Source organism: Conger conger, chromosome 15 (assembly GCF_963514075.1).
Source record: "Conger conger chromosome 15, fConCon1.1, whole genome shotgun sequence".
In the NCBI taxonomy this organism is placed as follows: domain Eukaryota; kingdom Metazoa; phylum Chordata; class Actinopteri; order Anguilliformes; family Congridae; genus Conger; species Conger conger.
The window spans coordinates 38,869,407-39,128,588 of record NC_083774.1 but is presented as its reverse complement, the minus strand read 5'-3'; the positions used below and the strand labels follow the sequence as shown (position 1 = coordinate 39,128,588).

The 259,182-nt window shown below is 48.2% G+C and overlaps 1 protein-coding gene, 1 long non-coding RNA gene and 225 other non-coding genes across 228 annotated transcripts; 90 read left to right on the top strand and 137 right to left on the bottom strand.

The window, feature by feature from the left end:
• Positions 1-32,207: 32,207 nt before the first annotated feature.
• On the bottom strand, positions 32,208-41,763 carry LOC133111127 (uncharacterized). Its single transcript, XM_061221275.1, has 9 exons — positions 41,576-41,763; positions 41,380-41,460; positions 41,128-41,247; positions 40,319-40,408; positions 39,365-40,166; positions 38,983-39,195; positions 37,934-38,831; positions 32,661-32,793; positions 32,208-32,543 (listed from the first exon to the last, which is right to left on the bottom strand). Exons 1-9 carry the CDS (start codon positions 41,714-41,716, stop codon positions 32,208-32,210), a joined length of 2,814 nt encoding a protein of 937 aa, XP_061077259.1. The 5' UTR covers positions 41,717-41,763.
• A 2,457-nt stretch (positions 41,764-44,220) lies between these two features.
• trnaf-gaa (transfer RNA phenylalanine (anticodon GAA)) lies at positions 44,221-44,293 on the bottom strand. Its single transcript has one exon. It is a non-coding gene; the product is annotated as a tRNA-Phe (tRNA).
• Positions 44,294-45,078: 785 nt separating this feature from the next.
• trnaf-gaa (transfer RNA phenylalanine (anticodon GAA)) lies at positions 45,079-45,151 on the bottom strand. The gene has a single exon. It is a non-coding gene; the product is annotated as a tRNA-Phe (tRNA).
• Positions 45,152-45,937: 786 nt separating this feature from the next.
• On the bottom strand, positions 45,938-46,010 carry trnaf-gaa (transfer RNA phenylalanine (anticodon GAA)). Its single transcript has one exon. It is a non-coding gene; the product is annotated as a tRNA-Phe (tRNA).
• Positions 46,011-46,796: 786 nt separating this feature from the next.
• trnaf-gaa (transfer RNA phenylalanine (anticodon GAA)) lies at positions 46,797-46,869 on the bottom strand. The gene has a single exon. It is a non-coding gene; the product is annotated as a tRNA-Phe (tRNA).
• A 786-nt stretch (positions 46,870-47,655) lies between these two features.
• On the bottom strand, positions 47,656-47,728 carry trnaf-gaa (transfer RNA phenylalanine (anticodon GAA)). Its single transcript has one exon. It is a non-coding gene; the product is annotated as a tRNA-Phe (tRNA).
• Positions 47,729-48,513: 785 nt separating this feature from the next.
• Positions 48,514-48,586, bottom strand: trnaf-gaa (transfer RNA phenylalanine (anticodon GAA)). Its single transcript has one exon. It is a non-coding gene; the product is annotated as a tRNA-Phe (tRNA).
• Positions 48,587-49,372: 786 nt separating this feature from the next.
• Positions 49,373-49,445, bottom strand: trnaf-gaa (transfer RNA phenylalanine (anticodon GAA)). The gene has a single exon. It is a non-coding gene; the product is annotated as a tRNA-Phe (tRNA).
• A 785-nt stretch (positions 49,446-50,230) lies between these two features.
• On the bottom strand, positions 50,231-50,303 carry trnaf-gaa (transfer RNA phenylalanine (anticodon GAA)). Its single transcript has one exon. It is a non-coding gene; the product is annotated as a tRNA-Phe (tRNA).
• Positions 50,304-51,088: 785 nt separating this feature from the next.
• Positions 51,089-51,161, bottom strand: trnaf-gaa (transfer RNA phenylalanine (anticodon GAA)). The gene has a single exon. It is a non-coding gene; the product is annotated as a tRNA-Phe (tRNA).
• A 786-nt stretch (positions 51,162-51,947) lies between these two features.
• On the bottom strand, positions 51,948-52,020 carry trnaf-gaa (transfer RNA phenylalanine (anticodon GAA)). Its single transcript has one exon. It is a non-coding gene; the product is annotated as a tRNA-Phe (tRNA).
• A 785-nt stretch (positions 52,021-52,805) lies between these two features.
• Positions 52,806-52,878, bottom strand: trnaf-gaa (transfer RNA phenylalanine (anticodon GAA)). The gene has a single exon. It is a non-coding gene; the product is annotated as a tRNA-Phe (tRNA).
• A 786-nt stretch (positions 52,879-53,664) lies between these two features.
• On the bottom strand, positions 53,665-53,737 carry trnaf-gaa (transfer RNA phenylalanine (anticodon GAA)). Its single transcript has one exon. It is a non-coding gene; the product is annotated as a tRNA-Phe (tRNA).
• A 785-nt stretch (positions 53,738-54,522) lies between these two features.
• On the bottom strand, positions 54,523-54,595 carry trnaf-gaa (transfer RNA phenylalanine (anticodon GAA)). The gene has a single exon. It is a non-coding gene; the product is annotated as a tRNA-Phe (tRNA).
• A 785-nt stretch (positions 54,596-55,380) lies between these two features.
• trnaf-gaa (transfer RNA phenylalanine (anticodon GAA)) lies at positions 55,381-55,453 on the bottom strand. The gene has a single exon. It is a non-coding gene; the product is annotated as a tRNA-Phe (tRNA).
• Positions 55,454-56,238: 785 nt separating this feature from the next.
• trnaf-gaa (transfer RNA phenylalanine (anticodon GAA)) lies at positions 56,239-56,311 on the bottom strand. The gene has a single exon. It is a non-coding gene; the product is annotated as a tRNA-Phe (tRNA).
• A 786-nt stretch (positions 56,312-57,097) lies between these two features.
• On the bottom strand, positions 57,098-57,170 carry trnaf-gaa (transfer RNA phenylalanine (anticodon GAA)). The gene has a single exon. It is a non-coding gene; the product is annotated as a tRNA-Phe (tRNA).
• A 785-nt stretch (positions 57,171-57,955) lies between these two features.
• Positions 57,956-58,028, bottom strand: trnaf-gaa (transfer RNA phenylalanine (anticodon GAA)). Its single transcript has one exon. It is a non-coding gene; the product is annotated as a tRNA-Phe (tRNA).
• A 786-nt stretch (positions 58,029-58,814) lies between these two features.
• trnaf-gaa (transfer RNA phenylalanine (anticodon GAA)) lies at positions 58,815-58,887 on the bottom strand. Its single transcript has one exon. It is a non-coding gene; the product is annotated as a tRNA-Phe (tRNA).
• A 785-nt stretch (positions 58,888-59,672) lies between these two features.
• On the bottom strand, positions 59,673-59,745 carry trnaf-gaa (transfer RNA phenylalanine (anticodon GAA)). The gene has a single exon. It is a non-coding gene; the product is annotated as a tRNA-Phe (tRNA).
• Positions 59,746-60,530: 785 nt separating this feature from the next.
• Positions 60,531-60,603, bottom strand: trnaf-gaa (transfer RNA phenylalanine (anticodon GAA)). The gene has a single exon. It is a non-coding gene; the product is annotated as a tRNA-Phe (tRNA).
• Positions 60,604-61,388: 785 nt separating this feature from the next.
• trnaf-gaa (transfer RNA phenylalanine (anticodon GAA)) lies at positions 61,389-61,461 on the bottom strand. Its single transcript has one exon. It is a non-coding gene; the product is annotated as a tRNA-Phe (tRNA).
• Positions 61,462-62,246: 785 nt separating this feature from the next.
• trnaf-gaa (transfer RNA phenylalanine (anticodon GAA)) lies at positions 62,247-62,319 on the bottom strand. Its single transcript has one exon. It is a non-coding gene; the product is annotated as a tRNA-Phe (tRNA).
• A 785-nt stretch (positions 62,320-63,104) lies between these two features.
• Positions 63,105-63,177, bottom strand: trnaf-gaa (transfer RNA phenylalanine (anticodon GAA)). The gene has a single exon. It is a non-coding gene; the product is annotated as a tRNA-Phe (tRNA).
• A 786-nt stretch (positions 63,178-63,963) lies between these two features.
• trnaf-gaa (transfer RNA phenylalanine (anticodon GAA)) lies at positions 63,964-64,036 on the bottom strand. Its single transcript has one exon. It is a non-coding gene; the product is annotated as a tRNA-Phe (tRNA).
• A 785-nt stretch (positions 64,037-64,821) lies between these two features.
• trnaf-gaa (transfer RNA phenylalanine (anticodon GAA)) lies at positions 64,822-64,894 on the bottom strand. The gene has a single exon. It is a non-coding gene; the product is annotated as a tRNA-Phe (tRNA).
• A 785-nt stretch (positions 64,895-65,679) lies between these two features.
• trnaf-gaa (transfer RNA phenylalanine (anticodon GAA)) lies at positions 65,680-65,752 on the bottom strand. Its single transcript has one exon. It is a non-coding gene; the product is annotated as a tRNA-Phe (tRNA).
• A 785-nt stretch (positions 65,753-66,537) lies between these two features.
• trnaf-gaa (transfer RNA phenylalanine (anticodon GAA)) lies at positions 66,538-66,610 on the bottom strand. Its single transcript has one exon. It is a non-coding gene; the product is annotated as a tRNA-Phe (tRNA).
• A 786-nt stretch (positions 66,611-67,396) lies between these two features.
• Positions 67,397-67,469, bottom strand: trnaf-gaa (transfer RNA phenylalanine (anticodon GAA)). Its single transcript has one exon. It is a non-coding gene; the product is annotated as a tRNA-Phe (tRNA).
• A 786-nt stretch (positions 67,470-68,255) lies between these two features.
• On the bottom strand, positions 68,256-68,328 carry trnaf-gaa (transfer RNA phenylalanine (anticodon GAA)). The gene has a single exon. It is a non-coding gene; the product is annotated as a tRNA-Phe (tRNA).
• Positions 68,329-69,113: 785 nt separating this feature from the next.
• trnaf-gaa (transfer RNA phenylalanine (anticodon GAA)) lies at positions 69,114-69,186 on the bottom strand. Its single transcript has one exon. It is a non-coding gene; the product is annotated as a tRNA-Phe (tRNA).
• Positions 69,187-69,972: 786 nt separating this feature from the next.
• Positions 69,973-70,045, bottom strand: trnaf-gaa (transfer RNA phenylalanine (anticodon GAA)). The gene has a single exon. It is a non-coding gene; the product is annotated as a tRNA-Phe (tRNA).
• Positions 70,046-70,830: 785 nt separating this feature from the next.
• Positions 70,831-70,903, bottom strand: trnaf-gaa (transfer RNA phenylalanine (anticodon GAA)). The gene has a single exon. It is a non-coding gene; the product is annotated as a tRNA-Phe (tRNA).
• Positions 70,904-71,689: 786 nt separating this feature from the next.
• trnaf-gaa (transfer RNA phenylalanine (anticodon GAA)) lies at positions 71,690-71,762 on the bottom strand. Its single transcript has one exon. It is a non-coding gene; the product is annotated as a tRNA-Phe (tRNA).
• Positions 71,763-72,548: 786 nt separating this feature from the next.
• trnaf-gaa (transfer RNA phenylalanine (anticodon GAA)) lies at positions 72,549-72,621 on the bottom strand. Its single transcript has one exon. It is a non-coding gene; the product is annotated as a tRNA-Phe (tRNA).
• Positions 72,622-73,406: 785 nt separating this feature from the next.
• Positions 73,407-73,479, bottom strand: trnaf-gaa (transfer RNA phenylalanine (anticodon GAA)). Its single transcript has one exon. It is a non-coding gene; the product is annotated as a tRNA-Phe (tRNA).
• A 786-nt stretch (positions 73,480-74,265) lies between these two features.
• Positions 74,266-74,338, bottom strand: trnaf-gaa (transfer RNA phenylalanine (anticodon GAA)). Its single transcript has one exon. It is a non-coding gene; the product is annotated as a tRNA-Phe (tRNA).
• A 785-nt stretch (positions 74,339-75,123) lies between these two features.
• Positions 75,124-75,196, bottom strand: trnaf-gaa (transfer RNA phenylalanine (anticodon GAA)). Its single transcript has one exon. It is a non-coding gene; the product is annotated as a tRNA-Phe (tRNA).
• Positions 75,197-75,981: 785 nt separating this feature from the next.
• trnaf-gaa (transfer RNA phenylalanine (anticodon GAA)) lies at positions 75,982-76,054 on the bottom strand. The gene has a single exon. It is a non-coding gene; the product is annotated as a tRNA-Phe (tRNA).
• A 785-nt stretch (positions 76,055-76,839) lies between these two features.
• trnaf-gaa (transfer RNA phenylalanine (anticodon GAA)) lies at positions 76,840-76,912 on the bottom strand. Its single transcript has one exon. It is a non-coding gene; the product is annotated as a tRNA-Phe (tRNA).
• A 786-nt stretch (positions 76,913-77,698) lies between these two features.
• Positions 77,699-77,771, bottom strand: trnaf-gaa (transfer RNA phenylalanine (anticodon GAA)). The gene has a single exon. It is a non-coding gene; the product is annotated as a tRNA-Phe (tRNA).
• Positions 77,772-78,557: 786 nt separating this feature from the next.
• trnaf-gaa (transfer RNA phenylalanine (anticodon GAA)) lies at positions 78,558-78,630 on the bottom strand. Its single transcript has one exon. It is a non-coding gene; the product is annotated as a tRNA-Phe (tRNA).
• A 786-nt stretch (positions 78,631-79,416) lies between these two features.
• trnaf-gaa (transfer RNA phenylalanine (anticodon GAA)) lies at positions 79,417-79,489 on the bottom strand. Its single transcript has one exon. It is a non-coding gene; the product is annotated as a tRNA-Phe (tRNA).
• Positions 79,490-80,275: 786 nt separating this feature from the next.
• Positions 80,276-80,348, bottom strand: trnaf-gaa (transfer RNA phenylalanine (anticodon GAA)). Its single transcript has one exon. It is a non-coding gene; the product is annotated as a tRNA-Phe (tRNA).
• Positions 80,349-81,134: 786 nt separating this feature from the next.
• On the bottom strand, positions 81,135-81,207 carry trnaf-gaa (transfer RNA phenylalanine (anticodon GAA)). Its single transcript has one exon. It is a non-coding gene; the product is annotated as a tRNA-Phe (tRNA).
• A 786-nt stretch (positions 81,208-81,993) lies between these two features.
• trnaf-gaa (transfer RNA phenylalanine (anticodon GAA)) lies at positions 81,994-82,066 on the bottom strand. Its single transcript has one exon. It is a non-coding gene; the product is annotated as a tRNA-Phe (tRNA).
• A 786-nt stretch (positions 82,067-82,852) lies between these two features.
• Positions 82,853-82,925, bottom strand: trnaf-gaa (transfer RNA phenylalanine (anticodon GAA)). Its single transcript has one exon. It is a non-coding gene; the product is annotated as a tRNA-Phe (tRNA).
• Positions 82,926-83,710: 785 nt separating this feature from the next.
• On the bottom strand, positions 83,711-83,783 carry trnaf-gaa (transfer RNA phenylalanine (anticodon GAA)). Its single transcript has one exon. It is a non-coding gene; the product is annotated as a tRNA-Phe (tRNA).
• Positions 83,784-84,569: 786 nt separating this feature from the next.
• trnaf-gaa (transfer RNA phenylalanine (anticodon GAA)) lies at positions 84,570-84,642 on the bottom strand. Its single transcript has one exon. It is a non-coding gene; the product is annotated as a tRNA-Phe (tRNA).
• Positions 84,643-86,287: 1,645 nt separating this feature from the next.
• Positions 86,288-86,360, bottom strand: trnaf-gaa (transfer RNA phenylalanine (anticodon GAA)). The gene has a single exon. It is a non-coding gene; the product is annotated as a tRNA-Phe (tRNA).
• Positions 86,361-87,145: 785 nt separating this feature from the next.
• trnaf-gaa (transfer RNA phenylalanine (anticodon GAA)) lies at positions 87,146-87,218 on the bottom strand. The gene has a single exon. It is a non-coding gene; the product is annotated as a tRNA-Phe (tRNA).
• A 786-nt stretch (positions 87,219-88,004) lies between these two features.
• trnaf-gaa (transfer RNA phenylalanine (anticodon GAA)) lies at positions 88,005-88,077 on the bottom strand. Its single transcript has one exon. It is a non-coding gene; the product is annotated as a tRNA-Phe (tRNA).
• A 333-nt stretch (positions 88,078-88,410) lies between these two features.
• trnad-guc (transfer RNA aspartic acid (anticodon GUC)) lies at positions 88,411-88,482 on the top strand. The gene has a single exon. It is a non-coding gene; the product is annotated as a tRNA-Asp (tRNA).
• Positions 88,483-88,863: 381 nt separating this feature from the next.
• trnaf-gaa (transfer RNA phenylalanine (anticodon GAA)) lies at positions 88,864-88,936 on the bottom strand. Its single transcript has one exon. It is a non-coding gene; the product is annotated as a tRNA-Phe (tRNA).
• Positions 88,937-89,269: 333 nt separating this feature from the next.
• On the top strand, positions 89,270-89,341 carry trnad-guc (transfer RNA aspartic acid (anticodon GUC)). Its single transcript has one exon. It is a non-coding gene; the product is annotated as a tRNA-Asp (tRNA).
• A 381-nt stretch (positions 89,342-89,722) lies between these two features.
• trnaf-gaa (transfer RNA phenylalanine (anticodon GAA)) lies at positions 89,723-89,795 on the bottom strand. The gene has a single exon. It is a non-coding gene; the product is annotated as a tRNA-Phe (tRNA).
• A 785-nt stretch (positions 89,796-90,580) lies between these two features.
• On the bottom strand, positions 90,581-90,653 carry trnaf-gaa (transfer RNA phenylalanine (anticodon GAA)). The gene has a single exon. It is a non-coding gene; the product is annotated as a tRNA-Phe (tRNA).
• Positions 90,654-90,986: 333 nt separating this feature from the next.
• On the top strand, positions 90,987-91,058 carry trnad-guc (transfer RNA aspartic acid (anticodon GUC)). Its single transcript has one exon. It is a non-coding gene; the product is annotated as a tRNA-Asp (tRNA).
• A 381-nt stretch (positions 91,059-91,439) lies between these two features.
• Positions 91,440-91,512, bottom strand: trnaf-gaa (transfer RNA phenylalanine (anticodon GAA)). The gene has a single exon. It is a non-coding gene; the product is annotated as a tRNA-Phe (tRNA).
• Positions 91,513-91,845: 333 nt separating this feature from the next.
• Positions 91,846-91,917, top strand: trnad-guc (transfer RNA aspartic acid (anticodon GUC)). The gene has a single exon. It is a non-coding gene; the product is annotated as a tRNA-Asp (tRNA).
• Positions 91,918-92,298: 381 nt separating this feature from the next.
• trnaf-gaa (transfer RNA phenylalanine (anticodon GAA)) lies at positions 92,299-92,371 on the bottom strand. Its single transcript has one exon. It is a non-coding gene; the product is annotated as a tRNA-Phe (tRNA).
• A 784-nt stretch (positions 92,372-93,155) lies between these two features.
• Positions 93,156-93,228, bottom strand: trnaf-gaa (transfer RNA phenylalanine (anticodon GAA)). Its single transcript has one exon. It is a non-coding gene; the product is annotated as a tRNA-Phe (tRNA).
• Positions 93,229-93,561: 333 nt separating this feature from the next.
• On the top strand, positions 93,562-93,633 carry trnad-guc (transfer RNA aspartic acid (anticodon GUC)). The gene has a single exon. It is a non-coding gene; the product is annotated as a tRNA-Asp (tRNA).
• Positions 93,634-94,014: 381 nt separating this feature from the next.
• On the bottom strand, positions 94,015-94,087 carry trnaf-gaa (transfer RNA phenylalanine (anticodon GAA)). Its single transcript has one exon. It is a non-coding gene; the product is annotated as a tRNA-Phe (tRNA).
• A 333-nt stretch (positions 94,088-94,420) lies between these two features.
• On the top strand, positions 94,421-94,492 carry trnad-guc (transfer RNA aspartic acid (anticodon GUC)). Its single transcript has one exon. It is a non-coding gene; the product is annotated as a tRNA-Asp (tRNA).
• A 381-nt stretch (positions 94,493-94,873) lies between these two features.
• Positions 94,874-94,946, bottom strand: trnaf-gaa (transfer RNA phenylalanine (anticodon GAA)). Its single transcript has one exon. It is a non-coding gene; the product is annotated as a tRNA-Phe (tRNA).
• Positions 94,947-96,138: 1,192 nt separating this feature from the next.
• On the top strand, positions 96,139-96,210 carry trnad-guc (transfer RNA aspartic acid (anticodon GUC)). The gene has a single exon. It is a non-coding gene; the product is annotated as a tRNA-Asp (tRNA).
• Positions 96,211-96,591: 381 nt separating this feature from the next.
• Positions 96,592-96,664, bottom strand: trnaf-gaa (transfer RNA phenylalanine (anticodon GAA)). The gene has a single exon. It is a non-coding gene; the product is annotated as a tRNA-Phe (tRNA).
• A 333-nt stretch (positions 96,665-96,997) lies between these two features.
• Positions 96,998-97,069, top strand: trnad-guc (transfer RNA aspartic acid (anticodon GUC)). The gene has a single exon. It is a non-coding gene; the product is annotated as a tRNA-Asp (tRNA).
• A 381-nt stretch (positions 97,070-97,450) lies between these two features.
• trnaf-gaa (transfer RNA phenylalanine (anticodon GAA)) lies at positions 97,451-97,523 on the bottom strand. The gene has a single exon. It is a non-coding gene; the product is annotated as a tRNA-Phe (tRNA).
• Positions 97,524-97,856: 333 nt separating this feature from the next.
• trnad-guc (transfer RNA aspartic acid (anticodon GUC)) lies at positions 97,857-97,928 on the top strand. The gene has a single exon. It is a non-coding gene; the product is annotated as a tRNA-Asp (tRNA).
• Positions 97,929-98,309: 381 nt separating this feature from the next.
• On the bottom strand, positions 98,310-98,382 carry trnaf-gaa (transfer RNA phenylalanine (anticodon GAA)). Its single transcript has one exon. It is a non-coding gene; the product is annotated as a tRNA-Phe (tRNA).
• A 785-nt stretch (positions 98,383-99,167) lies between these two features.
• On the bottom strand, positions 99,168-99,240 carry trnaf-gaa (transfer RNA phenylalanine (anticodon GAA)). The gene has a single exon. It is a non-coding gene; the product is annotated as a tRNA-Phe (tRNA).
• A 333-nt stretch (positions 99,241-99,573) lies between these two features.
• trnad-guc (transfer RNA aspartic acid (anticodon GUC)) lies at positions 99,574-99,645 on the top strand. Its single transcript has one exon. It is a non-coding gene; the product is annotated as a tRNA-Asp (tRNA).
• Positions 99,646-100,026: 381 nt separating this feature from the next.
• On the bottom strand, positions 100,027-100,099 carry trnaf-gaa (transfer RNA phenylalanine (anticodon GAA)). The gene has a single exon. It is a non-coding gene; the product is annotated as a tRNA-Phe (tRNA).
• Positions 100,100-100,432: 333 nt separating this feature from the next.
• trnad-guc (transfer RNA aspartic acid (anticodon GUC)) lies at positions 100,433-100,504 on the top strand. The gene has a single exon. It is a non-coding gene; the product is annotated as a tRNA-Asp (tRNA).
• A 381-nt stretch (positions 100,505-100,885) lies between these two features.
• Positions 100,886-100,958, bottom strand: trnaf-gaa (transfer RNA phenylalanine (anticodon GAA)). The gene has a single exon. It is a non-coding gene; the product is annotated as a tRNA-Phe (tRNA).
• A 332-nt stretch (positions 100,959-101,290) lies between these two features.
• trnad-guc (transfer RNA aspartic acid (anticodon GUC)) lies at positions 101,291-101,362 on the top strand. The gene has a single exon. It is a non-coding gene; the product is annotated as a tRNA-Asp (tRNA).
• Positions 101,363-101,743: 381 nt separating this feature from the next.
• Positions 101,744-101,816, bottom strand: trnaf-gaa (transfer RNA phenylalanine (anticodon GAA)). The gene has a single exon. It is a non-coding gene; the product is annotated as a tRNA-Phe (tRNA).
• A 332-nt stretch (positions 101,817-102,148) lies between these two features.
• On the top strand, positions 102,149-102,220 carry trnad-guc (transfer RNA aspartic acid (anticodon GUC)). Its single transcript has one exon. It is a non-coding gene; the product is annotated as a tRNA-Asp (tRNA).
• A 381-nt stretch (positions 102,221-102,601) lies between these two features.
• trnaf-gaa (transfer RNA phenylalanine (anticodon GAA)) lies at positions 102,602-102,674 on the bottom strand. Its single transcript has one exon. It is a non-coding gene; the product is annotated as a tRNA-Phe (tRNA).
• A 332-nt stretch (positions 102,675-103,006) lies between these two features.
• trnad-guc (transfer RNA aspartic acid (anticodon GUC)) lies at positions 103,007-103,078 on the top strand. The gene has a single exon. It is a non-coding gene; the product is annotated as a tRNA-Asp (tRNA).
• Positions 103,079-103,459: 381 nt separating this feature from the next.
• trnaf-gaa (transfer RNA phenylalanine (anticodon GAA)) lies at positions 103,460-103,532 on the bottom strand. The gene has a single exon. It is a non-coding gene; the product is annotated as a tRNA-Phe (tRNA).
• Positions 103,533-103,864: 332 nt separating this feature from the next.
• Positions 103,865-103,936, top strand: trnad-guc (transfer RNA aspartic acid (anticodon GUC)). The gene has a single exon. It is a non-coding gene; the product is annotated as a tRNA-Asp (tRNA).
• Positions 103,937-104,317: 381 nt separating this feature from the next.
• Positions 104,318-104,390, bottom strand: trnaf-gaa (transfer RNA phenylalanine (anticodon GAA)). The gene has a single exon. It is a non-coding gene; the product is annotated as a tRNA-Phe (tRNA).
• Positions 104,391-104,722: 332 nt separating this feature from the next.
• Positions 104,723-104,794, top strand: trnad-guc (transfer RNA aspartic acid (anticodon GUC)). Its single transcript has one exon. It is a non-coding gene; the product is annotated as a tRNA-Asp (tRNA).
• A 381-nt stretch (positions 104,795-105,175) lies between these two features.
• Positions 105,176-105,248, bottom strand: trnaf-gaa (transfer RNA phenylalanine (anticodon GAA)). The gene has a single exon. It is a non-coding gene; the product is annotated as a tRNA-Phe (tRNA).
• A 332-nt stretch (positions 105,249-105,580) lies between these two features.
• On the top strand, positions 105,581-105,652 carry trnad-guc (transfer RNA aspartic acid (anticodon GUC)). The gene has a single exon. It is a non-coding gene; the product is annotated as a tRNA-Asp (tRNA).
• A 381-nt stretch (positions 105,653-106,033) lies between these two features.
• On the bottom strand, positions 106,034-106,106 carry trnaf-gaa (transfer RNA phenylalanine (anticodon GAA)). The gene has a single exon. It is a non-coding gene; the product is annotated as a tRNA-Phe (tRNA).
• Positions 106,107-106,438: 332 nt separating this feature from the next.
• trnad-guc (transfer RNA aspartic acid (anticodon GUC)) lies at positions 106,439-106,510 on the top strand. The gene has a single exon. It is a non-coding gene; the product is annotated as a tRNA-Asp (tRNA).
• Positions 106,511-106,891: 381 nt separating this feature from the next.
• Positions 106,892-106,964, bottom strand: trnaf-gaa (transfer RNA phenylalanine (anticodon GAA)). Its single transcript has one exon. It is a non-coding gene; the product is annotated as a tRNA-Phe (tRNA).
• Positions 106,965-107,296: 332 nt separating this feature from the next.
• On the top strand, positions 107,297-107,368 carry trnad-guc (transfer RNA aspartic acid (anticodon GUC)). Its single transcript has one exon. It is a non-coding gene; the product is annotated as a tRNA-Asp (tRNA).
• Positions 107,369-107,749: 381 nt separating this feature from the next.
• trnaf-gaa (transfer RNA phenylalanine (anticodon GAA)) lies at positions 107,750-107,822 on the bottom strand. Its single transcript has one exon. It is a non-coding gene; the product is annotated as a tRNA-Phe (tRNA).
• A 332-nt stretch (positions 107,823-108,154) lies between these two features.
• Positions 108,155-108,226, top strand: trnad-guc (transfer RNA aspartic acid (anticodon GUC)). Its single transcript has one exon. It is a non-coding gene; the product is annotated as a tRNA-Asp (tRNA).
• A 381-nt stretch (positions 108,227-108,607) lies between these two features.
• trnaf-gaa (transfer RNA phenylalanine (anticodon GAA)) lies at positions 108,608-108,680 on the bottom strand. Its single transcript has one exon. It is a non-coding gene; the product is annotated as a tRNA-Phe (tRNA).
• A 332-nt stretch (positions 108,681-109,012) lies between these two features.
• trnad-guc (transfer RNA aspartic acid (anticodon GUC)) lies at positions 109,013-109,084 on the top strand. The gene has a single exon. It is a non-coding gene; the product is annotated as a tRNA-Asp (tRNA).
• Positions 109,085-109,465: 381 nt separating this feature from the next.
• On the bottom strand, positions 109,466-109,538 carry trnaf-gaa (transfer RNA phenylalanine (anticodon GAA)). Its single transcript has one exon. It is a non-coding gene; the product is annotated as a tRNA-Phe (tRNA).
• Positions 109,539-109,871: 333 nt separating this feature from the next.
• trnad-guc (transfer RNA aspartic acid (anticodon GUC)) lies at positions 109,872-109,943 on the top strand. Its single transcript has one exon. It is a non-coding gene; the product is annotated as a tRNA-Asp (tRNA).
• A 381-nt stretch (positions 109,944-110,324) lies between these two features.
• trnaf-gaa (transfer RNA phenylalanine (anticodon GAA)) lies at positions 110,325-110,397 on the bottom strand. Its single transcript has one exon. It is a non-coding gene; the product is annotated as a tRNA-Phe (tRNA).
• Positions 110,398-110,729: 332 nt separating this feature from the next.
• Positions 110,730-110,801, top strand: trnad-guc (transfer RNA aspartic acid (anticodon GUC)). Its single transcript has one exon. It is a non-coding gene; the product is annotated as a tRNA-Asp (tRNA).
• Positions 110,802-111,182: 381 nt separating this feature from the next.
• On the bottom strand, positions 111,183-111,255 carry trnaf-gaa (transfer RNA phenylalanine (anticodon GAA)). The gene has a single exon. It is a non-coding gene; the product is annotated as a tRNA-Phe (tRNA).
• A 333-nt stretch (positions 111,256-111,588) lies between these two features.
• Positions 111,589-111,660, top strand: trnad-guc (transfer RNA aspartic acid (anticodon GUC)). Its single transcript has one exon. It is a non-coding gene; the product is annotated as a tRNA-Asp (tRNA).
• Positions 111,661-112,041: 381 nt separating this feature from the next.
• On the bottom strand, positions 112,042-112,114 carry trnaf-gaa (transfer RNA phenylalanine (anticodon GAA)). The gene has a single exon. It is a non-coding gene; the product is annotated as a tRNA-Phe (tRNA).
• A 332-nt stretch (positions 112,115-112,446) lies between these two features.
• On the top strand, positions 112,447-112,518 carry trnad-guc (transfer RNA aspartic acid (anticodon GUC)). The gene has a single exon. It is a non-coding gene; the product is annotated as a tRNA-Asp (tRNA).
• Positions 112,519-112,899: 381 nt separating this feature from the next.
• On the bottom strand, positions 112,900-112,972 carry trnaf-gaa (transfer RNA phenylalanine (anticodon GAA)). The gene has a single exon. It is a non-coding gene; the product is annotated as a tRNA-Phe (tRNA).
• Positions 112,973-113,304: 332 nt separating this feature from the next.
• trnad-guc (transfer RNA aspartic acid (anticodon GUC)) lies at positions 113,305-113,376 on the top strand. The gene has a single exon. It is a non-coding gene; the product is annotated as a tRNA-Asp (tRNA).
• Positions 113,377-113,757: 381 nt separating this feature from the next.
• trnaf-gaa (transfer RNA phenylalanine (anticodon GAA)) lies at positions 113,758-113,830 on the bottom strand. Its single transcript has one exon. It is a non-coding gene; the product is annotated as a tRNA-Phe (tRNA).
• A 333-nt stretch (positions 113,831-114,163) lies between these two features.
• Positions 114,164-114,235, top strand: trnad-guc (transfer RNA aspartic acid (anticodon GUC)). Its single transcript has one exon. It is a non-coding gene; the product is annotated as a tRNA-Asp (tRNA).
• Positions 114,236-114,616: 381 nt separating this feature from the next.
• trnaf-gaa (transfer RNA phenylalanine (anticodon GAA)) lies at positions 114,617-114,689 on the bottom strand. The gene has a single exon. It is a non-coding gene; the product is annotated as a tRNA-Phe (tRNA).
• A 333-nt stretch (positions 114,690-115,022) lies between these two features.
• Positions 115,023-115,094, top strand: trnad-guc (transfer RNA aspartic acid (anticodon GUC)). The gene has a single exon. It is a non-coding gene; the product is annotated as a tRNA-Asp (tRNA).
• Positions 115,095-115,475: 381 nt separating this feature from the next.
• Positions 115,476-115,548, bottom strand: trnaf-gaa (transfer RNA phenylalanine (anticodon GAA)). Its single transcript has one exon. It is a non-coding gene; the product is annotated as a tRNA-Phe (tRNA).
• Positions 115,549-115,881: 333 nt separating this feature from the next.
• On the top strand, positions 115,882-115,953 carry trnad-guc (transfer RNA aspartic acid (anticodon GUC)). The gene has a single exon. It is a non-coding gene; the product is annotated as a tRNA-Asp (tRNA).
• A 381-nt stretch (positions 115,954-116,334) lies between these two features.
• On the bottom strand, positions 116,335-116,407 carry trnaf-gaa (transfer RNA phenylalanine (anticodon GAA)). Its single transcript has one exon. It is a non-coding gene; the product is annotated as a tRNA-Phe (tRNA).
• A 333-nt stretch (positions 116,408-116,740) lies between these two features.
• On the top strand, positions 116,741-116,812 carry trnad-guc (transfer RNA aspartic acid (anticodon GUC)). Its single transcript has one exon. It is a non-coding gene; the product is annotated as a tRNA-Asp (tRNA).
• Positions 116,813-117,193: 381 nt separating this feature from the next.
• Positions 117,194-117,266, bottom strand: trnaf-gaa (transfer RNA phenylalanine (anticodon GAA)). The gene has a single exon. It is a non-coding gene; the product is annotated as a tRNA-Phe (tRNA).
• Positions 117,267-117,599: 333 nt separating this feature from the next.
• trnad-guc (transfer RNA aspartic acid (anticodon GUC)) lies at positions 117,600-117,671 on the top strand. Its single transcript has one exon. It is a non-coding gene; the product is annotated as a tRNA-Asp (tRNA).
• A 381-nt stretch (positions 117,672-118,052) lies between these two features.
• On the bottom strand, positions 118,053-118,125 carry trnaf-gaa (transfer RNA phenylalanine (anticodon GAA)). Its single transcript has one exon. It is a non-coding gene; the product is annotated as a tRNA-Phe (tRNA).
• A 333-nt stretch (positions 118,126-118,458) lies between these two features.
• Positions 118,459-118,530, top strand: trnad-guc (transfer RNA aspartic acid (anticodon GUC)). Its single transcript has one exon. It is a non-coding gene; the product is annotated as a tRNA-Asp (tRNA).
• A 381-nt stretch (positions 118,531-118,911) lies between these two features.
• Positions 118,912-118,984, bottom strand: trnaf-gaa (transfer RNA phenylalanine (anticodon GAA)). The gene has a single exon. It is a non-coding gene; the product is annotated as a tRNA-Phe (tRNA).
• A 333-nt stretch (positions 118,985-119,317) lies between these two features.
• trnad-guc (transfer RNA aspartic acid (anticodon GUC)) lies at positions 119,318-119,389 on the top strand. The gene has a single exon. It is a non-coding gene; the product is annotated as a tRNA-Asp (tRNA).
• A 381-nt stretch (positions 119,390-119,770) lies between these two features.
• On the bottom strand, positions 119,771-119,843 carry trnaf-gaa (transfer RNA phenylalanine (anticodon GAA)). The gene has a single exon. It is a non-coding gene; the product is annotated as a tRNA-Phe (tRNA).
• Positions 119,844-120,176: 333 nt separating this feature from the next.
• Positions 120,177-120,248, top strand: trnad-guc (transfer RNA aspartic acid (anticodon GUC)). The gene has a single exon. It is a non-coding gene; the product is annotated as a tRNA-Asp (tRNA).
• A 978-nt stretch (positions 120,249-121,226) lies between these two features.
• trnaf-gaa (transfer RNA phenylalanine (anticodon GAA)) lies at positions 121,227-121,299 on the bottom strand. The gene has a single exon. It is a non-coding gene; the product is annotated as a tRNA-Phe (tRNA).
• A 333-nt stretch (positions 121,300-121,632) lies between these two features.
• On the top strand, positions 121,633-121,704 carry trnad-guc (transfer RNA aspartic acid (anticodon GUC)). Its single transcript has one exon. It is a non-coding gene; the product is annotated as a tRNA-Asp (tRNA).
• Positions 121,705-122,085: 381 nt separating this feature from the next.
• On the bottom strand, positions 122,086-122,158 carry trnaf-gaa (transfer RNA phenylalanine (anticodon GAA)). Its single transcript has one exon. It is a non-coding gene; the product is annotated as a tRNA-Phe (tRNA).
• Positions 122,159-122,491: 333 nt separating this feature from the next.
• trnad-guc (transfer RNA aspartic acid (anticodon GUC)) lies at positions 122,492-122,563 on the top strand. The gene has a single exon. It is a non-coding gene; the product is annotated as a tRNA-Asp (tRNA).
• A 381-nt stretch (positions 122,564-122,944) lies between these two features.
• trnaf-gaa (transfer RNA phenylalanine (anticodon GAA)) lies at positions 122,945-123,017 on the bottom strand. The gene has a single exon. It is a non-coding gene; the product is annotated as a tRNA-Phe (tRNA).
• Positions 123,018-123,349: 332 nt separating this feature from the next.
• On the top strand, positions 123,350-123,421 carry trnad-guc (transfer RNA aspartic acid (anticodon GUC)). Its single transcript has one exon. It is a non-coding gene; the product is annotated as a tRNA-Asp (tRNA).
• Positions 123,422-123,802: 381 nt separating this feature from the next.
• Positions 123,803-123,875, bottom strand: trnaf-gaa (transfer RNA phenylalanine (anticodon GAA)). Its single transcript has one exon. It is a non-coding gene; the product is annotated as a tRNA-Phe (tRNA).
• Positions 123,876-124,208: 333 nt separating this feature from the next.
• trnad-guc (transfer RNA aspartic acid (anticodon GUC)) lies at positions 124,209-124,280 on the top strand. Its single transcript has one exon. It is a non-coding gene; the product is annotated as a tRNA-Asp (tRNA).
• A 381-nt stretch (positions 124,281-124,661) lies between these two features.
• trnaf-gaa (transfer RNA phenylalanine (anticodon GAA)) lies at positions 124,662-124,734 on the bottom strand. Its single transcript has one exon. It is a non-coding gene; the product is annotated as a tRNA-Phe (tRNA).
• A 333-nt stretch (positions 124,735-125,067) lies between these two features.
• On the top strand, positions 125,068-125,139 carry trnad-guc (transfer RNA aspartic acid (anticodon GUC)). Its single transcript has one exon. It is a non-coding gene; the product is annotated as a tRNA-Asp (tRNA).
• Positions 125,140-125,520: 381 nt separating this feature from the next.
• On the bottom strand, positions 125,521-125,593 carry trnaf-gaa (transfer RNA phenylalanine (anticodon GAA)). The gene has a single exon. It is a non-coding gene; the product is annotated as a tRNA-Phe (tRNA).
• A 333-nt stretch (positions 125,594-125,926) lies between these two features.
• trnad-guc (transfer RNA aspartic acid (anticodon GUC)) lies at positions 125,927-125,998 on the top strand. Its single transcript has one exon. It is a non-coding gene; the product is annotated as a tRNA-Asp (tRNA).
• A 381-nt stretch (positions 125,999-126,379) lies between these two features.
• Positions 126,380-126,452, bottom strand: trnaf-gaa (transfer RNA phenylalanine (anticodon GAA)). Its single transcript has one exon. It is a non-coding gene; the product is annotated as a tRNA-Phe (tRNA).
• A 333-nt stretch (positions 126,453-126,785) lies between these two features.
• Positions 126,786-126,857, top strand: trnad-guc (transfer RNA aspartic acid (anticodon GUC)). The gene has a single exon. It is a non-coding gene; the product is annotated as a tRNA-Asp (tRNA).
• A 381-nt stretch (positions 126,858-127,238) lies between these two features.
• trnaf-gaa (transfer RNA phenylalanine (anticodon GAA)) lies at positions 127,239-127,311 on the bottom strand. The gene has a single exon. It is a non-coding gene; the product is annotated as a tRNA-Phe (tRNA).
• A 333-nt stretch (positions 127,312-127,644) lies between these two features.
• On the top strand, positions 127,645-127,716 carry trnad-guc (transfer RNA aspartic acid (anticodon GUC)). The gene has a single exon. It is a non-coding gene; the product is annotated as a tRNA-Asp (tRNA).
• A 381-nt stretch (positions 127,717-128,097) lies between these two features.
• Positions 128,098-128,170, bottom strand: trnaf-gaa (transfer RNA phenylalanine (anticodon GAA)). Its single transcript has one exon. It is a non-coding gene; the product is annotated as a tRNA-Phe (tRNA).
• Positions 128,171-128,503: 333 nt separating this feature from the next.
• trnad-guc (transfer RNA aspartic acid (anticodon GUC)) lies at positions 128,504-128,575 on the top strand. Its single transcript has one exon. It is a non-coding gene; the product is annotated as a tRNA-Asp (tRNA).
• A 978-nt stretch (positions 128,576-129,553) lies between these two features.
• On the bottom strand, positions 129,554-129,626 carry trnaf-gaa (transfer RNA phenylalanine (anticodon GAA)). Its single transcript has one exon. It is a non-coding gene; the product is annotated as a tRNA-Phe (tRNA).
• Positions 129,627-129,959: 333 nt separating this feature from the next.
• On the top strand, positions 129,960-130,031 carry trnad-guc (transfer RNA aspartic acid (anticodon GUC)). Its single transcript has one exon. It is a non-coding gene; the product is annotated as a tRNA-Asp (tRNA).
• A 978-nt stretch (positions 130,032-131,009) lies between these two features.
• trnaf-gaa (transfer RNA phenylalanine (anticodon GAA)) lies at positions 131,010-131,082 on the bottom strand. Its single transcript has one exon. It is a non-coding gene; the product is annotated as a tRNA-Phe (tRNA).
• A 333-nt stretch (positions 131,083-131,415) lies between these two features.
• trnad-guc (transfer RNA aspartic acid (anticodon GUC)) lies at positions 131,416-131,487 on the top strand. Its single transcript has one exon. It is a non-coding gene; the product is annotated as a tRNA-Asp (tRNA).
• A 978-nt stretch (positions 131,488-132,465) lies between these two features.
• On the bottom strand, positions 132,466-132,538 carry trnaf-gaa (transfer RNA phenylalanine (anticodon GAA)). The gene has a single exon. It is a non-coding gene; the product is annotated as a tRNA-Phe (tRNA).
• Positions 132,539-132,871: 333 nt separating this feature from the next.
• On the top strand, positions 132,872-132,943 carry trnad-guc (transfer RNA aspartic acid (anticodon GUC)). Its single transcript has one exon. It is a non-coding gene; the product is annotated as a tRNA-Asp (tRNA).
• Positions 132,944-133,921: 978 nt separating this feature from the next.
• Positions 133,922-133,994, bottom strand: trnaf-gaa (transfer RNA phenylalanine (anticodon GAA)). The gene has a single exon. It is a non-coding gene; the product is annotated as a tRNA-Phe (tRNA).
• Positions 133,995-134,327: 333 nt separating this feature from the next.
• Positions 134,328-134,399, top strand: trnad-guc (transfer RNA aspartic acid (anticodon GUC)). The gene has a single exon. It is a non-coding gene; the product is annotated as a tRNA-Asp (tRNA).
• Positions 134,400-134,780: 381 nt separating this feature from the next.
• trnaf-gaa (transfer RNA phenylalanine (anticodon GAA)) lies at positions 134,781-134,853 on the bottom strand. Its single transcript has one exon. It is a non-coding gene; the product is annotated as a tRNA-Phe (tRNA).
• A 333-nt stretch (positions 134,854-135,186) lies between these two features.
• Positions 135,187-135,258, top strand: trnad-guc (transfer RNA aspartic acid (anticodon GUC)). Its single transcript has one exon. It is a non-coding gene; the product is annotated as a tRNA-Asp (tRNA).
• A 1,383-nt stretch (positions 135,259-136,641) lies between these two features.
• trnad-guc (transfer RNA aspartic acid (anticodon GUC)) lies at positions 136,642-136,713 on the top strand. The gene has a single exon. It is a non-coding gene; the product is annotated as a tRNA-Asp (tRNA).
• Positions 136,714-137,094: 381 nt separating this feature from the next.
• On the bottom strand, positions 137,095-137,167 carry trnaf-gaa (transfer RNA phenylalanine (anticodon GAA)). The gene has a single exon. It is a non-coding gene; the product is annotated as a tRNA-Phe (tRNA).
• Positions 137,168-138,955: 1,788 nt separating this feature from the next.
• trnad-guc (transfer RNA aspartic acid (anticodon GUC)) lies at positions 138,956-139,027 on the top strand. The gene has a single exon. It is a non-coding gene; the product is annotated as a tRNA-Asp (tRNA).
• A 381-nt stretch (positions 139,028-139,408) lies between these two features.
• Positions 139,409-139,481, bottom strand: trnaf-gaa (transfer RNA phenylalanine (anticodon GAA)). Its single transcript has one exon. It is a non-coding gene; the product is annotated as a tRNA-Phe (tRNA).
• A 2,385-nt stretch (positions 139,482-141,866) lies between these two features.
• trnad-guc (transfer RNA aspartic acid (anticodon GUC)) lies at positions 141,867-141,938 on the top strand. The gene has a single exon. It is a non-coding gene; the product is annotated as a tRNA-Asp (tRNA).
• Positions 141,939-142,319: 381 nt separating this feature from the next.
• trnaf-gaa (transfer RNA phenylalanine (anticodon GAA)) lies at positions 142,320-142,392 on the bottom strand. The gene has a single exon. It is a non-coding gene; the product is annotated as a tRNA-Phe (tRNA).
• A 1,383-nt stretch (positions 142,393-143,775) lies between these two features.
• On the bottom strand, positions 143,776-143,848 carry trnaf-gaa (transfer RNA phenylalanine (anticodon GAA)). The gene has a single exon. It is a non-coding gene; the product is annotated as a tRNA-Phe (tRNA).
• Positions 143,849-144,181: 333 nt separating this feature from the next.
• trnad-guc (transfer RNA aspartic acid (anticodon GUC)) lies at positions 144,182-144,253 on the top strand. Its single transcript has one exon. It is a non-coding gene; the product is annotated as a tRNA-Asp (tRNA).
• A 381-nt stretch (positions 144,254-144,634) lies between these two features.
• trnaf-gaa (transfer RNA phenylalanine (anticodon GAA)) lies at positions 144,635-144,707 on the bottom strand. The gene has a single exon. It is a non-coding gene; the product is annotated as a tRNA-Phe (tRNA).
• A 2,385-nt stretch (positions 144,708-147,092) lies between these two features.
• On the top strand, positions 147,093-147,164 carry trnad-guc (transfer RNA aspartic acid (anticodon GUC)). The gene has a single exon. It is a non-coding gene; the product is annotated as a tRNA-Asp (tRNA).
• Positions 147,165-147,545: 381 nt separating this feature from the next.
• trnaf-gaa (transfer RNA phenylalanine (anticodon GAA)) lies at positions 147,546-147,618 on the bottom strand. The gene has a single exon. It is a non-coding gene; the product is annotated as a tRNA-Phe (tRNA).
• A 1,383-nt stretch (positions 147,619-149,001) lies between these two features.
• Positions 149,002-149,074, bottom strand: trnaf-gaa (transfer RNA phenylalanine (anticodon GAA)). Its single transcript has one exon. It is a non-coding gene; the product is annotated as a tRNA-Phe (tRNA).
• Positions 149,075-149,407: 333 nt separating this feature from the next.
• On the top strand, positions 149,408-149,479 carry trnad-guc (transfer RNA aspartic acid (anticodon GUC)). Its single transcript has one exon. It is a non-coding gene; the product is annotated as a tRNA-Asp (tRNA).
• Positions 149,480-150,457: 978 nt separating this feature from the next.
• On the bottom strand, positions 150,458-150,530 carry trnaf-gaa (transfer RNA phenylalanine (anticodon GAA)). The gene has a single exon. It is a non-coding gene; the product is annotated as a tRNA-Phe (tRNA).
• A 332-nt stretch (positions 150,531-150,862) lies between these two features.
• Positions 150,863-150,934, top strand: trnad-guc (transfer RNA aspartic acid (anticodon GUC)). Its single transcript has one exon. It is a non-coding gene; the product is annotated as a tRNA-Asp (tRNA).
• Positions 150,935-151,315: 381 nt separating this feature from the next.
• Positions 151,316-151,388, bottom strand: trnaf-gaa (transfer RNA phenylalanine (anticodon GAA)). The gene has a single exon. It is a non-coding gene; the product is annotated as a tRNA-Phe (tRNA).
• A 332-nt stretch (positions 151,389-151,720) lies between these two features.
• On the top strand, positions 151,721-151,792 carry trnad-guc (transfer RNA aspartic acid (anticodon GUC)). Its single transcript has one exon. It is a non-coding gene; the product is annotated as a tRNA-Asp (tRNA).
• Positions 151,793-152,173: 381 nt separating this feature from the next.
• trnaf-gaa (transfer RNA phenylalanine (anticodon GAA)) lies at positions 152,174-152,246 on the bottom strand. Its single transcript has one exon. It is a non-coding gene; the product is annotated as a tRNA-Phe (tRNA).
• A 333-nt stretch (positions 152,247-152,579) lies between these two features.
• On the top strand, positions 152,580-152,651 carry trnad-guc (transfer RNA aspartic acid (anticodon GUC)). The gene has a single exon. It is a non-coding gene; the product is annotated as a tRNA-Asp (tRNA).
• Positions 152,652-153,032: 381 nt separating this feature from the next.
• On the bottom strand, positions 153,033-153,105 carry trnaf-gaa (transfer RNA phenylalanine (anticodon GAA)). Its single transcript has one exon. It is a non-coding gene; the product is annotated as a tRNA-Phe (tRNA).
• A 333-nt stretch (positions 153,106-153,438) lies between these two features.
• trnad-guc (transfer RNA aspartic acid (anticodon GUC)) lies at positions 153,439-153,510 on the top strand. The gene has a single exon. It is a non-coding gene; the product is annotated as a tRNA-Asp (tRNA).
• A 381-nt stretch (positions 153,511-153,891) lies between these two features.
• On the bottom strand, positions 153,892-153,964 carry trnaf-gaa (transfer RNA phenylalanine (anticodon GAA)). The gene has a single exon. It is a non-coding gene; the product is annotated as a tRNA-Phe (tRNA).
• A 333-nt stretch (positions 153,965-154,297) lies between these two features.
• trnad-guc (transfer RNA aspartic acid (anticodon GUC)) lies at positions 154,298-154,369 on the top strand. Its single transcript has one exon. It is a non-coding gene; the product is annotated as a tRNA-Asp (tRNA).
• A 381-nt stretch (positions 154,370-154,750) lies between these two features.
• Positions 154,751-154,823, bottom strand: trnaf-gaa (transfer RNA phenylalanine (anticodon GAA)). Its single transcript has one exon. It is a non-coding gene; the product is annotated as a tRNA-Phe (tRNA).
• Positions 154,824-155,156: 333 nt separating this feature from the next.
• Positions 155,157-155,228, top strand: trnad-guc (transfer RNA aspartic acid (anticodon GUC)). Its single transcript has one exon. It is a non-coding gene; the product is annotated as a tRNA-Asp (tRNA).
• A 978-nt stretch (positions 155,229-156,206) lies between these two features.
• trnaf-gaa (transfer RNA phenylalanine (anticodon GAA)) lies at positions 156,207-156,279 on the bottom strand. Its single transcript has one exon. It is a non-coding gene; the product is annotated as a tRNA-Phe (tRNA).
• Positions 156,280-157,064: 785 nt separating this feature from the next.
• On the bottom strand, positions 157,065-157,137 carry trnaf-gaa (transfer RNA phenylalanine (anticodon GAA)). The gene has a single exon. It is a non-coding gene; the product is annotated as a tRNA-Phe (tRNA).
• Positions 157,138-157,470: 333 nt separating this feature from the next.
• On the top strand, positions 157,471-157,542 carry trnad-guc (transfer RNA aspartic acid (anticodon GUC)). The gene has a single exon. It is a non-coding gene; the product is annotated as a tRNA-Asp (tRNA).
• Positions 157,543-157,923: 381 nt separating this feature from the next.
• trnaf-gaa (transfer RNA phenylalanine (anticodon GAA)) lies at positions 157,924-157,996 on the bottom strand. Its single transcript has one exon. It is a non-coding gene; the product is annotated as a tRNA-Phe (tRNA).
• A 333-nt stretch (positions 157,997-158,329) lies between these two features.
• Positions 158,330-158,401, top strand: trnad-guc (transfer RNA aspartic acid (anticodon GUC)). Its single transcript has one exon. It is a non-coding gene; the product is annotated as a tRNA-Asp (tRNA).
• A 381-nt stretch (positions 158,402-158,782) lies between these two features.
• Positions 158,783-158,855, bottom strand: trnaf-gaa (transfer RNA phenylalanine (anticodon GAA)). The gene has a single exon. It is a non-coding gene; the product is annotated as a tRNA-Phe (tRNA).
• A 333-nt stretch (positions 158,856-159,188) lies between these two features.
• trnad-guc (transfer RNA aspartic acid (anticodon GUC)) lies at positions 159,189-159,260 on the top strand. Its single transcript has one exon. It is a non-coding gene; the product is annotated as a tRNA-Asp (tRNA).
• Positions 159,261-159,641: 381 nt separating this feature from the next.
• On the bottom strand, positions 159,642-159,714 carry trnaf-gaa (transfer RNA phenylalanine (anticodon GAA)). Its single transcript has one exon. It is a non-coding gene; the product is annotated as a tRNA-Phe (tRNA).
• Positions 159,715-160,047: 333 nt separating this feature from the next.
• trnad-guc (transfer RNA aspartic acid (anticodon GUC)) lies at positions 160,048-160,119 on the top strand. The gene has a single exon. It is a non-coding gene; the product is annotated as a tRNA-Asp (tRNA).
• A 381-nt stretch (positions 160,120-160,500) lies between these two features.
• Positions 160,501-160,573, bottom strand: trnaf-gaa (transfer RNA phenylalanine (anticodon GAA)). The gene has a single exon. It is a non-coding gene; the product is annotated as a tRNA-Phe (tRNA).
• Positions 160,574-160,906: 333 nt separating this feature from the next.
• Positions 160,907-160,978, top strand: trnad-guc (transfer RNA aspartic acid (anticodon GUC)). The gene has a single exon. It is a non-coding gene; the product is annotated as a tRNA-Asp (tRNA).
• Positions 160,979-161,956: 978 nt separating this feature from the next.
• Positions 161,957-162,029, bottom strand: trnaf-gaa (transfer RNA phenylalanine (anticodon GAA)). Its single transcript has one exon. It is a non-coding gene; the product is annotated as a tRNA-Phe (tRNA).
• A 333-nt stretch (positions 162,030-162,362) lies between these two features.
• On the top strand, positions 162,363-162,434 carry trnad-guc (transfer RNA aspartic acid (anticodon GUC)). Its single transcript has one exon. It is a non-coding gene; the product is annotated as a tRNA-Asp (tRNA).
• A 978-nt stretch (positions 162,435-163,412) lies between these two features.
• trnaf-gaa (transfer RNA phenylalanine (anticodon GAA)) lies at positions 163,413-163,485 on the bottom strand. Its single transcript has one exon. It is a non-coding gene; the product is annotated as a tRNA-Phe (tRNA).
• Positions 163,486-163,818: 333 nt separating this feature from the next.
• On the top strand, positions 163,819-163,890 carry trnad-guc (transfer RNA aspartic acid (anticodon GUC)). Its single transcript has one exon. It is a non-coding gene; the product is annotated as a tRNA-Asp (tRNA).
• Positions 163,891-164,271: 381 nt separating this feature from the next.
• trnaf-gaa (transfer RNA phenylalanine (anticodon GAA)) lies at positions 164,272-164,344 on the bottom strand. The gene has a single exon. It is a non-coding gene; the product is annotated as a tRNA-Phe (tRNA).
• Positions 164,345-164,677: 333 nt separating this feature from the next.
• On the top strand, positions 164,678-164,749 carry trnad-guc (transfer RNA aspartic acid (anticodon GUC)). Its single transcript has one exon. It is a non-coding gene; the product is annotated as a tRNA-Asp (tRNA).
• A 978-nt stretch (positions 164,750-165,727) lies between these two features.
• Positions 165,728-165,800, bottom strand: trnaf-gaa (transfer RNA phenylalanine (anticodon GAA)). The gene has a single exon. It is a non-coding gene; the product is annotated as a tRNA-Phe (tRNA).
• A 333-nt stretch (positions 165,801-166,133) lies between these two features.
• Positions 166,134-166,205, top strand: trnad-guc (transfer RNA aspartic acid (anticodon GUC)). Its single transcript has one exon. It is a non-coding gene; the product is annotated as a tRNA-Asp (tRNA).
• Positions 166,206-167,183: 978 nt separating this feature from the next.
• Positions 167,184-167,256, bottom strand: trnaf-gaa (transfer RNA phenylalanine (anticodon GAA)). Its single transcript has one exon. It is a non-coding gene; the product is annotated as a tRNA-Phe (tRNA).
• A 333-nt stretch (positions 167,257-167,589) lies between these two features.
• Positions 167,590-167,661, top strand: trnad-guc (transfer RNA aspartic acid (anticodon GUC)). The gene has a single exon. It is a non-coding gene; the product is annotated as a tRNA-Asp (tRNA).
• A 381-nt stretch (positions 167,662-168,042) lies between these two features.
• trnaf-gaa (transfer RNA phenylalanine (anticodon GAA)) lies at positions 168,043-168,115 on the bottom strand. Its single transcript has one exon. It is a non-coding gene; the product is annotated as a tRNA-Phe (tRNA).
• Positions 168,116-168,448: 333 nt separating this feature from the next.
• Positions 168,449-168,520, top strand: trnad-guc (transfer RNA aspartic acid (anticodon GUC)). Its single transcript has one exon. It is a non-coding gene; the product is annotated as a tRNA-Asp (tRNA).
• A 1,575-nt stretch (positions 168,521-170,095) lies between these two features.
• Positions 170,096-170,168, bottom strand: trnaf-gaa (transfer RNA phenylalanine (anticodon GAA)). The gene has a single exon. It is a non-coding gene; the product is annotated as a tRNA-Phe (tRNA).
• Positions 170,169-170,501: 333 nt separating this feature from the next.
• trnad-guc (transfer RNA aspartic acid (anticodon GUC)) lies at positions 170,502-170,573 on the top strand. The gene has a single exon. It is a non-coding gene; the product is annotated as a tRNA-Asp (tRNA).
• Positions 170,574-170,954: 381 nt separating this feature from the next.
• Positions 170,955-171,027, bottom strand: trnaf-gaa (transfer RNA phenylalanine (anticodon GAA)). The gene has a single exon. It is a non-coding gene; the product is annotated as a tRNA-Phe (tRNA).
• A 333-nt stretch (positions 171,028-171,360) lies between these two features.
• trnad-guc (transfer RNA aspartic acid (anticodon GUC)) lies at positions 171,361-171,432 on the top strand. The gene has a single exon. It is a non-coding gene; the product is annotated as a tRNA-Asp (tRNA).
• A 978-nt stretch (positions 171,433-172,410) lies between these two features.
• trnaf-gaa (transfer RNA phenylalanine (anticodon GAA)) lies at positions 172,411-172,483 on the bottom strand. Its single transcript has one exon. It is a non-coding gene; the product is annotated as a tRNA-Phe (tRNA).
• A 333-nt stretch (positions 172,484-172,816) lies between these two features.
• trnad-guc (transfer RNA aspartic acid (anticodon GUC)) lies at positions 172,817-172,888 on the top strand. Its single transcript has one exon. It is a non-coding gene; the product is annotated as a tRNA-Asp (tRNA).
• A 978-nt stretch (positions 172,889-173,866) lies between these two features.
• trnaf-gaa (transfer RNA phenylalanine (anticodon GAA)) lies at positions 173,867-173,939 on the bottom strand. Its single transcript has one exon. It is a non-coding gene; the product is annotated as a tRNA-Phe (tRNA).
• Positions 173,940-174,272: 333 nt separating this feature from the next.
• Positions 174,273-174,344, top strand: trnad-guc (transfer RNA aspartic acid (anticodon GUC)). Its single transcript has one exon. It is a non-coding gene; the product is annotated as a tRNA-Asp (tRNA).
• Positions 174,345-174,725: 381 nt separating this feature from the next.
• trnaf-gaa (transfer RNA phenylalanine (anticodon GAA)) lies at positions 174,726-174,798 on the bottom strand. The gene has a single exon. It is a non-coding gene; the product is annotated as a tRNA-Phe (tRNA).
• A 333-nt stretch (positions 174,799-175,131) lies between these two features.
• Positions 175,132-175,203, top strand: trnad-guc (transfer RNA aspartic acid (anticodon GUC)). The gene has a single exon. It is a non-coding gene; the product is annotated as a tRNA-Asp (tRNA).
• Positions 175,204-177,184: 1,981 nt separating this feature from the next.
• trnad-guc (transfer RNA aspartic acid (anticodon GUC)) lies at positions 177,185-177,256 on the top strand. The gene has a single exon. It is a non-coding gene; the product is annotated as a tRNA-Asp (tRNA).
• Positions 177,257-178,042: 786 nt separating this feature from the next.
• Positions 178,043-178,114, top strand: trnad-guc (transfer RNA aspartic acid (anticodon GUC)). The gene has a single exon. It is a non-coding gene; the product is annotated as a tRNA-Asp (tRNA).
• A 1,383-nt stretch (positions 178,115-179,497) lies between these two features.
• On the top strand, positions 179,498-179,569 carry trnad-guc (transfer RNA aspartic acid (anticodon GUC)). The gene has a single exon. It is a non-coding gene; the product is annotated as a tRNA-Asp (tRNA).
• A 786-nt stretch (positions 179,570-180,355) lies between these two features.
• On the top strand, positions 180,356-180,427 carry trnad-guc (transfer RNA aspartic acid (anticodon GUC)). Its single transcript has one exon. It is a non-coding gene; the product is annotated as a tRNA-Asp (tRNA).
• A 1,383-nt stretch (positions 180,428-181,810) lies between these two features.
• On the top strand, positions 181,811-181,882 carry trnad-guc (transfer RNA aspartic acid (anticodon GUC)). The gene has a single exon. It is a non-coding gene; the product is annotated as a tRNA-Asp (tRNA).
• A 1,383-nt stretch (positions 181,883-183,265) lies between these two features.
• trnad-guc (transfer RNA aspartic acid (anticodon GUC)) lies at positions 183,266-183,337 on the top strand. Its single transcript has one exon. It is a non-coding gene; the product is annotated as a tRNA-Asp (tRNA).
• Positions 183,338-184,123: 786 nt separating this feature from the next.
• Positions 184,124-184,195, top strand: trnad-guc (transfer RNA aspartic acid (anticodon GUC)). Its single transcript has one exon. It is a non-coding gene; the product is annotated as a tRNA-Asp (tRNA).
• A 786-nt stretch (positions 184,196-184,981) lies between these two features.
• On the top strand, positions 184,982-185,053 carry trnad-guc (transfer RNA aspartic acid (anticodon GUC)). The gene has a single exon. It is a non-coding gene; the product is annotated as a tRNA-Asp (tRNA).
• A 1,376-nt stretch (positions 185,054-186,429) lies between these two features.
• Positions 186,430-186,501, top strand: trnad-guc (transfer RNA aspartic acid (anticodon GUC)). The gene has a single exon. It is a non-coding gene; the product is annotated as a tRNA-Asp (tRNA).
• A 786-nt stretch (positions 186,502-187,287) lies between these two features.
• On the top strand, positions 187,288-187,359 carry trnad-guc (transfer RNA aspartic acid (anticodon GUC)). Its single transcript has one exon. It is a non-coding gene; the product is annotated as a tRNA-Asp (tRNA).
• Positions 187,360-188,138: 779 nt separating this feature from the next.
• On the top strand, positions 188,139-188,210 carry trnad-guc (transfer RNA aspartic acid (anticodon GUC)). Its single transcript has one exon. It is a non-coding gene; the product is annotated as a tRNA-Asp (tRNA).
• Positions 188,211-190,451: 2,241 nt separating this feature from the next.
• Positions 190,452-190,523, top strand: trnad-guc (transfer RNA aspartic acid (anticodon GUC)). Its single transcript has one exon. It is a non-coding gene; the product is annotated as a tRNA-Asp (tRNA).
• Positions 190,524-193,937: 3,414 nt separating this feature from the next.
• trnad-guc (transfer RNA aspartic acid (anticodon GUC)) lies at positions 193,938-194,009 on the top strand. The gene has a single exon. It is a non-coding gene; the product is annotated as a tRNA-Asp (tRNA).
• A 5,111-nt stretch (positions 194,010-199,120) lies between these two features.
• On the bottom strand, positions 199,121-199,192 carry trnap-cgg (transfer RNA proline (anticodon CGG)). Its single transcript has one exon. It is a non-coding gene; the product is annotated as a tRNA-Pro (tRNA).
• Positions 199,193-199,605: 413 nt separating this feature from the next.
• trnap-agg (transfer RNA proline (anticodon AGG)) lies at positions 199,606-199,677 on the bottom strand. The gene has a single exon. It is a non-coding gene; the product is annotated as a tRNA-Pro (tRNA).
• Positions 199,678-203,876: 4,199 nt separating this feature from the next.
• On the bottom strand, positions 203,877-203,948 carry trnap-agg (transfer RNA proline (anticodon AGG)). The gene has a single exon. It is a non-coding gene; the product is annotated as a tRNA-Pro (tRNA).
• Positions 203,949-205,174: 1,226 nt separating this feature from the next.
• On the bottom strand, positions 205,175-205,246 carry trnap-ugg (transfer RNA proline (anticodon UGG)). The gene has a single exon. It is a non-coding gene; the product is annotated as a tRNA-Pro (tRNA).
• A 421-nt stretch (positions 205,247-205,667) lies between these two features.
• Positions 205,668-205,739, bottom strand: trnap-cgg (transfer RNA proline (anticodon CGG)). Its single transcript has one exon. It is a non-coding gene; the product is annotated as a tRNA-Pro (tRNA).
• Positions 205,740-230,230: 24,491 nt separating this feature from the next.
• On the top strand, positions 230,231-232,864 carry LOC133110990 (uncharacterized). Of its 2 annotated transcripts, none has more exons than XR_009704956.1 (3): positions 230,231-230,601; positions 231,513-231,603; positions 232,604-232,864. It is a non-coding gene; the product is annotated as an uncharacterized LOC133110990 (long non-coding RNA). The 2 variants fall into 2 exon arrangements; XR_009704957.1 differs by having other exon boundaries at positions 231,509-231,603.
• Positions 232,865-259,182: the final 26,318 nt, after the last annotated feature.

The window sequence follows — 259,182 nt, the reverse complement described above, 5'->3', positions numbered from 1 at the left end:
TCAAGAGAAGCTCAACATACCAAGGTAGAACCGTTATTAGTTATTATTACGCCATCTTAGCAATTGTAAATTGTAAGCATTCACCTCTCGTAATGTTTCTTATAATATGGGGAAACAAACCGTAGCCCACAATATGTACTGTTAATTGCAAAATATTGTGTAATGTGTACAAGATTCAGCATCCCTTTCAAACAAGCTAACATTTAAAGAGATTAAATTCAGAAAAATTAGTGATGTTGTCTTGATGCAACATGAAAAAACACTATAAATATAAATAGTGTAAAATTTATCTCAAGACGCTTGGTAATCTATATTTTTCCCCTATGAAAAGTAACTTTAAGACAGGTGAACACTTTTTTGTATTTACAAAATGCAAGACAAAAAGGACACTAATATGGTCTCAGCTGTGCGGAAAACCCACTGGAAACACATTCCATATTTTTCACACACCCTTTACTTAGTTGTGAAGGACTCCATTAAGGCTGACACAAATTTGGAGTCCATCCTGGAGAAATGTGGTGCCATCACATCGTTCTTCCACCATAGCACCAAAGCATGTGACAAGCTAAAAGTATTACAAAGTCAGTTGAAATTGCCAGAGCACAGACTAATCCAAGCAGTAGAGACGCGATGGAATTCGGTATTTTACATGCTGGAGAGACTGTGTGAACAACGACAAGCGGTTATAACAACACTTTGTCTTCTTGGGAGAAACACCTTGTTCTTGAATGATTCCAAATCAGCCAAGCCATTGAAGCCCTCAGGCCCTTTGAAGAGGCCACTAAGGAAGTTTCAGCAGAGCAGTATGTACCCATTTCTAAAGTATATACCTCTGGTCTCTCTTCTCCAAGGAGCAACCGTGTCTGCTGGGCAGAAGGGTAACACTGTCTTCACAGCTTGCAATGCAATGTAAACGACACAACTAGGCTCTTGCAGCCAACACCTTTTTGGACATTAGGTTCAAAAACATTGTCTTTTGTGATACTGGAAATGTGGAAACTATTAAATCATGGCTCATCACTGAGATGCAAGCCCTGGGCAGTTGTGATGGACAAGCAACAACCAGAGAACCCTCTATTACTGCATCAACCGCCTCTACGGGAATAGCAGTGCCGGAAGGGTCACCTGCTGCAAGCACTGAAAGGAATGGTGCTGCAGACTGTTCAACATCCAAGGGAGGATTATGGCAGGAGTTTGACACACGTGTAATGGCTTTTCAGGGGAATCGCACAGCAAACACTAATGCATACATTGAATTGCGCCGATACATGGAAGAAAAAGTGATCCCTAGGAGTGAGGACCCTTTGCTTTGGTGGGGAAAAAAAATGAGAGCACATTTCCAGGGCTCAGCAATGTGGCAAAGAGATACCTTGGAACTTTCGCAAAACCTCTGTTCCAGCGGAGAGGCTGTTTTTTAAGGCAGGAGAGGTAATTAGTCAGAGGCAAAATCGGCTTAAAACTGAAAATGTTAACATGTTACTTTTCCTAAACACCAATCTAAAACTTCAGTAAAAATTTTTTTTTTTTTAAAAGCACTGTAGGAAAATGTTACTTTGGTTCCCCAAACACTGCTATTAAGAAGTGTTAAATGTTCTTTACAAAATGTAAATCATTATGTTAAAAGATAAGTACAGGTTCAAGGTTTGTTTTAGGACTGGAGTTGAGACCACTTTCGTGAAGTCTCTTATTTCCTTTCAAATTGTAAGAAATTTCCATAAACACTAACAGATTTATTTCAAACCCAGATCTAGAGCTTTAGCTGTGCAGATGTTGGAGTCATAAATCTTTAAGAAAATGCAAATGTGCAGGTTTTATGTTGTTACTTTAATTAATTTTATTCATATTTGTTATATTTATTTTATTATTCATTTTATGTCTATAATGAATTAATATCATAGTATTTATGTAAGATTCTGGACTATTTTTTGAAAACCTTATTAGCAAAAAAATATTTATTTAAAAAAGTATTTTGTATTCATATTTGCTTTTGTAATAAATGTGTTTTTAATGGCTTGTATGTCTTGTGATTTGCCTTTTAATGTAATGATCTTTAAAAAAACAAAACATTATTTTTTAAAAATCACATACCCATCTACGAAATTACCAGTATCGATATCGGTATTGGTATCGGTACAATTGTAATCGGTATCGTATCGAATATCAAAAGTTTGGTATCGCCCATCCCTACCCTCCACGCAGAGACTAGTTTATGGATGACCACCCATCCAGGCAATCACACTCCCAGGAAAATACGGTAACCTTAGCATACATATATCACGGAACCTAACTTGGCTAGCCTGAGTGAAGGACAGCTCTGACTTTGCCGAGTTAGAGGACAAGCTTGTAATCGCCGAGATGAGAGCTTCCTTTGATTGTACAATAACCCCTAACCCTCTCCTCCCCTGCCTCTTGCTGTCTCCCCTGCTCTGTATGTAATATGAAATGTCAACTTTCATGACGAATAACAAAAAGAAAAGACTTCCAGATCAGCTTTGGTTTTTGGATGTGTGTAAAGTATAATTCCTTCCGCTTTCATAAGAAACTTGGTACGAGTCACATAAGCGAATAAATTTCAGTAAACAGTGACATGGTAATTGTGATCCACTGTAACATTGTGGTGGAGAAGCTATTGCAAAGACTATGAACCAGGCAGGCTATAAGCCTCAGCCTAGCATGTTTTACCCAGCCTACATATGGAAATTTCGGGTTTTACCTCTCTATACCACGAGAGGGCGTGCCGGCCACATTCATCATGATGAATTACCTCCTGCATGTGGTATGCGGGTGTAATCATAGCCAATTGCAGTCAGCTGCGTGGAGAGCTATTTAAGTCTCTTCCTGACACTGCTTGGGCTTTGGGCTTTCATTCTGTTATGTGTACTGAGTCAGTAAAGAGGTATTTGGAGGACGTGAGGTGCTTTTAGTCTTGAAAGGCATTCAGGAATCGCTAGAATTAATTACTAGCATAGGGGACTGGTAGTGCTGCTTTTCTTTGGTTGGATGGTTCACCTGGGTCTTCCTTATTTGTGGTTTCTTTAGCCCACTTCACATAAGCGAAGCGAGAGGCAAAGTTTGCCTCTGGGGTTTTCTCTGGAAGAACCCTATGAGCCTTATTGAGACTCTTTCGCTGAGGAATCTTGTTTGGTTTTTTTTTTCCTGAGCGACTTAATTTATCAGGTTGATTTTCTGTTGCTGAAACGGGAGGATTTTTTTTTTTTTTTTTTGGCCGAAACTCGCCCGTTTCTTCAGGAATTCCGTGCTAGTCTGCAGATACCCTGTTTGAGCAATTTTTTTTCATGATTTAGTTTGGCATTTTTTTAATTAATTTTTTTCTCCCCTCCCCTCTAGTGGCTGTTGAGGTACTGCTGCTCCAAATGAAACGCATGTCTCACAATAAAATGCACTTTAGGAAAAAAATATCCTTTAACTTGCTGTTCTCTATGCTAATTTGTTATTGTTTATGAAGGTGTGTCTGGCAAGTTATTTTATGGATTCTGGACTTGCATGTGATTTATTGTGTTTGAGAATATTTGCAATAAACTAAGTCTGTTAAGACTGACACTATGACTTACCAAATGGTGTTCCTGATTAGCCTACACCAATTGATTTCTGAACGGTTACAGGAAGTGTTGAACAGTGTTGGCCCACTAAGTGGAGCCTTTTACTTTATTTCTAAGACTAACATTCTACAACAGAAGCCTAATAAGAAATAAAGGCCTGCCCGAAATAAAGGCCTGTGCTTTGTGCAGCCTAAGTAAATAAAAGACCCCGGCCACAATTTGAGGATTTACGGTATGTGGCAGAGTTTGGACCATCGTGAGCTAACACGGTCTTCTGAACACAGGGACATTGTGTAGTTGTTTGTTTTCTCTAAATATTGCTCCAATTCACATCGATGCATTTTAGTGTCTGGGATAGTCAATAAGCAACCATAATCACAAATCACAACTACCATTGAACAGAAATTGACTTCTGGTGGAAGCGGCCGCTTCCAAACAGAACACGGGGAGTTTACGTTACAGTAATTTCATCTCTGATCGTAGCACTGAATTTCTGTGTTTATCACTACTATAAGAGTGCCATGTTGCTGCTACAATCTGTCATGAATCATTCTTAAAAATCGGATTATGAAATATTAGATCTTGCTCCCAAAGCATCTTTTCTTTTTTCTTTTTTCCTTTATTTTTTTTTTTACAAATTAATAAAAGACCATGATCTTATTGTACCCTGTTTAACTGAAACCTGGTAAATACGTTGCACTTAATGAAGTGTCTTCTGTGGATTTAAGCATTCAAGATTCACGTCCATCGGGTAGAGGTGGTGGCATTGCAGCTACTCTGAATTTAACCCCTAAGTGTGGAAATACATTTTCTTATTTTGATGTACTATGAACTGTGTACATAATGTCCCAGCTAAAATAAGTGGTAGCATGCAGTGTTTCTTTCTTAGTGTCTGTTTACCAACCACCTGGGCCTTATTGTGATTTTCTGAAAGAATTTGCCATTTCTGCTGGTAAAATTCTGATTGAAAGTGATTTCAACATACATGCTGATAAGTCATTGAAGGGGTGTTTGCTTAGATTAGCTTCATTAGACATTTGCATAAACAAGTTGGTGTACGGTGTATGGGTATGCTGCTTATGGACCGATAAGTGGCAAACCGCTGGCTCCTGTGCCCATATGTGTCACCGTGAGGAAATGGGGGTAACATTATTCGTTTTACAGAATACTTATAACTTATAAAAAAAAAAAAAGACCTGTTGGTCCTCCACATTGTCATTCGCTGGTGCATCAGCTATATCTTTGCAAATTAAGTGGTGACAAATGATGTATGTTAATTCACTGTTCCCATAATGTTTCCGAACAGAACACGGGGAAGTGGTCGCTTGCACCATAAGTTAACGTCCATTCAATGGTAGTTTTTCTCCCTAGAAATGTGGTTTATGATTATGGTTGCTTATTGATTATGCCAGACACCAAAACACTTTGATGTGAATTGAACCAATATTTATAAAAAAATAACAATAACTGCACAACGTCCCTGTGTTTGGAAGATCGTGTTAGCTCATGATGGTCGAACACCTATTCAATCGGTTATGCAGGCTGAGGCAAGTAAGCCTGCCCGGTTCATAGACTGGTTAGCAACAGCTTCCCCACCACAATGTCACAGTGGATCAGCATTACCATCACTGTATGCTGAAATGGATTGGCTATGTGATTTATATTAAGTTTTTATGACAATTGAAAGAATTAGACTTGCACACACACACACACACACACACACAAAGCTGATCTGGAAGTTTTTATTTATGAATTGGTCATGAAAGTTGCACTGTTCGGAACATATTGAGTTAACTCGGTGAGTTTAAGTTCTAGGCGTGCTCCCCAAACACTCCCTTAAGGTCTTTACACACCGGACGCGATGCGAAAAAGCGATGTCAAAACCTTAGACACCGGACGCGATGCAAATTTTTTTTTTTTTTTTTTTACAAAAGATTCGACTTCTCAAGGAAAGATATGGCTTCCATGTATTTCCTCTTTTGCTTCCCTGCCTGGCCACTGGTTGTGTTTTTCTCCTCTCTTTTCTTCCGGATATATGTGTCCCTGAGGTTCTTCCATAGTTTCTTAGCATCTTCAACTAAAATCATCAACTGTATGTTAAATACGATATCAAAACATACCATGTCAGCCATCAAAAGTCAAATAATACCTGAAATACGACACAGGAGCACTCATATAAAGCCTATGTGTACTCCAATATGTATGCTCCATTGTCTTATGTTACTTTGGTTAGTCTATTGCAGTGTCCGGGTAAAAAGCTACACACGGTGCCTCCCGTATTTTGACATTACGTTAGCCAAACCTGCTGACACTTTATCTTGCTACCAACTCTACTTCCAACAGTAAACTACATAAGCTTACAATCCTGATAGCCGAGTTGTTCGGCGATGCTGCTCCACACGCTGTCCTTAACGTCATTATCTTTGTACTGTTGATGTTCCTTATCATATAACACGGGGTTTTGAGACACACAAACAATTAACTGGTCCGCCATTTTCTATTTTTATATGGTTTTGTAAACTAATCTGGAATCACTTGTGGCACTCTTTGCTGTACCGTGCGTAGTGTACATTGTCGTAACGTCGTTCCATGCAATGTGATTGGTTGATGCGTTTATTAGCAGCGCGAAACTTCAGAAGTTTCGCTCCTGGATGCGGAAAAAAACCCGTCGTTTTTTCGCGGCAAAATATTCGCGTCCGGTGTGTAAGGACTCAGGAAACCAGCAGTTCTAAAAAAAAAAAAAATTTTCGTGCGAATTATTCACGCGAAAAATACGCGTCCGGTGTGTAAGGACCTTTAGGAGGTAGCTTAAGGGATAGCTTTATATATAATTTTAGTCAAATGGGTGCAAGAACATGGCACCTGTGATTGTGGTGTCATACCTCCCACTATGCCACCTGCCAATATATTGGTTGGCTAATTGCCGGGGAGTTATTTATTTATTTTATTTATTTTATATTATAAGTTTGGGTACATGTATACACATATAAGAGAAAAAACGTCTCTCAGCTCAAGCTAGCTAGTTGGCTCAGGCTGCCGAGTTAGATGGTGTAATTGTAGCCTGCATAAAATACAATTCCAGCAATATGCTTCATTTTCGGTTGTAAGTTGCAATTTAGGTAGCTATGTTTTATCATGATGTGCTAACAGATCAGCTGGCCAAGTTAATTAACTTTGAAGCGAAGTTAGTTCACTTGGCTACACTAAAACACAACTAGCTACTACAGTTTTGCACTCTGTTAAATCTATCTGGTTAAGCTTAACATGAGTTAAACTGATACCGTCTATATAAAACGGTGTGTATGCGCATGAACAATTTCAAAGAACACTTTTGATTGAGCTGTATTAGCCTGACCGGTTCATCTATCTTTAGCAACCACTTCCCCAGCACCATGTGCATGTGCTAGCCTAGCTAGGTAGAACTTTAAAATGATGGGATAATTTCATATTTTACAGGCAACACTAAATCAAACTATAATTCAGCTGCTGTGCAGTCATTCATGGATAACAAGCTGACAATGCAATATTGCTCAAATGCATATGCTTATTTGGTGTGAGCCGAGCATTTGTTTCATACAAATACTCGTAACGAGTATTGACTTTCTTTCCCGAATACGAATGTTGTACGAGTAATTGGATTCATTAGCCGAGATTGAAGAATTTGCCTGCTTTTATTTATTTTTTTACATTGGCAGCAGTAGCTGCACATCAGTGACGAATGTGTAACAAAGTGAACGCTGTTTTGTGATAGGCCAGTTGATCCCTGGTTCCTCCCTCTTGGATCATTAAAGCTACTGCCTGCTATTATTTTCCTCACTTCTCTCTTGTGCATTAAGGGTGGGCAATACTGCAAATTTTGGGTCCAATACGGTACTAGGACAGTATCATCGATATCGATTTCGATACTTTTCAATCATAAATGCTGTTGCAGGAAAGTGTCATTGAGAACACAGTGATTAATACAGGCATTTTTTTCTTTCTTGGCATATTAATTTATCTACACAAAACCACATGAGTTTTTATTTATTCACAGTAAAAAGTAAAATAAAAAAGCATCTATTTAAAAGATTCAACTTCTCTGCAGCAATCAGTCGGCCTGTAACATTTCAGTGAGCATATTGCTGAATACTTGACGAAGTCGTTGCAAGCCAGGAGCCAATGCAAGCTTTTTGCGATCCTTGCAAGCTAGCGATTGTGCTGTATGTCCCATAATGTCATCTGAATCGTCACTTTCTCCACCTGAGCATACTAAATGTGGATAATCCCTCTTAAGTGGTTCATACGAATAACCAGTTGAAGTGTCTGAATAATATTTGCCATTCATAATGATGGACAGATTCTCCCCAGGAACAGATTTATTGAACAGATCTAGGCATGCTCATTTTGGATACAGGTAACATACCCTCCTAGCTAGCTATTGACATTCGGCTAGCATATTACATCGGTTAAGCTACCTAGTGAATAAGTAAAGGCACAATATAGGCATGCTAAACAAATTTGACAAATACTATCAACCTCTTGAGTAAGATATACCTGGATATACTCTGCTTCTTAAAAATAGTCTCTCACTGGACGTCAGTTCCTGGTGTGCTTCTTTGGGAATCTTCCCTCTTTTTTGACTGGCTTTCTCCGTATTGATCAGGGTGTTAAATGTTTAAATGAGATTAGTGGGGATTATCAGAGTATCACAGACTGTCCTGCTCATTCCACATGCCGTCAAGTAACACCACACAACACTTTGCTTCTTTTCAGCCATTTCACATGGTTTTCATTTTGTCTCCTGCTCTCGCAAAGTTCGGTCAGATGAGGAATCAATCAGGAGCAATCACAGAATATTCACGAGCACTCCCGCTGCGTAAACACAGTAAGAATGCCTGTACAAATGATGAAAATCCATTTGTGCAGGCAGCTAAAAAATGAATGCCCCTGCATACAAATAGTTAACATAAAATATCTCATGAGAGATCCTTACCAAAAACAGACCTGCCCACCCCTATTGTGCATGTCAAAGGACTGAGAACTTCTTCCAATCGTAGATTAAGGATATAACTGCTTAACTTTTCTTTTGAGGAATGTGGTTATTATTATTTTTAATTTTAATTATTACTGCCTGACCAAATCCCCTGGATGACGAAAATCTGGGCCGACCAAGAATCTGCTTTCACCCTGGCTAACAAACCCCAAAGTTTCTCTTCGGTTACTGCTCCCCTGGGCAATCGATAAAAACCAGGGGTGCGTTTCCCGATAACGAAAATAAAGGTGTACCTTACTAAAGTTGTTTACTTTTCTATGCGTGTTCCCCGAACAATCACTTGTTTAAGGGATAGGTTCTACGTGCGACGTTACTAGGCCCATCGACTCGCTCTAAGAACGATTATGCACTCCATGCAGCGACTGTTTGACTGCGTTATGAATAAATCACTGCAGGAATACTTTAAAATAGTCCATTTATCAGGACTGGTGGGAACGTATTAATAGAATAAAAAACTTAACTAAATTATCCAACCGTATATATCATTGCAGTGATGCGGTTTGTGGCTACAGCATCTAGCAATACGGCATCTTTGGCATGTGATGTTTTATTTACATTATTTTAATATCTTTGTTATAGTGCCTTAAATTACTTTGCAATCAGAGTTGATTTGGTAGAAAGAAGCACCATCACATTACTGGTGTAATTCACTATTTTCTCTGATTAGCTGACGTTTTCAATAAAAGCACACCCAACACACTTTTTGGTTTTGTTTTTTACGGTGGAAAAAATCAAAAATAAGAGGTCCCACAGCTTCACAGCAAACAATGGAGATATTTTTAGACGTGGCGCTGAATAAAGAAACATTATTTTTGAGTTTTAGGACTACGGTGTCCAACAAAACCAAGAAAGAACTATGGTTAAACATCGCTCCTGCACACAGAGAGTGGGAAATCATCAGTTTATGAATATAATTTAAAAGGCAATGAGGCAACATGTTCAATAAAGTGCAACATGCGTCCTTCATAATTTACAATTGTATTATTTGCATGAAAACAGTGCCATTTAATGTGGTATTTTAGTAATATTATTAGCCAACTACTAGTGTAGAATTATTAGTGTACATATGGCTTAACAGATTGAGATGTAACTAAGGGCAACAGCTGATTTCAGAGGCTTGCGGTCGAAACAGTGGTGGCCACTAGCGGAGTGAGTTGACACCATCGCTAAGGTATAGAGTGGTCCAGACCAACCTTATGAAAGTATGACATACAGAAGGTATACTTAGCTAAAAACGTTTCGAGAAACACGCTGAAACGTTAAGGTAGAGTTTAAGGTACGACTTGAACAACATATAGTGTTAAGAAGGCTTCGGGAAACGCACCCCAGAGTTATTTCATTTTCATTTCATTTTATTCTTAGTCCTATGGCAACTCCACACTCCACCCTGGGTTTGTCGCAGTATGGTAATGCAAGTTTAGGTCAATTTGGGTCACTTGCCCTAGATAAACTGATGACCCTAATTATATTATCGATTTTTATTTAAAAAGCCATGTATCATGATTCTTTGAACTGTGAAAATTCTCAGATCTCATTTGTAATGTCCATTGCTGTCCCCTTGAACGCATTCTCATTCCCCTTGAACGCATTCTCATTCCCCTTGAACGCATTCTCATTCCCCTTGAACGCATTCTCATTCCCCTTGAACGCATTCTCATTCCCCTTGAACGCATTCTCATTCCCCTTGAACGCATTCTCATTCCCCTTGAACGCATTCTCATTCCCCTTGAACGCATTCTCATTCCCCTTGAACGCATTCTCATTCCCCTTGAACACATTCTCATTCCCCTTGAACACATTCTCATTCCCCTTGAACACATTCTCATTCCCCTTGAACACATTCTCATTCCCCTTGAACACATTCTCATTCCCCTTGAACACATTCTCATTGCAGCCTTTATAAAAATGTGTTCTTCTGGGCCTGGCTGGTTTCTCTGTCAGTGCAGCAGCTCATCTATAAGGTTTGGTGCTGCCATTTTGTGTCCTCTTGTTGGGAAATCAGAGTTTTGTCATGGCAGCCATCACAACAGACAAAGTGTCCACCTGGACATGGTGAGTGAATGCCTACCACTTGGGCATCTCCCCTGCCATTACCTCAACAGGCCAATGGTGCTGGTTTTTATGATTCCCATTGTCATGGTTCATGAAGACACCACACCCCAGAATACAGGCGTGCTTTGGTTGAGACTGCATGGATATACACAGTTGGCATACCTTGAGAGAATGTACTTTTCAATTGAACCATGCACATCATGGTCTTTAGATGCGAGTATAATGAGTGACTGTTGAGTTACCAGAACCATGCACCACCAATCCTGTTTTACTGGCAGAACTTGCCTGCCTTTCCCAACTTGGACACCACTAAAGTACCAGGCCACTGATCAGTTGGTTTTTGGTCAAAATTGTCCCCCTAAGTATTCAGTCGTAATTTAGGCTGAAAAAGGTATAAAATGGAAAAGGCAGTCCCCAGGCAGTCAGGTTTCGGGCAGGGGGAGAGGTCAATGGCTTTCATAGGGACACATTTCCGCACCGTTTTCCATAGGTTCCTGGATGGTTATGATGTCCTAGGTATACTATTGCAGAAATTAGACCATCGTACCAGTCACACTGAGCCAAGGAAAATGATACCAAACATGAATATTATCTAAACTGGCGTTGCCATGAAATATCCAATGTATTATGCATCATTTCAGTGACTATGAAATGAGGGAGGTGTAAGAGGGAGAGAGTAAAGACGGGGGGTTCAAGAGAAGAATGTCAGGGCCCTGCAGGAAACCTGCTCTCAAACCTTCCTGTGCCGTAAAGGCCATGTTGTGATGATGGAAATGGAGGAGGGGGTGATTAACAGGCGGTTCAGGAAGATGTCTGTTTTGGGAACAATGTATGAGTTTTCCCCCCACAGTTCTGTATGGGTGCAGAGAACACGGGGGCTAAAGATGTATGCTTTTGGTGGGAGAGTTAAATTACAGGTCCGCAAGCTGACCAGAGTGATGACACCAGATTTAAACATTTCCGCCTTACAAAGGTCTTCACATCTCTAATTATCTTAATTGGTAATTATTTAAGGCACACAGGCAGATGAATGTTGGATAAAATATTTTTATGGTAACTTTCAGAACAAAAACAAAAAAGATTACAACATTATATATATTAAAAGTTTTACAAACATATAAACATAATGACAAAAGTATAAATTAATAACTATATACATGAATAACTGTATACAGGGCTGATACACACTAAGAAATCAAGGTACAGAAATGGTCCTAAAAAGGTGCATAGGCTTTGTCGCTCCAGCAGTACCCTACCAGAGTACAGCACTGTACCTTTGAACATTGGTACATTTTTGTACCTTCTTGTCTGTACCTCTAAAAGAACATTTCTGCACCCCTAGTGACAAAAATGTACCTTTATGTCCTGGTACAAAAATGTACCCATTGGAAAGGTACAGAATTGGTACCTAATGAGGTACAGCTGGAGCGACATGCCATTTTGTACCTTCATGAGGCAAAAACATACCCTTAAATTCAGAGACAAAAACATTTACAATTATTCACCAAAATGTACTTTAATTTACACATAAACTGGAAGCATCAGAACATAACAAAATTCAAATTAACATGTGGGATTCGTTTCAATTCCTTCAGAGCTTCAAACACAAAACTGAAAGCATCAGGCCCAATGAGCCGTTCATTAATCAGTTTTAAATGCAAAACACTCAAGCAGTCCATGTTTCACAAATGTAAACAAAATGTAACACAATTCTGAGTATACAGAACATTAACAGAATTCAACTTTATAACTGTATAAAACATAACCCAATTAAATTCACATTCGGAATTTGTTTGAATAGACCCTTCCCCTTATCGCAATGCATCCTGGGTCCTGTATGCAGGAAGCAAGAAAACACATTGGGTTCTATGGGAACGCGACGACAAATTATGGAAAATCAAATGACATCTTGTGAAATCTTTACCTCTTTCAACTCAACCTGACCCCCAGACTCATGCAGGGGTCCGGGTCTAGTTTTGAAGTGTTGCAGAGGCAAGAAAGCGCTGGAGAAGTTGCAGATAAATGCACGCATTCCCCTGGGAGTCAGCGCATATCCTACTGGCAGAATCAACCAGGCATCAAGCCTCATCTGGACATCTTTGGGAAAGGTTGGAATGACAATCACAACTGGTAATCTGTTGTGAGCTGGTTCACCACTGCAATGCAACAAGTTTACAAGTTCAGTGTTTCCCAATTATGGGCTATTGAACAACTCCAGAGACCAATGAAACTATGATGGGTTTACACTGTTACACTGTTTTCAAAAAAGCAAACACTAGAATCACACAACATGCAAATGAGCAGACAACCACCATCATAAAAACATTAATATTGATTTGTTTTTATGTTGTTAAGCACGTTAACCACGACTGTCTCTTAAAGCCTCACGGTGATGCACTTGGAGCTCTGCTGTAGACTGAACTGGCACTGGCTCTAATGTAATGATGGTCTCACCCTCCTTGTATTGGCGCACAAACTGTTGAAATTTAATTTTGCTTTTTGAAGGATCCATCAAACAGGTATCCAACCATGGCTTCAGTCAGTCCACAATCCACCGTTTCTCCATCCACGTCATTTTCTGATACAACGCACACAAAATTACAACACAGTTATGGGCTAAAAAAATGTAAAACACACACATACTCGCGTTCAACCAAATGTGTGGAAGAGAAGACGAAAACCGTCAGAGTTTAGCTTAACTTAATATGACCGCTTGCTAGCTAAATGAGTTAAACCATGATTTAAACACATGCAGGTGTGGGCTTTGAAATCCCTGTGCAAAGTTAAAACAGTTAACTAGTTAACAACTCACGGTCGTTCCACGGCAATTCCGCGTTACATAAAAAGCCTAAATATACAGATATACAGACTAGATATATACAGGCTAGACGGCCACAATGTCATTTAAAACTTACGCTACAGAAATAGCCAGCGACCATGAAAGAACAGACATACGGCCAAGTTACTGTCGGTCGGAGAATAAGACTACAAAACTTGTGGGCAGGAAATGACAGTTACTTGATTAAATGAACAAAATCACTGAAATAAAAACATCCTGTCACAAAGTTTAACAGTTACTTCATAAAAAGACCCAAATCACTCTGAAATAGCTAATAAGAGTGTAGCCTATCTAGAAACTAGCCACAACGTGCTTGATGTAGCTAGCTAACGTTACGTTAGCGTTAGCTAGCTAGCTAACAGTAGCATGGACAGAAACGTTAAGGTCCGGTTACTTACCCCTGAATTTCCTTGCCTCTTCTTCATTCATTTGTATTCCAGCTTCAATTGTTTTTTTAATTAGTTCATCTGTGGATAAGCTCGACCAATCAGGAAAATTAACCGACATTTTCACTGTCTCAGGTGCCTCATGTTAAGACCCTGACACACCGAGCAGACGGCAGACAACTAGCGCCGACCAAGGCTGACGTCAGATCGCATTGCGTCACCTCTCGCCGCCTCACGTCGGCTGTACACCCCGCAATGGGGGATGAACCCGGAACACTAACCGCTGCTGGTCTTTCACTCTCGTCATTTGAATAGAACTATAGATCTATAGAATAAAACAACCATATCATGATCCTACAAAATTATATATTTAAACTATTCAATTATCATTTGCATAATACCAATACAATGTAAAGACTAGCTGAAATCACTAAAATGCACACGCAGCTAAGTTATTAATAAAGCTCATAAAATTATCCACACCAACCAATAATTGAATGGAAATTTACCAGTAGCCTATTTTATTTCAATAAACCCAACTCCCTATTTAAATCAAGATTTTGTGATGACAGATTAGTTGCATCATTTGCCTGTACCTCAAGCTTGTTAAAAGTACAATTATGTACCCTTTGCTGTCAGCAATTACTTTGTACCTTTCAAATTAAACAAAGGTCCACAGTTATCACTTTAAGGACCATTGCCGTACCATACAGGGCACTTTTCTAAAAAATGTACTTTTGGGTACAGAAATGATACCCCTATTTCTCTGTGTATGGACAGGAATGGGATTGGTCTGCAAGGGAGCACACTAATTTAATTTTTTTTTTTTCATCTTTCTACCGGTTTCTCTCAGCCTCATGAAATGGAGTATGCTGAAACTCCTGCCAGCTTAACTCCTGATCCATGCCCTGTCCTTGGTGTGACAGTACCTTGGCTGGACAATATATGTATTTCCCTGACAGCCCAGGGAAGTAAGCATGCACATGAGGGCTATTGGGGTCCTGCTCCACGGGGTGGTGGCAGAATCTGCAGAGGGGGCCTGCTGGCTGCACCTCCACAGACTTTCTCTTCCCCCTCTCCTCCAACACCTGCTTCCTCTGTGCTCCTCTGCGCTTCGAGGCCTCCAGCTCCCTCTGAGAAAAAGGTCCGCAAACTCCAGAAATGGCATCCTGGGGTTGGTGAGTCCTTCTCCTGCATAAGTCTGGTAGACTTTTGTGGAGCAGTAGAAGTATTTAACCTCCCCCGTCTGATTAAAAAAAAAAATGGATCGTGGAGCCATCACCCAGGTACTGAGATTTTGGTTGGCCACAGGCAAGGCAGTTCCTTGTTTTGTTTTTTCTTTTTGTTGAACTGCCGCCTGTTGCTTCTCAAGGAGCTCTTTAACCAGTCTCTGGACTGTGACATCAGTCACAGGGGCTCCCTGCGTGTGACTTGGTTGGGATGTGACTGGAGCAAGGGGCATTGATCAGGGCTGGAGGCAGGGTGACCTGGGACGGTGGCCGTCTGACTCCCTGCAGTCAGATGCTGCCACAGCTGCTGTGTCCCCTGCAGTTTCTCTGGGCTGGTGTTCAGTGAAGTGCTGGTGTTTATTTGCTTTGCTGTGTGTTTCACATAGCGTGAAATAAGCTGCTATGTGGTGGGGTGTAGGAGCCGTTGGGGTCAGAGAACGTACTCTGCACCAGAGCAGCATAGTCTCTGTCCACCCGCTTAAGGAAGTGCTTCTCTCCCTTATGCTGGGCCAGCAGTCCATCAATGGCTGCTCTCATGGGTGCTGGCCACCTGTTGGGGTCCAAGACTAACACCAGCCCTCCAGCCTTTACTGGTCCTGTGCGTGCAGCTCTGGGGGAGGCAGCTTGTGGCAGGGGAGGAGAGCTCTGCAGACCTTAAAGGAGATGAAATGATTTTTATTATAAACAAGTCAGGATCACTCCCATACAAAATACTAAAAGATCAACTAGAACAAAATGCGTGTGTGTGTGTGAGACAGCACGTACTGTATATTCATATTATTGGGCTTTTTAGAAGAATCAGATTTCAACACATGAAAGTATTTTTGATTGCATGCAGTGGTATTTGATTTACCTGGGCCCATTAAATATCTTCCGTGGCTCTCTTTGTACGTTGTGGCCAGCTGTGGGTAGACAAAGCCTGGCAATTGTGAGGACTGTGGTGACGGCAGGGTCCGTCCTGTTGGTGATTGGGACCGATTGAAATGAAGCAACACAGGGGTGCAGCAGATGATGGCTGGGTGATGCAGGTGGGAAATGAAGCACCACAGGGGTGCCGCAGATGATGGCTGGGTGATGCAGGTGGGAAATGAAGCACCACAGGGGTGCAGCAGATGGCTGGGTGATGCAGGTGGGAAATGAAGCACCACAGGGGTGCCGCAGACGATGGCTGGGTGATGGAAGGCGGCTCTTCCACGAGGAGAAGGACCGTTTTCAGGACCTTGAGTTTTTGCCAGTCGAAAGGAACTGGATGGCAGCCTGGCTCCAGGTACTGCAGTCCAAACCTCTCTCCTGTGTCCCTGGCAGAGATGTGGAGTGCTGGATATTTCATGTGCCCCATCACCTTCGCAGATGTTTTATTCAACTCAAATTAAAACAGGGTCAAACAATGCTGGCAGCACCACTCCAGGCTGCCTCAAGTCCACCAGCTGCTGGTAATTCCACCTTGCCACTCCAGTCAAGCCCTGAGCTTGGAACAGCTCATTGGAGACCAGATTACCAGTCACCCAGCGGGCCTGGTGAAGGTGGAAGCCCTCCTGCTGGGAAGTGCCCCTGACAGGGATCCACACTGGCACAGCGGCTCCTTCCCCCTGCACATGGTTGAGCTGCAGAGTGCCCCCATACCTGTACAGGACCCGATCCTCCACTTCTGGGTCACTGAGGCACCCCCTCAAAATGTGGACTCGCTGGATCCTCCAAACCTTGAGCATGGAGGGCTTGTACAGCCGGGTGCCATCAGGGTCCTTGGCCAGATGGAAATGGTGAAGGACATGCTCTACTCTGTGCAGCAGCTCTCTCGCACGCGGCACCTGCATCCTCGCACGCGGCACCTGCACCCTGCTGTGCTCCCTGATGTGCTGCTTGGTGGGTTCAGCAGGCCCAATCCCACAGAAGGTGTCGGCCTCATTCAGCCTCTGCAAGTCTCCCTGGTCCACACCCAATCCCACAGCAGGTGTCGGCCTCTTTCAGCCTCTGCAGGTCTCCCTGGTCCACACCCAATCCCACAGAAGGTGTCGGCCTCTTTCAGCCTCTGCAGGTCTCCCTGGTCCACAACTGTAAATGCCGCAGACAGGAACTTGCAGAATGTGCTGTGCAGTGGATGGTGCTCAGAAACGCACTCCCTGGTGAATGCAGTGAAACAAGTCCAGCTTGACCACAATGTCTTGGTTGAACTTGCTCTGTGACGTGCATGTGTTATGCAGGTTCCCAGAGGTGGCCTCTGCCACTATAGCATCAGTTGTCTGCCAGGAAGCCCACTGAAGGTCCTCGAAGGGCTGCAGGTCCGGGACTCGAAAGGCCAGCACAACATTCTCTACATATGCACAAAAACACAGGGCAATTGTAATTGTTTATCATAGAAATGTGAGAGAAATGTACATAAATATTTTCAAAAACGATTTAATGACAACAAAGCAGCTACACTTATTTCATAGTCAAATGGTTCAGACATTTCATAAATATAGCCAACTATATTATATATTTAATCAATACATTTTTATTCTATTCTTTGTGTAAAAACTAAATTCAGTAGAACAGATAGTAGTGACTAAATGTTGTTATTCATACCTGTCCACCCACTGGAACTTTGCCTTCTCTACCCCTGCAGGGCTGTAGCGGTTGGCGAGACCCTCATACACGGGCTCCAGTGACATGTCACACTCTGACTGCAGCATCACCTGGGACAGGCTCATCCAATTCTCATTCATGATGGCATAGGAGGACGTGGTGCCAGATGAGACGGTGACCTTCCTAGCCACTCGGCGTGTGTGGTCCGATCTAAAGACCTGTCCAAATGTTCCCTGGAGGAGCTGGGTTATTGCTGCTTCCTGCCGCTGAAACTCCTGTAGGAAGTAGTCAGTCAGGTAGTGTGAAGAGACTCCAAACCAGCCATCTGCATCTTCATACTGGCCAAATGGTGCTGGAGATTCCTCTTCTTGGAGATAGCCAGTAATTGTCATCTGCCCACATAGCCCTGCTTCTCCATCCCGGATATTCTGCACTGCCAGGAGATGGGCCAGGTTGGCAGGCTCATATTTCAGGTGGAGCATCTCTGTCACCTGGTTAGCCATGTCTTGTGGGGACTTGCCGGTTCTTCTCAGCTCGTCCATAAGTTTTACAAATGGCCTTTTTCTGCGTGAGGAAGGCTGGAAGGATGTTGGTAAACCTCCTTGGAATTTTTTCAAACCAATAGCGCCTACAAACTTTGCAGGTCAGTAGGGCGGCAAAGATGTAGTACTGGCCACTGGTGCCAACAATCACCCGAGGCCTTCCTACACCTGAAGACTGAACCTGCGGAGAGGCACAGCCATAACGACATGGCAGGATGTAATTGTTCCTGACTCTCTCCATGATGGCATGCTCTGGCTTCCAAATGAAGAATGGGTGGAGCTGGAAGTGCTTCGGCGAGGGAAGCTTGGTGCTGGTCTCAATGAGCTCAGGCTGAGGAGGGTAACGCCACAGGGACACCATGCTTAGAGTGCCGCACCGGTCGGGACCCCGGCCATAGCCCCAAAGCTTCCAACTCGGTCTTCATCCAAATGCGCTGCTGGAGAGAGCAGTTCCATCCTGGTCATACCTGTAGGCCAGTGCTGAGTGTGCAGGCTGAGTGATGGAGGGTGGGTGAGGGGTTTGGGCTGTTGCAGGGCTGTGGTAGGTTGTGCCAGAGCTATGGAACACACAAAACGCATTAAAACCACACATTTTGACCACAGCACATGAAATTAAATCAGTTACACCTTAAAGACACATTATAGAGAGTGATACCTTCAGCCACAGCAGTTTCCGGCTCGGCTCTGACAGAGGAGCTCACACTCTGATACGGAATCTCAGGGAAAGGGTGCAAACACAGATGAGTCCGTAATAAGCAGATCCTAATCTCAGATATTTATTACTAATATGTACTGTATATGGTCTTTGTGGAATGCTTACCAACACAGGGAGGTGTGACAGTTTGCCTCGTCACAGATGGAGGTGGCTGTCTGACTGCAGACTTGCTGCGACCTTAAGAGGATCAGAATCACTTTATTCGCCAAGTAGTTTACACATACAAGGAATTTGCTGTGGTTAGTGGGTGCATGCAGACAACAAAGAATAATACTAAAAATAGAAACACTGATGGACTGCAGCCTCCTGCCAGAGGGGAGTGTTTCTAACAGACTGTGTCCGGGGTGAGAGGGGTCGGCCACAATCCTTCCTGCACGCCTCAGGGTTCTGGAGGCATACAGGTCCTGAAGAGATGGCAGATTGCAGCCAATCACCTTCTCTGCAGTGTGGATGATACGCTGCAGTCTGCCCTTGTCCTTGGCAGCGGCAACAGCATACCAGATGGTGATGGAGGATTTGAGGATGGACTCAATGGCGGTGTAGAAGTGCAGCATCATTGTCTTTGGCAGGTTGAACTTCTTCAACTGCCCCACTGCTGGGCTTTTTGGGTGAGGGAGCTGAACGTCAGAGGTCCTGGGAGATGATGGTTCCCAGAAAGCGGTATGACTCCACAATGTTGACAGGGGAGTCTCAAGATGATGGGGGTGGATGGGGCTGGGTTTCTTTCTGAAGTCTACAACCATCTCCACTGTCTTCACAGCGTTGAGCTCCCAGGAAATTTTGAACATCTCTCACTTAATTTCCTGCATTCTGGTGAATTTTTATGAACCAATTTGCTCCTCTTCTGCATCAATTTGTGTAGATTTATTTTATTTATGTAAAGGAAAAGACATCATTCAGGTAGGCTACCCATATAGTGACACAAATAAAATTTTATATAACTCAGTAAGGCTCTCATCTTTAAGGGCATGCCTATTCAGCTGTGGGCAGTGGTAAACTACAGTGTCATCAGTTTCACCTGTAATGAGAGCTTCCTCAAGCTCATCCATACTCTGCTGATCAAAACAATCCTTCAACTGTGAATCAACAGTGTCCAACATGCTGAAGTACTCTGCTCTGTAGTACTCAACTGAGAACTTTTTTAGCACCAAAAAAAGCACCTTATTAGCGCATTTCCACCGGTGGAACTTTACCCCGGAACTAAGGTATTTCGCTGGAAGTCGACGTGTTTTCATACCACGTGCCTGGCAAATCTCATCGTTCCGGGGCCGTTATTCAGCCCTAAAAAAGCCCCTGCTCAGGAGGTAGAGCTTTCTGATGGCCAGGAACTAGTGTGGGTGTTGCTGGCAGCGCCGGTCATTTCTGATTGGGCGAGTACTTGTGTGGCTAGCAGCGCAGGTCATTTCTGATTGGGTGAGTTTACGTGCATTGTATTCCAGGCAGCATTTTTAAATGCCTGCTACAGAGCTTGTTTTGTTTGTTGTATCACCATGGAGAACACCACCACCACCACCACCTCCTCCTCTTCCACTTCCATGAAGGCGTACGACCAGTGGACTGACGATGAAGTCCAAGCCCTGTTGAGCATCTACACCGAGGATGAAATCCAACGAGAGTTGGAAACGGCGACCCGCAACGAGAAGTTGTACGCCAAGATCTCCCGGCAGTTAGGCGACCTGAACATAGTTCACACAGCGAAACAATGCCGGGAGAAGCTCAAGAAATTGAAGCAGGACTATAAAAAAATCAAGGACCACAACAACCGAAGCGGCTCCAACCGGCGGACGAGCAAGTGGTTTGACCGTTTTGCAACGCTTATGCCGGTCTGCTAGCGAGCTAAGCTAACGGCGTTCTGTGTCACATCAATTTACTGTACGAGCACATAATGCTTACTCTGGTCTGCCCGCTAGCAAGCGATTATGTACCGATAGCTATTTAACGATAGCTAAAAGACCGGCGTTTTGCAACGCTTACGCCAGTCTGCCTGCTAGCGAGCGAAGCTAATGGCAAGCTGTTGTTCTTATGCTACACTGGGTGTGGGTGTGAAACTAATGAAAACCCACCACAGTTAAGCAGGAGTTCAAATACTGATTTCGAAAGGAGACAGACTCAGAATTGAAAAAATGTTGCATTTATTCACTTGTTATGGTTTCACATTGCACATAAGTAAAACAACAGTCACACTACAATGTGTTAAACACCATTAGACCTGTACGTGCGTCTACCCCCTCGGCTTCTACAGTGGCTGCCTGTGCCACATCAGGCTGGCGTAATGGACCGACAACACCCCATTCTTCTCTGTACTCATCACCATTCATTTCACAGAGGTTATGCAGAACACAACATGCTAACACCATGGTTTTGACCTTATCTGTGTTGCAGTCGTTACGTTTTAGCAAGCACCTCCGTCTGCCAAAAGCGTTCTCAACCACCACCCTGGCTCTGCTTGTTCTGTAGTTGTACACAAGTTGCTGGGGTGTCAGTCGTCCATTGTCTGTGAAAGCTTTCATCAGCCTGCTTTTCAACGGATAGGCTGCGTCTCCAAGGACATAATACCCCGCATCATGTCCACCAATGTTCTTTGTCTCACCCGGGAGTAGCAAACCCATGTCCACCAGTCCCCACAACCCTGACAAGCGCAGCACTCTGGCATCATGCAGGCCCCCTGCTGCTCCGAGAAAAACGTTCCAGAAGAGCCCCCTTCCATCCACAGCAGCCTGCAGGATGATCGAATGCCAGCCCTTGCGGTTGAAATACTCTGTGTGGTATTCCTCTGGTGCAATGATGGGGATGTGTGATCCATCAATTGCGCCAACACACTGTGGCAACTGCCATTTGCGCTCAAAATGTGTCGCCATTTCCTTCAATTTTTCACTTGTAGGAAACGTAATAACATCTTCCATAAGTACATTCACAACAGAGGAGCAGAAGTCATGCACACAGTGACACACCGTAGTAATGCCGACTCCAAACAAATGAGAGATGCTCCTGTACTCTGAGTTGGTCACTAGTTTCCAAAGTGCAATGGCGATTCTTTTGTCAATGGGCACACAACGTCGGTAGTTTGTATCACGTCTCCCGAGGTCTGGTTGCAGTCGACGGCAGAGGTACACAAATGTGTCCTTGGACATCCTGAAATTCTGTAACCACTGGACCTCGGTGAACGATGGAACCACCTTTTCCGACCACTCTCGTGCTCTATTGTGTACCCAAATGGTTGGCGAAACACGGCGCTTTTCTGAGAGACTCGCAGATCTGAAACACACACACAAGGTGGCAAATATAAGTCAATGTAGTCTGCAGTAACAGCCATTATTCAAAAATACATAATCCACTATTGTGCTTTACATGACAATGTAACTTTACCATTCTAGCTCTTTGTTCCCGATGCCATGACTCCAGCTCCACCATCGTTTGGTCTATCTCCAAAATAGCACGTAAACATGCCTGTCTGCGTGCTCTAGTTTGGCGTAGCCTAGCCCTTCTAGCATTTCGGACACTTTCTAATCGTGTTGATTCACGCATCCGTTGTGCAAACCAAGAAATCGCGAGCAGCAGCAGCATAACCTGGACTTCCTCCATTTCTTTTTCCTTTTTATATGACGCCATCATTGTTGTTGGATAGTCTTCTGCTTTACCGCCATCTACTGCATTACCACCATCTACTGGCCTGGAGTGGAACGTCTTTAGCCCCCGGTGGAAATGCAGGCTGAAGGAACCTTTTGTTCATTGCGTACTTGTTCCTGGGAGTTAAATTCCCAGGAACTCCCGGTCGAAATGAAGCTTATGTCTCCTTTCCTCTTGCTCATGTTGACTCTGTGAATGAAAGTGGTCATGCATTTGAACTAATACAATAGTCTTTAGCACAAATGGGTTTTTAATATCTACAATTCATCCACCATTGTCCATCAGTGTTCACTAATAAGCAATTATATGACATAAAAATTTTATATTGGTAGCTAATGAAATGCCAAGCATACACTGGAAGTGAAAATCATGCTATTAGCTCCATGGATGTAGCTACGTTCTTAGCTCATACTACAGCTATAGGGGCCAGCTAGTTAGCTAAACTTAACTGAGGTGTGTTCAAGTTTTGCAAACAGAGAAAATGTTTGCTTTGAAACTGTTCGATGGCTTTTAAGAACATTCCAAATTGAAATCCTCACTTCCCTCAGTCCAGCTTCCTCATTGTTTGCTGCAAATCTTTCAGACCGTTTGCAAACACAGCGAACAGAATGCTAACAGAAAAAAAATGAAATTTTTTGCAAACGTTCGCCTGTTTGCTGAACTTTAACGCACCTCAGATAACTTCAAGCACAAGTTATAAACTAGATAACATTAGCGTTTCATCCGCAGATACTCATTCAGAAACACTGAAGGTAAAACAAGCGTGATAGCTACTTACACTACACTCTCATGCTTCCACAACGGTAGACATATAGCAACTGCGAGTCAGCAAGGCCTGCAGACTCCGCAAGGTTAAGATGGTATGGTCCAGTAGGGGTGTATGAAATAATTGTAAAATAGGTAAGAAGGATATCTAAGCGTTTAGATCCTCTGTGCTGTTATTTTGACCTGTATTGGGCAGGAGGTTCATTCATTATGTTTTGGGGGGGACAAATTCACCTCTTCTAAATATTGAGGGGGACATGTCCCCCCTGTCCCCCCCTAAGTCCGCAAACTTCAGGAGCTCCATTCCGCTGGGAGAGCTTGTCCTGTAGCAGAGTTGGCAGTATTGTGTTGAAGGCAGAGCTGAAATCCACAAATAGGACCCTGGCGTAGGTTCCTGCGGAGTCCAGGTGCTGTAGGATGAAGTGGAGAGCCATATTTACTGCATCTTCTACAGACCTGTTGGCTCTGTAGGCAAACTGCAGGGGGGTCCAGGAGGGGGTCTGTGATGGATTTGAGGTGGGACAGCATAAAGCGCTCAAAAGACTTCATCACCACAGAGGTCAGGGCGACGGGTCTGTAATCATTCAGTCCTGTGATCCTTGGCTTTTTGGGGACTGGGATGATGGTGGAGGTCTTGAAGCAATCTGGTACATGGCAAGTCTCCAGTGAGGTGTTAAAAATGTCTGTGAACACCGGAGACAGCTGATCAGCCTGAAGTAATACTTGAATTAAATAAAGACAGGGTAGTATTTCTACATGGATATTTACTGGCAGAAGAAGTCCCACAGGAATCGTCGGCTGGCCTGGAGAGTAGGCTCAGTACGCACGGTACTCCTCACTGTAAATGCAAATGTAAAGTTAACCAATGCCTGTAAACCTTGCCCTGACAACATTGTCTGCATGTACAGGAGTACAAGTACAGAAGCCTTGTTAATTCTTCCTTTACCTGTGTCTGATTGTCGACTAATTATACTTCTGAATAGTTTGTCCTCATTTTTTACATCCAGAACAGTAATGTTTTTGAAAACAGGTAAAGCGAGTTAACTGACATTCATGTTAAAACTGTGAAATCTCACCACGCAGCACTGGCTCAAAGAAAGGCCTTTTCACTGATTTACAAAAGCGTACAAAAAAAAGAGTTCATTTGAACACTTACCCTCATCGCTGATATACTGTATGTTAGTGTTTGGTGAGTAGAAAAAAGAACACAAGCATGAGAACAGGCCAGGACGCAGCCAAAATAACAAACAAGTGTAACTCAAGAACAGGGGAACACTGCACATCACTCAATTATCCTTCTGAACTGATGGAGCAAACCTCTTGGCACAGGCACAGCTTTGGCTCTGACAACTATAGCTGGTGAACCTGGAAGAACAGCAGAGTTATCGTTAGTGTTACATTAGTAATCATAGTGATAGTGACACTCAAGTAGTCATAGTGATAAATATGTTTCTAAATTGTGTAAGTTACTTGTAAACTCTCTCGGTTGGGCCTCAGCGGGACCAGTGTCTGCAGCTGCTTCTTCGCAACCAGGCCGAAGAAAGAGGAACACCGGGTGGAATGAGAGATGCGGATGGAGGAGTTGGCGGTCCGCCGGTCTGAGGCGGCAGCTTTTCTGGCTGTTCTCAGCCAGCTTGCCCTGTCGCTGAGCTGGAAAGACTGAACTGAACTACCCCTAAGAGTGCTTTTTATTCACTTGTCACTTTTATTTATTATTACTTTTATACTTGGTTTTGGCACTATACTCTTGCACTATGTTTGCTGTGAAATAAAACATTGTTTTGCTTATAGTTGCTGTTGTTGTCTTTACTTCTAAGGTTGCACACATCTTGTAAAGCCTCCGTAAAATGTCCTTTTTGAAAACGTGATCGATGTTGTCAGGCAAGTAAGGATAGTCATAAAGGGCTGGCCATGTTATAAAACATGTCACTATATATATATATAACACTGTATGAGCACGTAGATAGAAGCTATTTAACGGTAGCTTGAAGAAGCAGACCAGCGTTTTGCAACGCTTACGCTGGTCTGCTAGCGAGCTAAGCTAACGGCATTCTGTGTTGTCACACATCGATTTACTGTACGAGCACATAATGCTTACGCCGGTCTGCCCGCTAGCGAGCTAAGCTAATAGCAAGCTGTTGTTCTTATGCGAAACCATAACAAGTGAATAAATGCAACATTTTTTCAATTCTGAGTCTGTCTCCTTTCGAAATCAGTATTTGCAACTCCTGCTTAACTGTGGTGGGTTTTCATTAGTTTCACACCCACACCCAGTGTAGCATAAGAACAACAGCTTGCTATTACGCTATAATTTGCGTAAACTTCCCGGGGTCTTTAGCCCCCGGTGGAAATGCAGGCTGAAGGAAACTTTTGTTCCTGGGAGTTAAATTCCCAGGAACTCCCGGTCGAAATGAAGCAATACAGAACATTGGGGTAGACTATTCAGTGTTAAAATACAGTTTACAGGGATGCGTCCTGGCTAGCCAGAGACGACTTGTTTTCATTTAGATAGGAACCTCTGATGGGCCATTTAGCAAGGATGTGTGACATCCCTGCTGCAGACACTATTCAAGAGGTATACAGAGACAGAGAATTTAGAGAAAATAGTATTATCAGAGCAATACACATACATTTGTGATCCCGATGCAGCTAGCAATAGTAAAACCGGGAACCTACCAGTACTTATAATTACATTTACATTTTAGTTAGTGGCAGACGCTTTTAATCCAAAGCGATTTACAAGTGCATAGGTTCTTCCATAGGTTAAAGCATCACATCCATAACTAGGAAAATAAACATGGAATGCTGTTCTGAACATATAGTCATCATGCTATTTATTTATTTTTTATTTTATTTCTTTATTTTTATTTTTTTGGGTTCGACAAGGAGGATAGGGATATCAGAAAGGGGGGACGGGGGAAATCAGGAGGGATAATGACAACTAAACTGAATTAGAAACAGCAAACAAACAAATGATACTTAACTAATCCAGGAGAAAATGCTACCAACCCACTGCAGAACACGAATGCACACTGAAGTGAGTTCAGGTGTGCCAGTAATTATACCAAAAGCAGGGTGCAAACTATTGGCTCCTCCTACAACAAAAGCTGTGGCCTGCCAGCCAGTAAAAACAATAGCCTATTCCTGCAATTTCCTGCAGGGCGTTGGTGGTATAGTGGTGAGCATAGCTGCCTTCCACTCTGCGGCCAGTTGCGTGTAGGTGTGGAGCCCTACAATAGTCACCACGGCTCGGATGCGCCCTTTGGCAAACCATGACATAAATAAAGGAAACTATTTCCTTGTAGAATTGTCCCATAATCATGTTTGTTGTGTCATAAGATTTGATCTCCAGCTCCATTTTATTATTCCATTTCCTACTTAATAGTTATCTCACATTACAATTAAGGTATTTGCCTTTGTCCCCCAACTGTTCACTCAAAACAAATTGCATATCCCATATTGTTCAAAGTACATTGTTTTTAATGGCTGTTATTTTAACTCTGTAAATGTTTTTTTTTTTTTACATTTTTTTTTTTTTATTCTTTAAAATTGTGCCTTGTTGGCGGAGTACCAGGTCGTTCGCGCAATTGGGAGCACCTGTGACCAGATGTTAATGTGCCTGACTCTTGTCTGAAGGAGGGAACTCACGTACCTGTTGGTTCTTTTTGGGTTTGCATCAGACAGCATTGCTTCAGCATACTTTTCACACATCCATTCACTCACCCTACTGATGCAACTGACTTTCACACTACACATTTTTGTTAACTGGTTATTTCAAGTAAATTTGACCTCGTTTTTTAAATGCGTCAGTGTGCGTCTCCCTCTTTGTCATGGCCAGTGAGCCAGGTTGTGACAGATAATGAAGTACATAATTTAATATCTTCTAATCCTGACAAACTTTACATTCAAATGAATAAAATCAAGCAGGAAATAAAATGAAAGGCAGCTGGTTGGATGTTGGGTAAAGGTTTTTATGGCAACTGAAGGAGAACAATATTTACAACTTGTCTACTATCCATGCACACAGATACAGACAATTGCCAAAATATCCACTCACTGAGAACTTTATTAGGAACACCTGTACATCTACTTAGTCATGCGATTACCTAATCGTGGCAGCAGTGCAATGCATAAAATCATTCAGATATGGATCAGGAGCTTCAGTTAAAGTTCATATCAACCAAGAGTGATTTTTATTGTGGCATGATTGTTGGTGTAAAATATGTAACTGAGGTGAAGGGTAAAGCTTATTAAAGTACAGAACTGTATAAACATATTTACACATACACAATGAGGCAACATACGTAGTACAGTAGTATGTATGTGAAAATAGCAGTAAGCTGGGGAACATTCGTCAGTATAACAAGGGGAAGAAGGGGGAAAAGGGGAAGAAATTCCAGGAAGTCGCCGGTTCGAATCCGTGCCGGCGCAAAAGAAAAGTGCAGATATTTTGGTTCTTTTGTATGTTTTGTTTCTTGTAGGAGTATAGCAATTTAAACTTTCCCCAAAATACTGTTATTTAACTACATTGACTATCCTATGGCCTTGTTTCCTATGGCTTTTAGAGTAGTCATCATTCACACTACGCTGTAATAGGCCTACATTTCATTCAGACTGCAAGAAGCTAGGCCTATTGGATTCAAATGCAACTCCATAAAGATCAAAATATCCAGATTATTATCTTCGGCATACTACCTGCATGATGTATTTGTGCCCACCTCTTTATGGAGAGTAGCTCCCTTAAATTAATGTGCTAAAGCTGCCTCATTTTTCGCAGCCACTCCTCTTTGCTTAAAGTTTCTGTTTTTGGGCAGTAAATTTTCCCTTTATATTGGCTGTGGCCAGGTTCCCCTGTGCGAAACTGGCCACATCTCCTACACGAATTAGTCGTTACCGTCCGGGTGTACTTCCTTTTTTCTGTACTCTCTGCAGGTGGAGAGGGCACAGGAGAAATGGCAACAGTGGTGTGCATTAGGGCAGTAGGCACTAGGGATGTGTATCGTTAGGATTTTATTGATACCGATACCAATACCGATACTCCTTATCGGTGCCGGTATTTATCGATACTCTTATCGATACCACGGCATGCAATTTAGTGTATAAAATAAAGACGTTACAAGATGGTAAAAGATTAAATCGTTTTTTATTCCCACAAGGGGGGTAACACCAGCAACATCATTAAACAACTTACAGCACCTGCCTTTTAAGCCCTTAGCAAGTCAACATGTGCAGTGCGAGTTATGTTAAAAAAACAAGCAGGCAGCTCCATACAGCCTTAAAGGTAACTGTCAATGTGATAATGCTTCAACAGAACAGAAGCTTAATTTAAAATTACAAACTTACATCCTCCTCCTCTTCATCATCCTCTTCTCCATCTCCCTGGAACTCAGCTTCAGTCATCGATGAAATTCATTACTGCACTTTAAAAAAATGGTAATTTAATTACTTATTATTATACTTATTATTAATCCAGCTTTACTGGCAGTCTTAAACCTTTAAGGATGTATATATTGGGAATCAATCTTGTAAATTATGCCAACTTAATCTAGTATTTCACTTCCCCTTTAATGACCTAGTAGGCACAGACCCAACAGGAGCTGGTTTGAGTAGTATCCTATACCACTGAGATGCCTTCGGGGCTGAGGCAGAGGGCTGAATCTTTCTTCATTTGGTTTTCGCCGGCAAGTTATAATTATGTAATTGGTGGCTATAGTTTGGTGGTGCAACAGGCTGCACTCGTGCTGGTGGCAGAGTATCCAAAGTGACTGGCCTAGCCACAGGAAGCTGCAGCCCCTGCATAAGCACTGAGACCTCCTGAGCCTTCAAGCGCTCATTGTGCCAGGTCATCAGGGTCCTCTGGTTTACCTCCACTAATTGGAGTGTAGTCTGCTGCATCACTATCGCGTTACTCAATATTAACTGCCGTATTCTCTCTTAGAATTAAGTCCCACCTGGACACCGATACTGTGCCCTGTTTTTTGGGGCTGCGGTAGATGTTGCACAGCCTTATAAAAATCACCTCCACCAGACGACAGCAGTTAGGCCACTGCGCTGGAGAGCCACTAGAGCCTAGCACACACCTTTTGGTGCTGTCTACACCAGGAGTAAAAACTGCCTTCTTTTTTGGGGACCTAAAACTCCCCGTAACTAGCCTGGGATGATGACGGGCGGCATAGGTCACCCTGTCTTTATCAAACTGCTCCAGGTTCTGCCACAAACTTATAATTGTTGCCGCCTGTTGGTTTGTCAATGTCAGGCTGGATTGACTATGCAGTTCCACCAGGTATTCCGCCAACTCATCCACCCTGTCCAATCCAGGACCCCGTCAACCTGGAAATATATGACTGGTGTTTAGATGGGTGTACATATGCACTTTCATAGTTTCATTTAGTTTCATTATGGAAATCATACACTACTACATTTGTGTATTTGTTTCTCATTGGAAAATTACTAAATTATTGGGAATGTGAGTTTGTCGTTTGACTACTATAGGGAATCTTACCGTTGCTGTGGGAACAAAGCCAGGTGAACCCTGGGAACAAAGCCGAGGTCCAAAGAGCGTCTGGGCGACAGGCAGCACAGGAGCAGGTGGACCCTGGGCAGAGGGCAGCTGGGCAGCAGGCAGCAGCACTGGAGCAGGTGGACCCTGGGCAGAGGGCAGCTGGGTGCTAACCAGAGGTGGAGCAGAGGGCGGCTGGGCAGCATCAGGCGCTACTGGTGGCACTAAACTTTCAACAATGGCCTCCTCTCCCGAGGTATCCACAAAGCTTTCATCCTCTTCCCCTTGTTCCTCTATATCAAGGTCCTCCAGCAACTCTGAGGTCCTGTCTGAGCCAGGGGTCATGTCCTCCAGGGGCTGTTTACTCTGCCTCAACAGGTATTGGAATCCAATAAGCTCCCCTGAGGAAACAGTGTAATAGGGAAAAAAATGAAGGGAAATTAAAAAGGGGTTCTCTGAAAGGCACACAATTGTGAACACCAATAAAACCACTTTTACATGAACAGTGTGATATTAGTTTCTTATCTACCTGTATGTACAGCAGGGGGAGAAAATTGGGGGACCAATTTCCTGCCAAACAACGCGGTGTAGTTGGTGTTCACGGCATACACCAGCTCCCCTGTGTAGGTCCGCAGGGGTGAATTTCCACCATCTGCAAGAGCAGCTGCAGCACAGTCTTTATTCCAGCGGAATATACCTTCCAACAGATTTTAACAAAATTTAAACTGTTGGCGCTGTTCCCTGTGAAAACCAAAAGAGGTCAATACATTACATAGAGAAACACAACAGTGAAGCACAATACATTACATAGAGAAATACAGTGTATTTGTTTGGAAAATGTGTATTATGTTAATTGCAATGAAATAAACAAACAGTAATGACAGTAATGACAGGTGTGGTATATTCTGCAAAGACAAACCTGGAATAAATCTGGCCAGGTGGCAGTGAAAGGACTCCAGCGACGTTGAGCCCCTGGCACACCTATAGGTTTTCAGGGCAATTCCACCCTTGGTGACCGTCCCCGTTTCTGTGTAGAGCTCTACATTTGGGAGGTCCTGAATGCAGCCAACATGTCGCTTCTGAACCCGCCACAAGTGCATCATCCGCACAGTGTCGAAGAGCGGAACACCCATGGAGTCTTTGCCCTTGTCCCCAATAAGCTCTTCTATGAGCATGTCCACGAGGCTGATGGTGTTGTCCGTCCCTCGTGTCCTTCTCTTACAGTGAAGCGCCAGTTCTGCCTTGGAGATGTGCTTGTCCACTTCTGCATCCATCAGAACAGGCCAGCCTTCTTGGGTCAACTGCTCCCTTTTGGCCCTTCGCAGTTGGGCAAGGTCCCCAGCGTCCCATTCAAAATTGCACGCCGACAGCCTCGCCATAAAGATGGGATACAGCTGGTGGGCATCCGTTGTGACCCCTCCAGCCAGACGTCGGATGAAATGCCAGATGTCAAGGCGGATAATTAAATTTGGCCAGCCACTAAACCTCTGCTTCAGCTTCGTGTCTCCCGCCTCCTTGCAGCAGTGGGAGTCCACATACAGCAGAGTCGGAGGAGCAACACCTGCCCTCCTGTATCGCTCCACCAACCCCGCTGTCATCGCATCTATTCCACCGCCTTCGTCTGCTGTCTGGACACTAATCAGTACCTGACCGATTTCATTGCCCACAGACGTCAGCCACTGGGCCGTCCCCTTCGCTGGCCCACTCAATTTCTTTGTGATCTGAAAGAAAGAAATAAATTATACACATAGAAAACAAACAAATAATCATCATTATAATTATCCAAAAAAACTGAAAAATGATCAAACAATAACAAAATGATATCAACAATACATTTCAAATTAGTGTGCAATTACAAATACAGATCAGACCTTTTTGGTGGAATCCATTTTTAAAGTTGACCCATAAGTGGAGGTGAGGGCTGCCTTGATATCCTCCAGCCTGGTGAGGATGTCCTTGCTGTACACAGTGAGGAGGCACTTGTAGTTTGGCACTGGCACAGGTGGTGGAGGTTCCTGAAACGTCAGCTGTTGGAGGCCGGGTTTGTTTTGAAACCCCATACACTCTGAGGTGTACCGACTCACCGCTGTAACCACTCCTCACTGTGGTTCTCTGTCAGTTGACCTATGAGCCGCACCGGTCCATTCCCCAGGGTCCTCTCACGCAACAAGCGAATGACACGTATGTGACAGGCAAGTCTGAAGAGGAAATCAATTCAAGTATAATTTTCAGGGACGCTTTTTGAAATAAATACTGTCAAAGGTCATAAAAAGCTCATACATAAGTGAATAAGAGGGCAAAATAATTACTTGCGGGTGAGGATGACCCTGAACTCGGACCGATGGGTCAGGTCTAACTGCTGCAGCACGGTGTGTCCCCAGGACAGGTAGCTGGACCTACACCTGGTGCAGATAAGGGTCTCTGACCATATTGTAGTGGTTGTCGATGTCCAGCACTTGCCGCACCCTCCTGTGCAGTCCACCACCACACAACTGATGTCCGGCACAGGCAGGGCTGGTGCACTGGAGGCGTAGCTTCCACAGCCTATAGGGCATCCAGACCAGGAGCCGGTGGGAGAAGAACCTGTCTGGAGTGGGAGCCTGATGGTATAAGACAGTTGGAGGTGGGGGGTGGTACCACAGCTGTAGACTGTCCTTCAGCTCCAGCTTGCCTTTGCTATTCCCCCGAAACACGGCTTCAGCCACCCACTTCTGGTCATGCTGCAGCATTGTCTGCGGCCAGAGCAATGGCAGTTCCACCGGGTCTGCAGGCTAGGTTGAGACGATAAGTTTACACAACATGAAACTACTTTGAACGACAAAATGTCTATATTTGAAGTGGCCTCTTACTGTGGTGTCTGTTGCTGGGGGAAGGAAGAAGGAAGAGGAGGGCTGGATGATGGGCCGGAGAGCTGGAGAGGGTTGGGGGTCAGAGGTTGATGTGGATGTGGCAGGAATCAGGTATCCGGCCTTCTTGGAGTCACTGGGCCGCATCCTGGAAAGGGTGCCACCCGGAGACTCCATAGTTCTGCTGGGCGTTGTGTAAAGTTTTAATGCAATAAAGAGGTGCAATTATGAACTTTCAACTTACATGCCCTTCACTTTTAAATGTGTATATTTCGAGTGGCATCTTACTGTGGTGTCTGATGCTGGAGGAAGGAAGAAGGAAGAGGAGGACTGGATGATGGGCTGGAGAGCTGGAGAGGATTGGGGGTCAGAGGTTGATGTGGATGTGGCAGGAATCGGTGGAGTCTGTGGAGTCTATTGAGAGGGGTTGGGTAAAGATTTAATACAATAAAAAGGTGTATTATGAACTTTCAACTTACATGTCCTTCACTTTCAATGAAATGAAGTGGTATTATATATATATTTTCACCTGGGTGGGTTTCCTCTGCACATTCCAATTAGGCCTGGCTGCAGCCACATGCGAGCCCCCAAACCTTGACTTTTCAAACAGTTCACAAAACGTCGGTAATGGTTATCCTAAGGTGGTTAAAAGTTGGTTGGTCAGTGAAACATAAAACCAGCACCACTAAGGGTAGAAAGTGACTATGTTTCAAATTCAAAAAGATGTAACTATGCAATAATACAGTATGCTTACTGTTTACTGGCTGCGGCGTCCACTTTGGCTGGTGGATGACCCTGCAATATACGTACAAAGACATACGACACATAATATTATACAGCCTTCCAAATGTTAATTTTGACACACTGATATTGCATCTATTGCATTCTATCTGCACAATTTGAAAATGTGGAAATGTGGGATAATTGGAGGCACCTTGTGAAATCCACACGAGCAGGGGTGATATTTCCCCCAAAGACTGGCCTGCCCCTTCGACTGAAGCGGGCACTCTTCTGTCTGTAACCATGAAGAATAACTATGTCGCCATTTTGTGTATGGCATCACATCTCCAAGTAACCAGAATTCAATGAATAACTATATCAACATTGCATTTAATAGTTAGGTTATCGGCTAGTTGTATCATTTACCTTCTGGTACAGTTTGTGCCACCTCTTCTGTCGAGGAGCAGGTCTGTTGCCCTCTCCAGAAGGCCACACTCCTGAGCTGGCAAACCTCTGCAGGCGTGCTAGCCATTCCCCATCACCCATCGCTTTGTGTGACTTAGACATGTTGTCCAACTGACATGATACAGAACACAGTGAATTGTCATTATAATAAAAAACATAAGACAAACAACACAAGAATAACACAAATCCGCACTGCCATTATAGTCATACCCAATGAGATAAGAGGGCCTACAAAAACACAATTGACACACTTAACAGTTTCAATGAAACCTCTGGGTCTCGAGGGATATTTTAATAGGGAGGGCAAAGTGGAGCTTTATCGGACTGATCCGATATTTTTTTCCGCGCAGCGAATTTCGCCTTTTGGTGTGCACAGCCTTGGTGTGGAAGGGCCTTTAGAATGTAGACCGCTGTGTGTTCACGTGAGTTCGCCAATACATTTCTCACAGAAAACGTCATTTGTCGACTTTTTTACTTCCCATAGAGGCGCACCGTCCAATCGCACCATAGGATTTATTTAAATCTTTAAAAGTTATTCATTTTCTAATCGTCATTCATTTCTCTTGTTTCTATCAGTGATTCGGCCTGATCCTTGAGTTCTGTTGCTATGTAAATGGGCTTTTAAGGCGGGACATACCGAGTATCCAGCGAAAATATTGACCGGGCTACAGTCACTTTTGACAGTTGGAACTGCCATCAACTGCCATGTATGAGCGCGCGAAGTAAACCAGTAAAAGCTATTGTTGCGTCACCATTTTCGAGCTCCATATACGTAAAGAATGGAATGGTCAGTGAAATCTGCCTGTATTTCAGCTTGGGGTCCAGCATTTAACATTGATGGCATGCTGGTAAAATGAGCCCTTAAAAGCCACAAAAACAGGAATTTTTGTCACATTTAAATTCCACCTAAGCAGAATTATTGTCCACAACACGTTAATTTAAGATTAAACTGAGATTGTAATCATAATATTCATGTTGTTTCCAGAAATACATTTTTCGGTTGTCCGCCATCAATATTTTTAACCATGTTAAGGTTCAAAATCACTGTATTAGCTGAAAGCATCTAGCTTCCCAAACTAGCACCAGTCTAGGTTACCTAAAGCTAATGCCGCTTAACAAAGTTGGGGTAAGTATTTGAATTCTGACGGCTGAGAGAGTTTACTCGTGTTAATGAAAACGTACCTGTTCGTCTTGATCGATCAACGGCTGTGCCGTCAGCAGTGCTTGTGCCTACCGCTTCGCTCCTCTACGAAAGTCTGACCGAGTGCGGTGATTGGACGCTTGAGCGAAAGTCTGAAAGCGCGCAGCGATTGGACGGCAAAACCTAGACCTGGTCATTTCATTGGGGAAGCAAATCTAGGACTCGGCATGCGGTTGGCGCTTGAAACATAGACCCAGGAACGCCATTGGATCTGACTTCTTCAGACTTTCGCTCGCCGGGTACCGCAATTTCCACACCCTCCGTGGAATGATCACTGAAGAGTGACGCTGGTACAACAATGCTGCAGGTTCAATGCGTAAAATGGCCGAGTAGCCCACGTGCTGCCGAAGATATCGATGAAAGGAAAGATACTCTGTCAGAAAGCACAGCAATTTATCTCTGGCAGTTTTCTCCTCCAATACAGCCATCCCTCAACAAGAGGTGACTGGAGTTGTCTTTAAATTCAAGTATCACATTGCTGCTCGCTTGTAGTAACTCTGGCCCATTGGAATTCCTCCCAGCACGATCGCTGAGCGACATCGATGTATCCGGCGCGCTGTGGGGCGCTCTGGCAGCCGGCACCGTCTCCTCGTTAGTATAGTGGCCTGTATCCCCGCCTGTCACGCGGGAGACCGGGGTTCGATTCCCCGACGGGGAGTTTGCCCTCTTGTTCTTCCCACCGACAAAACAAAGCAAACTTCAGGTAAAAGGAGTCTTGTCCCGCATCTCTCACGGGGAGGCGAAAGGGTAACAGCGCGCTCTTGATGTTGGCTTTTCACTTTTCTCCTGCACAGTCAGTAATCTACGCAAATGAAGAACAAATGACCATTGGCAGCAATGTTCCCGCACGGCCGCACGGCGGTTTTTGTAGAGGGTGAAATCTGGGGAACTTGTTTGCCACAGTGCTTTATCAAAAAAATGGCAGAAATCCTCAGAAGTTGATTGCGTCATGCGAGCGCGGTTTTATCACCCACCAGACTGTTGAGCGGTCAGCAGGCTCAGGTAGGGAGGTCAGGACAATTCACAAAAAAGGGAGCGCGGACAGTGTGCCGAAACCCGGGATCGAACCAGGGACCTTTAGATCTTCAGTCTAACGCTCTCCCAACTGAGCTAAAGCTGGGGAACATTCGTCTGTATAACAAGGGGAAGAAGGGGGAAAAGGGGGGGAGAAAAGGGAAAGAAATTCCAGGAAGTCGTCGGTTCGAATCTGCGCCGGCACAAAAGAAAAGTGCAGATATTTTGGTTTTTTGCTGTTTTTCAATCAATGGATTGACTTTTAGTATGTTTTGGCCCAGAGAAATGTCAATTATCAGAATTATCCAAATTCTAGCCTGCATGCATATCAAAGGCAGCCTTTTGAAGATCAAAATAACCATATTATTATATTTTATACATTATATTTGTATTATTATATAAAAATATCCATAAATAGCATTACATTTAACATGTAGAAGACCTAATTGTGAATGAATACAACACACCAGATTTCAATTTCACATAAAAGTATATTTATTAGCCTATTAACATATTTACATTCATGGACAGGTTGGCAGTATTTTAAAGAAACTGTACACTGTACAAAAAAACTGTAAAAAAAAAAAACCCCAAAAAAAAACCACACAAACACATACTACCGGCATGACGTATTTGTGCCCACCTCTTTTTATGGAGAGTAGCTCCCTTAAATTAATGTGCTAAAGCTGCCTCATTTTTCGCAGCCACTCCTCTTTGCTTTTGGTTTCTGTTTTGGGGCAGTAAATTTTCCCTTTATATTGGCTGTGGCCAGTTTCCCCTGTGCGAAACTGGCCACATTTCCTACACAAATTAGTTGTTACCATCCGGGTGTACTTCCTTTTTAGTGTACTCTCTGCAGGTGGAGAGGGCACAGGAGAAATGGCAACAGTGGTGTGCAATAGGGCAGTAGGCACAGACCCAACAGGAGCTGGTTTGGGTAGTAACCTATACAACTGAGGTGCCGTAGGGGCTGAGGTAGCTGAGGGAGAGGGCCGAATTGTTCTCAATTTGGTTTTTGCCTGCCCAGCTGTGTTTGCTGGCATGTTATAATGATGTAATTGGTGGCTGTAGTTTGGTGGCGCAACAGGCTGCACTCGTGCTGGTGGCAGGGTATCCAAAGTGACTGGCCTAGCCACAGGAAGCTGCAGCCCCTGCATAAGCACTGAGACCTCCTGAGCCTTCAAGCGCTCATTGTGCCAGGTCATCAGGGTCCTCTGGTTTACCTCCACTAATTGGAGTGTAGTCTGCTGCATCACTATCGCGTTACTCAATATTAACTGCCGTATTCTCCTATAATCTCTGAGAATCAAGTCCCACCTGGACACCGATACTGTGCCCTGTTTTTTGGGGCTGCGGTAGATGTTGCACAGCCTTATAAAAATCATCTCCACCAGACGACAGCAGTTAGGCCACTGTGCTGGAGAGCCACTAGAGCCTAGCACACACCTTTTGGTGCTGTCTACACCAGGAGTAAAAACTGCCTTCTTTTTTGGGGACCTAAAACTCCCCGTAACTAGCCTGGGATGATGACGGGCGGCATAGGTCACCCTGTCTTTATCAAACTGCTCCAGGTTCTGCCACAAACATATAATTGTTGCCACCTGTTGGTTTGTCATTGTCAGGCTGGATTGACTACGCAGTTCCACCAGGTATTCCGCCAACTCATCCACCCTGTCCAATCCAGGAACCCCATGTCCGTCAACCTGGAAATATATAACTGGTGTTTAGATGGGTGTACATATGCACTTTCATAGTTTCATTTAGTTTCATTATGGAAATCATACACTACTACATTTGTGTATTTGTTTCTCATTGGAAAATTACTAAATTATTGGGAATGTGACTACTATCATTTGACTACTATAGGGAACCTTACCGTTGCTGAGGGCACATGGCCAGGTGGACCCTGGGCAGAGAGCAGCTGGGCAGCAGGCAGCAGGCAGCACTGGAGCAGGTGGACCCTGGGCAGAGGGCAGCATCACTGGAGCAGGTGGACCCTGGGCAGAGGGCAGCTGGGCAGCAGGCAGCATTACTGGAGCAGGTGGACCCTGGGCAGAGGGCAGCATCACTGGAGCAGGTGGACCCTGGGCAGAGGGCAGCTGGGCAGCGGGCAGAGGGCAGCATCACTGGAACAGGTGGACCCTGGGCAGAGGGCAGCGGGCAGAGGGCAGCATCACTGGAACAGGTGGACCCTGGGCAGAGGGCAGCTGGGCAGCAGGCAGCACAGGAGCAGGTGGACCCTGGGCAGAGGGCAGCATCACTGGAGCAGGTGGACCCTGGGCAGAGGGCAGCTGGGCAGCGGGCAGCATCACTGGAGCAGGTGGACCCTGGGCAGAGGGCAGCTGGGCAGAGGGCAGCATCACTGGAGCAGGTGGACCCTGGGCAGAGGGCAGCAGGTAGCACTGGAGCAGGTGGACCCTGGGCAGAGGGCAGCTGGGCAGAGGGCAGCATCACTGGAACAGGTGGACCCTGGGCAGAGGGCAGCTGGGCAGCGGGCAGCATCACTGGAGCAGGTGGACCCTGGGCAGAGGGCAGCTGGGTGCTAACCAGAGGTGGAGCAGAGGGCGGCTGGGCAGCATCAGGCGCTACTGGTGGCACTAAACTTTCAACAATGGCCTCCTCTCCCAAGGTATCCACAAAGCCTTCATCCTCTTCCCCTTGTTCCTCTATATCAAGGTCCTCCAGCAACTCTGAGGTCCTGTCTGAGCCAGGGGTCATGTCCTCCAGGGGCTGTTTACTCTGCCTCAACAGGTATTGGACTCCAATAAGCTCCCCTGAGGAAACAGTGTAATAGGGAAAAAAATTAAGGGAAATTAAAAAGGGGTTCTCTGAAAGGCACACAATTGTGAACACCAATAAAACCACTTTTACCTGAACAGTGTGATATTAGTTTGTCATACATTTGTCACAAATTATCTTATCTACCTGTGTGTACAGCAGGGGGAGAAAATTGGGGGACCAATTTCCTGCCAAACAACGCGGTGTAGTTGGTGTTCACGGCATACACCAGCTCCCCTGTGTAGGTCCGCAGGGGTGAATTTCCACCACCTGCAAGAGCAGCTGCAGCACGGTCTTTATTCCAGCGGAATATACCTTCCAACAGATAGATCTGAAAATTTAAACTGTTGGCGCTGTTCCCTGTGAAAACCAAAAGAGGTCAATACATTACATAGAGAAACACAACAGTGAAGCACAATACATTACATAGAGAAATACAGTGTATTTGTTTGGAAAATGTGTATTATGTTAATTGCAATGAAATAAACAAACAGTAATGACAGGTGTGGTGTATTCTGCAAAGACAAACCTGGAATAAATCTGGCCAGGTGGCAGTGAAAGGACTCCAGCGACGTTGAGCCCCTGGCACACCTATAGGTTTTCAGGGCAATTCCACCCTTGGTGACCGTCCCCGTTTCTGTGTAGAGCTCTACATTTGGGGGGTCCTGAATGCAGCCAACATGTCGCTTCTGGACCCGCCACAAGTGCATCATCCGCACAGTGTCGAAGAGCGGAACACCCATGGAGTCTTTGCCCTTGTCCCCAATAAGCTCTTCTGTGAGCATGTCCACGAGGCTGATGGTGTTGTCTGTCCCTCGTGTCCTTCTCTTACAGTGTAGTGCCAGCTCTGCCTTGGAGATGTGCTTGTCCACTTCTGCATCCATCAGAACAGGCCAGCCTTCTTGGGTCAACTGCTCCCTTTTGGCCCTTCGCAGTTGGGCAAGGTCCCCAGCGTCCCATTCAAAAATGCACGCCGACAGCCTCGCCATAAAGATGGGATACAGCTGGTGGGCATCCGTTGTGACCCCTCCAGCCAGACGTCGGATGAAGTGCCAGATGTCAAGGCGGATAATTAAATTTGGCCAGCCACTAAACCTCTGCTTCAGCTTCGTGTCTCCCGCCTCCTTGCAGCAGTGGGAGTCCACATACAGCAGAGTCGGAGGAGCAACACCTGCCCTCCTGTATCGCTCCACCAACCCCGCTGTCATCGCATCTATTCCACCGCCTTCGTCTGCTGTCAGGACACTAATCAGTACCTGACCGATTTCATTGCCCACGGACGTCAGCCACTGGGCCGTCCCCTTCGCTGGCCCACTCAATTTCTTTGTGATCTGAAAGAAAGAAAGAAATTATACACATAGAAAACAAACAAATAATCATCATTATAATTATCCAAAAAAACTGAAAAATCAAATAATATAATAACAAAATGATATCAACAATACATTTCAAATTAGTGTGCAATTACAAATACAGATCAGACCTTTTTGGTGGAATCCATTTTTAAAGTTGACCCATAAGTGGAGGTGAGGGCTGCCTTGATGTCCTCCAGCCTGGTGAGGATGTCACCTGTCTGGAGTGGGAGCCTGATGGTATAAGACAGTTGGAGGTGGGGGGTGGTACCACAGCTGTAGACTGTCCTTCAGCTCCAGCTTGCCTTTGCTATTCCCCCGAAACAGGGCTTCAGCCACCCACTTCTGGTCATGCTGCAGCATAGTCTGCGGCCAGAGGAATGGCAGTTCCACCGGGTCTGCAGGCTAGGTTGAGACGATAAGTTTACACAACATGAAACTGCTTTGAACGACAAAATGTGTATATTTGAAGTGGCCTCTTACTGTGTTGTCTGTTGCTGGGGGAAGGAAGAAGGAAGAGGAGGGCTGGATGATGGGCCGGAGAGCTGGAGAGGGTTGGGGGTCAGAGGTTGATGTGGATGTGGCAGGAATCGGTGGAGTCTGTGGAGTCTATTGAGAGGGGTGGAGTAAAGATTTAATACAATAAAGAGGTGTAATTATGAACTTTCAACTTACATGCCCTTCACTTTTAAATGTGTATATTTCGAGTGGCATCTTACTGTGGTGTCTGTTGCTGGGGGAAGGAATGGTTATACTAAGGTGGTTAAAAGTTGGTTGGTCAGTGAAACATAAAACCAGCACCACGAAGGGTAGAAAGTGACTATGTTCCAAATTAAGATGTAACTATGCAATAATACAGTATGCTTACCATTGAAATAGACATTTTGGGCCGATTGACAGGACTGCACAGTGGTGTGCCTCGGCCAAGAGCAGTGCCCACTGTGCTAGTGCTGTGGGTTACGTCCTCTGCACTGGTGCTGGCGCTCACTGCAATAGTGCTGGAGGTGGCACCCACAGCACTGGTGCTGGCTGCGGCGTCCACTTTGGCTGGTGGATGACCCTGCAATATATGACATACGACACATAATATTATACAGCCTTCCAAATGTTAATTTTGACACACTGATATTGCATCTATTGCATTCTATCTGCACAATTTGAAAATGTGGAAATGTGGGATAATTGGAGGCACCTTGTGAAATCCACACGTGCAGGGGTGATATTTCCCCCAAAGACTGGCCTGCCCCTTCGACTGAAGCGGGCACTCTTCTATCTGTAACCATGAAGAATAACTATGACGCTATTTTGTGTATGGCATCACATCTCCACGTAACCAGAATTCAACATTGCATTTAATAGTTAGGCTATCGGCTAGTTGTATCATTTACCTTCTGGTATAGTTTGTGCCACCTCTTCTGTCGAGGAGCAGGTCTGTTGCCCTCTCCAGAAGGCCACACTCCTGAGCTGGCAAACCTCTGCAGGCGTGCTAGCCATTCCCCATCACCCATCGCTTTGTGTGACTTAGACATGTTGTCCAACTGACATGATACAGAACACAGTGAATTGTCATTATAATAAAAAACATAAGACAAACAACACAAGAATAACACAAATCCGCACTGCCATTATAGTCATACCCAATGAGATAAGAGGGCCTACAAAAACACAATTGACACACTTAACAGTTTCAATGAAACCTCTGGGTCTCTAGGGATATTTTAATAGGGAGGGCAAAGTGGAGCTTTATCGGACTGATCCGATATTTTTTTCCGCGCAGCGAATTTCGCCTTTTGGTGTGCACAGACTCATTAGAACTCATTAGTTTGTTAATCTGCGGAATTCCGTGCGGAAATTCGCGTGGAAAATCCGCCTTGGTGTGGAAGGGCCTTTAGAATGTAGACCGCTGTGTGTTCACGTGAGTTCGCCAATACATTTCTCACAGAAAACGTAATTTGTCTACTTTTTTACTTCACAGTAGAGGCGCACCGTCCAATCGCACCATAGGATTTATTTAAATCTTTAAAAGTTATACATTTTCTAATCGTCATTCATTTCTCTTGTTTCTATCAGTGATTCGGCCTGATCCTTGAGTTCTGTCGCTATGTAAATGGACTTATAAGGCGGGACATACCGAGTATCCAGCGAAAATATTGACAGGGCTACAGTCACTTTTGACAGTTGGAACCGCCATCAACTGCCATGTATGAGCGCGCGAAGTAAACCAGTAAAAGCTATTGTTGCGTCACCATTTTCGAGCTCCATATACGTAAAGAATGGAATGGTCAGTGAAATCTGCCTGTTTTTCAGCCTGGGGTCCAGCATTTAACATTGATGGAACGCTGGTAAAATGAGCCCTTAAAAGCCACAAAAACAGGAATTTTCGTCACGTTAAAATTCCACCTAAGCAGAATTATTGTCCACAACACGTTAATTTAAGATTAGACTGAGATTGTAATCATGATATTCATGTTGTTTCCAGAAATACATTTTTCGGTTGTCCGCCATCAACATTTTTAACCATGTTAAGGTTCAAAATCACTAATCGCACCATAGGATTTATTTAAATCTTTAAAAGTTATACATTTTCTAATCGTCATTCATTTCTCTTGTTTCTATCAGTGATTCGGCCTGATCCTTGAGTTCTGTCGCTATGTAAATGGACTTATAAGGCGGGACATACCGAGTATCCAGCGAAAATATTGACAGGGCTACAGTCACTTTTGACAGTTGGAACCGCCATCAACTGTCATGTATGAGCGCGCGAAGTAAACCAGTAAAAGCTATTGTTGCGTCACCATTTTCGAGCTCCATATACGTAAAGAATGGAATGGTCAGTGAAATCTGCCTGTTTTTCAGCCTGGGGTCCAGCATTTAACATTGATGGAACGCTGGTAAAATGAGCCCTTAAAAGCCACAAAAACAGGAATTGTCGTCACATTAAAATTCCACCTAAGCAGAATTATTGTCCACAACACGTTAATTTAAGATTAGACTGAGATTGTAATCATGATATTCATGTTGTTTCATGTTGTTTCCAGAAATACATTTTTCGGTTGTCCACCATCAAAATTTTTAACCATGTTAAGGTTCAAAATCACTGTATTAGCTGAAAGCATCCAGCTTCCCAAACTAGCACCAGTCTAGGTTACCTAAAGCTAATGCCGCTTAACAAAGTTGGCGTAAGTATTTGAATTCTGACGGCCGAGAGAGTTTACTAGTGTTAATGAAAACGTACCTGTTCGTCTCGATCGATCGACGGCTGTGCCGTCAGCAGCGCTTGTGCCCACCGCTTCGCTCCTCTTCGAAAGTCTGACCGAGTGCGGTGATTGGACGCTTGAGCGAAAGTCTGAAAGCGCGCAGCGATTGGACTGCAAAACCTAGACCTGGTCATTTCATTGGGGAAGCAAACCTAGGACTCGGCATGCGGTTGGCGCTCGAAACATAGACCCAGGATCGCCATTGGATCTGACTTCTTCAGACTTTCGCTTGCCGGGTACCGCAATTTCGGCACCCTCGGTGGGGCGGTCGGTGAAGAGTGACGCTGGTACAACAATGCTGCAGGTTCAATGCGTAAAATGGCCGAGTAGCCCACGTGCTGCCGAAGATATGGATGATAGGAAAGATACTCTGTCAGAAAGCACAGCAATTTATCTCTGGCAGTTTTCTCTCCTCCAATACAGCCATCCCTCAACAAGAGGTGTCTGGAGTTGTCTTGAAATTCAAGTATCACATTGCTGCTCGCTTGTAGCGCGCTCTTGATGTTGGCTTTTCACTTTTCTCCTGCACAGTCAGTAATCTACGCAAATGAAGAACAAATGACCATTGGCAGCAATGTTCCCGCACGGCGGGTTTTGTAGAGGGTGAAATCTGGGGAACTTGTTTGCCACAGTGCTTTATCAAAAAAATGGCAGAAATCCTCAGAAGTTGATTGCGTCATGCGAGCGGGGTTTTATCACCCACCAGACTGTTGAGCGGTCAGCAGGCTCAGGTAGGGAGGTCAGGACAATTCACAAAAAAGGGGGCGCGGACAGTGTGCCGAAACCCGGGATCGAACCAGGGACCTTTAGATCTTCAGTCTAACGCTCTCCCAACTGAGCTATTTCGGCACCCTCGGCGGGGCGGTCGGTGAAGAGTGACGCTGGTACAACAATGCTGCAGGTTCAATGCGTAAAATGGCCGAGTTGCCCACGTGCTGCCGAAGATATGGATGATAGGAAAGATACTCTGTCAGAAAGCACAGCAATTTATCTCTGGCAGTTTTCTCTCCTCCAATACGCCATCCCTCAACAAGAGGTGACTGGAGTTGTCTTTAAATTCAAGTATCACATTGCTGCTCGCTTGTAGTAACTCTGGCCCATTGGAATTCCTCCCAGCACGATCGCTGAGCGACATCGATGTATCCGGCGCGCTGTGGGGCGCTCTGGCAGCCGGCACCGTCTCCTCGTTAGTATAGTGGCCAGTATCCCCGCCTGTCACGCGGGAGACCGGGGTTCGATTCCCCGACGGGGAGTTTGCCCTCTTGTTCTTCCCACAGACAAAACAAAGCAAACTTCAGGTAAAAGGAGTCTTGTCCCGCATCTCTCACGGGGAGGCGAAAGGGTAACAGCGCGCTCTTGATGTTGGCTTTTCACTTTTCTCCTGCACAGTCAGTAATCTACGCAAATGAAGAACAAATGACCATTGGCAGCAATGTTCCCGCACGGCGGGTTTTGTAGAGGGTGAAATCTGGGGAACTTGTTTGCCACAGTGCTTTATCAAAAAAATGGCAGAAATCCTCAGAAGTTGATTGCGTCATGCGAGCGGGGTTTTATCACCCACCAGACTGTTGAGCGGTCAGCAGGCTCAGGTAGGGAGGTCAGGACAATTCACAAAAAAGGGGGCGCGGACAGTGTGCCGAAACCCGGGATCGAACCAGGGACCTTTAGATCTTCAGTCTAACGCTCTCCCAACTGAGCTATTTCGGCACCCTCGGCGGGGCGGTCGGTGAAGAGTGACGCTGGTACAACAATGCTGCAGGTTCAATGCGTAAAATGGCCGAGTTGCCCACGTGCTGCCGAAGATATGGATGATAGGAAAGATACTCTGTCAGAAAGCACAGCAATTTATCTCTGGCAGTTTTCTCTCCTCCAATACAGCCATCCCTCAACAAGAGGTGACTGGAGTTGTCTTTAAATTCAAGTATCACATTGCTGCTCGCTTGTAGTAACTCTGGCCCATTGGAATTCCTCCCAGCACGATCGCTGAGCGACATCGATGTATCCGGCGCGCTGTGGGGCGCTCTGGCAGCCGGCACCGTCTCCTCGTTAGTATAGTGGCCAGTATCCCCGCCTGTCACGCGGGAGACCGGGGTTCGATTCCCCGACGGGGAGTTTGCCCTCTTGTTCTTCCCACAGACAAAACAAAGCAAACTTCAGGTAAAAGGAGTCTTGTCCCGCATCTCTCACGGGGAGGCGAAAGGGTAACAGCGCGCTCTTGATGTTGGCTTTTCACTTTTCTCCTGCACAGTCAGTAATCTACGCAAATGAAGAACAAATGACCATTGGCAGCAATGTTCCCGCACGGCGGGTTTTGTAGAGGGTGAAATCTGGGGAACTTGTTTGCCACAGTGCTTTATCAAAAAAATGGCAGAAATCCTCAGAAGTTGATTGCGTCATGCGAGCGGGGTTTTATCACCCACCAGACTGTTGAGCGGTCAGCAGGCTCAGGTAGGGAGGTCAGGACAATTCACAAAAAAGGGGGCGCGGACAGTGTGCCGAAACCCGGGATCGAACCAGGGACCTTTAGATCTTCAGTCTAACGCTCTCCCAACTGAGCTATTTCGGCACCCTCGGCGGGGCGGTCGGTGAAGAGTGACGCTGGTACAACAATGCTGCAGGTTCAATGCGTAAAATGGCCGAGTAGCCCACGTGCTGCCGAAGATATGGATGATAGGAAAGATACTCTGTCAGAAAGCACAGCAATTTATCTCTGGCAGTTTTCTCTCCTCCAATAACGCCATCCCTCAACAAGAGGTGACTGGAGTTGTCTTTAAATTCAAGTATCACATTGCTGCTCGCTTGTAGTAACTCTGGCCCATTGGAATTCCTCCCAGCACGATCGCTGAGCGACATCGATGTATCCGGCGCGCTGTGGGGCGCTCTGGCAGCCGGCACCGTCTCCTCGTTAGTATAGTGGCCTGTATCCCCGCCTGTCACGCGGGAGACCGGGGTTCGATTCCCCGACGGGGAGTTTGCCCTCTTGTTCTTCCCACAGACAAAACAAAGCAAACTTCAGGTAAAAGGAGTCTTGTCCCGCATCTCTCACGGGGAGGCGAAAGGGTAACAGCGCGCTCTTGATGTTGGCTTTTCACTTTTCTCCTGCACAGTCAGTAATCTACGCAAATGAAGAACAAATGACCATTGGCAGCAATGTTCCCGCACGGCGGGTTTTGTAGAGGGTGAAATCTGGGGAACTTGTTTGCCACAGTGCTTTATCAAAAAAATGGCAGAAATCCTCAGAAGTTGATTGCGTCATGCGAGCGGGGTTTTATCACCCACCAGACTGTTGAGCGGTCAGCAGGCTCAGGTAGGGAGGTCAGGACAATTCACAAAAAAGGGGGCGCGGACAGTGTGCCGAAACCCGGGATCGAACCAGGGACCTTTAGATCTTCAGTCTAACGCTCTCCCAACTGAGCTATTTCGGCACCCTCGGCGGGGCGGTCGGTGAAGAGTGACGCTGGTACAACAATGCTGCAGGTTCAATGCGTAAAATGGCCGAGTAGCCCACGTGCTGCCGAAGATATGGATGATAGGAAAGATACTCTGTCAGAAAGCACAGCAATTTATCTCTGGCAGTTTTCTCTCCTCCAATACAGCCATCCCTCAACAAGAGGTGACTGGAGTTGTCTTTAAATTCAAGTATCACATTGCTGCTCGCTTGTAGTAACTCTGGCCCATTGGAATTCCTCCCAGCACGATCGCTGAGCGACATCGATGTATCCGGCGCGCTGTGGGGCGCTCTGGCAGCCGGCACCGTCTCCTCGTTAGTATAGTGGCCAGTATCCCCGCCTGTCACGCGGGAGACCGGGGTTCGATTCCCCGACGGGGAGTTTGCCCTCTTGTTCTTCCCACAGACAAAACAAAGCAAACTTCAGGTAAAAGGAGTCTTGTCCCGCATCTCTCACGGGGAGGCGAAAGGGTAACAGCGCGCTCTTGATGTTGGCTTTTCACTTTTCTCCTGCACAGTCAGTAATCTACGCAAATGAAGAACAAATGACCATTGGCAGCAATGTTCCCGCACGGCGGGTTTTGTAGAGGGTGAAATCTGGGGAACTTGTTTGCCACAGTGCTTTATCAAAAAAATGGCAGAAATCCTCAGAAGTTGATTGCGTCATGCGAGCGGGGTTTTATCACCCACCAGACTGTTGAGCGGTCAGCAGGCTCAGGTAGGGAGGTCAGGACAATTCACAAAAAAGGGGGCGCGGACAGTGTGCCGAAACCCGGGATCGAACCAGGGACCTTTAGATCTTCAGTCTAACGCTCTCCCAACTGAGCTATTTCGGCACCCTCGGCGGGGCGGTCGGTGAAGAGTGACGCTGGTACAACAATGCTGCAGGTTCAATGCGTAAAATGGCCGAGTTGCCCACGTGCTGCCGAAGATATGGATGATAGGAAAGATACTCTGTCAGAAAGCACAGCAATTTATCTCTGGCAGTTTTCTCTCCTCCAATACGCCATCCCTCAACAAGAGGTGACTGGAGTTGTCTTTAAATTCAAGTATCACATTGCTGCTCGCTTGTAGTAACTCTGGCCCATTGGAATTCCTCCCAGCACGATCGCTGAGCGACATCGATGTATCCGGCGCGCTGTGGGGCGCCCTGGCAGCCGGCACCGTCTCCTCGTTAGTATAGTGGCCAGTATCCCCGCCTGTCACGCGGGAGACCGGGGTTCGATTCCCCGACGGGGAGTTTGCCCTCTTGTTCTTCCCACAGACAAAACAAAGCAAACTTCAGGTAAAAGGAGTCTTGTCCCGCATCTCTCACGGGGAGGCGAAAGGGTAACAGCGCGCTCTTGATGTTGGCTTTTCACTTTTCTCCTGCACAGTCAGTAATCTACGCAAATGAAGAACAAATGACCATTGGCAGCAATGTTCCCGCACGGCGGGTTTTGTAGAGGGTGAAATCTGGGGAACTTGTTTGCCACAGTGCTTTATCAAAAAAATGGCAGAAATCCTCAGAAGTTGATTGCGTCATGCGAGCGGGGTTTTATCACCCACCAGACTGTTGAGCGGTCAGCAGGCTCAGGTAGGGAGGTCAGGACAATTCACAAAAAAGGGGGCGCGGACAGTGTGCCGAAACCCGGGATCGAACCAGGGACCTTTAGATCTTCAGTCTAACGCTCTCCCAACTGAGCTATTTCGGCACCCTCGGCGGGGCGGTCGGTGAAGAGTGACGCTGGTACAACAATGCTGCAGGTTCAATGCGTAAAATGGCCGAGTTGCCCACGTGCTGCCGAAGATATGGATGATAGGAAAGATACTCTGTCAGAAAGCACAGCAATTTATCTCTGGCAGTTTTCTCTCCTCCAATACAGCCATCCCTCAACAAGAGGTGACTGGAGTTGTCTTTAAATTCAAGTATCACATTGCTGCTCGCTTGTAGTAACTCTGGCCCATTGGAATTCCTCCCAGCACGATCGCTGAGCGACATCGATGTATCCGGCGCGCTGTGGGGCGCTCTGGCAGCCGGCACCGTCTCCTCGTTAGTATAGTGGCCAGTATCCCCGCCTGTCACGCGGGAGACCGGGGTTCGATTCCCCGACGGGGAGTTTGCCCTCTTGTTCTTCCCACAGACAAAACAAAGCAAACTTCAGGTAAAAGGAGTCTTGTCCCGCATCTCTCACGGGGAGGCGAAAGGGTAACAGCGCGCTCTTGATGTTGGCTTTTCACTTTTCTCCTGCACAGTCAGTAATCTACGCAAATGAAGAACAAATGACCATTGGCAGCAATGTTCCCGCACGGCGGGTTTTGTAGAGGGTGAAATCTGGGGAACTTGTTTGCCACAGTGCTTTATCAAAAAAATGGCAGAAATCCTCAGAAGTTGATTGCGTCATGCGAGAGGGGTTTTATCACCCACCAGACTGTTGAGCGGTCAGCAGGCTCAGGTAGGGAGGTCAGGACAATTCACAAAAAAGGGGGCGCGGACAGTGTGCCGAAACCCGGGATCGAACCAGGGACCTTTAGATCTTCAGTCTAACGCTCTCCCAACTGAGCTATTTCGGCACCCTCGGCGGGGCGGTCGGTGAAGAGTGACGCTGGTACAACAATGCTGCAGGTTCAATGCGTAAAATGGCCGAGTTGCCCACGTGCTGCCGAAGATATGGATGATAGGAAAGATACTCTGTCAGAAAGCACAGCAATTTATCTCTGGCAGTTTTCTCTCCTCCAATACGCCATCCCTCAACAAGAGGTGACTGGAGTTGTCTTTAAATTCAAGTATCACATTGCTGCTCGCTTGTAGTAACTCTGGCCCATTGGAATTCCTCCCAGCACGATCGCTGAGCGACATCGATGTATCCGGCGCGCTGTGGGGCGCTCTGGCAGCCGGCACCGTCTCCTCGTTAGTATAGTGGCCAGTATCCCCGCCTGTCACGCGGGAGACCGGGGTTCGATTCCCCGACGGGGAGTTTGCCCTCTTGTTCTTCCCACAGACAAAACAAAGCAAACTTCAGGTAAAAGGAGTCTTGTCCCGCATCTCTCACGGGGAGGCGAAAGGGTAACAGCGCGCTCTTGATGTTGGCTTTTCACTTTTCTCCTGCACAGTCAGTAATCTACGCAAATGAAGAACAAATGACCATTGGCAGCAATGTTCCCGCACGGCGGGTTTTGTAGAGGGTGAAATCTGGGGAACTTGTTTGCCACAGTGCTTTATCAAAAAAATGGCAGAAATCCTCAGAAGTTGATTGCGTCATGCGAGCGGGGTTTTATCACCCACCAGACTGTTGAGCGGTCAGCAGGCTCAGGTAGGGAGGTCAGGACAATTCACAAAAAAGGGGGCGCGGACAGTGTGCCGAAACCCGGGATCGAACCAGGGACCTTTAGATCTTCAGTCTAACGCTCTCCCAACTGAGCTATTTCGGCACCCTCGGCGGGGCGGTCGGTGAAGAGTGACGCTGGTACAACAATGCTGCAGGTTCAATGCGTAAAATGGCCGAGTTGCCCACGTGCTGCCGAAGATATGGATGATAGGAAAGATACTCTGTCAGAAAGCACAGCAATTTATCTCTGGCAGTTTTCTCTCCTCCAATACGCCATCCCTCAACAAGAGGTGACTGGAGTTGTCTTTAAATTCAAGTATCACATTGCTGCTCGCTTGTAGTAACTCTGGCCCATTGGAATTCCTCCCAGCACGATCGCTGAGCGACATCGATGTATCCGGCGCGCTGTGGGGCGCCCTGGCAGCCGGCACCGTCTCCTCGTTAGTATAGTGGCCAGTATCCCAGCCTGTCACGCGGGAGACCGGGGTTCGATTCCCCGACGGGGAGTTTGCCCTCTTGTTCTTCCCACAGACAAAACAAAGCAAACTTCAGGTAAAAGGAGTCTTGTCCCGCATCTCTCACGGGGAGGCGAAAGGGTAACAGCGCGCTCTTGATGTTGGCTTTTCACTTTTCTCCTGCACAGTCAGTAATCTACGCAAATGAAGAACAAATGACCATTGGCAGCAATGTTCCCGCACGGCGGGTTTTGTAGAGGGTGAAATCTGGGGAACTTGTTTGCCACAGTGCTTTATCAAAAAAATGGCAGAAATCCTCAGAAGTTGATTGCGTCATGCGAGCGGGGTTTTATCACCCACCAGACTGTTGAGCGGTCAGCAGGCTCAGGTAGGGAGGTCAGGACAATTCACAAAAAAGGGGGCGCGGACAGTGTGCCGAAACCCGGGATCGAACCAGGGACCTTTAGATCTTCAGTCTAACGCTCTCCCAACTGAGCTATTTCGGCACCCTCGGCGGGGCGGTCGGTGAAGAGTGACGCTGGTACAACAATGCTGCAGGTTCAATGCGTAAAATGGCCGAGTAGCCCACGTGCTGCCGAAGATATGGATGATAGGAAAGATACTCTGTCAGAAAGCACAGCAATTTATCTCTGGCAGTTTTCTCTCCTCCAATAACGCCATCCCTCAACAAGAGGTGACTGGAGTTGTCTTTAAATTCAAGTATCACATTGCTGCTCGCTTGTAGTAACTCTGGCCCATTGGAATTCCTCCCAGCACGATCGCTGAGCGACATCGATGTATCCGGCGCGCTGTGGGGCGCCCTGGCAGCCGGCACCGTCTCCTCGTTAGTATAGTGGCCAGTATCCCAGCCTGTCACGCGGGAGACCGGGGTTCGATTCCCCGACGGGGAGTTTGCCCTCTTGTTCTTCCCACAGACAAAACAAAGCAAACTTCAGGTAAAAGGAGTCTTGTCCCGCATCTCTCACGGGGAGGCGAAAGGGTAACAGCGCGCTCTTGATGTTGGCTTTTCACTTTTCTCCTGCACAGTCAGTAATCTACGCAAATGAAGAACAAATGACCATTGGCAGCAATGTTCCCGCACGGCGGGTTTTGTAGAGGGTGAAATCTGGGGAACTTGTTTGCCACAGTGCTTTATCAAAAAAATGGCAGAAATCCTCAGAAGTTGATTGCGTCATGCGAGAGGGGTTTTATCACCCACCAGACTGTTGAGCGGTCAGCAGGCTCAGGTAGGGAGGTCAGGACAATTCACAAAAAAGGGGGCGCGGACAGTGTGCCGAAACCCGGGATCGAACCAGGGACCTTTAGATCTTCAGTCTAACGCTCTCCCAACTGAGCTATTTCGGCACCCTCGGCGGGGCGGTCGGTGAAGAGTGACGCTGGTACAACAATGCTGCAGGTTCAATGCGTAAAATGGCCGAGTTGCCCACGTGCTGCCGAAGATATGGATGATAGGAAAGATACTCTGTCAGAAAGCACAGCAATTTATCTCTGGCAGTTTTCTCTCCTCCAATACGCCATCCCTCAACAAGAGGTGACTGGAGTTGTCTTTAAATTCAAGTATCACATTGCTGCTCGCTTGTAGTAACTCTGGCCCATTGGAATTCCTCCCAGCACGATCGCTGAGCGACATCGATGTATCCGGCGCGCTGTGGGGCGCCCTGGCAGCCGGCACCGTCTCCTCGTTAGTATAGTGGCCAGTATCCCCGCCTGTCACGCGGGAGACCGGGGTTCGATTCCCCGACGGGGAGTTTGCCCTCTTGTTCTTCCCACAGACAAAACAAAGCAAACTTCAGGTAAAAGGAGTCTTGTCCCGCATCTCTCACGGGGAGGCGAAAGGGTAACAGCGCGCTCTTGATGTTGGCTTTTCACTTTTCTCCTGCACAGTCAGTAATCTACGCAAATGAAGAACAAATGACCATTGGCAGCAATGTTCCCGCACGGCGGGTTTTGTAGAGGGTGAAATCTGGGGAACTTGTTTGCCACAGTGCTTTATCAAAAAAATGGCAGAAATCCTCAGAAGTTGATTGCGTCATGCGAGCGGGGTTTTATCACCCACCAGACTGTTGAGCGGTCAGCAGGCTCAGGTAGGGAGGTCAGGACAATTCACAAAAAAGGGGGCGCGGACAGTGTGCCGAAACCCGGGATCGAACCAGGGACCTTTAGATCTTCAGTCTAACGCTCTCCCAACTGAGCTATTTCGGCACCCTCGGCGGGGCGGTCGGTGAAGAGTGACGCTGGTACAACAATGCTGCAGGTTCAATGCGTAAAATGGCCGAGTTGCCCACGTGCTGCCGAAGATATGGATGATAGGAAAGATACTCTGTCAGAAAGCACAGCAATTTATCTCTGGCAGTTTTCTCTCCTCCAATACAGCCATCCCTCAACAAGAGGTGACTGGAGTTGTCTTTAAATTCAAGTATCACATTGCTGCTCGCTTGTAGTAACTCTGGCCCATTGGAATTCCTCCCAGCACGATCGCTGAGCGACATCGATGTATCCGGCGCGCTGTGGGGCGCTCTGGCAGCCGGCACCGTCTCCTCGTTAGTATAGTGGCCAGTATCCCCGCCTGTCACGCGGGAGACCGGGGTTCGATTCCCCGACGGGGAGTTTGCCCTCTTGTTCTTCCCACAGACAAAACAAAGCAAACTTCAGGTAAAAGGAGTCTTGTCCCGCATCTCTCACGGGGAGGCGAAAGGGTAACAGCGCGCTCTTGATGTTGGCTTTTCACTTTTCTCCTGCACAGTCAGTAATCTACGCAAATGAAGAACAAATGACCATTGGCAGCAATGTTCCCGCACGGCGGGTTTTGTAGAGGGTGAAATCTGGGGAACTTGTTTGCCACAGTGCTTTATCAAAAAAATGGCAGAAATCCTCAGAAGTTGATTGCGTCATGCGAGAGGGGTTTTATCACCCACCAGACTGTTGAGCGGTCAGCAGGCTCAGGTAGGGAGGTCAGGACAATTCACAAAAAAGGGGGCGCGGACAGTGTGCCGAAACCCGGGATCGAACCAGGGACCTTTAGATCTTCAGTCTAACGCTCTCCCAACTGAGCTATTTCGGCACCCTCGGCGGGGCGGTCGGTGAAGAGTGACGCTGGTACAACAATGCTGCAGGTTCAATGCGTAAAATGGCCGAGTTGCCCACGTGCTGCCGAAGATATGGATGATAGGAAAGATACTCTGTCAGAAAGCACAGCAATTTATCTCTGGCAGTTTTCTCTCCTCCAATACGCCATCCCTCAACAAGAGGTGACTGGAGTTGTCTTTAAATTCAAGTATCACATTGCTGCTCGCTTGTAGTAACTCTGGCCCATTGGAATTCCTCCCAGCACGATCGCTGAGCGACATCGATGTATCCGGCGCGCTGTGGGGCGCTCTGGCAGCCGGCACCGTCTCCTCGTTAGTATAGTGGCCAGTATCCCCGCCTGTCACGCGGGAGACCGGGGTTCGATTCCCCGACGGGGAGTTTGCCCTCTTGTTCTTCCCACAGACAAAACAAAGCAAACTTCAGGTAAAAGGAGTCTTGTCCCGCATCTCTCACGGGGAGGCGAAAGGGTAACAGCGCGCTCTTGATGTTGGCTTTTCACTTTTCTCCTGCACAGTCAGTAATCTACGCAAATGAAGAACAAATGACCATTGGCAGCAATGTTCCCGCACGGCGGGTTTTGTAGAGGGTGAAATCTGGGGAACTTGTTTGCCACAGTGCTTTATCAAAAAAATGGCAGAAATCCTCAGAAGTTGATTGCGTCATGCGAGAGGGGTTTTATCACCCACCAGACTGTTGAGCGGTCAGCAGGCTCAGGTAGGGAGGTCAGGACAATTCACAAAAAAGGGGGCGCGGACAGTGTGCCGAAACCCGGGATCGAACCAGGGACCTTTAGATCTTCAGTCTAACGCTCTCCCAACTGAGCTATTTCGGCACCCTCGGCGGGGCGGTCGGTGAAGAGTGACGCTGGTACAACAATGCTGCAGGTTCAATGCGTAAAATGGCCGAGTTGCCCACGTGCTGCCGAAGATATGGATGATAGGAAAGATACTCTGTCAGAAAGCACAGCAATTTATCTCTGGCAGTTTTCTCTCCTCCAATACGCCATCCCTCAACAAGAGGTGACTGGAGTTGTCTTTAAATTCAAGTATCACATTGCTGCTCGCTTGTAGTAACTCTGGCCCATTGGAATTCCTCCCAGCACGATCGCTGAGCGACATCGATGTATCCGGCGCGCTGTGGGGCGCTCTGGCAGCCGGCACCGTCTCCTCGTTAGTATAGTGGCCAGTATCCCCGCCTGTCACGCGGGAGACCGGGGTTCGATTCCCCGACGGGGAGTTTGCCCTCTTGTTCTTCCCACAGACAAAACAAAGCAAACTTCAGGTAAAAGGAGTCTTGTCCCGCATCTCTCACGGGGAGGCGAAAGGGTAACAGCGCGCTCTTGATGTTGGCTTTTCACTTTTCTCCTGCACAGTCAGTAATCTACGCAAATGAAGAACAAATGACCATTGGCAGCAATGTTCCCGCACGGCGGGTTTTGTAGAGGGTGAAATCTGGGGAACTTGTTTGCCACAGTGCTTTATCAAAAAAATGGCAGAAATCCTCAGAAGTTGATTGCGTCATGCGAGCGGGGTTTTATCACCCACCAGACTGTTGAGCGGTCAGCAGGCTCAGGTAGGGAGGTCAGGACAATTCACAAAAAAGGGGGCGCGGACAGTGTGCCGAAACCCGGGATCGAACCAGGGACCTTTAGATCTTCAGTCTAACGCTCTCCCAACTGAGCTATTTCGGCACCCTCGGCGGGGCGGTCGGTGAAGAGTGACGCTGGTACAACAATGCTGCAGGTTCAATGCGTAAAATGGCCGAGTTGCCCACGTGCTGCCGAAGATATGGATGATAGGAAAGATACTCTGTCAGAAAGCACAGCAATTTATCTCTGGCAGTTTTCTCTCCTCCAATACGCCATCCCTCAACAAGAGGTGACTGGAGTTGTCTTTAAATTCAAGTATCACATTGCTGCTCGCTTGTAGTAACTCTGGCCCATTGGAATTCCTCCCAGCACGATCGCTGAGCGACATCGATGTATCCGGCGCGCTGTGGGGCGCCCTGGCAGCCGGCACCGTCTCCTCGTTAGTATAGTGGCCAGTATCCCAGCCTGTCACGCGGGAGACCGGGGTTCGATTCCCCGACGGGGAGTTTGCCCTCTTGTTCTTCCCACAGACAAAACAAAGCAAACTTCAGGTAAAAGGAGTCTTGTCCCGCATCTCTCACGGGGAGGCGAAAGGGTAACAGCGCGCTCTTGATGTTGGCTTTTCACTTTTCTCCTGCACAGTCAGTAATCTACGCAAATGAAGAACAAATGACCATTGGCAGCAATGTTCCCGCACGGCGGGTTTTGTAGAGGGTGAAATCTGGGGAACTTGTTTGCCACAGTGCTTTATCAAAAAAATGGCAGAAATCCTCAGAAGTTGATTGCGTCATGCGAGCGGGGTTTTATCACCCACCAGACTGTTGAGCGGTCAGCAGGCTCAGGTAGGGAGGTCAGGACAATTCACAAAAAAGGGGGCGCGGACAGTGTGCCGAAACCCGGGATCGAACCAGGGACCTTTAGATCTTCAGTCTAACGCTCTCCCAACTGAGCTATTTCGGCACCCTCGGCGGGGCGGTCGGTGAAGAGTGACGCTGGTACAACAATGCTGCAGGTTCAATGCGTAAAATGGCCGAGTAGCCCACGTGCTGCCGAAGATATGGATGATAGGAAAGATACTCTGTCAGAAAGCACAGCAATTTATCTCTGGCAGTTTTCTCTCCTCCAATACAGCCATCCCTCAACAAGAGGTGACTGGAGTTGTCTTTAAATTCAAGTATCACATTGCTGCTCGCTTGTAGTAACTCTGGCCCATTGGAATTCCTCCCAGCACGATCGCTGAGCGACATCGATGTATCCGGCGCGCTGTGGGGCGCTCTGGCAGCCGGCACCGTCTCCTCGTTAGTATAGTGGCCAGTATCCCCGCCTGTCACGCGGGAGACCGGGGTTCGATTCCCCGACGGGGAGTTTGCCCTCTTGTTCTTCCCACAGACAAAACAAAGCAAACTTCAGGTAAAAGGAGTCTTGTCCCGCATCTCTCACGGGGAGGCGAAAGGGTAACAGCGCGCTCTTGATGTTGGCTTTTCACTTTTCTCCTGCACAGTCAGTAATCTACGCAAATGAAGAACAAATGACCATTGGCAGCAATGTTCCCGCACGGCGGGTTTTGTAGAGGGTGAAATCTGGGGAACTTGTTTGCCACAGTGCTTTATCAAAAAAATGGCAGAAATCCTCAGAAGTTGATTGCGTCATGCGAGCGGGGTTTTATCACCCACCAGACTGTTGAGCGGTCAGCAGGCTCAGGTAGGGAGGTCAGGACAATTCACAAAAAAGGGGGCGCGGACAGTGTGCCGAAACCCGGGATCGAACCAGGGACCTTTAGATCTTCAGTCTAACGCTCTCCCAACTGAGCTATTTCGGCACCCTCGGCGGGGCGGTCGGTGAAGAGTGACGCTGGTACAACAATGCTGCAGGTTCAATGCGTAAAATGGCCGAGTTGCCCACGTGCTGCCGAAGATATGGATGATAGGAAAGATACTCTGTCAGAAAGCACAGCAATTTATCTCTGGCAGTTTTCTCTCCTCCAATACGCCATCCCTCAACAAGAGGTGACTGGAGTTGTCTTTAAATTCAAGTATCACATTGCTGCTCGCTTGTAGTAACTCTGGCCCATTGGAATTCCTCCCAGCACGATCGCTGAGCGACATCGATGTATCCGGCGCGCTGTGGGGCGCCCTGGCAGCCGGCACCGTCTCCTCGTTAGTATAGTGGCCAGTATCCCAGCCTGTCACGCGGGAGACCGGGGTTCGATTCCCCGACGGGGAGTTTGCCCTCTTGTTCTTCCCACAGACAAAACAAAGCAAACTTCAGGTAAAAGGAGTCTTGTCCCGCATCTCTCACGGGGAGGCGAAAGGGTAACAGCGCGCTCTTGATGTTGGCTTTTCACTTTTCTCCTGCACAGTCAGTAATCTACGCAAATGAAGAACAAATGACCATTGGCAGCAATGTTCCCGCACGGCGGGTTTTGTAGAGGGTGAAATCTGGGGAACTTGTTTGCCACAGTGCTTTATCAAAAAAATGGCAGAAATCCTCAGAAGTTGATTGCGTCATGCGAGCGGGGTTTTATCACCCACCAGACTGTTGAGCGGTCAGCAGGCTCAGGTAGGGAGGTCAGGACAATTCACAAAAAAGGGGGCGCGGACAGTGTGCCGAAACCCGGGATCGAACCAGGGACCTTTAGATCTTCAGTCTAACGCTCTCCCAACTGAGCTATTTCGGCACCCTCGGCGGGGCGGTCGGTGAAGAGTGACGCTGGTACAACAATGCTGCAGGTTCAATGCGTAAAATGGCCGAGTAGCCCACGTGCTGCCGAAGATATGGATGATAGGAAAGATACTCTGTCAGAAAGCACAGCAATTTATCTCTGGCAGTTTTCTCTCCTCCAATAACGCCATCCCTCAACAAGAGGTGACTGGAGTTGTCTTTAAATTCAAGTATCACATTGCTGCTCGCTTGTAGTAACTCTGGCCCATTGGAATTCCTCCCAGCACGATCGCTGAGCGACATCGATGTATCCGGCGCGCTGTGGGGCGCCCTGGCAGCCGGCACCGTCTCCTCGTTAGTATAGTGGCCAGTATCCCCGCCTGTCACGCGGGAGACCGGGGTTCGATTCCCCGACGGGGAGTTTGCCCTCTTGTTCTTCCCACAGACAAAACAAAGCAAACTTCAGGTAAAAGGAGTCTTGTCCCGCATCTCTCACGGGGAGGCGAAAGGGTAACAGCGCGCTCTTGATGTTGGCTTTTCACTTTTCTCCTGCACAGTCAGTAATCTACGCAAATGAAGAACAAATGACCATTGGCAGCAATGTTCCCGCACGGCGGGTTTTGTAGAGGGTGAAATCTGGGGAACTTGTTTGCCACAGTGCTTTATCAAAAAAATGGCAGAAATCCTCAGAAGTTGATTGCGTCATGCGAGAGGGGTTTTATCACCCACCAGACTGTTGAGCGGTCAGCAGGCTCAGGTAGGGAGGTCAGGACAATTCACAAAAAAGGGGGCGCGGACAGTGTGCCGAAACCCGGGATCGAACCAGGGACCTTTAGATCTTCAGTCTAACGCTCTCCCAACTGAGCTATTTCGGCACCCTCGGCGGGGCGGTCGGTGAAGAGTGACGCTGGTACAACAATGCTGCAGGTTCAATGCGTAAAATGGCCGAGTTGCCCACGTGCTGCCGAAGATATGGATGATAGGAAAGATACTCTGTCAGAAAGCACAGCAATTTATCTCTGGCAGTTTTCTCTCCTCCAATACGCCATCCCTCAACAAGAGGTGACTGGAGTTGTCTTTAAATTCAAGTATCACATTGCTGCTCGCTTGTAGTAACTCTGGCCCATTGGAATTCCTCCCAGCACGATCGCTGAGCGACATCGATGTATCCGGCGCGCTGTGGGGCGCCCTGGCAGCCGGCACCGTCTCCTCGTTAGTATAGTGGCCAGTATCCCCGCCTGTCACGCGGGAGACCGGGGTTCGATTCCCCGACGGGGAGTTTGCCCTCTTGTTCTTCCCACAGACAAAACAAAGCAAACTTCAGGTAAAAGGAGTCTTGTCCCGCATCTCTCACGGGGAGGCGAAAGGGTAACAGCGCGCTCTTGATGTTGGCTTTTCACTTTTCTCCTGCACAGTCAGTAATCTACGCAAATGAAGAACAAATGACCATTGGCAGCAATGTTCCCGCACGGCGGGTTTTGTAGAGGGTGAAATCTGGGGAACTTGTTTGCCACAGTGCTTTATCAAAAAAATGGCAGAAATCCTCAGAAGTTGATTGCGTCATGCGAGCGGGGTTTTATCACCCACCAGACTGTTGAGCGGTCAGCAGGCTCAGGTAGGGAGGTCAGGACAATTCACAAAAAAGGGGGCGCGGACAGTGTGCCGAAACCCGGGATCGAACCAGGGACCTTTAGATCTTCAGTCTAACGCTCTCCCAACTGAGCTATTTCGGCACCCTCGGCGGGGCGGTCGGTGAAGAGTGACGCTGGTACAACAATGCTGCAGGTTCAATGCGTAAAATGGCCGAGTTGCCCACGTGCTGCCGAAGATATGGATGATAGGAAAGATACTCTGTCAGAAAGCACAGCAATTTATCTCTGGCAGTTTTCTCTCCTCCAATACGCCATCCCTCAACAAGAGGTGACTGGAGTTGTCTTTAAATTCAAGTATCACATTGCTGCTCGCTTGTAGTAACTCTGGCCCATTGGAATTCCTCCCAGCACGATCGCTGAGCGACATCGATGTATCCGGCGCGCTGTGGGGCGCCCTGGCAGCCGGCACCGTCTCCTCGTTAGTATAGTGGCCAGTATCCCCGCCTGTCACGCGGGAGACCGGGGTTTGATTCCCCGACGGGGAGTTTGCCCTCTTGTTCTTCCCACAGACAAAACAAAGCAAACTTCAGGTAAAAGGAGTCTTGTCCCGCATCTCTCACGGGGAGGCGAAAGGGTAACAGCGCGCTCTTGATGTTGGCTTTTCACTTTTCTCCTGCACAGTCAGTAATCTACGCAAATGAAGAACAAATGACCATTGGCAGCAATGTTCCCGCACGGCGGGTTTTGTAGAGGGTGAAATCTGGGGAACTTGTTTGCCACAGTGCTTTATCAAAAAAATGGCAGAAATCCTCAGAAGTTGATTGCGTCATGCGAGCGGGGTTTTATCACCCACCAGACTGTTGAGCGGTCAGCAGGCTCAGGTAGGGAGGTCAGGACAATTCACAAAAAAGGGGGCGCGGACAGTGTGCCGAAACCCGGGATCGAACCAGGGACCTTTAGATCTTCAGTCTAACGCTCTCCCAACTGAGCTATTTCGGCACCCTCGGCGGGGCGGTCGGTGAAGAGTGACGCTGGTACAACAATGCTGCAGGTTCAATGCGTAAAATGGCCGAGTTGCCCACGTGCTGCCGAAGATATGGATGATAGGAAAGATACTCTGTCAGAAAGCACAGCAATTTATCTCTGGCAGTTTTCTCTCCTCCAATACGCCATCCCTCAACAAGAGGTGACTGGAGTTGTCTTTAAATTCAAGTATCACATTGCTGCTCGCTTGTAGTAACTCTGGCCCATTGGAATTCCTCCCAGCACGATCGCTGAGCGACATCGATGTATCCGGCGCGCTGTGGGGCGCCCTGGCAGCCGGCACCGTCTCCTCGTTAGTATAGTGGCCAGTATCCCCGCCTGTCACGCGGGAGACCGGGGTTCGATTCCCCGACGGGGAGTTTGCCCTCTTGTTCTTCCCACAGACAAAACAAAGCAAACTTCAGGTAAAAGGAGTCTTGTCCCGCATCTCTCACGGGGAGGCGAAAGGGTAACAGCGCGCTCTTGATGTTGGCTTTTCACTTTTCTCCTGCACAGTCAGTAATCTACGCAAATGAAGAACAAATGACCATTGGCAGCAATGTTCCCGCACGGCGGGTTTTGTAGAGGGTGAAATCTGGGGAACTTGTTTGCCACAGTGCTTTATCAAAAAAATGGCAGAAATCCTCAGAAGTTGATTGCGTCATGCGAGCGGGGTTTTATCACCCACCAGACTGTTGAGCGGTCAGCAGGCTCAGGTAGGGAGGTCAGGACAATTCACAAAAAAGGGGGCGCGGACAGTGTGCCGAAACCCGGGATCGAACCAGGGACCTTTAGATCTTCAGTCTAACGCTCTCCCAACTGAGCTATTTCGGCACCCTCGGCGGGGCGGTCGGTGAAGAGTGACGCTGGTACAACAATGCTGCAGGTTCAATGCGTAAAATGGCCGAGTTGCCCACGTGCTGCCGAAGATATGGATGATAGGAAAGATACTCTGTCAGAAAGCACAGCAATTTATCTCTGGCAGTTTTCTCTCCTCCAATACGCCATCCCTCAACAAGAGGTGACTGGAGTTGTCTTTAAATTCAAGTATCACATTGCTGCTCGCTTGTAGTAACTCTGGCCCATTGGAATTCCTCCCAGCACGATCGCTGAGCGACATCGATGTATCCGGCGCGCTGTGGGGCGCTCTGGCAGCCGGCACCGTCTCCTCGTTAGTATAGTGGCCAGTATCCCCGCCTGTCACGCGGGAGACCGGGGTTCGATTCCCCGACGGGGAGTTTGCCCTCTTGTTCTTCCCACAGACAAAACAAAGCAAACTTCAGGTAAAAGGAGTCTTGTCCCGCATCTCTCACGGGGAGGCGAAAGGGTAACAGCGCGCTCTTGATGTTGGCTTTTCACTTTTCTCCTGCACAGTCAGTAATCTACGCAAATGAAGAACAAATGACCATTGGCAGCAATGTTCCCGCACGGCGGGTTTTGTAGAGGGTGAAATCTGGGGAACTTGTTTGCCACAGTGCTTTATCAAAAAAATGGCAGAAATCCTCAGAAGTTGATTGCGTCATGCGAGCGGGGTTTTATCACCCACCAGACTGTTGAGCGGTCAGCAGGCTCAGGTAGGGAGGTCAGGACAATTCACAAAAAAGGGGGCGCGGACAGTGTGCCGAAACCCGGGATCGAACCAGGGACCTTTAGATCTTCAGTCTAACGCTCTCCCAACTGAGCTATTTCGGCACCCTCGGCGGGGCGGTCGGTGAAGAGTGACGCTGGTACAACAATGCTGCAGGTTCAATGCGTAAAATGGCCGAGTTGCCCACGTGCTGCCGAAGATATGGATGATAGGAAAGATACTCTGTCAGAAAGCACAGCAATTTATCTCTGGCAGTTTTCTCTCCTCCAATACGCCATCCCTCAACAAGAGGTGACTGGAGTTGTCTTTAAATTCAAGTATCACATTGCTGCTCGCTTGTAGTAACTCTGGCCCATTGGAATTCCTCCCAGCACGATCGCTGAGCGACATCGATGTATCCGGCGCGCTGTGGGGCGCCCTGGCAGCCGGCACCGTCTCCTCGTTAGTATAGTGGCCAGTATCCCAGCCTGTCACGCGGGAGACCGGGGTTCGATTCCCCGACGGGGAGTTTGCCCTCTTGTTCTTCCCACAGACAAAACAAAGCAAACTTCAGGTAAAAGGAGTCTTGTCCCGCATCTCTCACGGGGAGGCGAAAGGGTAACAGCGCGCTCTTGATGTTGGCTTTTCACTTTTCTCCTGCACAGTCAGTAATCTACGCAAATGAAGAACAAATGACCATTGGCAGCAATGTTCCCGCACGGCGGGTTTTGTAGAGGGTGAAATCTGGGGAACTTGTTTGCCACAGTGCTTTATCAAAAAAATGGCAGAAATCCTCAGAAGTTGATTGCGTCATGCGAGCGGGGTTTTATCACCCACCAGACTGTTGAGCGGTCAGCAGGCTCAGGTAGGGAGGTCAGGACAATTCACAAAAAAGGGGGCGCGGACAGTGTGCCGAAACCCGGGATCGAACCAGGGACCTTTAGATCTTCAGTCTAACGCTCTCCCAACTGAGCTATTTCGGCACCCTCGGCGGGGCGGTCGGTGAAGAGTGACGCTGGTACAACAATGCTGCAGGTTCAATGCGTAAAATGGCCGAGTAGCCCACGTGCTGCCGAAGATATGGATGATAGGAAAGATACTCTGTCAGAAAGCACAGCAATTTATCTCTGGCAGTTTTCTCTCCTCCAATAACGCCATCCCTCAACAAGAGGTGACTGGAGTTGTCTTTAAATTCAAGTATCACATTGCTGCTCGCTTGTAGTAACTCTGGCCCATTGGAATTCCTCCCAGCACGATCGCTGAGCGACATCGATGTATCCGGCGCGCTGTGGGGCGCCCTGGCAGCCGGCACCGTCTCCTCGTTAGTATAGTGGCCAGTATCCCCGCCTGTCACGCGGGAGACCGGGGTTCGATTCCCCGACGGGGAGTTTGCCCTCTTGTTCTTCCCACAGACAAAACAAAGCAAACTTCAGGTAAAAGGAGTCTTGTCCCGCATCTCTCACGGGGAGGCGAAAGGGTAACAGCGCGCTCTTGATGTTGGCTTTTCACTTTTCTCCTGCACAGTCAGTAATCTACGCAAATGAAGAACAAATGACCATTGGCAGCAATGTTCCCGCACGGCGGGTTTTGTAGAGGGTGAAATCTGGGGAACTTGTTTGCCACAGTGCTTTATCAAAAAAATGGCAGAAATCCTCAGAAGTTGATTGCGTCATGCGAGAGGGGTTTTATCACCCACCAGACTGTTGAGCGGTCAGCAGGCTCAGGTAGGGAGGTCAGGACAATTCACAAAAAAGGGGGCGCGGACAGTGTGCCGAAACCCGGGATCGAACCAGGGACCTTTAGATCTTCAGTCTAACGCTCTCCCAACTGAGCTATTTCGGCACCCTCGGCGGGGCGGTCGGTGAAGAGTGACGCTGGTACAACAATGCTGCAGGTTCAATGCGTAAAATGGCCGAGTTGCCCACGTGCTGCCGAAGATATGGATGATAGGAAAGATACTCTGTCAGAAAGCACAGCAATTTATCTCTGGCAGTTTTCTCTCCTCCAATACGCCATCCCTCAACAAGAGGTGACTGGAGTTGTCTTTAAATTCAAGTATCACATTGCTGCTCGCTTGTAGTAACTCTGGCCCATTGGAATTCCTCCCAGCACGATCGCTGAGCGACATCGATGTATCCGGCGCGCTGTGGGGCGCCCTGGCAGCCGGCACCGTCTCCTCGTTAGTATAGTGGCCAGTATCCCCGCCTGTCACGCGGGAGACCGGGGTTCGATTCCCCGACGGGGAGTTTGCCCTCTTGTTCTTCCCACAGACAAAACAAAGCAAACTTCAGGTAAAAGGAGTCTTGTCCCGCATCTCTCACGGGGAGGCGAAAGGGTAACAGCGCGCTCTTGATGTTGGCTTTTCACTTTTCTCCTGCACAGTCAGTAATCTACGCAAATGAAGAACAAATGACCATTGGCAGCAATGTTCCCGCACGGCGGGTTTTGTAGAGGGTGAAATCTGGGGAACTTGTTTGCCACAGTGCTTTATCAAAAAAATGGCAGAAATCCTCAGAAGTTGATTGCGTCATGCGAGCGGGGTTTTATCACCCACCAGACTGTTGAGCGGTCAGCAGGCTCAGGTAGGGAGGTCAGGACAATTCACAAAAAAGGGGGCGCGGACAGTGTGCCGAAACCCGGGATCGAACCAGGGACCTTTAGATCTTCAGTCTAACGCTCTCCCAACTGAGCTATTTCGGCACCCTCGGCGGGGCGGTCGGTGAAGAGTGACGCTGGTACAACAATGCTGCAGGTTCAATGCGTAAAATGGCCGAGTTGCCCACGTGCTGCCGAAGATATGGATGATAGGAAAGATACTCTGTCAGAAAGCACAGCAATTTATCTCTGGCAGTTTTCTCTCCTCCAATACGCCATCCCTCAACAAGAGGTGACTGGAGTTGTCTTTAAATTCAAGTATCACATTGCTGCTCGCTTGTAGTAACTCTGGCCCATTGGAATTCCTCCCAGCACGATCGCTGAGCGACATCGATGTATCCGGCGCGCTGTGGGGCGCCCTGGCAGCCGGCACCGTCTCCTCGTTAGTATAGTGGCCAGTATCCCCGCCTGTCACGCGGGAGACCGGGGTTTGATTCCCCGACGGGGAGTTTGCCCTCTTGTTCTTCCCACAGACAAAACAAAGCAAACTTCAGGTAAAAGGAGTCTTGTCCCGCATCTCTCACGGGGAGGCGAAAGGGTAACAGCGCGCTCTTGATGTTGGCTTTTCACTTTTCTCCTGCACAGTCAGTAATCTACGCAAATGAAGAACAAATGACCATTGGCAGCAATGTTCCCGCACGGCGGGTTTTGTAGAGGGTGAAATCTGGGGAACTTGTTTGCCACAGTGCTTTATCAAAAAAATGGCAGAAATCCTCAGAAGTTGATTGCGTCATGCGAGCGGGGTTTTATCACCCACCAGACTGTTGAGCGGTCAGCAGGCTCAGGTAGGGAGGTCAGGACAATTCACAAAAAAGGGGGCGCGGACAGTGTGCCGAAACCCGGGATCGAACCAGGGACCTTTAGATCTTCAGTCTAACGCTCTCCCAACTGAGCTATTTCGGCACCCTCGGCGGGGCGGTCGGTGAAGAGTGACGCTGGTACAACAATGCTGCAGGTTCAATGCGTAAAATGGCCGAGTTGCCCACGTGCTGCCGAAGATATGGATGATAGGAAAGATACTCTGTCAGAAAGCACAGCAATTTATCTCTGGCAGTTTTCTCTCCTCCAATACGCCATCCCTCAACAAGAGGTGACTGGAGTTGTCTTTAAATTCAAGTATCACATTGCTGCTCGCTTGTAGTAACTCTGGCCCATTGGAATTCCTCCCAGCACGATCGCTGAGCGACATCGATGTATCCGGCGCGCTGTGGGGCGCCCTGGCAGCCGGCACCGTCTCCTCGTTAGTATAGTGGCCAGTATCCCCGCCTGTCACGCGGGAGACCGGGGTTCGATTCCCCGACGGGGAGTTTGCCCTCTTGTTCTTCCCACAGACAAAACAAAGCAAACTTCAGGTAAAAGGAGTCTTGTCCCGCATCTCTCACGGGGAGGCGAAAGGGTAACAGCGCGCTCTTGATGTTGGCTTTTCACTTTTCTCCTGCACAGTCAGTAATCTACGCAAATGAAGAACAAATGACCATTGGCAGCAATGTTCCCGCACGGCGGGTTTTGTAGAGGGTGAAATCTGGGGAACTTGTTTGCCACAGTGCTTTATCAAAAAAATGGCAGAAATCCTCAGAAGTTGATTGCGTCATGCGAGCGGGGTTTTATCACCCACCAGACTGTTGAGCGGTCAGCAGGCTCAGGTAGGGAGGTCAGGACAATTCACAAAAAAGGGGGCGCGGACAGTGTGCCGAAACCCGGGATCGAACCAGGGACCTTTAGATCTTCAGTCTAACGCTCTCCCAACTGAGCTATTTCGGCACCCTCGGCGGGGCGGTCGGTGAAGAGTGACGCTGGTACAACAATGCTGCAGGTTCAATGCGTAAAATGGCCGAGTAGCCCACGTGCTGCCGAAGATATGGATGATAGGAAAGATACTCTGTCAGAAAGCACAGCAATTTATCTCTGGCAGTTTTCTCTCCTCCAATAACGCCATCCCTCAACAAGAGGTGACTGGAGTTGTCTTTAAATTCAAGTATCACATTGCTGCTCGCTTGTAGTAACTCTGGCCCATTGGAATTCCTCCCAGCACGATCGCTGAGCGACATCGATGTATCCGGCGCGCTGTGGGGCGCTCTGGCAGCTGGCACCGTCTCCTCGTTAGTATAGTGGCCTGTATCCCCGCCTGTCACGCGGGAGACCGGGGTTCGATTCCCCGACGGGGAGTTTGCCCTCTTGTTCTTCCCACAGACAAAACAAAGCAAACTTCAGGTAAAAGGAGTCTTGTCCCGCATCTCTCACGGGGAGGCGAAAGGGTAACAGCGCGCTCTTGATGTTGGCTTTTCACTTTTCTCCTGCACAGTCAGTAATCTACGCAAATGAAGAACAAATGACCATTGGCAGCAATGTTCCCGCACGGCGGGTTTTGTAGAGGGTGAAATCTGGGGAACTTGTTTGCCACAGTGCTTTATCAAAAAAATGGCAGAAATCCTCAGAAGTTGATTGCGTCATGCGAGCGGGGTTTTATCACCCACCAGACTGTTGAGCGGTCAGCAGGCTCAGGTAGGGAGGTCAGGACAATTCACAAAAAAGGGGGCGCGGACAGTGTGCCGAAACCCGGGATCGAACCAGGGACCTTTAGATCTTCAGTCTAACGCTCTCCCAACTGAGCTATTTCGGCACCCTCGGCGGGGCGGTCGGTGAAGAGTGACGCTGGTACAACAATGCTGCAGGTTCAATGCGTAAAATGGCCGAGTAGCCCACGTGCTGCCGAAGATATGGATGATAGGAAAGATACTCTGTCAGAAAGCACAGCAATTTATCTCTGGCAGTTTTCTCTCCTCCAATACAGCCATCCCTCAACAAGAGGTGACTGGAGTTGTCTTTAAATTCAAGTATCACATTGCTGCTCGCTTGTAGTAACTCTGGCCCATTGGAATTCCTCCCAGCACGATCGCTGAGCGACATCGATGTATCCGGCGCGCTGTGGGGCGCTCTGGCAGCCGGCACCGTCTCCTCGTTAGTATAGTGGCCAGTATCCCCGCCTGTCACGCGGGAGACCGGGGTTCGATTCCCCGACGGGGAGTTTGCCCTCTTGTTCTTCCCACAGACAAAACAAAGCAAACTTCAGGTAAAAGGAGTCTTGTCCCGCATCTCTCACGGGGAGGCGAAAGGGTAACAGCGCGCTCTTGATGTTGGCTTTTCACTTTTCTCCTGCACAGTCAGTAATCTACGCAAATGAAGAACAAATGACCATTGGCAGCAATGTTCCCGCACGGCGGGTTTTGTAGAGGGTGAAATCTGGGGAACTTGTTTGCCACAGTGCTTTATCAAAAAAATGGCAGAAATCCTCAGAAGTTGATTGCGTCATGCGAGCGGGGTTTTATCACCCACCAGACTGTTGAGCGGTCAGCAGGCTCAGGTAGGGAGGTCAGGACAATTCACAAAAAAGGGGGCGCGGACAGTGTGCCGAAACCCGGGATCGAACCAGGGACCTTTAGATCTTCAGTCTAACGCTCTCCCAACTGAGCTATTTCGGCACCCTCGGCGGGGCGGTCGGTGAAGAGTGACGCTGGTACAACAATGCTGCAGGTTCAATGCGTAAAATGGCCGAGTTGCCCACGTGCTGCCGAAGATATGGATGATAGGAAAGATACTCTGTCAGAAAGCACAGCAATTTATCTCTGGCAGTTTTCTCTCCTCCAATACGCCATCCCTCAACAAGAGGTGACTGGAGTTGTCTTTAAATTCAAGTATCACATTGCTGCTCGCTTGTAGTAACTCTGGCCCATTGGAATTCCTCCCAGCACGATCGCTGAGCGACATCGATGTATCCGGCGCGCTGTGGGGCGCCCTGGCAGCCGGCACCGTCTCCTCGTTAGTATAGTGGCCAGTATCCCCGCCTGTCACGCGGGAGACCGGGGTTCGATTCCCCGACGGGGAGTTTGCCCTCTTGTTCTTCCCACAGACAAAACAAAGCAAACTTCAGGTAAAAGGAGTCTTGTCCCGCATCTCTCACGGGGAGGCGAAAGGGTAACAGCGCGCTCTTGATGTTGGCTTTTCACTTTTCTCCTGCACAGTCAGTAATCTACGCAAATGAAGAACAAATGACCATTGGCAGCAATGTTCCCGCACGGCGGGTTTTGTAGAGGGTGAAATCTGGGGAACTTGTTTGCCACAGTGCTTTATCAAAAAAATGGCAGAAATCCTCAGAAGTTGATTGCGTCATGCGAGCGGGGTTTTATCACCCACCAGACTGTTGAGCGGTCAGCAGGCTCAGGTAGGGAGGTCAGGACAATTCACAAAAAAGGGGGCGCGGACAGTGTGCCGAAACCCGGGATCGAACCAGGGACCTTTAGATCTTCAGTCTAACGCTCTCCCAACTGAGCTATTTCGGCACCCTCGGCGGGGCGGTCGGTGAAGAGTGACGCTGGTACAACAATGCTGCAGGTTCAATGCGTAAAATGGCCGAGTTGCCCACGTGCTGCCGAAGATATGGATGATAGGAAAGATACTCTGTCAGAAAGCACAGCAATTTATCTCTGGCAGTTTTCTCTCCTCCAATAACGCCATCCCTCAACAAGAGGTGACTGGAGTTGTCTTTAAATTCAAGTATCACATTGCTGCTCGCTTGTAGTAACTCTGGCCCATTGGAATTCCTCCCAGCACGATCGCTGAGCGACATCGATGTATCCGGCGCGCTGTGGGGCGCCCTGGCAGCCGGCACCGTCTCCTCGTTAGTATAGTGGCCAGTATCCCCGCCTGTCACGCGGGAGACCGGGGTTCGATTCCCCGACGGGGAGTTTGCCCTCTTGTTCTTCCCACAGACAAAACAAAGCAAACTTCAGGTAAAAGGAGTCTTGTCCCGCATCTCTCACGGGGAGGCGAAAGGGTAACAGCGCGCTCTTGATGTTGGCTTTTCACTTTTCTCCTGCACAGTCAGTAATCTACGCAAATGAAGAACAAATGACCATTGGCAGCAATGTTCCCGCACGGCGGGTTTTGTAGAGGGTGAAATCTGGGGAACTTGTTTGCCACAGTGCTTTATCAAAAAAATGGCAGAAATCCTCAGAAGTTGATTGCGTCATGCGAGCGGGGTTTTATCACCCACCAGACTGTTGAGCGGTCAGCAGGCTCAGGTAGGGAGGTCAGGACAATTCACAAAAAAGGGGGCGCGGACAGTGTGCCGAAACCCGGGATCGAACCAGGGACCTTTAGATCTTCAGTCTAACGCTCTCCCAACTGAGCTATTTCGGCACCCTCGGCGGGGCGGTCGGTGAAGAGTGACGCTGGTACAACAATGCTGCAGGTTCAATGCGTAAAATGGCCGAGTTGCCCACGTGCTGCCGAAGATATGGATGATAGGAAAGATACTCTGTCAGAAAGCACAGCAATTTATCTCTGGCAGTTTTCTCTCCTCCAATACGCCATCCCTCAACAAGAGGTGACTGGAGTTGTCTTTAAATTCAAGTATCACATTGCTGCTCGCTTGTAGTAACTCTGGCCCATTGGAATTCCTCCCAGCACGATCGCTGAGCGACATCGATGTATCCGGCGCGCTGTGGGGCGCTCTGGCAGCCGGCACCGTCTCCTCGTTAGTATAGTGGCCAGTATCCCCGCCTGTCACGCGGGAGACCGGGGTTCGATTCCCCGACGGGGAGTTTGCCCTCTTGTTCTTCCCACAGACAAAACAAAGCAAACTTCAGGTAAAAGGAGTCTTGTCCCGCATCTCTCACGGGGAGGCGAAAGGGTAACAGCGCGCTCTTGATGTTGGCTTTTCACTTTTCTCCTGCACAGTCAGTAATCTACGCAAATGAAGAACAAATGACCATTGGCAGCAATGTTCCCGCACGGCGGGTTTTGTAGAGGGTGAAATCTGGGGAACTTGTTTGCCACAGTGCTTTATCAAAAAAATGGCAGAAATCCTCAGAAGTTGATTGCGTCATGCGAGCGGGGTTTTATCACCCACCAGACTGTTGAGCGGTCAGCAGGCTCAGGTAGGGAGGTCAGGACAATTCACAAAAAAGGGGGCGCGGACAGTGTGCCGAAACCCGGGATCGAACCAGGGACCTTTAGATCTTCAGTCTAACGCTCTCCCAACTGAGCTATTTCGGCACCCTCGGCGGGGCGGTCGGTGAAGAGTGACGCTGGTACAACAATGCTGCAGGTTCAATGCGTAAAATGGCCGAGTTGCCCACGTGCTGCCGAAGATATGGATGATAGGAAAGATACTCTGTCAGAAAGCACAGCAATTTATCTCTGGCAGTTTTCTCTCCTCCAATAACGCCATCCCTCAACAAGAGGTGACTGGAGTTGTCTTTAAATTCAAGTATCACATTGCTGCTCGCTTGTAGTAACTCTGGCCCATTGGAATTCCTCCCAGCACGATCGCTGAGCGACATCGATGTATCCGGCGCGCTGTGGGGCGCCCTGGCAGCCGGCACCGTCTCCTCGTTAGTATAGTGGCCAGTATCCCCGCCTGTCACGCGGGAGACCGGGGTTCGATTCCCCGACGGGGAGTTTGCCCTCTTGTTCTTCCCACAGACAAAACAAAGCAAACTTCAGGTAAAAGGAGTCTTGTCCCGCATCTCTCACGGGGAGGCGAAAGGGTAACAGCGCGCTCTTGATGTTGGCTTTTCACTTTTCTCCTGCACAGTCAGTAATCTACGCAAATGAAGAACAAATGACCATTGGCAGCAATGTTCCCGCACGGCGGGTTTTGTAGAGGGTGAAATCTGGGGAACTTGTTTGCCACAGTGCTTTATCAAAAAAATGGCAGAAATCCTCAGAAGTTGATTGCGTCATGCGAGCGGGGTTTTATCACCCACCAGACTGTTGAGCGGTCAGCAGGCTCAGGTAGGGAGGTCAGGACAATTCACAAAAAAGGGGGCGCGGACAGTGTGCCGAAACCCGGGATCGAACCAGGGACCTTTAGATCTTCAGTCTAACGCTCTCCCAACTGAGCTATTTCGGCACCCTCGGCGGTGCGGTCGGTGAAGAGTGACGCTGGTACAACAATGCTGCAGGTTCAATGCGTAAAATGGCCGAGTTGCCCACGTGCTGCCGAAGATATGGATGATAGGAAAGATACTCTGTCAGAAAGCACAGCAATTTATCTCTGGCAGTTTTCTCTCCTCCAATACAGCCATCCCTCAACAAGAGGTGACTGGAGTTGTCTTTAAATTCAAGTATCACATTGCTGCTCGCTTGTAGTAACTCTGGCCCATTGGAATTCCTCCCAGCACGATCGCTGAGCGACATCGATGTATCCGGCGCGCTGTGGGGCGCTCTGGCAGCCGGCACCGTCTCCTCGTTAGTATAGTGGCCAGTATCCCCGCCTGTCACGCGGGAGACCGGGGTTCGATTCCCCGACGGGGAGTTTGCCCTCTTGTTCTTCCCACAGACAAAACAAAGCAAACTTCAGGTAAAAGGAGTCTTGTCCCGCATCTCTCACAGGGAGGCGAAAGGGTAACAGCGCGCTCTTGATGTTGGCTTTTCACTTTTCTCCTGCACAGTCAGTAATCTACGCAAATGAAGAACAAATGACCATTGGCAGCAATGTTCCCGCACGGCGGGTTTTGTAGAGGGTGAAATCTGGGGAACTTGTTTGCCACAGTGCTTTATCAAAAAAATGGCAGAAATCCTCAGAAGTTGATTGCGTCATGCGAGAGGGGTTTTATCACCCACCAGACTGTTGAGCGGTCAGCAGGCTCAGGTAGGGAGGTCAGGACAATTCACAAAAAAGGGGGCGCGGACAGTGTGCCGAAACCCGGGATCGAACCAGGGACCTTTAGATCTTCAGTCTAACGCTCTCCCAACTGAGCTATTTCGGCACCCTCGGCGGGGCGGTCGGTGAAGAGTGACGCTGGTACAACAATGCTGCAGGTTCAATGCGTAAAATGGCCGAGTTGCCCACGTGCTGCCGAAGATATGGATGATAGGAAAGATACTCTGTCAGAAAGCACAGCAATTTATCTCTGGCAGTTTTCTCTCCTCCAATACGCCATCCCTCAACAAGAGGTGACTGGAGTTGTCTTTAAATTCAAGTATCACATTGCTGCTCGCTTGTAGTAACTCTGGCCCATTGGAATTCCTCCCAGCACGATCGCTGAGCGACATCGATGTATCCGGCGCGCTGTGGGGCGCCCTGGCAGCCGGCACCGTCTCCTCGTTAGTATAGTGGCCAGTATCCCCGCCTGTCACGCGGGAGACCGGGGTTTGATTCCCCGACGGGGAGTTTGCCCTCTTGTTCTTCCCACAGACAAAACAAAGCAAACTTCAGGTAAAAGGAGTCTTGTCCCGCATCTCTCACGGGGAGGCGAAAGGGTAACAGCGCGCTCTTGATGTTGGCTTTTCACTTTTCTCCTGCACAGTCAGTAATCTACGCAAATGAAGAACAAATGACCATTGGCAGCAATGTTCCCGCACGGCGGGTTTTGTAGAGGGTGAAATCTGGGGAACTTGTTTGCCACAGTGCTTTATCAAAAAAATGGCAGAAATCCTCAGAAGTTGATTGCGTCATGCGAGCGGGGTTTTATCACCCACCAGACTGTTGAGCGGTCAGCAGGCTCAGGTAGGGAGGTCAGGACAATTCACAAAAAAGGGGGCGCGGACAGTGTGCCGAAACCCGGGATCGAACCAGGGACCTTTAGATCTTCAGTCTAACGCTCTCCCAACTGAGCTATTTCGGCACCCTCGGCGGTGCGGTCGGTGAAGAGTGACGCTGGTACAACAATGCTGCAGGTTCAATGCGTAAAATGGCCGAGTTGCCCACGTGCTGCCGAAGATATGGATGATAGGAAAGATACTCTGTCAGAAAGCACAGCAATTTATCTCTGGCAGTTTTCTCTCCTCCAATACAGCCATCCCTCAACAAGAGGTGACTGGAGTTGTCTTTAAATTCAAGTATCACATTGCTGCTCGCTTGTAGTAACTCTGGCCCATTGGAATTCCTCCCAGCACGATCGCTGAGCGACATCGATGTATCCGGCGCGCTGTGGGGCGCTCTGGCAGCCGGCACCGTCTCCTCGTTAGTATAGTGGCCAGTATCCCCGCCTGTCACGCGGGAGACCGGGGTTCGATTCCCCGACGGGGAGTTTGCCCTCTTGTTCTTCCCACAGACAAAACAAAGCAAACTTCAGGTAAAAGGAGTCTTGTCCCGCATCTCTCACAGGGAGGCGAAAGGGTAACAGCGCGCTCTTGATGTTGGCTTTTCACTTTTCTCCTGCACAGTCAGTAATCTACGCAAATGAAGAACAAATGACCATTGGCAGCAATGTTCCCGCACGGCGGGTTTTGTAGAGGGTGAAATCTGGGGAACTTGTTTGCCACAGTGCTTTATCAAAAAAATGGCAGAAATCCTCAGAAGTTGATTGCGTCATGCGAGAGGGGTTTTATCACCCACCAGACTGTTGAGCGGTCAGCAGGCTCAGGTAGGGAGGTCAGGACAATTCACAAAAAAGGGGGCGCGGACAGTGTGCCGAAACCCGGGATCGAACCAGGGACCTTTAGATCTTCAGTCTAACGCTCTCCCAACTGAGCTATTTCGGCACCCTCGGCGGGGCGGTCGGTGAAGAGTGACGCTGGTACAACAATGCTGCAGGTTCAATGCGTAAAATGGCCGAGTTGCCCACGTGCTGCCGAAGATATGGATGATAGGAAAGATACTCTGTCAGAAAGCACAGCAATTTATCTCTGGCAGTTTTCTCTCCTCCAATACGCCATCCCTCAACAAGAGGTGACTGGAGTTGTCTTTAAATTCAAGTATCACATTGCTGCTCGCTTGTAGTAACTCTGGCCCATTGGAATTCCTCCCAGCACGATCGCTGAGCGACATCGATGTATCCGGCGCGCTGTGGGGCGCTCTGGCAGCCGGCACCGTCTCCTCGTTAGTATAGTGGCCAGTATCCCCGCCTGTCACGCGGGAGACCGGGGTTCGATTCCCCGACGGGGAGTTTGCCCTCTTGTTCTTCCCACAGACAAAACAAAGCAAACTTCAGGTAAAAGGAGTCTTGTCCCGCATCTCTCACGGGGAGGCGAAAGGGTAACAGCGCGCTCTTGATGTTGGCTTTTCACTTTTCTCCTGCACAGTCAGTAATCTACGCAAATGAAGAACAAATGACCATTGGCAGCAATGTTCCCGCACGGCGGGTTTTGTAGAGGGTGAAATCTGGGGAACTTGTTTGCCACAGTGCTTTATCAAAAAAATGGCAGAAATCCTCAGAAGTTGATTGCGTCATGCGAGCGGGGTTTTATCACCCACCAGACTGTTGAGCGGTCAGCAGGCTCAGGTAGGGAGGTCAGGACAATTCACAAAAAAGGGGGCGCGGACAGTGTGCCGAAACCCGGGATCGAACCAGGGACCTTTAGATCTTCAGTCTAACGCTCTCCCAACTGAGCTATTTCGGCACCCTCGGCGGGGCGGTCGGTGAAGAGTGACGCTGGTACAACAATGCTGCAGGTTCAATGCGTAAAATGGCCGAGTTGCCCACGTGCTGCCGAAGATATGGATGATAGGAAAGATACTCTGTCAGAAAGCACAGCAATTTATCTCTGGCAGTTTTCTCTCCTCCAATACGCCATCCCTCAACAAGAGGTGACTGGAGTTGTCTTTAAATTCAAGTATCACATTGCTGCTCGCTTGTAGTAACTCTGGCCCATTGGAATTCCTCCCAGCACGATCGCTGAGCGACATCGATGTATCCGGCGCGCTGTGGGGCGCCCTGGCAGCCGGCACCGTCTCCTCGTTAGTATAGTGGCCAGTATCCCCGCCTGTCACGCGGGAGACCGGGGTTCGATTCCCCGACGGGGAGTTTGCCCTCTTGTTCTTCCCACAGACAAAACAAAGCAAACTTCAGGTAAAAGGAGTCTTGTCCCGCATCTCTCACGGGGAGGCGAAAGGGTAACAGCGCGCTCTTGATGTTGGCTTTTCACTTTTCTCCTGCACAGTCAGTAATCTACGCAAATGAAGAACAAATGACCATTGGCAGCAATGTTCCCGCACGGCGGGTTTTGTAGAGGGTGAAATCTGGGGAACTTGTTTGCCACAGTGCTTTATCAAAAAAATGGCAGAAATCCTCAGAAGTTGATTGCGTCATGCGAGCGGGGTTTTATCACCCACCAGACTGTTGAGCGGTCAGCAGGCTCAGGTAGGGAGGTCAGGACAATTCACAAAAAAGGGGGCGCGGACAGTGTGCCGAAACCCGGGATCGAACCAGGGACCTTTAGATCTTCAGTCTAACGCTCTCCCAACTGAGCTATTTCGGCACCCTCGGCGGGGCGGTCGGTGAAGAGTGACGCTGGTACAACAATGCTGCAGGTTCAATGCGTAAAATGGCCGAGTTGCCCACGTGCTGCCGAAGATATGGATGATAGGAAAGATACTCTGTCAGAAAGCACAGCAATTTATCTCTGGCAGTTTTCTCTCCTCCAATACGCCATCCCTCAACAAGAGGTGACTGGAGTTGTCTTTAAATTCAAGTATCACATTGCTGCTCGCTTGTAGTAACTCTGGCCCATTGGAATTCCTCCCAGCACGATCGCTGAGCGACATCGATGTATCCGGCGCGCTGTGGGGCGCCCTGGCAGCCGGCACCGTCTCCTCGTTAGTATAGTGGCCAGTATCCCAGCCTGTCACGCGGGAGACCGGGGTTCGATTCCCCGACGGGGAGTTTGCCCTCTTGTTCTTCCCACAGACAAAACAAAGCAAACTTCAGGTAAAAGGAGTCTTGTCCCGCATCTCTCACGGGGAGGCGAAAGGGTAACAGCGCGCTCTTGATGTTGGCTTTTCACTTTTCTCCTGCACAGTCAGTAATCTACGCAAATGAAGAACAAATGACCATTGGCAGCAATGTTCCCGCACGGCGGGTTTTGTAGAGGGTGAAATCTGGGGAACTTGTTTGCCACAGTGCTTTATCAAAAAAATGGCAGAAATCCTCAGAAGTTGATTGCGTCATGCGAGCGGGGTTTTATCACCCACCAGACTGTTGAGCGGTCAGCAGGCTCAGGTAGGGAGGTCAGGACAATTCACAAAAAAGGGGGCGCGGACAGTGTGCCGAAACCCGGGATCGAACCAGGGACCTTTAGATCTTCAGTCTAACGCTCTCCCAACTGAGCTATTTCGGCACCCTCGGCGGGGCGGTCGGTGAAGAGTGACGCTGGTACAACAATGCTGCAGGTTCAATGCGTAAAATGGCCGAGTAGCCCACGTGCTGCCGAAGATATGGATGATAGGAAAGATACTCTGTCAGAAAGCACAGCAATTTATCTCTGGCAGTTTTCTCTCCTCCAATAACGCCATCCCTCAACAAGAGGTGACTGGAGTTGTCTTTAAATTCAAGTATCACATTGCTGCTCGCTTGTAGTAACTCTGGCCCATTGGAATTCCTCCCAGCACGATCGCTGAGCGACATCGATGTATCCGGCGCGCTGTGGGGCGCCCTGGCAGCCGGCACCGTCTCCTCGTTAGTATAGTGGCCAGTATCCCAGCCTGTCACGCGGGAGACCGGGGTTCGATTCCCCGACGGGGAGTTTGCCCTCTTGTTCTTCCCACAGACAAAACAAAGCAAACTTCAGGTAAAAGGAGTCTTGTCCCGCATCTCTCACGGGGAGGCGAAAGGGTAACAGCGCGCTCTTGATGTTGGCTTTTCACTTTTCTCCTGCACAGTCAGTAATCTACGCAAATGAAGAACAAATGACCATTGGCAGCAATGTTCCCGCACGGCGGGTTTTGTAGAGGGTGAAATCTGGGGAACTTGTTTGCCACAGTGCTTTATCAAAAAAATGGCAGAAATCCTCAGAAGTTGATTGCGTCATGCGAGCGGGGTTTTATCACCCACCAGACTGTTGAGCGGTCAGCAGGCTCAGGTAGGGAGGTCAGGACAATTCACAAAAAAGGGGGCGCGGACAGTGTGCCGAAACCCGGGATCGAACCAGGGACCTTTAGATCTTCAGTCTAACGCTCTCCCAACTGAGCTATTTCGGCACCCTCGGCGGGGCGGTCGGTGAAGAGTGACGCTGGTACAACAATGCTGCAGGTTCAATGCGTAAAATGGCCGAGTAGCCCACGTGCTGCCGAAGATATGGATGATAGGAAAGATACTCTGTCAGAAAGCACAGCAATTTATCTCTGGCAGTTTTCTCTCCTCCAATAACGCCATCCCTCAACAAGAGGTGACTGGAGTTGTCTTTAAATTCAAGTATCACATTGCTGCTCGCTTGTAGTAACTCTGGCCCATTGGAATTCCTCCCAGCACGATCGCTGAGCGACATCGATGTATCCGGCGCGCTGTGCGGCGCTCTGGCAGCCGGCACCGTCTCCTCGTTAGTATAGTGGCCAGTATCCCAGCCTGTCACGCGGGAGACCGGGGTTCGATTCCCCGACGGGGAGTTTGCCCTCTTGTTCTTCCCACAGACAAAACAAAGCAAACTTCAGGTAAAAGGAGTCTTGTCCCGCATCTCTCACGGGGAGGCGAAAGGGTAACAGCGCGCTCTTGATGTTGGCTTTTCACTTTTCTCCTGCACAGTCAGTAATCTACGCAAATGAAGAACAAATGACCATTGGCAGCAATGTTCCCGCACGGCGGGTTTTGTAGAGGGTGAAATCTGGGGAACTTGTTTGCCACAGTGCTTTATCAAAAAAATGGCAGAAATCCTCAGAAGTTGATTGCGTCATGCGAGCGGGGTTTTATCACCCACCAGACTGTTGAGCGGTCAGCAGGCTCAGGTAGGGAGGTCAGGACAATTCACAAAAAAGGGGGCGCGGACAGTGTGCCGAAACCCGGGATCGAACCAGGGACCTTTAGATCTTCAGTCTAACGCTCTCCCAACTGAGCTATTTCGGCACCCTCGGCGGGGCGGTCGGTGAAGAGTGACGCTGGTACAACAATGCTGCAGGTTCAATGCGTAAAATGGCCGAGTAGCCCACGTGCTGCCGAAGATATGGATGATAGGAAAGATACTCTGTCAGAAAGCACAGCAATTTATCTCTGGCAGTTTTCTCTCCTCCAATACAGCCATCCCTCAACAAGAGGTGACTGGAGTTGTCTTTAAATTCAAGTATCACATTGCTGCTCGCTTGTAGTAACTCTGGCCCATTGGAATTCCTCCCAGCACGATCGCTGAGCGACATCGATGTATCCGGCGCGCTGTGGGGCGCTCTGGCAGCCGGCACCGTCTCCTCGTTAGTATAGTGGCCAGTATCCCCGCCTGTCACGCGGGAGACCGGGGTTCGATTCCCCGACGGGGAGTTTGCCCTCTTGTTCTTCCCACAGACAAAACAAAGCAAACTTCAGGTAAAAGGAGTCTTGTCCCGCATCTCTCACGGGGAGGCGAAAGGGTAACAGCGCGCTCTTGATGTTGGCTTTTCACTTTTCTCCTGCACAGTCAGTAATCTACGCAAATGAAGAACAAATGACCATTGGCAGCAATGTTCCCGCACGGCGGGTTTTGTAGAGGGTGAAATCTGGGGAACTTGTTTGCCACAGTGCTTTATCAAAAAAATGGCAGAAATCCTCAGAAGTTGATTGCGTCATGCGAGCGGGGTTTTATCACCCACCAGACTGTTGAGCGGTCAGCAGGCTCAGGTAGGGAGGTCAGGACAATTCACAAAAAAGGGGGCGCGGACAGTGTGCCGAAACCCGGGATCGAACCAGGGACCTTTAGATCTTCAGTCTAACGCTCTCCCAACTGAGCTATTTCGGCACCCTCGGCGGGGCGGTCGGTGAAGAGTGACGCTGGTACAACAATGCTGCAGGTTCAATGCGTAAAATGGCCGAGTTGCCCACGTGCTGCCGAAGATATGGATGATAGGAAAGATACTCTGTCAGAAAGCACAGCAATTTATCTCTGGCAGTTTTCTCTCCTCCAATAACGCCATCCCTCAACAAGAGGTGACTGGAGTTGTCTTTAAATTCAAGTATCACATTGCTGCTCGCTTGTAGTAACTCTGGCCCATTGGAATTCCTCCCAGCACGATCGCTGAGCGACATCGATGTATCCGGCGCGCTGTGGGGCGCTCTGGCAGCCGGCACCGTCTCCTCGTTAGTATAGTGGCCAGTATCCCCGCCTGTCACGCGGGAGACCGGGGTTCGATTCCCCGACGGGGAGTTTGCCCTCTTGTTCTTCCCACAGACAAAACAAAGCAAACTTCAGGTAAAAGGAGTCTTGTCCCGCATCTCTCACGGGGAGGCGAAAGGGTAACAGCGCGCTCTTGATGTTGGCTTTTCACTTTTCTCCTGCACAGTCAGTAATCTACGCAAATGAAGAACAAATGACCATTGGCAGCAATGTTCCCGCACGGCGGGTTTTGTAGAGGGTGAAATCTGGGGAACTTGTTTGCCACAGTGCTTTATCAAAAAAATGGCAGAAATCCTCAGAAGTTGATTGCGTCATGCGAGCGGGGTTTTATCACCCACCAGACTGTTGAGCGGTCAGCAGGCTCAGGTAGGGAGGTCAGGACAATTCACAAAAAAGGGGGCGCGGACAGTGTGCCGAAACCCGGGATCGAACCAGGGACCTTTAGATCTTCAGTCTAACGCTCTCCCAACTGAGCTATTTCGGCACCCTCGGCGGGGCGGTCGGTGAAGAGTGACGCTGGTACAACAATGCTGCAGGTTCAATGCGTAAAATGGCCGAGTAGCCCACGTGCTGCCGAAGATATGGATGATAGGAAAGATACTCTGTCAGAAAGCACAGCAATTTATCTCTGGCAGTTTTCTCTCCTCCAATACAGCCATCCCTCAACAAGAGGTGACTGGAGTTGTCTTTAAATTCAAGTATCACATTGCTGCTCGCTTGTAGTAACTCTGGCCCCTTGGAATTCCTCCCAGCACGATCGCTGAGCGACATCGATGTATCCGGCGCGCTGTGGGGCGCCCTGGCAGCCGGCACCGTCTCCTCGTTAGTATAGTGGCCAGTATCCCCGCCTGTCACGCGGGAGACCGGGGTTCGATTCCCCGACGGGGAGTTTGCCCTCTTGTTCTTCCCACAGACAAAACAAAGCAAACTTCAGGTAAAAGGAGTCTTGTCCCGCATCTCTCACGGGGAGGCGAAAGGGTAACAGCGCGCTCTTGATGTTGGCTTTTCACTTTTCTCCTGCACAGTCAGTAATCTACGCAAATGAAGAACAAATGACCATTGGCAGCAATGTTCCCGCACGGCGGGTTTTGTAGAGGGTGAAATCTGGGGAACTTGTTTGCCACAGTGCTTTATCAAAAAAATGGCAGAAATCCTCAGAAGTTGATTGCGTCATGCGAGCGGGGTTTTATCACCCACCAGACTGTTGAGCGGTCAGCAGGCTCAGGTAGGGAGGTCAGGACAATTCACAAAAAAGGGGGCGCGGACAGTGTGCCGAAACCCGGGATCGAACCAGGGACCTTTAGATCTTCAGTCTAACGCTCTCCCAACTGAGCTATTTCGGCACCCTCGGCGGGGCGGTCGGTGAAGAGTGACGCTGGTACAACAATGCTGCAGGTTCAATGCGTAAAATGGCCGAGTTGCCCACGTGCTGCCGAAGATATGGATGATAGGAAAGATACTCTGTCAGAAAGCACAGCAATTTATCTCTGGCAGTTTTCTCTCCTCCAATAACGCCATCCCTCAACAAGAGGTGACTGGAGTTGTCTTTAAATTCAAGTATCACATTGCTGCTCGCTTGTAGTAACTCTGGCCCATTGGAATTCCTCCCAGCACGATCGCTGAGCGACATCGATGTATCCGGCGCGCTGTGGGGCGCTCTGGCAGCCGGCACCGTCTCCTCGTTAGTATAGTGGCCAGTATCCCCGCCTGTCACGCGGGAGACCGGGGTTCGATTCCCCGACGGGGAGTTTGCCCTCTTGTTCTTCCCACAGACAAAACAAAGCAAACTTCAGGTAAAAGGAGTCTTGTCCCGCATCTCTCACGGGGAGGCGAAAGGGTAACAGCGCGCTCTTGATGTTGGCTTTTCACTTTTCTCCTGCACAGTCAGTAATCTACGCAAATGAAGAACAAATGACCATTGGCAGCAATGTTCCCGCACGGCGGGTTTTGTAGAGGGTGAAATCTGGGGAACTTGTTTGCCACAGTGCTTTATCAAAAAAATGGCAGAAATCCTCAGAAGTTGATTGCGTCATGCGAGCGGGGTTTTATCACCCACCAGACTGTTGAGCGGTCAGCAGGCTCAGGTAGGGAGGTCAGGACAATTCACAAAAAAGGGGGCGCGGACAGTGTGCCGAAACCCGGGATCGAACCAGGGACCTTTAGATCTTCAGTCTAACGCTCTCCCAACTGAGCTATTTCGGCACCCTCGGCGGGGCGGTCGGTGAAGAGTGACGCTGGTACAACAATGCTGCAGGTTCAATGCGTAAAATGGCCGAGTAGCCCACGTGCTGCCGAAGATATGGATGATAGGAAAGATACTCTGTCAGAAAGCACAGCAATTTATCTCTGGCAGTTTTCTCTCCTCCAATACAGCCATCCCTCAACAAGAGGTGACTGGAGTTGTCTTTAAATTCAAGTATCACATTGCTGCTCGCTTGTAGTAACTCTGGCCCCTTGGAATTCCTCCCAGCACGATCGCTGAGCGACATCGATGTATCCGGCGCGCTGTGGGGCGCCCTGGCAGCCGGCACCGTCTCCTCGTTAGTATAGTGGCCAGTATCCCCGCCTGTCACGCGGGAGACCGGGGTTCGATTCCCCGACGGGGAGTTTGCCCTCTTGTTCTTCCCACAGACAAAACAAAGCAAACTTCAGGTAAAAGGAGTCTTGTCCCGCATCTCTCACGGGGAGGCGAAAGGGTAACAGCGCGCTCTTGATGTTGGCTTTTCACTTTTCTCCTGCACAGTCAGTAATCTACGCAAATGAAGAACAAATGACCATTGGCAGCAATGTTCCCGCACGGCGGGTTTTGTAGAGGGTGAAATCTGGGGAACTTGTTTGCCACAGTGCTTTATCAAAAAAATGGCAGAAATCCTCAGAAGTTGATTGCGTCATGCGAGCGGGGTTTTATCACCCACCAGACTGTTGAGCGGTCAGCAGGCTCAGGTAGGGAGGTCAGGACAATTCACAAAAAAGGGGGCGCGGACAGTGTGCCGAAACCCGGGATCGAACCAGGGACCTTTAGATCTTCAGTCTAACGCTCTCCCAACTGAGCTATTTCGGCACCCTCGGCGGGGCGGTCGGTGAAGAGTGACGCTGGTACAACAATGCTGCAGGTTCAATGCGTAAAATGGCCGAGTTGCCCACGTGCTGCCGAAGATATGGATGATAGGAAAGATACTCTGTCAGAAAGCACAGCAATTTATCTCTGGCAGTTTTCTCTCCTCCAATACGCCATCCCTCAACAAGAGGTGACTGGAGTTGTCTTTAAATTCAAGTATCACATTGCTGCTCGCTTGTAGTAACTCTGGCCCATTGGAATTCCTCCCAGCACGATCGCTGAGCGACATCGATGTATCCGGCGCGCTGTGGGGCGCCCTGGCAGCCGGCACCGTCTCCTCGTTAGTATAGTGGCCAGTATCCCAGCCTGTCACGCGGGAGACCGGGGTTCGATTCCCCGACGGGGAGTTTGCCCTCTTGTTCTTCCCACAGACAAAACAAAGCAAACTTCAGGTAAAAGGAGTCTTGTCCCGCATCTCTCACAGGGAGGCGAAAGGGTAACAGCGCGCTCTTGATGTTGGCTTTTCACTTTTCTCCTGCACAGTCAGTAATCTACGCAAATGAAGAACAAATGACCATTGGCAGCAATGTTCCCGCACGGCGGGTTTTGTAGAGGGTGAAATCTGGGGAACTTGTTTGCCACAGTGCTTTATCAAAAAAATGGCAGAAATCCTCAGAAGTTGATTGCGTCATGCGAGCGGGGTTTTATCACCCACCAGACTGTTGAGCGGTCAGCAGGCTCAGGTAGGGAGGTCAGGACAATTCACAAAAAAGGGGGCGCGGACAGTGTGCCGAAACCCGGGATCGAACCAGGGACCTTTAGATCTTCAGTCTAACGCTCTCCCAACTGAGCTATTTCGGCACCCTCGGCGGGGCGGTCGGTGAAGAGTGACGCTGGTACAACAATGCTGCAGGTTCAATGCGTAAAATGGCCGAGTAGCCCACGTGCTGCCGAAGATATGGATGATAGGAAAGATACTCTGTCAGAAAGCACAGCAATTTATCTCTGGCAGTTTTCTCTCCTCCAATAACGCCATCCCTCAACAAGAGGTGACTGGAGTTGTCTTTAAATTCAAGTATCACATTGCTGCTCGCTTGTAGTAACTCTGGCCCATTGGAATTCCTCCCAGCACGATCGCTGAGCGACATCGATGTATCCGGCGCGCTGTGGGGCGCTCTGGCAGCCGGCACCGTCTCCTCGTTAGTATAGTGGCCAGTATCCCCGCCTGTCACGCGGGAGACCGGGGTTCGATTCCCCGACGGGGAGTTTGCCCTCTTGTTCTTCCCACAGACAAAACAAAGCAAACTTCAGGTAAAAGGAGTCTTGTCCCGCATCTCTCACGGGGAGGCGAAAGGGTAACAGCGCGCTCTTGATGTTGGCTTTTCACTTTTCTCCTGCACAGTCAGTAATCTACGCAAATGAAGAACAAATGACCATTGGCAGCAATGTTCCCGCACGGCGGGTTTTGTAGAGGGTGAAATCTGGGGAACTTGTTTGCCACAGTGCTTTATCAAAAAAATGGCAGAAATCCTCAGAAGTTGATTGCGTCATGCGAGCGGGGTTTTATCACCCACCAGACTGTTGAGCGGTCAGCAGGCTCAGGTAGGGAGGTCAGGACAATTCACAAAAAAGGGGGCGCGGACAGTGTGCCGAAACCCGGGATCGAACCAGGGACCTTTAGATCTTCAGTCTAACGCTCTCCCAACTGAGCTATTTCGGCACCCTCGGCGGGGCGGTCGGTGAAGAGTGACGCTGGTACAACAATGCTGCAGGTTCAATGCGTAAAATGGCCGAGTAGCCCACGTGCTGCCGAAGATATGGATGATAGGAAAGATACTCTGTCAGAAAGCACAGCAATTTATCTCTGGCAGTTTTCTCTCCTCCAATAACGCCATCCCTCAACAAGAGGTGACTGGAGTTGTCTTTAAATTCAAGTATCACATTGCTGCTCGCTTGTAGTAACTCTGGCCCATTGGAATTCCTCCCAGCACGATCGCTGAGCGACATCGATGTATCCGGCGCGCTGTGGGGCGCTCTGGCAGCCGGCACCGTCTCCTCGTTAGTATAGTGGCCAGTATCCCCGCCTGTCACGCGGGAGACCGGGGTTCGATTCCCCGACGGGGAGTTTGCCCTCTTGTTCTTCCCACAGACAAAACAAAGCAAACTTCAGGTAAAAGGAGTCTTGTCCCGCATCTCTCACGGGGAGGCGAAAGGGTAACAGCGCGCTCTTGATGTTGGCTTTTCACTTTTCTCCTGCACAGTCAGTAATCTACGCAAATGAAGAACAAATGACCATTGGCAGCAATGTTCCCGCACGGCGGGTTTTGTAGAGGGTGAAATCTGGGGAACTTGTTTGCCACAGTGCTTTATCAAAAAAATGGCAGAAATCCTCAGAAGTTGATTGCGTCATGCGAGCGGGGTTTTATCACCCACCAGACTGTTGAGCGGTCAGCAGGCTCAGGTAGGGAGGTCAGGACAATTCACAAAAAAGGGGGCGCGGACAGTGTGCCGAAACCCGGGATCGAACCAAGGACCTTTAGATCTTCAGTCTAACGCTCTCCCAACTGAGCTATTTCGGCACCCTCGGCGGGGCGGTCGGTGAAGAGTGACGCTGGTACAACAATGCTGCAGGTTCAATGCGTAAAATGGCCGAGTAGCCCACGTGCTGCCGAAGATATGGATGATAGGAAAGATACTCTGTCAGAAAGCACAGCAATTTATCTCTGGCAGTTTTCTCTCCTCCAATACAGCCATCCCTCAACAAGAGGTGACTGGAGTTGTCTTTAAATTCAAGTATCACATTGCTGCTCGCTTGTAGTAACTCTGGCCCATTGGAATTCCTCCCAGCACGATCGCTGAGCGACATCGATGTATCCGGCGCGCTGTGGGGCGCCCTGGCAGCCGGCACCGTCTCCTCGTTAGTATAGTGGCCAGTATCCCCGCCTGTCACGCGGGAGACCGGGGTTCGATTCCCCGACGGGGAGTTTGCCCTCTTGTTCTTCCCACAGACAAAACAAAGCAAACTTCAGGTAAAAGGAGTCTTGTCCCGCATCTCTCACGGGGAGGCGAAAGGGTAACAGCGCGCTCTTGATGTTGGCTTTTCACTTTTCTCCTGCACAGTCAGTAATCTACGCAAATGAAGAACAAATGACCATTGGCAGCAATGTTCCCGCACGGCGGGTTTTGTAGAGGGTGAAATCTGGGGAACTTGTTTGCCACAGTGCTTTATCAAAAAAATGGCAGAAATCCTCAGAAGTTGATTGCGTCATGCGAGCGGGGTTTTATCACCCACCAGACTGTTGAGCGGTCAGCAGGCTCAGGTAGGGAGGTCAGGACAATTCACAAAAAAGGGGGCGCGGACAGTGTGCCGAAACCCGGGATCGAACCAGGGACCTTTAGATCTTCAGTCTAACGCTCTCCCAACTGAGCTATTTCGGCACCCTCGGCGGGGCGGTCGGTGAAGAGTGACGCTGGTACAACAATGCTGCAGGTTCAATGCGTAAAATGGCCGAGTAGCCCACGTGCTGCCGAAGATATGGATGATAGGAAAGATACTCTGTCAGAAAGCACAGCAATTTATCTCTGGCAGTTTTCTCTCCTCCAATACGCCATCCCTCAACAAGAGGTGACTGGAGTTGTCTTTAAATTCAAGTATCACATTGCTGCTCGCTTGTAGTAACTCTGGCCCATTGGAATTCCTCCCAGCACGATCGCTGAGCGACATCGATGTATCCGGCGCGCTGTGGGGCGCCCTGGCAGCCGGCACCGTCTCCTCGTTAGTATAGTGGCCAGTATCCCAGCCTGTCACGCGGGAGACCGGGGTTCGATTCCCCGACGGGGAGTTTGCCCTCTTGTTCTTCCCACAGACAAAACAAAGCAAACTTCAGGTAAAAGGAGTCTTGTCCCGCATCTCTCACAGGGAGGCGAAAGGGTAACAGCGCGCTCTTGATGTTGGCTTTTCACTTTTCTCCTGCACAGTCAGTAATCTACGCAAATGAAGAACAAATGACCATTGGCAGCAATGTTCCCGCACGGCGGGTTTTGTAGAGGGTGAAATCTGGGGAACTTGTTTGCCACAGTGCTTTATCAAAAAAATGGCAGAAATCCTCAGAAGTTGATTGCGTCATGCGAGCGGGGTTTTATCACCCACCAGACTGTTGAGCGGTCAGCAGGCTCAGGTAGGGAGGTCAGGACAATTCACAAAAAAGGGGGCGCGGACAGTGTGCCGAAACCCGGGATCGAACCAGGGACCTTTAGATCTTCAGTCTAACGCTCTCCCAACTGAGCTATTTCGGCACCCTCGGCGGGGCGGTCGGTGAAGAGTGACGCTGGTACAACAATGCTGCAGGTTCAATGCGTAAAATGGCCGAGTTGCCCACGTGCTGCCGAAGATATGGATGATAGGAAAGATACTCTGTCAGAAAGCACAGCAATTTATCTCTGGCAGTTTTCTCTCCTCCAATAACGCCATCCCTCAACAAGAGGTGACTGGAGTTGTCTTTAAATTCAAGTATCACATTGCTGCTCGCTTGTAGTAACTCTGGCCCATTGGAATTCCTCCCAGCACGATCGCTGAGCGACATCGATGTATCCGGCGCGCTGTGGGGCGCTCTGGCAGCCGGCACCGTCTCCTCGTTAGTATAGTGGCCAGTATCCCCGCCTGTCACGCGGGAGACCGGGGTTCGATTCCCCGACGGGGAGTTTGCCCTCTTGTTCTTCCCACAGACAAAACAAAGCAAACTTCAGGTAAAAGGAGTCTTGTCCCGCATCTCTCACGGGGAGGCGAAAGGGTAACAGCGCGCTCTTGATGTTGGCTTTTCACTTTTCTCCTGCACAGTCAGTAATCTACGCAAATGAAGAACAAATGACCATTGGCAGCAATGTTCCCGCACGGCGGGTTTTGTAGAGGGTGAAATCTGGGGAACTTGTTTGCCACAGTGCTTTATCAAAAAAATGGCAGAAATCCTCAGAAGTTGATTGCGTCATGCGAGCGGGGTTTTATCACCCACCAGACTGTTGAGCGGTCAGCAGGCTCAGGTAGGGAGGTCAGGACAATTCACAAAAAAGGGGGCGCGGACAGTGTGCCGAAACCCGGGATCGAACCAGGGACCTTTAGATCTTCAGTCTAACGCTCTCCCAACTGAGCTATTTCGGCACCCTCGGCGGGGCGGTCGGTGAAGAGTGACGCTGGTACAACAATGCTGCAGGTTCAATGCGTAAAATGGCCGAGTTGCCCACGTGCTGCCGAAGATATGGATGATAGGAAAGATACTCTGTCAGAAAGCACAGCAATTTATCTCTGGCAGTTTTCTCTCCTCCAATAACGCCATCCCTCAACAAGAGGTGACTGGAGTTGTCTTTAAATTCAAGTATCACATTGCTGCTCGCTTGTAGTAACTCTGGCCCATTGGAATTCCTCCCAGCACGATCGCTGAGCGACATCGATGTATCCGGCGCGCTGTGGGGCGCTCTGGCAGCCGGCACCGTCTCCTCGTTAGTATAGTGGCCAGTATCCCCGCCTGTCACGCGGGAGACCGGGGTTCGATTCCCCGACGGGGAGTTTGCCCTCTTGTTCTTCCCACAGACAAAACAAAGCAAACTTCAGGTAAAAGGAGTCTTGTCCCGCATCTCTCACGGGGAGGCGAAAGGGTAACAGCGCGCTCTTGATGTTGGCTTTTCACTTTTCTCCTGCACAGTCAGTAATCTACGCAAATGAAGAACAAATGACCATTGGCAGCAATGTTCCCGCACGGCGGGTTTTGTAGAGGGTGAAATCTGGGGAACTTGTTTGCCACAGTGCTTTATCAAAAAAATGGCAGAAATCCTCAGAAGTTGATTGCGTCATGCGAGCGGGGTTTTATCACCCACCAGACTGTTGAGCGGTCAGCAGGCTCAGGTAGGGAGGTCAGGACAATTCACAAAAAAGGGGGCGCGGACAGTGTGCCGAAACCCGGGATCGAACCAGGGACCTTTAGATCTTCAGTCTAACGCTCTCCCAACTGAGCTATTTCGGCACCCTCGGCGGGGCGGTCGGTGAAGAGTGACGCTGGTACAACAATGCTGCAGGTTCAATGCGTAAAATGGCCGAGTAGCCCACGTGCTGCCGAAGATATGGATGATAGGAAAGATACTCTGTCAGAAAGCACAGCAATTTATCTCTGGCAGTTTTCTCTCCTCCAATACAGCCATCCCTCAACAAGAGGTGACTGGAGTTGTCTTTAAATTCAAGTATCACATTGCTGCTCGCTTGTAGTAACTCTGGCCCATTGGAATTCCTCCCAGCACGATCGCTGAGCGACATCGATGTATCCGGCGCGCTGTGGGGCGCCCTGGCAGCCGGCACCGTCTCCTCGTTAGTATAGTGGCCAGTATCCCCGCCTGTCACGCGGGAGACCGGGGTTCGATTCCCCGACGGGGAGTTTGCCCTCTTGTTCTTCCCACAGACAAAACAAAGCAAACTTCAGGTAAAAGGAGTCTTGTCCCGCATCTCTCACGGGGAGGCGAAAGGGTAACAGCGCGCTCTTGATGTTGGCTTTTCACTTTTCTCCTGCACAGTCAGTAATCTACGCAAATGAAGAACAAATGACCATTGGCAGCAATGTTCCCGCACGGCGGGTTTTGTAGAGGGTGAAATCTGGGGAACTTGTTTGCCACAGTGCTTTATCAAAAAAATGGCAGAAATCCTCAGAAGTTGATTGCGTCATGCGAGCGGGGTTTTATCACCCACCAGACTGTTGAGCGGTCAGCAGGCTCAGGTAGGGAGGTCAGGACAATTCACAAAAAAGGGGGCGCGGACAGTGTGCCGAAACCCGGGATCGAACCAGGGACCTTTAGATCTTCAGTCTAACGCTCTCCCAACTGAGCTATTTCGGCACCCTCGGCGGGGCGGTCGGTGAAGAGTGACGCTGGTACAACAATGCTGCAGGTTCAATGCGTAAAATGGCCGAGTTGCCCACGTGCTGCCGAAGATATGGATGATAGGAAAGATACTCTGTCAGAAAGCACAGCAATTTATCTCTGGCAGTTTTCTCTCCTCCAATACGCCATCCCTCAACAAGAGGTGACTGGAGTTGTCTTTAAATTCAAGTATCACATTGCTGCTCGCTTGTAGTAACTCTGGCCCATTGGAATTCCTCCCAGCACGATCGCTGAGCGACATCGATGTATCCGGCGCGCTGTGGGGCGCCCTGGCAGCCGGCACCGTCTCCTCGTTAGTATAGTGGCCAGTATCCCAGCCTGTCACGCGGGAGACCGGGGTTCGATTCCCCGACGGGGAGTTTGCCCTCTTGTTCTTCCCACAGACAAAACAAAGCAAACTTCAGGTAAAAGGAGTCTTGTCCCGCATCTCTCACAGGGAGGCGAAAGGGTAACAGCGCGCTCTTGATGTTGGCTTTTCACTTTTCTCCTGCACAGTCAGTAATCTACGCAAATGAAGAACAAATGACCATTGGCAGCAATGTTCCCGCACGGCGGGTTTTGTAGAGGGTGAAATCTGGGGAACTTGTTTGCCACAGTGCTTTATCAAAAAAATGGCAGAAATCCTCAGAAGTTGATTGCGTCATGCGAGCGGGGTTTTATCACCCACCAGACTGTTGAGCGGTCAGCAGGCTCAGGTAGGGAGGTCAGGACAATTCACAAAAAAGGGGGCGCGGACAGTGTGCCGAAACCCGGGATCGAACCAGGGACCTTTAGATCTTCAGTCTAACGCTCTCCCAACTGAGCTATTTCGGCACCCTCGGCGGGGCGGTCGGTGAAGAGTGACGCTGGTACAACAATGCTGCAGGTTCAATGCGTAAAATGGCCGAGTAGCCCACGTGCTGCCGAAGATATGGATGATAGGAAAGATACTCTGTCAGAAAGCACAGCAATTTATCTCTGGCAGTTTTCTCTCCTCCAATAACGCCATCCCTCAACAAGAGGTGACTGGAGTTGTCTTTAAATTCAAGTATCACATTGCTGCTCGCTTGTAGTAACTCTGGCCCATTGGAATTCCTCCCAGCACGATCGCTGAGCGACATCGATGTATCCGGCGCGCTGTGGGGCGCTCTGGCAGCCGGCACCGTCTCCTCGTTAGTATAGTGGCCAGTATCCCCGCCTGTCACGCGGGAGACCGGGGTTCGATTCCCCGACGGGGAGTTTGCCCTCTTGTTCTTCCCACAGACAAAACAAAGCAAACTTCAGGTAAAAGGAGTCTTGTCCCGCATCTCTCACGGGGAGGCGAAAGGGTAACAGCGCGCTCTTGATGTTGGCTTTTCACTTTTCTCCTGCACAGTCAGTAATCTACGCAAATGAAGAACAAATGACCATTGGCAGCAATGTTCCCGCACGGCGGGTTTTGTAGAGGGTGAAATCTGGGGAACTTGTTTGCCACAGTGCTTTATCAAAAAAATGGCAGAAATCCTCAGAAGTTGATTGCGTCATGCGAGCGGGGTTTTATCACCCACCAGACTGTTGAGCGGTCAGCAGGCTCAGGTAGGGAGGTCAGGACAATTCACAAAAAAGGGGGCGCGGACAGTGTGCCGAAACCCGGGATCGAACCAGGGACCTTTAGATCTTCAGTCTAACGCTCTCCCAACTGAGCTATTTCGGCACCCTCGGCGGGGCGGTCGGTGAAGAGTGACGCTGGTACAACAATGCTGCAGGTTCAATGCGTAAAATGGCCGAGTAGCCCACGTGCTGCCGAAGATATGGATGATAGGAAAGATACTCTGTCAGAAAGCACAGCAATTTATCTCTGGCAGTTTTCTCTCCTCCAATACAGCCATCCCTCAACAAGAGGTGACTGGAGTTGTCTTTAAATTCAAGTATCACATTGCTGCTCGCTTGTAGTAACTCTGGCCCATTGGAATTCCTCCCAGCACGATCGCTGAGCGACATCGATGTATCCGGCGCGCTGTGGGGCGCTCTGGCAGCCGGCACCGTCTCCTCGTTAGTATAGTGGCCAGTATCCCCGCCTGTCACGCGGGAGACCGGGGTTCGATTCCCCGACGGGGAGTTTGCCCTCTTGTTCTTCCCACAGACAAAACAAAGCAAACTTCAGGTAAAAGGAGTCTTGTCCCGCATCTCTCACGGGGAGGCGAAAGGGTAACAGCGCGCTCTTGATGTTGGCTTTTCACTTTTCTCCTGCACAGTCAGTAATCTACGCAAATGAAGAACAAATGACCATTGGCAGCAATGTTCCCGCACGGCGGGTTTTGTAGAGGGTGAAATCTGGGGAACTTGTTTGCCACAGTGCTTTATCAAAAAAATGGCAGAAATCCTCAGAAGTTGATTGCGTCATGCGAGCGGGGTTTTATCACCCACCAGACTGTTGAGCGGTCAGCAGGCTCAGGTAGGGAGGTCAGGACAATTCACAAAAAAGGGGGCGCGGACAGTGTGCCGAAACCCGGGATCGAACCAGGGACCTTTAGATCTTCAGTCTAACGCTCTCCCAACTGAGCTATTTCGGCACCCTCGGCGGGGCGGTCGGTGAAGAGTGACGCTGGTACAACAATGCTGCAGGTTCAATGCGTAAAATGGCCGAGTTGCCCACGTGCTGCCGAAGATATGGATGATAGGAAAGATACTCTGTCAGAAAGCACAGCAATTTATCTCTGGCAGTTTTCTCTCCTCCAATACGCCATCCCTCAACAAGAGGTGACTGGAGTTGTCTTTAAATTCAAGTATCACATTGCTGCTCGCTTGTAGTAACTCTGGCCCATTGGAATTCCTCCCAGCACGATCGCTGAGCGACATCGATGTATCCGGCGCGCTGTGGGGCGCCCTGGCAGCCGGCACCGTCTCCTCGTTAGTATAGTGGCCAGTATCCCCGCCTGTCACGCGGGAGACCGGGGTTCGATTCCCCGACGGGAGTTTGCCCTCTTGTTCTTCCCACAGACAAAACAAAGCAAACTTCAGGTAAAAGGAGTCTTGTCCCGCATCTCTCACGGGGAGGCGAAAGGGTAACAGCGCGCTCTTGATGTTGGCTTTTCACTTTTCTCCTGCACAGTCAGTAATCTACGCAAATGAAGAACAAATGACCATTGGCAGCAATGTTCCCGCACGGCGGGTTTTGTAGAGGGTGAAATCTGGGGAACTTGTTTGCCACAGTGCTTTATCAAAAAAATGGCCGAAATCCTCAGAAGTTGATTGCGTCATGCGAGCGGGGTTTTATCACCCACCAGACTGTTGAGCGGTCAGCAGGCTCAGGTAGGGAGGTCAGGACAATTCACAAAAAAGGGGGCGCGGACAGTGTGCCGAAACCCGGGATCGAACCAGGGACCTTTAGATCTTCAGTCTAACGCTCTCCCAACTGAGCTATTTCGGCACCCTCGGCGGGGCGGTCGGTGAAGAGTGACGCTGGTACAACAATGCTGCAGGTTCAATGCGTAAAATGGCCGAGTAGCCCACGTGCTGCCGAAGATATGGATGATAGGAAAGATACTCTGTCAGAAAGCACAGCAATTTATCTCTGGCAGTTTTCTCTCCTCCAATACAGCCATCCCTCAACAAGAGGTGACTGGAGTTGTCTTTAAATTCAAGTATCACATTGCTGCTCGCTTGTAGTAACTCTGGCCCATTGGAATTCCTCCCAGCACGATCGCTGAGCGACATCGATGTATCCGGCGCGCTGTGGGGCGCTCTGGCAGCCGGCACCGTCTCCTCGTTAGTATAGTGGCCAGTATCCCCGCCTGTCACGCGGGAGACCGGGGTTCGATTCCCCGACGGGGAGTTTGCCCTCTTGTTCTTCCCACAGACAAAACAAAGCAAACTTCAGGTAAAAGGAGTCTTGTCCCGCATCTCTCACGGGGAGGCGAAAGGGTAACAGCGCGCTCTTGATGTTGGCTTTTCACTTTTCTCCTGCACAGTCAGTAATCTACGCAAATGAAGAACAAATGACCATTGGCAGCAATGTTCCCGCACGGCGGGTTTTGTAGAGGGTGAAATCTGGGGAACTTGTTTGCCACAGTGCTTTATCAAAAAAATGGCAGAAATCCTCAGAAGTTGATTGCGTCATGCGAGCGGGGTTTTATCACCCACCAGACTGTTGAGCGGTCAGCAGGCTCAGGTAGGGAGGTCAGGACAATTCACAAAAAAGGGGGCGCGGACAGTGTGCCGAAACCCGGGATCGAACCAGGGACCTTTAGATCTTCAGTCTAACGCTCTCCCAACTGAGCTATTTCGGCACCCTCGGCGGGGCGGTCGGTGAAGAGTGACGCTGGTACAACAATGCTGCAGGTTCAATGCGTAAAATGGCCGAGTAGCCCACGTGCTGCCGAAGATATGGATGATAGGAAAGATACTCTGTCAGAAAGCACAGCAATTTATCTCTGGCAGTTTTCTCTCCTCCAATACAGCCATCCCTCAACAAGAGGTGACTGGAGTTGTCTTTAAATTCAAGTATCACATTGCTGCTCGCTTGTAGTAACTCTGGCCCATTGGAATTCCTCCCAGCACGATCGCTGAGCGACATCGATGTATCCGGCGCGCTGTGGGGCGCCCTGGCAGCCGGCACCGTCTCCTCGTTAGTATAGTGGCCAGTATCCCCGCCTGTCACGCGGGAGACCGGGGTTCGATTCCCCGACGGGGAGTTTGCCCTCTTGTTCTTCCCACAGACAAAACAAAGCAAACTTCAGGTAAAAGGAGTCTTGTCCCGCATCTCTCACGGGGAGGCGAAAGGGTAACAGCGCGCTCTTGATGTTGGCTTTTCACTTTTCTCCTGCACAGTCAGTAATCTACGCAAATGAAGAACAAATGACCATTGGCAGCAATGTTCCCGCACGGCGGGTTTTGTAGAGGGTGAAATCTGGGGAACTTGTTTGCCACAGTGCTTTATCAAAAAAATGGCAGAAATCCTCAGAAGTTGATTGCGTCATGCGAGCGGGGTTTTATCACCCACCAGACTGTTGAGCGGTCAGCAGGCTCAGGTAGGGAGGTCAGGACAATTCACAAAAAAGGGGGCGCGGACAGTGTGCCGAAACCCGGGATCGAACCAGGGACCTTTAGATCTTCAGTCTAACGCTCTCCCAACTGAGCTATTTCGGCACCCTCGGCGGGGCGGTCGGTGAAGAGTGACGCTGGTACAACAATGCTGCAGGTTCAATGCGTAAAATGGCCGAGTAGCCCACGTGCTGCCGAAGATATGGATGATAGGAAAGATACTCTGTCAGAAAGCACAGCAATTTATCTCTGGCAGTTTTCTCTCCTCCAATACGCCATCCCTCAACAAGAGGTGACTGGAGTTGTCTTTAAATTCAAGTATCACATTGCTGCTCGCTTGTAGTAACTCTGGCCCATTGGAATTCCTCCCAGCACGATCGCTGAGCGACATCGATGTATCCGGCGCGCTGTGGGGCGCCCTGGCAGCCGGCACCGTCTCCTCGTTAGTATAGTGGCCAGTATCCCAGCCTGTCACGCGGGAGACCGGGGGTTCGATTCCCCGACGGGGAGTTTGCCCTCTTGTTCTTCCCACAGACAAAACAAAGCAAACTTCAGGTAAAAGGAGTCTTGTCCCGCATCTCTCACAGGGAGGCGAAAGGGTAACAGCGCGCTCTTGATGTTGGCTTTTCACTTTTCTCCTGCACAGTCAGTAATCTACGCAAATGAAGAACAAATGACCATTGGCAGCAATGTTCCCGCACGGCGGGTTTTGTAGAGGGTGAAATCTGGGGAACTTGTTTGCCACAGTGCTTTATCAAAAAAATGGCAGAAATCCTCAGAAGTTGATTGCGTCATGCGAGCGGGGTTTTATCACCCACCAGACTGTTGAGCGGTCAGCAGGCTCAGGTAGGGAGGTCAGGACAATTCACAAAAAAGGGGCGCGGACAGTGTGCCGAAACCCGGGATCGAACCAGGGACCTTAGATCTTCAGTCTAACGCTCTCCCAACTGAGCTATTTCGGCACCCTCGGCGGGGCGGTCGGTGAAGAGTGACGCTGGTACAACAATGCTGCAGGTTCAATGCGTAAAATGGCCGAGTTGCCCACGTGCTGCCGAAGATATGGATGATAGGAAAGATACTCTGTCTCAGAAAGCACAGCAATTTATCTCTGGCAGTTTTCTCTCCTCCAATAACGCCATCCCTCAACAAGAGGTGACTGGAGTTGTCTTTAAATTCAAGTATCACATTGCTGCTCGCTTGTAGTAACTCTGGCCCATTGGAATTCCTCCCAGCACGATCGCTGAGCGACATCGATGTATCCGGCGCGCTGTGGGGCGCTCTGGCAGCCGGCACCGTCTCCTCGTTAGTATAGTGGCCAGTATCCCCGCCTGTCACGCGGGAGACCGGGGTTCGATTCCCCGACGGGGAGTTTGCCCTCTTGTTCTTCCCACAGACAAAACAAAGCAAACTTCAGGTAAAAGGAGTCTTGTCCCGCATCTCTCACGGGGAGGCGAAAGGGTAACAGCGCGCTCTTGATGTTGGCTTTTCACTTTTCTCCTGCACAGTCAGTAATCTACGCAAATGAAGAACAAATGACCATTGGCAGCAATGTTCCCGCACGGCGGGTTTTGTAGAGGGTGAAATCTGGGGAACTTGTTTGCCACAGTGCTTTATCAAAAAAATGGCAGAAATCCTCAGAAGTTGATTGCGTCATGCGAGCGGGGTTTTATCACCCACCAGACTGTTGAGCGGTCAGCAGGCTCAGGTAGGGAGGTCAGGACAATTCACAAAAAAGGGGGCGCGGACAGTGTGCCGAAACCCGGGATCGAACCAGGGACCTTTAGATCTTCAGTCTAACGCTCTCCCAACTGAGCTATTTCGGCACCCTCGGCGGGGCGGTCGGTGAAGAGTGACGCTGGTACAACAATGCTGCAGGTTCAATGCGTAAAATGGCCGAGTTGCCCACGTGCTGCCGAAGATATGGATGATAGGAAAGATACTCTGTCAGAAAGCACAGCAATTTATCTCTGGCAGTTTTCTCTCCTCCAATAACGCCATCCCTCAACAAGAGGTGACTGGAGTTGTCTTTAAATTCAAGTATCACATTGCTGCTCGCTTGTAGTAACTCTGGCCCATTGGAATTCCTCCCAGCACGATCGCTGAGCGACATCGATGTATCCGGCGCGCTGTGGGGCGCTCTGGCAGCCGGCACCGTCTCCTCGTTAGTATAGTGGCCAGTATCCCCGCCTGTCACGCGGGAGACCGGGGTTCGATTCCCCGACGGGGAGTTTGCCCTCTTGTTCTTCCCACAGACAAAACAAAGCAAACTTCAGGTAAAAGGAGTCTTGTCCCGCATCTCTCACGGGGAGGCGAAAGGGTAACAGCGCGCTCTTGATGTTGGCTTTTCACTTTTCTCCTGCACAGTCAGTAATCTACGCAAATGAAGAACAAATGACCATTGGCAGCAATGTTCCCGCACGGCGGGTTTTGTAGAGGGTGAAATCTGGGGAACTTGTTTGCCACAGTGCTTTATCAAAAAAATGGCAGAAATCCTCAGAAGTTGATTGCGTCATGCGAGCGGGGTTTTATCACCCACCAGACTGTTGAGCGGTCAGCAGGCTCAGGTAGGGAGGTCAGGACAATTCACAAAAAAGGGGGCGCGGACAGTGTGCCGAAACCCGGGATCGAACCAGGGACCTTTAGATCTTCAGTCTAACGCTCTCCCAACTGAGCTATTTCGGCACCCTCGGCGGGGCGGTCGGTGAAGAGTGACGCTGGTACAACAATGCTGCAGGTTCAATGCGTAAAATGGCCGAGTAGCCCACGTGCTGCCGAAGATATGGATGATAGGAAAGATACTCTGTCAGAAAGCACAGCAATTTATCTCTGGCAGTTTTCTCTCCTCCAATACAGCCATCCCTCAACAAGAGGTGACTGGAGTTGTCTTTAAATTCAAGTATCACATTGCTGCTCGCTTGTAGTAACTCTGGCCCATTGGAATTCCTCCCAGCACGATCGCTGAGCGACATCGATGTATCCGGCGCGCTGTGGGGCGCCCTGGCAGCCGGCACCGTCTCCTCGTTAGTATAGTGGCCAGTATCCCCGCCTGTCACGCGGGAGACCGGGGTTCGATTCCCCGACGGGGAGTTTGCCCTCTTGTTCTTCCCACAGACAAAACAAAGCAAACTTCAGGTAAAAGGAGTCTTGTCCCGCATCTCTCACGGGGAGGCGAAAGGGTAACAGCACGCTCTTGATGTTGGCTTTTCACTTTTCTCCTGCACAGTCAGTAATCTACGCAAATGAAGAACAAATGACCATTGGCAGCAATGTTCCCGCACGGCGGGTTTTGTAGAGGGTGAAATCTGGGGAACTTGTTTGCCACAGTGCTTTATCAAAAAAATGGCAGAAATCCTCAGAAGTTGATTGCGTCATGCGAGCGGGGTTTTATCACCCACCAGACTGTTGAGCGGTCAGCAGGCTCAGGTAGGGAGGTCAGGACAATTCACAAAAAAGGGGGCGCGGACAGTGTGCCGAAACCCGGGATCGAACCAGGGACCTTTAGATCTTCAGTCTAACGCTCTCCCAACTGAGCTATTTCGGCACCCTCGGCGGGGCGGTCGGTGAAGAGTGACGCTGGTACAACAATGCTGCAGGTTCAATGCGTAAAATGGCCGAGTTGCCCACGTGCTGCCGAAGATATGGATGATAGGAAAGATACTCTGTCAGAAAGCACAGCAATTTATCTCTGGCAGTTTTCTCTCCTCCAATACGCCATCCCTCAACAAGAGGTGACTGGAGTTGTCTTTAAATTCAAGTATCACATTGCTGCTCGCTTGTAGTAACTCTGGCCCATTGGAATTCCTCCCAGCACGATCGCTGAGCGACATCGATGTATCCGGCGCGCTGTGGGGCGCCCTGGCAGCCGGCACCGTCTCCTCGTTAGTATAGTGGCCAGTATCCCAGCCTGTCACGCGGGAGACCGGGGTTCGATTCCCCGACGGGGAGTTTGCCCTCTTGTTCTTCCCACAGACAAAACAAAGCAAACTTCAGGTAAAAGGAGTCTTGTCCCGCATCTCTCACAGGGAGGCGAAAGGGTAACAGCGCGCTCTTGATGTTGGCTTTTCACTTTTCTCCTGCACAGTCAGTAATCTACGCAAATGAAGAACAAATGACCATTGGCAGCAATGTTCCCGCACGGCGGGTTTTGTAGAGGGTGAAATCTGGGGAACTTGTTTGCCACAGTGCTTTATCAAAAAAATGGCAGAAATCCTCAGAAGTTGATTGCGTCATGCGAGCGGGGTTTTATCACCCACCAGACTGTTGAGCGGTCAGCAGGCTCAGGTAGGGAGGTCAGGACAATTCACAAAAAAGGGGGCGCGGACAGTGTGCCGAAACCCGGGATCGAACCAGGGACCTTTAGATCTTCAGTCTAACGCTCTCCCAACTGAGCTATTTCGGCACCCTCGGCGGGGCGGTCGGTGAAGAGTGACGCTGGTACAACAATGCTGCAGGTTCAATGCGTAAAATGGCCGAGTAGCCCACGTGCTGCCGAAGATATGGATGATAGGAAAGATACTCTGTCAGAAAGCACAGCAATTTATCTCTGGCAGTTTTCTCTCCTCCAATAACGCCATCCCTCAACAAGAGGTGACTGGAGTTGTCTTTAAATTCAAGTATCACATTGCTGCTCGCTTGTAGTAACTCTGGCCCATTGGAATTCCTCCCAGCACGATCGCTGAGCGACATCGATGTATCCGGCGCGCTGTGGGGCGCTCTGGCAGCCGGCACCGTCTCCTCGTTAGTATAGTGGCCAGTATCCCCGCCTGTCACGCGGGAGACCGGGGTTCGATTCCCCGACGGGGAGTTTGCCCTCTTGTTCTTCCCACAGACAAAACAAAGCAAACTTCAGGTAAAAGGAGTCTTGTCCCGCATCTCTCACGGGGAGGCGAAAGGGTAACAGCGCGCTCTTGATGTTGGCTTTTCACTTTTCTCCTGCACAGTCAGTAATCTACGCAAATGAAGAACAAATGACCATTGGCAGCAATGTTCCCGCACGGCGGGTTTTGTAGAGGGTGAAATCTGGGGAACTTGTTTGCCACAGTGCTTTATCAAAAAAATGGCAGAAATCCTCAGAAGTTGATTGCGTCATGCGAGCGGGGTTTTATCACCCACCAGACTGTTGAGCGGTCAGCAGGCTCAGGTAGGGAGGTCAGGACAATTCACAAAAAAGGGGGCGCGGACAGTGTGCCGAAACCCGGGATCGAACCAGGGACCTTTAGATCTTCAGTCTAACGCTCTCCCAACTGAGCTATTTCGGCACCCTCGGCGGGGCGGTCGGTGAAGAGTGACGCTGGTACAACAATGCTGCAGGTTCAATGCGTAAAATGGCCGAGTAGCCCACGTGCTGCCGAAGATATGGATGATAGGAAAGATACTCTGTCAGAAAGCACAGCAATTTATCTCTGGCAGTTTTCTCTCCTCCAATACAGCCATCCCTCAACAAGAGGTGACTGGAGTTGTCTTTAAATTCAAGTATCACATTGCTGCTCGCTTGTAGTAACTCTGGCCCATTGGAATTCCTCCCAGCACGATCGCTGAGCGACATCGATGTATCCGGCGCGCTGTGGGGCGCTCTGGCAGCCGGCACCGTCTCCTCGTTAGTATAGTGGCCAGTATCCCCGCCTGTCACGCGGGAGACCGGGGTTCGATTCCCCGACGGGGAGTTTGCCCTCTTGTTCTTCCCACAGACAAAACAAAGCAAACTTCAGGTAAAAGGAGTCTTGTCCCGCATCTCTCACGGGGAGGCGAAAGGGTAACAGCGCGCTCTTGATGTTGGCTTTTCACTTTTCTCCTGCACAGTCAGTAATCTACGCAAATGAAGAACAAATGACCATTGGCAGCAATGTTCCCGCACGGCGGGTTTTGTAGAGGGTGAAATCTGGGGAACTTGTTTGCCACAGTGCTTTATCAAAAAAATGGCAGAAATCCTCAGAAGTTGATTGCGTCATGCGAGCGGGGTTTTATCACCCACCAGACTGTTGAGCGGTCAGCAGGCTCAGGTAGGGAGGTCAGGACAATTCACAAAAAAGGGGGCGCGGACAGTGTGCCGAAACCCGGGATCGAACCAGGGACCTTTAGATCTTCAGTCTAACGCTCTCCCAACTGAGCTATTTCGGCACCCTCGGCGGGGCGGTCGGTGAAGAGTGACGCTGGTACAACAATGCTGCAGGTTCAATGCGTAAAATGGCCGAGTTGCCCACGTGCTGCCGAAGATATGGATGATAGGAAAGATACTCTGTCAGAAAGCACAGCAATTTATCTCTGGCAGTTTTCTCTCCTCCAATACGCCATCCCTCAACAAGAGGTGACTGGAGTTGTCTTTAAATTCAAGTATCACATTGCTGCTCGCTTGTAGTAACTCTGGCCCATTGGAATTCCTCCCAGCACGATCGCTGAGCGACATCGATGTATCCGGCGCGCTGTGGGGCGCCCTGGCAGCCGGCACCGTCTCCTCGTTAGTATAGTGGCCAGTATCCCCGCCTGTCACGCGGGAGACCGGGGTTCGATTCCCCGACGGGGAGTTTGCCCTCTTGTTCTTCCCACAGACAAAACAAAGCAAACTTCAGGTAAAAGGAGTCTTGTCCCGCATCTCTCACGGGGAGGCGAAAGGGTAACAGCGCGCTCTTGATGTTGGCTTTTCACTTTTCTCCTGCACAGTCAGTAATCTACGCAAATGAAGAACAAATGACCATTGGCAGCAATGTTCCCGCACGGCGGGTTTTGTAGAGGGTGAAATCTGGGGAACTTGTTTGCCACAGTGCTTTATCAAAAAAATGGCAGAAATCCTCAGAAGTTGATTGCGTCATGCGAGCGGGGTTTTATCACCCACCAGACTGTTGAGCGGTCAGCAGGCTCAGGTAGGGAGGTCAGGACAATTCACAAAAAAGGGGGCGCGGACAGTGTGCCGAAACCCGGGATCGAACCAGGGACCTTTAGATCTTCAGTCTAACGCTCTCCCAACTGAGCTATTTCGGCACCCTCGGCGGGGCGGTCGGTGAAGAGTGACGCTGGTACAACAATGCTGCAGGTTCAATGCGTAAAATGGCCGAGTTGCCCACGTGCTGCCGAAGATATGGATGATAGGAAAGATACTCTGTCAGAAAGCACAGCAATTTATCTCTGGCAGTTTTCTCTCCTCCAATACGCCATCCCTCAACAAGAGGTGACTGGAGTTGTCTTTAAATTCAAGTATCACATTGCTGCTCGCTTGTAGTAACTCTGGCCCATTGGAATTCCTCCCAGCACGATCGCTGAGCGACATCGATGTATCCGGCGCGCTGTGGGGCGCCCTGGCAGCCGGCACCGTCTCCTCGTTAGTATAGTGGCCAGTATCCCCGCCTGTCACGCGGGAGACCGGGGTTCGATTCCCCGACGGGGAGTTTGCCCTCTTGTTCTTCCCACAGACAAAACAAAGCAAACTTCAGGTAAAAGGAGTCTTGTCCCGCATCTCTCACGGGGAGGCGAAAGGGTAACAGCGCGCTCTTGATGTTGGCTTTTCACTTTTCTCCTGCACAGTCAGTAATCTACGCAAATGAAGAACAAATGACCATTGGCAGCAATGTTCCCGCACGGCGGGTTTTGTAGAGGGTGAAATCTGGGGAACTTGTTTGCCACAGTGCTTTATCAAAAAAATGGCCGAAATCCTCAGAAGTTGATTGCGTCATGCGAGCGGGGTTTTATCACCCACCAGACTGTTGAGCGGTCAGCAGGCTCAGGTAGGGAGGTCAGGACAATTCACAAAAAAGGGGGCGCGGACAGTGTGCCGAAACCCGGGATCGAACCAGGGACCTTTAGATCTTCAGTCTAACGCTCTCCCAACTGAGCTATTTCGGCACCCTCGGCGGGGCGGTCGGTGAAGAGTGACGCTGGTACAACAATGCTGCAGGTTCAATGCGTAAAATGGCCGAGTTGCCCACGTGCTGCCGAAGATATGGATGATAGGAAAGATACTCTGTCAGAAAGCACAGCAATTTATCTCTGGCAGTTTTCTCTCCTCCAATACGCCATCCCTCAACAAGAGGTGACTGGAGTTGTCTTTAAATTCAAGTATCACATTGCTGCTCGCTTGTAGTAACTCTGGCCCATTGGAATTCCTCCCAGCACGATCGCTGAGCGACATCGATGTATCCGGGGCGCTGTGGGGCGCCCTGGCAGCCGGCACCGTCTCCTCGTTAGTATAGTGGCCAGTATCCCCGCCTGTCACGCGGGAGACCGGGGTTCGATTCCCCGACGGGGAGTTTGCCCTCTTGTTCTTCCCACAGACAAAACAAAGCAAACTTCAGGTAAAAGGAGTCTTGTCCCGCATCTCTCACGGGGAGGCGAAAGGGTAACAGCGCGCTCTTGATGTTGGCTTTTCACTTTTCTCCTGCACAGTCAGTAATCTACGCAAATGAAGAACAAATGACCATTGGCAGCAATGTTCCCGCACGGCGGGTTTTGTAGAGGGTGAAATCTGGGGAACTTGTTTGCCACAGTGCTTTATCAAAAAAATGGCCGAAATCCTCAGAAGTTGATTGCGTCATGCGAGCGGGGTTTTATCACCCACCAGACTGTTGAGCGGTCAGCAGGCTCAGGTAGGGAGGTCAGGACAATTCACAAAAAAGGGGGCGCGGACAGTGTGCCGAAACCCGGGATCGAACCAGGGACCTTTAGATCTTCAGTCTAACGCTCTCCCAACTGAGCTATTTCGGCACCCTCGGCGGGGCGGTCGGTGAAGAGTGACGCTGGTACAACAATGCTGCAGGTTCAATGCGTAAAATGGCCGAGTTGCCCACGTGCTGCCGAAGATATGGATGATAGGAAAGATACTCTGTCAGAAAGCACAGCAATTTATCTCTGGCAGTTTTCTCTCCTCCAATACGCCATCCCTCAACAAGAGGTGACTGGAGTTGTCTTTAAATTCAAGTATCACATTGCTGCTCGCTTGTAGTAACTCTGGCCCATTGGAATTCCTCCCAGCACGATCGCTGAGCGACATCGATGTATCCGGCGCGCTGTGGGGCGCCCTGGCAGCCGGCACCGTCTCCTCGTTAGTATAGTGGCCAGTATCCCCGCCTGTCACGCGGGAGACCGGGGTTCGATTCCCCGACGGGGAGTTTGCCCTCTTGTTCTTCCCACAGACAAAACAAAGCAAACTTCAGGTAAAAGGAGTCTTGTCCCGCATCTCTCACGGGGAGGCGAAAGGGTAACAGCGCGCTCTTGATGTTGGCTTTTCACTTTTCTCCTGCACAGTCAGTAATCTACGCAAATGAAGAACAAATGACCATTGGCAGCAATGTTCCCGCACGGCGGGTTTTGTAGAGGGTGAAATCTGGGGAACTTGTTTGCCACAGTGCTTTATCAAAAAAATGGCCGAAATCCTCAGAAGTTGATTGCGTCATGCGAGCGGGGTTTTATCACCCACCAGACTGTTGAGCGGTCAGCAGGCTCAGGTAGGGAGGTCAGGACAATTCACAAAAAAGGGGGCGCGGACAGTGTGCCGAAACCCGGGATCGAACCAGGGACCTTTAGATCTTCAGTCTAACGCTCTCCCAACTGAGCTATTTCGGCACCCTCGGCGGGGCGGTCGGTGAAGAGTGACGCTGGTACAACAATGCTGCAGGTTCAATGCGTAAAATGGCCGAGTTGCCCACGTGCTGCCGAAGATATGGATGATAGGAAAGATACTCTGTCAGAAAGCACAGCAATTTATCTCTGGCAGTTTTCTCTCCTCCAATACGCCATCCCTCAACAAGAGGTGACTGGAGTTGTCTTTAAATTCAAGTATCACATTGCTGCTCGCTTGTAGTAACTCTGGCCCATTGGAATTCCTCCCAGCACGATCGCTGAGCGACATCGATGTATCCGGGGCGCTGTGGGGCGCCCTGGCAGCCGGCACCGTCTCCTCGTTAGTATAGTGGCCAGTATCCCCGCCTGTCACGCGGGAGACCGGGGTTCGATTCCCCGACGGGGAGTTTGCCCTCTTGTTCTTCCCACAGACAAAACAAAGCAAACTTCAGGTAAAAGGAGTCTTGTCCCGCATCTCTCACGGGGAGGCGAAAGGGTAACAGCGCGCTCTTGATGTTGGCTTTTCACTTTTCTCCTGCACAGTCAGTAATCTACGCAAATGAAGAACAAATGACCATTGGCAGCAATGTTCCCGCACGGCGGGTTTTGTAGAGGGTGAAATCTGGGGAACTTGTTTGCCACAGTGCTTTATCAAAAAAATGGCCGAAATCCTCAGAAGTTGATTGCGTCATGCGAGCGGGGTTTTATCACCCACCAGACTGTTGAGCGGTCAGCAGGCTCAGGTAGGGAGGTCAGGACAATTCACAAAAAAGGGGGCGCGGACAGTGTGCCGAAACCCGGGATCGAACCAGGGACCTTTAGATCTTCAGTCTAACGCTCTCCCAACTGAGCTATTTCGGCACCCTCGGCGGGGCGGTCGGTGAAGAGTGACGCTGGTACAACAATGCTGCAGGTTCAATGCGTAAAATGGCCGAGTTGCCCACGTGCTGCCGAAGATATGGATGATAGGAAAGATACTCTGTCAGAAAGCACAGCAATTTATCTCTGGCAGTTTTCTCTCCTCCAATACGCCATCCCTCAACAAGAGGTGACTGGAGTTGTCTTTAAATTCAAGTATCACATTGCTGCTCGCTTGTAGTAACTCTGGCCCATTGGAATTCCTCCCAGCACGATCGCTGAGCGACATCGATGTATCCGGCGCGCTGTGGGGCGCCCTGGCAGCCGGCACCGTCTCCTCGTTAGTATAGTGGCCAGTATCCCCGCCTGTCACGCGGGAGACCGGGGTTCGATTCCCCGACGGGGAGTTTGCCCTCTTGTTCTTCCCACAGACAAAACAAAGCAAACTTCAGGTAAAAGGAGTCTTGTCCCGCATCTCTCACGGGGAGGCGAAAGGGTAACAGCGCGCTCTTGATGTTGGCTTTTCACTTTTCTCCTGCACAGTCAGTAATCTACGCAAATGAAGAACAAATGACCATTGGCAGCAATGTTCCCGCACGGCGGGTTTTGTAGAGGGTGAAATCTGGGGAACTTGTTTGCCACAGTGCTTTATCAAAAAAATGGCAGAAATCCTCAGAAGTTGATTGCGTCATGCGAGCGGGGTTTTATCACCCACCAGACTGTTGAGCGGTCAGCAGGCTCAGGTAGGGAGGTCAGGACAATTCACAAAAAAGGGGGCGCGGACAGTGTGCCGAAACCCGGGATCGAACCAGGGACCTTTAGATCTTCAGTCTAACGCTCTCCCAACTGAGCTATTTCGGCACCCTCGGCGGGGCGGTCGGTGAAGAGTGACGCTGGTACAACAATGCTGCAGGTTCAATGCGTAAAATGGCCGAGTTGCCCACGTGCTGCCGAAGATATGGATGATAGGAAAGATACTCTGTCAGAAAGCACAGCAATTTATCTCTGGCAGTTTTCTCTCCTCCAATACGCCATCCCTCAACAAGAGGTGACTGGAGTTGTCTTTAAATTCAAGTATCACATTGCTGCTCGCTTGTAGTAACTCTGGCCCATTGGAATTCCTCCCAGCACGATCGCTGAGCGACATCGATGTATCCGGCGCGCTGTGGGGCGCTCTGGCAGCCGGCACCGTCTCCTCGTTAGTATAGTGGCCAGTATCCCCGCCTGTCACGCGGGAGACCGGGGTTCGATTCCCCGACGGGGAGTTTGCCCTCTTGTTCTTCCCACAGACAAAACAAAGCAAACTTCAGGTAAAAGGAGTCTTGTCCCGCATCTCTCACGGGGAGGCGAAAGGGTAACAGCGCGCTCTTGATGTTGGCTTTTCACTTTTCTCCTGCACAGTCAGTAATCTACGCAAATGAAGAACAAATGACCATTGGCAGCAATGTTCCCGCACGGCGGGTTTTGTAGAGGGTGAAATCTGGGGAACTTGTTTGCCACAGTGCTTTATCAAAAAAATGGCAGAAATCCTCAGAAGTTGATTGCGTCATGCGAGAGGGGTTTTATCACCCACCAGACTGTTGAGCGGTCAGCAGGCTCAGGTAGGGAGGTCAGGACAATTCACAAAAAAGGGGGCGCGGACAGTGTGCCGAAACCCGGGATCGAACCAGGGACCTTTAGATCTTCAGTCTAACGCTCTCCCAACTGAGCTATTTCGGCACCCTGGGTGGAGCGGTCGGTGAAGAGTGACGCTGGTACAACAATGCTGCAGGTTCAATGCGTAAAATGGCCGAGTAGCCCACGTGCTGCCGAAGATATGGATGATAGGAAAGATACTCTGTCAGAAAGCACAGCAATTTATCTCTGGCAGTTTTCTCTCCTCCAATACGCCATCCCTCAACAAGAGGTGACTGGAGTTGTCTTTAAATTCAAGTATCACATTGCTGCTCGCTTGTAGTAACTCTGGCCCATTGGAATTCCTCCCAGCACGATCGCTGAGCGACATCGATGTATCCGGGGCGCTGTGGGGCGCCCTGGCAGCCGGCACCGTCTCCTCGTTAGTATAGTGGCCAGTATCCCCGCCTGTCACGCGGGAGACCGGGGTTCGATTCCCCGACGGGGAGTTTGCCCTCTTGTTCTTCCCACAGACAAAACAAAGCAAACTTCAGGTAAAAGGAGTCTTGTCCCGCATCTCTCACGGGGAGGCGAAAGGGTAACAGCGCGCTCTTGATGTTGGCTTTTCACTTTTCTCCTGCACAGTCAGTAATCTACGCAAATGAAGAACAAATGACCATTGGCAGCAATGTTCCCGCACGGCGGGTTTTGTAGAGGGTGAAATCTGGGGAACTTGTTTGCCACAGTGCTTTATCAAAAAAATGGCCGAAATCCTCAGAAGTTGATTGCGTCATGCGAGCGGGGTTTTATCACCCACCAGACTGTTGAGCGGTCAGCAGGCTCAGGTAGGGAGGTCAGGACAATTCACAAAAAAGGGGGCGCGGACAGTGTGCCGAAACCCGGGATCGAACCAGGGACCTTTAGATCTTCAGTCTAACGCTCTCCCAACTGAGCTATTTCGGCACCCTCGGCGGGGCGGTCGGTGAAGAGTGACGCTGGTACAACAATGCTGCAGGTTCAATGCGTAAAATGGCCGAGTTGCCCACGTGCTGCCGAAGATATGGATGATAGGAAAGATACTCTGTCAGAAAGCACAGCAATTTATCTCTGGCAGTTTTCTCTCCTCCAATACGCCATCCCTCAACAAGAGGTGACTGGAGTTGTCTTTAAATTCAAGTATCACATTGCTGCTCGCTTGTAGTAACTCTGGCCCATTGGAATTCCTCCCAGCACGATCGCTGAGCGACATCGATGTATCCGGCGCGCTGTGGGGCGCCCTGGCAGCCGGCACCGTCTCCTCGTTAGTATAGTGGCCAGTATCCCCGCCTGTCACGCGGGAGACCGGGGTTCGATTCCCCGACGGGGAGTTTGCCCTCTTGTTCTTCCCACAGACAAAACAAAGCAAACTTCAGGTAAAAGGAGTCTTGTCCCGCATCTCTCACGGGGAGGCGAAAGGGTAACAGCGCGCTCTTGATGTTGGCTTTTCACTTTTCTCCTGCACAGTCAGTAATCTACGCAAATGAAGAACAAATGACCATTGGCAGCAATGTTCCCGCACGGCGGGTTTTGTAGAGGGTGAAATCTGGGGAACTTGTTTGCCACAGTGCTTTATCAAAAAAATGGCAGAAATCCTCAGAAGTTGATTGCGTCATGCGAGCGGGGTTTTATCACCCACCAGACTGTTGAGCGGTCAGCAGGCTCAGGTAGGGAGGTCAGGACAATTCACAAAAAAGGGGGCGCGGACAGTGTGCCGAAACCCGGGATCGAACCAGGGACCTTTAGATCTTCAGTCTAACGCTCTCCCAACTGAGCTATTTCGGCACCCTCGGCGGGGCGGTCGGTGAAGAGTGACGCTGGTACAACAATGCTGCAGGTTCAATGCGTAAAATGGCCGAGTTGCCCACGTGCTGCCGAAGATATGGATGATAGGAAAGATACTCTGTCAGAAAGCACAGCAATTTATCTCTGGCAGTTTTCTCTCCTCCAATACGCCATCCCTCAACAAGAGGTGACTGGAGTTGTCTTTAAATTCAAGTATCACATTGCTGCTCGCTTGTAGTAACTCTGGCCCATTGGAATTCCTCCCAGCACGATCGCTGAGCGACATCGATGTATCCGGCGCGCTGTGGGGCGCTCTGGCAGCCGGCACCGTCTCCTCGTTAGTATAGTGGCCAGTATCCCCGCCTGTCACGCGGGAGACCGGGGTTCGATTCCCCGACGGGGAGTTTGCCCTCTTGTTCTTCCCACAGACAAAACAAAGCAAACTTCAGGTAAAAGGAGTCTTGTCCCGCATCTCTCACGGGGAGGCGAAAGGGTAACAGCGCGCTCTTGATGTTGGCTTTTCACTTTTCTCCTGCACAGTCAGTAATCTACGCAAATGAAGAACAAATGACCATTGGCAGCAATGTTCCCGCACGGCGGGTTTTGTAGAGGGTGAAATCTGGGGAACTTGTTTGCCACAGTGCTTTATCAAAAAAATGGCAGAAATCCTCAGAAGTTGATTGCGTCATGCGAGAGGGGTTTTATCACCCACCAGACTGTTGAGCGGTCAGCAGGCTCAGGTAGGGAGGTCAGGACAATTCACAAAAAAGGGGGCGCGGACAGTGTGCCGAAACCCGGGATCGAACCAGGGACCTTTAGATCTTCAGTCTAACGCTCTCCCAACTGAGCTATTTCGGCACCCTGGGTGGAGCGGTCGGTGAAGAGTGACGCTGGTACAACAATGCTGCAGGTTCAATGCGTAAAATGGCCGAGTAGCCCACGTGCTGCCGAAGATATGGATGATAGGAAAGATACTCTGTCAGAAAGCACAGCAATTTATCTCTGGCAGTTTTCTCTCCTCCAATACAGCCATCCCTCAACAAGAGGTGACTGGAGTTGTCTTTAAATTCAAGTATCACATTGCTGCTCGCTTGTAGTAACTCTGGCCCATTGGAATTCCTCCCAGCACGATCGCTGAGCGACATCGATGTATCCGGCGCGCTGTGGGGCGCTCTGGCAGCCGGCACCGTCTCCTCGTTAGTATAGTGGCCAGTATCCCCGCCTGTCACGCGGGAGACCGGGGTTCGATTCCCCGACGGGGAGTTTGCCCTCTTGTTCTTCCCACAGACAAAACAAAGCAAACTTCAGGTAAAAGGAGTCTTGTCCCGCATCTCTCACGGGGAGGCGAAAGGGTAACAGCGCGCTCTTGATGTTGGCTTTTCACTTTTCTCCTGCACAGTCAGTAATCTACGCAAATGAAGAACAAATGACCATTGGCAGCAATGTTCCCGCACGGCGGGTTTTGTAGAGGGTGAAATCTGGGGAACTTGTTTGCCACAGTGCTTTATCAAAAAAATGGCAGAAATCCTCAGAAGTTGATTGCGTCATGCGAGCGGGGTTTTATCACCCACCAGACTGTTGAGCGGTCAGCAGGCTCAGGTAGGGAGGTCAGGACAATTCACAAAAAAGGGGGCGCGGACAGTGTGCCGAAACCCGGGATCGAACCAGGGACCTTTAGATCTTCAGTCTAACGCTCTCCCAACTGAGCTATTTCGGCACCCTCGGCGGGGCGGTCGGTGAAGAGTGACGCTGGTACAACAATGCTGCAGGTTCAATGCGTAAAATGGCCGAGTTGCCCACGTGCTGCCGAAGATATGGATGATAGGAAAGATACTCTGTCAGAAAGCACAGCAATTTATCTCTGGCAGTTTTCTCTCCTCCAATACGCCATCCCTCAACAAGAGGTGACTGGAGTTGTCTTTAAATTCAAGTATCACATTGCTGCTCGCTTGTAGTAACTCTGGCCCATTGGAATTCCTCCCAGCACGATCGCTGAGCGACATCGATGTATCCGGCGCGCTGTGGGGCGCTCTGGCAGCCGGCACCGTCTCCTCGTTAGTATAGTGGCCAGTATCCCCGCCTGTCACGCGGGAGACCGGGGTTCGATTCCCCGACGGGGAGTTTGCCCTCTTGTTCTTCCCACAGACAAAACAAAGCAAACTTCAGGTAAAAGGAGTCTTGTCCCGCATCTCTCACGGGGAGGCGAAAGGGTAACAGCGCGCTCTTGATGTTGGCTTTTCACTTTTCTCCTGCACAGTCAGTAATCTACGCAAATGAAGAACAAATGACCATTGGCAGCAATGTTCCCGCACGGCGGGTTTTGTAGAGGGTGAAATCTGGGGAACTTGTTTGCCACAGTGCTTTATCAAAAAAATGGCAGAAATCCTCAGAAGTTGATTGCGTCATGCGAGAGGGGTTTTATCACCCACCAGACTGTTGAGCGGTCAGCAGGCTCAGGTAGGGAGGTCAGGACAATTCACAAAAAAGGGGGCGCGGACAGTGTGCCGAAACCCGGGATCGAACCAGGGACCTTTAGATCTTCAGTCTAACGCTCTCCCAACTGAGCTATTTCGGCACCCTGGGTGGAGCGGTCGGTGAAGAGTGACGCTGGTACAACAATGCTGCAGGTTCAATGCGTAAAATGGCCGAGTAGCCCACGTGCTGCCGAAGATATGGATGATAGGAAAGATACTCTGTCAGAAAGCACAGCAATTTATCTCTGGCAGTTTTCTCTCCTCCAATACAGCCATCCCTCAACAAGAGGTGACTGGAGTTGTCTTTAAATTCAAGTATCACATTGCTGCTCGCTTGTAGTAACTCTGGCCCATTGGAATTCCTCCCAGCACGATCGCTGAGCGACATCGATGTATCCGGCGCGCTGTGGGGCGCTCTGGCAGCCGGCACCGTCTCCTCGTTAGTATAGTGGCCAGTATCCCCGCCTGTCACGCGGGAGACCGGGGTTCGATTCCCCGACGGGGAGTTTGCCCTCTTGTTCTTCCCACAGACAAAACAAAGCAAACTTCAGGTAAAAGGAGTCTTGTCCCGCATCTCTCACGGGGAGGCGAAAGGGTAACAGCGCGCTCTTGATGTTGGCTTTTCACTTTTCTCCTGCACAGTCAGTAATCTACGCAAATGAAGAACAAATGACCATTGGCAGCAATGTTCCCGCACGGCGGTTTTTGTAGAGGGTGAAATCTGGGGAACTTGTTTGCCACAGTGCTTTATCAAAAAAATGGCAGAAATCCTCAGAAGTTGATTGCGTCATGCGAGCGGGGTTTTATCACCCACCAGACTGTTGAGCGGTCAGCAGGCTCAGGTAGGGAGGTCAGGACAATTCACAAAAAAGGGGGCGCGGACAGTGTGCCGAAACCCGGGATCGAACCAGGGACCTTTAGATCTTCAGTCTAACGCTCTCCCAACTGAGCTATTTCGGCACCCTCGGCGGGGCGGTCGGTGAAGAGTGACGCTGGTACAACAATGCTGCAGGTTCAATGCGTAAAATGGCCGAGTTGCCCACGTGCTGCCGAAGATATGGATGATAGGAAAGATACTCTGTCAGAAAGCACAGCAATTTATCTCTGGCAGTTTTCTCTCCTCCAATACGCCATCCCTCAACAAGAGGTGACTGGAGTTGTCTTTAAATTCAAGTATCACATTGCTGCTCGCTTGTAGTAACTCTGGCCCATTGGAATTCCTCCCAGCACGATCGCTGAGCGACATCGATGTATCCGGCGCGCTGTGGGGCGCTCTGGCAGCCGGCACCGTCTCCTCGTTAGTATAGTGGCCAGTATCCCCGCCTGTCACGCGGGAGACCGGGGTTCGATTCCCCGACGGGGAGTTTGCCCTCTTGTTCTTCCCACAGACAAAACAAAGCAAACTTCAGGTAAAAGGAGTCTTGTCCCGCATCTCTCACGGGGAGGCGAAAGGGTAACAGCGCGCTCTTGATGTTGGCTTTTCACTTTTCTCCTGCACAGTCAGTAATCTACGCAAATGAAGAACAAATGACCATTGGCAGCAATGTTCCCGCACGGCGGGTTTTGTAGAGGGTGAAATCTGGGGAACTTGTTTGCCACAGTGCTTTATCAAAAAAATGGCAGAAATCCTCAGAAGTTGATTGCGTCATGCGAGCGGGGTTTTATCACCCACCAGACTGTTGAGCGGTCAGCAGGCTCAGGTAGGGAGGTCAGGACAATTCACAAAAAAGGGGGCGCGGACAGTGTGCCGAAACCCGGGATCGAACCAGGGACCTTTAGATCTTCAGTCTAACGCTCTCCCAACTGAGCTATTTCGGCACCCTCGGCGGGGCGGTCGGTGAAGAGTGACGCTGGTACAACAATGCTGCAGGTTCAATGCGTAAAATGGCCGAGTTGCCCACGTGCTGCCGAAGATATGGATGATAGGAAAGATACTCTGTCAGAAAGCACAGCAATTTATCTCTGGCAGTTTTCTCTCCTCCAATACGCCATCCCTCAACAAGAGGTGACTGGAGTTGTCTTTAAATTCAAGTATCACATTGCTGCTCGCTTGTAGTAACTCTGGCCCATTGGAATTCCTCCCAGCACGATCGCTGAGCGACATCGATGTATCCGGCGCGCTGTGGGGCGCTCTGGCAGCCGGCACCGTCTCCTCGTTAGTATAGTGGCCAGTATCCCCGCCTGTCACGCGGGAGACCGGGGTTCGATTCCCCGACGGGGAGTTTGCCCTCTTGTTCTTCCCACAGACAAAACAAAGCAAACTTCAGGTAAAAGGAGTCTTGTCCCGCATCTCTCACGGGGAGGCGAAAGGGTAACAGCGCGCTCTTGATGTTGGCTTTTCACTTTTCTCCTGCACAGTCAGTAATCTACGCAAATGAAGAACAAATGACCATTGGCAGCAATGTTCCCGCACGGCGGGTTTTGTAGAGGGTGAAATCTGGGGAACTTGTTTGCCACAGTGCTTTATCAAAAAAATGGCAGAAATCCTCAGAAGTTGATTGCGTCATGCGAGAGGGGTTTTATCACCCACCAGACTGTTGAGCGGTCAGCAGGCTCAGGTAGGGAGGTCAGGACAATTCACAAAAAAGGGGGCGCGGACAGTGTGCCGAAACCCGGGATCGAACCAGGGACCTTTAGATCTTCAGTCTAACGCTCTCCCAACTGAGCTATTTCGGCACCCTGGGTGGAGCGGTCGGTGAAGAGTGACGCTGGTACAACAATGCTGCAGGTTCAATGCGTAAAATGGCCGAGTAGCCCACGTGCTGCCGAAGATATGGATGATAGGAAAGATACTCTGTCAGAAAGCACAGCAATTTATCTCTGGCAGTTTTCTCTCCTCCAATACAGCCATCCCTCAACAAGAGGTGACTGGAGTTGTCTTTAAATTCAAGTATCACATTGCTGCTCGCTTGTAGTAACTCTGGCCCATTGGAATTCCTCCCAGCACGATCGCTGAGCGACATCGATGTATCCGGCGCGCTGTGGGGCGCTCTGGCAGCCGGCACCGTCTCCTCGTTAGTATAGTGGCCAGTATCCCCGCCTGTCACGCGGGAGACCGGGGTTCGATTCCCCGACGGGGAGTTTGCCCTCTTGTTCTTCCCACAGACAAAACAAAGCAAACTTCAGGTAAAAGGAGTCTTGTCCCGCATCTCTCACGGGGAGGCGAAAGGGTAACAGCGCGCTCTTGATGTTGGCTTTTCACTTTTCTCCTGCACAGTCAGTAATCTACGCAAATGAAGAACAAATGACCATTGGCAGCAATGTTCCCGCACGGCGGGTTTTGTAGAGGGTGAAATCTGGGGAACTTGTTTGCCACAGTGCTTTATCAAAAAAATGGCAGAAATCCTCAGAAGTTGATTGCGTCATGCGAGAGGGGTTTTATCACCCACCAGACTGTTGAGCGGTCAGCAGGCTCAGGTAGGGAGGTCAGGACAATTCACAAAAAAGGGGGCGCGGACAGTGTGCCGAAACCCGGGATCGAACCAGGGACCTTTAGATCTTCAGTCTAACGCTCTCCCAACTGAGCTATTTCGGCACCCTGGGTGGAGCGGTCGGTGAAGAGTGACGCTGGTACAACAATGCTGCAGGTTCAATGCGTAAAATGGCCGAGTAGCCCACGTGCTGCCGAAGATATGGATGATAGGAAAGATACTCTGTCAGAAAGCACAGCAATTTATCTCTGGCAGTTTTCTCTCCTCCAATACAGCCATCCCTCAACAAGAGGTGACTGGAGTTGTCTTTAAATTCAAGTATCACATTGCTGCTCGCTTGTAGTAACTCTGGCCCATTGGAATTCCTCCCAGCACGATCGCTGAGCGACATCGATGTATCCGGCGCGCTGTGGGGCGCTCTGGCAGCCGGCACCGTCTCCTCGTTAGTATAGTGGCCAGTATCCCCGCCTGTCACGCGGGAGACCGGGGTTCGATTCCCCGACGGGGAGTTTGCCCTCTTGTTCTTCCCACAGACAAAACAAAGCAAACTTCAGGTAAAAGGAGTCTTGTCCCGCATCTCTCACGGGGAGGCGAAAGGGTAACAGCGCGCTCTTGATGTTGGCTTTTCACTTTTCTCCTGCACAGTCAGTAATCTACGCAAATGAAGAACAAATGACCATTGGCAGCAATGTTCCCGCACGGCGGGTTTTGTAGAGGGTGAAATCTGGGGAACTTGTTTGCCACAGTGCTTTATCAAAAAAATGGCAGAAATCCTCAGAAGTTGATTGCGTCATGCGAGAGGGGTTTTATCACCCACCAGACTGTTGAGCGGTCAGCAGGCTCAGGTAGGGAGGTCAGGACAATTCACAAAAAAGGGGGCGCGGACAGTGTGCCGAAACCCGGGATCGAACCAGGGACCTTTAGATCTTCAGTCTAACGCTCTCCCAACTGAGCTATTTCGGCACCCTGGGTGGAGCGGTCGGTGAAGAGTGACGCTGGTACAACAATGCTGCAGGTTCAATGCGTAAAATGGCCGAGTAGCCCACGTGCTGCCGAAGATATGGATGATAGGAAAGATACTCTGTCAGAAAGCACAGCAATTTATCTCTGGCAGTTTTCTCTCCTCCAATACAGCCATCCCTCAACAAGAGGTGACTGGAGTTGTCTTTAAATTCAAGTATCACATTGCTGCTCGCTTGTAGTAACTCTGGCCCATTGGAATTCCTCCCAGCACGATCGCTGAGCGACATCGATGTATCCGGCGCGCTGTGGGGCGCTCTGGCAGCCGGCACCGTCTCCTCGTTAGTATAGTGGCCAGTATCCCCGCCTGTCACGCGGGAGACCGGGGTTCGATTCCCCGACGGGGAGTTTGCCCTCTTGTTCTTCCCACAGACAAAACAAAGCAAACTTCAGGTAAAAGGAGTCTTGTCCCGCATCTCTCACGGGGAGGCGAAAGGGTAACAGCGCGCTCTTGATGTTGGCTTTTCACTTTTCTCCTGCACAGTCAGTAATCTACGCAAATGAAGAACAAATGACCATTGGCAGCAATGTTCCCGCACGGCGGGTTTTGTAGAGGGTGAAATCTGGGGAACTTGTTTGCCACAGTGCTTTATCAAAAAAATGGCAGAAATCCTCAGAAGTTGATTGCGTCATGCGAGCGGGGTTTTATCACCCACCAGACTGTTGAGCGGTCAGCAGGCTCAGGTAGGGAGGTCAGGACAATTCACAAAAAAGGGGGCGCGGACAGTGTGCCGAAACCCGGGATCGAACCAGGGACCTTTAGATCTTCAGTCTAACGCTCTCCCAACTGAGCTATTTCGGCACCCTCGGCGGGGCGGTCGGTGAAGAGTGACGCTGGTACAACAATGCTGCAGGTTCAATGCGTAAAATGGCCGAGTTGCCCACGTGCTGCCGAAGATATGGATGATAGGAAAGATACTCTGTCAGAAAGCACAGCAATTTATCTCTGGCAGTTTTCTCTCCTCCAATACAGCCATCCCTCAACAAGAGGTGACTGGAGTTGTCTTTAAATTCAAGTATCACATTGCTGCTCGCTTGTAGTAACTCTGGCCCATTGGAATTCCTCCCAGCACGATCGCTGAGCGACATCGATGTATCCGGCGCGCTGTGGGGCGCTCTGGCAGCCGGCACCGTCTCCTCGTTAGTATAGTGGCCAGTATCCCCGCCTGTCACGCGGGAGACCGGGGTTCGATTCCCCGACGGGGAGTTTGCCCTCTTGTTCTTCCCACAGACAAAACAAAGCAAACTTCAGGTAAAAGGAGTCTTGTCCCGCATCTCTCACGGGGAGGCGAAAGGGTAACAGCGCGCTCTTGATGTTGGCTTTTCACTTTTCTCCTGCACAGTCAGTAATCTACGCAAATGAAGAACAAATGACCATTGGCAGCAATGTTCCCGCACGGCGGGTTTTGTAGAGGGTGAAATCTGGGGAACTTGTTTGCCACAGTGCTTTATCAAAAAAATGGCCGAAATCCTCAGAAGTTGATTGCGTCATGCGAGCGGGGTTTTATCACCCACCAGACTGTTGAGCGGTCAGCAGGCTCAGGTAGGGAGGTCAGGACAATTCACAAAAAAGGGGGCGCGGACAGTGTGCCGAAACCCGGGATCGAACCAGGGACCTTTAGATCTTCAGTCTAACGCTCTCCCAACTGAGCTATTTCGGCACCCTGGGTGGAGAGGTCGGTGAAGAGTGACGCTGGTACAACAATGCTGCAGGTTCAATGCGTAAAATGGCCGAGTAGCCCACGTGCTGCCGAAGATATGGATGATAGGAAAGATACTCTGTCAGAAAGCACAGCAATTTATCTCTGGCAGTTTTCTCTCCTCCAATACAGCCATCCCTCAACAAGAGGTGACTGGAGTTGTCTTTAAATTCAAGTATCACATTGCTGCTCGCTTGTAGTAACTCTGGCCCATTGGAATTCCTCCCAGCACGATCGCTGAGCGACATCGATGTATCCGGCGCGCTGTGGGGCGCTCTGGCAGCCGGCACCGTCTCCTCGTTAGTATAGTGGCCAGTATCCCCGCCTGTCACGCGGGAGACCGGGGTTCGATTCCCCGACGGGGAGTTTGCCCTCTTGTTCTTCCCACAGACAAAACAAAGCAAACTTCAGGTAAAAGGAGTCTTGTCCCGCATCTCTCACGGGGAGGCGAAAGGGTAACAGCGCGCTCTTGATGTTGGCTTTTCACTTTTCTCCTGCACAGTCAGTAATCTACGCAAATGAAGAACAAATGACCATTGGCAGCAATGTTCCCGCACGGCGGGTTTTGTAGAGGGTGAAATCTGGGGAACTTGTTTGCCACAGTGCTTTATCAAAAAAATGGCCGAAATCCTCAGAAGTTGATTGCGTCATGCGAGCGGGGTTTTATCACCCACCAGACTGTTGAGCGGTCAGCAGGCTCAGGTAGGGAGGTCAGGACAATTCACAAAAAAGGGGGCGCGGACAGTGTGCCGAAACCCGGGATCGAACCAGGGACCTTTAGATCTTCAGTCTAACGCTCTCCCAACTGAGCTATTTCGGCACCCTGGGTGGAGAGGTCGGTGAAGAGTGACGCTGGTACAACAATGCTGCAGGTTCAATGCGTAAAATGGCCGAGTAGCCCACGTGCTGCCGAAGATATGGATGATAGGAAAGATACTCTGTCAGAAAGCACAGCAATTTATCTCTGGCAGTTTTCTCTCCTCCAATACAGCCATCCCTCAACAAGAGGTGACTGGAGTTGTCTTTAAATTCAAGTATCACATTGCTGCTCGCTTGTAGTAACTCTGGCCCATTGGAATTCCTCCCAGCACGATCGCTGAGCGACATCGATGTATCCGGCGCGCTGTGGGGCGCTCTGGCAGCCGGCACCGTCTCCTCGTTAGTATAGTGGCCAGTATCCCCGCCTGTCACGCGGGAGACCGGGGTTCGATTCCCCGACGGGGAGTTTGCCCTCTTGTTCTTCCCACAGACAAAACAAAGCAAACTTCAGGTAAAAGGAGTCTTGTCCCGCATCTCTCACGGGGAGGCGAAAGGGTAACAGCGCGCTCTTGATGTTGGCTTTTCACTTTTCTCCTGCACAGTCAGTAATCTACGCAAATGAAGAACAAATGACCATTGGCAGCAATGTTCCCGCACGGCGGGTTTTGTAGAGGGTGAAATCTGGGGAACTTGTTTGCCACAGTGCTTTATCAAAAAAATGGCCGAAATCCTCAGAAGTTGATTGCGTCATGCGAGCGGGGTTTTATCACCCACCAGACTGTTGAGCGGTCAGCAGGCTCAGGTAGGGAGGTCAGGACAATTCACAAAAAAGGGGGCGCGGACAGTGTGCCGAAACCCGGGATCGAACCAGGGACCTTTAGATCTTCAGTCTAACGCTCTCCCAACTGAGCTATTTCGGCACCCTGGGTGGAGAGGTCGGTGAAGAGTGACGCTGGTACAACAATGCTGCAGGTTCAATGCGTAAAATGGCCGAGTAGCCCACGTGCTGCCGAAGATATGGATGATAGGAAAGATACTCTGTCAGAAAGCACAGCAATTTATCTCTGGCAGTTTTCTCTCCTCCAATACAGCCATCCCTCAACAAGAGGTGACTGGAGTTGTCTTTAAATTCAAGTATCACATTGCTGCTCGCTTGTAGTAACTCTGGCCCATTGGAATTCCTCCCAGCACGATCGCTGAGCGACATCGATGTATCCGGCGCGCTGTGGGGCGCTCTGGCAGCCGGCACCGTCTCCTCGTTAGTATAGTGGCCAGTATCCCCGCCTGTCACGCGGGAGACCGGGGTTCGATTCCCCGACGGGGAGTTTGCCCTCTTGTTCTTCCCACAGACAAAACAAAGCAAACTTCAGGTAAAAGGAGTCTTGTCCCGCATCTCTCACGGGGAGGCGAAAGGGTAACAGCGCGCTCTTGATGTTGGCTTTTCACTTTTCTCCTGCACAGTCAGTAATCTACGCAAATGAAGAACAAATGACCATTGGCAGCAATGTTCCCGCACGGCGGGTTTTGTAGAGGGTGAAATCTGGGGAACTTGTTTGCCACAGTGCTTTATCAAAAAAATGGCCGAAATCCTCAGAAGTTGATTGCGTCATGCGAGCGGGGTTTTATCACCCACCAGACTGTTGAGCGGTCAGCAGGCTCAGGTAGGGAGGTCAGGACAATTCACAAAAAAGGGGGCGCGGACAGTGTGCCGAAACCCGGGATCGAACCAGGGACCTTTAGATCTTCAGTCTAACGCTCTCCCAACTGAGCTATTTCGGCACCCTGGGTGGAGAGGTCGGTGAAGAGTGACGCTGGTACAACAATGCTGCAGGTTCAATGCGTAAAATGGCCGAGTAGCCCACGTGCTGCCGAAGATATGGATGATAGGAAAGATACTCTGTCAGAAAGCACAGCAATTTATCTCTGGCAGTTTTCTCTCCTCCAATACAGCCATCCCTCAACAAGAGGTGACTGGAGTTGTCTTTAAATTCAAGTATCACATTGCTGCTCGCTTGTAGTAACTCTGGCCCATTGGAATTCCTCCCAGCACGATCGCTGAGCGACATCGATGTATCCGGCGCGCTGTGGGGCGCTCTGGCAGCCGGCACCGTCTCCTCGTTAGTATAGTGGCCAGTATCCCCGCCTGTCACGCGGGAGACCGGGGTTCGATTCCCCGACGGGGAGTTTGCCCTCTTGTTCTTCCCACAGACAAAACAAAGCAAACTTCAGGTAAAAGGAGTCTTGTCCCGCATCTCTCACGGGGAGGCGAAAGGGTAACAGCGCGCTCTTGATGTTGGCTTTTCACTTTTCTCCTGCACAGTCAGTAATCTACGCAAATGAAGAACAAATGACCATTGGCAGCAATGTTCCCGCACGGCGGGTTTTGTAGAGGGTGAAATCTGGGGAACTTGTTTGCCACAGTGCTTTATCAAAAAAATGGCCGAAATCCTCAGAAGTTGATTGCGTCATGCGAGCGGGGTTTTATCACCCACCAGACTGTTGAGCGGTCAGCAGGCTCAGGTAGGGAGGTCAGGACAATTCACAAAAAAGGGGGCGCGGACAGTGTGCCGAAACCCGGGATCGAACCAGGGACCTTTAGATCTTCAGTCTAACTCTCGCCCAACTGAGCTATTTCGGCACCCTCGGTGGAGCGGTCGGTGAAGAGTGACGCTGGTACAACAATGCTGCAGGTTCAATGCGTAAAATGGCCGAGTAGCCCACGTGCTGCCGAAGATATGGATGATAGGAAAGATACTCTGTCAGAAAGCACAGCAATTTATCTCTGGCAGTTTTCTCTCCTCCAATACAGCCATCCCTCAACAAGAGGTGTCTGGAGTTGTCTTGAAATTCAAGTATCACATTGCTGCTCGCTTGTAGCGCGCTCTTGATGTTGGCTTTTCACTTTTCTCCTGCACAGTCAGTAATCTACGCAAATGAAGAACAAATGACCATTGGCAGCAATGTTCCCGCACGGCGGTTTTTGTAGAGGGTGAAATCTGGGGAACTTGTTTGCCACAGTGCTTTATCAAAAAAATGGCAGAAATCCTCAGAAGTTGATTGCGTCATGCGAGCGGGGTTTTATCACCCACCAGACTGTTGAGCGGTCAGCAGGCTCAGGTAGGGAGGTCAGGACAATTCACAAAAAAGGGGGCGCTGACAGTGTGCCGAAACCCGGGATCGAACCAGGGACCTTTAGATCTTCAGTCTAACGCTCTCCCAACTGAGCTATTTCGGCACCCTGGGTGGAGAGGTCGGTGAAGAGTGACGCTGGTACAACAATGCTGCAGGTTCAATGCGTAAAATGGCCGAGTAGCCCACGTGCTGCCGAAGATATGGATGATAGGAAAGATACTCTGTCAGAAAGCACAGCAATTTATCTCTGGCAGTTTTCTCTCCTCCAATACAGCCATCCCTCAACAAGAGGTGACTGGAGTTGTCTTTAAATTCAAGTATCACATTGCTGCTCGCTTGTAGTAACTCTGGCCCATTGGAATTCCTCCCAGCACGATCGCTGAGCGACATCGATGTATCCGGCGCGCTGTGGGGCGCTCTGGCAGCCGGCACCGTCTCCTCGTTAGTATAGTGGCCAGTATCCCCGCCTGTCACGCGGGAGACCGGGGTTCGATTCCCCGACGGGGAGTTTGCCCTCTTGTTCTTCCCACAGACAAAACAAAGCAAACTTCAGGTAAAAGGAGTCTTGTCCCGCATCTCTCACGGGGAGGCGAAAGGGTAACAGCGCGCTCTTGATGTTGGCTTTTCACTTTTCTCCTGCACAGTCAGTAATCTACGCAAATGAAGAACAAATGACCATTGGCAGCAATGTTCCCGCACGGCGGGTTTTGTAGAGGGTGAAATCTGGGGAACTTGTTTGCCACAGTGCTTTATCAAAAAAATGGCAGAAATCCTCAGAAGTTGATTGCGTCATGCGAGCGGGGTTTTATCACCCACCAGACTGTTGAGCGGTCAGCAGGCTCAGGTAGGGAGGTCAGGACAATTCACAAAAAAGGGGGCGCGGACAGTGTGCCGAAACCCGGGATCGAACCAGGGACCTTTAGATCTTCAGTCTAACGCTCTCCCAACTGAGCTATTTCGGCACCCTCGGCGGGGCGGTCGGTGAAGAGTGACGCTGGTACAACAATGCTGCAGGTTCAATGCGTAAAATGGCCGAGTTGCCCACGTGCTGCCGAAGATATGGATGATAGGAAAGATACTCTGTCAGAAAGCACAGCAATTTATCTCTGGCAGTTTTCTCTCCTCCAATACAGCCATCCCTCAACAAGAGGTGACTGGAGTTGTCTTTAAATTCAAGTATCACATTGCTGCTCGCTTGTAGTAACTCTGGCCCATTGGAATTCCTCCCAGCACGATCGCTGAGCGACATCGATGTATCCGGCGCGCTGTGGGGCGCTCTGGCAGCCGGCACCGTCTCCTCGTTAGTATAGTGGCCAGTATCCCCGCCTGTCACGCGGGAGACCGGGGTTCGATTCCCCGACGGGGAGTTTGCCCTCTTGTTCTTCCCACAGACAAAACAAAGCAAACTTCAGGTAAAAGGAGTCTTGTCCCGCATCTCTCACGGGGAGGCGAAAGGGTAACAGCGCGCTCTTGATGTTGGCTTTTCACTTTTCTCCTGCACAGTCAGTAATCTACGCAAATGAAGAACAAATGACCATTGGCAGCAATGTTCCCGCACGGCGGGTTTTGTAGAGGGTGAAATCTGGGGAACTTGTTTGCCACAGTGCTTTATCAAAAAAATGGCAGAAATCCTCAGAAGTTGATTGCGTCATGCGAGCGGGGTTTTATCACCCACCAGACTGTTGAGCGGTCAGCAGGCTCAGGTAGGGAGGTCAGGACAATTCACAAAAAAGGGGGCGCGGACAGTGTGCCGAAACCCGGGATCGAACCAGGGACCTTTAGATCTTCAGTCTAACGCTCTCCCAACTGAGCTATTTCGGCACCCTCGGCGGGGCGGTCGGTGAAGAGTGACGCTGGTACAACAATGCTGCAGGTTCAATGCGTAAAATGGCCGAGTTGCCCACGTGCTGCCGAAGATATGGATGATAGGAAAGATACTCTGTCAGAAAGCACAGCAATTTATCTCTGGCAGTTTTCTCTCCTCCAATACGCCATCCCTCAACAAGAGGTGACTGGAGTTGTCTTTAAATTCAAGTATCACATTGCTGCTCGCTTGTAGTAACTCTGGCCCATTGGAATTCCTCCCAGCACGATCGCTGAGCGACATCGATGTATCCGGCGCGCTGTGGGGCGCTCTGGCAGCCGGCACCGTCTCCTCGTTAGTATAGTGGCCAGTATCCCCGCCTGTCACGCGGGAGACCGGGGTTCGATTCCCCGACGGGGAGTTTGCCCTCTTGTTCTTCCCACAGACAAAACAAAGCAAACTTCAGGTAAAAGGAGTCTTGTCCCGCATCTCTCACGGGGAGGCGAAAGGGTAACAGCGCGCTCTTGATGTTGGCTTTTCACTTTTCTCCTGCACAGTCAGTAATCTACGCAAATGAAGAACAAATGACCATTGGCAGCAATGTTCCCGCACGGCGGGTTTTGTAGAGGGTGAAATCTGGGGAACTTGTTTGCCACAGTGCTTTATCAAAAAAATGGCAGAAATCCTCAGAAGTTGATTGCGTCATGCGAGAGGGGTTTTATCACCCACCAGACTGTTGAGCGGTCAGCAGGCTCAGGTAGGGAGGTCAGGACAATTCACAAAAAAGGGGGCGCGGACAGTGTGCCGAAACCCGGGATCGAACCAGGGACCTTTAGATCTTCAGTCTAACGCTCTCCCAACTGAGCTATTTCGGCACCCTGGGTGGAGCGGTCGGTGAAGAGTGACGCTGGTACAACAATGCTGCAGGTTCAATGCGTAAAATGGCCGAGTAGCCCACGTGCTGCCGAAGATATGGATGATAGGAAAGATACTCTGTCAGAAAGCACAGCAATTTATCTCTGGCAGTTTTCTCTCCTCCAATACAGCCATCCCTCAACAAGAGGTGACTGGAGTTGTCTTTAAATTCAAGTATCACATTGCTGCTCGCTTGTAGTAACTCTGGCCCATTGGAATTCCTCCCAGCACGATCGCTGAGCGACATCGATGTATCCGGCGCGCTGTGGGGCGCTCTGGCAGCCGGCACCGTCTCCTCGTTAGTATAGTGGCCAGTATCCCCGCCTGTCACGCGGGAGACCGGGGTTCGATTCCCCGACGGGGAGTTTGCCCTCTTGTTCTTCCCACAGACAAAACAAAGCAAACTTCAGGTAAAAGGAGTCTTGTCCCGCATCTCTCACGGGGAGGCGAAAGGGTAACAGCGCGCTCTTGATGTTGGCTTTTCACTTTTCTCCTGCACAGTCAGTAATCTACGCAAATGAAGAACAAATGACCATTGGCAGCAATGTTCCCGCACGGCGGGTTTTGTAGAGGGTGAAATCTGGGGAACTTGTTTGCCACAGTGCTTTATCAAAAAAATGGCAGAAATCCTCAGAAGTTGATTGCGTCATGCGAGAGGGGTTTTATCACCCACCAGACTGTTGAGCGGTCAGCAGGCTCAGGTAGGGAGGTCAGGACAATTCACAAAAAAGGGGGCGCGGACAGTGTGCCGAAACCCGGGATCGAACCAGGGACCTTTAGATCTTCAGTCTAACGCTCTCCCAACTGAGCTATTTCGGCACCCTGGGTGGAGCGGTCGGTGAAGAGTGACGCTGGTACAACAATGCTGCAGGTTCAATGCGTAAAATGGCCGAGTAGCCCACGTGCTGCCGAAGATATGGATGATAGGAAAGATACTCTGTCAGAAAGCACAGCAATTTATCTCTGGCAGTTTTCTCTCCTCCAATACAGCCATCCCTCAACAAGAGGTGACTGGAGTTGTCTTTAAATTCAAGTATCACATTGCTGCTCGCTTGTAGTAACTCTGGCCCATTGGAATTCCTCCCAGCACGATCGCTGAGCGACATCGATGTATCCGGCGCGCTGTGGGGCGCTCTGGCAGCCGGCACCGTCTCCTCGTTAGTATAGTGGCCAGTATCCCCGCCTGTCACGCGGGAGACCGGGGTTCGATTCCCCGACGGGGAGTTTGCCCTCTTGTTCTTCCCACAGACAAAACAAAGCAAACTTCAGGTAAAAGGAGTCTTGTCCCGCATCTCTCACGGGGAGGCGAAAGGGTAACAGCGCGCTCTTGATGTTGGCTTTTCACTTTTCTCCTGCACAGTCAGTAATCTACGCAAATGAAGAACAAATGACCATTGGCAGCAATGTTCCCGCACGGCGGGTTTTGTAGAGGGTGAAATCTGGGGAACTTGTTTGCCACAGTGCTTTATCAAAAAAATGGCAGAAATCCTCAGAAGTTGATTGCGTCATGCGAGAGGGGTTTTATCACCCACCAGACTGTTGAGCGGTCAGCAGGCTCAGGTAGGGAGGTCAGGACAATTCACAAAAAAGGGGGCGCGGACAGTGTGCCGAAACCCGGGATCGAACCAGGGACCTTTAGATCTTCAGTCTAACGCTCTCCCAACTGAGCTATTTCGGCACCCTGGGTGGAGCGGTCGGTGAAGAGTGACGCTGGTACAACAATGCTGCAGGTTCAATGCGTAAAATGGCCGAGTAGCCCACGTGCTGCCGAAGATATGGATGATAGGAAAGATACTCTGTCAGAAAGCACAGCAATTTATCTCTGGCAGTTTTCTCTCCTCCAATACAGCCATCCCTCAACAAGAGGTGACTGGAGTTGTCTTTAAATTCAAGTATCACATTGCTGCTCGCTTGTAGTAACTCTGGCCCATTGGAATTCCTCCCAGCACGATCGCTGAGCGACATCGATGTATCCGGCGCGCTGTGGGGCGCTCTGGCAGCCGGCACCGTCTCCTCGTTAGTATAGTGGCCAGTATCCCCGCCTGTCACGCGGGAGACCGGGGTTCGATTCCCCGACGGGGAGTTTGCCCTCTTGTTCTTCCCACAGACAAAACAAAGCAAACTTCAGGTAAAAGGAGTCTTGTCCCGCATCTCTCACGGGGAGGCGAAAGGGTAACAGCGCGCTCTTGATGTTGGCTTTTCACTTTTCTCCTGCACAGTCAGTAATCTACGCAAATGAAGAACAAATGACCATTGGCAGCAATGTTCCCGCACGGCGGGTTTTGTAGAGGGTGAAATCTGGGGAACTTGTTTGCCACAGTGCTTTATCAAAAAAATGGCAGAAATCCTCAGAAGTTGATTGCGTCATGCGAGCGGGGTTTTATCACCCACCAGACTGTTGAGCGGTCAGCAGGCTCAGGTAGGGAGGTCAGGACAATTCACAAAAAAGGGGGCGCGGACAGTGTGCCGAAACCCGGGATCGAACCAGGGACCTTTAGATCTTCAGTCTAACGCTCTCCCAACTGAGCTATTTCGGCACCCTCGGCGGGGCGGTCGGTGAAGAGTGACGCTGGTACAACAATGCTGCAGGTTCAATGCGTAAAATGGCCGAGTTGCCCACGTGCTGCCGAAGATATGGATGATAGGAAAGATACTCTGTCAGAAAGCACAGCAATTTATCTCTGGCAGTTTTCTCTCCTCCAATACAGCCATCCCTCAACAAGAGGTGACTGGAGTTGTCTTTAAATTCAAGTATCACATTGCTGCTCGCTTGTAGTAACTCTGGCCCATTGGAATTCCTCCCAGCACGATCGCTGAGCGACATCGATGTATCCGGCGCGCTGTGGGGCGCTCTGGCAGCCGGCACCGTCTCCTCGTTAGTATAGTGGCCAGTATCCCCGCCTGTCACGCGGGAGACCGGGGTTCGATTCCCCGACGGGGAGTTTGCCCTCTTGTTCTTCCCACAGACAAAACAAAGCAAACTTCAGGTAAAAGGAGTCTTGTCCCGCATCTCTCACGGGGAGGCGAAAGGGTAACAGCGCGCTCTTGATGTTGGCTTTTCACTTTTCTCCTGCACAGTCAGTAATCTACGCAAATGAAGAACAAATGACCATTGGCAGCAATGTTCCCGCACGGCGGGTTTTGTAGAGGGTGAAATCTGGGGAACTTGTTTGCCACAGTGCTTTATCAAAAAAATGGCCGAAATCCTCAGAAGTTGATTGCGTCATGCGAGCGGGGTTTTATCACCCACCAGACTGTTGAGCGGTCAGCAGGCTCAGGTAGGGAGGTCAGGACAATTCACAAAAAAGGGGGCGCGGACAGTGTGCCGAAACCCGGGATCGAACCAGGGACCTTTAGATCTTCAGTCTAACGCTCTCCCAACTGAGCTATTTCGGCACCCTGGGTGGAGAGGTCGGTGAAGAGTGACGCTGGTACAACAATGCTGCAGGTTCAATGCGTAAAATGGCCGAGTAGCCCACGTGCTGCCGAAGATATGGATGATAGGAAAGATACTCTGTCAGAAAGCACAGCAATTTATCTCTGGCAGTTTTCTCTCCTCCAATACAGCCATCCCTCAACAAGAGGTGACTGGAGTTGTCTTTAAATTCAAGTATCACATTGCTGCTCGCTTGTAGTAACTCTGGCCCATTGGAATTCCTCCCAGCACGATCGCTGAGCGACATCGATGTATCCGGCGCGCTGTGGGGCGCTCTGGCAGCCGGCACCGTCTCCTCGTTAGTATAGTGGCCAGTATCCCCGCCTGTCACGCGGGAGACCGGGGTTCGATTCCCCGACGGGGAGTTTGCCCTCTTGTTCTTCCCACAGACAAAACAAAGCAAACTTCAGGTAAAAGGAGTCTTGTCCCGCATCTCTCACGGGGAGGCGAAAGGGTAACAGCGCGCTCTTGATGTTGGCTTTTCACTTTTCTCCTGCACAGTCAGTAATCTACGCAAATGAAGAACAAATGACCATTGGCAGCAATGTTCCCGCACGGCGGGTTTTGTAGAGGGTGAAATCTGGGGAACTTGTTTGCCACAGTGCTTTATCAAAAAAATGGCCGAAATCCTCAGAAGTTGATTGCGTCATGCGAGCGGGGTTTTATCACCCACCAGACTGTTGAGCGGTCAGCAGGCTCAGGTAGGGAGGTCAGGACAATTCACAAAAAAGGGGGCGCGGACAGTGTGCCGAAACCCGGGATCGAACCAGGGACCTTTAGATCTTCAGTCTAACGCTCTCCCAACTGAGCTATTTCGGCACCCTGGGTGGAGAGGTCGGTGAAGAGTGACGCTGGTACAACAATGCTGCAGGTTCAATGCGTAAAATGGCCGAGTAGCCCACGTGCTGCCGAAGATATGGATGATAGGAAAGATACTCTGTCAGAAAGCACAGCAATTTATCTCTGGCAGTTTTCTCTCCTCCAATACAGCCATCCCTCAACAAGAGGTGACTGGAGTTGTCTTTAAATTCAAGTATCACATTGCTGCTCGCTTGTAGTAACTCTGGCCCATTGGAATTCCTCCCAGCACGATCGCTGAGCGACATCGATGTATCCGGCGCGCTGTGGGGCGCTCTGGCAGCCGGCACCGTCTCCTCGTTAGTATAGTGGCCAGTATCCCCGCCTGTCACGCGGGAGACCGGGGTTCGATTCCCCGACGGGGAGTTTGCCCTCTTGTTCTTCCCACAGACAAAACAAAGCAAACTTCAGGTAAAAGGAGTCTTGTCCCGCATCTCTCACGGGGAGGCGAAAGGGTAACAGCGCGCTCTTGATGTTGGCTTTTCACTTTTCTCCTGCACAGTCAGTAATCTACGCAAATGAAGAACAAATGACCATTGGCAGCAATGTTCCCGCACGGCGGGTTTTGTAGAGGGTGAAATCTGGGGAACTTGTTTGCCACAGTGCTTTATCAAAAAAATGGCCGAAATCCTCAGAAGTTGATTGCGTCATGCGAGCGGGGTTTTATCACCCACCAGACTGTTGAGCGGTCAGCAGGCTCAGGTAGGGAGGTCAGGACAATTCACAAAAAAGGGGGCGCGGACAGTGTGCCGAAACCCGGGATCGAACCAGGGACCTTTAGATCTTCAGTCTAACTCTCGCCCAACTGAGCTATTTCGGCACCCTCGGTGGAGCGGTCGGTGAAGAGTGACGCTGGTACAACAATGCTGCAGGTTCAATGCGTAAAATGGCCGAGTAGCCCACGTGCTGCCGAAGATATGGATGATAGGAAAGATACTCTGTCAGAAAGCACAGCAATTTATCTCTGGCAGTTTTCTCTCCTCCAATACAGCCATCCCTCAACAAGAGGTGTCTGGAGTTGTCTTGAAATTCAAGTATCACATTGCTGCTCGCTTGTAGCGCGCTCTTGATGTTGGCTTTTCACTTTTCTCCTGCACAGTCAGTAATCTACGCAAATGAAGAACAAATGACCATTGGCAGCAATGTTCCCGCACGGCGGGTTTTGTAGAGGGTGAAATCTGGGGAACTTGTTTGCCACAGTGCTTTATCAAAAAAATGGCCGAAATCCTCAGAAGTTGATTGCGTCATGCGAGCGGGGTTTTATCACCCACCAGACTGTTGAGCGGTCAGCAGGCTCAGGTAGGGAGGTCAGGACAATTCACAAAAAAGGGGGCGCGGACAGTGTGCCGAAACCCGGGATCGAACCAGGGACCTTTAGATCTTCAGTCTAACGCTCTCCCAACTGAGCTATTTCGGCACCCTGGGTGGAGAGGTCGGTGAAGAGTGACGCTGGTACAACAATGCTGCAGGTTCAATGCGTAAAATGGCCGAGTAGCCCACGTGCTGCCGAAGATATGGATGATAGGAAAGATACTCTGTCAGAAAGCACAGCAATTTATCTCTGGCAGTTTTCTCTCCTCCAATACAGCCATCCCTCAACAAGAGGTGACTGGAGTTGTCTTTAAATTCAAGTATCACATTGCTGCTCGCTTGTAGTAACTCTGGCCCATTGGAATTCCTCCCAGCACGATCGCTGAGCGACATCGATGTATCCGGCGCGCTGTGGGGCGCTCTGGCAGCCGGCACCGTCTCCTCGTTAGTATAGTGGCCAGTATCCCCGCCTGTCACGCGGGAGACCGGGGTTCGATTCCCCGACGGGGAGTTTGCCCTCTTGTTCTTCCCACAGACAAAACAAAGCAAACTTCAGGTAAAAGGAGTCTTGTCCCGCATCTCTCACGGGGAGGCGAAAGGGTAACAGCGCGCTCTTGATGTTGGCTTTTCACTTTTCTCCTGCACAGTCAGTAATCTACGCAAATGAAGAACAAATGACCATTGGCAGCAATGTTCCCGCACGGCGGGTTTTGTAGAGGGTGAAATCTGGGGAACTTGTTTGCCACAGTGCTTTATCAAAAAAATGGCCGAAATCCTCAGAAGTTGATTGCGTCATGCGAGCGGGGTTTTATCACCCACCAGACTGTTGAGCGGTCAGCAGGCTCAGGTAGGGAGGTCAGGACAATTCACAAAAAAGGGGGCGCGGACAGTGTGCCGAAACCCGGGATCGAACCAGGGACCTTTAGATCTTCAGTCTAACTCTCGCCCAACTGAGCTATTTCGGCACCCTCGGTGGAGCGGTCGGTGAAGAGTGACGCTGGTACAACAATGCTGCAGGTTCAATGCGTAAAATGGCCGAGTAGCCCACGTGCTGCCGAAGATATGGATGATAGGAAAGATACTCTGTCAGAAAGCACAGCAATTTATCTCTGGCAGTTTTCTCTCCTCCAATACAGCCATCCCTCAACAAGAGGTGTCTGGAGTTGTCTTGAAATTCAAGTATCACATTGCTGCTCGCTTGTAGCGCGCTCTTGATGTTGGCTTTTCACTTTTCTCCTGCACAGTCAGTAATCTACGCAAATGAAGAACAAATGACCATTGGCAGCAATGTTCCCGCACGGCGGTTTTTGTAGAGGGTGAAATCTGGGGAACTTGTTTGCCACAGTGCTTTATCAAAAAAATGGCCGAAATCCTCAGAAGTTGATTGCGTCATGCGAGCGGGGTTTTATCACCCACCAGACTGTTGAGCGGTCAGCAGGCTCAGGTAGGGAGGTCAGGACAATTCACAAAAAAGGGGGCGCGGACAGTGTGCCGAAACCCGGGATCGAACCAGGGACCTTTAGATCTTCAGTCTAACGCTCTCCCAACTGAGCTATTTCGGCACCCTGGGTGGAGAGGTCGGTGAAGAGTGACGCTGGTACAACAATGCTGCAGGTTCAATGCGTAAAATGGCCGAGTAGCCCACGTGCTGCCGAAGATATGGATGATAGGAAAGATACTCTGTCAGAAAGCACAGCAATTTATCTCTGGCAGTTTTCTCTCCTCCAATACAGCCATCCCTCAACAAGAGGTGACTGGAGTTGTCTTTAAATTCAAGTATCACATTGCTGCTCGCTTGTAGTAACTCTGGCCCATTGGAATTCCTCCCAGCACGATCGCTGAGCGACATCGATGTATCCGGCGCGCTGTGGGGCGCTCTGGCAGCCGGCACCGTCTCCTCGTTAGTATAGTGGCCAGTATCCCCGCCTGTCACGCGGGAGACCGGGGTTCGATTCCCCGACGGGGAGTTTGCCCTCTTGTTCTTCCCACAGACAAAACAAAGCAAACTTCAGGTAAAAGGAGTCTTGTCCCGCATCTCTCACGGGGAGGCGAAAGGGTAACAGCGCGCTCTTGATGTTGGCTTTTCACTTTTCTCCTGCACAGTCAGTAATCTACGCAAATGAAGAACAAATGACCATTGGCAGCAATGTTCCCGCACGGCGGGTTTTGTAGAGGGTGAAATCTGGGGAACTTGTTTGCCACAGTGCTTTATCAAAAAAATGGCCGAAATCCTCAGAAGTTGATTGCGTCATGCGAGCGGGGTTTTATCACCCACCAGACTGTTGAGCGGTCAGCAGGCTCAGGTAGGGAGGTCAGGACAATTCACAAAAAAGGGGGCGCGGACAGTGTGCCGAAACCCGGGATCGAACCAGGGACCTTTAGATCTTCAGTCTAACTCTCGCCCAACTGAGCTATTTCGGCACCCTCGGTGGAGCGGTCGGTGAAGAGTGACGCTGGTACAACAATGCTGCAGGTTCAATGCGTAAAATGGCCGAGTAGCCCACGTGCTGCCGAAGATATGGATGATAGGAAAGATACTCTGTCAGAAAGCACAGCAATTTATCTCTGGCAGTTTTCTCTCCTCCAATACAGCCATCCCTCAACAAGAGGTGTCTGGAGTTGTCTTGAAATTCAAGTATCACATTGCTGCTCGCTTGTAGCGCGCTCTTGATGTTGGCTTTTCACTTTTCTCCTGCACAGTCAGTAATCTACGCAAATGAAGAACAAATGACCATTGGCAGCAATGTTCCCGCACGGCGGTTTTTGTAGAGGGTGAAATCTGGGGAACTTGTTTGCCACAGTGCTTTATCAAAAAAATGGCAGAAATCCTCAGAAGTTGATTGCGTCATGCGAGCGGGGTTTTATCACCCACCAGACTGTTGAGCGGTCAGCAGGCTCAGGTAGGGAGGTCAGGACAATTCACAAAAAAGGGGGCGCTGACAGTGTGCCGAAACCCGGGATCGAACCAGGGACCTTTAGATCTTCAGTCTAACGCTCTCCCAACTGAGCTATTTCGGCACCCTGGGTGGAGAGGTCGGTGAAGAGTGACGCTGGTACAACAATGCTGCAGGTTCAATGCGTAAAATGGCCGAGTAGCCCACGTGCTGCCGAAGATATGGATGATAGGAAAGATACTCTGTCAGAAAGCACAGCAATTTATCTCTGGCAGTTTTCTCTCCTCCAATACAGCCATCCCTCAACAAGAGGTGACTGGAGTTGTCTTTAAATTCAAGTATCACATTGCTGCTCGCTTGTAGTAACTCTGGCCCATTGGAATTCCTCCCAGCACGATCGCTGAGCGACATCGATGTATCCGGCGCGCTGTGGGGCGCTCTGGCAGCCGGCACCGTCTCCTCGTTAGTATAGTGGCCAGTATCCCCGCCTGTCACGCGGGAGACCGGGGTTCGATTCCCCGACGGGGAGTTTGCCCTCTTGTTCTTCCCACAGACAAAACAAAGCAAACTTCAGGTAAAAGGAGTCTTGTCCCGCATCTCTCACGGGGAGGCGAAAGGGTAACAGCGCGCTCTTGATGTTGGCTTTTCACTTTTCTCCTGCACAGTCAGTAATCTACGCAAATGAAGAACAAATGACCATTGGCAGCAATGTTCCCGCACGGCGGGTTTTGTAGAGGGTGAAATCTGGGGAACTTGTTTGCCACAGTGCTTTATCAAAAAAATGGCCGAAATCCTCAGAAGTTGATTGCGTCATGCGAGCGGGGTTTTATCACCCACCAGACTGTTGAGCGGTCAGCAGGCTCAGGTAGGGAGGTCAGGACAATTCACAAAAAAGGGGGCGCGGACAGTGTGCCGAAACCCGGGATCGAACCAGGGACCTTTAGATCTTCAGTCTAACTCTCGCCCAACTGAGCTATTTCGGCACCCTCGGTGGAGCGGTCGGTGAAGAGTGACGCTGGTACAACAATGCTGCAGGTTCAATGCGTAAAATGGCCGAGTAGCCCACGTGCTGCCGAAGATATGGATGATAGGAAAGATACTCTGTCAGAAAGCACAGCAATTTATCTCTGGCAGTTTTCTCTCCTCCAATACAGCCATCCCTCAACAAGAGGTGTCTGGAGTTGTCTTGAAATTCAAGTATCACATTGCTGCTCGCTTGTAGCGCGCTCTTGATGTTGGCTTTTCACTTTTCTCCTGCACAGTCAGTAATCTACGCAAATGAAGAACAAATGACCATTGGCAGCAATGTTCCCGCACGGCGGTTTTTGTAGAGGGTGAAATCTGGGGAACTTGTTTGCCACAGTGCTTTATCAAAAAAATGGCAGAAATCCTCAGAAGTTGATTGCGTCATGCGAGCGGGGTTTTATCACCCACCAGACTGTTGAGCGGTCAGCAGGCTCAGGTAGGGAGGTCAGGACAATTCACAAAAAAGGGGGCGCTGACAGTGTGCCGAAACCCGGGATCGAACCAGGGACCTTTAGATCTTCAGTCTAACGCTCTCCCAACTGAGCTATTTCGGCACCCTGGGTGGAGAGGTCGGTGAAGAGTGACGCTGGTACAACAATGCTGCAGGTTCAATGCGTAAAATGGCCGAGTAGCCCACGTGCTGCCGAAGATATGGATGATAGGAAAGATACTCTGTCAGAAAGCACAGCAATTTATCTCTGGCAGTTTTCTCTCCTCCAATACAGCCATCCCTCAACAAGAGGTGACTGGAGTTGTCTTTAAATTCAAGTATCACATTGCTGCTCGCTTGTAGTAACTCTGGCCCATTGGAATTCCTCCCAGCACGATCGCTGAGCGACATCGATGTATCCGGCGCGCTGTGGGGCGCTCTGGCAGCCGGCACCGTCTCCTCGTTAGTATAGTGGCCAGTATCCCCGCCTGTCACGCGGGAGACCGGGGTTCGATTCCCCGACGGGGAGTTTGCCCTCTTGTTCTTCCCACAGACAAAACAAAGCAAACTTCAGGTAAAAGGAGTCTTGTCCCGCATCTCTCACGGGGAGGCGAAAGGGTAACAGCGCGCTCTTGATGTTGGCTTTTCACTTTTCTCCTGCACAGTCAGTAATCTACGCAAATGAAGAACAAATGACCATTGGCAGCAATGTTCCCGCACGGCGGGTTTTGTAGAGGGTGAAATCTGGGGAACTTGTTTGCCACAGTGCTTTATCAAAAAAATGGCAGAAATCCTCAGAAGTTGATTGCGTCATGCGAGCGGGGTTTTATCACCCACCAGACTGTTGAGCGGTCAGCAGGCTCAGGTAGGGAGGTCAGGACAATTCACAAAAAAGGGGGCGCGGACAGTGTGCCGAAACCCGGGATCGAACCAGGGACCTTTAGATCTTCAGTCTAACGCTCTCCCAACTGAGCTATTTCGGCACCCTGGGTGGAGAGGTCGGTGAAGAGTGACGCTGGTACAACAATGCTGCAGGTTCAATGCGTAAAATGGCCGAGTAGCCCACGTGCTGCCGAAGATATGGATGATAGGAAAGATACTCTGTCAGAAAGCACAGCAATTTATCTCTGGCAGTTTTCTCTCCTCCAATACAGCCATCCCTCAACAAGAGGTGACTGGAGTTGTCTTTAAATTCAAGTATCACATTGCTGCTCGCTTGTAGTAACTCTGGCCCATTGGAATTCCTCCCAGCACGATCGCTGAGCGACATCGATGTATCCGGCGCGCTGTGGGGCGCTCTGGCAGCCGGCACCGTCTCCTCGTTAGTATAGTGGCCAGTATCCCCGCCTGTCACGCGGGAGACCGGGGTTCGATTCCCCGACGGGGAGTTTGCCCTCTTGTTCTTCCCACAGACAAAACAAAGCAAACTTCAGGTAAAAGGAGTCTTGTCCCGCATCTCTCACGGGGAGGCGAAAGGGTAACAGCGCGCTCTTGATGTTGGCTTTTCACTTTTCTCCTGCACAGTCAGTAATCTACGCAAATGAAGAACAAATGACCATTGGCAGCAATGTTCCCGCACGGCGGGTTTTGTAGAGGGTGAAATCTGGGGAACTTGTTTGCCACAGTGCTTTATCAAAAAAATGGCCGAAATCCTCAGAAGTTGATTGCGTCATGCGAGCGGGGTTTTATCACCCACCAGACTGTTGAGCGGTCAGCAGGCTCAGGTAGGGAGGTCAGGACAATTCACAAAAAAGGGGGCGCGGACAGTGTGCCGAAACCCGGGATCGAACCAGGGACCTTTAGATCTTCAGTCTAACTCTCGCCCAACTGAGCTATTTCGGCACCCTCGGTGGAGCGGTCGGTGAAGAGTGACGCTGGTACAACAATGCTGCAGGTTCAATGCGTAAAATGGCCGAGTAGCCCACGTGCTGCCGAAGATATGGATGATAGGAAAGATACTCTGTCAGAAAGCACAGCAATTTATCTCTGGCAGTTTTCTCTCCTCCAATACAGCCATCCCTCAACAAGAGGTGTCTGGAGTTGTCTTGAAATTCAAGTATCACATTGCTGCTCGCTTGTAGCGCGCTCTTGATGTTGGCTTTTCACTTTTCTCCTGCACAGTCAGTAATCTACGCAAATGAAGAACAAATGACCATTGGCAGCAATGTTCCCGCACGGCGGGTTTTGTAGAGGGTGAAATCTGGGGAACTTGTTTGCCACAGTGCTTTATCAAAAAAATGGCAGAAATCCTCAGAAGTTGATTGCGTCATGCGAGCGGGGTTTTATCACCCACCAGACTGTTGAGCGGTCAGCAGGCTCAGGTAGGGAGGTCAGGACAATTCACAAAAAAGGGGGCGCGGACAGTGTGCCGAAACCCAGGATCGAACCAGGGACCTTTAGATCTTCAGTCTAACGCTCTCCCAACTGAGCTATTTCGGCACCCTCGGCGGGGCGGTCGGTGAAGAGTGACGCTGGTACAACAATGCTGCAGGTTCAATGCGTAAAATGGCCGAGTTGCCCACGTGCTGCCGAAGATATGGATGATAGGAAAGATACTCTGTCAGAAAGCACAGCAATTTATCTCTGGCAGTTTTCTCTCCTCCAATACGCCATCCCTCAACAAGAGGTGACTGGAGTTGTCTTTAAATTCAAGTATCACATTGCTGCTCGCTTGTAGTAACTCTGGCCCATTGGAATTCCTCCCAGCACGATCGCTGAGCGACATCGATGTATCCGGCGCGCTGTGGGGCGCTCTGGCAGCCGGCACCGTCTCCTCGTTAGTATAGTGGCCAGTATCCCCGCCTGTCACGCGGGAGACCGGGGTTCGATTCCCCGACGGGGAGTTTGCCCTCTTGTTCTTCCCACAGACAAAACAAAGCAAACTTCAGGTAAAAGGAGTCTTGTCCCGCATCTCTCACGGGGAGGCGAAAGGGTAACAGCGCGCTCTTGATGTTGGCTTTTCACTTTTCTCCTGCACAGTCAGTAATCTACGCAAATGAAGAACAAATGACCATTGGCAGCAATGTTCCCGCACGGCGGTTTTTGTAGAGGGTGAAATCTGGGGAACTTGTTTGCCACAGTGCTTTATCAAAAAAATGGCAGAAATCCTCAGAAGTTGATTGCGTCATGCGAGCGGGGTTTTATCACCCACCAGACTGTTGAGCGGTCAGCAGGCTCAGGTAGGGAGGTCAGGACAATTCACAAAAAAGGGGGCGCGGACAGTGTGCCGAAACCCGGGATCGAACCAGGGACCTTTAGATCTTCAGTCTAACGCTCTCCCAACTGAGCTATTTCGGCACCCTGGGTGGAGAGGTCGGTGAAGAGTGACGCTGGTACAACAATGCTGCAGGTTCAATGCGTAAAATGGCCGAGTAGCCCACGTGCTGCCGAAGATATGGATGATAGGAAAGATACTCTGTCAGAAAGCACAACAATTTATCTCTGGCAGTTTTCTCTCCTCCAATACAGCCATCCCTCAACAAGAGGTGACTGGAGTTGTCTTTAAATTCAAGTATCACATTGCTGCTCGCTTGTAGTAACTCTGGCCCATTGGAATTCCTCCCAGCACGATCGCTGAGCGACATCGATGTATCCGGCGCGCTGTGGGGCGCTCTGGCAGCCGGCACCGTCTCCTTGTTAGTATAGTGGCCAGTATCCCCGCCTGTCACGCGGGAGACCGGGGTTCGATTCCCCGACGGGGAGTTTGCCCTCTTGTTCTTCCCACAGACAAAACAAAGCAAACTTCTGGTAAAAGGAGTCTTGTCCCGCATCTCTCACGGGGAGGCGAAAGGGTAACAGCGCGCTCTTGATGTTGGCTTTTCACTTTTCTCCTGCACAGTCAGTAATCTACGCAAATGAAGAACAAATGACCATTGGCAGCAATGTTCCCGCACGGCGGGTTTTGTAGAGGGTGAAATCTGGGGAACTTGTTTGCCACAGTGCTTTATCAAAAAAATGGCCGAAATCCTCAGAAGTTGATTGCGTCATGCGAGCGGGGTTTTATCACCCACCAGACTGTTGAGCGGTCAGCAGGCTCAGGTAGGGAGGTCAGGACAATTCACAAAAAAGGGGGCGCGGACAGTGTGCCGAAACCCGGGATCGAACCAGGGACCTTTAGATCTTCAGTCTAACTCTCGCCCAACTGAGCTATTTCGGCACCCTCGGTGGAGCGGTCGGTGAAGAGTGACGCTGGTACAACAATGCTGCAGGTTCAATGCGTAAAATGGCCGAGTAGCCCACGTGCTGCCGAAGATATGGATGATAGGAAAGATACTCTGTCAGAAAGCACAGCAATTTATCTCTGGCAGTTTTCTCTCCTCCAATACAGCCATCCCTCAACAAGAGGTGTCTGGAGTTGTCTTGAAATTCAAGTATCACATTGCTGCTCGCTTGTAGCGCGCTCTTGATGTTGGCTTTTCACTTTTCTCCTGCACAGTCAGTAATCTACGCAAATGAAGAACAAATGACCATTGGCAGCAATGTTCCCGCACGGCGGGTTTTGTAGAGGGTGAAATCTGGGGAACTTGTTTGCCACAGTGCTTTATCAAAAAAATGGCAGAAATCCTCAGAAGTTGATTGCGTCATGCGAGCGGGGTTTTATCACCCACCAGACTGTTGAGCGGTCAGCAGGCTCAGGTAGGGAGGTCAGGACAATTCACAAAAAAGGGGGCGCGGACAGTGTGCCGAAACCCAGGATCGAACCAGGGACCTTTAGATCTTCAGTCTAACGCTCTCCCAACTGAGCTATTTCGGCACCCTCGGCGGGGCGGTCGGTGAAGAGTGACGCTGGTACAACAATGCTGCAGGTTCAATGCGTAAAATGGCCGAGTTGCCCACGTGCTGCCGAAGATATGGATGATAGGAAAGATACTCTGTCAGAAAGCACAGCAATTTATCTCTGGCAGTTTTCTCTCCTCCAATACGCCATCCCTCAACAAGAGGTGACTGGAGTTGTCTTTAAATTCAAGTATCACATTGCTGCTCGCTTGTAGTAACTCTGGCCCATTGGAATTCCTCCCAGCACGATCGCTGAGCGACATCGATGTATCCGGCGCGCTGTGGGGCGCTCTGGCAGCCGGCACCGTCTCCTCGTTAGTATAGTGGCCAGTATCCCCGCCTGTCACGCGGGAGACCGGGGTTCGATTCCCCGACGGGGAGTTTGCCCTCTTGTTCTTCCCACAGACAAAACAAAGCAAACTTCAGGTAAAAGGAGTCTTGTCCCGCATCTCTCACGGGGAGGCGAAAGGGTAACAGCGCGCTCTTGATGTTGGCTTTTCACTTTTCTCCTGCACAGTCAGTAATCTACGCAAATGAAGAACAAATGACCATTGGCAGCAATGTTCCCGCACGGCGGTTTTTGTAGAGGGTGAAATCTGGGGAACTTGTTTGCCACAGTGCTTTATCAAAAAAATGGCAGAAATCCTCAGAAGTTGATTGCGTCATGCGAGCGGGGTTTTATCACCCACCAGACTGTTGAGCGGTCAGCAGGCTCAGGTAGGGAGGTCAGGACAATTCACAAAAAAGGGGGCGCGGACAGTGTGCCGAAACCCGGGATCGAACCAGGGACCTTTAGATCTTCAGTCTAACGCTCTCCCAACTGAGCTATTTCGGCACCCTGGGTGGAGAGGTCGGTGAAGAGTGACGCTGGTACAACAATGCTGCAGGTTCAATGCGTAAAATGGCCGAGTAGCCCACGTGCTGCCGAAGATATGGATGATAGGAAAGATACTCTGTCAGAAAGCACAACAATTTATCTCTGGCAGTTTTCTCTCCTCCAATACAGCCATCCCTCAACAAGAGGTGACTGGAGTTGTCTTTAAATTCAAGTATCACATTGCTGCTCGCTTGTAGTAACTCTGGCCCATTGGAATTCCTCCCAGCACGATCGCTGAGCGACATCGATGTATCCGGCGCGCTGTGGGGCGCTCTGGCAGCCGGCACCGTCTCCTTGTTAGTATAGTGGCCAGTATCCCCGCCTGTCACGCGGGAGACCGGGGTTCGATTCCCCGACGGGGAGTTTGCCCTCTTGTTCTTCCCACAGACAAAACAAAGCAAACTTCTGGTAAAAGGAGTCTTGTCCCGCATCTCTCACGGGGAGGCGAAAGGGTAACAGCGCGCTCTTGATGTTGGCTTTTCACTTTTCTCCTGCACAGTCAGTAATCTACGCAAATGAAGAACAAATGACCATTGGCAGCAATGTTCCCGCACGGCGGGTTTTGTAGAGGGTGAAATCTGGGGAACTTGTTTGCCACAGTGCTTTATCAAAAAAATGGCCGAAATCCTCAGAAGTTGATTGCGTCATGCGAGCGGGGTTTTATCACCCACCAGACTGTTGAGCGGTCAGCAGGCTCAGGTAGGGAGGTCAGGACAATTCACAAAAAAGGGGGCGCGGACAGTGTGCCGAAACCCGGGATCGAACCAGGGACCTTTAGATCTTCAGTCTAACTCTCGCCCAACTGAGCTATTTCGGCACCCTCGGTGGAGCGGTCGGTGAAGAGTGACGCTGGTACAACAATGCTGCAGGTTCAATGCGTAAAATGGCCGAGTAGCCCACGTGCTGCCGAAGATATGGATGATAGGAAAGATACTCTGTCAGAAAGCACAGCAATTTATCTCTGGCAGTTTTCTCTCCTCCAATACAGCCATCCCTCAACAAGAGGTGTCTGGAGTTGTCTTGAAATTCAAGTATCACATTGCTGCTAGCTTGTAGCGCGCTCTTGATGTTGGCTTTTCACTTTTCTCCTGCACAGTCAGTAATCTACGCAAATGAAGAACAAATGACCATTGGCAGCAATGTTCCCGCACGGCGGGTTTTGTAGAGGGTGAAATCTGGGGAACTTGTTTGCCACAGTGCTTTATCAAAAAAATGGCAGAAATCCTCAGAAGTTGATTGCGTCATGCGAGCGGGGTTTTATCACCCACCAGACTGTTGAGCGGTCAGCAGGCTCAGGTAGGGAGGTCAGGACAATTCACAAAAAAGGGGGCGCGGACAGTGTGCCGAAACCCGGGATCGAACCAGGGACCTTTAGATCTTCAGTCTAACTCTCGCCCAACTGAGCTATTTCGGCACCCTCGGTGGAGCGGTCGGTGAAGAGTGACGCTGGTACAACAATGCTGCAGGTTCAATGCGTAAAATGGCCGAGTAGCCCACGTGCTGCCGAAGATATGGATGATAGGAAAGATACTCTGTCAGAAAGCACAGCAATTTATCTCTGGCAGTTTTCTCTCCTCCAATACAGCCATCCCTCAACAAGAGGTGTCTGGAGTTGTCTTGAAATTCAAGTATCACATTGCTGCTCGCTTGTAGCGCGCTCTTGATGTTGGCTTTTCACTTTTCTCCTGCACAGTCAGTAATCTACGCAAATGAAGAACAAATGACCATTGGCAGCAATGTTCCCGCACGGCGGGTTTTGTAGAGGGTGAAATCTGGGGAACTTGTTTGCCACAGTGCTTTATCAAAAAAATGGCAGAAATCCTCAGAAGTTGATTGCGTCATGCGAGCGGGGTTTTATCACCCACCAGACTGTTGAGCGGTCAGCAGGCTCAGGTAGGGAGGTCAGGACAATTCACAAAAAAGGGGGCGCGGACAGTGTGCCGAAACCCAGGATCGAACCAGGGACCTTTAGATCTTCAGTCTAACGCTCTCCCAACTGAGCTATTTCGGCACCCTCGGCGGGGCGGTCGGTGAAGAGTGACGCTGGTACAACAATGCTGCAGGTTCAATGCGTAAAATGGCCGAGTTGCCCACGTGCTGCCGAAGATATGGATGATAGGAAAGATACTCTGTCAGAAAGCACAGCAATTTATCTCTGGCAGTTTTCTCTCCTCCAATACGCCATCCCTCAACAAGAGGTGACTGGAGTTGTCTTTAAATTCAAGTATCACATTGCTGCTCGCTTGTAGTAACTCTGGCCCATTGGAATTCCTCCCAGCACGATCGCTGAGCGACATCGATGTATCCGGCGCGCTGTGGGGCGCTCTGGCAGCCGGCACCGTCTCCTCGTTAGTATAGTGGCCAGTATCCCCGCCTGTCACGCGGGAGACCGGGGTTCGATTCCCCGACGGGGAGTTTGCCCTCTTGTTCTTCCCACAGACAAAACAAAGCAAACTTCAGGTAAAAGGAGTCTTGTCCCGCATCTCTCACGGGGAGGCGAAAGGGTAACAGCGCGCTCTTGATGTTGGCTTTTCACTTTTCTCCTGCACAGTCAGTAATCTACGCAAATGAAGAACAAATGACCATTGGCAGCAATGTTCCCGCACGGCGGGTTTTGTAGAGGGTGAAATCTGGGGAACTTGTTTGCCACAGTGCTTTATCAAAAAAATGGCAGAAATCCTCAGAAGTTGATTGCGTCATGCGAGCGGGGTTTTATCACCCACCAGACTGTTGAGCGGTCAGCAGGCTCAGGTAGGGAGGTCAGGACAATTCACAAAAAAGGGGGCGCGGACAGTGTGCCGAAACCCGGGATCGAACCAGGGACCTTTAGATCTTCAGTCTAACGCTCTCCCAACTGAGCTATTTCGGCACCCTGGGTGGAGAGGTCGGTGAAGAGTGACGCTGGTACAACAATGCTGCAGGTTCAATGCGTAAAATGGCCGAGTAGCCCACGTGCTGCCGAAGATATGGATGATAGGAAAGATACTCTGTCAGAAAGCACAACAATTTATCTCTGGCAGTTTTCTCTCCTCCAATACAGCCATCCCTCAACAAGAGGTGACTGGAGTTGTCTTTAAATTCAAGTATCACATTGCTGCTCGCTTGTAGTAACTCTGGCCCATTGGAATTCCTCCCAGCACGATCGCTGAGCGACATCGATGTATCCGGCGCGCTGTGGGGCGCTCTGGCAGCCGGCACCGTCTCCTTGTTAGTATAGTGGCCAGTATCCCCGCCTGTCACGCGGGAGACCGGGGTTCGATTCCCCGACGGGGAGTTTGCCCTCTTGTTCTTCCCACAGACAAAACAAAGCAAACTTCAGGTAAAAGGAGTCTTGTCCCGCATCTCTCACGGGGAGGCGAAAGGGTAACAGCGCGCTCTTGATGTTGGCTTTTCACTTTTCTCCTGCACAGTCAGTAATCTACGCAAATGAAGAACAAATGACCATTGGCAGCAATGTTCCCGCACGGCGGGTTTTGTAGAGGGTGAAATCTGGGGAACTTGTTTGCCACAGTGCTTTATCAAAAAAATGGCCGAAATCCTCAGAAGTTGATTGCGTCATGCGAGCGGGGTTTTATCACCCACCAGACTGTTGAGCGGTCAGCAGGCTCAGGTAGGGAGGTCAGGACAATTCACAAAAAAGGGGGCGCGGACAGTGTGCCGAAACCCGGGATCGAACCAGGGACCTTTAGATCTTCAGTCTAACTCTCGCCCAACTGAGCTATTTCGGCACCCTCGGTGGAGCGGTCGGTGAAGAGTGACGCTGGTACAACAATGCTGCAGGTTCAATGCGTAAAATGGCCGAGTAGCCCACGTGCTGCCGAAGATATGGATGATAGGAAAGATACTCTGTCAGAAAGCACAGCAATTTATCTCTGGCAGTTTTCTCTCCTCCAATACAGCCATCCCTCAACAAGAGGTGTCTGGAGTTGTCTTGAAATTCAAGTATCACATTGCTGCTAGCTTGTAGCGCGCTCTTGATGTTGGCTTTTCACTTTTCTCCTGCACAGTCAGTAATCTACGCAAATGAAGAACAAATGACCATTGGCAGCAATGTTCCCGCACGGCGGGTTTTGTAGAGGGTGAAATCTGGGGAACTTGTTTGCCACAGTGCTTTATCAAAAAAATGGCAGAAATCCTCAGAAGTTGATTGCGTCATGCGAGCGGGGTTTTATCACCCACCAGACTGTTGAGCGGTCAGCAGGCTCAGGTAGGGAGGTCAGGACAATTCACAAAAAAGGGGGCGCGGACAGTGTGCCGAAACCCGGGATCGAACCAGGGACCTTTAGATCTTCAGTCTAACGCTCTCCCAACTGAGCTATTTCGGCACCCTGGGTGGAGCGGTCGGTGAAGAGTGACGCTGGTACAACAATGCTGCAGGTTCAATGCGTAAAATGGCCGAGTAGCCCACGTGCTGCCGAAGATATGGATGATAGGAAAGATACTCTGTCAGAAAGCACAGCAATTTATCTCTGGCAGTTTTCTCTCCTCCAATACAGCCATCCCTCAACAAGAGGTGACTGGAGTTGTCTTTAAATTCAAGTATCACATTGCTGCTCGCTTGTAGTAACTCTGGCCCATTGGAATTCCTCCCAGCACGATCGCTGAGCGACATCGATGTATCCGGCGCGCTGTGGGGCGCTCTGGCAGCCGGCACCGTCTCCTCGTTAGTATAGTGGCCAGTATCCCCGCCTGTCACGCGGGAGACCGGGGTTCGATTCCCCGACGGGGAGTTTGCCCTCTTGTTCTTCCCACAGACAAAACAAAGCAAACTTCAGGTAAAAGGAGTCTTGTCCCGCATCTCTCACGGGGAGGCGAAAGGGTAACAGCGCGCTCTTGATGTTGGCTTTTCACTTTTCTCCTGCACAGTCAGTAATCTACGCAAATGAAGAACAAATGACCATTGGCAGCAATGTTCCCGCACGGCGGTTTTTGTAGAGGGTGAAATCTGGGGAACTTGTTTGCCACAGTGCTTTATCAAAAAAATGGCAGAAATCCTCAGAAGTTGATTGCGTCATGCGAGCGGGGTTTTATCACCCACCAGACTGTTGAGCGGTCAGCAGGCTCAGGTAGGGAGGTCAGGACAATTCACAAAAAAGGGGGCGCGGACAGTGTGCCGAAACCCGGGATCGAACCAGGGACCTTTAGATCTTCAGTCTAACGCTCTCCCAACTGAGCTATTTCGGCACCCTGGGTGGAGAGGTCGGTGAAGAGTGACGCTGGTACAACAATGCTGCAGGTTCAATGCGTAAAATGGCCGAGTAGCCCACGTGCTGCCGAAGATATGGATGATAGGAAAGATACTCTGTCAGAAAGCACAACAATTTATCTCTGGCAGTTTTCTCTCCTCCAATACAGCCATCCCTCAACAAGAGGTGACTGGAGTTGTCTTTAAATTCAAGTATCACATTGCTGCTCGCTTGTAGTAACTCTGGCCCATTGGAATTCCTCCCAGCACGATCGCTGAGCGACATCGATGTATCCGGCGCGCTGTGGGGCGCTCTGGCAGCCGGCACCGTCTCCTTGTTAGTATAGTGGCCAGTATCCCCGCCTGTCACGCGGGAGACCGGGGTTCGATTCCCCGACGGGGAGTTTGCCCTCTTGTTCTTCCCACAGACAAAACAAAGCAAACTTCTGGTAAAAGGAGTCTTGTCCCGCATCTCTCACGGGGAGGCGAAAGGGTAACAGCGCGCTCTTGATGTTGGCTTTTCACTTTTCTCCTGCACAGTCAGTAATCTACGCAAATGAAGAACAAATGACCATTGGCAGCAATGTTCCCGCACGGCGGGTTTTGTAGAGGGTGAAATCTGGGGAACTTGTTTGCCACAGTGCTTTATCAAAAAAATGGCCGAAATCCTCAGAAGTTGATTGCGTCATGCGAGCGGGGTTTTATCACCCACCAGACTGTTGAGCGGTCAGCAGGCTCAGGTAGGGAGGTCAGGACAATTCACAAAAAAGGGGGCGCGGACAGTGTGCCGAAACCCGGGATCGAACCAGGGACCTTTAGATCTTCAGTCTAACTCTCGCCCAACTGAGCTATTTCGGCACCCTCGGTGGAGCGGTCGGTGAAGAGTGACGCTGGTACAACAATGCTGCAGGTTCAATGCGTAAAATGGCCGAGTAGCCCACGTGCTGCCGAAGATATGGATGATAGGAAAGATACTCTGTCAGAAAGCACAGCAATTTATCTCTGGCAGTTTTCTCTCCTCCAATACAGCCATCCCTCAACAAGAGGTGTCTGGAGTTGTCTTGAAATTCAAGTATCACATTGCTGCTAGCTTGTAGCGCGCTCTTGATGTTGGCTTTTCACTTTTCTCCTGCACAGTCAGTAATCTACGCAAATGAAGAACAAATGACCATTGGCAGCAATGTTCCCGCACGGCGGGTTTTGTAGAGGGTGAAATCTGGGGAACTTGTTTGCCACAGTGCTTTATCAAAAAAATGGCAGAAATCCTCAGAAGTTGATTGCGTCATGCGAGCGGGGTTTTATCACCCACCAGACTGTTGAGCGGTCAGCAGGCTCAGGTAGGGAGGTCAGGACAATTCACAAAAAAGGGGGCGCGGACAGTGTGCCGAAACCCGGGATCGAACCAGGGACCTTTAGATCTTCAGTCTAACTCTCGCCCAACTGAGCTATTTCGGCACCCTCGGTGGAGCGGTCGGTGAAGAGTGACGCTGGTACAACAATGCTGCAGGTTCAATGCGTAAAATGGCCGAGTAGCCCACGTGCTGCCGAAGATATGGATGATAGGAAAGATACTCTGTCAGAAAGCACAGCAATTTATCTCTGGCAGTTTTCTCTCCTCCAATACAGCCATCCCTCAACAAGAGGTGTCTGGAGTTGTCTTGAAATTCAAGTATCACATTGCTGCTCGCTTGTAGCGCGCTCTTGATGTTGGCTTTTCACTTTTCTCCTGCACAGTCAGTAATCTACGCAAATGAAGAACAAATGACCATTGGCAGCAATGTTCCCGCACGGCGGGTTTTGTAGAGGGTGAAATCTGGGGAACTTGTTTGCCACAGTGCTTTATCAAAAAAATGGCAGAAATCCTCAGAAGTTGATTGCGTCATGCGAGCGGGGTTTTATCACCCACCAGACTGTTGAGCGGTCAGCAGGCTCAGGTAGGGAGGTCAGGACAATTCACAAAAAAGGGGGCGCGGACAGTGTGCCGAAACCCAGGATCGAACCAGGGACCTTTAGATCTTCAGTCTAACGCTCTCCCAACTGAGCTATTTCGGCACCCTCGGCGGGGCGGTCGGTGAAGAGTGACGCTGGTACAACAATGCTGCAGGTTCAATGCGTAAAATGGCCGAGTTGCCCACGTGCTGCCGAAGATATGGATGATAGGAAAGATACTCTGTCAGAAAGCACAGCAATTTATCTCTGGCAGTTTTCTCTCCTCCAATACGCCATCCCTCAACAAGAGGTGACTGGAGTTGTCTTTAAATTCAAGTATCACATTGCTGCTCGCTTGTAGTAACTCTGGCCCATTGGAATTCCTCCCAGCACGATCGCTGAGCGACATCGATGTATCCGGCGCGCTGTGGGGCGCTCTGGCAGCCGGCACCGTCTCCTCGTTAGTATAGTGGCCAGTATCCCCGCCTGTCACGCGGGAGACCGGGGTTCGATTCCCCGACGGGGAGTTTGCCCTCTTGTTCTTCCCACAGACAAAACAAAGCAAACTTCAGGTAAAAGGAGTCTTGTCCCGCATCTCTCACGGGGAGGCGAAAGGGTAACAGCGCGCTCTTGATGTTGGCTTTTCACTTTTCTCCTGCACAGTCAGTAATCTACGCAAATGAAGAACAAATGACCATTGGCAGCAATGTTCCCGCACGGCGGTTTTTGTAGAGGGTGAAATCTGGGGAACTTGTTTGCCACAGTGCTTTATCAAAAAAATGGCAGAAATCCTCAGAAGTTGATTGCGTCATGCGAGCGGGGTTTTATCACCCACCAGACTGTTGAGCGGTCAGCAGGCTCAGGTAGGGAGGTCAGGACAATTCACAAAAAAGGGGGCGCGGACAGTGTGCCGAAACCCGGGATCGAACCAGGGACCTTTAGATCTTCAGTCTAACGCTCTCCCAACTGAGCTATTTCGGCACCCTGGGTGGAGAGGTCGGTGAAGAGTGACGCTGGTACAACAATGCTGCAGGTTCAATGCGTAAAATGGCCGAGTAGCCCACGTGCTGCCGAAGATATGGATGATAGGAAAGATACTCTGTCAGAAAGCACAACAATTTATCTCTGGCAGTTTTCTCTCCTCCAATACAGCCATCCCTCAACAAGAGGTGACTGGAGTTGTCTTTAAATTCAAGTATCACATTGCTGCTCGCTTGTAGTAACTCTGGCCCATTGGAATTCCTCCCAGCACGATCGCTGAGCGACATCGATGTATCCGGCGCGCTGTGGGGCGCTCTGGCAGCCGGCACCGTCTCCTTGTTAGTATAGTGGCCAGTATCCCCGCCTGTCACGCGGGAGACCGGGGTTCGATTCCCCGACGGGGAGTTTGCCCTCTTGTTCTTCCCACAGACAAAACAAAGCAAACTTCAGGTAAAAGGAGTCTTGTCCCGCATCTCTCACGGGGAGGCGAAAGGGTAACAGCGCGCTCTTGATGTTGGCTTTTCACTTTTCTCCTGCACAGTCAGTAATCTACGCAAATGAAGAACAAATGACCATTGGCAGCAATGTTCCCGCACGGCGGGTTTTGTAGAGGGTGAAATCTGGGGAACTTGTTTGCCACAGTGCTTTATCAAAAAAATGGCCGAAATCCTCAGAAGTTGATTGCGTCATGCGAGCGGGGTTTTATCACCCACCAGACTGTTGAGCGGTCAGCAGGCTCAGGTAGGGAGGTCAGGACAATTCACAAAAAAGGGGGCGCGGACAGTGTGCCGAAACCCGGGATCGAACCAGGGACCTTTAGATCTTCAGTCTAACTCTCGCCCAACTGAGCTATTTCGGCACCCTCGGTGGAGCGGTCGGTGAAGAGTGACGCTGGTACAACAATGCTGCAGGTTCAATGCGTAAAATGGCCGAGTAGCCCACGTGCTGCCGAAGATATGGATGATAGGAAAGATACTCTGTCAGAAAGCACAGCAATTTATCTCTGGCAGTTTTCTCTCCTCCAATACAGCCATCCCTCAACAAGAGGTGTCTGGAGTTGTCTTGAAATTCAAGTATCACATTGCTGCTAGCTTGTAGCGCGCTCTTGATGTTGGCTTTTCACTTTTCTCCTGCACAGTCAGTAATCTACGCAAATGAAGAACAAATGACCATTGGCAGCAATGTTCCCGCACGGCGGGTTTTGTAGAGGGTGAAATCTGGGGAACTTGTTTGCCACAGTGCTTTATCAAAAAAATGGCAGAAATCCTCAGAAGTTGATTGCGTCATGCGAGCGGGGTTTTATCACCCACCAGACTGTTGAGCGGTCAGCAGGCTCAGGTAGGGAGGTCAGGACAATTCACAAAAAAGGGGGCGCGGACAGTGTGCCGAAACCCGGGATCGAACCAGGGACCTTTAGATCTTCAGTCTAACGCTCTCCCAACTGAGCTATTTCGGCACCCTGGGTGGAGCGGTCGGTGAAGAGTGACGCTGGTACAACAATGCTGCAGGTTCAATGCGTAAAATGGCCGAGTAGCCCACGTGCTGCCGAAGATATGGATGATAGGAAAGATACTCTGTCAGAAAGCACAGCAATTTATCTCTGGCAGTTTTCTCTCCTCCAATACAGCCATCCCTCAACAAGAGGTGACTGGAGTTGTCTTTAAATTCAAGTATCACATTGCTGCTCGCTTGTAGTAACTCTGGCCCATTGGAATTCCTCCCAGCACGATCGCTGAGCGACATCGATGTATCCGGCGCGCTGTGGGGCGCTCTGGCAGCCGGCACCGTCTCCTCGTTAGTATAGTGGCCAGTATCCCCGCCTGTCACGCGGGAGACCGGGGTTCGATTCCCCGACGGGGAGTTTGCCCTCTTGTTCTTCCCACAGACAAAACAAAGCAAACTTCAGGTAAAAGGAGTCTTGTCCCGCATCTCTCACGGGGAGGCGAAAGGGTAACAGCGCGCTCTTGATGTTGGCTTTTCACTTTTCTCCTGCACAGTCAGTAATCTACGCAAATGAAGAACAAATGACCATTGGCAGCAATGTTCCCGCACGGCGGGTTTTGTAGAGGGTGAAATCTGGGGAACTTGTTTGCCACAGTGCTTTATCAAAAAAATGGCAGAAATCCTCAGAAGTTGATTGCGTCATGCGAGCGGGGTTTTATCACCCACCAGACTGTTGAGCGGTCAGCAGGCTCAGGTAGGGAGGTCAGGACAATTCACAAAAAAGGGGGCGCGGACAGTGTGCCGAAACCCGGGATCGAACCAGGGACCTTTAGATCTTCAGTCTAACTCTCGCCCAACTGAGCTATTTCGGCACCCTCGGTGGAGCGGTCGGTGAAGAGTGACGCTGGTACAACAATGCTGCAGGTTCAATGCGTAAAATGGCCGAGTAGCCCACGTGCTGCCGAAGATATGGATGATAGGAAAGATACTCTGTCAGAAAGCACAGCAATTTATCTCTGGCAGTTTTCTCTCCTCCAATACAGCCATCCCTCAACAAGAGGTGTCTGGAGTTGTCTTGAAATTCAAGTATCACATTGCTGCTCGCTTGTAGCGCGCTCTTGATGTTGGCTTTTCACTTTTCTCCTGCACAGTCAGTAATCTACGCAAATGAAGAACAAATGACCATTGGCAGCAATGTTCCCGCACGGCGGGTTTTGTAGAGGGTGAAATCTGGGGAACTTGTTTGCCACAGTGCTTTATCAAAAAAATGGCAGAAATCCTCAGAAGTTGATTGCGTCATGCGAGCGGGGTTTTATCACCCACCAGACTGTTGAGCGGTCAGCAGGCTCAGGTAGGGAGGTCAGGACAATTCACAAAAAAGGGGGCGCGGACAGTGTGCCGAAACCCGGGATCGAACCAGGGACCTTTAGATCTTCAGTCTAACGCTCTCCCAACTGAGCTATTTCGGCACCCTCGGCGGGGCGGTCGGTGAAGAGTGACGCTGGTACAACAATGCTGCAGGTTCAATGCGTAAAATGGCCGAGTTGCCCACGTGCTGCCGAAGATATGGATGATAGGAAAGATACTCTGTCAGAAAGCACAGCAATTTATCTCTGGCAGTTTTCTCTCCTCCAATACGCCATCCCTCAACAAGAGGTGACTGGAGTTGTCTTTAAATTCAAGTATCACATTGCTGCTCGCTTGTAGTAACTCTGGCCCATTGGAATTCCTCCCAGCACGATCGCTGAGCGACATCGATGTATCCGGCGCGCTGTGGGGCGCCCTGGCAGCCGGCACCGTCTCCTCGTTAGTATAGTGGCCAGTATCCCCGCCTGTCACGCGGGAGACCGGGGTTCGATTCCCCGACGGGGAGTTTGCCCTCTTGTTCTTCCCACAGACAAAACAAAGCAAACTTCAGGTAAAAGGAGTCTTGTCCCGCATCTCTCACGGGGAGGCGAAAGGGTAACAGCGCGCTCTTGATGTTGGCTTTTCACTTTTCTCCTGCACAGTCAGTAATCTACGCAAATGAAGAACAAATGACCATTGGCAGCAATGTTCCCGCACGGCGGGTTTTGTAGAGGGTGAAATCTGGGGAACTTGTTTGCCACAGTGCTTTATCAAAAAAATGGCAGAAATCCTCAGAAGTTGATTGCGTCATGCGAGCGGGGTTTTATCACCCACCAGACTGTTGAGCGGTCAGCAGGCTCAGGTAGGGAGGTCAGGACAATTCACAAAAAAGGGGGCGCGGACAGTGTGCCGAAACCCGGGATCGAACCAGGGACCTTTAGATCTTCAGTCTAACGCTCTCCCAACTGAGCTATTTCGGCACCCTCGGCGGGGCGGTCGGTGAAGAGTGACGCTGGTACAACAATGCTGCAGGTTCAATGCGTAAAATGGCCGAGTTGCCCACGTGCTGCCGAAGATATGGATGATAGGAAAGATACTCTGTCAGAAAGCACAGCAATTTATCTCTGGCAGTTTTCTCTCCTCCAATACGCCATCCCTCAACAAGAGGTGACTGGAGTTGTCTTTAAATTCAAGTATCACATTGCTGCTCGCTTGTAGTAACTCTGGCCCATTGGAATTCCTCCCAGCACGATCGCTGAGCGACATCGATGTATCCGGCGCGCTGTGGGGCGCCCTGGCAGCCGGCACCGTCTCCTCGTTAGTATAGTGGCCAGTATCCCCGCCTGTCACGCGGGAGACCGGGGTTCGATTCCCCGACGGGGAGTTTGCCCTCTTGTTCTTCCCACAGACAAAACAAAGCAAACTTCAGGTAAAAGGAGTCTTGTCCCGCATCTCTCACGGGGAGGCGAAAGGGTAACAGCGCGCTCTTGATGTTGGCTTTTCACTTTTCTCCTGCACAGTCAGTAATCTACGCAAATGAAGAACAAATGACCATTGGCAGCAATGTTCCCGCACGGCGGGTTTTGTAGAGGGTGAAATCTGGGGAACTTGTTTGCCACAGTGCTTTATCAAAAAAATGGCAGAAATCCTCAGAAGTTGATTGCGTCATGCGAGAGGGGTTTTATCACCCACCAGACTGTTGAGCGGTCAGCAGGCTCAGGTAGGGAGGTCAGGACAATTCACAAAAAAGGGGGCGCGGACAGTGTGCCGAAACCCGGGATCGAACCAGGGACCTTTAGATCTTCAGTCTAACGCTCTCCCAACTGAGCTATTTCGGCACCCTGGGTGGAGCGGTCGGTGAAGAGTGACGCTGGTACAACAATGCTGCAGGTTCAATGCGTAAAATGGCCGAGTAGCCCACGTGCTGCCGAAGATATGGATGATAGGAAAGATACTCTGTCAGAAAGCACAGCAATTTATCTCTGGCAGTTTTCTCTCCTCCAATACAGCCATCCCTCAACAAGAGGTGACTGGAGTTGTCTTTAAATTCAAGTATCACATTGCTGCTCGCTTGTAGTAACTCTGGCCCATTGGAATTCCTCCCAGCACGATCGCTGAGCGACATCGATGTATCCGGCGCGCTGTGGGGCGCTCTGGCAGCCGGCACCGTCTCCTCGTTAGTATAGTGGCCAGTATCCCCGCCTGTCACGCGGGAGACCGGGGTTCGATTCCCCGACGGGGAGTTTGCCCTCTTGTTCTTCCCACAGACAAAACAAAGCAAACTTCAGGTAAAAGGAGTCTTGTCCCGCATCTCTCACGGGGAGGCGAAAGGGTAACAGCGCGCTCTTGATGTTGGCTTTTCACTTTTCTCCTGCACAGTCAGTAATCTACGCAAATGAAGAACAAATGACCATTGGCAGCAATGTTCCCGCACGGCGGGTTTTGTAGAGGGTGAAATCTGGGGAACTTGTTTGCCACAGTGCTTTATCAAAAAAATGGCAGAAATCCTCAGAAGTTGATTGCGTCATGCGAGCGGGGTTTTATCACCCACCAGACTGTTGAGCGGTCAGCAGGCTCAGGTAGGGAGGTCAGGACAATTCACAAAAAAGGGGGCGCGGACAGTGTGCCGAAACCCGGGATCGAACCAGGGACCTTTAGATCTTCAGTCTAACGCTCTCCCAACTGAGCTATTTCGGCACCCTGGGCTGAGCGGTCGGTGAAGAGTGACGCTGGTACAACAATGCTGCAGGTTCAATGCGTAAAATGGCCGAGTAGCCCACGTGCTGCCGAAGATATGGATGATAGGAAAGATACTCTGTCAGAAAGCACAGCAATTTATCTCTGGCAGTTTTCTCTCCTCCAATACAGCCATCCCTCAACAAGAGGTGACTGGAGTTGTCTTTAAATTCAAGTATCACATTGCTGCTCGCTTGTAGTAACTCTGGCCCATTGGAATTCCTCCCAGCACGATCGCTGAGCGACATCGATGTATCCGGCGCGCTGTGGGGCGCTCTGGCAGCCGGCACCGTCTCCTCGTTAGTATAGTGGCCAGTATCCCCGCCTGTCACGCGGGAGACCGGGGTTCGATTCCCCGACGGGGAGTTTGCCCTCTTGTTCTTCCCACAGACAAAACAAAGCAAACTTCAGGTAAAAGGAGTCTTGTCCCGCATCTCTCACGGGGAGGCGAAAGGGTAACAGCGCGCTCTTGATGTTGGCTTTTCACTTTTCTCCTGCACAGTCAGTAATCTACGCAAATGAAGAACAAATGACCATTGGCAGCAATGTTCCCGCACGGCGGGTTTTGTAGAGGGTGAAATCTGGGGAACTTGTTTGCCACAGTGCTTTATCAAAAAAATGGCAGAAATCCTCAGAAGTTGATTGCGTCATGCGAGCGGGGTTTTATCACCCACCAGACTGTTGAGCGGTCAGCAGGCTCAGGTAGGGAGGTCAGGACAATTCACAAAAAAGGGGGCGCGGACAGTGTGCCGAAACCCGGGATCGAACCAGGGACCTTTAGATCTTCAGTCTAACGCTCTCCCAACTGAGCTATTTCGGCACCCTGGGCTGAGCGGTCGGTGAAGAGTGACGCTGGTACAACAATGCTGCAGGTTCAATGCGTAAAATGGCCGAGTAGCCCACGTGCTGCCGAAGATATGGATGATAGGAAAGATACTCTGTCAGAAAGCACAGCAATTTATCTCTGGCAGTTTTCTCTCCTCCAATACAGCCATCCCTCAACAAGAGGTGACTGGAGTTGTCTTTAAATTCAAGTATCACATTGCTGCTCGCTTGTAGTAACTCTGGCCCATTGGAATTCCTCCCAGCACGATCGCTGAGCGACATCGATGTATCCGGCGCGCTGTGGGGCGCTCTGGCAGCCGGCACCGTCTCCTCGTTAGTATAGTGGCCAGTATCCCCGCCTGTCACGCGGGAGACCGGGGTTCGATTCCCCGACGGGGAGTTTGCCCTCTTGTTCTTCCCACAGACAAAACAAAGCAAACTTCAGGTAAAAGGAGTCTTGTCCCGCATCTCTCACGGGGAGGCGAAAGGGTAACAGCGCGCTCTTGATGTTGGCTTTTCACTTTTCTCCTGCACAGTCAGTAATCTACGCAAATGAAGAACAAATGACCATTGGCAGCAATGTTCCCGCACGGCGGGTTTTGTAGAGGGTGAAATCTGGGGAACTTGTTTGCCACAGTGCTTTATCAAAAAAATGGCAGAAATCCTCAGAAGTTGATTGCGTCATGCGAGCGGGGTTTTATCACCCACCAGACTGTTGAGCGGTCAGCAGGCTCAGGTAGGGAGGTCAGGACAATTCACAAAAAAGGGGGCGCGGACAGTGTGCCGAAACCCGGGATCGAACCAGGGACCTTTAGATCTTCAGTCTAACGCTCTCCCAACTGAGCTATTTCGGCACCCTGGGCGGAGCGGTCGGTGAAGAGTGACGCTGGTACAACAATGCTGCAGGTTCAATGCGTAAAATGGCCGAGTAGCCCACGTGCTGCCGAAGATATGGATGATAGGAAAGATACTCTGTCAGAAAGCACAGCAATTTATCTCTGGCAGTTTTCTCTCCTCCAATACAGCCATCCCTCAACAAGAGGTGACTGGAGTTGTCTTTAAATTCAAGTATCACATTGCTGCTCGCTTGTAGTAACTCTGGCCCATTGGAATTCCTCCCAGCACGATCGCTGAGCGACATCGATGTATCCGGCGCGCTGTGGGGCGCTCTGGCAGCCGGCACCGTCTCCTCGTTAGTATAGTGGCCAGTATCCCCGCCTGTCACGCGGGAGACCGGGGTTCGATTCCCCGACGGGGAGTTTGCCCTCTTGTTCTTCCCACAGACAAAACAAAGCAAACTTCAGGTAAAAGGAGTCTTGTCCCGCATCTCTCACGGGGAGGCGAAAGGGTAACAGCGCGCTCTTGATGTTGGCTTTTCACTTTTCTCCTGCACAGTCAGTAATCTACGCAAATGAAGAACAAATGACCATTGGCAGCAATGTTCCCGCACGGCGGGTTTTGTAGAGGGTGAAATCTGGGGAACTTGTTTGCCACAGTGCTTTATCAAAAAAATGGCAGAAATCCTCAGAAGTTGATTGCGTCATGCGAGCGGGGTTTTATCACCCACCAGACTGTTGAGCGGTCAGCAGGCTCAGGTAGGGAGGTCAGGACAATTCACAAAAAAGGGGGCGCGGACAGTGTGCCGAAACCCGGGATCAAACCAGGGACCTTTAGATCTTCAGTCTAACTCTCGCCCAACTGAGCTATTTCTGCACCCTCGGTGGAGCGGTCGGTGAAGAGTGACGCTGGTACAACAATGCTGCAGGTTCAATGCGTAAAATGGCCGAGTAGCCCACGTGCTGCCGAAGATATGGATGATAGGAAAGATACTCTGTCAGAAAGCACAGCAATTTATCTCTGGCAGTTTTCTCTCCTCCAATACAGCCATCCCTCAACAAGAGGTGTCTGGAGTTGTCTTGAAATTCAAGTATCACATTGCTGCTCGCTTGTAGCGCGCTCTTGATGTTGGCTTTTCACTTTTCTCCTGCACAGTCAGTAATCTACGCAAATGAAGAACAAATGACCATTGGCAGCAATGTTCCCGCACGGCGGGTTTTGTAGAGGGTGAAATCTGGGGAACTTGTTTGCCACAGTGCTTTATCAAAAAAATGGCAGAAATCCTCAGAAGTTGATTGCGTCATGCGAGCGGGGTTTTATCACCCACCAGACTGTTGAGCGGTCAGCAGGCTCAGGTAGGGAGGTCAGGACAATTCACAAAAAAGGGGGCGCGGACAGTGTGCCGAAACCCGGGATCGAACCAGGGACCTTTAGATCTTCAGTCTAACGCTCTCCCAACTGAGCTATTTCGGCACCCTGGGTGGAGCGGTCGGTGAAGAGTGACGCTGGTACAACAATGCTGCAGGTTCAATGCGTAAAATGGCCGAGTAGCCCACGTGCTGCCGAAGATATGGATGATAGGAAAGATACTCTGTCAGAAAGCACAGCAATTTATCTCTGGCAGTTTTCTCTCCTCCAATACGCCATCCCTCAACAAGAGGTGACTGGAGTTGTCTTTAAATTCAAGTATCACATTGCTGCTCGCTTGTAGTAACTCTGGCCCATTGGAATTCCTCCCAGCACGATCGCTGAGCGACATCGATGTATCCGGCGCGCTGTGGGGCGCCCTGGCAGCCGGCACCGTCTCCTCGTTAGTATAGTGGCCACTATCCCCGCCTGTCACGCGGGAGACCGGGGTTCGATTCCCCGACGGGGAGTTTGCCCTCTTGTTCTTCCCACAGACAAAACAAAGCAAACTTCAGGTAAAAGGAGTCTTGTCCCGCATCTCTCACGGGGAGGCGAAAGGGTAACAGCGCGCTCTTGATGTTGGCTTTTCACTTTTCTCCTGCACAGTCAGTAATCTACGCAAATGAAGAACAAATGACCATTGGCAGCAATGTTCCCGCACGGCGGGTTTTGTAGAGGGTGAAATCTGGGGAACTTGTTTGCCACAGTGCTTTATCAAAAAAATGGCAGAAATCCTCAGAAGTTGATTGCGTCATGCGAGAGGGGTTTTATCACCCACCAGACTGTTGAGCGGTCAGCAGGCTCAGGTAGGGAGGTCAGGACAATTCACAAAAAAGGGGGCGCGGACAGTGTGCCGAAACCCGGGATCGAACCAGGGACCTTTAGATCTTCAGTCTAACGCTCTCCCAACTGAGCTATTTCGGCACCCTGGGTGGAGCGGTCGGTGAAGAGTGACGCTGGTACAACAATGCTGCAGGTTCAATGCGTAAAATGGCCGAGTAGCCCACGTGCTGCCGAAGATATGGATGATAGGAAAGATACTCTGTCAGAAAGCACAGCAATTTATCTCTGGCAGTTTTCTCTCCTCCAATACAGCCATCCCTCAACAAGAGGTGACTGGAGTTGTCTTTAAATTCAAGTATCACATTGCTGCTCGCTTGTAGTAACTCTGGCCCATTGGAATTCCTCCCAGCACGATCGCTGAGCGACATCGATGTATCCGGCGCGCTGTGGGGCGCTCTGGCAGCCGGCACCGTCTCCTCGTTAGTATAGTGGCCAGTATCCCCGCCTGTCACGCGGGAGACCGGGGTTCGATTCCCCGACGGGGAGTTTGCCCTCTTGTTCTTCCCACAGACAAAACAAAGCAAACTTCAGGTAAAAGGAGTCTTGTCCCGCATCTCTCACGGGGAGGCGAAAGGGTAACAGCGCGCTCTTGATGTTGGCTTTTCACTTTTCTCCTGCACAGTCAGTAATCTACGCAAATGAAGAACAAATGACCATTGGCAGCAATGTTCCCGCACGGCGGGTTTTGTAGAGGGTGAAATCTGGGGAACTTGTTTGCCACAGTGCTTTATCAAAAAAATGGCAGAAATCCTCAGAAGTTGATTGCGTCATGCGAGAGGGGTTTTATCACCCACCAGACTGTTGAGCGGTCAGCAGGCTCAGGTAGGGAGGTCAGGACAATTCACAAAAAAGGGGGCGCGGACAGTGTGCCGAAACCCGGGATCGAACCAGGGACCTTTAGATCTTCAGTCTAACGCTCTCCCAACTGAGCTATTTCGGCACCCTGGGTGGAGCGGTCGGTGAAGAGTGACGCTGGTACAACAATGCTGCAGGTTCAATGCGTAAAATGGCCGAGTAGCCCACGTGCTGCCGAAGATATGGATGATAGGAAAGATACTCTGTCAGAAAGCACAGCAATTTATCTCTGGCAGTTTTCTCTCCTCCAATACAGCCATCCCTCAACAAGAGGTGACTGGAGTTGTCTTTAAATTCAAGTATCACATTGCTGCTCGCTTGTAGTAACTCTGGCCCATTGGAATTCCTCCCAGCACGATCGCTGAGCGACATCGATGTATCCGGCGCGCTGTGGGGCGCTCTGGCAGCCGGCACCGTCTCCTCGTTAGTATAGTGGCCAGTATCCCCGCCTGTCACGCGGGAGACCGGGGTTCGATTCCCCGACGGGGAGTTTGCCCTCTTGTTCTTCCCACAGACAAAACAAAGCAAACTTCAGGTAAAAGGAGTCTTGTCCCGCATCTCTCACGGGGAGGCGAAAGGGTAACAGCGCGCTCTTGATGTTGGCTTTTCACTTTTCTCCTGCACAGTCAGTAATCTACGCAAATGAAGAACAAATGACCATTGGCAGCAATGTTCCCGCACGGCGGGTTTTGTAGAGGGTGAAATCTGGGGAACTTGTTTGCCACAGTGCTTTATCAAAAAAATGGCAGAAATCCTCAGAAGTTGATTGCGTCATGCGAGCGGGGTTTTATCACCCACCAGACTGTTGAGCGGTCAGCAGGCTCAGGTAGGGAGGTCAGGACAATTCACAAAAAAGGGGGCGCGGACAGTGTGCCGAAACCCGGGATCGAACCAGGGACCTTTAGATCTTCAGTCTAACGCTCTCCCAACTGAGCTATTTCGGCACCCTGGGCGGAGCGGTCGGTGAAGAGTGACGCTGGTACAACAATGCTGCAGGTTCAATGCGTAAAATGGCCGAGTAGCCCACGTGCTGCCGAAGATATGGATGATAGGAAAGATACTCTGTCAGAAAGCACAGCAATTTATCTCTGGCAGTTTTCTCTCCTCCAATACAGCCATCCCTCAACAAGAGGTGACTGGAGTTGTCTTTAAATTCAAGTATCACATTGCTGCTCGCTTGTAGTAACTCTGGCCCATTGGAATTCCTCCCAGCACGATCGCTGAGCGACATCGATGTATCCGGCGCGCTGTGGGGCGCTCTGGCAGCCGGCACCGTCTCCTCGTTAGTATAGTGGCCAGTATCCCCGCCTGTCACGCGGGAGACCGGGGTTCGATTCCCCGACGGGGAGTTTGCCCTCTTGTTCTTCCCACAGACAAAACAAAGCAAACTTCAGGTAAAAGGAGTCTTGTCCCGCATCTCTCACGGGGAGGCGAAAGGGTAACAGCGCGCTCTTGATGTTGGCTTTTCACTTTTCTCCTGCACAGTCAGTAATCTACGCAAATGAAGAACAAATGACCATTGGCAGCAATGTTCCCGCACGGCGGGTTTTGTAGAGGGTGAAATCTGGGGAACTTGTTTGCCACAGTGCTTTATCAAAAAAATGGCAGAAATCCTCAGAAGTTGATTGCGTCATGCGAGCGGGGTTTTATCACCCACCAGACTGTTGAGCGGTCAGCAGGCTCAGGTAGGGAGGTCAGGACAATTCACAAAAAAGGGGGCGCGGACAGTGTGCCGAAACCCGGGATCGAACCAGGGACCTTTAGATCTTCAGTCTAACGCTCTCCCAACTGAGCTATTTCGGCACCCTGGGCGGAGCGGTCGGTGAAGAGTGACGCTGGTACAACAATGCTGCAGGTTCAATGCGTAAAATGGCCGAGTAGCCCACGTGCTGCCGAAGATATGGATGATAGGAAAGATACTCTGTCAGAAAGCACAGCAATTTATCTCTGGCAGTTTTCTCTCCTCCAATACAGCCATCCCTCAACAAGAGGTGACTGGAGTTGTCTTTAAATTCAAGTATCACATTGCTGCTCGCTTGTAGTAACTCTGGCCCATTGGAATTCCTCCCAGCACGATCGCTGAGCGACATCGATGTATCCGGCGCGCTGTGGGGCGCTCTGGCAGCCGGCACCGTCTCCTCGTTAGTATAGTGGCCAGTATCCCCGCCTGTCACGCGGGAGACCGGGGTTCGATTCCCCGACGGGGAGTTTGCCCTCTTGTTCTTCCCACAGACAAAACAAAGCAAACTTCAGGTAAAAGGAGTCTTGTCCCGCATCTCTCACGGGGAGGCGAAAGGGTAACAGCGCGCTCTTGATGTTGGCTTTTCACTTTTCTCCTGCACAGTCAGTAATCTACGCAAATGAAGAACAAATGACCATTGGCAGCAATGTTCCCGCACGGCGGGTTTTGTAGAGGGTGAAATCTGGGGAACTTGTTTGCCACAGTGCTTTATCAAAAAAATGGCAGAAATCCTCAGAAGTTGATTGCGTCATGCGAGCGGGGTTTTATCACCCACCAGACTGTTGAGCGGTCAGCAGGCTCAGGTAGGGAGGTCAGGACAATTCACAAAAAAGGGGGCGCGGACAGTGTGCCGAAACCCGGGATCGAACCAGGGACCTTTAGATCTTCAGTCTAACGCTCTCCCAACTGAGCTATTTCGGCACCCTGGGCGGAGCGGTCGGTGAAGAGTGACGCTGGTACAACAATGCTGCAGGTTCAATGCGTAAAATGGCCGAGTAGCCCACGTGCTGCCGAAGATATGGATGATAGGAAAGATACTCTGTCAGAAAGCACAGCAATTTATCTCTGGCAGTTTTCTCTCCTCCAATACAGCCATCCCTCAACAAGAGGTGACTGGAGTTGTCTTTAAATTCAAGTATCACATTGCTGCTCGCTTGTAGTAACTCTGGCCCATTGGAATTCCTCCCAGCACGATCGCTGAGCGACATCGATGTATCCGGCGCGCTGTGGGGCGCTCTGGCAGCCGGCACCGTCTCCTCGTTAGTATAGTGGCCAGTATCCCCGCCTGTCACGCGGGAGACCGGGGTTCGATTCCCCGACGGGGAGTTTGCCCTCTTGTTCTTCCCACAGACAAAACAAAGCAAACTTCAGGTAAAAGGAGTCTTGTCCCGCATCTCTCACGGGGAGGCGAAAGGGTAACAGCGCGCTCTTGATGTTGGCTTTTCACTTTTCTCCTGCACAGTCAGTAATCTACGCAAATGAAGAACAAATGACCATTGGCAGCAATGTTCCCGCACGGCGGGTTTTGTAGAGGGTGAAATCTGGGGAACTTGTTTGCCACAGTGCTTTATCAAAAAAATGGCAGAAATCCTCAGAAGTTGATTGCGTCATGCGAGCGGGGTTTTATCACCCACCAGACTGTTGAGCGGTCAGCAGGCTCAGGTAGGGAGGTCAGGACAATTCACAAAAAAGGGGGCGCGGACAGTGTGCCGAAACCCGGGATCAAACCAGGGACCTTTAGATCTTCAGTCTAACTCTCGCCCAACTGAGCTATTTCGGCACCCTCGGTGGAGCGGTCGGTGAAGAGTGACGCTGGTACAACAATGCTGCAGGTTCAATGCGTAAAATGGCCGAGTAGCCCACGTGCTGCCGAAGATATGGATGATAGGAAAGATACTCTGTCAGAAAGCACAGCAATTTATCTCTGGCAGTTTTCTCTCCTCCAATACAGCCATCCCTCAACAAGAGGTGTCTGGAGTTGTCTTGAAATTCAAGTATCACATTGCTGCTCGCTTGTAGCGCGCTCTTGATGTTGGCTTTTCACTTTTCTCCTGCACAGTCAGTAATCTACGCAAATGAAGAACAAATGACCATTGGCAGCAATGTTCCCGCACGGCGGGTTTTGTAGAGGGTGAAATCTGGGGAACTTGTTTGCCACAGTGCTTTATCAAAAAAATGGCAGAAATCCTCAGAAGTTGATTGCGTCATGCGAGCGGGGTTTTATCACCCACCAGACTGTTGAGCGGTCAGCAGGCTCAGGTAGGGAGGTCAGGACAATTCACAAAAAAGGGGGCGCGGACAGTGTGCCGAAACCCGGGATCGAACCAGGGACCTTTAGATCTTCAGTCTAACGCTCTCCCAACTGAGCTATTTCGGCACCCTGGGTGGAGCGGTCGGTGAAGAGTGACGCTGGTACAACAATGCTGCAGGTTCAATGCGTAAAATGGCCGAGTAGCCCACGTGCTGCCGAAGATATGGATGATAGGAAAGATACTCTGTCAGAAAGCACAGCAATTTATCTCTGGCAGTTTTCTCTCCTCCAATACAGCCATCCCTCAACAAGAGGTGACTGGAGTTGTCTTTAAATTCAAGTATCACATTGCTGCTCGCTTGTAGTAACTCTGGCCCATTGGAATTCCTCCCAGCACGATCGCTGAGCGACATCGATGTATCCGGCGCGCTGTGGGGCGCTCTGGCAGCCGGCACCGTCTCCTCGTTAGTATAGTGGCCAGTATCCCCGCCTGTCACGCGGGAGACCGGGGTTCGATTCCCCGACGGGGAGTTTGCCCTCTTGTTCTTCCCACAGACAAAACAAAGCAAACTTCAGGTAAAAGGAGTCTTGTCCCGCATCTCTCACGGGGAGGCGAAAGGGTAACAGCGCGCTCTTGATGTTGGCTTTTCACTTTTCTCCTGCACAGTCAGTAATCTACGCAAATGAAGAACAAATGACCATTGGCAGCAATGTTCCCGCACGGCGGGTTTTGTAGAGGGTGAAATCTGGGGAACTTGTTTGCCACAGTGCTTTATCAAAAAAATGGCAGAAATCCTCAGAAGTTGATTGCGTCATGCGAGCGGGGTTTTATCACCCACCAGACTGTTGAGCGGTCAGCAGGCTCAGGTAGGGAGGTCAGGACAATTCACAAAAAAGGGGGCGCGGACAGTGTGCCGAAACCCGGGATCGAACCAGGGACCTTTAGATCTTCAGTCTAACTCTCGCCCAACTGAGCTATTTCGGCACCCTCGGTGGAGCGGTCGGTGAAGAGTGACGCTGGTACAACAATGCTGCAGGTTCAATGCGTAAAATGGCCGAGTAGCCCACGTGCTGCCGAAGATATGGATGATAGGAAAGATACTCTGTCAGAAAGCACAGCAATTTATCTCTGGCAGTTTTCTCTCCTCCAATACAGCCATCCCTCAACAAGAGGTGTCTGGAGTTGTCTTGAAATTCAAGTATCACATTGCTGCTCGCTTGTAGCGCGCTCTTGATGTTGGCTTTTCACTTTTCTCCTGCACAGTCAGTAATCTACGCAAATGAAGAACAAATGACCATTGGCAGCAATGTTCCCGCACGGCGGGTTTTGTAGAGGGTGAAATCTGGGGAACTTGTTTGCCACAGTGCTTTATCAAAAAAATGGCAGAAATCCTCAGAAGTTGATTGCGTCATGCGAGCGGGGTTTTATCACCCACCAGACTGTTGAGCGGTCAGCAGGCTCAGGTAGGGAGGTCAGGACAATTCACAAAAAAGGGGGCGCGGACAGTGTGCCGAAACCCGGGATCGAACCAGGGACCTTTAGATCTTCAGTCTAACGCTCTCCCAACTGAGCTATTTCGGCACCCTGGGTGGAGCGGTCGGTGAAGAGTGACGCTGGTACAACAATGCTGCAGGTTCAATGCGTAAAATGGCCGAGTAGCCCACGTGCTGCCGAAGATATGGATGATAGGAAAGATACTCTGTCAGAAAGCACAGCAATTTATCTCTGGCAGTTTTCTCTCCTCCAATACAGCCATCCCTCAACAAGAGGTGACTGGAGTTGTCTTTAAATTCAAGTATCACATTGCTGCTCGCTTGTAGTAACTCTGGCCCATTGGAATTCCTCCCAGCACGATCGCTGAGCGACATCGATGTATCCGGCGCGCTGTGGGGCGCTCTGGCAGCCGGCACCGTCTCCTCGTTAGTATAGTGGCCAGTATCCCCGCCTGTCACGCGGGAGACCGGGGTTCGATTCCCCGACGGGGAGTTTGCCCTCTTGTTCTTCCCACAGACAAAACAAAGCAAACTTCAGGTAAAAGGAGTCTTGTCCCGCATCTCTCACGGGGAGGCGAAAGGGTAACAGCGCGCTCTTGATGTTGGCTTTTCACTTTTCTCCTGCACAGTCAGTAATCTACGCAAATGAAGAACAAATGACCATTGGCAGCAATGTTCCCGCACGGCGGGTTTTGTAGAGGGTGAAATCTGGGGAACTTGTTTGCCACAGTGCTTTATCAAAAAAATGGCAGAAATCCTCAGAAGTTGATTGCGTCATGCGAGCGGGGTTTTATCACCCACCAGACTGTTGAGCGGTCAGCAGGCTCAGGTAGGGAGGTCAGGACAATTCACAAAAAAGGGGGCGCAGACAGTGTGCCGAAACCCGGGATCGAACCAGGGACCTTTAGATCTTCAGTCTAACGCTCTCCCAACTGAGCTATTTCGGCACCCTGGGCGGAGCGGTCGGTGAAGAGTGACGCTGGTACAACAATGCTGCAGGTTCAATGCGTAAAATGGCCGAGTAGCCCACGTGCTGCCGAAGATATGGATGATAGGAAAGATACTCTGTCAGAAAGCACAGCAATTTATCTCTGGCAGTTTTCTCTCCTCCAATACAGCCATCCCTCAACAAGAGGTGACTGGAGTTGTCTTTAAATTCAAGTATCACATTGCTGCTCGCTTGTAGTAACTCTGGCCCATTGGAATTCCTCCCAGCACGATCGCTGAGCGACATCGATGTATCCGGCGCGCTGTGGGGCGCTCTGGCAGCCGGCACCGTCTCCTCGTTAGTATAGTGGCCAGTATCCCCGCCTGTCACGCGGGAGACCGGGGTTCGATTCCCCGACGGGGAGTTTGCCCTCTTGTTCTTCCCACAGACAAAACAAAGCAAACTTCAGGTAAAAGGAGTCTTGTCCCGCATCTCTCACGGGGAGGCGAAAGGGTAACAGCGCGCTCTTGATGTTGGCTTTTCACTTTTCTCCTGCACAGTCAGTAATCTACGCAAATGAAGAACAAATGACCATTGGCAGCAATGTTCCCGCACGGCGGGTTTTGTAGAGGGTGAAATCTGGGGAACTTGTTTGCCACAGTGCTTTATCAAAAAAATGGCAGAAATCCTCAGAAGTTGATTGCGTCATGCGAGCGGGGTTTTATCACCCACCAGACTGTTGAGCGGTCAGCAGGCTCAGGTAGGGAGGTCAGGACAATTCACAAAAAAGGGGGCGCGGACAGTGTGCCGAAACCCGGGATCAAACCAGGGACCTTTAGATCTTCAGTCTAACTCTCGCCCAACTGAGCTATTTCGGCACCCTCGGTGGAGCGGTCGGTGAAGAGTGACGCTGGTACAACAATGCTGCAGGTTCAATGCGTAAAATGGCCGAGTAGCCCACGTGCTGCCGAAGATATGGATGATAGGAAAGATACTCTGTCAGAAAGCACAGCAATTTATCTCTGGCAGTTTTCTCTCCTCCAATACAGCCATCCCTCAACAAGAGGTGTCTGGAGTTGTCTTGAAATTCAAGTATCACATTGCTGCTCGCTTGTAGCGCGCTCTTGATGTTGGCTTTTCACTTTTCTCCTGCACAGTCAGTAATCTACGCAAATGAAGAACAAATGACCATTGGCAGCAATGTTCCCGCACGGCGGGTTTTGTAGAGGGTGAAATCTGGGGAACTTGTTTGCCACAGTGCTTTATCAAAAAAATGGCAGAAATCCTCAGAAGTTGATTGCGTCATGCGAGCGGGGTTTTATCACCCACCAGACTGTTGAGCGGTCAGCAGGCTCAGGTAGGGAGGTCAGGACAATTCACAAAAAAGGGGGCGCGGACAGTGTGCCGAAACCCGGGATCGAACCAGGGACCTTTAGATCTTCAGTCTAACGCTCTCCCAACTGAGCTATTTCGGCACCCTGGGTGGAGCGGTCGGTGAAGAGTGACGCTGGTACAACAATGCTGCAGGTTCAATGCGTAAAATGGCCGAGTAGCCCACGTGCTGCCGAAGATATGGATGATAGGAAAGATACTCTGTCAGAAAGCACAGCAATTTATCTCTGGCAGTTTTCTCTCCTCCAATACAGCCATCCCTCAACAAGAGGTGACTGGAGTTGTCTTTAAATTCAAGTATCACATTGCTGCTCGCTTGTAGTAACTCTGGCCCATTGGAATTCCTCCCAGCACGATCGCTGAGCGACATCGATGTATCCGGCGCGCTGTGGGGCGCTCTGGCAGCCGGCACCGTCTCCTCGTTAGTATAGTGGCCAGTATCCCCGCCTGTCACGCGGGAGACCGGGGTTCGATTCCCCGACGGGGAGTTTGCCCTCTTGTTCTTCCCACAGACAAAACAAAGCAAACTTCAGGTAAAAGGAGTCTTGTCCCGCATCTCTCACGGGGAGGCGAAAGGGTAACAGCGCGCTCTTGATGTTGGCTTTTCACTTTTCTCCTGCACAGTCAGTAATCTACGCAAATGAAGAACAAATGACCATTGGCAGCAATGTTCCCGCACGGCGGGTTTTGTAGAGGGTGAAATCTGGGGAACTTGTTTGCCACAGTGCTTTATCAAAAAAATGGCAGAAATCCTCAGAAGTTGATTGCGTCATGCGAGCGGGGTTTTATCACCCACCAGACTGTTGAGCGGTCAGCAGGCTCAGGTAGGGAGGTCAGGACAATTCACAAAAAAGGGGGCGCGGACAGTGTGCCGAAACCCGGGATCAAACCAGGGACCTTTAGATCTTCAGTCTAACTCTCGCCCAACTGAGCTATTTCGGCACCCTCGGTGGAGCGGTCGGTGAAGAGTGACGCTGGTACAACAATGCTGCAGGTTCAATGCGTAAAATGGCCGAGTAGCCCACGTGCTGCCGAAGATATGGATGATAGGAAAGATACTCTGTCAGAAAGCACAGCAATTTATCTCTGGCAGTTTTCTCTCCTCCAATACAGCCATCCCTCAACAAGAGGTGTCTGGAGTTGTCTTGAAATTCAAGTATCACATTGCTGCTCGCTTGTAGCGCGCTCTTGATGTTGGCTTTTCACTTTTCTCCTGCACAGTCAGTAATCTACGCAAATGAAGAACAAATGACCATTGGCAGCAATGTTCCCGCACGGCGGGTTTTGTAGAGGGTGAAATCTGGGGAACTTGTTTGCCACAGTGCTTTATCAAAAAAATGGCAGAAATCCTCAGAAGTTGATTGCGTCATGCGAGCGGGGTTTTATCACCCACCAGACTGTTGAGCGGTCAGCAGGCTCAGGTAGGGAGGTCAGGACAATTCACAAAAAAGGGGGCGCGGACAGTGTGCCGAAACCCGGGATCGAACCAGGGACCTTTAGATCTTCAGTCTAACGCTCTCCCAACTGAGCTATTTCGGCACCCTGGGTGGAGCGGTCGGTGAAGAGTGACGCTGGTACAACAATGCTGCAGGTTCAATGCGTAAAATGGCCGAGTAGCCCACGTGCTGCCGAAGATATGGATGATAGGAAAGATACTCTGTCAGAAAGCACAGCAATTTATCTCTGGCAGTTTTCTCTCCTCCAATACAGCCATCCCTCAACAAGAGGTGACTGGAGTTGTCTTTAAATTCAAGTATCACATTGCTGCTCGCTTGTAGTAACTCTGGCCCATTGGAATTCCTCCCAGCACGATCGCTGAGCGACATCGATGTATCCGGCGCGCTGTGGGGCGCTCTGGCAGCCGGCACCGTCTCCTCGTTAGTATAGTGGCCAGTATCCCCGCCTGTCACGCGGGAGACCGGGGTTCGATTCCCCGACGGGGAGTTTGCCCTCTTGTTCTTCCCACAGACAAAACAAAGCAAACTTCAGGTAAAAGGAGTCTTGTCCCGCATCTCTCACGGGGAGGCGAAAGGGTAACAGCGCGCTCTTGATGTTGGCTTTTCACTTTTCTCCTGCACAGTCAGTAATCTACGCAAATGAAGAACAAATGACCATTGGCAGCAATGTTCCCGCACGGCGGGTTTTGTAGAGGGTGAAATCTGGGGAACTTGTTTGCCACAGTGCTTTATCAAAAAAATGGCAGAAATCCTCAGAAGTTGATTGCGTCATGCGAGCGGGGTTTTATCACCCACCAGACTGTTGAGCGGTCAGCAGGCTCAGGTAGGGAGGTCAGGACAATTCACAAAAAAGGGGGCGCGGACAGTGTGCCGAAACCCGGGATCGAACCAGGGACCTTTAGATCTTCAGTCTAACGCTCTCCCAACTGAGCTATTTCGGCACCCTGGGCGGAGCGGTCGGTGAAGAGTGACGCTGGTACAACAATGCTGCAGGTTCAATGCGTAAAATGGCCGAGTAGCCCACGTGCTGCCGAAGATATGGATGATAGGAAAGATACTCTGTCAGAAAGCACAGCAATTTATCTCTGGCAGTTTTCTCTCCTCCAATACAGCCATCCCTCAACAAGAGGTGACTGGAGTTGTCTTTAAATTCAAGTATCACATTGCTGCTCGCTTGTAGTAACTCTGGCCCATTGGAATTCCTCCCAGCACGATCGCTGAGCGACATCGATGTATCCGGCGCGCTGTGGGGCGCTCTGGCAGCCGGCACCGTCTCCTCGTTAGTATAGTGGCCAGTATCCCCGCCTGTCACGCGGGAGACCGGGGTTCGATTCCCCGACGGGGAATTTGCCCTCTTGTTCTTCCCACAGACAAAACAAAGCAAACTTCAGGTAAAAGGAGTCTTGTCCCGCATCTCTCACGGGGAGGCGAAAGGGTAACAGCGCGCTCTTGATGTTGGCTTTTCACTTTTCTCCTGCACAGTCAGTAATCTACGCAAATGAAGAACAAATGACCATTGGCAGCAATGTTCCCGCACGGCGGGTTTTGTAGAGGGTGAAATCTGGGGAACTTGTTTGCCACAGTGCTTTATCAAAAAAATGGCCGAAATCCTCAGAAGTTGATTGCGTCATGCGAGCGGGGTTTTATCACCCACCAGACTGTTGAGCGGTCAGCAGGCTCAGGTAGGGAGGTCAGGACAATTCACAAAAAAGGGGGCGCGGACAGTGTGCCGAAACCCGGGATCGAACCAGGGACCTTTAGATCTTCAGTCTAACTCTCGCCCAACTGAGCTATTTCGGCACCCTCGGTGGAGCGGTCGGTGAAGAGTGACGCTGGTACAACAATGCTGCAGGTTCAATGCGTAAAATGGCCGAGTAGCCCACGTGCTGCCGAAGATATGGATGATAGGAAAGATACTCTGTCAGAAAGCACAGCAATTTATCTCTGGCAGTTTTCTCTCCTCCAATACAGCCATCCCTCAACAAGAGGTGTCTGGAGTTGTCTTGAAATTCAAGTATCACATTGCTGCTCGCTTGTAGCGCGCTCTTGATGTTGGCTTTTCACTTTTCTCCTGCACAGTCAGTAATCTACGCAAATGAAGAACAAATGACCATTGGCAGCAATGTTCCCGCACGGCGGGTTTTGTAGAGGGTGAAATCTGGGGAACTTGTTTGCCACAGTGCTTTATCAAAAAAATGGCCGAAATCCTCAGAAGTTGATTGCGTCATGCGAGCGGGGTTTTATCACCCACCAGACTGTTGAGCGGTCAGCAGGCTCAGGTAGGGAGGTCAGGACAATTCACAAAAAAGGGGGCGCGGACAGTGTGCCGAAACCCGGGATCGAACCAGGGACCTTTAGATCTTCAGTCTAACTCTCGCCCAACTGAGCTATTTCGGCACCCTCGGTGGAGCGGTCGGTGAAGAGTGACGCTGGTACAACAATGCTGCAGGTTCAATGCGTAAAATGGCCGAGTAGCCCACGTGCTGCCGAAGATATGGATGATAGGAAAGATACTCTGTCAGAAAGCACAGCAATTTATCTCTGGCAGTTTTCTCTCCTCCAATACAGCCATCCCTCAACAAGAGGTGTCTGGAGTTGTCTTGAAATTCAAGTATCACATTGCTGCTCGCTTGTAGCGCGCTCTTGATGTTGGCTTTTCACTTTTCTCCTGCACAGTCAGTAATCTACGCAAATGAAGAACAAATGACCATTGGCAGCAATGTTCCCGCACGGCGGGTTTTGTAGAGGGTGAAATCTGGGGAACTTGTTTGCCACAGTGCTTTATCAAAAAAATGGCAGAAATCCTCAGAAGTTGATTGCGTCATGCGAGCGGGGTTTTATCACCCACCAGACTGTTGAGCGGTCAGCAGGCTCAGGTAGGGAGGTCAGGACAATTCACAAAAAAGGGGGCGCGGACAGTGTGCCGAAACCCGGGATCGAACCAGGGACCTTTAGATCTTCAGTCTAACGCTCTCCCAACTGAGCTATTTCGGCACCCTGGGTGGAGCGGTCGGTGAAGAGTGACGCTGGTACAACAATGCTGCAGGTTCAATGCGTAAAATGGCCGAGTAGCCCACGTGCTGCCGAAGATATGGATGATAGGAAAGATACTCTGTCAGAAAGCACAGCAATTTATCTCTGGCAGTTTTCTCTCCTCCAATACAGCCATCCCTCAACAAGAGGTGACTGGAGTTGTCTTTAAATTCAAGTATCACATTGCTGCTCGCTTGTAGTAACTCTGGCCCATTGGAATTCCTCCCAGCACGATCGCTGAGCGACATCGATGTATCCGGCGCGCTGTGGGGCGCTCTGGCAGCCGGCACCGTCTCCTCGTTAGTATAGTGGCCAGTATCCCCGCCTGTCACGCGGGAGACCGGGGTTCGATTCCCCGACGGGGAGTTTGCCCTCTTGTTCTTCCCACAGACAAAACAAAGCAAACTTCAGGTAAAAGGAGTCTTGTCCCGCATCTCTCACGGGGAGGCGAAAGGGTAACAGCGCGCTCTTGATGTTGGCTTTTCACTTTTCTCCTGCACAGTCAGTAATCTACGCAAATGAAGAACAAATGACCATTGGCAGCAATGTTCCCGCACGGCGGGTTTTGTAGAGGGTGAAATCTGGGGAACTTGTTTGCCACAGTGCTTTATCAAAAAAATGGCAGAAATCCTCAGAAGTTGATTGCGTCATGCGAGCGGGGTTTTATCACCCACCAGACTGTTGAGCGGTCAGCAGGCTCAGGTAGGGAGGTCAGGACAATTCACAAAAAAGGGGGCGCGGACAGTGTGCCGAAACCCGGGATCGAACCAGGGACCTTTAGATCTTCAGTCTAACGCTCTCCCAACTGAGCTATTTCGGCACCCTGGGCGGAGCGGTCGGTGAAGAGTGACGCTGGTACAACAATGCTGCAGGTTCAATGCGTAAAATGGCCGAGTAGCCCACGTGCTGCCGAAGATATGGATGATAGGAAAGATACTCTGTCAGAAAGCACAGCAATTTATCTCTGGCAGTTTTCTCTCCTCCAATACAGCCATCCCTCAACAAGAGGTGACTGGAGTTGTCTTTAAATTCAAGTATCACATTGCTGCTCGCTTGTAGTAACTCTGGCCCATTGGAATTCCTCCCAGCACGATCGCTGAGCGACATCGATGTATCCGGCGCGCTGTGGGGCGCTCTGGCAGCCGGCACCGTCTCCTCGTTAGTATAGTGGCCAGTATCCCCGCCTGTCACGCGGGAGACCGGGGTTCGATTCCCCGACGGGGAGTTTGCCCTCTTGTTCTTCCCACAGACAAAACAAAGCAAACTTCAGGTAAAAGGAGTCTTGTCCCGCATCTCTCACGGGGAGGCGAAAGGGTAACAGCGCGCTCTTGATGTTGGCTTTTCACTTTTCTCCTGCACAGTCAGTAATCTACGCAAATGAAGAACAAATGACCATTGGCAGCAATGTTCCCGCACGGCGGGTTTTGTAGAGGGTGAAATCTGGGGAACTTGTTTGCCACAGTGCTTTATCAAAAAAATGGCAGAAATCCTCAGAAGTTGATTGCGTCATGCGAGCGGGGTTTTATCACCCACCAGACTGTTGAGCGGTCAGCAGGCTCAGGTAGGGAGGTCAGGACAATTCACAAAAAAGGGGGCGCGGACAGTGTGCCGAAACCCGGGATCAAACCAGGGACCTTTAGATCTTCAGTCTAACTCTCGCCCAACTGAGCTATTTCGGCACCCTCGGTGGAGCGGTCGGTGAAGAGTGACGCTGGTACAACAATGCTGCAGGTTCAATGCGTAAAATGGCCGAGTAGCCCACGTGCTGCCGAAGATATGGATGATAGGAAAGATACTCTGTCAGAAAGCACAGCAATTTATCTCTGGCAGTTTTCTCTCCTCCAATACAGCCATCCCTCAACAAGAGGTGTCTGGAGTTGTCTTGAAATTCAAGTATCACATTGCTGCTCGCTTGTAGCGCGCTCTTGATGTTGGCTTTTCACTTTTCTCCTGCACAGTCAGTAATCTACGCAAATGAAGAACAAATGACCATTGGCAGCAATGTTCCCGCACGGCGGGTTTTGTAGAGGGTGAAATCTGGGGAACTTGTTTGCCACAGTGCTTTATCAAAAAAATGGCAGAAATCCTCAGAAGTTGATTGCGTCATGCGAGCGGGGTTTTATCACCCACCAGACTGTTGAGCGGTCAGCAGGCTCAGGTAGGGAGGTCAGGACAATTCACAAAAAAGGGGGCGCGGACAGTGTGCCGAAACCCGGGATCGAACCAGGGACCTTTAGATCTTCAGTCTAACGCTCTCCCAACTGAGCTATTTCGGCACCCTGGGTGGAGCGGTCGGTGAAGAGTGACGCTGGTACAACAATGCTGCAGGTTCAATGCGTAAAATGGCCGAGTAGCCCACGTGCTGCCGAAGATATGGATGATAGGAAAGATACTCTGTCAGAAAGCACAGCAATTTATCTCTGGCAGTTTTCTCTCCTCCAATACAGCCATCCCTCAACAAGAGGTGACTGGAGTTGTCTTTAAATTCAAGTATCACATTGCTGCTCGCTTGTAGTAACTCTGGCCCATTGGAATTCCTCCCAGCACGATCGCTGAGCGACATCGATGTATCCGGCGCGCTGTGGGGCGCTCTGGCAGCCGGCACCGTCTCCTCGTTAGTATAGTGGCCAGTATCCCCGCCTGTCACGCGGGAGACCGGGGTTCGATTCCCCGACGGGGAGTTTGCCCTCTTGTTCTTCCCACAGACAAAACAAAGCAAACTTCAGGTAAAAGGAGTCTTGTCCCGCATCTCTCACGGGGAGGCGAAAGGGTAACAGCGCGCTCTTGATGTTGGCTTTTCACTTTTCTCCTGCACAGTCAGTAATCTACGCAAATGAAGAACAAATGACCATTGGCAGCAATGTTCCCGCACGGCGGGTTTTGTAGAGGGTGAAATCTGGGGAACTTGTTTGCCACAGTGCTTTATCAAAAAAATGGCAGAAATCCTCAGAAGTTGATTGCGTCATGCGAGCGGGGTTTTATCACCCACCAGACTGTTGAGCGGTCAGCAGGCTCAGGTAGGGAGGTCAGGACAATTCACAAAAAAGGGGGCGCGGACAGTGTGCCGAAACCCGGGATCAAACCAGGGACCTTTAGATCTTCAGTCTAACTCTCGCCCAACTGAGCTATTTCGGCACCCTCGGTGGAGCGGTCGGTGAAGAGTGACGCTGGTACAACAATGCTGCAGGTTCAATGCGTAAAATGGCCGAGTAGCCCACGTGCTGCCGAAGATATGGATGATAGGAAAGATACTCTGTCAGAAAGCACAGCAATTTATCTCTGGCAGTTTTCTCTCCTCCAATACAGCCATCCCTCAACAAGAGGTGTCTGGAGTTGTCTTGAAATTCAAGTATCACATTGCTGCTCGCTTGTAGCGCGCTCTTGATGTTGGCTTTTCACTTTTCTCCTGCACAGTCAGTAATCTACGCAAATGAAGAACAAATGACCATTGGCAGCAATGTTCCCGCACGGCGGGTTTTGTAGAGGGTGAAATCTGGGGAACTTGTTTGCCACAGTGCTTTATCAAAAAAATGGCAGAAATCCTCAGAAGTTGATTGCGTCATGCGAGCGGGGTTTTATCACCCACCAGACTGTTGAGCGGTCAGCAGGCTCAGGTAGGGAGGTCAGGACAATTCACAAAAAAGGGGGCGCGGACAGTGTGCCGAAACCCGGGATCGAACCAGGGACCTTTAGATCTTCAGTCTAACGCTCTCCCAACTGAGCTATTTCGGCACCCTGGGTGGAGCGGTCGGTGAAGAGTGACGCTGGTACAACAATGCTGCAGGTTCAATGCGTAAAATGGCCGAGTAGCCCACGTGCTGCCGAAGATATGGATGATAGGAAAGATACTCTGTCAGAAAGCACAGCAATTTATCTCTGGCAGTTTTCTCTCCTCCAATACAGCCATCCCTCAACAAGAGGTGACTGGAGTTGTCTTTAAATTCAAGTATCACATTGCTGCTCGCTTGTAGTAACTCTGGCCCATTGGAATTCCTCCCAGCACGATCGCTGAGCGACATCGATGTATCCGGCGCGCTGTGGGGCGCTCTGGCAGCCGGCACCGTCTCCTCGTTAGTATAGTGGCCAGTATCCCCGCCTGTCACGCGGGAGACCGGGGTTCGATTCCCCGACGGGGAGTTTGCCCTCTTGTTCTTCCCACAGACAAAACAAAGCAAACTTCAGGTAAAAGGAGTCTTGTCCCGCATCTCTCACGGGGAGGCGAAAGGGTAACAGCGCGCTCTTGATGTTGGCTTTTCACTTTTCTCCTGCACAGTCAGTAATCTACGCAAATGAAGAACAAATGACCATTGGCAGCAATGTTCCCGCACGGCGGGTTTTGTAGAGGGTGAAATCTGGGGAACTTGTTTGCCACAGTGCTTTATCAAAAAAATGGCAGAAATCCTCAGAAGTTGATTGCGTCATGCGAGCGGGGTTTTATCACCCACCAGACTGTTGAGCGGTCAGCAGGCTCAGGTAGGGAGGTCAGGACAATTCACAAAAAAGGGGGCGCGGACAGTGTGCCGAAACCCGGGATCGAACCAGGGACCTTTAGATCTTCAGTCTAACGCTCTCCCAACTGAGCTATTTCGGCACCCTGGGCGGAGCGGTCGGTGAAGAGTGACGCTGGTACAACAATGCTGCAGGTTCAATGCGTAAAATGGCCGAGTAGCCCACGTGCTGCCGAAGATATGGATGATAGGAAAGATACTCTGTCAGAAAGCACAGCAATTTATCTCTGGCAGTTTTCTCTCCTCCAATACAGCCATCCCTCAACAAGAGGTGACTGGAGTTGTCTTTAAATTCAAGTATCACATTGCTGCTCGCTTGTAGTAACTCTGGCCCATTGGAATTCCTCCCAGCACGATCGCTGAGCGACATCGATGTATCCGGCGCGCTGTGGGGCGCTCTGGCAGCCGGCACCGTCTCCTCGTTAGTATAGTGGCCAGTATCCCCGCCTGTCACGCGGGAGACCGGGGTTCGATTCCCCGACGGGGAATTTGCCCTCTTGTTCTTCCCACAGACAAAACAAAGCAAACTTCAGGTAAAAGGAGTCTTGTCCCGCATCTCTCACGGGGAGGCGAAAGGGTAACAGCGCGCTCTTGATGTTGGCTTTTCACTTTTCTCCTGCACAGTCAGTAATCTACGCAAATGAAGAACAAATGACCATTGGCAGCAATGTTCCCGCACGGCGGGTTTTGTAGAGGGTGAAATCTGGGGAACTTGTTTGCCACAGTGCTTTATCAAAAAAATGGCCGAAATCCTCAGAAGTTGATTGCGTCATGCGAGCGGGGTTTTATCACCCACCAGACTGTTGAGCGGTCAGCAGGCTCAGGTAGGGAGGTCAGGACAATTCACAAAAAAGGGGGCGCGGACAGTGTGCCGAAACCCGGGATCGAACCAGGGACCTTTAGATCTTCAGTCTAACTCTCGCCCAACTGAGCTATTTCGGCACCCTCGGTGGAGCGGTCGGTGAAGAGTGACGCTGGTACAACAATGCTGCAGGTTCAATGCGTAAAATGGCCGAGTAGCCCACGTGCTGCCGAAGATATGGATGATAGGAAAGATACTCTGTCAGAAAGCACAGCAATTTATCTCTGGCAGTTTTCTCTCCTCCAATACAGCCATCCCTCAACAAGAGGTGTCTGGAGTTGTCTTGAAATTCAAGTATCACATTGCTGCTCGCTTGTAGCGCGCTCTTGATGTTGGCTTTTCACTTTTCTCCTGCACAGTCAGTAATCTACGCAAATGAAGAACAAATGACCATTGGCAGCAATGTTCCCGCACGGCGGGTTTTGTAGAGGGTGAAATCTGGGGAACTTGTTTGCCACAGTGCTTTATCAAAAAAATGGCCGAAATCCTCAGAAGTTGATTGCGTCATGCGAGCGGGGTTTTATCACCCACCAGACTGTTGAGCGGTCAGCAGGCTCAGGTAGGGAGGTCAGGACAATTCACAAAAAAGGGGGCGCGGACAGTGTGCCGAAACCCGGGATCGAACCAGGGACCTTTAGATCTTCAGTCTAACTCTCGCCCAACTGAGCTATTTCGGCACCCTCGGTGGAGCGGTCGGTGAAGAGTGACGCTGGTACAACAATGCTGCAGGTTCAATGCGTAAAATGGCCGAGTAGCCCACGTGCTGCCGAAGATATGGATGATAGGAAAGATACTCTGTCAGAAAGCACAGCAATTTATCTCTGGCAGTTTTCTCTCCTCCAATACAGCCATCCCTCAACAAGAGGTGTCTGGAGTTGTCTTGAAATTCAAGTATCACATTGCTGCTCGCTTGTAGCGCGCTCTTGATGTTGGCTTTTCACTTTTCTCCTGCACAGTCAGTAATCTACGCAAATGAAGAACAAATGACCATTGGCAGCAATGTTCCCGCACGGCGGGTTTTGTAGAGGGTGAAATCTGGGGAACTTGTTTGCCACAGTGCTTTATCAAAAAAATGGCAGAAATCCTCAGAAGTTGATTGCGTCATGCGAGCGGGGTTTTATCACCCACCAGACTGTTGAGCGGTCAGCAGGCTCAGGTAGGGAGGTCAGGACAATTCACAAAAAAGGGGGCGCGGACAGTGTGCCGAAACCCGGGATCGAACCAGGGACCTTTAGATCTTCAGTCTAACGCTCTCCCAACTGAGCTATTTCGGCACCCTGGGTGGAGCGGTCGGTGAAGAGTGACGCTGGTACAACAATGCTGCAGGTTCAATGCGTAAAATGGCCGAGTAGCCCACGTGCTGCCGAAGATATGGATGATAGGAAAGATACTCTGTCAGAAAGCACAGCAATTTATCTCTGGCAGTTTTCTCTCCTCCAATACAGCCATCCCTCAACAAGAGGTGACTGGAGTTGTCTTTAAATTCAAGTATCACATTGCTGCTCGCTTGTAGTAACTCTGGCCCATTGGAATTCCTCCCAGCACGATCGCTGAGCGACATCGATGTATCCGGCGCGCTGTGGGGCGCTCTGGCAGCCGGCACCGTCTCCTCGTTAGTATAGTGGCCAGTATCCCCGCCTGTCACGCGGGAGACCGGGGTTCGATTCCCCGACGGGGAGTTTGCCCTCTTGTTCTTCCCACAGACAAAACAAAGCAAACTTCAGGTAAAAGGAGTCTTGTCCCGCATCTCTCACGGGGAGGCGAAAGGGTAACAGCGCGCTCTTGATGTTGGCTTTTCACTTTTCTCCTGCACAGTCAGTAATCTACGCAAATGAAGAACAAATGACCATTGGCAGCAATGTTCCCGCACGGCGGGTTTTGTAGAGGGTGAAATCTGGGGAACTTGTTTGCCACAGTGCTTTATCAAAAAAATGGCAGAAATCCTCAGAAGTTGATTGCGTCATGCGAGCGGGGTTTTATCACCCACCAGACTGTTGAGCGGTCAGCAGGCTCAGGTAGGGAGGTCAGGACAATTCACAAAAAAGGGGGCGCGGACAGTGTGCCGAAACCCGGGATCGAACCAGGGACCTTTAGATCTTCAGTCTAACGCTCTCCCAACTGAGCTATTTCGGCACCCTCGGCGGGGCGGTCGGTGAAGAGTGATGCTGGTACAACAATGCTGCAGGTTCAATGCGTAAAATGGCCGAGTTGCCCACGTGCTGCCGAAGATATGGATGATAGGAAAGATACTCTGTCAGAAAGCACAGCAATTTATCTCTGGCAGTTTTCTCTCCTCCAATACGCCATCCCTCAACAAGAGGTGACTGGAGTTGTCTTTAAATTCAAGTATCACATTGCTGCTCGCTTGTAGTAACTCTGGCCCATTGGAATTCCTCCCAGCACGATCGCTGAGCGACATCGATGTATCCGGCGCGCTGTGGGGCGCTCTGGCAGCCGGCACTGTCTCCTCGTTAGTATAGTGGCCAGTATCCCCGCCTGTCACGCGGGAGACCGGGGTTCGATTCCCCGACGGGGAGTTTGCCCTCTTGTTCTTCCCACAGACAAAACAAAGCAAACTTCAGGTAAAAGGAGTCTTGTCCCGCATCTCTCACGGGGAGGCGAAAGGGTAACAGCGCGCTCTTGATGTTGGCTTTTCACTTTTCTCCTGCACAGTCAGTAATCTACGCAAATGAAGAACAAATGACCATTGGCAGCAATGTTCCCGCACGGCGGGTTTTGTAGAGGGTGAAATCTGGGGAACTTGTTTGCCACAGTGCTTTATCAAAAAAATGGCAGAAATCCTCAGAAGTTGATTGCGTCATGCGAGCGGGGTTTTATCACCCACCAGACTGTTGAGCGGTCAGCAGGCTCAGGTAGGGAGGTCAGGACAATTCACAAAAAAGGGGGCGCGGACAGTGTGCCGAAACCCGGGATCAAACCAGGGACCTTTAGATCTTCAGTCTAACTCTCGCCCAACTGAGCTATTTCGGCACCCTCGGTGGAGCGGTCGGTGAAGAGTGACGCTGGTACAACAATGCTGCAGGTTCAATGCGTAAAATGGCCGAGTAGCCCACGTGCTGCCGAAGATATGGATGATAGGAAAGATACTCTGTCAGAAAGCACAGCAATTTATCTCTGGCAGTTTTCTCTCCTCCAATACAGCCATCCCTCAACAAGAGGTGTCTGGAGTTGTCTTGAAATTCAAGTATCACATTGCTGCTCGCTTGTAGCGCGCTCTTGATGTTGGCTTTTCACTTTTCTCCTGCACAGTCAGTAATCTACGCAAATGAAGAACAAATGACCATTGGCAGCAATGTTCCCGCACGGCGGGTTTTGTAGAGGGTGAAATCTGGGGAACTTGTTTGCCACAGTGCTTTATCAAAAAAATGGCAGAAATCCTCAGAAGTTGATTGCGTCATGCGAGCGGGGTTTTATCACCCACCAGACTGTTGAGCGGTCAGCAGGCTCAGGTAGGGAGGTCAGGACAATTCACAAAAAAGGGGGCGCGGACAGTGTGCCGAAACCCGGGATCGAACCAGGGACCTTTAGATCTTCAGTCTAACGCTCTCCCAACTGAGCTATTTCGGCACCCTCGGCAGGGCGGTCGGTGAAGAGTGACGCTGGTACAACAATGCTGCAGGTTCAATGCGTAAAATGGCCGAGTAGCCCATGTGCTGCCGAAGATATGGATGATAGGAAAGATACTCTGTCAGAAAGCACAGCAATTTATCTCTGGCAGTTTTCTCTCCTCCAATACGCCATCCCTCAACAAGAGGTGACTGGAGTTGTCTTTAAATTCAAGTATCACATTGCTGCTCGCTTGTAGTAACTCTGGCCCATTGGAATTCCTCCCAGCACGATCGCTGAGCGACATCGATGTATCCGGCGCGCTGTGGGGCGCTCTGGCAGCCGGCACCGTCTCCTCGTTAGTATAGTGGCCAGTATCCCCGCCTGTCACGCGGGAGACCGGGGTTCGATTCCCCGACGGGGAGTTTGCCCTCTTGTTCTTCCCACAGACAAAACAAAGCAAACTTCAGGTAAAAGGAGTCTTGTCCCGCATCTCTCACGGGGAGGCGAAAGGGTAACAGCGCGCTCTTGATGTTGGCTTTTCACTTTTCTCCTGCACAGTCAGTAATCTACGCAAATGAAGAACAAATGACCATTGGCAGCAATGTTCCCGCACGGCGGGTTTTGTAGAGGGTGAAATCTGGGGAACTTGTTTGCCACAGTGCTTTATCAAAAAAATGGCAGAAATCCTCAGAAGTTGATTGCGTCATGCGAGCGGGGTTTTATCACCCACCAGACTGTTGAGCGGTCAGCAGGCTCAGGTAGGGAGGTCAGGACAATTCACAAAAAAGGGGGCGCGGACAGTGTGCCGAAACCCGGGATCGAACCAGGGACCTTTAGATCTTCAGTCTAACGCTCTCCCAACTGAGCTATTTCGGCACCCTCGGCGGGGCGGTCGGTGAAGAGTGATGCTGGTACAACAATGCTGCAGGTTCAATGCGTAAAATGGCCGAGTTGCCCACGTGCTGCCGAAGATATGGATGATAGGAAAGATACTCTGTCAGAAAGCACAGCAATTTATCTCTGGCAGTTTTCTCTCCTCCAATACGCCATCCCTCAACAAGAGGTGACTGGAGTTGTCTTTAAATTCAAGTATCACATTGCTGCTCGCTTGTAGTAACTCTGGCCCATTGGAATTCCTCCCAGCACGATCGCTGAGCGACATCGATGTATCCGGCGCGCTGTGGGGCGCTCTGGCAGCCGGCACCGTCTCCTCGTTAGTATAGTGGCCAGTATCCCCGCCTGTCACGCGGGAGACCGGGGTTCGATTCCCCGACGGGGAGTTTGCCCTCTTGTTCTTCCCACAGACAAAACAAAGCAAACTTCAGGTAAAAGGAGTCTTGTCCCGCATCTCTCACGGGGAGGCGAAAGGGTAACAGCGCGCTCTTGATGTTGGCTTTTCACTTTTCTCCTGCACAGTCAGTAATCTACGCAAATGAAGAACAAATGACCATTGGCAGCAATGTTCCCGCACGGCGGTTTTTGTAGAGGGTGAAATCTGGGGAACTTGTTTGCCACAGTGCTTTATCAAAAAAATGGCAGAAATCCTCAGAAGTTGATTGCGTCATGCGAGCTGGGTTTTATCACCCACCAGACTGTTGAGCGGTCAGCAGGCTCAGGTAGGGAGGTCAGGACAATTCACAAAAAAGGGGGCGCGGACAGTGTGCCGAAACCCGGGATCGAACCAGGGACCTTTAGATCTTCAGTCTAACTCTCGCCCAACTGAGCTATTTCGGCACCCTCGGTGGAGCGGTCGGTGAAGAGTGACGCTGGTACAACAATGCTGCAGGTTCAATGCGTAAAATGGCCGAGTAGCCCACGTGCTGCCGAAGATATGGATGATAGGAAAGATACTCTGTCAGAAAGCACAGCAATTTATCTCTGGCAGTTTTCTCTCCTCCAATACAGCCATCCCTCAACAAGAGGTGTCTGGAGTTGTCTTGAAATTCAAGTATCACATTGCTGCTCGCTTGTAGCGCGCTCTTGATGTTGGCTTTTCACTTTTCTCCTGCACAGTCAGTAATCTACGCAAATGAAGAACAAATGACCATTGGCAGCAATGTTCCCGCACGGCGGGTTTTGTAGAGGGTGAAATCTGGGGAACTTGTTTGCCACAGTGCTTTATCAAAAAAATGGCAGAAATCCTCAGAAGTTGATTGCGTCATGCGAGCGGGGTTTTATCACCCACCAGACTGTTGAGCGGTCAGCAGGCTCAGGTAGGGAGGTCAGGACAATTCACAAAAAAGGGGGCGCGGACAGTGTGCCGAAACCCGGGATCGAACCAGGGACCTTTAGATCTTCAGTCTAACGCTCTCCCAACTGAGCTATTTCGGCACCCTCGGCAGGGCGGTCGGTGAAGAGTGACGCTGGTACAACAATGCTGCAGGTTCAATGCGTAAAATGGCCGAGTAGCCCATGTGCTGCCGAAGATATGGATGATAGGAAAGATACTCTGTCAGAAAGCACAGCAATTTATCTCTGGCAGTTTTCTCTCCTCCAATACGCCATCCCTCAACAAGAGGTGACTGGAGTTGTCTTTAAATTCAAGTATCACATTGCTGCTCGCTTGTAGTAACTCTGGCCCATTGGAATTCCTCCCAGCACGATCGCTGAGCGACATCGATGTATCCGGCGCGCTGTGGGGCGCTCTGGCAGCCGGCACCGTCTCCTCGTTAGTATAGTGGCCAGTATCCCCGCCTGTCACGCGGGAGACCGGGGTTCGATTCCCCGACGGGGAGTTTGCCCTCTTGTTCTTCCCACAGACAAAACAAAGCAAACTTCAGGTAAAAGGAGTCTTGTCCCGCATCTCTCACGGGGAGGCGAAAGGGTAACAGCGCGCTCTTGATGTTGGCTTTTCACTTTTCTCCTGCACAGTCAGTAATCTACGCAAATGAAGAACAAATGACCATTGGCAGCAATGTTCCCGCACGGCGGGTTTTGTAGAGGGTGAAATCTGGGGAACTTGTTTGCCACAGTGCTTTATCAAAAAAATGGCAGAAATCCTCAGAAGTTGATTGCGTCATGCGAGCGGGGTTTTATCACCCACCAGACTGTTGAGCGGTCAGCAGGCTCAGGTAGGGAGGTCAGGACAATTCACAAAAAAGGGGGCGCGGACAGTGTGCCGAAACCCGGGATCGAACCAGGGACCTTTAGATCTTCAGTCTAACTCTCGCCCAACTGAGCTATTTCGGCACCCTCGGTGGAGCGGTCGGTGAAGAGTGACGCTGGTACAACAATGCTGCAGGTTCAATGCGTAAAATGGCCGAGTAGCCCACGTGCTGCCGAAGATATGGATGATAGGAAAGATACTCTGTCAGAAAGCACAGCAATTTATCTCTGGCAGTTTTCTCTCCTCCAATACAGCCATCCCTCAACAAGAGGTGTCTGGAGTTGTCTTGAAATTCAAGTATCACATTGCTGCTCGCTTGTAGCGCGCTCTTGATGTTGGCTTTTCACTTTTCTCCTGCACAGTCAGTAATCTACGCAAATGAAGAACAAATGACCATTGGCAGCAATGTTCCCGCACGGCGGGTTTTGTAGAGGGTGAAATCTGGGGAACTTGTTTGCCACAGTGCTTTATCAAAAAAATGGCAGAAATCCTCAGAAGTTGATTGCGTCATGCGAGCGGGGTTTTATCACCCACCAGACTGTTGAGCGGTCAGCAGGCTCAGGTAGGGAGGTCAGGACAATTCACAAAAAAGGGGGCGCGGACAGTGTGCCGAAACCCGGGATCGAACCAGGGACCTTTAGATCTTCAGTCTAACGCTCTCCCAACTGAGCTATTTCGGCACCCTCGGCAGGGCGGTCGGTGAAGAGTGACGCTGGTACAACAATGCTGCAGGTTCAATGCGTAAAATGGCCGAGTAGCCCATGTGCTGCCGAAGATATGGATGATAGGAAAGATACTCTGTCAGAAAGCACAGCAATTTATCTCTGGCAGTTTTCTCTCCTCCAATACGCCATCCCTCAACAAGAGGTGACTGGAGTTGTCTTTAAATTCAAGTATCACATTGCTGCTCGCTTGTAGTAACTCTGGCCCATTGGAATTCCTCCCAGCACGATCGCTGAGCGACATCGATGTATCCGGCGCGCTGTGGGGCGCTCTGGCAGCCGGCACCGTCTCCTCGTTAGTATAGTGGCCAGTATCCCCGCCTGTCACGCGGGAGACCGGGGTTCGATTCCCCGACGGGGAGTTTGCCCTCTTGTTCTTCCCACAGACAAAACAAAGCAAACTTCAGGTAAAAGGAGTCTTGTCCCGCATCTCTCACGGGGAGGCGAAAGGGTAACAGCGCGCTCTTGATGTTGGCTTTTCACTTTTCTCCTGCACAGTCAGTAATCTACGCAAATGAAGAACAAATGACCATTGGCAGCAATGTTCCCGCACGGCGGGTTTTGTAGAGGGTGAAATCTGGGGAACTTGTTTGCCACAGTGCTTTATCAAAAAAATGGCAGAAATCCTCAGAAGTTGATTGCGTCATGCGAGCGGGGTTTTATCACCCACCAGACTGTTGAGCGGTCAGCAGGCTCAGGTAGGGAGGTCAGGACAATTCACAAAAAAGGGGGCGCGGACAGTGTGCCGAAACCCGGGATCGAACCAGGGACCTTTAGATCTTCAGTCTAACGCTCTCCCAACTGAGCTATTTCGGCACCCTCGGCGGGGCGGTCGGTGAAGAGTGATGCTGGTACAACAATGCTGCAGGTTCAATGCGTAAAATGGCCGAGTTGCCCACGTGCTGCCGAAGATATGGATGATAGGAAAGATACTCTGTCAGAAAGCACAGCAATTTATCTCTGGCAGTTTTCTCTCCTCCAATACGCCATCCCTCAACAAGAGGTGACTGGAGTTGTCTTTAAATTCAAGTATCACATTGCTGCTCGCTTGTAGTAACTCTGGCCCATTGGAATTCCTCCCAGCACGATCGCTGAGCGACATCGATGTATCCGGCGCGCTGTGGGGCGCTCTGGCAGCCGGCACCGTCTCCTCGTTAGTATAGTGGCCAGTATCCCCGCCTGTCACGCGGGAGACCGGGGTTCGATTCCCCGACGGGGAGTTTGCCCTCTTGTTCTTCCCACAGACAAAACAAAGCAAACTTCAGGTAAAAGGAGTCTTGTCCCGCATCTCTCACGGGGAGGCGAAAGGGTAACAGCGCGCTCTTGATGTTGGCTTTTCACTTTTCTCCTGCACAGTCAGTAATCTACGCAAATGAAGAACAAATGACCATTGGCAGCAATGTTCCCGCACGGCGGGTTTTGTAGAGGGTGAAATCTGGGGAACTTGTTTGCCACAGTGCTTTATCAAAAAAATGGCAGAAATCCTCAGAAGTTGATTGCGTCATGCGAGCGGGGTTTTATCACCCACCAGACTGTTGAGCGGTCAGCAGGCTCAGGTAGGGAGGTCAGGACAATTCACAAAAAAGGGGGCGCGGACAGTGTGCCGAAACCCGGGATCGAACCAGGGACCTTTAGATCTTCAGTCTAACGCTCTCCCAACTGAGCTATTTCGGCACCCTCGGCGGGGCGGTCGGTGAAGAGTGATGCTGGTACAACAATGCTGCAGGTTCAATGCGTAAAATGGCCGAGTTGCCCACGTGCTGCCGAAGATATGGATGATAGGAAAGATACTCTGTCAGAAAGCACAGCAATTTATCTCTGGCAGTTTTCTCTCCTCCAATACGCCATCCCTCAACAAGAGGTGACTGGAGTTGTCTTTAAATTCAAGTATCACATTGCTGCTCGCTTGTAGTAACTCTGGCCCATTGGAATTCCTCCCAGCACGATCGCTGAGCGACATCGATGTATCCGGCGCGCTGTGGGGCGCTCTGGCAGCCGGCACCGTCTCCTCGTTAGTATAGTGGCCAGTATCCCCGCCTGTCACGCGGGAGACCGGGGTTCGATTCCCCGACGGGGAGTTTGCCCTCTTGTTCTTCCCACAGACAAAACAAAGCAAACTTCAGGTAAAAGGAGTCTTGTCCCGCATCTCTCACGGGGAGGCGAAAGGGTAACAGCGCGCTCTTGATGTTGGCTTTTCACTTTTCTCCTGCACAGTCAGTAATCTACGCAAATGAAGAACAAATGACCATTGGCAGCAATGTTCCCGCACGGCGGTTTTTGTAGAGGGTGAAATCTGGGGAACTTGTTTGCCACAGTGCTTTATCAAAAAAATGGCAGAAATCCTCAGAAGTTGATTGCGTCATGCGAGCTGGGTTTTATCACCCACCAGACTGTTGAGCGGTCAGCAGGCTCAGGTAGGGAGGTCAGGACAATTCACAAAAAAGGGGGCGCGGACAGTGTGCCGAAACCCGGGATCGAACCAGGGACCTTTAGATCTTCAGTCTAACTCTCGCCCAACTGAGCTATTTCGGCACCCTCGGTGGAGCGGTCGGTGAAGAGTGACGCTGGTACAACAATGCTGCAGGTTCAATGCGTAAAATGGCCGAGTAGCCCACGTGCTGCCGAAGATATGGATGATAGGAAAGATACTCTGTCAGAAAGCACAGCAATTTATCTCTGGCAGTTTTCTCTCCTCCAATACAGCCATCCCTCAACAAGAGGTGTCTGGAGTTGTCTTGAAATTCAAGTATCACATTGCTGCTCGCTTGTAGCGCGCTCTTGATGTTGGCTTTTCACTTTTCTCCTGCACAGTCAGTAATCTACGCAAATGAAGAACAAATGACCATTGGCAGCAATGTTCCCGCACGGCGGGTTTTGTAGAGGGTGAAATCTGGGGAACTTGTTTGCCACAGTGCTTTATCAAAAAAATGGCAGAAATCCTCAGAAGTTGATTGCGTCATGCGAGCGGGGTTTTATCACCCACCAGACTGTTGAGCGGTCAGCAGGCTCAGGTAGGGAGGTCAGGACAATTCACAAAAAAGGGGGCGCGGACAGTGTGCCGAAACCCAGGATCGAACCAGGGACCTTTAGATCTTCAGTCTAACGCTCTCCCAACTGAGCTATTTCGGCACCCTCGGCGGGGTGAAGAGTGACGCTGGTACAACAATGCTGCAGGTTCAATGCGTAAAATGGCCGAGTAGCCCACGTGCTGCCGAAGATATGGATGATAGGAAAGATACTCTGTCAGAAAGCACAGCAATTTATCTCTGGCAGTTTTCTCTCCTCCAATACGCCATCCCTCAACAAGAGGTGACTGGAGTTGTCTTTAAATTCAAGTATCACATTGCTGCTCGCTTGTAGTAACTCTGGCCCATTGGAATTCCTCCCAGCACGATCGCTGAGCGACATCGATGTATCCGGCGCGCTGTGGGGCGCTCTGGCAGCCGGCACCGTCTCCTCGTTAGTATAGTGGCCAGTATCCCCGCCTGTCACGCGGGAGACCGGGGTTCGATTCCCCGACGGGGAGTTTGCCCTCTTGTTCTTCCCACAGACAAAACAAAGCAAACTTCAGGTAAAAGGAGTCTTGTCCCGCATCTCTCACGGGGAGGCGAAAGGGTAACAGCGCGCTCTTGATGTTGGCTTTTCACTTTTCTCCTGCACAGTCAGTAATCTACGCAAATGAAGAACAAATGACCATTGGCAGCAATGTTCCCGCACGGCGGGTTTTGTAGAGGGTGAAATCTGGGGAACTTGTTTGCCACAGTGCTTTATCAAAAAAATGGCAGAAATCCTCAGAAGTTGATTGCGTCATGCGAGCGGGGTTTTATCACCCACCAGACTGTTGAGCGGTCAGCAGGCTCAGGTAGGGAGGTCAGGACAATTCACAAAAAAGGGGGCGCGGACAGTGTGCCGAAACCCGGGATCGAACCAGGGACCTTTAGATCTTCAGTCTAACGCTCTCCCAACTGAGCTATTTCGGCACCCTCGGCAGGGCGGTCGGTGAAGAGTGACGCTGGTACAACAATGCTGCAGGTTCAATGCGTAAAATGGCCGAGTAGCCCATGTGCTGCCGAAGATATGGATGATAGGAAAGATACTCTGTCAGAAAGCACAGCAATTTATCTCTGGCAGTTTTCTCTCCTCCAATACGCCATCCCTCAACAAGAGGTGACTGGAGTTGTCTTTAAATTCAAGTATCACATTGCTGCTCGCTTGTAGTAACTCTGGCCCATTGGAATTCCTCCCAGCACGATCGCTGAGCGACATCGATGTATCCGGCGCGCTGTGGGGCGCTCTGGCAGCCGGCACCGTCTCCTCGTTAGTATAGTGGCCAGTATCCCCGCCTGTCACGCGGGAGACCGGGGTTCGATTCCCCGACGGGGAGTTTGCCCTCTTGTTCTTCCCACAGACAAAACAAAGCAAACTTCAGGTAAAAGGAGTCTTGTCCCGCATCTCTCATGGGGAGGCGAAAGGGTAACAGCGCGCTCTTGATGTTGGCTTTTCACTTTTCTCCTGCACAGTCAGTAATCTACGCAAATGAAGAACAAATGACCATTGGCAGCAATGTTCCCGCACGGCGGGTTTTGTAGAGGGTGAAATCTGGGGAACTTGTTTGCCACAGTGCTTTATCAAAAAAATGGCAGAAATCCTCAGAAGTTGATTGCGTCATGCGAGCGGGGTTTTATCACCCACCAGACTGTTGAGCGGTCAGCAGGCTCAGGTAGGGAGGTCAGGACAATTCACAAAAAAGGGGGCGCGGACAGTGTGCCGAAACCCGGGATCGAACCAGGGACCTTTAGATCTTCAGTCTAACGCTCTCCCAACTGAGCTATTTCGGCACCCTCGGCGGGGTGAAGAGTGACGCTGGTACAACAATGCTGCAGGTTCAATGCGTAAAATGGCCGAGTAGCCCACGTGCTGCCGAAGATATGGATGATAGGAAAGATACTCTGTCAGAAAGCACAGCAATTTATCTCTGGCAGTTTTCTCTCCTCCAATACGCCATCCCTCAACAAGAGGTGACTGGAGTTGTCTTTAAATTCAAGTATCACATTGCTGCTCGCTTGTAGTAACTCTGGCCCATTGGAATTCCTCCCAGCACGATCGCTGAGCGACATCGATGTATCCGGCGCGCTGTGGGGCGCTCTGGCAGCCGGCACCGTCTCCTCGTTAGTATAGTGGCCAGTATCCCCGCCTGTCACGCGGGAGACCGGGGTTCGATTCCCCGACGGGGAGTTTGCCCTCTTGTTCTTCCCACAGACAAAACAAAGCAAACTTCAGGTAAAAGGAGTCTTGTCCCGCATCTCTCACGGGGAGGCGAAAGGGTAACAGCGCGCTCTTGATGTTGGCTTTTCACTTTTCTCCTGCACAGTCAGTAATCTACGCAAATGAAGAACAAATGACCATTGGCAGCAATGTTCCCGCACGGCGGGTTTTGTAGAGGGTGAAATCTGGGGAACTTGTTTGCCACAGTGCTTTATCAAAAAAATGGCAGAAATCCTCAGAAGTTGATTGCGTCATGCGAGCGGGGTTTTATCACCCACCAGACTGTTGAGCGGTCAGCAGGCTCAGGTAGGGAGGTCAGGACAATTCACAAAAAAGGGGGCGCGGACAGTGTGCCGAAACCCGGGATCGAACCAGGGACCTTTAGATCTTCAGTCTAACGCTCTCCCAACTGAGCTATTTCGGCACCCTCGGCAGGGCGGTCGGTGAAGAGTGACGCTGGTACAACAATGCTGCAGGTTCAATGCGTAAAATGGCCGAGTAGCCCATGTGCTGCCGAAGATATGGATGATAGGAAAGATACTCTGTCAGAAAGCACAGCAATTTATCTCTGGCAGTTTTCTCTCCTCCAATACGCCATCCCTCAACAAGAGGTGACTGGAGTTGTCTTTAAATTCAAGTATCACATTGCTGCTCGCTTGTAGTAACTCTGGCCCATTGGAATTCCTCCCAGCACGATCGCTGAGCGACATCGATGTATCCGGCGCGCTGTGGGGCGCTCTGGCAGCCGGCACCGTCTCCTCGTTAGTATAGTGGCCAGTATCCCCACCTGTCACGCGGGAGACCGGGGTTCGATTCCCCGACGGGGAGTTTGCCCTCTTGTTCTTCCCACAGACAAAACAAAGCAAACTTCAGGTAAAAGGAGTCTTGTCCCGCATCTCTCACGGGGAGGCGAAAGGGTAACAGCGCGCTCTTGATGTTGGCTTTTCACTTTTCTCCTGCACAGTCAGTAATCTACGCAAATGAAGAACAAATGACCATTGGCAGCAATGTTCCCGCACGGCGGGTTTTGTAGAGGGTGAAATCTGGGGAACTTGTTTGCCACAGTGCTTTATCAAAAAAATGGCAGAAATCCTCAGAAGTTGATTGCGTCATGCGAGCGGGGTTTTATCACCCACCAGACTGTTGAGCGGTCAGCAGGCTCAGGTAGGGAGGTCAGGACAATTCACAAAAAAGGGGGCGCGGACAGTGTGCCGAAACCCGGGATCGAACCAGGGACCTTTAGATCTTCAGTCTAACTCTCGCCCAACTGAGCTATTTCGGCACCCTCGGTGGAGCGGTCGGTGAAGAGTGACGCTGGTACAACAATGCTGCAGGTTCAATGCGTAAAATGGCCGAGTAGCCCACGTGCTGCCGAAGATATGGATGATAGGAAAGATACTCTGTCAGAAAGCACAGCAATTTATCTCTGGCAGTTTTCTCTCCTCCAATACAGCCATCCCTCAACAAGAGGTGTCTGGAGTTGTCTTGAAATTCAAGTATCACATTGCTGCTCGCTTGTAGCGCGCTCTTGATGTTGGCTTTTCACTTTTCTCCTGCACAGTCAGTAATCTACGCAAATGAAGAACAAATGACCATTGGCAGCAATGTTCCCGCACGGCGGGTTTTGTAGAGGGTGAAATCTGGGGAACTTGTTTGCCACAGTGCTTTATCAAAAAAATGGCAGAAATCCTCAGAAGTTGATTGCGTCATGCGAGCGGGGTTTTATCACCCACCAGACTGTTGAGCGGTCAGCAGGCTCAGGTAGGGAGGTCAGGACAATTCACAAAAAAGGGGGCGCGGACAGTGTGCCGAAACCCAGGATCGAACCAGGGACCTTTAGATCTTCAGTCTAACGCTCTCCCAACTGAGCTATTTCGGCACCCTCGGCAGGGCGGTCGGTGAAGAGTGATGCTGGTACAACAATGCTGCAGGTTCAATGCGTAAAATGGCCGAGTTGCCCACGTGCTGCCGAAGATATGGATGATAGGAAAGATACTCTGTCAGAAAGCACAGCAATTTATCTCTGGCAGTTTTCTCTCCTCCAATACGCCATCCCTCAACAAGAGGTGACTGGAGTTGTCTTTAAATTCAAGTATCACATTGCTGCTCGCTTGTAGTAACTCTGGCCCATTGGAATTCCTCCCAGCACGATCGCTGAGCGACATCGATGTATCCGGCGCGCTGTGGGGCGCTCTGGCAGCCGGCACCGTCTCCTCGTTAGTATAGTGGCCAGTATCCCCGCCTGTCACGCGGGAGACCGGGGTTCGATTCCCCGACGGGGAGTTTGCCCTCTTGTTCTTCCCACAGACAAAACAAAGCAAACTTCAGGTAAAAGGAGTCTTGTCCCGCATCTCTCACGGGGAGGCGAAAGGGTAACAGCGCGCTCTTGATGTTGGCTTTTCACTTTTCTCCTGCACAGTCAGTAATCTACGCAAATGAAGAACAAATGACCATTGGCAGCAATGTTCCCGCACGGCGGTTTTTGTAGAGGGTGAAATCTGGGGAACTTGTTTGCCACAGTGCTTTATCAAAAAAATGGCAGAAATCCTCAGAAGTTGATTGCGTCATGCGAGCGGGGTTTTATCACCCACCAGACTGTTGAGCGGTCAGCAGGCTCAGGTAGGGAGGTCAGGACAATTCACAAAAAAGGGGGCGCGGACAGTGTGCCGAAACCCGGGATCGAACCAGGGACCTTTAGATCTTCAGTCTAACTCTCGCCCAACTGAGCTATTTCGGCACCCTCGGTGGAGCGGTCGGTGAAGAGTGACGCTGGTACAACAATGCTGCAGGTTCAATGCGTAAAATGGCCGAGTAGCCCACGTGCTGCCGAAGATATGGATGATAGGAAAGATACTCTGTCAGAAAGCACAGCAATTTATCTCTGGCAGTTTTCTCTCCTCCAATACAGCCATCCCTCAACAAGAGGTGTCTGGAGTTGTCTTGAAATTCAAGTATCACATTGCTGCTCGCTTGTAGCGCGCTCTTGATGTTGGCTTTTCACTTTTCTCCTGCACAGTCAGTAATCTACGCAAATGAAGAACAAATGACCATTGGCAGCAATGTTCCCGCACGGCGGGTTTTGTAGAGGGTGAAATCTGGGGAACTTGTTTGCCACAGTGCTTTATCAAAAAAATTGCAGAAATCCTCAGAAGTTGATTGCGTCATGCGAGCGGGGTTTTATCACCCACCAGACTGTTGAGCGGTCAGCAGGCTCAGGTAGGGAGGTCAGGACAATTCACAAAAAAGGGGGCGCGGACAGTGTGCCGAAACCCAGGATCGAACCAGGGACCTTTAGATCTTCAGTCTAACGCTCTCCCAACTGAGCTATTTCGGCACCCTCGGCGGGGTGAAGAGTGACGCTGGTACAACAATGCTGCAGGTTCAATGCGTAAAATGGCCGAGTAGCCCACGTGCTGCCGAAGATATGGATGATAGGAAAGATACTCTGTCAGAAAGCACAGCAATTTATCTCTGGCAGTTTTCTCTCCTCCAATACGCCATCCCTCAACAAGAGGTGACTGGAGTTGTCTTTAAATTCAAGTATCACATTGCTGCTCGCTTGTAGTAACTCTGGCCCATTGGAATTCCTCCCAGCACGATCGCTGAGCGACATCGATGTATCCGGCGCGCTGTGGGGCGCTCTGGCAGCCGGCACCGTCTCCTCGTTAGTATAGTGGCCAGTATCCCCACCTGTCACGCGGGAGACCGGGGTTCGATTCCCCGACGGGGAGTTTGCCCTCTTGTTCTTCCCACAGACAAAACAAAGCAAACTTCAGGTAAAAGGAGTCTTGTCCCGCATCTCTCACGGGGAGGCGAAAGGGTAACAGCGCGCTCTTGATGTTGGCTTTTCACTTTTCTCCTGCACAGTCAGTAATCTACGCAAATGAAGAACAAATGACCATTGGCAGCAATGTTCCCGCACGGCGGGTTTTGTAGAGGGTGAAATCTGGGGAACTTGTTTGCCACAGTGCTTTATCAAAAAAATGGCAGAAATCCTCAGAAGTTGATTGCGTCATGCGAGCGGGGTTTTATCACCCACCAGACTGTTGAGCGGTCAGCAGGCTCAGGTAGGGAGGTCAGGACAATTCACAAAAAAGGGGGCGCGGACAGTGTGCCGAAACCCAGGATCGAACCAGGGACCTTTAGATCTTCAGTCTAACGCTCTCCCAACTGAGCTATTTCGGCACCCTCGGCGGGGTGAAGAGTGACGCTGGTACAACAATGCTGCAGGTTCAATGCGTAAAATGGCCGAGTAGCCCACGTGCTGCCGAAGATATGGATGATAGGAAAGATACTCTGTCAGAAAGCACAGCAATTTATCTCTGGCAGTTTTCTCTCCTCCAATACAGCCATCCCTCAACAAGAGGTGTCTGGAGTTGTCTTGAAATTCAAGTATCACATTGCTGCTCGCTTGTAGCGCGCTCTTGATGTTGGCTTTTCACTTTTCTCCTGCACAGTCAGTAATCTACGCAAATGAAGAACAAATGACCATTGGCAGCAATGTTCCCGCACGGCGGTTTTTGTAGAGGGTGAAATCTGGGGAACTTGTTTGCCACAGTGCTTTATCAAAAAAATGGCAGAAATCCTCAGAAGTTGATTGCGTCATGCGAGCGGGGTTTTATCACCCACCAGACTGTTGAGCGGTCAGCAGGCTCAGGTAGGGAGGTCAGGACAATTCACAAAAAAGGGAGCGCGGACAGTGTGCCGAAACCCGGGATCGAACCAGGGACCTTTAGATCTTCAGTCTAACGCTCTCCCAACTGAGCTATTTCGGCACCCTCGGTGGAGCGGTCGGTGAAGAGTGACGCTGGTACAACAATGCTGCAGGTTCAATGCGTAAAATGGCCGAGTAGCCCACGTGCTGCCGAAGATATGGATGATAGGAAAGATACTCTGTCAGAAAGCACAGCAATTTATCTCTGGCAGTTTTCTCTCCTCCAATACAGCCATCCCTCAACAAGAGGTGTCTGGAGTTGTCTTGAAATTCAAGTATCACATTGCTGCTCGCTTGTAGCGCGCTCTTGATGTTGGCTTTTCACTTTTCTCCTGCACAGTCAGTAATCTACGCAAATGAAGAACAAATGACCATTGGCAGCAATGTTCCCGCACGGCGGGTTTTGTAGAGGGTGAAATCTGGGGAACTTGTTTGCCACAGTGCTTTATCAAAAAAATGGCAGAAATCCTCAGAAGTTGATTGCGTCATGCGAGCGGGGTTTTATCACCCACCAGACTGTTGAGCGGTCAGCAGGCTCAGGTAGGGAGGTCAGGACAATTCACAAAAAAGGGGGCGCGGACAGTGTGCCGAAACCCAGGATCGAACCAGGGACCTTTAGATCTTCAGTCTAACGCTCTCCCAACTGAGCTATTTCGGCACCCTCGGCGGGGTGAAGAGTGACGCTGGTACAACAATGCTGCAGGTTCAATGCGTAAAATGGCCGAGTAGCCCACGTGCTGCCGAAGATATGGATGATAGGAAAGATACTCTGTCAGAAAGCACAGCAATTTATCTCTGGCAGTTTTCTCTCCTCCAATACGCCATCCCTCAACAAGAGGTGACTGGAGTTGTCTTTAAATTCAAGTATCACATTGCTGCTCGCTTGTAGTAACTCTGGCCCATTGGAATTCCTCCCAGCACGATCGCTGAGCGACATCGATGTATCCGGCGCGCTGTGGGGCGCTCTGGCAGCCGGCACCGTCTCCTCGTTAGTATAGTGGCCAGTATCCCCGCCTGTCACGCGGGAGACCGGGGTTCGATTCCCCGACGGGGAGTTTGCCCTCTTGTTCTTCCCACAGACAAAACAAAGCAAACTTCAGGTAAAAGGAGTCTTGTCCCGCATCTCTCACGGGGAGGCGAAAGGGTAACAGCGCGCTCTTGATGTTGGCTTTTCACTTTTCTCCTGCACAGTCAGTAATCTACGCAAATGAAGAACAAATGACCATTGGCAGCAATGTTCCCGCACGGCGGTTTTTGTAGAGGGTGAAATCTGGGGAACTTGTTTGCCACAGTGCTTTATCAAAAAAATGGCAGAAATCCTCAGAAGTTGATTGCGTCATGCGAGCGGGGTTTTATCACCCACCAGACTGTTGAGCGGTCAGCAGGCTCAGGTAGGGAGGTCAGGACAATTCACAAAAAAGGGGGCGCGGACAGTGTGCCGAAACCCGGGATCGAACCAGGGACCTTTAGATCTTCAGTCTAACGCTCTCCCAACTGAGCTATTTCGGCACCCACGGCGGGGCGGTCGGTGAAGAGTGACGCTGGTACAACAATGCTGCAGGTTCAATGCGTAAAATGGCCGAGTAGCCCACGTGCTGCCGAAGATATGGATGATAGGAAAGATACTCTGTCAGAAAGCACAGCAATTTATCTCTGGCAGTTTTCTCTCCTCCAATACGCCATCCCTCAACAAGAGGTGACTGGAGTTGTCTTTAAATTCAAGTATCACATTGCTGCTCGCTTGTAGTAACTCTGGCCCATTGGAATTCCTCCCAGCACGATCGCTGAGCGACATCGATGTATCCGGCGCGCTGTGAGGCGCTCTGGCAGCCGGCACCGTCTCCTCGTTAGTATAGTGGCCAGTATCCCCGCCTGTCAAGCAGTGGCCAGCCGTGTGTAGGTGTAGAGCTCTACGATGGTCACCACGGCTCGAATCCGCCCTTTGCCAAACCATGACATAAATAATGGAAACTATTTCCTTGTAGAATTGTCCCATAATCATGTTTGTTGTGTCATTAGATCTCCAGCTCCATTTCACTATGGATAGGAAATCCTTTCTGCCATCATTCTACTTAATAGTTATCTCAAATACAATTAAGGTATTTGGCTCTGTCCCCCACTGTTCACTCTGAACAATATGGGATATGCAATTTGTTTTAAGTACATTGTTTTTAATGGCTGTTATTGTAACTCTGTAAATGTTTTAATTTTTTAATTTTATTGTTTCAAATTGTTAAAATTAGGGATACGTTACGGCCCCCTGCTCTGTGCTACTTATTCTGGCGATACTTCACAGGTGCCTTGTTGGCGGAGCACCAGGTCATTTGCGCAATTGGAAGCACCTGTGACCAGATGTTAAAATGTACCTGACTCTTGTCTGAAGGAGGGAACTCTCTTCCCACGTACCTGTTGGTTCTTTTTGGGTTTGCATTAGACAACATTGCTTCAGCATACTTTTCACACATCCACTCACTCACACTACTGATGCAACTGACTTTCACACTACACATTTTTGTTAACTGGTTATTTCAAATAAATTTGACCTTGTTTTTTAAATGCGTCAGTGTGCGTCTCCCTCTTTGTCACGGCCAATGAGCCAGGTCGTGACAGATAATGAAGTACATCATTTAATATCTTCTAATCCTGACAAACTTTACATTCAAATTAATAATATCAAGCAGGAAATAAAATGAAAGGCAGGCAGCTGGTTGGATTGGGTAAAAGTTTTTATGGCAACTGAAGGAGAACAATATTTACAACTTGTCTACTATCCATGCACACAGATACAGACAATTGCCAAAATATCCACTCACTGAGAACTTTATTAGGAACACCTGTACACCTACTTAGTCATGCGATTACCTAATCGTGGCAGCAGTGCAATGCATAAAATCATGCAGATATGGGTCAGGAGCTCCAGTTCATGTTCATATCCACCAATAGTGATTTTGACTGTGGCATGATTGTTGGTGCAAGGTACGAGTATTCCTGTAACTGCTGATCTCCTGGGATTTTCATCCACAACAGTCTCTTGAGTTTACTCAGAATGGTGCGAAAAACAAACAAACATTCAGTGATCGGCAGTTCTGCAGACGGAAATGACTTGAGGATGAGTGAGGTAATGGAGAAGGTACAGACTGGTCTAAGCTGACAGGGAGGTGACAGTAATGCAAATAACTGCACATAACATCAGTGAACAGATCTCTGAACACACAATGCGTCAAACCTCTAAGTGGATAGACTACAGCAGCAGAAGACCTAATACATCTAATAAATACCCAATAAAGTGAGTGTATATTTTCAAATAGAACATGCAAAATATGTAACTGAGGTGAAGGGTATAGCTCATTAAAGTACAGAACCGTATAAACATATTTACACTTACACAATGAGGCAACATAAAAGTAGTACAGTAGTATGTATGTGAAAATAGCAGTGTATAACAATATGTGGAAAGTTCTACATTAGATGTAGAACTGACATTACATCACTACTGACATTAGATCAATGATTGCAATTTATTACATACACAAAAAAAGATTACAATGTTATATAGAGTGCCATCTGTAATGTTTAGGACAAAGACATTTTTTTATTTGGCTCTGTTCTCCACAATTTTAGATTTGTAATCAAAAATGCATATTCTCAGGAAATATTGAAGGGCATGTTTACAGACTTTGGTTTCACCATATTGAAATTACAGTGTGTTTTATATATAGTAACAATAAACATCATATTTTTCTCAGCTTTTTCTTGCCTTTGGTTTGTATTATTGTTGGCATTAAACATGAGGGCCAGAATGTCCAAATTCCAATGAATGTCAAGGAAGCCATTATGAAAAATTAAAATAAAAAGTCTGTAATATCTGCTTTGTTATGCCAAACCTTAGGTGTAACAAAATCAACTGTTTGGAACAGCATTAAGGAGAGAGAACATGTAATGGGGCATAGGGCATGGCAAGCCAAGTAAGACCTCTACAGCTGATAGCTGAAGAATTCTCATCATAATGAAGAAAAATCCCAAACATGTGTCCAACCGATCAGAAACACCCTTCAGGAGGCAGGCGTGGATGTGTCAGAGACTACTGTCCACAAAAGACCACAGTCATGTCTCAGTGGGTCACAGACTTCAACCAGTCATGCAGACAGAAAATATGCAGTAAACATGACTGTAATTTACATCACATAAATATGTCCCAAACATTATGGTGCCCTGAAATGCGGGATTATGTATAAAAAGTGCTGTCATGTCTACATGGTGAAACCAGAATGCATAAAAATACCCTTTAATAAAATATGAGAACTTCGAATCGTTTGTTTATGAATATAAAATTGTGGTGTACTGAGCTAAATTAATGTTTTTATCCCAAGCATTACGGAGGGCATTGCATATTACAATTCTTATGAACATATAAACACAACAACAGCAACAAAAATATCAACGAATAACTATATATTGTTGTTTGTAACAATATTAGCATGGTGGATATGCATAGGTATTAAAGGAGACTGGGCTTGGGACTGGGGCAGTTGGAATAGCCAGGGCAGGAGGGAAGGTGAAGGCTGGGTCTCCTGAGGTACTGGTATTGTTCCGATTTTGCCAAGGACTTCACAGACCTCTTCGGATGTACATCTGCGCCTACCTGGGAGAAAATATAGACGCCTCCACATGCTGATCACCTGGAGATATCAAAGTAACGTTAGTTATCAAATGTATGAAAGTAACCAAGAGACCTATACTAATTATACTGTGTGCCTAATTATACTGCAATGCCTGGCATTACAGTCATTGTTGTACTAAACAAAGAAAAAACAGAACAAAAAGTATATGTATTTACTGTACATTCATATAATTTAAGGTAACATGGGTGTAAATATTGTATAATATAATAATTGTGGAAACTGCTCTATTATTTAAGTACTTAGCTGGGCAACTACATAATATGGGCAAGTTAACAACAACAACAATAATAATAATAATAATATATTAATGGAAAATAAAGGAACATATACCAAGATGTCTGAATGACAGTAAGTTAGGCCAATGTCAATAAACAATTGCCAGTGAAATACGAGCAACAATAATACATTTTATGTCTAAACCTTCACGAATCAAACGTGTATACAAATTGTCAATACTATTAATGACGGTGATATTTTAAAACCGTAATGTGATAGCATGTTAATGTAGCTGGCTACGACGTTGAGAAGCAGACATGCAGAGACATTATCCCGTTTACCTGTAATTTTCCCACATAAAAAAACGAACAATTGGAACATTCAAAATAACAATAATACATCGGGAATACCTCAACAACATGAATATCATTCGAGGACCCGTTAATGCCAAAATAATTATCTAAATAAGACTTACCAAAAGGAGCCCATGGATAAGAACTTCCGTTGAAAATGAATGGGAAAAGTTAAGGAATCCGCGCTGTAAGGACGTCATTGGTTTTTCTCGGAACAGCGCCGCGATATCAACGTGCGGCCAAGAATATATCGCATCCGAAGTGATAAGAACTTCCTTTGAGAAGGAATGGGAAAAGTTAAGGAAAGTTAAGCTTAACTATCCGCGGCTTCGGAGCAGTTGACCGGGGTTCGATTCCCGGCCAATGCAGGTTGCCTGGCTTTTCGTCTCTTTGCAAAAGAGTAAAGGAATGTTGGTGGATAACTTCAACATTAGTACCCCTTGACGGGTAAAAGAGTGGCTGTGCTCATTGCTTCACAAAACAAGCACGTTTGTCTGGCCCTGAAGGTGGGTAACATTTAAATGACAACATCCTCACATATATTTATTTGTGACTATTTGAATGGACATACATACGATTAATTGAATAAGGTGAGGACATGAAATCCTTCAAGAAACTGTTTACTTTTGGAAGCACATTTACACAAGTAAATGGGCCAGTAATACAAAAAGGTGTGAATGGTCCAGAATAATTCTGGAGATGAACAGTTAATGTTGCTCGATGCATTCAATGCAGTTTTCACTTTAAAACAAGGACTTCAATAATTGGTTGTAAAGCCAGAAAGAAATAAAAACCTTCAAAACATGTAGCATGATGTCTTTGAATGCAGAAATTCTCAAACAACAGCACTGCAAGGACACCAACCCCCAGAATTACTGCCTTCACGCAAAGATGCCGCAGCTGACTCATATGGGAGGGCTCGTCCGGGATTTGAACCCGGGACCTCTCGCACCCGAAGCGAGAATCATACCCCTAGACCAACGAGCCCAAATGGGAGGCTCAGGGATTGATGTGGAACTCCAGACGTTTAGTAATGGAAAGATCCCATTGTTCTAAGCGATTCGTGATGGCAGTGACAATAATGACAAACTTTCCTGCAGGGCTTTGGTGGTGTAGTGGTGAGCATAGCTAATTGCTTCACAAAACAAGCACATTTGTCTGGCCGTGGCAGAATAATTCTGGAGATGAACAGTTAATGTTGCTCAATGCATTCAATGCAGTTTTCACTTTAAAACAAGGACTTCAATAATTGGTTGTAAAGCCAGAAAGAAATAAAAACCTTCAAAACATGTAGCATGATGTCTTTGAATGCAGAAATTCTCAAACAACAGCACTGCAAGGACACCAACCCCCAGAATTACTGCCTTCACGCAAAGATGCCGCAGCTGACGCATTTGGGAGGGCTCGTCCGGGATTTGAACCCGGGACCTCTCGCACCCTAAGCGAGAATCATGCCCCTAGACCAACGAGCCCACATGGGTGGCTCTGGGATTGATGTGGAACTCCAGATGTTTAGTAATGGAAATATCCCATTGTTCTAAGCGATTCGTGATGGCAGTGACAATAATGACAAACTTTCCTGCAGGGCTTTGGTGGTGTAGTGGTGAGCATAGCTAATTGCTTCACAAAACAAGCACATTTGTCTGGCCGTGGCAGAATAATTCTGGAGATGAACAGTTAATGTTGCTCAATGCATTCAATGCAGTTTTCACTTTAAAACAAGGACTTCAATAATTGGTTGTAAAGCCAGAAATAAATAAAAACCTTCAAAATTTCAAAACATGTAGCATGACGTCTTTGAATGCAGAAATTCTCAAACAATAGCATTATGAGGACACCAACCCCCAGAATTGCTGCCTTCATGCAAAAAAGTCGCTGCTGACACATTTGGGAGGGCTTGTCCGGGATTTGAACCAGGGACCTCTCGCACCCGAAGAGAGAATAACACCCCCGGACAAACAAGCCCACATGGGTTGCGGTGCGTTTGATGTGGAACTCCAGACGGTAAGTAATGGAAAGATCTCATTGTTCTAAGCGATTCCTGATGGCAGTGACAATAATGACGACAGTTAGTACAGGGCATTGGTGGTATAGTGGTGAGCATAGCTGCCTTCCAAGCAGTGGCCAGCCGTGTGTAGGTGTAGAGCCCTACGATGGTCACCACGGCTCGAATCCGCTCTTTGCCAAACCATGACATAAATAATGGAAACTATTTCCTTGTAGAATTGTCCCATAATCATGTTTGTTGTGTCATTAGATCTCCAGCTCCATTTCACTATGGATAGGAAATCCTTTCTGCCATCATTCTACTTAATAGTTATCTCAAATACAATTAAGGGATTTGGCTCTGTCCCCCACTGTTCACTCTGAACAATATGGGATATTCAATTTGTTTAAAGTACATTGTTTTCAATGGCTGTTATTGTAACTCTGAGAAGGTTTTTTATATTTTTTAATTTTATTGTTTCAAATTGTTAAAATTAGGGATATGTTACGGCCCCCTGCTCTGTGCTACTTATTCTGGCGTTACTTCACAGGTGCCTTGTTGGCGGAGTACCAGGTCATTTGCGCAATTGGGAGCACCTGTGACCAGATGTTAAAATGTACCTGACTCTTGCCTGAAGGAGGGAACTCTCTTCCCACATACCTGTTGGTTCTTTTTGGGTTTGCATGAGACAACATTGCTTCAGCATACTTTTCACACATCCACTCACTCGCACTACTGATGCAACTGACTTTCACACTACACATTTTTGTTAACTGGTTATTTCAAATAAATTTGACCTTGTTTTTTAAATGCGTCAGTGTGCGTCTCCCTCTTTGTCACGGCCAATGAGCCAGGTCGTGACCGATAATGAAGTACATAATAATATCAAGCAGGAAATAAAATGAAAGGTAGGCAGCTGGTTGGATGTTGGGTAAAAGTTTTTATGGCAACTGAAGGAGAACAATATTTACAACTTGTCTACTATCCATGCACACAGATACAGACAATTGCCAAAATATCCACTCACTGAGAACTTTAATAGGAGCACCTGTACACCTACTTAGATGTAGAACTGGCATTACATCACTACTGACATTAGATCAATTATTGCAATTTATTACATACACAAAAAAAGATTACAATGTTATATACAGTGCCATCTGTAATGTTTAGGACAGAGACATTTTTTTTTTTGGCTCTGTTCTCCACAATTTTAGATTTGTAATCAAAAATGCATGAAGGGCATGTTTACAGACTTTGGTTTCACCATATTGAAATTAAAGTGTGTTTTATATATAGTAACAATAAACATAATATTTTTCTAGGCTTTTTCTTGCCTTTGGTTTGTATTATTGTCATTAAACATGAGGGCCAGAGTTGTTCCAATGAATGTCAAGGAAGCCATTATGAGACGTCTGTTTTGTTATGCCAAACCTTAGGTGTAACAAAATCAACTGTTTGGAACAGCATTAAGGAGAGAGAACATGTAATGGGGCATAGGGCATGGCAAGCCAAGTAAGACCTCTACAGCTGATAGCTGAAGAATTCTCATCATAATGAAGAAAAATCCCCGAACATGTGTCCAACCGATCAGAAACACCCTTCGGGAGGCAGGCGTGGATGTGTCAGAGACTACTGTCCACAGAAGACCACAGTCATGTCTCAGTGGGTCACAGACTTCAACCAGTCATGCATACAGAAAATATGCAGTAAACATGACTGTAATTTACATCACATAAATATGTCCCAAACATTATGGTGCCCTGAAATGGGGGATTATGTATAAAAAGTGCTGTCATGTCTACATGGTGAAACCAGAATGCATAAAAATACCCTTTAATAAAATATGAGAACTTGCACTTTGAATCGTTTGTTTATGAATATAAAATTGTGGTGTACTGAGCTAAATTAATGTTTTTGTCCCAAGCATTACGGAGGGCATTGCATATTACAATTCTTATGAACATATAAACACAACAACAGCAACAAAAATATCAATGAATAACTATATTGTTGTTTGTAACAATATTAGCATGGTGGATATGCATAGGTATTAAAGGAGACTGGGCTTGGGACTGGGGCAGTTGGAATAGCCAGGGCAGGAGGGAAGGTGAAGGCTGGGTCTCCTGAAGTACTGGTATTGTTCCGATTTTGCCAAGGACTTCACAGACCTCTTCGGAAGTATATCTGCAGCCTACCTGGGAGAAAATATACATGCCTCCACATGCTGATCACCTGGAGATATCAAAGTAACATTAGTTATGAAATGTATGAAAGTAACCAAGAGACCTGTACTAATTATACTGTGTGCCTAATTATACTGTAATGCCTGGCATTACAGTCATTATTGTACTAAACAAAGAAAAAACAGAACAATAAGTATATGTATTTACTGTACATTCATATAATTTAAGGTAACATGGGTGTAAATATTGTATAATATAATAATTGTGGAAACTGCTCTATTATTTAAGTACTTAGCTGGGCAACTACATAATATGGGCAAGTTAACAACAACAACAACAACAACAACAATAATAATAATATATTAATGGAAAATAAAGGAACATATACCAAGATGTCTGAATGACAGTAAGTTAGGCCAATGTCAATAAACAATTGCCAGTGAAATACGAGCAACAATAATACATTTTATGTCTAAACCTTCACGAATCAAACGTGTATACAAATTGTCAATACTATTAATGACGGTGATATTTTAAAACCGTAATGTGATAGCATGTTAATGTAGCTGGCTACGACGTTGAGAAGCAGACATGCAGAGACATTATCCCGTTTACCTGTAATTTTCCCACATAAAAAAACGAACAATTGGAACATTCAAAATAGCAATAATACATCGGGAATACCTCAACAACATGAATATCATTCGAGGACCCGTTAATGCCAAAATAATTATCTAAATAAGACTTACCAAAAGGAGCCCATGGATAAGAACTTCCGTTGAAAATGAATGGGAAAAGTTAAGGAATCCGCGCTGTAAGGACGTCATTGGTTTTTCTCGGAACAGCGCCGCGATATCAACGTGCGGCCAAGAATATATCGCATCCGAAGTGATAAGAACTTCCGTTGAGAATGAATGGGAGTTGACCCGGGTTCGATTTCCGGCCAATGCAGGTTGCCTGGCTTTTCGTCTCTTTGCAAAAGAGTAAAGGAATGTTGGTGGATAACTTCAACATTAGTACCCCTTGACGGGTAAAAGAGTGGCTGTGCTCATTGCTTCACAAAACAAGCACGTTTGTCTGGCCCTGAAGGTGGGTAACATTTAAATGACAACATCCTCACATATATTTATTTGTGACTATTTGAATGGACATACATATGATTAATTGAATAAGGTGAGGACATGAAATCCTTCAAGAAACTATTTACTTGTGGAAGCACATTTACACAAGTAAATGGGCCAGTAATACAAAAAGGCGTGAATGGTCCAGAATAATTCTGGAGATGAACAGTTAACGTTGCTCAATGCATTCAATGCAGTTTTCATTTTAAAACAAGGACTTCAATAATTGGTTGTAAAGCCAGAAAGAAATAAAAACCTTCAAAACATGTAGCATGATGTCTTTGAATGCAGAAATTCTCAAACAACAGCACTGCAAGGACACCAACCCCCAGAATTACTGCCTTCACGCAAAGATGCCGCAGCTGACGCATTTGGGAGGGCTCGTCCGGGATTTGAACCCGGGACCTCTCGCACCCTAAGCGAGAATCATGCCCCTAGACCAACGAGCCCACATGGGTGGCTCTGGGATTGATGTGGAACTCCAGACGTTTAGTAATGGAAATATCCCATTGTTCTAAGCGATTCGTGATGGCAGTGACAATAATGACAAACTTTCCTGCAGGGCTTTGGTGGTGTAGTGGTGAGCATAGCTAATTGCTTCACAAAACAAGCACATTTGTCTGGCCGTGGCAGAATAATTCTGGAGATGAACAGTTAATGTTGCTCAATGCATTCAATGCAGTTTTCACTTTAAAACAAGGACTTCAATAATTGGTTGTAAAGCCAGAAATAAATAAAAACCTTCAAAATTTCAAAACATGTAGCATGACGTCTTTGAATGCAGAAATTCTCAAACAATAGCATTATGAGGACACCAACCCCCAGAATTGCTGCCTTCATGCAAAAAAGTCGCTGCTGACACATTTGGGAGGGCTTGTCCGGGATTTGAACCAGGGACCTCTCGCACCCGAAGAGAGAATAACACCCCCGGACAAACAAGCCCACATGGGTTGCGGTGCGTTTGATGTGGAACTCCAGACGGTAAGTAATGGAAAGATCTCATTGTTCTAAGCGATTCCTGATGGCAGTGACAATACTGACCAGCTTTTCTTCCGGGCATTGGTGGTGTAGTGGTGAGCGTAGCTGCCTTCCAAGCAGTTGACCGGAGTTCGATTGCCGGCCAACGCAGGTTGCCTGGCTTTTCGTCTCTTTGCAAAAGAGTAATGGAATGTTGGTGGATTATTTCAACATTAGTACCCCTTCACGGGTAAAAGAGTGGCTGTGCTCATTGCTTCACAAAACAAGCACGTTTGTCTGGCCGTGAAGGTGGGTAACATTTAAATGACAACATCCTCACATATATTTATTTGTGACTATTTGAATGGACATACATACGATTAATTGAATAAGGTGAGGACATGAAATCCTTCAAGAAACTGTTTACTTTTGGAAGCACATTTACACAAGTAAATGGGCCAGTAATACAAAAAGGTGTGAATGGTCCAGAATAATTCTGGAGATGAACAGTTAATGTTGCTCGATGCATTCAATGCAGTTTTCACTTTAAAACAAGGACTTCAATAATTGGTTGTAAAGCCAGAAAGAAATAAAAACCTTCAAAACATGTAGCATGATGTCTTTGAATGCAGAAATTCTCAAACAACAGCACTGCAAGGAGACCAACTCCCAGAATTACTGCCTTCACGCAAAGATGCCGCAGCTGACGCATATGGGAGGGCTCGTCCGGGATTTGAACCCGGGACCTCTCGCACCCAAAGCGAGAATCATACCCCTAGACCAACGAGCCCACATGGGAGGCTCAGGGATTGATGTGGAACTCCAGACGTTTAGTAATGGAAAGATCCCATTGTTCTTAGCGATTCGTGATGGCAGTGACAATAATGACAAACTTTCCAGCAGGGCTTTGGTGGTATAGTGGTGAGCATAGCTAATTGCTTCACAAAACAAGCACATTTGTCTGGCCGTGGCAGAATAATTCTGGAGATGAACAGTTAATGTTGCTCAATGCATTCAATGCAGTTTTCACTTTAAAACAAGGACTTCAATAATTGGTTGTAAAGCCAGAAAGAAATAAAAACCTTCAAAATTTCAAAACATGTAGCATGACGTCTTTGAATTCAGAAATTCTCAAACAATAGCATTATGAGGACACCAACCCCCAGAATTGCTGCCTTCACGCAAAGATGCCGCAGCTGACGCATATGGGAGGGCTCGTCCGGGATTTTAACCCGGGACCTCTCGCAACCGAAGCGAGAATCATACCCCTAGACCAACGAGCCCACATGGGAGGCTCAGGGATTGATGTGGAACTCCAGACGTTTAGTCATGGAAAGATCCCATTGTTCTAAGCGATTCGTGATGGCAGTGACAATAATGACAAACTTTCCTGCAGGGCTTTGGTGGTATAGTGGTGAGCATAGCTAATTGCTTCACAAAACAAGCACATTTGTCTGGCCGTGGCAGAATAATTCTGGAGATGAACAGTTAATGTTGCTCAATGCATTCAATGCAGTTTTCACTTTAAAACAAGGACTTCAATAATTGGTTGTAAAGCCAGAAAGAAATAAAAACCTTCAAAATTTCAAAACATGTAGCATGACGTCTTTGAATGCAGAAATTCTCAAACAATAGCATTATGAGGACACCAACCCCCAGAATTGCTGCCTTCATGCAAAAAAGTCGCTGCTGACACATTTGGGAGGGCTTGTCCGGGATTTGAACCAGGGACCTCTCGCACCCGAAGAGAGAATAACACCCCCGGACAAACAAGCCCACATGGGTTGCGGTGCGTTTGATGTGGAACTCCAGACGGTAAGTAATGGAAAGATCTCATTGTTCTAAGCGATTCCTGATGGCAGTGACAATACTGACAAGCTTTCGGTCCGGGCATTGGTGGTATAGTGGTGAGCATAGCTGCCTTCCAAGCAGTTGACCTGAGTTCGATTCCCGGCCAAAGCAGGTTGCTTGGCTTTTCGTCTCTTTGCAAAAGAGTAATGGAATGTTGGTGGATTATTTCAACATTAGTACCCCTTGACGGGTAAAAGAGTGGCTGTGCTCATTGCTTCACAAAACAAGCACGTTTGTCTGGCCGTGAAGGTGGGTAACATTTAAATGACAACATCCTCACATATATTTATTTGTGACTATTTGAATGGACATACATACTATTCATTGAATAAGGTGAGGACATGAAATCCTTCAAGAAACTGTTTACTTTTGGAAGCACATTTACACAAGTAAATGGGCCAGTAATACAAAAAGGTGTGAATGGTCCAGAATAATTCTGGAGATGAACAGTTAATGTTGCTCAATGCATTCAATGCATTTTCACACATATTGCTTCAGCATACTTTTCACACATCCACTCACTCACACTCCTGATGTAACTGACTTTCCCACTCCACACTTGTCCAGTTTATTTTGTTAACTGGTTATTTCAAATAAATTTGACCTTGTTTTTTAAATGCGTCAGTGTGCGTCTCCCTCTTTGTCAAGGCCAGTGAGCCAGGTCGTGACAGATAATAAAGTATATAAAGTATATAATTTATTCTCTTCTAATCCTGACAAACTTTACATTCAAATGAATAATAACAAACAGGAACTTCCACCTCACGCTCACGACTCTTGTCTGTTCTGGCTCCAGAGTGGTGGAACTAACTGTATCTCTTCCCATCTTCAAGCGCAAACTGAAGACACACCTCTTCAAGCAGCACCTCTCCCTATCCCTCCCTACTTCCCTGTAAACCTTAATTGTTGTCTTTCTGTTATTTACTTTCTTTGTATCAGGATGTTTTAGTTTGGCTAGGTAAGAAGTGTTTGGCTAGTTAAGGGGTATGTTCAAACATTTGCGTGTTGCGGAAAAAACAAATAGGCCCTGGTCCTTATCTTTGTTATACAGGTAGAAGTTGAAATTGTACTTCCCTCTAGGGCCTTTCAGCACACTTATCCTTGGTTATGGGTATGCACTTTGTTGTACGTCGCTCTGGATAAGAGCGTCTGCCATATGCCATTTATCTAATGTAGTGTAATGTAATGTAAATAAAATGAAAGGCAGACGGCTGGTTGGATGTTGGGTAAAAGTTTTTATGGCAACTGTCTGAAGGAGAACAATATTTACACCTTGTCTACTATCCATGCACACAAATACAACAATTGCCAAAATATCCACTTCATGAGGAACACCTGTACACCTACTTAGTCATGCGATTTCCTAATCAGCCAATCGTGTGGCAGCAGTGCAATGCACGCAGATACAGGTCATGCTCATATCAACCATCAAAATTAACTGTTTGGAACAGCATTAAGAAGAGAGAGCTCAGAGCTTCATAGCTCACACTGGTGAGCTCAGTAATGGGGCAAAAAGCATGGCAAGCCAAGTAAGACCTCTACAGCTGATGGCTGAAGAATTCTCATCATCATGAAGAAAAATCCCCAAACACGTGTCCAACCGATCAGAAACTCTTCAGGAGGCAGGCGTGGATGTGTCAGAGACTGCTGTCCACAGATGACCACAGTAATGTCTCAATGGGTCACATACATCAGGCAGTCATACATACAAAAAATATGCACTAAACATGACTATCATTTAGATCAAATAAATATGTCCCAAATATTATGGTGCCATGAAATGGAGGATTACATATAAAAAGTGTTGTAATGATTACATGGTGAAACCAGGATGTATAAAAATACCCTTTAATAAAAGATGAGAATATTAATTTGTTTACGAATATTAAATTGTGGGCGGCATGGATGGTGCAGTGGGTAGCACTGCCGCCTCACAGCAAGGAGGTCCTGGGTTCAAATCTCGGCTGGGGCCTCTCTGTGCGGAGTTTGCATGTTCTCCCTGTGTCTGCGTGGGTTTCCTCCGGGTACTCCGGTTTCCTCCCACAGTCCAAAGACGTGGGTGTGTGGGGGACTGGCGACCTGTCCGGGGTGTGTTCCTGCCTTTCGCCCGGTGTGTGCTGGGATGGGCTCCAGCCCCCCTGTGACCCTGATCAGGATAAGCCGGTTCAGATAATGGATGGATGGATGGATATTAAATTGTGGTGTACTGAGCTAAATTAATGTCCCAAGCATTAAGGAGGGCATTGCATATTACAATTCTTATGAACATGTAAACACAACAACAGCAACAAAAATATAAGTGAATAACTATGTATTGTTGTTTGTAACAATATTAGCAGGATTGATATGCACAGGTATGAAAGGAGACTGGGCTTGGGACTGGGGCAGTTGGAATAACCAGGGAAGGTAACAACTGGCACACACACGGCCCATCTCCCAACAGTCAGATGCTGCCACAACTGCTGGGTCTCCTGAAGCTTCTCAGGACTGGTGTTATTGTTCTGATTTTGCCAAGTACTTCATTGACCTCTTGGGAAGCACATCTGTAGCCAACTGGTAGGCTTTTATGCAATTATACTGTGTGACTGGCTTTATATATGCAATAACATGTACCACTGGGCACGCTGCTGAGGTTTCAATCAAATATTCTCTTTGAATCAACAACCAAATAGATTATTTTCAGAGTGTCGCAGGATTTAAAGAGTTGATTAATTTCAGAATTGAGCTTTTTTGGCTTTTGCCATGCAATGTTCCTGAGTTGGCCGGTTTGTTTTCGTGCTTTTTAATTATAATTCATATCTGGTTCTTGTTTTCCATTACAGTTATTCCTTTCGTGATCCCCTGTGATGTCTGTGTCTGAATGTTTCTGAGTCACTCCCCTGTCTGTGCTTCACTATTCGGGTGCATCCAGTCTGCATTTCTGTCTCCCCCTGTTATTGTATCATTACCCTATTATGTTTTCCACCTGTTGTCTATTTGTTTAGCCCACCTTTCTCCAGAGCCCCGTCTAGATTGTAACCTTCCCTCATGTATTTAAACCTCAGTCTCCGCAGTGTTCATCGTCAGAACGTTGATCGTAATTCAGAACCAAGAAACTTGTACGCCTGTTTTTTTCGAGATTCATAATGACAACCCTTTGCCTTGTTTTCCGAGTTTGCTTTGCCCTCTTGTTTTGTCTGCCCTTCTGATTATTTGGTTTTTGCAACGACTTCGACTTTGATTTTCACCTTGTCACATGATCTCTTGGCTGTGAAATTGGACTGAATAAAGACTGAATTAATTCCTAGAAAGTAACAAGACACATGATTGGTACATTTTAAGTACATATAGCAATTAAATACTTACCTAATTGATTTCTAGAAATTAATCAACTCCAGCATTCCTCTGTAAATAATCTATTTGGTTGTTGACTCAAAGAGAATATTTGATTGAAACCTCAGCAGCGTGCCCAGTGGTACATGTTGTTTGAAGTATTTTTTTAACCTTTTTTTACCAGAAGGTAATGTAATACCCTACCAACACCATGTCCAACTTCCTGTCCCTGGTCCAGTCTCCTGCTTCGTGCCCCACAGAATTGCACTTAGCCACTGGTTGTAGGCTAATTAAAACCAGCATGGCTGTTAACTGTCTACCATAAACAAAAACAAACGATCAGAGTCGTATTTGATTTTACTGCGTCGTACCGAGGCACATCCCTCAAAACAGAGCTCCCGCAGGGCCCAGATCTGTCCAACACACTCCTGGGAGTCCTGCTCAGATTCTGTCAAGAAAAGGTGGCCATGATGGCGGATATCGAGGGGATGTTCCACCAAGTAAAAGTCCGTCCAGATCATGTGGATTATCTGCGGTTTCTATGGTGGCCCGATGGCAACACTGACATGAAACTGGAGGAGTATAGAATGACAGTCCATCTGTTCGGAGCTATATCATCCCGAGCTGCGCCAACTTTGTGCTTCAGAGGACTGCGGACGACAACAAGGACAAATATGATGAAGAGGCAGTAACTTCAATCAAGAAGAACTTTTACGTTGATGATTGTTTGAAATCGGTAGCCACAGTAGAGCAGGCCGCAATGCTGGTAAAGGAACTCAGAAATGTCTGTGCTGAAGGAGGGTTCAAGTTGACAAAGTGGGTCAGCAGCAGTCGAACAGCGCTTGCTTCAATCCCAAAAGAAGACAAAGCAAAACAGATGAAGGAACTGGACCTGGATTGTGAAAGGCTTCCAGTTGAAAGAGCACATTGGAACATTGAGAACGACATGTTCACCTTTCAGATCAACGTGAAAACCCAGCCACTTACCAGAAGAGGTCTTCTCTCGATGGTCAGTTCAGTGTACGATCCATTTGGCTTTCTATCTCCATTCGTGCTGAAGGCAAAACTGATACTCCAAGAGCTTTGTCGCTTGAAATGTGGATGGGATGACGCTATTCCACAGCATTTGTCCAAACCATGGATGAAATGGCTAACTGAACTAAGCCAGCTTTCCACTCTCCAGATCCTTCGTTGCATGTGAGCTCTGCACAAAACCCAGCAGACGATGTCTCAAGGGATTCAAATGTGGAGGTCTTCTTGAACAACACAAGATGGCTGAAGGGTCCTGACTACCTGTCCAAACGAGTGGCCAGAGATCCCTAAGGAGGTCATGAACTCCCTTTCCTCCAGTGATGTCGAGGTTTGAAAGGAGTTGATCATCAGCAGTATTAGTGTGGAAGAAAAGAAACCTATGACCAGGCCCATTGAATACTTTTCAGACTGGACAAGACTTAAGAAAGCTCTTGCATGGATGCTCAAACTGAAAGGAGTGCTCAGACAGTTGAGTAAAAGGAGACATGACATCGGTGAACAAACTGATGGAGAAATTCAAGAAGACTCTTGGACTCCAAAGTCTCACAGTGAAGGACTTGGACGAAGCAGAGAGAGATCTCATCGGCTACACACAAGAGCAACAGTTCAAGGAAGAAGTTGGCCTTTTGAAGGAAGGCAAGAGATGTACCAAGACAAGCTCAATCAGGAAAGTGGACCCAGTTATGGAGAACGGAATCCTCAGAGTTGGTGGACGGCTAAGCAAGACCGCTATGCCAATGGACTTGAAACATCCCATGATCATCCCCAAGGACTCCCACATCTCCCAGGTTCTGTTGAAACACATTCACGAGCAAGTGGGCCACTCTGGCCGAAACCACATGCTGTCTAGACTAAGGCAGCACTACTGGATACCTTGTGCCAACTCCTTGGCAAGAAGAACAGTCAGGAACTGTGTATTCTGTCGACGCCTGCAAGCCAGAGTTGGTGAGCAGAAGATGGCCGACCTTCCCCAAGATTGCGTCCTACCAGATCTGCTCTCTTTAACTCATGTGGGTGTCGACTATTTCGGACCCATAGAGGTCAAAAGAGGTCATGCTTATGTCAAGAGATGGGGAGTCATCTTTACCTGTCTCGTGAGCAGAGTGGTTCACCTTGAAGTTGCGAGTCACCTCGATACAAATTTGTGCATCAATGCAGTCAGAAGATTCATCTGCAGAAGAGTATTTGATCAGATCAAGGCACCAATTTTGTTGGAACACAGAAAGAGCTTGGAGAAGCACTCAAAGAGCTGAATCATGACAAGATCCAAAAGGCTCTGTTGACTGAAGGAATAAAATGGAAAATGAACCCTCCCTCAGGAGCCCATCATGGAGGCGTCTGGGAGAGGCTCATCAGACTGGTAAAGAAGATCTTCAGTTCTGTGGTTAAAGAGCAGACATTGGATGATGAAGATCTACAAACAGTTTTGTGTGAAGTGGAACTGATCATGAATGACAGGCCGATTACAAGTGTCTCAAATGATCCCAACGACTTGGAGGCTCTCACGCCAAATCACCTGCTGCAGTCCAAAGGGAAACCAGTTATGCCCCCTGGACTTTTCCGGAAAGAGGACCTATATTGCAAGAGGAGATGGAAACAAGCTCAATACATTGTAGACCTCTTCTGGAAAAGATGGATCCAAGAATATCTGCTGCTCATGCAGGAGAGGAATAAGTGGAACCACCCGAAAAGGAACTTTTCACCCGGTGATCTTGTTGTCATTGTGGATGACATGGCCCCCCGAAACTCGTGGCTAATGGGACGCATAATGAAGACATTGCCAGACAGTAAAAGCTTTGTGCGAAGTGTCCTCGTCAAGACAAAGACCAATGTCCTACAAAGACCCATCAGTAAACTATGTTTACTGATAAAAGCCACGGGCTGAAAAGAGACTTAAGAATGCCCCTTTTTGTGTTTTTACGTTGTTTTGATAGTTTGGCTCCACAATGTTTTTGAAGAAGTAATTGTTCTGTCAACAATTAGGGGCTGGAATGTTGGAGCCAAAAAGATTTGTGTTGCTATTTCATAAGACTTCCTATTGAGCTATAGTTACAAGTCATGCTAGACAAACTTTTATTTTGAAAGTTGGGCCTTCCCAACAGGAGAGCGAGAATAAGAAGAAGTGATTGTCAGTTGGACAGGGAAACGTGTGGAGGCGACAGTTTTTCAACCCCACTCACACACAAACAGATAGATAGCTGGATTCTCTCGAAGTATATTTTGTTTTTGGAACTTTGAACATATACACTGATAATACACAACATTTTGAGGAATACTTTCATTCATTGAATGGCCCAACACTGCTTGGCTGGACCTAACTGAAGAGAATCAGCTAACAAGGAAGGTGCGTTGAAACAAATTCCACACATGCCGGGTTGGTGGTTAAATTGAATGTTTTTGATAGCCATCACACACCCTGTTATGTTTTCAAAGAAAGGTCAGCATGTCTATAGGATTAGAAACCACATCACTGTCTTTCTTCATATATCTTGCACACAACAGTCATCTGTTATTGGGAGATATGAATGTTATTACATTTAAGCCCCTTGGTCAGTTATTGGGCATGGTCTGTCAAAAGTAGGTGATGCAAGATAACCACAGCATGAGATGAGATTTTTCATCACATGCTCAGAAAATGCTTTCGACATCTCCACAGCATGCATTAGTTAAGATTAGCATGGCGGGAATCCAATTTGCATCTCTAATGTGAGGGAGCAGCACTGGCACCTTAATCGAAAAAATCTAAGACGCTGCTTTCTCGACCCTTCGAAGCTGGGAATCGCAGTTCAGTTTTTGACAGTGACTAAGCAACACCAGAATCTGGCAGTGTCACTCAGTGCCTCTTGGTCTTGCAGTGTCTGTTTCTATCGCTCGATATCAGCTCGATATCAGACACTGTGGGAGCTGAGAATTACGCCTGTAGACATTTTATTGTTGAGGTATCGACCTTTGGGCACACTCAAACTTTGTGTTGTGACAAGTTTTCAAAACGTTACAGCATATATCTGCTCCAGAAACTGCAGGAAAAAAATACTTGGATGACAAAAACATGTAAAAGTATTATTTATTTCAGCATTGTAGAATATATGGTTTTATATGACCCAGGTATGAGATCAAGACCAGACTAATCCTACAGGGGACACACATGAAATGGCAATTCGTCAGAGGACATACTGTATAATGTCAGAAAGAACAAAGTAATTCTAGATTCATCACTAGGTCCAGATGGAATCTGTGGACTTTTTTGGGGTTTTTTGCAGTGTTTCCAGAGGAAAATCAGCGGAAAATCTGCAGTATAATACATTAATCAATGTGTTTTGAGCAAATTTGGCTGCGAAAAATGTGTCAATTCAAACCGAGATGACCATAGTGTTACAGGAAGTAAAAAAAAAGAAAAGAAAATGTAGTCAGAATTCAACATTTCAAACATTCAACCAAATGTTCTATATTATGACAGACTTGTCCATTTAAGCATAATGGAACGAACGTGTGGTATATCGTGGATATTGGCACAGTTACCGTTGCACCCCTGAGCTGTGCCAATATCCATGATATAAGTTTGAGCTTGATCGATCGCCAACGTTTGCGAAAACAGAACCTCTCTTAATTTACTCATTTATTTCCCTACTATCCATCCATCCACGCATCCATTATCTTAACCTGTGTATCCATGGAGGAAACCCACACAGACACGGGGAGAACATGCAAACTCCACACAGAGAGGCCCCAGCCAACCGGGATTCGAATCCAGAACCTCCTTGCTGTGAGGCAGCAGTGCTACCCACTGCACCATCCATGTTACCACTTATTTCCCTACTATAGCGGAGAATAAAAGTTAATCCCATAAAAAAATTCCACCACTACGTTTACATGGAAAACATCTTTTAAAATTACTCCACGTTCGTAGATAACTGTTGTCTACTTTGTAAACAAAATGGAGGTAACTTAACATCATCATCATCGTGCCACTAGTAGCCTAAATGAGTGAGTTTAAAGTGTCCTTTGATTTGGAAAGGAGTAGGAACAAAAAATATATAACTTTTAGGCAACATCCTCGGATCGAAATACCAGCAAGACCACCAAACCCCGGCAAAGCAAATTATGACTCACAATGACACTATGAGTTATTTAAATAACAGTTACCTGCACATTATTTGGCAGTGTCCCGATAAACGTCTACAACAAAAATAATTTACTTGTGTGTGTCAGTGTCTGGTGTAACGTAAACTAGTAAGCTAGCTAACATTAATGCAGTGGGGATACATTATTGTAAGAACATTGCTTAGCTAAGGTTAGTGCAGTGGGGATACATTATTCCTACAAACATTAATGCTGTTGCTTCGATAGTGGAGCGGGGATACATTATTGCGAGCTAATGTTCACAATGCCACTAGCTGTGCCAATATCCACGATATACCACAGGTTCTCGTTCCATAACACCTAAATAACTTATTATTATGGTGCGCATATTCTCAGACTTGGCTGAAAGTTCAGTCTAAAGTTTTGCAGGCGATGGTCGGATACGGGGCATATAATCAAATAGCAGCAGGGTGACTTTTTGTATTAATTTGAGCAGTCGGATAAAATTGCTTTTTCCATCTTGATGTTTGACATCAATCATCATAATGGGATTTTATCATCTCATCTTTATACCTGAGTGAAACAGCAACCAACCATACCGACCACCTAGCAACACCTTAGCAACACCTTAGCAAATATCTAATATCTAGTAGCACCTGAGTAATCTATTTTCTTCAGAAACTGCACTTTTCTAGTTCTTTATGTTTTATTCTTTATTCTCCACAGTTTTTGGCACCTAACTACTTTGGCATACACCTTGTAAGGAAAACAGGGAGGTCCCCCAAACTGAAAATTATGCTTCAAATCAGCAGTCAGACTGAACCCAGAATCTTTCAGTGATTACTTGTTGCCTGCCCATAGACATACAAGTGAAACTCGAAAAATTAGAATATCGTGCAAAAGTTCATTTATTTCAATAACTCAACTTTAAAGGTGAAACTAATATATCATATAGACTCATTACATGCAAAGTGAGATATTCCAAGCCTTTATTTCTTATATTTTTGATGATTATGGCTTAAAGCTTATGAAAACCCCAAATTCAAAATCTCAGAAAATTAGAATATTGTGGAAAGGTTCAATATTGTAGGCTCAAAGTGTCACACTCTAATCAGCTAATTAATCCAAAACACCTGCAAAGGGTTCCTGAGCCTTTAAATTGTCTCTCAGTATGGTTCAGTAGAATTCACAATCATGGGGAAGACTGCTGACATGACTGTTGTGCAGAAAACCATCATCGACACCCTCCACAAGGAGGGAAAGCCTCAAAAGGTAATTGCAAGAGAAGTTGGATGTTCTCAAAGTGCTATATCAAAGCACATTAATAGAAAGTTAAGTGGAAGGAAAAAGTGTGGAAGAAAAAGGTGCACAAGCAGCAGGGATGACCGCATCCTGGAGAGGATTGTCAGGAAAAGGCCATTCAAAAGTGTGGGAGAGCTTCACAAGGAGTGGACTGGGGTTGAGCTGGAGGTGATGCATCAAGAGCCACCACACACAGACGGATCCTGGACATGGGCTTCAGATGTCGTATTCCTCTTGTGAAGCCGCTCCTGAATAACAAACAATGCCAGAAGCGTCTTACCTGGGCTAAAGAAAAAAAGAACTGGTCTGTTGCTCAGTGGTCCAAAGTCCTCTTCTCTGATGAGAGCAAATTTTGCATCTCATTTGGAAACCAAGGTCCCAGAGTCTGGAGGAAGAATGGAGAGGCACACAATCCAAGATGCTTAAAGTCCAGTGTGAAGTTTCCACAGTCAGTGTTGATTTGGGGAGCCGTGTCATCTGCTGGTGTTGGTCCACTGTGCTTTATTAAGTCCAGGGTCAACGCAACCGTCTACCAGGAAATTTTAGAGCACTTCATGGTTCCTTCAGCAGACAAGCTTTATGGAGACGCTGACTTTATTTTCCAGCAGGACTTAGCACCTGCCTACACTGCCAAAAGTACCAAAACCTGGTTCAATGACCATGGGATTACTGTGCTTGATTGGCCAGCAAACTCACCTGACCTGAACCCCATAGAGAATCTATGGGGCATTGCCAAGAGAAAGATGAGAGACATGAGACCGAACAATGCAGAAGAGCTGAAGGCTGCTATTGAAGCATCCTGGTCTTCCATAACACCTCAGCAGTGCCACAGGCTGATTGCATCCATACCACGCCGCATTGAGGCAGTAATTTGTGCAAAAGGGGCCCAAACCAAGTACTGAGTACATATGCATGATTATACTTTTCAGAGGGCCGACATTTCTGTATTTAAAATCCTTTTTTGATTGATTTCATGTAATATTCAAATTTTCTGAGATTTTGAATTTGAGGTTTTCATAAGCTGTAAGCCATAATCATCAAAATTATAACAAATAAAGGCTTGAAATATCTTGCTTTGCATGTAATTTGTCTATGTAATATATTAGTTAGCTATTTGTAATATATTAGTTTCACCTTTGAGTTATTGAAATAAATGAACTTTTGCACGATATTCTAATTTTTCGAGTTTCACTTGTATGTCTATGGGCAGGCAACATACATTCATTATTTATTTTAGTTTCGTAGATGGTAGTGCTTGTCTGTACAAGCAAATGGACACAGGACAACAAATATCAATAATAAGACAATTTATTAATAAACTGCATCAGTGATGTGTTACAAATTAATTAGTCCTATCAAGATATACAGCACACAACATTAACTAAACTAATTCCATGATAATAACCCATTGTGAGATCTTAAATAAGCTAGGTGTAATATACTTATGTAGTATATTGTAGAAACACAGACGAGGTGAGTGGTACATTTATGACTGTCTTTACTGGAACTCTGCAAGACACATACGGGGTACGTGCAAGTACGGATTCCCCAGAGGGACACACAAGGCAGTACGGCTTGCCGAAGTGGAGCATCTATCTCACGCATGTTTGGTATGAATTTTGAAAGATATGTGACAAATCCTAGGAAGCGGCGAACGCCTTCCTTGTTCGGTGGCGGCATGCACCTTACTGCTTCAGTCTTCGCCGGGTCTGGTTTTAGACCTTCTGCAGTTATCAGATGACCTACATATGGCATTGATGACTGACGGATGTGACACTTGCTAAAGTTAAAACTTAGATTGAAGCTTGTCGCTCTCTCTAGAACTTTGTGGAGTATTTAGTCATGTTCTTTTCTCGTAGGTGCTGCGACAAGAATGTCGTCCATTACACCAGTTGCTCCAGTGATTCCCTCTAACATTCGATCCATGATGCGCTGAAATATTTTGGGTGCACATTTTACACCAAATGGTAGTCTCAGCCATCTGAACCTGCCTATTGGGGTGTTGAATGTTGTGAGAAGCGATGACGCCTCATCTAACTCTATCTGCAAGAAACCGGACTTCGCATCTAGTACTGAGAACACTTTGGCACCGGGCATGTTTGACACAACCTCTTCTATGGTGCGCATAGGATAATGTTCCCTTTTGATTGCGTTGTTTAAGTCACTAGGATCTATGCAGATTCAAATTTTGTCCTTGCATGTTACAACAACCATGGAACTGACCCATTCTGTGGGTTGGTCTACTTTGGCGATGTGACCATTCGCGACCATTTCGTTTAGCTTCTCTATTATTTTGGCTCTCAATGCGACTGGCTGTCAGCGCACAGGATGAACAACGGGCTTTGCTTCAGGATCAATCTTAATTGTGTATTTACCTGGCAAAGTTCCTGTTGTGCGTGTCAGCTCTGGATAGTTCTCTAGACCAACTGGTCTACATGTGTTCTGGTTCACAGTGTTGTTCTTAGCAGTGTTCCTTTTGTCCACACCGTTACCATTCTGTAGCGACTCTAGCCTTACACTTAGGCCTACAGCCTCAGCTGTAGCGCCACTGAGCACATTTTCTTGTGCAATGTTAATTAATTCAAATTCTGCTTTTATTACGCGGTTTTTGTATTCAATTGGGAGATCCACTGCAGCGACTGGCTTCAGCTTGTGGTTTGAATAGGTCCAGAGCACTCTGTTAGACTGTTTTAGCTCACCTGAGTGCATAAGTAGCTGATAGCAGTCCAGAGTCAATGTATTGCACTGTACAATGTATTGTATTGCATCTATTCTAAATTGCACTTCCTCAGACAGAACACTGATATTCACAATCCACTTATCATCAGTCACACTTGCTACTGTAGCATTCTCTTGTGCTAGGCTTATGTCCAGAATGTCCTCCTGCTCGTCACTCTCTGGGTCAGCTGGCTCCACATTCAGAGAGCTCATTGTACGATATCGACAGACTGCTGCCCAATGATTTGCTTTTTTACAGACTGAGCATTTAGAACCTTTAGCTGGACAATTTCCCTGAGTCCTTACATGTTTGAGGTCTTTTCTGCATTTAAAGCAGTAATTCCTTTTATTTTCAATGGCATGCTGCTCTTGCACATGTGGCTTTTTAAATGTTTGCTTTGCACTGCTGAAACTTGTGCACTTTCCTCTCTAACAAGTCTCATTTGTTTCTGCGACATTTCGAATTGCTGAGGAATTTCAATAGCTTTGGCTAGAGTTAGGTCTTCGCCTTTATCCAAAAGTCTCTCTTGTACTCTTTTCTCTCTAACTCTGTCTATTATAGCATCGATAAGCATGACGTCTGAGTCAGCATACTCACAGTCCATCAGAAGCAGTTTCAGGTCTTTGACAAAATGGTCGAAACTCTCTGTTCCGCTTTGTTTTCTTTGTTTGAACCAATGTCTTGCGATCCTTTTATTTTTTCGTGGTCTTATGTAACCGGCAAATTTATCTAAAACTTTTGCTGGGTCGTCTTTTTCTCCCTGCGCCCAGTCAAGCGTTTTGTAAATTTCTCTGCCTTGTTCGCCTATCCACGTTCCTAAGCAACCGGCTTTCTGATTATCACAGTGCGGCGAGAGGACCAGAAAAAATGAGACCCACATGGCTGCAGAATTGCTCGTATTCTTTATTTTTTATCCAATCTTTTCCCCTTTTTGGTAGCCAATTGGACCCCATCTGATTCAATTAGAGCTAGTATTAGATACACCGCCCACACCCCATCCCTCGGCAGCCAACGGGAGAGCAACACCGCCATCTCACCTCCCAAGCTGTAACCATGATTCCAAGGTGCCAGATCTACTAACCCTGCCAAGTCCCTCCCTCTGGAGCAGCAAGCCAATTATTGCTGCTCCATTATTGCTGCTCCACATGAGCCAGCCAAACTTGGCTTTTTGGCAGGACCGTGAATCAAACCCCGGTCCCCGGTGTGGAACTGCAGCGGCTTAGCCTGTTGCACCACCACGGCTTTGAATTGCTCGTATTCTTGATACAAATATGCGGCATCCCAGTCAATTTTTGGGTGTTCGAACTGCGTGGTCATAGCTGCGGGTTCTACTGTTCTTGACAGCGATTATTCTGACACCATGTAATATACTTATGTAGTATATTGTAGAAACACAGACGAGCCGAGTGGTACATTTATGACTGTCTTTACTGGAACTCTGCAAGACACATATGGGGTACGTGCAAGTACGGATTCCCCAGAGGGACACACAAGGCAGTACGGCAGCTCAAAAGCGAATGCCATTCAAGATAAAAAATAAATGATTAGCTGGCACAGTAAGGACAAACAGGAGATCACAATGTACACCTGGGTTTTTGTCTAGGAACCTAACCAAGTAACTAATCATATTCGATGTCTTTAGGAAACCTATAAACAAATACACATTTTAGAAATCTAATAACACAAAAACATGAAATCAAATTAAAGTGCTGGTGGTATGGGTATGCCCAGAATTATAGCATGAAACAGATGCGAATGTAAAGACAACAGGTTTTTTAGAGTGTGTTTACTGCCTCTGTTAGATAATGTCCGAACCACACTTGCTTTCAAAACATAAAAATCGCCAGCCTTGTCGTTTTGCTATTCTGGAACCACTATACATGAAAAATGTTTTGGCAAGGCAAACACAAGGCAAACACAAGTGTGTTTGCTATTCAAAATCTAATAAAAATCAGTTTGGTAGTTTTTATTAAAAAGATGAGTGAAAATATCTGCATTTTCGTAAGACTTTTTTTGTGCTCGTCTACAAACTTTTTAAAGCGTTGTACAGTTTCTCACCAAATTAGAACACGTCCTACTTTTAAACGGACTAGTGCCTTAACATTACCATTAGCGAACAATAGCTATCATTGTTTTCTTGTCGCTAGTAACATTACATTCCTGTTCAGCTTCACAAGCGAATATCAACCCCTGCTGAAAAAACAGCTTGAACTAGGTTTTGAAACAGCTGGTTGACCAGTTAGACCAGCTCCATAGCCTAATCCCAGAATCCCAATGTGTCCAATCAGAACACAGTGTACTGTAACAGTTTCATGTTCTTGGCTATAGTCAGTTGCATCTCACATACGCTAATTCAGAAACATTTCTGTAGATCAGTGAAATATAGGCTATCCTTTATGGCGCTTCATATGTCAGTTATCGTATTGACAAACAATTATTTCCCATTGTAACATCTGTAACAAATGTATTGGTAATATATATGGCATTTGGAAACGGTTGGTTGAATAAATTAATCCATGCATGTTTATGTAGGCTACTGAAATAATTGTAGTTGCTGTGCTTGTTAACAGTCATGATGATTTTATGTAGGCTACAATCAAATACATAAACCCACTTCCCTGTTTTAATTGCCTAATTTGTTTGTTGGATATGACCCACAAAATCAAACTGACATTTTCCAATCTGGGTAGGATGCCATCTCCACTTTCTGGATCTGGACAGTGCCAGATTTTGTGGGTTGGGTTTTCATAGTAACCTATATGGGTGTGAGCATGATGAAGTCACCCAGAAATGTGAAAAGACTTCCACTGAAACATACACTTTCTGGCTAATGGGACGCACCCATTGTCATGACAGGCTATTTCTGACCGCTTTCTAAATGGCAGTTAGCTCAGCTAACATTAGCTATTGATAGCTAGCTAGTTTGTTAGTTACTAGTAGCTAGCAATACAACTGTACAAAGCTATAATTAAGCTAGTCAACTTAAATAAATATATATGTGTTACCCCAAGTAATGTGTTACTTACCTAGCTAGCTAGCTATATATACTTCAGGCTTAAGTTGCCCTGCTGCTCTAGGATCTGATTTAACATTATGTCTGACCCTGGACCAATGGGTAACATACTTTACACCACAAAAACAGCATCTCTGGTTAGCCTTTAGCTATTCTAGCCGTCAAATCTCTATCGGTGTCTCTTGTTGGGATAGCTAGCTAGCTCCCTGCTTAGCTAGCTAGTCTATATTGGTTTGGTGGTAAAGTAACGTTAACATTACTAGCTAATTGCCTTCGCTAGCTAGCTATGTAATGTTAAATATGACAATGTAGCTATGATGGCAACTCCTAGCTAGCTAGCTACGTTATAAAGTCCTGTAAAGCGTATACATGAAACCAACAACAGCAGTAGACTAGTTGTCACCGCCAAACTACAAAACAACATTGCCTTAATGTAACGTTACCTACAAATTTGCAGCTATCAACAGCTAGCACATCCTGGCATGAGGCATCTTCTCTGTGCATACCCATAACCAGGGATAAGTGTGCTGAAAGACCCTAGAGGGAAGTACAATTTCAATTGCTACCCGTACAACAAAGATAAGGACCAGGGCCTATCAATTTTTTTTTTTTTTTTAACAAACAAACAAACAACAAAGCAAAAGTGACCAAACTTAACTATCCAAATGTAGCATGGTTAGCTCAGCTAGTTCGCTAGTAAGCACGGACGGTGCAGTGAAAAGCGAAGGCTGGTAGCAGATTACCTCGACAACACTCCCCGATGACGTAACCCTCAAATTCAAAAGAACGTTGTTGCCCTTGGCTAGAGACGAGTTTGTCTTTAGCTGACTGGTAACGCGTTCGTTCAACAAATATTTGGACAAGTGAGCGGCTGAGATTCAAATCCCACCTCGGACTCAGGCAATTTCTCACCTGTTACACAAACACTGCTTACCTAGCCAACTAAAAATACCGAAACACAAAGACAACAATTAAGGTTCACAGGGATGGGAAGAGGTGCGCCTTCAGTTTGCGCTTGAAGGTGGGGAGAGATTCTACAGTTCTGACCTCAACTGGGAGTTCATTCCACCACCGTGGAGCCAGAACAGACAGTAGTCGTGAGCGTGAGGTGGAGGTTCCAAGCGGCCTGTGGAGGCTGAACGAAGAGGTCTGGCAGGGGTGTAGGGGCTGATGATTTTTTGTAGGTAAGCTGGGGAAGACCCCTTACCTGCCTGGAAGGCTAGCACCAATGTTTTGAATTTGATGCGAGCCATGACAGGCAGCCAGTGGAGGGAAGTAAGCAGGGGGGTGACGTGTGAGTATTTGGGAAGGTTGAAGACCAGACGAGCTGCTGCATTCTGGATAAGTTGGAGGGGTCTGATGGCGGACCCTGGGAGGCCAGCCAAGAGGGAATTGCAGTAGACCAGGCGGGACAGAACCATCGCTTGGGCCAGGAGCTGGGTCGAGTAGGGGGTGAGAAAGGGGCGGATTCTCCGTATGTTGTATAGGAAGAACCTGCCTGACCGGGTCACCGCCGCATAGCTAGCAAAATAGGCAGAGCTAGCTAGTAACTGTCTTTGATCATGCTGTAACATTAGCTAATTTGAACAGTAAAGTTAGACAAACTTCATCTCATGTGGTTGGTTGGTCATGTGGCTAGCTAGCAAACATTTATTTAGCTAACCTGTGTAGTCAGCAGCTATTGATATTGTGATGGAGCTGTCATTTTTTTCTGTAGTTGCACTCTGGGGTGAAGTTGCCCCATAGGATCTAGGATCAGATTTCCCTCCCCAAATTCTCACCTTCACCATTAGTAAAAAAGCAACACACCCTTGATCACAATGAAAAGAAGTCCTACTTTCTTGTTTTTATTCTTGTTTTTTTTTATTTTTTACTTTGGGCAATTTTGCTATGGCAAGCTGGAAAGAAAAAACGTAACATGCTTACACAACCCTACAGAAATTTCACCACATGCAGTGCAATGTCATTCCAATGGAGGGAAGAAGGGTGAAACTGATGTAGGATTACATGGATGCATTTTTAAATACGGTGGGTGGTCTTTATCTTTAGAAAATTCTACATGACTTGGAGCACGTGTCAAGATGTGATCATGAACACCAGTACATACCAAGATATTTAAATAACAAAACAATGCACCCCCTGGCCTAATGATCTTACAAGATTTCTATTTTCATTTAAAAATGTAATTTTTTAATGCAGTTCACTTATGTGTAATTATACAAGCAGATATATGAAATATGTGTTTATAGATGAGTTTATACAGTTTAAAGCATTTTTAATAAAAAACAAAAACTGGTTAAAGCCAGTGGGTTTAATGTCGTGGCTGATATGTGACACTTTACTGATTAGATGTGTTTATGTCAGCGGTCACACTAATGCAGTACTCTGCATTATATACACAGGAGAAAAAAAATTACAGTAATAATTGTATAATTGTATCTTGCGTTCCAAACAAGAAGATATTTTGAGTTTAACTTTGTCGCATTAAAAGGTGCTGATCTGAGAGCTACAGCAACTGCAACTGAACCATTAAACTGGAAATAACTGAAAAGACGTTGAACATAACGAGTACTCATTAAAGAAAGTAAATTCAAATTTCACCCCAAAATGATATGGTCTTAGCTGTTATCTTTGTTCCTATTAGCTAAATGAATCTATATTGCATATTACATTCTGTACTGGTCTTAATATCAAAATCAATGGAAAAAATATGACCTAGCTAACTTCAGCCCAAACACTTTCCTATCTTTAAGATTCATTTGTCATTGAGCAAAGTAATGTATGTATGGAAAAGATCCTTTTGAATGTGAATTCATTTTGCCATTACACTATTTTCGAGATAAGAAATCAGTTGATAATTGATTGGTGAACTATTGCTTTCATTACATTACATTACATTATTGGCATTTGGCAGACGCTCTTATCCAGAGCGACGTACAACAAAGTGCATACCCATAACCAGGGATAAGTTCGCTGAAAGACCCTAAAGGGAAGCTTTCAGGCTGCATCTTAAAAATATAAATGCTAGTGCAGTTCTGGGAACATTTATTTCATAACTGATTTAAAGTGTGTGTGTAATGTCTACAGTCAGGTCCGGAATTACTGGCACCCTTGATACAAGTGAGCAAAAAAGACTGTATAAAATAAACAACACAGATAATGAGCTATATTTTATGTCCAAATATATGGGAAAACTATATACTTTTATCCTAATACAATTGTTCTCATTTTTCTTTTGTTCTTATTGAGTAATACTATTTTATATGAAAAATGTAGGTGTCAAAATTATTGAGACCTTATTTAAGTTAATCTCAGTCTTAAGGAACTGTATTGTGGCCTTCCATCACTTCCTGTTTCCCTAGTGTATAAAAATGAGCTAACACACATGTAAAATCCCTTTGTCATTCATCACCATGGGGAAAGTCAAAGAACTGTCAAATCAAAAGAGACAGATGGTTGTTGACCTACACAAGTCAGGTAATGGGTACAAAAAAATACATAAACGGCTAAACATACCACTAACCACTGTTAGGGCAATAATCAAAAAGTTTCAAACATCTGGAACAGTTGCAAACGCAAGTGCATGTTGCCCCCACACACAGTGAGGAAGATGGTGAGGGAGGCAAAGAAGAACCCAAGGACCACAGTTTAAGAACTGCAGACTTTTGTTGCGTCTTGGGGTCACAAAGTCTCAAAATCAACCATAAGACGCCACCTCCATACCAACAGGCTCTTTGGAAGGATTGCACGAAGAAAGCCCTTACTGAGAGCAACCAACAAATTCAAGCCTCTGGATTTGCGAAACGCCATTGGAACTATGACTGGAACAGGGTGCTATGGTCAGATGACTGGAGCAGGGTGCTATGATCAGATGACTGGAACAGGGTGCTATGATCAGATGACTGGAACAGGGTGCTATGGTCAGATGACTGGAACAGGGTGCTATGGTCAGATGAGACCAAAATTGAACTTTTTGGCCATGTACACCGTCGGGATGTTTGGCGTCAAAAAAGGGATGCAGAGAAGGAAAAGCACCTCATACCTACCGTCAAATATGGTGGTGGATCATTGGTGCTTTGGGGCTGTTTTGCTGCCAGTGGTCCAGGGGCTCTTATTAAGATCAATGGCATAATGAATTCCACTAAGTCCCAGGACATTTTAGCCAAAAACCTGGTTGTTGCCAGGAAGCTGAGACTTGGCCATAGGTGGACCTTCCAACAAGACAATGACCGCAAACATACTTCAAAATCAACACAGAAATGTGAATTTCACATTCACATTCTGTGAAAACAAAATCAATGTTTTGCAATGGCCATCTCAGTCTCCGGACTTAAACCCTGTCAAAAACATGTGGTCTGAATTGAAGAGGGCAGTCCATAAGCGCAAACCTAAGGATATGAAGGATCTTGAAAGGTTCTGCATGGAGGAATGGTCCAAGATCCCTCCAAAATTTGTTCTCCAACCTTATTAAACATTATAGAAACAGGCTCAGTGCCGTTATCCTTGCCAGGGGAGGTTGCCCCAAGTACTAAACTAAACAGGGGAAAGAAATTCATCATTTGAAAAATTTTGGTTGATTCCATTGAATCATTAAAAAAGTAAAATATTTTCCACATGTTGGAAAATTATTATTTATCTGAGTAATGGTATTATTTGTTTTCTACAGTCTTTTAAAAAAAATTTCAATAATTCTGGAGATTCTGTTCCATGTTGACATGATTGCATCATGTAATTTCTGCAGATTCGTCAGCTGCACATTCATGCTGGCTAGGTTTTTTCCAGTTTTCAACTGTCTAATTTTGGTGAGCCTCTGCCCACTGCAGCCTTAGCTTTCTGTTCTTGGCTGACTCACTGTGTTCTGAGATGCTTTTCTGCTCACCACAATTGTACAGAGTGGTTAAATGAGTTACCATAGCATTTCAGTCAGCTCAAACCAGTCTGGCCACTCTCTGTTGACCTCTCTCATCAACAAGGCATTTCCGTCTACAGAACTGCCGCTAACTGGATGTTTTTTTTTTGTTTTTCGCACCATTCTGAGTAAACTGAGAGACTGTTGTGCGTGAAAATCCCAGGAGTTGTAATAGAAATACTGCTGGCACCAACAATCATGCCACAGTCAAGCTCACATTTTTCCCCATTCTGATGATTGATGTGAACATTAACTGAAGCTCCTGACCTGTATCCACATGATTTTATGCATTGCACTGCTGCCACACAATTGGCTGTTTAGATAATTGCATGAATAAGTATGTGTACAGGTGTTACTAATAAAGTGCTCATTGAATGTTTATTGTTCCCAGGAAAATAAAAATGATGTAAAAGCTTTGATAAAACAGATTCCTCTACCCTTCCCCCAAACAGCAATTGGCTTGCAACCTTGTTCTGGGTGTAATTGGCCACTTCCTGTTCCCCTTCCAATAGTGCAAATCTCTTTGCAATTTGTGCAATGTTTGGAGTAGGTCACAGTAGCCATGTGTGGTCTTATTCAAAGATTTGCATTTTATTGCTATGTATCCACATGCAAAACAAACAACCCCATTTGTCTCTTTTCTATGGAAATGCCTTCATTGTCTTGCTATGTGTTCAGTCTCCCCACATGCATCGCAGACAATTGCTCCACCCGAGGCCCCTCTCCCCACCCGAATCTCCTCTCTCACATTACCCCACCCGAGTCCCCTCTCCCCACCTGAATCCCCTCTCTCTCATTACCCCACCCGAATCCCCTCTCCCCACCCGAATCCCCTCTCTCACATTACCCCACCCGAGTCCCCTCTCCCCACCCGAATCCCCTCTCACATTACCCCACCCGAGGCCCCTCTCCCCACCCGAATCTCCTCTCTCTCATTACCCCACCCGAGTCCCCTCTCCCCACCCGAATCCCCTCTCTCTCATTACCCCACCCGAATCCCCTCTCCCCACCCGAATCCCCTTTTTTTTATTTATCTCATATTTAGATTTTGCGATAAACAACATTTTTTTCTAGTGTTTTTTTGCTTATCTTTACCAAGGGAGCCAACAATTGTGGAGAAAATTGTAGTTACCAAACCACTATATCTGAACACCTGTATCATTTTATTACACAAATGACACAAAAATGCCTTGTGATACTATGCACATTTATCTTAAGCAAACACCAGTTGCTTTTTCTTGCTGTTTTTTCTACATTGTTTCTAAGACTTCTAAAGAGATATTTTCTGATAAATGTACACAAATCTTTATGTGTAATTTGATGTTAATGTTTTGAAAGCTGCAGATACTTTATTTCCATACTTACTGTTCCTCTCAGTTTGTCATGCTCTGTTGTCATCACCAAGCTCTGATTATGACTCTACTGTGCAAGGGGTGAGGCGAGGTCTTGTCCATTGATTAAACCACTTCACTGCAGAATACCTCCCCCATCACAATAAAACGAGGGTGTGAGGCTGCTGCAGAAAACAAAGTACCATTTTGGAACTGATCCACATTTCATTTTAACTCTGTAGCTGTGAAGCAACTGAATGACCCTGGGAGGACAGATCATAATCATCATAAAGTTGTTTTTGTCGTTATCATTACACACACATATTACACTCACACAAACACCCACACACACACTCATATACAAACACACACACTCACACACTCTCTCTCTCACACAAACACACACTCACACACTCTCTCTCACACAAACACACTCACACATATACACGCTCTCTCCACTCTCTCTCTCACACACACATACTCATATACACACACACACACACACACTCACACACTCTCTCTCTCGCACAAACACACTCACACATATACATGCTCTCTCCACTCTCTCTCGCTCGCTCACACACACACACACTCATATACACACACACTCACACACTCTCTTTCTCACACAAACACACTCACACATATACTTGCTCTCTCCGCTCTCTCTCTCTCACACACACACAGTGAATCTCAGTGAAATCCTGTGAAAGCTGATTGTCAATGAGGAGGTGAGTGCTATGAGCTAGGGCAGAGGAGAGGATAGAGATGCATTGCGCAGGAGGAGGTAATATTCCAGCAAAAATGGAATTGTCCTCTGTAGGGGACATGATAATCTAGTTTTTAACAAAAAAATAATTCTATGCTACATAGTCTGTCATCCAAGACACTTAAAATACAAATTTTTTCGGGCAATAACTACGCTGTAATATCATGATTGTGTCATCCTGTTTTAAGTGCTGTTTTATAGTACCTGCCATTTGTCTGTAAATGATTTTGTAAAATGTAATTTCATTCAAATTCTATTTCAACTGATAGTCTAAACATAATTCAAATGTAATAATCCAATTAAAATAAAAAGGTTTGGGCTGCGGTGGCTGACAGCTAAAGTAACGGACTTTGATGCTGGCGTCAGTTTATTGCAGTTGCATACCAAGGACCGGCGTTTGATTTCCGGTCCTGCCAAAGCTGAGTTTGGCCGGCTCTCATGGAGCCGCATAATAGGCTTGCTGCTCCGAGGGAAGGACTCGGCAGGGTTAGTATGATCACCGGGTACAGCAGAGCCCCTACAGCAGAGCCCCTACAGCAGAGCCCCTACAGCAGAGCCCCGGGTACAGCAGAGCCCCGGGTACAGCAGAGCCCCTACAGCAGAGCCCCTACAGCAGAGCCCCTACAGCAGAGCCCCTACAGCAGAGCCCCTACAGCAGAGCCCCTACAGCAGAGCCCCTACAGCAGAGCCCCGGGTACAGCAGAGCCCCGGGTACAGCAGAGCCCCTACAGCAGAGCCCCTACAGCAGAGCCCCTACAGCAGAGCCCCTACAGCAGAGCCCCGGGTACAGCAGAGCCCCGGGTACAGCAGAGCCCCGGGTACAGCAGAGCCCCTACAGCAGAGCCCCGGGTACAGCAGAGCCCCTACAGCAGAGCCCCTACAGCAGAGCCCCTACAGCAGAGCCCCGGGTACAGCAGAGCAGCAGTCACAGGCCATGAGATGGGACGAAGTCGTGTTGTTCTCAGGATCGCTAGATCCATCTGGGCCCCTGAGGGACGGGGTCATAAGCATCTGGGCCGCTGAGGGACGGGGTCATAAGCATCTGGGCCGCTGAGGGACGGGGTCATAAGCATCTGGGTCGCTGAGGGACGGGGTCATAAGCGGTGTACCCCCAGCTAACGCTAATTGGATTAGATAATGTACAATTGGCTACCATTGGGATTGGGAGAAAAAGGGAAAGGTTACTTATTTAATGTTAGTTTTTTTGCTACATTACCAACGCTGACTTTAGGGAGCCAATCCGGGTGCAACTGTAAGGGGAAACGCTGTGGAAACTGGAACAAATTCATTTTGGGCAGTTTTGTGCAACATTTTACACAATCTCCCGACATTTCTTAACACATTTGAGTCTGCATCCAAGTAGTTTCCTTTTGTGAAACCATTCTCTTGCAAAACATTTTTAAACGTTTTCTATGGGGTGTGGGTGGGTGGTAGTCTTTCTCAAAAGCGTAGAACATAATAAACAACCTTGAGAAAAACAATGCGAATACCAAGTAAGTGTAGATCTTGTGAGGATGTGGGTTCGGAGGACCAAGCGCGGTCGTGAAGGGGCGCTTTTATGAACAGTGAGAGAGTGCGGTCCAAGGCCTGGGTACAACTGTGCAAGGGATCTTAAAGTTTCCCACGTGAGGCAACCACTAGTTAAATGCAACTAAGTAAGGAAAAGGTTCCTCGGCAAACTGCCAGCACAAAGCTACTCTGAAAAAGGGAGCAAGAATAAGAGTGCCTCGTGCTCCTCTAGTAATCACAGGAGCACACATCCGAGGCAAGGTCCTCTAGTAATCCCAGGAGCGCACATCCAAGGCAAGGAGCAACAGCTAGAAACAGGTGGAGTATGGCGTACAATTCAATGCTGTCAGGCTTACAGCCCTGAGTAAGTAGGATGTTCTAAATGACATGTAGCCCTACACACAGCACACAGGTCAATACTGTGTGCAGAGTGGCTGCAGTGCTACACACACCACTGTGTATAGCAGGTTGTTCAGAGGGACACACTGTCTTAAACATAGCTCAGGGAACAGTAAGGTGTTCAGACTGCCTTATAGCTCGACCCACTCTGCTGTGTTCATTGTGGCACACAGCACCGTGTTGATTGATTTAAGAAGTGCAGTCTTCTGATTAATGCAGCTTTGTAAATAACAAAAGGACAACGCCTCCTATTCCACTACTGGTGAGGTTAACCCGCTCTACCAATGATGACAAAGCGGCTAACTGTATATGTGGCTTTGTGAATACTAGACAAGTGACACAACAAACCCAGAGCAAATAAAGCTCTCTGCTCTTCTTATAGTGACAGAGGGGCTCAGTTATCAATATTTTGTGTATGTGTGATTGGAAACAAACTAACAATTTGCGCTGGATTTATGAAACAGGAGTAGACACAGCATTTTTTCGTATCCACGTGTGTATGTTGATAAATACCAATCAATCGTAAACAAAAATCACACAAAATGTATAATTAGCAGACATTGACAACCAAAAATACCTTATAAAGATCATGGAGATCCATTTCAGGTAATTTTCATAGAAAAAATACTGTGTAGCCTACATATGATCAGATTTTTATTTATTTATCATTAATATCACTGTGTGTGCTACAGCAACTTTGTAACTTGTCTTTGCGAACATGAAAATATATATTGAAACCTATTTAGGACTTAAAATCTTGTTGTGTTTTTATAATAACCTTAAACTTGAACTCACTCTTATTGATCGTTGTCTATTCTGTTCAAAGACAGACACGGAAATTAAGTCCTGGTGGAGAAACATAACGCGATGGGCCAAACCTGATGAAGATCCACTGGGATCGAAACGTTGTCTACAATAAAGGTGTGTAAGGAGCATATCAGTGTGCAGGCTTCCTTCATTTCATCCAAACTAACATCTAAACATTGGTAATTAGTCTATTTTTGTTTATATAGGCTAAAGAAATATGTGTATATGGCACTGGAATGCTGCATTGACCTAAAACTTAAACTCATGAAGCATGAATTAATCAGGATTACCATAATGAAACATCACCAATTTTAATGTTGAATCCTGTTGTGTTTTTATATGATATGAAGAATTATAATATTCAATTTAAAATAATTTAGCCACTCAAAATAGAAATAATATATTAATTAATTAAATAATAAACGCACAAAGCACGCTTTACAACCATGCACTTTCATTTCTGAGCCCAAGAACAGCTGAGACCACTTGTGGTCATTCGGCTCCGATGAAAAAAACCGACATCCGAAAACCTTTTTTTTTTATGATGCATTTTCACAATTATTTAATTTAATTTCACAATTAATTATATTCCAGTGAATTTGGTCGGCTCACATTTTGATAAATTAGGCCCAGAGCTACTAAACCGAGGCGAGCACAGAAAGCACACCACACTGCTGCAGTAATAAGGCAGCACCATTACAGAGAAAAACACAGGGCCAAAACTGTATCCCAAATTAAAGGGTGTTTATGCGTCTCTATTTGTACTTTGTTTGGATAAATGACTGAAAGAAAAAGATAGAACGAAGTGAAAATGAAAGGAAATGAGCAAGGCAGACTCCGCCTCCAGATTCAGATGATTTTGAATTCGGACACTAGAATAAGATGGCTGACAGCCAATCTAGTTTGGTGAATAGTGAGCCATTTTGGACACAGTGCATTTAGTTTCCAGTTCTGTATACCATTTCATGTTTTTAGTTTACCCTTATTCCAAACCATGCGCACCTGATGTGTGTTAATGTTTCATTGCACTCACCTGAATCCCATTGTATCTCGTTACTTGTGTATTTAAGCCTACCTGTTTCTTTTTCCTGTGCTCATGTCTGCTTTCTTGCAGCTGTTCCCTAAGTTGCTGCTTCCTGCCTGTGCCTGCTCACCTGCTCCCTGGTTCCTGTGATCATGTCCCATCCTGTCTCCAGCCCTCAGCCTCCTCTCCTCTTCCAAGCCCCTTCCCCACTTCTGCCTGCCCCCTTCGGGACTGACTTCCTGGTTTTGATCTTCGCCTGCCCCTGTACTATGTATCTCCTCATCCTGTGCTGTTCCTGATTACTGACTCTTTCCTTGGACTGTATGACTGTATGATTATGAATAAAGTTCCCTTTCTCCCAGTTTCTCAGTTTCAGTCTCCAGTTTTCTGATCTGAGATACTGAAATAATGTGGTGTTCTGTATTTGTATTCTATTCATGCTGCACATAAAAAAAGTTACTCTGGAAATAAACTCTGGTATGTGGACGAAACAAACTATCAGGGGAAGGATGATATAAGGAGTGTTGGATGTTAGATTTCCATGCAATTTGTTGTCTTTATGCAGCGTGACTTCTGAATGAAAGAGAATAGAACGAATATAAATAGCTCAAACAACAAAGCATTACTTCAGTCCAAACACTGCCTTCACTATTACAGCTCTGAAATATTTCCTCAAAAACATGACGTTACATTAGTGATTGCAGTCAGCCTCTCACCTTTACAACATTCTAGAATTATAAATGAAAGTTGTTGCCCAAAACACCAGTACAAGACATTAAAAACTCAGATTACCATGATCCACCAAGGTACTTGGTTACCATCCTTGTATTTTTTGTTGAATAGCTACCAAAATGACTGGGATGGTCTTTGAATTTAAGCAGAACACATTTGTAAGAAATACACAGCAGCTTAATTTAAGCAGGCATGCCCGTCAAAGATACATGGAAGACCTGCCAAAGGAACCCGATAGAGATACTGAAACAAGCAGTTCATGCTTCACAACCTACAAATTTGTCTGAATTAGATCAGTTCTTCTCAGAGGAGTGGGCTAAAAGTCCATCCAAGTGATGTGATATCAAATTATAGGATGCATTGAGTCGCAATTATTGTTGCCAACATGGTTGAATCTAATTACGTTTAAGAGGGCAATTACTACTTCACAGGGTTGATTTGGATTTTTAAATAAAATAAATGAATTAGTCATTTAAAAATATGTTTGCTCAGGTTCCCTTTGATTCATATTACATTTTATCTCAAGATCTGAAACCATTCGGTGTGATGAATTGTGCAAATTTGCTTATTTAATATGCAATACTAGAGGACAGCCAGATGGAACACACTGGAATGGGTGGGAATTCATTGTCATGGTTGGCTACGGCGGGATACGCCAGGCTCTGCTGTGTGTAAAAATCACCCGTCTTGTTACCATAGAGACAACAAAACCGTCATAGAAGGCCTTTTCCACGGTATGAACGCAAAAAAACACTTGTCGACGGTAGTTAGACAAGTAGAAATCGGAACAAGAGGACTGGCATGGAGTGGTTCGGTCTGCGTAGGGATCATCTCACAGTCCAATGGTCTCGCAACCCAGAATTCACCCGGATGGCCAAGTCAATTAGACCGTCTAAAGTCTGAGGGAGTTCACAGGTGGTGAATTTGTCTTTCTTTTATCTGCATAGGAAGTCCATGTAGAAGCATGTCATAGAGAGATTCCTTATTCCAGCCAGCCGGTTGTCAAAGTGTGAAACTCAATAGAAAAGTCTGATACTGAGCTGCTTTGCAAATGATCATAAGGTTGTGAAATGTCTTCCTTATGATACACCCGTAAAATGAATTAATGATTTTCACCTTCAAAGCTAAAGTTTATGTACGCTCTGAACCCTACTGACAGGCATCTTAAACATTGAATTAACTGCAATTCCACTCTATATCCTCGGTCCCCTGACCTTGTGAGATAACATGTTGATTAGCGATTTCTCTTCTGCTCCTGTTACATTTGGAACTCACACACAGACTGTCCAAAGGCCCCCAAATCAATTGAATTTGAATGGCAAGCAAGTATTATTCTGAAAAGCAACTCAGTGTCTTGGCAACTGAGTCACCCAGCCATTAGTAAAAGAAAATACCCAAGTCATATTGTGTGTCCTACAGTGCAGTGAAAGTATTTGAACAATGACACAGTCTCTGTTATTTTGGTTCTGTACTCTACTCCAGCATATTGGTAATTAAATGATGAATATGAGGTTAAAATGCAGACTGTCAGCTTTAATTTGAGTATATTTACACCCATATTGGGTGACCGTGGAAGTGGGTGATATAATGAAATAAACGATATAACGATATAAATATCGGCTGGACAATAGAGGAGTGGCATAATTGGCTCACTGCTCTGAGGGAGGGACTCAGCAGGGGCTAGTAGGATTGCCGTGTACAACAGCCTTGGAATCACGGTCACAGGCTATGAGACGAGGCGGCTTGATGAGGCGTGTTGTTCTCAGGATCACTAGATCCATCTGGGCTGCCGTGGGAAGGGGTCGTAAGTGGTGTATCCCCAGCTAACGCGAATTGGATTATATAGGGTACAATTGGCTACCAAATTGGGAGAAAAAAGGAAAAGATAAAACATTTTTAAAAAGTAAAATTGATTTGCCAGCGTTTTTGCTGTGGTTCTATTGTGTTTCTATGCCCACCAGCCATGAGCATCTGTATCCACTGAAATACAAAAGATGTTCCACTGTGTTTGCGCATCGGTAATTTTCTTTACTAATATTTAGAGTAATTATGGCTTTTGGGAACAAACCCCCAAGGGTTACCTTTCCAAAGAGACCAGGATTGTGCCTGTAGTCAAAAGGCTTCAATAATGGTAACCATTTTCAAGCTTGTATTAAGGAAAGGGGTGATATTTAAGACACGTAACTGACCACTTTGTTCATGTCCTATGTCACTCTGGTAAGCAGAAATAGCTCCTTGGCTGTTATTTAAATATTATTAGCCTGTGCAGCAAGAAATCCTTTTGTTCAGAATGACAAAACTTTACGCTATTTGCATCTTGCACCCAGCTGTTCATTCTGCTTCTGTTAGTTAGTTCAGTTACTTATTATATTTATTGTAACAATAATTATGTACGGCATACATCTGTGCACGCAACAACTTCCTCTACCGAAACATGCTTTTCAGAAAGTAACATTACAGCTTTATGAAGTACCACAATGTGACTTGTGAATAAAATAAAGAATTTCTTAAAGAATTAAGAAAAATATCCAGACAAAGTTGTTCAATTAATGCAGTCAATCTAATAATATATCCACATTCTACTGACATTGTCTAAAATCGTATAATACTTAAATTATTAATTTAAAACTGTGCAGCTGCACAGCTGTTCTTTTTCTTATTAAGCTGCGTGTGGTTTCATAAAGAGACATTAACCAATTGCTCACCATTTACACCGTTCACTGTATACAACTCACCGGGCACTTTTAGGTATTTATTAGACTTTTTTTTTTACTTCTACTGCTGTAGCCTATCCACTTATATTGTGTGGTCAGAGATGCTCTTCTGCATACCACTGTAATGTGTGGTTATTTGTGTTACTGTCACCTGCCTGTCAGCTTTGACCAGTCTGGCCATTCTCCTCTGATGTCTCTCAAGGTGTTTCTGTCTGCAGAACTGCTGCCCACTGGGTTTTTTTTGTTGTTGTTTTTTTTGCACCATTCTTTGCAAACTCTAGAGACTAGTGTGTGTGAAAATCCCAGGAGATCAGCAGTTTCTGAGATACTCAAACCACCCTGTCTGCCACATTTTTTCCCCATTCCAGTGGTTGATGTGAAAATTAACTGAAGCTCCTGACTCGTTTTTACATGATTGTATGCATCTTGTATGCAGATTTTATGCAGTGCTGCCACACAATTGGCTGATTAGACAATCTCATGAATAAGTAGGTGTAATAAAGTAAAAATATTCCTAATAAAGTGCTCTGTGAGTATATAATATCCGCCTAGTTGGACGAGCCCGGAAAACCTCCAAAGGGAGGCGCCCAGGAGGCATCCTGATTAGATGCCGAAACCACCTCAATTGGCTCCTTTCGACGTGAAGGAGCAGCGGCTCTACTCCAAGCTCCCTCCGGATGTCTGAGCTCCTCACCCTATCTCTAAGGCTGAGCTCAGCCACCCTACGGAGGAAGCTCATTTCGCGATCTCGTTCTTTCGGTCACTACCCAAAGCTTGTGACCATAGGTGAGGGTTGGGACGTAGATCGACCGGTAAATCGAGAGCTTCGCCTTCCAGCTAAGCTCCCTCTTCACTATGACGGTCCGGTGCAACGCCCGCATTACTGCTGACGCTGCACCGATCCGCCTGTCGATCTCACGCTCCCTTCTACCCTCACTCGTGAACAAGACCCCGAGATAGTTGAACTCCTTCACTAGGGGGAATGACTCGTTCCCAACCCGGAGGGAGCAATCCACCGTTTTCCGGCAGAGAACTATGGCCTCGGACTTGGAGGTGCTGACTCTCATCCCGGCTGCTTCACACTCGGCTGCAAACCGCTCCAGTGCGTGCTGAAGGTCACGGTCCAATGAAGCCAGCAGAACCACGTCGTCCGCAAAGACGCAATTCTGGGGTCACCAAACCGGACACTCTCCTCACCTCGGCTGCGCCTTGAGATCCTGTCCATGAATATCACAAACAGGACCGGTGACAAGGGGCAACCTTGGTGGAGTCCCACACCCACTGGAAACGTGCTTGACTTTGTGGCGAGGATGCGGACACAGCTCTCACTTTAGTTATACAGGGACCGGATGGCTCGTAACAACGGCCCCGGTTCCCCATACTCCCGCAGTACCCCCCACAGGGTTCCCTGGAGGACATGGTCGAAAGCCTTCTCCAAGTCCACAAAGCACATGTGGACTAGATGGGCAAACTCCCATGACCCCTCCAGCAACCCCGCTAAGGTAAAGAGCTGGTCCACTGTTCCACGACCAGGACGGAAGCCACATTGCTCCTCCTGAATCCGAGGTTCGACCAGCGTCCTTTCCAGCACCCTAGAGTAAACTTTCCCGGGGAGGCTGAGGAGTGTGATTCCCCGATAATTGGAGCACACCCTCCGGTCCCCCTTCTTGAAAATGGGGACCACCACCCTGGTCTGCCATTCTGCGGGTAGTGTCCCTGACCTCCATGCGACACTGAAGAGGCGTGTCAGCCAAGACAGCCCAACAATGTCCAGAGCCTTCAGCATCTCAGGGCGAATCTCATCCACACCTGGCGACTTGCCACTGAGGAGCTTTTTGACTACCTCAGCAACTTCCGCCAGGGATATAGGTGCAGATTCCCCCGAGTCTTCGGGCTCTGCCTCTTCCACAGAGGACGTGTTGTTCGGGTTCAGGAGCTCCTCGAAGTGCTCTTTCCACCTCCCGACAACATCCCCAGTCCACGTCAGCAGTTCTCCTCCCCTGCTGAAAACATCCTGAGACAAGCCCTGCTCTCCCTTTCTGAGTCGTCGGATGGTTTGCCAGGACTTCCTCGAGGCCAACCGAAAGTCCTTCTCCATAGCCTCCCCAAACTCCTCCCATACCCGGGTTTTTGCTTCAGCGACTGCCGAAGCCGCAGCCCTTTTGGCCACCCAGTACCTGTCTGCTGCTTCAGGGGACCCCCGGGCCAGCCAAGCCCGAAAGGCCTCCTTCTTCAGTTTGACGGCCTCCCTCACCGCATGGTTGGGTAAAGCACCCGACGCTCACCAGACGCTCGCCGACGAGCTCCCCGCCCAGGTCTGGCTCCAGAAGGGGGCCCCGGTTTCCCTTTTCCGGGCGAGGTACCTGGGTATCTGTGAGGCCGTGTCATGGAGTCTTTGAATCGCTCTTAGTCTGGCCCCTCCCCCAGGACCAATTTAATGGGGGCTAGTGCCCCCGACAACATAGCTCCCAGGATCACCAGGACACACAAACCCCTTCACCATGTTAAGGTGGCGATTCCTTGGAGAGGACACCCCCCCCCCCAAATGTATGACATTTCTGACATGCAAATATTATGTAAATAAGAGAAAAATGTATTTGGCTCCTACAGTCTGTATAATGTCCTGAAAAAAGGGAGCTGGCCCAGTGGAAATCTCGGCTTACATGAGGCAAGTTGAACAATGTGGAAAAAAATCATTGTTGTTGAGCTCTGGGCCCAGTTTACTAAAGCAGGATTACTTGGCTGGATAAGTGCACTGACTTAACTCAAGGGAACAGTTAGCCCTGAGCCTCGTATTCCTCTTAAGGCATCTTCTGTTGAAATCCAGAGAGAAAAAAGCATATATCGTGATATATGTATCGTATTCAATCACTTCCTTATTGCAGGTGTAAGAGAGATCTCAATATTTAGTCTTGATTTTAGGAAGCCTATCCCTCCCATTCTGCATTATTGCCATCGACTCCCCATAATATGTGTGTAGGACTGCTTTATTTTTGTATGTGTGTGTGTGTGTGTGTGTGTGTGTGTGTGTGTGTGTGTTGACCGACACACAAAAGAACAGATTTTGCCCACCTTCTCAAAATCCTTTTTGTCCCCATTCCCCGTAAGAGGAAGACCATTTCCTCCTGCATTTCCTGTCACTTTAAGTGTTCTGACTTCTCAGGCTGTTAACTAAATAAACTGAACAGTTTAAATTTGTTTTTCATTGATAGGTGTTATCATTCCTGTTATAATTATTTTTGTTATTATGCCTATTATTTTGGTTGTTATTGTTGTTACTGTTGTTTTTTTATTATAATAAAGACAGTAATTATTATAGTATAATTATAGTTCCTGCATAATTTATCATTGTTATCATCATAATAGTTTGTCCATCTAACAGTGAAGGGAAAGGCAGTGTCAACCAAAGTTCACTGTAACTTATGAGACTGTCTCATTCCAGGGTTTTGTCCTGGCATTTACTCGAAAGGTATTGATCGCAATGTCTTTCTATCGATCACAGAAAAAAAGTCTTGCCCAGACCATGGATTCATGCTGAATTAATCATCATCCTCAGCCTTGGAAAACCACAGGTTACAAATAGTTAATCTAATTGTTTCTAGTTTTACTCAAGGTTAAATAAGATATGACCTGGGAGAAAGTAGAAGTATATCAACTAAATTTGTTGTATACAAGTAGGCCTATTATGCCTTTTGAAGAATGTAAAGTTGAATTTTCATTAGAAAACTTTCTACCTTGAATATCTAACACTTTTTGTTATTTCCTAGTCAGACCCAACTTTGGCATTGTAAATTTCAATAAATAATCTGTTTTGCTTGTTCAGTTCTTAACCAAGACATTTTATTTCAAATTTGGATACCGTACACCAAATGGCACTGATTTAGGAAGCCATATGTTTTATTGTGAATTATGCTTCTCTTTGAAATTATTAGTTTTTTATTTATGTCTTTTATTCCTTCGCCCAATGTATGCTGGGATAGGCTCCAGCCCCCCTGCGACCCTGTTCAGGATAAGTGGGTTAAGATAATGGATGGATGGATGGATGGGTGCATCTAGTTAATTTGCTAGTTCTTGGTTAAGTCCAGGTAGGTCTACACGTTTAAGGAAGAAGTGAGTATTTACTAGATTTGGTTCATAGTCCGAGGTGTATAATTTGCTGGAATGTATTATTTATCTCAGTAGGTGTAGTCATGGGTTCCCCCACTGAGTTCTTCATGACTGAGATAACAGAACTGTCTTTATTTCGCTTGAGTTGGTTTGCCAGATATTACTTGATTTTTTATTGTGTTCAAAATTCTCATTTTTAAGTCATTGTATTAGGAACGGGGTCTTTTTGTTTATGATATTGTTTAGTTGAGAAATGGTTACTGCTTATTCATTCTTTACATCTTCTGTGGGATTATAATCATACATGTTATTTAATTCTTTGAGGTTTTATTCTAAATTCTTTTCAAGCTCATGTTCTTTTTTTCTTGTGATGAGTATGAAATTATTTTTCCTCTCAGTACTTCTTTAGCAGTTTCCCAAAGTATTGAGGGTGAAATTTCTGGAGAATTGTTTATTTCCATGAAGGATGCTCATTCTTTAGTGAAGAAGGTGTTAAAATCAGCATCTTTAAGCAGCGAGATATTGAAACATCATCACACAGGGGACCCAAGGGCATGGTCGCTGATTATGACGGGGTGGATTTTAAAGTCTGAAATATCAGGTATGATTGAGTTACTAGTGAGGAAAAAGTCTATGCGAGAGAATGATTTATGAACTGGAGAGAAGTATGTATATTCTCTGGTTGATGGGTTTTTTAATCAGCAAATATCGCCAAGACCAAAATTACTCATGTACTGCTTTCAGTGTTTTGGTGTTGTGCCAGTTTCTAGTATTACCTGTGTGGCTAGATCTGTATAAAATCATTCATGCACTGCTTCAGTGTTTTGGTGGTGTGCCAGTTTCTAGTATTACCTGTGTGGCTGTTTAAAGTGGCGGTGTTGAAGTCACCTCCAATTATTATTGAATTTGAAATATAATTTAGAGAAGAAAATCAATATTGGGGGCATATATGTTTGTGTAACAGGTTACAATGTTCTGATGACTAACAACACCCTAACTAGTGAATAGGCTAGGTTAACATGCATTCAGGTATCTGGTTTGCTGACACACATATCAATCATTTCTGGGGGCCTATAAATAGGCTGCAGCAACTAGGTACAAGGAAATGCCTTACCTGTTGGGGTTCTTGTTCTTCCCTCCTTGTGTGTGGGTTCCTGTCTGGCTTCAAGGTATGTTGCAGTTTGTTCTGTGTTGCTGGCAGCCACGTAATGTTCCATGTAGGCCTGATGAAAAATTGTTATTGTAGGTCACCATAGACGGATCCTTCAGGATCAGTAATTGTAGCGTTATGGATTAATGTTATTCTTTTGTTTATTAGAATTGATATGTCTCTGTTCTTGGAGTTGTAGTTCGATGAGAATACTAGAACAAATTGGGGGTTTTTAACTTCTGAGGCTCAGAGTCTGTTCGGTCAGTTTCTTGTATGAGGCATATGTCTGCCTCTAATTTGGTGAGGTAATTTAGAATTTTACATTTCTTTGCTTGTGAACTAATTCCATGGACATTCCAGCTCAAGAATTTGATTGACATATTTTAGGTGGGTTAAGGTCCGTTTTCCTGCACAAGAGATTGAATGAATTTCCCAATTTTACAGTTTCTTTCTTACTCCCAGGTTTAAAACATAAATTGACAGCTAGGCATAGATGGGTACAGAGACAAACACCAAACAGTGACAGAGAATCAAATATAGAGAGTGTGATAGAGAGAGAGCTGTGTGTGCATGTGTGTTTGTGAGAGTGAAAATGAATGAATGAATGAGAAAGAAAAAGAAAAAAGTCTGTATTGCAGATAACACTAAATGCTACCAGCAATGGAATGGGCTGGCTACACATTACATTACATTACATTATTGGCATTTGGCAGACGCTCTTATCCAGAGCGACGTACAACAAAGTGCATACCCATAACCAGGGATAAGTTCGCTGAAAGACCCTAGAGGGAAGTACAATTTCAACTGTTTTTTTGGGGGGGTTTTTTGAACAAAGAAACAAACTAACAACAGAGCAAAAGTGACCAAAGTTAACTATCCAAACACTGCTTACCTAGCCAACTAAAAATACCGATACACAAAGCAAGTCACAGAGACAACAATTAAGGTTCACAGGGAGGTAGGGAGGGATGGGGAGAGGTGCTGCTTGAAGAGGTGTGTCTTCAGCTTGCGCTTGAAGGTGGGGAGAGATTCTACAGTTCTGACCTCAACGGGGAGTTCGTTCCACCACCGTGGAGCCAGAACAGACAGTAGTCGTGAGCGTGAGGTGGAGGTTCGGAGAGGGGGAGGTGCCAAGCGGCCTGTGGAGGCTGAACCAAGAGGTCTGGCAGGGGTGTAGGGTCTGATGATTTTTTGTAGATAAGCTGGGGAAGACCCCTTAACTGCTTGGAAGGCTAGGACCAATGTTTTGAATTTGATGCGAGCCATGACAGGCAGCCAGTGGAGGGAAGTAAGCAGGGGGGTGACGTGTGAGTATTTGGGAAGGTTGAAGACCAGACGAGCTGCTGCATTCTGGATGAGTTGGAGGGGTCTGATGGCGGACGCTGGGAGGCCAGCCAAGAGGGAATTGCAGTAGTCCAGGCGGGACAGAACCATCGCTTGAAGCAGGAGCTGGGTCGAGTAGGGGGTGAGAAAGGGGCGGATTCTTCGTATGTTGTATAGGAAGAACCTGCAAGACCGGGTGACCGCCACAATGTTCTCGGAAAGGGACAGTCTGCTGTCAATCACCACGCCGAGGTTCCTTGCACTGGGTGACGGCGTGAGTGTGGTATCCCCGAGGGAAATGGAGAGATCCAGATGAGGAGAGGTATTAGCAGGGATGAATATCATTTCAGTCTTGCCTGGGTTGAGCTTTAGATGGTGGTTGTCCATCCAGCTCTGGATGTCCCTCAGATGCCCATTGCTGACAGGGCAGACAGGAGGATGGAGTGATCCACAGTGTCGAAGGCAGCAGAGAGATCTAGAAGAATGAGGACAGAGGAGAGGGAGGCTGCTCGTGCGGCATGGAGTGACTCACTGACGGAGAGGAGCGCAGTCTCTGTCGAGTGGCCCGATCTGAAGCCAGACTGATGGGGGTCTAGCAGGTTGTTGTTAGAAAAGAAAGAAGAAAGTTGAGTAGAAGCGGCTCGTTCTATAGTTTTAGAAAGGAAAGGAAGAAGAGATACCGGGCAGTAGTTCTGGATGATGGAGGGATCCAGAGTAGGCTTTTTTAGCAGCGGAGTGACGTGGGCCCTCTTGGAGGATGCTGGAAAACAGCCAGAAGACAGGGAGGAGTTGACAAGGGAGGTGACAAATGGGAGAATGTCAGGTGTGATAGTTTGGAGAAGAGAAGAGGGGATAGGGTCAAGGGCACAGGTTGTAGGGCGGTGGGAGAGCAGGAGTTGAGAAACATCAGAGTCTGTACACAGTGTTATGTTAGGAGGTTAGGGTGTTATCATGGTCATTGCAAGCTTTAAAATATTTCAAAGAAGCCTGGGTGTGGTGTCACAGTCCCGAAATAAATGTCTGTCAACGTACAGTTTATCCACCACTAGGGAGACACCCTTGCCCTGATCTCTATGTTTTTTAAACATTGGCCATGGTATTTTGTGGCACTCATTTACTTCCCAAGGAAACTGATCATTGAGACCAAACGTTGTGCCTCTCAGTTCCCGTCCTTTGGTTTTCACCAATTCCTTTTGCTTGTAGTGTTCGAACTTTGCAACAATCGCAACAAAATAATTTGATTAAAACTGCATGTATACAGAGCGGTGAAAAGTCTTCACAGTAGATAAATCTAACTTCATGTGACAAATAAAACAAAGACAAAACAGAATGTGGTAAATAGTTGGAATTTATATAGCACCTTTTTCCAAAGCACTGTACGATTGATGGTTCTCATTCACCCATTCACAGACCAATGGCAATTGGTTGCCATGCAAGGCAACAAGCAGCTCATCAGGAGCAATTGGGGGTTAGGTGTCTCACTCAGGAACACTTAAACACACCCAGGGTGGGAATCGAATCGGCAACCCTCCAACTGCCAGAGGACTTACCACCTAAGCTAATGTCGCCCTCCATAATTTATATGAACAGAAAAGAGAGAGACCGATAAGCCTGAGTATTACCCCCTTCCACTTTCAGTGCCACAAGAACAACGAAAACCAACTAGAAACTCAAATGTTGTAAATGCTTAGCATGGAACCATCACCAAAATAAAAAGGAAAATGCTTCTGCTTCAAAAATCCAACTGCTAACACAACAAATTAAACATAGCTTAGAAAAAAGCAATGCAGAATGCTCATTTTTGGTGATATTGTCATCAAATTTGAAACGGGATTTGTCTAGTGTTGTGGCTGTGGCTCCATTGTGAGCCAACTGGTTACAGCAACACGTATCTGAATCCACAAATATGTTTTTGTTGCAAAAAACTGCCATTGTGTTTGAGCCTATGTATCTTTGTTTTTTGTAATATTTAGAGTACAATATTACTCTCGGAGAAAAAACCTCCCAGGGTTACCTTTCAGCGGGGGTTGCTGGGTGGCTATATTCTGATTTAAAATCTTTTTTAATTTATAAAAATCCAGATCTGAAGGAATCTGAATCGGAATTCAGTGGATTCTCCGCTGGCTGTGTCCTTAGGGAATTGGAGGGGTGATGACGGTGGCCAGTAACTGACAGTTACTGTCGATAGCTTTGATTTGCCAGCCTTCACAGATCCTTTCTGCTCCTGAAAGAAAGACCTGCATCTCTACAGACACATACAATAATCCACACAGTTCCCAAATGGACAATAAAAAAATCCCCTCTCAGAGACACAGTTAAACAGAAATGAGAATACTGCCATTTATCACAGCCAGTCCGTATCGGTCCATGGCTAAATCACTGTTAAACAGTGAATCTGGTTCCCAATTCTGAGAATTCCAAATAAAAGTGCATGTAAATTTGAATGATTTGTGTTACACAAATGAGTAATATAATTATATGTAACAGTCTTTTAGATAGATTGATAGATAGATAGATAGATACTTTATTCATCCCGAGGGAAATTTTAGAGCCCAGCCCAGTTAAGGTCATGGTAATGAAGGAATAATCATTTTGTGATAATAACCAGAGTGTGATTATGAATGTGTGTGCACTGTATATGAGTGGATGCGTGTATATTATGTGTGGGAATAGTATGTGTGTGCGTGTACTGTATGGGACTCAATGGGACTATTTCCTGGTAAAATAAAGGTTAAATTAATAAAATATGTATGTTTCCTAACGTGTAATCATACTTACGTGAATTCACCCATTGTGTCTCGTTGCCTGTATATATGGGCCTGGCTTTCCTGTATTCCTGTGTTCCTGTGTCCTGTTACCTGCTCCTGTGTTCCCGGTTCTGTTATCCCATCCTGTCTCCAGCCCTCAGCCTCCTCCCCTTCTCCCAGCTCCTTCCTCATTCCTGCCCCATTGGACTGACTCTGACTCACTTTGGACCTCGCTCCACCTGCTCCGCATTGCTGGTCTTCTGACCATCGCCTGTCCAATTACTACGAGCTGCCATGTCTGTGTTACTTCTGTTTGCTGGCTATTGAACTTGCCTGCCTGTGACAGAACAATCTGGCCAACATAGAACCAGTGGACTCTCGTCACAGCCTAACCTGGAGAATCTCCATCATCAAGGCATTCCTTTGGGACAGCAAAAAATAGAGAGCCGCTCATTACGGCGTGCCATCCATCTTCTGTGGTCAGGTGTCTAAATAACTGTCCTGGCTCGTTGCTGTCTCTCAGACCAACCCATTGCCAGGGGATTTCTGAACCCCGTCTGCCCTCACCAGAGTGCTAACCTGGAGAGCCGTGATCCGGCCATGCTTTTCTAGCTCAGTGCTCGCTTGTGTTCAAACTGCAGCCCTCTTCGTTCCACACCGAGAGGGCTAAAGTCTCGTATATGAGCACCCTTTTTTTGTACGTGAGCTGGCTGGCTCCCACTGCACAGTAATAATGTTACTGCTGATATTTTTGGAAGATTCTACCAGTATATTTCTTCTGCTGGGCACAGGGCTCATGCCTAAACCCAAAAGACACAGTTAAACAGCTCTGCCTGGGCCCAATGTTGCAAGCAGTGGTAGGCTACTTCTGCCGGCTTCATACCCAGCTGTGATGTGGACATGTTAGGAATTGTCAGCTTCAAACACAGTAAAAGTTGAAATGATTTGAACCCTGGTGGCTCTCTTAATTTTGAGTGCTATAGCAGGCTTATCGTTGCTGCCATGTTGCATCGACGCACCCTCCATAGGAATTGAATGGCATGATGTTAAGCGTTTTGACACTGATCATGTGAGAGCCATTATCATGTTCTATAAGAACTGTGTCATTTATTTATGGTTGGCGCCCCTCTAGTGGTCACAGGGGTCATTGCGTCCTTTATTTTGTTTTTCTTAAGTTTCATTTCTCATGAGAGCCCCCATACATGCGGTCACGTTTTAGCTGCACAGTTCTACCTTTCCACTTCTTTGTACAATCGTGTCTTGGAAAGTATCGGTTGTAAGTACGTCATTTGCAGTAGCATATTAATGCGTTTTGAGCACTTTGTGTTGTTTATGCAAGTGAACACTGGCCTCCATTATATGTTTGCCAAGCTAATGCTAGTTTCCTATTAGTCTCTGTGCATTGACATGTGCTATCTTCACTGTTGTTTTTAGTTAAGGTTAGCTTCGTGATAGCGCTAGCACCGTTTCAATTCATATGCCCAGGAAATGTCTTGGTTCATATCTCTGATGTGCAGTGTTACGGTATATATATACAAATGAGCACAAGCTACTTACGAATATCTACAAGTTATTTACAGCTAGTTACATATCATTTAAAAGTGATATACTGTGTAGTACTTTCATGTTGTTATTTATTTTATATACATGTGATGTCATATAGCATCGTGTAATTGGTCTTGATCTTTTTTGTATCATTTCAGTTTTACAAACTAAATACGTTTTGAGAGAAAGGAGAGTAAAATACCCTTCAAACTTTACTCCACCTCCGACTGTCTCTTGCCTATTGTTCGCTGTCTGTCTATTTGTGTATCCAGCACACACATTGGGGACAGAACAGCCATAGTGAGTCTTAAAGTCACATCTGTTTTCATTCCATTCATCCAAAGGTGACAGTATAGCACCAGCAGACAGAAAGAGAAATCCTGAGCCTCCACAACCTCATTTAGAACTGTGACTCAGCCAGTGGGCATTTCTGAGTAAATTAATACTTTAATAAAACAGGTTTACATCTCTGATTAATTCCTGATCTCTGAAAAATTTAATGCATTACCGAAGCATAATAAATGCAACCAAGTTTGCAGTAAGGATCTCATTAAGGATGCATTTTACTCTGCTCTGGAACAGAGATTTCTGTTAGCTAGGGGCAACGATCAAATATTTAGCTTGCATATAAGTCACAATGTTTAATTAAATTAATGTTTTATAAAATTAATTTTTTAAACTTCAGGGCAGCGGTTTCTTAAGTGCACACAAAGATACATTTGTCTATCAAACACGAACAATAAGCAAAAAGCTTGAGATGTAAATTGATCCGTTGGAAGTTTAAGATTGATTGGATAAATCCTGCTGGTTAATAAATAATCATTCTCAAAGTGAAAAGTGAAATCTCGTAGTGCGTGTCCATAAGAAAAGTAATAATAATAATAATTGTCCACCGGGCCTAGTCGAAACAGTGTAAATTCATGAACGAATTAAGTTCCCAGGGATTATAAATAATCAAAGGCGCATGGAAAAACGTATCATATATTCCGGTAGAGGTAGGATGGAAAAATAATATAAAATAAAGAAAAATTGTATTTGATCTCTTACAGAATATAACCGGGAAATGGATTGTGGAAAAAGAACAAGTGGAAGCCAGTGAATCACAATCCCCAGTGACAGCCCTAAAGGAGGGGTTGGCAAACGAAACAGATACACCCAGTTATCCCATAGAATTAGGAGGGTATCGTAATCATATAGTGAATACTTTGTTTGCCTTGGGAGATAAGAAGAGGTTATTTAACACCTGCAACCTCGAATACCACCCACTAGATTCCTGTCTAAACTGTGAGATAACCGTGAAGTTTGGGCAGGGGGCCAGGGGCCTGTATGGTTGTCTCTTCAGCCCGTGCTTTGTCTCGAACAAGACTGAATGCGTCAATATCATCAACCTAGAAAATCACAGAGAAAAATTTGAAATCTTAGAGCATACAATAACTGTATATCCAGACATTCCAAATTACCCATTGCCAGAAGGAATATTCACACCCCTACAATGTATCGGCACAGTTAGGTTCTATCGTTATGATAAACAAAGAGGAGATGTTGTAACAATGCACAGAAATGTATTTCCTTATATCTACGAAGACCTTGAAGGGAAACAACAGACTAGATATATAATCAAGAGAAACAAAATACCCGCTCGGCAGCTGTAAAAACATTCGAATGGGGAGAACTATGTGGGGGAGGGGTTTGTATTATCTGCGTGTTATTTTATCTTTAAAGACGGTTTGGGGTATACCCCTGAAGGAGAAGTACCGAACGAAGACAGGAGGTGGCGATACGAAGAGAAAGGTCTTTCTGGATCGCCAGGCTCTCCTTGATGGAAGGGATAGCTTCCTGGTCTCGAGATGCAGTTACGAGGTTGAAGGGGGTGAAGTCCCGAGGAATCGGTGCATCATCTGCTTCGAAGATGTGAGAGACATTGCCCATTTCACGCTGCGAGGAGGCATGCGTGGATGCCTGGAATGCGTCTGCTTCAACATGAAGACAACGCTCAGGAATGGACAGGACTTTGGATACGAGGCTCCTGTAGAGGAGTGGCTTTTGGGACTAATGCATCATTGTTTTGTTCTTTTATTTTTTGTTTTTATATTAGCACACTGCGGATGTGCAACTGTCTAAAATGAGGTGGCTAACGATGGAGTGAGGCACGAAACAGGCACATTAATGTTGGATAAGCTTGCTATGTGTGTGACTTAGAAGCCGCAAAAGAGGGAAATTATATAGAATATTGTCCCTAGTTATTCTATGTTTATCTTATGAATCAGTATGATTATCTTATGCTATTCTTTTTTTTTAAAGATATTTTTTAGGCCTTTTTCAGCTTTATTGGACAGTATATAGTATAGAGAGACAGGAAGAATGGGAGCAAGAGAGAGGGGAAGACATGCGACAAATGTCGGACGGTCGGATTCGAACCGCCGACGTCGCGGCTCGCAATGAGCATGCGGTCAGAGCTCTACAGGCTGCGCCACCGAGACGCCCCGATTATCTTATGCTATTCTATGTATCAGGATGGACAAAGTAGACAAATTAAAAATTTTTCCAGCATGACCTTGGAGGAGATTCAACATGCTGAGCGAGCAGTCGGGGAATACCCCAACCCTACAGGAGAGGAGCACAATGCCTGGCTAAAGCAAAAAGATAAGGAAAACGGAAGGGATGTCAATACCAAAAGAAGATTAAGAGGCTTTAAGGGCCTTCCTGATTATAATCTGATAATTAATTGGATAGATTCAAAGGACTGACTGTAGAGGAGTTGGGGGATGATTTACACTCAGCTATTAGCTGGATGTCCTTTGTAGATCCCTTAAGGTGCCACAAAAAAGGGCACCTGAAGAGTGTATTGAGATGGTGGCAGGCACTAACTTCTGGCTTGCATGAGGTCAAGGTGTGGAGAAAGTCAAGGAGAGACTATGAAATTGAGACAGACACCAGTGATGAATAGGTTCCTTAAAAAAATATCTATGGGCTGTTGAAGAGAGAGCAATGCAGGACAGCTGTAGTCAAGCTGGAGTGGCGCACTCCCTCTGCGCGCCACTCCAGGATATGGATATGGAGAACGGAGTGACGTACGCGGTGCGGACTCAGCCCAAGAGTTGTGGCAACAGGACTGATGTCGAAAGAGCAACGCAGAACAACTATAATCAAGCTTGAGTGGTAATTATAATCTATATTACTTGTAGAAGTAGGAAAAGTAATACATAGAAGTTCAACGTTATAAGTTTCCTTTCATTTTTATGTCTTTTATTTTTTAGTAAGATACTATAGAAGGTAGCATTGTTAGGTAATTTAAAGTTATAAGTTTCCTTTTATTTTTATGTCTTTTATTTTTCATTAAGATACTATATAAGGTAGAAAAATGTAGAGAAGTTTTTAGAGTTTAGATGAACATAATATTCTAGGAATAGTTTCTTTTAAACGTCCAGAAGGGGGAGCTATAGGATAAGGCTAAGGCCAAAGAGGATGGGTATTTGAGGGGTGTACCTTGAATTTAACATCTGGTGGAAAGGTAAATTAGAAAGAGCTAAAGGGGTATATGGAACTTGCATGTGATTAGCAAACTGAAAGATGATGTTTAACCTGTCAGCTGTATAACTCTATTCTTTTGATTGATTATAATAAAGTATATCTTACTATAATCATATGTGATAAAGTTTCTTTTAGAGGAATACAGTGAATACAGGACATCGTATACCAGATTTGCATCACACCCTTCACTTCGAGACTGGGCTGGAAGTTCAGTAGAACTTACCAGTACTCCAGGACGTTCGGAGTACTTAAAGCTCTGAGCTCGGCAAGGGGTCCGTGGCTCACGACAGTAGAACCTATGCACTTGTAAGTCGCTTTGGATTAAAAGCGTCTGCCAAATGACAAAAATGTAAAAAAATGTAAAGGTACAATTGGTAATATATTTGTGTTAAAATATTGTTACAAGACCATTGTAAATCCCTTCCTATCATTGAAAAAGGCCCACTAACATGTTGACTCACCCTCTACCTATATTTACAGTCTTTAATTTTGGGTTTCAAAATATGCAGTTGACCGGCACTCTGTACCAAAACATCTATAGCACAGCCAATGGCATTTCAACTTCACCGTGTTCACAGTGTTATACAGTGCTGTGGTTTGAGTGCATTTGTTGCTGCAATTCCTCTCTTGACCATTAGAAGTCCATAAATTACCTATTGTACCTTTAATATCTAAGTTCACAGTTGGCAAGGTGTTATTCTCTATAAAGGCTTCACCCTTTCTTCTACAAACATACCTTATGTGCCTTTGGTGGCAGTCAAAAAGTTAAATTTTGGTTTTGTCAGTCCAAAACACATTTTTCCAAAAGGTTTCAGGAGTTTGCTCTGACATCTCTGCCATGCAGGTCTTTGTTGTTTTAAGTATGTTGTATTATTGTCCTGTGAACAGCTAGACTTGTGTTTGCAACTCTTTTTTGCAGTTCCTTTGCAGTGATGTGTGGGTTGTTCTGAACATTTCTCACCAGGTCTCAGGCCATTCTCTCTGAAATCTTTCTTGGTCTTCCAGACCTTGCCTTGACTTCAACTGTTCCATTTAACTTCCATTCTTTAATACTGTTTCTGACATTGGAAATAGGTTTTAAACATTGAGAGTTTTTGTAGCCTTCTCCTTCTTGGAAATAAACCTGCAGAGTTCAGCCCTGGAATTATACTCACCTCCTCCCTTGTTAACTTCACCCCGAATAACTCTGTGCTCCTGTTACGCTTGACCCCTAATAACTCTGCGCTCCTCTTACACTTCACCCCTAATAACTCTGTGCTCCTGTTACACTTGACCCCTAATAACTCTGTGCTCCTGTTACACTTCACCCCTAATAACTCTGTGCTCCTCTTACACTTGACCCCTAATAACTCTGTGCTCCTGTTACACTTGACCACTAATAACTCAGTGCTCCTCTTACACTTGACCCCTAATAACTCTGTGCTCCTGTTACACTTGACCACTAATAACTCAGTGCTCCTGATACATAGCAACAATAATAACTCTGTGCTCCTGTTGCACAGCAACACTAATAACTGTGCTCCTGTTACACAGTACCACTAATAAATCTGTGCTGTGCAATTAACCAACAGAGTAACACAAAACATTAAACAACCACAATAGATGCTTCAGCAAAAATGCCAACTCAACACGACAATTACCAACCGAAAAGTGAAATCTTGTGGATATAGACCTAGAAAAACACCAGTACTCCATCCCTGGTGAACTGCACTGTTCATCTGTCCTTAGCTTACATGAATTGAACACAGAAAGCAAAAATGTGCAAAGCTGTATTATTATGCAAGCTGTGAGCATAGATGTCATCAGTAAATATTGGAGCAAATCTACCGTCTCCAGTGAGTGCCTGGGGTGCTCATACAATTGCATACATAACCGATCGATCCTAGAGGCAGAGCACACAAATTGGGCATCACATACACCAGTAACTGCTTTCATTAGAACAGTGCAGGGGATTTGCATTGGGCCACTAATGACATTTAAAAAAATGTTTTTTTCTGATTTTTCCCTTTTTCAGTAGCCTAATTTACCCTCCTCTAATTCAATTTAGTGTTAGTTTTAGATACACTGTCCACACCCCACCCCCTGGCAGGCCGAGGAAGAGCAACACACCTTCTTCAAGACGTCTCATCTCTCTAATCGTGTCTGTGGTTCCAAGGCGTCCGAGGCGCTTATTGTGCAGCGATCTACTAACCCTGCCAAGGCCCTCCCTCTGGAGCAGCGAGCCAATCAATGCCGCTCCACGTGAGCCGGCCAAACTTGGCTTTTGGCAGGACCGAGAATCAAACCCCGGTCCCTGGTGTGCAACTGCAGCAAACTGCAACCACAAGTCTGCTGCATTTTAGCCTGTTGCACCACCATGGCCCCCGCTAATGACATTTGATTGTACTTGCACACGAAGAGTGCGCCGAGAACAGGGCCTTCCGAATGGGATTTTTGTCCCTGGAAATGAGAACTTGAGGAAACACCTGCGGACACTAGTAGCACTGCAGACCTCCTCCGAGGGACTTGACAGTGAGCCAGCCCCTTTACTGCATGCAGCCGCTTGCAATTTAGGCCCCTACAGTGGAGACTGTAGACGTGTATCCATACGCATAGGTTTGTTTGTTTATTTATTTATGTTCCAGGGACAGTGTACATTAATCAACATTTCAGTTTCCACATCAATGTAAATGTGCCAGAGTTAGCTAATGAGCTAATTTTCATCTGTAGTCCTTGGGCAGGTCGTTACAAATGAGTAGCCTTATGTTATCAATACAATGCTTTAGCAAGCAGTACAATTCAACACAATACCGTACAATAAAATACAATACATAAATACATTACAAAAGTGACAGATATACTGTACATAAAAACAATGACAGTATGTAGACGCAGTGCCAGAGATGAGGTAGGATGATTATCCATGATTGCAAGTTGGTTTGCTTTAAGCCATATCGTAAGTTTATGTTTAAAGGTTAGGTAATTCTTAATTCAGCAGGAAGACTATTCCAGTAGTGGGTGGCTCTGACTGAGAAGACTGTTTGTCCAAACTTGCAACATCTGTGTTGTACAACACAGCCTCTGGCAGTTGCCCTTGTTGCCCTGCCGCTGCTGTCCTTCTGCAGTATGAAACAGCACCTGATGTCACCGAGAGAGACATCAAAGGGAAGGAGGAGCAGGGAGGGTGGAATCAGGGGTGGAATGCTCAGGGAGTGCTCAGGGAGCCCAGAATGCTGGGGCAGATGGGGTGGCTCGTGTAGCTCTGGAGAGCCTTGGGATGGCACCAGGGACGGGGCCGGGGCCAGGGCCTGGTGCATAAGTATGGCCCATCTTTTTGATAGGCTTCTTAAACCTAAGAGTAGAATCCAGAATAAGACATTATCTTTTTACATTTTTTGTCTATTTACACAAATGTCCCTTTATTGGTGAAATACCATTTTTCCTATGTTCAAAGTGAGACAGGAGTCATTCAGCCACTTGTGAGCAGCCTGCACTGTATCTTTTCCATGGGTATATAGGACTGGGTCAGCAGCATACATAAGGATCTGCTCTTCATCACATACAGAGAGGAGATCACTCATAAGGATCTGCTCTTCATCACATACAGAGAGGAGATCACTCATAAGGATCTCCTCTTCATCACATACAGAGAGGAGATCACTCATAAGGATCTGCTCTTCATCACATACAGATAGGAGATCACTCATAAGGATCTCCCCTTCATCACATACAGAGAGGAGATCACTCATAAGGATCTGCTCTTCATCACATACAGATAGGAGATCACTCATAAGGATCTCCCCTTCATCACATACAGATAGGAGATCACTGATGTATAAACTGAATAACAGCAGCCCTAGAATTGCGGTACTCCCGTGGTACAGGGTTTGATGGGGATCGGTCATTATTCTTCTGGACACACTGAGTGCGACCTGATAAATATGTGTATACATTGAGAGTTTGTATTGAGACAACCTAGAGAGGAGTATTTGATGATTGACCCTACCAAAGGCCTTACGCAAGTCAAGAAAATCTGCTCCTACCACCCCTCCTTTGTTTAGATTAGCCGAATTAGCAACATGCATTTTCGGATGAATGTTTTGTTCTAAACCCAAACTGCTTGGGGTTTTTACTATATGGTCTACTTGGTTTGTGAAGATCAAATTCAGCAGTGTTTTGGATGTCAATCTGGTTGGGCTAATTACCATTTGGGTAAATAGCCTGAGCCTGACCCGCAAGGTCGGTGGTTCGATCCCCGGTGTAGCCACAATAAGATCCACACAGCTGTTGGGCCCTTGAGCAAGGCCCTTAACCCTGCATTGCTCCAGGGGAAGATTGTCTCCTGCTTAGTCTAATCAACTGTACGTCGCTCTGGATAAGAGCGTCAGCCAAATGCCATTAATGTAATGTAATGGGTCAACTGAAATGTATTGGAAATATCCTTTAATCCTTTTTAGTGTTTTGTCTAGCCAGTTTAATTAGAATCCCCCATGATAAGCACTTCTTTGCATGCACATTGTTTAAGAATATCAGATCAATGATCAAACACATCCTTAGCAGTTTTTGGTTGATACAATACAAAAAACATTTCAGGGGATAGTGTAATGGTGACTCCAACACACTTCAAGCTGTTTTCAGAAATATGTGAAATGAAGGAAGGAATGGCTTCCTTAACATAAAATTTGTTCTCTCCTGTCTAAAGACATTATAACCTGGAATGCAACACCTATTGGAGTTGTTGGAGTTAAGTTTCAGGGAGACTCTAATAATCCAAATTAGAGTTCATCAGTAGTTGTTTGAGTTGTTCAGTTTTTGAGACCCCGCTCCTTATAATTAAAGGAGCACTGTCATGCTTGTATCAGTTGATCATAAACTTCCAGATTGTACAGGAAATTGTGAAAAATGCACCTGGTGCTTTGTGGTGGAGAAATGTATGACCGGGTCATAAAAACCCCATTGTGCTGTGGCAGACTGGAAAAAAGTTACATTACTCTGTTGTTGCTTTAGTTCTGCAATCAATTTGCCACCAAATCTGTCTTTTGTCAAGCAGGAAAAGGGGTGACTGAAATCACCCATAATTCTCTGTCCATTACACGCTGAAAGAAAGGACTCTACAGGCCTCTTACTGTCAGGAAAACATTTCCACCTAAAAGCTATCCGTCTGTTCTTTTTTTTTAATCCAATTAAAGGATAAGGTGTATGTGTGTGCTTGTGCGTGTGCATGTGTGTATGTATGTGTGTGTTCATGTGTGTGTGTGTGTGTGTATGTGTGTGTGCATGTGTCTGTACGAGTGCATGTGTGTGTGCATGTGCGTGTGCATGTGCGTGCATGTGTGTGTGCATGTGTGGGTGTGTGCATGTGCATGTGTGTGTATGTGTGTGCATGTGTGTGCATGTGTGTGTGTGCATGTGCGTGCATGTGCGTGTGTATGTGTGTGTGCATGTGCTTGTGCATGTGCGTGCATGTGTGTGTGCATGTGTGTGCATGTGCGTGTGCATGTGTGTGTATGTGTGTGTGCATGTGTGTGCATGTGTGTGCATGTGCGTGTATGTGTGTGTGCGTGTGCATGTGTGCGTGTATGTGTGTGTGCATGTGCGTGTGCATGTGTGTGCATGTGCGTGTGTGCGTAGGTATACATATATGATGCCTGGTAGTACAGTATCAACCCCACTCGCAGGTAGGGTAGCAGGTGTGGCTCATAGCCAAAAATAGCAGCTGCTACCCATTGTCTAAATTGGTGTAGCCCATAAAGGCCAACTCCTTAGAGCCACATTCTGAACCCAGCCGCTGTGGGCTCCTGACCTCCAGCCCTCTGTACAGCCCAATATTTACCCCCTTACCCCCTTGTATTTACACATTTTGTTTTTGAAAGTTGCATTTCTCATTTACAAAAGTATCCTCCTCAGACTCAGGCCTTCAGCATGAGACCGCATTTCTAACATTCCCCATTCCTCCACGCAAATTTGCTCCAGCTCTGCCATCTTTTTGGAGGTCTTGGCTTTGGTCATGCGCCGTGTGTTTTGGGTCATTGTCCTCTTGGAACAAATATCTTGACATATAACAGTGGCTTGCAAGCGCCTCACACACAGACTGCCCCATGACTTAAGAGATCACACTAATACCTGTTCCTTATCTCTGGATAGAGGAGGGATTTATCCATATCTAATTCTCTCCTCCATGGGCTCCCAAATCCCATCCAGCCCAGTACGAGATAGCCTCCCTTTCCTGTACCTCTTCTATTACATCAGCTAAAAAAACTGTGTCATCTGTAGGTTTGAGCTCCTGTTTGTGTGCGATAAGGGCTTAATTCACCACAATGCAGAAATTGGGGTGAGAGATGTGATGTAAAAATGTACCGATTGGTCATTTTCTCTTCATGCCTGCAGATAGTCGACTCAGAAGAGATTAAACCGCCTCCTTCCTGGTCTCCAGCGGACACTCCCCACCGTACCCAGCCAAACAGTCTCATTCCTGGTATCCAGCGGACACCCCCGACCCTCAGCAGCGCCTCCACCCGCTAGGGCTGCACAATATATTGTATATCTGTCATCATCGAGATACGAACATTCAAGATAAACACATCACAAAAGACTGCTTCTGAATACTGAATAGTATTTATTAAAATTGATGTTCTGTTAAATTGATTTCTTGTTCCTGTGCAATTTGTTTAATAAAAACATGTTGAAAATAATGTAGTTGGTTTTTTTATTCAGTGGGCATAGGCTTTTCATTGTCTGGGGTGTATGTTAGTGGTGTGCCTAAAGCTGAAAGACATTAGATCTATACACACTTCAATATGTGTTTATTTATCACAAGTCATATCATCATCACAATATTCAACGTGATCACATTATTGCATATTTTCCCCATAGCATTTGAATTTCAAAAGGAAAGCCAGAGCTCTGACATTTCTGTGAAAGATTCATGGCAGCACAGCACCACTGGTGCAGTCCTTGGGAAGGCTGACTGATGTAGCCTGGGGCACCTTCACTGTTCAAACCCAACTTTTGTAGCTAATTGTCCGTCACGGCAATCTACCTGCACAGCAACGTGACGTGTCACGTTTTATGTCAGTCTCGTGCTTTAGCCAAGAGACATCTGCATGTAGCAGAAACCTCTCACTGTTTTACCCGCATGACCCATGATGGTCTGAATGCTGCAAGCGCATTGGTACCAATCGGGAGGAGGCGGTTGACTTTGCAGTTTTTAATGGTATATGGGGAGGGAGGAGGATGGAGGGGTGATTGAACCTGTGGCAGAAACAAACCCAGCACAGAGCCAGGGCGTAACCCGGTGCAGACCCAGTGTCACGTCCATGCCCTTTGCCCATTGTTTTTTTCCGTTTTGTCTGTCTCCCTGTGCCTTTCTCTGTTTTCTCTCGGTTTTGGCGTTTTCGGTTTCTTGTCTGGTGTCAGTGTCTTGTGTCCCACTTTGCTGTCCATAAGTCTGTTCTGTCATGCTTTGTATTGGTCCATTTCCTGAGCGTTTCAAAATTTTTGTCGCTTTCCATACTTCTTTTAGTCTGTTCCTTTCATTCCTTTTACCTGTTCCCTATTTAGTGTCTCTGCCTCCCACTCCTTATATGCATTTACTTCCTGTCATTCTATCATGTCTCTCACCTGCGTCTCGTTGTCTGTTAATACGTTTTTGCATTGAAGCACACCCGTTTGCTCTTTTCCGTTGCTAGTTCGTTTTCCCCGTCTGTTTTTCTGTGCATCGTTTTTTTGGATTTTTTGTTTGTACTTACGCTTGTGTGGACTGCCTTCTGGTTTTTTTTTGTGTCCCCGGTATCTTGGGCAAGCAGTATGATTGATCTGGGTGCCGTGTGTTTTTGGGCCAGTTTGATCTATAACAGGGGAGTATTGGTACCCTTGTATTCTTCCAGAGGTGTCAGATGTTCCCCCTGTTGCTTATTTCATACTTTATTTAGGCATATGGGGATGGGATATGAGATGGGGGGGGGGGGGGGGGGGGGAGTGGCATAGGAGAGGGGAAGGGAGGGGGACACAAGTGATGGGGAGAGACACCAAACATAACAAGACATACGTTCAAGACAGTACAAAGACAACTACAACACTAAAGACTTGGCTGTAACAAGAGAAGAGGTTAGCATCAAGATGAACCAAATATTCACTAAAGTGGTATGTGTGTATACGCGCATGTACGTGGGCGTGAGCAGGTTTGTCACTTCCTGTGGAACGTTGGTGGACGTGAGGGGCGCGACAGGGCGCGGCTGGCCCCGCCAACCAGTCGGGCCCCCCGCGCACACCCCGGCCGGGTCCCGGGGCCCCTGCCCCCAGGCGGCCACAAGCCCGACCACGCGGGGCCGGCGGCGGGGGCAGGCAGACGGGAACGCCACCCCCCCCAGCCCACCACAACAAGCCGGGTATCTATTATTTGGGTAAATGGTATGAAGTGGTTACCTTGAAAAATGTGCTCCAGATGTCTAATTCCCTTATCATACCAAGTTGTAAAGTTAATTTTTTTTTTATTTTGTAGTATGTCAGGGTTGTTCCAGATGGGTGTGAGTCTGCATGGGACCAATGAGGACCTGTTTAATTTAAGAAGTTCCCACCATGCTGTCAGCGAAGAGCTAATGCTGATACTCTTGAAGCAGCAGTGATGTTTGATGATGGGACTGATGAATGGTAAATCCTGTATTAGGATGTCATTACATAGTGATTGTTCAATATCCAACCAGCCACAATCTTGTTGATTTTGCGTCATCCATTGTACGATATATTTTAGTCTATTGGCCAAAAAATAATTATAGAAATTGGGAAGCTCAAGTCCACCCCTATTTTTGGCCTTCTGTAATGTTTTTATGCTTATCCGCGGTG

Excerpts from the sequence above, each read along its gene's own strand:
- LOC133111127 (XM_061221275.1), bottom strand. The coding sequence starts at position 41,716 with ATGTCTAAGTCACACAAAGCGATGGGTGATGGGGAATGGCTAGCACGC. Across the intron at positions 38,832-38,982 it reads TCCCCCTGCTGTACACACAG|GGGAGCTTATTGGAGTCCAA; the intron begins GTAGATAAGATA and ends CTGTTTCCTCAG. Across the intron at positions 32,544-32,660 it reads CCCCAGCAACAGACACCACA|ACAATGCTGCAGCATGACCA; the intron begins GTAAGAGGCCAC and ends CTCTGGCCGCAG.